Genomic DNA, 288,358 nt, shown 5'->3' on the forward strand with positions numbered 1-288,358 from the left:
AACTATCTAAAGCAGGGAAAACGTTATACCGGAAAAGACAAACAGCAACTATCAGAAGTTCGGCAGAGTTCCATGCTGACACAACACGATCAGCAACTGTCCAGAAAGGGTAAAACATGGTTACAGTTGCTAAAACACCAGGAACAGCATGAGTTTACTAAATCAGCAACAATGAAGCGGCAAAGGATAGTACGAGGATTCCAAGAAGACGGTTGAAGTTTGTTTACCAGTTGTGTAACAGTAAGAGACCAAGAAGGAATACACCGTCACACTGTTGTAACGACATCCTGTAACAAGGATGGATTTCTTATTTTTGACAAAAAGGTTTAACTGAATGAACTATGACGGTCTATTGTAATAGATGTCTCCTCTATAAAGAGGAGACATCTACAGTAGAAAGGGGGGGAAAAAGGAAACAAGTTGTAAGGGAAATTTTGAAAGACAAACAGCAAGTCTGAATCTTTATTGTAACTGGACATTTTGGCAGATGAATAGAAGGTTGTTTTGAGCAGCTAATCCAGCATTTGTGTTCTGGGGAATCTTGTGAGAAGGACAGGGCCCACCTTCTTCACAAGATTCACCCATTTATTTCCTGTCAGTGTGTGATTGTGTTTGGTAATTTCCTTTTGCTGGTACTCTGTTTGGATTCTGTAGCATTACCTCTGATAATTTCCTTTTTGTTGATACTCTGTTTTGTTAATTGCTTGATATTGTAAAAGAATACTTCACCAGTAGTTTGGAATTGCAGTATGTATTAGCAACTTGGTTACAGGGGCAGGTGCTGAACATCCTTACCCTGAGGATAGGGTCCTGATCCTCTGCTAATAGAACAACCATTATTTCTCTTTGTAGATTTGTATTCTTAGTTAACTGCTTTCATTTTATCTCTGCAATATACTTTAACTATTATAACATAGAGTAAGGAGTTCGACAGAAAATAGAATCGTGTATACTACAACTTTTAATGCTTTTAGAATTAAGTACATATAGTACGAGGTCACCTTTGAAATAAAAGGACTTTCCTAGGTTGACAAATTAATGTGGTACTCGATTGTTTAATCAATAAACAATTCAAGCACCCAACATTTTGGCGCCATTGCCGGGGAAGGCGACTAGAGATTTTAAAAGCATTAATGATTTCTTTTTAAGAATAACAGGTGCATGAGAGGACGCAGGAAACCTAATTTCACAGGCGGCAAAGGCGGAGGAGGAAGAAAAACCTTTATTGACGAAATTATCTCAAAGGCCGAGACATCACAGAGGACGAGTTCCTGGAGACCTCAGATCCAGTATTCCTCACAAACAGATCGACAGACGGAGGAAGTACTAGGACCTGAAAGGAAGTTCAAAGTACCAGAATACACTGAGGAACCGGTAGAAGAACCTGAAGAAACAGAAGATACAAAAGATAAAGCAAGCGATTCAGGAAAAAGACCAATGGAGGATAACAGAGTAGAAGGAAGGGGGGAAAACTCACTCTCTACCCTAGAGTTCCCTATTGGGGAGCTCCCGAGAGGAGCAACCCCTATGAAGAACATTCCACTTTCAGCATTACCCAACTTTCATGGGTTATCCTCTGAAGACCCGGATGAATTCCTCTTTGAATTCGATATACTATGTAGGAGTTATGATTATGTGAGCCCTAATCAGAAACTAAAACTGTTTCCAGCAACACTGAAAGGGAATGCGTTAAGGTGGTTTATGAGCTTAGGAGCTCAGGCAATCACTACCTGGGATCAGATGAAAGAAAGCTTTCTGGCCAAATATCAGGATTACTGCCGAACAAGAGAAAGGAAGGAAGAGTTGTTTAAAATGGTTCAGAAGGAGGATGAGAATTTGGAGGACTTTGTGGAAAGACTGCAGTATAATCTGCAGTGGTCTGACCACCCTACCATGAGTAAAGATATTCTGAAAACAATATTGTTGAAAGGGGTACGAGATGACTGCTTGGACATGTTGAATATGCTGGGAAAAGGGGACATTTCCAAGGAACCATTTGATGAAATTATCAACCTCTGCATGAGATGTTCAAGAGGAGCAGTAAGCAGATCAAAAAGAAGGGACAACGTATATTCAAGAGTCCAGAAGTCAGCAAGTGGAGGAGCAACAAGGGCCGAAATAGGTAATTTGTTGGAAGAATTTAAAACTGAGATGTTAAGCTCTTTTGCTTCACAAATTGATGCTCTGCAGGTAAAAAAGAAACAGGCAGAAGCAGAAGCTGCCCTAGCTATTTTTTGTTCTAAATGCAGAGAAAAACACCCACTCAGGGAATGCCCACTAGATAAGATACCAATCTGCACGATCTGTGAAAAGGACCATGAGACCCAGCAATGCCCAGAATAAAAGCAGCATTGCAGTCAACTGAAGAAGAGCCTGAAGCATTGTACCTGATGACACAGAGGAGGCAATGGCCACAAAGACAAGGTATGAATTCTAACACAACATTTAGTCGTTGGAATAATCATTCTTCTTTTCAAACAAATTACCCACCCATGAACCAAATGAAGTACCCACCCTTTAATACGATGAATTTTCTACCCATACAGCAACCAAGTCTTCCTTTTCCTGATCTAACATCTAACATCTCAAGCTAATTTCGGGCATCAGAGAATTTCTACCCATCAAGCTAATGACTCCTTCAGGTTTAATTGAAGGAGTCATTGAAGATCTAATCATTTCTGTAGAATCTTGGAATTACCCAGCTAATTTTGTGGTGTTACAAACTAAAACAAAGTTGGGGGGTCATCCACTAATTCTAGGAAGACCTTGGCTAGCTACAACGGATGCTTTCATCAGTTGTAGATCAGGATCAATGACCATCTCTAATGGGCAGGAAACCAAACAGCTTACCCTTTATCCTCATGCTACACCCATGATTAATAATGACAATTCTGTATGGGTAGATTATGAGGATGAAGAAACCCAACCTATCTTGACTATCAGACAAGATTTAACTTTCAAAGACTCTACCGAAGATGAATTAATCAGCAGCTTCATTTCTGAACCTTCTTCGATCAGCCCAGAAATGTATAATCACTTCACTGCAATCTTGGAATCTGAATCTCAGCAGAACCTGAAAGCTAAAAATTTATCTCAAATAATAGTAGGCAGCCCCTCCAAAAGTACAACAATAGAAATTGAGCCTGGCAAAACATTAAATATAAATCCTAACTTAACTGATAATGAAAAATAGCAGTTAATAAAGTTACTCCGAGAAAATAAAGAAGCATTTTCATGGGATTATATAGACATGAAGGGGATCTCTCCTGAGCTATGCACTCACCGCATTTATATTAAAGAAGGATCCCGCCCAGTCTGTCAACCCCAGCAGCGGATGAATCCCAATCTAAGGGAAATTGTGAAGGAGGAACTTCAAAAACTGTTGAATGCGGGATTTATATACCCTATATCTGATAGTGAGTGGGTTTCCCCACTTGTAATTGTACCCAAGAAAAATGGCAAATGGAGAGTATGTGTGGATTACAGAGCTTTGAATAAAGCCACCCAGAAAGACCATTTCCCTTTACCATTCATTGATAAGGTATTAGATAATTTGGCAGGTAAGAAATTCTTTTCATTTTTGGATGGATTTAGTGGATATAATCAAAATAAGATTGCACCCCAAGACCAGGACAAGACCACGTTTACTAGCCCATGGGGGACCTTTGCTTACAGGGTCCTTCCATTTGGGCTATGTAATGCTCTAGCAACATTTCAAAGAGCAGTGATAGGGATTTTTTCTGATATGCTAAATGATTCCTTAGAAATATTTATGGATGAATTTACTCCTTATGGAGTGACTTTTGAGGATGCATTGCAGAATCTTGAAAAAGTACTTAAGCGATGTGTAGAAGCACACCTTGCCTTAAGCACTGAAAAATGTCATATGATGATGAATCAAGGTATTGTATTGGGTCACTTCATCTCATTCCTAGGAATTCAAGTTGATCCAGCCAAAATACAGGTAATTCAGACCCTCCCTATTCCCAAAACACAAACTGATGTAAGAAGCTTTTTAGGACATGTTGGACACTATAGAAGATTTATTAAGAATTTTTCCAAAATAGCTTCTCCTCTATTTGTGTTATTAACAAAAAATGTTGAATTTAAGTGGACTGATGATTGTGAAAAAACATTTAATGAACTTAAACATCAGTTGTCTACAACTCCCATTTTGAGAGGACCTGATTGGGCACTACCCTTTCATATATCCTCTGATGCCTCAGATACTGCAATTGGAGCTGTCTTGGGCCAAGAAGAAAACAGTCTTCCCTATGCCATTTATTTTATCAGTAAGAATATGACACCAGTTGAGCTGAATTATATAGTCACTGAGAAGGAATTCCTAGCAGTCATTTATGCTATCAATAAGTTTCGACATTATATTACTGGCTACACTACTTTTGTGCATACTGACCACTCGGCCATTAAATATCTAATGAATAAATCAGTTACAAATGCTCGAGTTACCAGATGGTTATTATTATTACAAGAATTTGACATCACAATTGTAGATAGGCCAGGTAAAGAAAATGTAGTTGCTGATTTCCTTTCTTGATTAAAAACTGATGAAAACATTCTAGTAGATGATTCTTTTCCCGATGAATATTTATTTGCAGTATCTGCTCACTCACCTTGGTATGCAGACATTGCCAACTATTTAGTTGCAGGAAAATTACCGTCGCACCTATCACACAAGGAAAAAAGAAAGATCATCCAGCAAAGTGCTAGGTACAACTGGATAAGCGGGTGTCTTTTCCACACAGAAATCGATCAGGAAATCCGGAGATGCATTGGTGAAGATGAAATTTATGATGTATTAAAGGCTTGTCACGATGGCCCTTGTGGAGGGCATTTTGCAGACAAAAGAACAGCACACAAGGTACTTATAATGGGTTATTATTGGCCCTCACTCTTCAAAGATGCAAGGAAATATGTGAAGGCCTGTGATAGCTGTCAAAGAATGGGCCAGCCTAATCACAGGGATGAAATGCCACTCAATCCCCAGGTAATTCTTGAACCTTTTGAGAAATGGGCATTAGATTTTATAGGTCCCATTAATCCCCCATCCAATCAAAGAGTGTACATACTAGTATACACATATTATATGACTAAATGGGTAGAAGCTAAGGCACTCCTTAAAGCTAATGAAGAAGCAGTACTAACATTTTTATTTGAAGAGATCTTTGTTAGGTTTGGATTGCCTAGAGAATTAGTCACGGATGGAGGACCTCCTTTCAACTTTCATGGCTTCAGGGATACACTTCAGAAATATCATATTAAGCACAAATTGACTACACCTTATCACCCCTAGGAAAATGGGCAGGTAGAAAGCACCAATAAAGTCATAGAAGCCATCTTGACAAAAACAATAAAGGAGAATAGAAGGGACTGGTTTCAAAGGTTTCCTGAGACATTATGGGCCTATAGAACTACTTGGAGGAATACTACGGGCTTTTCACCTTATGAATTAGTTTTTGGAAAAAATGTTGTTTTCCCTGTAGAGTTTGAAATCAAAACTTTAAGAATTGCTTTAGCTGTTAACCTTGACTTGACTGATGCACAGACAGCCAGGTTGCAGTAGCTTCAGGAATTAGACGAGAAGAGACTGGATGCCATCCATCAAACAACCATGATACAACAACAAAGAAGCAGGTGGCATGACAGAACCATCAAGCAAAAGCAGTTCCAGAAAGGTAACTGGGCTCTACTCTATGACTCCCGTTTCGAGAATTTCCAAGGTAAGTTAAGAACAAGGTGGTTAGGGCCTTATGAAGTGGATGCTGTTTTTCCAAATGGGACAGTCAAACTTTTAACGATTGATGATAGCAGAACACCACTACTAGTGAATGGGTATCGACTCCGTTTATATCAGCGGCCTGTTTCTAAAGAAGATTTTAAAGCTACTTGCATGGCAAATAGACACTATGCTTCCCTAGGGGAACTTGCTGTCCCTCAAGGCACTTAAATTTCTGTTTATTTATGCATTTTTTTTTTTTAGATTAGATATTCTTTCCAACTAATAATCCCTACCAAGGTTGCCATATTACAATCAATTATTTTGCAGATCTTAGCTTTGGAAAATGGTTGAGAACAAAAACTTCAAAGGAATCACTTTGCGAACTTGGGAATCCCGTTGCTGCAACACCATTTCCCGTTGCTGCAACACCATTTCCCGTTGCTGCAACACCGTTTCCCGTTGCTACAACACCATTTCCCGTTGTTGCAAGACCATTTCCCGTTGCTACAACACCATTTCCCGTTGTTGCAACACCATTTCCCGTTGCTGCAACACCATTTCCCATTGCTGCAACACCAACTCTCGTTGCTGCAACACCAACTCCCGTTGCTGTAACACCATTTCCCGATGTTGTAATGCCTTTTTTTTCAGTATTTCTCTCATTTATAAAAGCACCAGTTTCTCCACTTCAGCTCCCAAAGAAATGAATTATTATTTGCATAAAACATACCATTTCCTACCAAAAGAACCAGCCATACACTATGATGATTAAAATTCTCCACTATTACTTCCCGTCATTACTAAAAATCGTCGGTATTCTCATACTTTTAGACCCGCTTTAATCATTATGAATCCAGCAAAAGACAAGACAAGACTTTTCGACGCAGCAAACAAAAAGGTAAAACATAAAGGTACGCATGATTATGTATGGACATTAAATAATAGTTAATGTGGAGACGTTGATAGGACTAGTGAATAATTGTACTTCCAATCATATCACTTACTCGTAGCTTTTTGTGGGGGGGATTATCAAAGCGCTGTCATAATTGTATAACATGCCAATTGCCGCCGCCCTTAACTCTCCTGGTAATATGTAAAAGTCATCTCATCATGGCATGTTACCATTTGCAACGATTTACTCTGGACTAAACTCGGAAGCTCGGCTCTGTACTGAGAATTTTCACTGAAACAGCAGTTATGGGAGGAAATCTCATCACATACGAACCTGGCACAACAACACTTCTTGAGCTCTATCCCGAGGCCTATCAAATCTTCTTGCAAGCAGGATGGCTAGATTATTTTAGGAGACTTCAAGATTTCGACGCACAGCAAGTCCTTGAGTTTGCATGCAATTTAACAGAGGGGTTTTTCGTCGTTCAGGGAGTTCAAATTCCAGTCACAGAGGAGTTCATAGCCCAAGTTACCGGACTACTAGCTAATGGCACGCGATGGTTCAGTAGGAAGCACCTGATCCTCAATGCGCAGCAGGATTTTCTTCAACCAGGCGAGCAGGTGGAACCCAAGGGCAGAGGCGTAGCACTTCAATCACTGCCTCAACCATGGTCGAAAGTTGCTGAATTTGTAAAGCAATACCTGACGTGCGAAGGCCGGTACCAGGTAATTTACCAGCACGATTTCTTCTTGTTGAATCACTTGAGGCATGGTCAGTTGATAAATATGCCATATTATCTATTGGGATGTCTTAAAAATATGTCACGTTACACTGTCAACGCAAAGCGTCCGCTCCATTCATTGAAACACCACCGTCTAGCTCAATTATTGATAAATAAATACCTTGCCTTAAATAACCCCCCTCCCCTCATTAATCCCCAGCAAGAGGCAGAAATCCCTCAGCCAAAGCAGGAAATTCCTCATCAGGAAGAGGAAATTCCTCACCAAGTTGAGGACATGCCTCAGCAGGATGAAGAAATTCCTCAGCAAACAGAGGACATTCCAGAGCAAATACCCGAAGAAATCCCTCAGCAAACAGATGATACTCCAAAGCAAATACCCGAAGAAATCCTCCAGCAAACGCCCCCACAAGTTGCTGAAAATGTACAATCAGCAGTAGAAATACCCACGAAAACAACTGCATCCCCCAATAAAACCGACCCATCCATTCCTATACTTGGTATTTCTACCAATGACTCTGATGATAACATCCCTATTACCCTTCTCAAATGAAAGATGCAGCAGAAAAATGAAACCCCACCGAAAAGAAGAAGAACTAGGGCTTCGGCTAAAGCAACTGCTATTTCCGCCACTGCCCCAATTTTAAAGAAAGCTAGCCGAAAAAGAAAAATATCTGAATTCCCTGCTTTTCTACCCAAGCCAAGGACTCGGTCGTCTGTAACAGCTGAATCCCCTAGCCCCACTCTCCCCAGCCCCCTACCCATCATGTTAAAAACTCGTACTTCCACCAGCCCTGGAAACTCCCCTCCCTCACCCTCTGGGGCTGAGATGCAGAGTGTTCACAGTGTCGCGACATTATCTTTTGAGGCAGCTGTCACACAAGAACCAGCTGCCGACATCCAAGGTAATATTGGCCAAGTGGATGCAACACAAGAAACAGCCACTACCCCACCAGGTGACACACAAGAACCACCTGTTGGGGGTATAAATGTTCAAATCAATGCTGAAACACAACCTCTGCCTCCACTGGAACCTGCCGCTCCACAAGCTCAGCCTACCATATCTGCCCTGCAGGAAGAAATTGAATTTCTGAAATCCAAAATTCATGATTATCAGGAGGAAATAATAAGGGTCAAAGAAGTTAATCAAAATGAACGTAACCTACACATTTTAGCACAGGTAGCATCTGCAGCGGAGAAGAGTAAAGAGAATAAATATATGTGCGCCAATTGTGTTGAGATATACACTCAAGCAGGATACAAGGTAGTTGCAGAATCAATGACTGGAGTCATCCCAGAACCTTCTGCTGTTGTAGTTGAAATGAAAGAACTTGCTGTTACAGAAATTGCGGAAGAAAAAATAGAACCACCACAACCCTCTGCTGAAACAGAGCAACCTGCTGCAACACAAGAACCAGTAGGCTCTCCAAAAACGGTGCAAGAGAAAACAGAGCAACCTGCTGCAACACAAGAACCAGCAGGCTCTCCAAAAACGGTGCAAGAGCAAACAAAGCAACCTGCTGCAACACAAGAACCAATAGGCTCTCCAAAAACTGTGCAGGAGCAAACAGAGCAACCTGTTGCAACACAAGAACCAGTAGGCTCTCCAAGAACTGTGCAGGAGCAAATAGAAGAACTTGTTGCAACACAAGAACCAATAGGCTCTCCAAAAACTATGCAGGAGCAAACAGAGCAACCTGCTGCAACACAAGAACCAGTAGGCTCTCCAAAAATTGTGCAGGAGCAAACAGAAGAACTTGCTGCAACACAAGAACCAGCAGGTTCTCCAAAAACTATACAGGTGGAAACAGAGCAACCTGCTGTAACACAAGAACCAGCAGGTGTAAAGAAAGAACTAGAAGGACTTGTTGTAACTCAGGAATCAGCAGGGAATGAAGAAGAAGACATAAAGTCACCCCGACCTACCCAAACTGTTATGGAAAAAGAAAAAGAAGCATTGGCTGTTTCACAGGAATCAGCAGGGAATGAAGAAGAAGACATAAAGTCACCCCGGCCTACCCAAATTGTTATGGAAAAAGAAAAAGAAGCATTGGCTGTTTCACAAGAATCAGCAGGGAATGAAGAAGAAGACATAAAGTCACCCCGGCTTACCCAAGCTGAACAAGAAAAAGAAGCATTGGCTGTTTCACAGGAATCAACAGGGAATGGAAAAGAAGACATCGAATCACCCCAGCCTACTCCAATTATCACAGAGCAGAAAATTCTTGTTGATGCCTCTACACAAACTGAACCTCCCACTATCAGTGATGCATGCATAGAGACCGCTAGTTTTCAAGAATTAAAAGGAGAATGGTGGAGAGAATATGAGCTGTCACAAGGGAAAGCATTCCAACAGCAAAAGGGAATCTGGTTCAGTTATGCATATAAGAATTGGGAAGCACTTGAGCAGTCTAGAGCTCAGTACAAAGAAATTAAGGAACTAAAAGCTAGACTGTCCCAGATTTTTGAGTTGGTTCAAAGAATACTTGCTACAAGGAAACCCTCTTTCAACTATGTAGCATTTTTGAGCGAACGACTAACATTCTTACAGATAAAGGCAGTTAGATATGGTAGACCTCATCAGGTGATTACATCATAACAATTTATTGAAACCTTTGTAGAGGCACCCAAAAATGATCAGAATTTGTTGTGTGAGATTTATCTCCACAACGAAGCCATGTCTGAAGACAGAAAAATGAATATACTCCCTCTTGTTGGCAACATACAACTCAGAGCTTTCATTTCCTTTCTAGCCAACCAACTCACTTGGCAAAACGCCTTCATCTCAGCACAACATAATGAACAGAATTGTCTCCTTTGGATTAGGGCTGAACCTCAAAATGCAGCTACTTTCATTGCACAGCACCAAAGAATGTTAAGTGAACCTGGAATGACTGATCACATTAGGCAACTCCAAGCAGTGGTCTTGCGAGATTGCCAACACTATGTGAGAACGAAGGCACCTTTGGCTATTAAAGCCAACAACCTATTCTGGGAAAACTGTCCCAAGGAAAGGCAGGAGTATCATCCCTAAAATCCACCTAATCTACAGGCAACAATTTCAAGGGTACCTTACTATGTTAGATGTATGGAACAATGTGCTGAAAAATGGATTGGCTACAGATTTAAATTTCCCCTCTTATGGTTATCTGGTCAACAATACAAGGGTTAGTTTGGATTATCCAAAAAGGAAGAGGCGGCATCATGGAGACAGCTAGAGACTGTCTGTGGGTTCAGAGACAAGTTTGATAACACTTTCTATAGCTACTGTCTCAGTAATTTACACTGTTCATCCCAGTACACCGACTCAGATTCAGAGTAAGCATTGCATGAGGACATGCAACCCTTTCAGTTGGGGGGGATGTTAGGACTCCAAATTGACCATTTTTTACCTTGAATTTTTGCTATAATATTACCCTTTTTCAGTCCATAAGTTGAAAGCTTTGATTATATAATGACTCAATCATTCCAAGGTATGAAGTAACTCTCCGCATTACTATATGTTTAATTATTCATTACATATTCATGTTATCTTTATAATTATCTTTGGAGAAGTTAACCAAGTTGCTAAGTAACTGTTGAACTGTCTAAAGTCTGCAGAAATTATAATTCGTAGTTGCTGCAACACCAGAAACAGCAACTACGTAGTTGCTGCAACACCAGAAACAGCAACTACGCAGTTGCTGCAACACCAACAACAACAACTATCTAAAGCAGGGAAAACGTTATACCGGAAAAGACAAACAGCAACTATCAGAAGTTCGGTAGAGTTCCATGCTGACACAACACGATCAGCAACTGTCCAGAAAGGGTAAAACATGGTTACAGTTGCTAAAACACCAGGAACATCATGAGTTTACTAAATCGGCAACAATGAAGCGACAAGGGATAGTACGAGGATTCCAAGAAGACGGTTGAAGTTTGTTTACCAACTGTGTAACAGTAAGAGACCAAGAAGGAATACACCGTCACACTGTTGTAACAACATCCTGTAACAAGGATGGATTTCTTATTTTTGACAAAAAGGTTTAACTGAATGAACTATGACGGTCTATTGTAATAGATGTCTCCTCTATAAAGAGGAGACCTCTACAGTAAAAAGGGGGGAAAAAAGGAAACAAGTTGTAAGGGAAATTTTGAAAGACAAACAGCAAGTTTGAATCTTTATTGTAACTGCACATTTTGGCAGATGAATAGAAGGTTGTTCTGAGCACCTAATCTAGCATTTGTGTTTTGGGGAATCTTGTGAGAAGAACAGGGCCCACCTTCTTCACAAGATTCACCCATTTATTTCCTGTCAGTGTGTGAGTGTGTTTGGTAATTTCCTTTTGCTGGTACTCTGTTTGGATTTTGTAGCATTACCTCTGATAATTTCCTTTTTGTTGATACTCTGTTTTGTTAATTGCTTGATATTGTAAAAGAATACTTCACCAGTAGTTTGGAATTGCAGTGTGTATTAGCAACTTGGTTACAGGGGCAGGTGCTGAACATCCTTACCCTGAGGATAGGGTCCTAATCCTCTGCTAACAGAACAACCATTATTTCTCTTTGTAGATTTGTATTCTTAGTTAACTGCTTTCATTTTATCTCTGCAATATACTTTAACTATTATAACATAGAGTAAGGAGTTTGACAGAAAATAGAATCGTGTATACTACAGCTTTTAATGCTTTTAGAATTAAGTACATACAGTACGAGGTCACCTTTGAAATAAAAGGACTTTCCCGGGTTGACAAATTAATGTGGTACTCGACTGTTTAATCAATAAACAATTCAAGCAGCCAACAAATAGTAAAACCATATGTCATCTTGCCATGACCTTTGAGAAATTGGTTGTTACTATATCATTACAGTGAGTTGCAACACGTTCTCAAGCGTTGTCTTATCTAATATGTTGTTATATCATGATGGTACATGATTGGCCATGCATAATTCTAATGCAAAACATTGACTCCGTTTTAGATGAACTATATTTAATTGTTAACAACCCTAACTCGCAGAACACATTTGCTATATTGGTGTGTTGATTACAAATGAGAAAATGTATTCATATCTATCTATGTATTTTTTTATATGACTAGAGTCATGATAAGTCGAGTTGACTGCTAGGCATGGATCTCTTGATCTTGCACAGAAGGTTGTATAAAATACCATACAACACTTTGTGATTGAGTTAGCAAAAGTGTCACGCAAGAAAGCTACTTTTAAAAAGCATGAAAGTAATTTAAACTATGCCAAAAGAAACCTGTTTTGTTTTAAAAAACATTTTTTGTTGTTGACTTTTTGGAACTTGAATGGTAAGTAAGTCCCAAGATCATCCCACTTTTGATTTGCATGAGATTACAAAATCTTTGTTATTGCTACAAACGGGAAAGATTGATAGATGACAACAACTGCCATTGATCTTTTAGAACAAGATTGGTTGAGAAGTTCCAGATAGTCGTAGGATCATCTTGTTTTTTATGTGCACGAGACTAAGGAGTTCAGAATCTGTTATTTATGTAGAGTGACAAGATAGATTGAAGACAACGAAAAACATTAATATCTCAACCTCAATTATGTATTGGCCTCATGGATAAAAGTGAGGAAGGACACTATCACCCACCTTGAGGTCAATTACCCGTTCTCCAACACTCAACAATTTTGTGTTAAAAAACGACCAACAATTAATCACAAGGAAAATTTTCCCATAAAATGTTACATTTCTGGTTGAATAATTAATTTCAAACAAACACAAAATGCTACCAGTTGAGATGGAAAACAAAGCTTGTAATGCTAGATGTATACTACCTCAAATAGATGACAAAATGGCCAAATTTTAAAATATGATGAAGATGATCTCGACAACTATTAAAACCACTGATGTTTGTGCCAAAAACATGCCAAGTCAGCTTTAATGAATATGCCAATAAGTGTAATACTACCTCAACTAAATATATAGAACATCAAAGAAGTTTGAGTGTATGTGTGAGTAACCAGATTTGATAAGAACGAATATTTTAATCATTTTCTCTTGGATGTTGGATTTGAATTACAATTTATGGAGAATAACCATGCTACCTTTGTTGGATCTTAGATTTGTCATTAATTTTTACCATTTGTTGGACTGGGAAGCTCTTCTTTATAACCGAATTAGGCTTTACTTCATTGACACAAAAGGTTTTCCTGAATAGGTCCCAACATTAATGTGATACCTATGTGCAAACACTCAATTATATTTCCATTCGAGACTATAAGCAAGTTTACTAATATTGAGATAAGAATTTCATTATCCAATGATCAAATTGAACTTCCTGTATGATTGCTTGGGAAAGGTTTCTGAAACACATCGTCCTCTGTTGTTGGTTATTATAATAATTTTCAACCTCTAGTGCCTTATAATTTGGCATCTTTATTTGAAATCTTGAAACTGCACTGGAGATACCTCCAGAAGTCATCCTCATACCTTGTTATCGTTGCTTTATGTCTAGACATGAAACTAGGATTGGAACACAAAAAACAATCTTGGATCTAGTGATAACTTTGTGTCTTAATTCCACCGAAATATGATCTTTAGGGTTCAAAATTTTGAAAGATGATAACATGACCTAGCATATGCCAAGTCAATGTTATGTTGAAAGGAGCTGGAATAATGTCTGAGAAAAGTGCATGTGGCAGCCTATCCTCAACATGTTTATTGTCAAAATCACCCATAATACAAGGCTAGAAAAACATGTTTAGAAAAAATCCACATGTTGTGCCACATCTGCAATAATTCCTTCACACTTGTCCTCATAGAGATGAAGCCAATGTTTAGAAATGCCTTGAATAATTATGAAAGTGGTGATATTTAATTTCCAACAAGCTTTTCATACCAATTAAAACCTTCATCTTCAAGAAAATCCAAGGAAATTATGAACATTTTTTTCATTTTGATATCCTCGTGGACAACATTATGTTTTCAAAGAACAACAATAAAAGGACACAATATGAAACAAAGGTGAGTCTTTGAGTCCATGGAGATTTGGTATATCTTCTCTCCAATATTCATAATCATTTAGATACCCTAGGATTCATGAGAAATACAAAGGATCAAGAAAATATTCTAACAACCATTCCACCTCTAAAGATGTGTTGTATTCAACTCTTTCAACAAAAGCACCCGCTCTGGTGCCATCCAAGTAGGTCTCAAGAGCTTCTACTGCAACAATTATGGTACCCTGATCTTATTCATCTCCACACTCGAAAAATCTAATCAACATCCTTGTCCAGTCATCATGCTCCATAGGAAGAATCGGGATGCAAACACAAGTAGGCCCTTCTTCGATTGATATGGCACTGATATCCAACATTTCACAGACAACACCAGGGCTGTCCAACTAGGATTCATGCTCAATCATCCTTTGCTATGCATATTCATCATACTCAACATGCAGAGCTCCCACATTATAGCCATGGAATCCATTATTGAGGGAGGGGACATATTACAAGTGGCACAAAAAATCTAATGGCTTCTTCAATGTCCTTGGCATTATTGCAGCAAGTTGCATTGTGATGATCTCCATTATCCAAAACACAACACAAATAATGAGGGCTTGGCATGTGAAAGAAACTCAAATTTTGGGACCTTCAGTTCATAATTGAGCCCAATCAAAGCAGTAGGTGAAAAAGGGAGGCTCAAAAAAATATACAAGTGGATACCAATACCAAAATTGACTAAATATTGCCATACCAACAACAACAGTGATGTTGTCATGCTTAGTCCTGGATGACAACTTAATTGAGACATTTTGACCACCTGCATCTAAAATACCAGAAGCTAAAATTGCACCCATCTTGCTCATGGTGTCTTCATGCTTGTCAAGAATGATCTTCTCAAGTTGACGCCTGAAGTATGAAATAAAAACAATGTCAGGGTGATAAAAAGATCTATTGCGGCAAAACCTGGAGTTTGAATGCAATATAATAGCACCATCAGTCTCTATAGGATATAATTCTACCTTTAAATGCCAACATTTAGAAGTTATTATTTCAATTGGAAACTTTGCATTAAAAATTAACAATAGAATTGCAACTACAATGGCAACAATGAACATTTGTTTGCTAAATAAAAGCTTACAACATTGTATAATAGCATACCTGAAGCTACCTACCACGAGGTTCACGTGCCTCATTTGTTTGCACAGAACCATAGCCATGGCTATAAGGGCACCTTGACGAACAAAATCTACCACATTTGATGTTAATGGTTCTAGCAGCAAAATGACCTCACTTAATGTTGTGTCTGTATAATAGACCCACTGCAAAGGATGCTACATATCTGACATGTGGATTATATGATTCAGACAGTAAAGAAACTATTCGTGGGGTCTGTTAAATTTGCAGAGTTTGATTTAGCACCAGCATAAAGGACCAAGAGAGCATACACTGACCCCCTTGATATTATTCTTAAAATATTGAGCCAAATGCTCCATCAAGTTGTAGCACAAAATTTATAACAAATCAAGTCTAAAATTGATTTAATAATAAAAACATGGTACACTGTAAGATAGCACATAAACCTGCTCAGGTTCGGAGTATAAAACAAATCCAAGTGCTAGCACCGCAGTTCTTCTCACATCATCACTAACATCGGAAACAACGAAGTGCAACAGACGATGAATGGATTTGTTATTGGATGTGCCCCTGTATGGGAGGGCCAGAGCATAAATCACACCATAGCATAGAATTGGATCCTAATCACGAGTCATTTGTTCTATAAGTGTATCAACCTCTTCTTCTCTTCCATAGACAGTTAATGATATTTCAAGGGCCAGATCTCTGTACACAATTGTTTACAAATAGACATATTAAAATCTGGTGGAAAGTTTCAACTTGAGTAGAATTAGATAAGGAAAAATAAATCTTCGAATGATATTTTCACATGAAAGACTTTTCAAAGTTCAAACGTAAGTAACCAACAATACCTGATAATCTTTTCATGTTGAGTACCATGTGCATATGCAAGCATCTCACTGGCCTTTTCACTCGTAGTTCCAACTATAAGCAAGGCCATACTTATGCCAAAAGCCTCTCCAGCAATTGCACTATCTAAGTAAAGAACATTCAGGTGTGCTGAATGTATGCACCTCATTCTTAATCTCGATCCAGTTGTGTCCCATTTCCTTCTTCACCCCTTTGTCTTTCATCACCTTTCTAATATTGGCTTTATCATCTCATCTACCAGTGGCAACATAGATGTTGGACAACTGCACATATGGTCCACTTCAATGTGGTTCCAACTCTGCATGTTTTGCTAGCTCCAACAAACCCTGAAGGCATTAATTTAATGTGCACATATCTACTCTCTTCAAAAAATTTAATATACTTTTCCTGCACTGGAACAACTCAAGCAGGAGTTGAGAGAATTTCACAAAATGGCTCGGCTTCAACTTTCCTTTCAGATGCAATATCCACCTGCAAAAATGAAATTAACCTGAATAAGCATAGAGGAAGAGTGGGTTATGTAGATGAACAAATTGAGAAGAAGCCCAAGATCATAAAATGAAGGAGCAATAAACTTTAAATAACAATGTTAAATTGACCCTGATTTTCTCAATACAACCATGACCATAAACAACAGTGGTGTGATACACTCCATTCCTAGATCTCAACTACAATATTCTCTACAGAACCTTTGTGCCCATTTTCACTGAAGAAAAAACCATTACATATAATAAGGTGGCAATAAGACAAAGATATCATAGATATGAAATGGGAAATAACCAATAAGCGGTGACAAGACTAAAATAGCTATGATATGAAATTTGACAAATAACCTTCTAACTATAATAACAGGTCAATGAATGGTAAAGGAGCTCTACAAAAGCCAGAAAGAGATGTTGACTTATGAACTGCCATTTAATAAAAATATCCCATTTATGTTAAGAACTTGTAAAAGTATGGAATCAAGTTGCAGGTGGCAATTACCTGCATTGCTTCCCCCTTCTTATCACTAGATTTTTGGCCTTTCATGGGTCCTCTTGTCGCGTAGATTGACACGACAACGCTCAGACCGGGGGCTATCACTCTGATCCCCGATCTCTCCGTTTAAGCCTGTCTCCCGCGGCTAAGGGGGGTAGACCCTATAGAAAAATGATGAAAACCAACTGTGAACCAGTTGGGTGGGAGACACGATATGATAAGCACTAAAAGGGTTTAGAAGTTAAAAGACCAGTGCCTTGCGGAGTAAATGTTTAATCTTTTAATTATCAGACGCTGCAACAATATAAACCACGTAGAGAAAGCATTTATCATCAAAGCTTAACTTTTGCCAGATACAAGATAACCATAATAGCTCAGCAATTTAAAAGAGTAAATGGGTGAATGCTTTGGACAACCACCAAAATGCTAGCCAGAGATCAAATTTATGCAGTTAATCTTCAAATGAAATTTTACGCACGATAAACATTCATTCCACATCAATAATTTTGAATCTCAACATAAAAATGTAACGTGATAATTTCCCGAGAAAAACAACAAAAATTACCAAGTTTTTTTTTTTTTTTTTTAAAGCTAAGATAAAAAGTCTTAATATGAACTAAACTAAAAAATAACGCTTGAAAGTATTTAAGGTCTAAACTAAATCTAAATTCTAAATCAAAACTTTCTCATCAAAATTGAAATATCTTTGAAACATGATAAAAAATCAAAATCTAATTAAAACTAAACTATACGTTAGATAAAAAAAAGAATTTAAATCATAACCTATGCTAAAAGTTATATCCTAAAACTAAAAAATTAAGCAATAAAAAAAAAACGTCTAATACAAATGCCATACAACAATGTCTAAACTGACAGAATGAAAAACAAAAATCATAACCCTATTAAAAAAAACTCAAAGACTGAACGCGTATGTAAACAGGACTTCGTCGCGAGAGCAGGTGACGGTGGTGCTTTCGGATCGATTTCTTGAAGACACGGATGAACCACGATGATATCTTGTCAGCAAGGTCAAAAGAAAAGACTGAATCAAAAATAGACCAACGCATTCAACCTAGGACCGTAAGCCCAAGATAAAGAAACTTAATGCAAATGACCGCAAAAAGAAATCGTGCTTGCTCAGGCGGCTACGGGAAACGAGTGTGAATGAGCTGGGCGTAAGCAGAGAGAAAGCTGGAGCGGGTGACTGAGGCGTATCTGACAGGACTGCAAGTCGGTTTTGAAAACGTGCAGATGAGATCACAGTGCTGCGTTGCCAGCGGAGATCGAAGATTTAACAACCGTTTAATAGCTTACCTGGTGCTCGATGGTGGCTGAAGATCGCTTGAGAGTCCGCGGCTTCCAACAAATCAGACAGCGGTGATTTAAGAAAAATGCGTGGGCATCTTCAGGTTGATGGACGACGTGTTAATGAAGTGCAGTTTCATCCAAATGCCTGCGCTCTATGCACATTGATCTTCAAGTTTTTCTTGTCTTTTACTGCTCGGAAGACGACTTGGTGACGGTGGTGAAAGGAGGAAACTCACGTCAAACAGCTGATCACCTCCCTGTCTCAGAGAGAATATCAACACGTATCTATGCCCTTGCTGTCATGTGCAAGCTTCAAATGGTGGAGAGTAATAATGATTGAAATCTAGTAACCTGATCACAAAACTTTCTGTCTTTCTTGCTCAGAAACCCCTGAAGAAAAACCTTGTTCCTGCAATTTCAAGGAAACAAAACCCTAATGAAAACTGCGTATAAGGCAAAATTTGAAACCCAGATCAGCTAGTTAATTTACAAATTGTGGCCCCTGAAATGCCAGATTTAGCAATAACAGTAGAGATATTATCGTAAATTTCAGATTTTACTGTGGAAAGGCTCGAAAAATCTCTCATGCAAACTAGAAAAGTAAATTTAAATGATTAACCCAGGGTAAAGATTAGCTGGGCTCTGCAAGGAAGTGCCTGTGGGAGTTGGCTGGTTCAGCCTAGAACTTCCCCAAACGCCCACTAATCTTCTTCAGTAAGGGTTTTCTGCACAGCTTAAATCAACCATCAGTAAAGAGAGAAAAAATGATGCTAGATCTCAAAAAGAAATGGAGATACCTGCCATTACTTTAGAAACCCTAACACCACTCAAACCCTATCAAGTGAACAAGATACATGTGCTCACAATACTCTAAAAAAAAAAAACTGTTATTAATGGCTGAAAAATAAAATATGCAGAAAATAAAACAGCGCACAGCACTTCCAGAGAGTAACACCAGCCAGATTTGAACCCCAAAGTCTTCTTTTATTAACCAGAAACAGATTACAAGAGAGCTTCTTCAGCACAAGACTCACAGATCGAATGATCTCAAATGACTCCTAGCACCCTATTTAAAGGAAAAGATCCCAACGGCTAGTTCGAGTGATCCATGTCGAAATGATCTCGACCGTCGATGAGGATCAAGACATCTCTTAATCTCATCCGTCGAAATTATTAATTCATTGAAAAATGAAATTTTGCATGTATTTACTCAAAGTATTATTATTTTATTATTTTTTAGGGTTTTTGCTTTATTTTATAATTTATTATTATTATTATTATTATTTTTTTATTTTTTTATTTTTTTCAGTTATTTATTTATTTTTTAATTTTTTAATTTTTAATTCATTTTCTAAATGGATCCTCGAACATAGCCTTTGGAAAAAACACCTAGGACCTAGGACTTAGGACTCATGAGGGGATTTAAAATATTTTCCAACCCTCAAGACACTTTACATCATGACTTTTACAATTTACATCTTAAGGGGACAAACCCACTTAACACAGACCCTCATAAACCACCCAGTTCTGCGACACAACTATAATCTAGCAGATTAACACACTAGGATTCTCCTAAAATTTTAATGACAAAATCCATCCCGGCTTTGGGGTCAAGCTGAAGGAAAACTCTGCCGATCATGGATCGGTGAGACGAAAAACCTTCCGGGACGTAGATTATCATTAGAAAGTTAGGTCCACCCAGGCAATTTACATACACGACTCATATCTGCTAAGATTATTTACATTTCATATATGCAGACTGGTTTACAACATAAATCGATCAAACTGTTGATGACTGCAGGATGGCACAGTCATGTCGATCAAGCGCTACCCCTTTTTGTAAAGAAAAGGGGGTGTACTGCTATGGGCAGTTGACCGGTAATGGTCAACATCTGGCTCTACTTTGGGACACGTTGCTGCACTGTAGCAATGTGAGAATCCAGAATCTGCATCTACGCAACACACATATAAAAATAAGTAGCGTCCATCCAAAAATCATCATATACATTAAGCACAGGAAAAATAAAAGCTCTTCATTTACTAACTATCTAGTAACATGAAAAGTAAATCTAATCCTAAAACAGAAATTAAATTCTGAAAAGACAATGAGTAGGGATAGAAATACAATACAAAGGATGCCCTATGGCATCAGATATCATCTCTGAAGAACAGCTTGAGCATTTGGCCATTCGCTGGTAGATCAAGTGGTTCGCCATCTAATCTGCTCAAGTGGAATGAGTTTGGTCCAGCTATATCTCAAATGATGTAAGGTCCCAACCACAAACTATCAAACTTGTTATGTTTTCATGGTTTCTCATTCTTGCGATCCCAAAGCAATACCATATCTCCAACTTGCAAAGATCTAGATCGAGAACATTTATCAAAGCTTTTCTTAATATTAGATTGATTTTTACATATAGCGTCAAAAGTTGTCCTACGAGCTTCATCTAACTCGACAATCTGATCTATTCTATTTTGAACAACATATTTATTAGTAGAAAAATTCTGGAGAAGCTGATAAGTTGGCAACTTCAGGTGCACAGGTAAAGTAACATCCAAGCCATAAACTAATTCAAAGGGAGATTTACCAGTAGCCTTCTTCTTAGTGATTCTATCTGCCCATAAAGTTTACTTGATTTTGCTGTCCCAGGATATCTTATTATCTCCTACTATCTTCTTGATAATGGTTATGAGATTTTTGTTACTTGATTCAGCCAAACCATTACCCTGAGGATAGTAATTTGACGAATGAGATAAGACAATGCCATACTTGAAACAAAAAGATGAAAACTCTAAGGAACTGAAAGCCTTGGCATTGTTAGTAGTGATCTTAGCGGGGACAACAAATCTAGTAATGATGTTATTTTCAATGAAATCCATAATAACCTTTTCAGTGGCATTCTTAGCAGGAATGGCTTCAACCCATTTAGTAAAATAATCCGTAGCAGTCAAAATCCATGAGTAGCCATTGCTAGAATTTTCATGGAACTTCCCTATGAAGTCGAGACCCCAATGCTGAAAAGGTTCCTCTACAATGATAGGTTGTAGAGGCAGGGTAGCAAGCTTCTGTTTCCCAATGAATAGTTGAAAAGCTTGACACGCTCTAACAAACTTGTGCACATCAGAAAAAATCGAAGGCCAATAATAGCCATCTCTCAGGATTTTGTGGGCGGTAGTTCTAGCGGCATAGTGACCACCATAGAATCCCGAGTGAAACTCAGAGACTAACTTCTTGGACTCAACGTCTTCAACACACCTAAGCACTATGCCCTCAGGATTTCTCCATCCAAGGCTATCCTTCATAAGGCAATACTTAGTGGCTTTTAGTCGAAGAGCCCTTCTCTTATGAGCAACTAAATGGTTAGGACATGCAAGATTCATTAAGTAATAAACTATGGCCTTGTACCACTCATGCTCTCCTAATCTTTGCAACTCTAGCGAAGATAAATCACTAAGACAGAACAAACCAAGAGTCTTTTCATTACCTTCAGTTAACATCTGAGCTAAACCTTGGCCTTTGATTAGCTTGGTGGGTCTGATCTCTAAATCATACTCTTGTATTTTAGTAACCCACCTAGCACGAGTCCCTAAGCAATCGTTTTGAGTTAATATATCCTTAACAGCAGAATGTGGGACGAAAGCATTGATTTTAGAATAACCCAAATAAGTTTTAAAGTGCTTAAGAGACATAACCATGGCATAGGCCTGCTTTTCCATGGTATTGTACTTCAATTCAGAATTTTGAAGTGCTCTACTCATGAAAGCAATAGGCTGCTCGTGACCATCTTTATTCTTTTGAAGTAAGACACCGGCAATGGTATCTTCGGAAGCGAAAGAAAAAATCATGAAATCCTTGGAATAATCAGGACTCACTAAGACAGGAGCTTTTACGATAGCAGATTTGATTTCTTGGAAAGCATTTTTGCCGTCTTCTTGCCAAACAAATTTTGCATCTTTTTTTAGAAGTCTTTGAATAGGCTTGGCTATTTCTGCGTAATTTGGAATAAATCTTCTAATAAAATTTATCTTTCCAAGGAAAGACTGAAGGGACTTAAGATTATGCAGAAGAGGAATCTTTTGGATTGCTTCAATTCTTTCAGGATCAATCTTGATTCCTTCTTTAGAAATAATATGGCCCAGTAATTTCCCTTCCGTTACCCCAAAAACAGACTTATCTTGATTCAAATAAATCCCATACTCTCTACATCTATCGAAGACTTGCCTAAGATGATCTATATGACTGATACCATCTTTAGAGAAAACAGTAAGATCATCTTGGTAAATTTCAATAAACTTCCCGATTAACCCTTTGAAGGCATAATCCATAGCCCTTTGGAAAGTAGCCCCATCGTTTGTTAATCCAAATGGCATTCTAATGTATTCAAAAGTACCCCATGGCGTCGTGAATGTGGTTTTGTGACAATCTTCCTTTTTAACCCATACTTGATTGTACCCAGAAAAACCGTCTAGCAGCGACATCATTCCCGACCCAGTTACTCTTTGCAACAAAGTTTCCATGTTTGGCAAAGGGTAATTATCATTTTTGCACGCTAGATTAAGGTTTCTAAAATCGACACAAAGTCTTATTGTACCATTTTTTTTTCCTAACAATCACCAAATTTTAACACCATGTCGAATGCCTAGTTTGAGCGATGATCCCTGCTGCAAGCATTTTTGCAAGTTCTTTCTGGACCAGGGGGCTAACTTAGGATTAATTTGCCTAAGTTTCTGATGAAAGGGCTTAGCATTTTCATCTTTTACGGGAATAGTATGTTCCATAACATCCTCCCTATAGCCCTTTAATTCATCATAAGAAAAAGCTAAAACATCTCGATATTCGCGAAGTAAATTAGTTAACTTCTTTCTTTCCTCCAAACTAGTACCTTTACCAATTTTAACCATTTTCGGATTTTCAGAAGTACCAATATTAATCTCGAGATATTCGCTTGGGTCCATCTTTTTTTCTTCTTTCAGCTTCGTAGCATCATGCCGATCAAAATGTTGCTCTAGAGCAACCACATTCCTAGGAGTAGGATTTATGATATGCGCATGATTTAAAACCCCCTCCTCCTCAGGAACTATCCGGAATCCTCAAACTCATCTAAACTATTAAGGAAACGAATGACTTGTTTTTCGTCATTAAAAACTTGCCAATGCTCTGAGTTGTCTGGAACAGATGGTCTGAATATTACTTCCATTTTAATCTTATCGTTAATTAGTTCATCCGACAACTGGAAAGTAGTAGCAGCCACGGCAAGTTCATCCGCCAAACTATTTTGCTCTCTTGGAATTGCTTCGAGGTCAAGGGCATCAAAATGCCCCATAGTATCCCACACAACATTTCTGTAGTTTCTTAATCTTTGATTTCTGCATGTGAATTTATTCTTAAGCTGCATGATAACCAAATCAGAATCTCCTTTAATGCTAAGCAATCTAACCCTCAAGGACTTGGCCAATTCAAGACCCAACAATATAGCCTCATATTCAGCGACATTGTTGGTTGCCTCAAATTCTAATCGATAGGAAAACTTGAAAATGTGACCAAGGGGAGATTTAAGCACTATTCCCGCACCTTTACCAGCCCTAGATGATGCACCATCAAAGTACATATACCAAACTTTATCCTTGAGACCCCTAATCTTATCATCGGGAGGAATTATAAAATTAGACATGATGGCATAGTTCCCAATGTCAGATTTCTCTTTGATTATTTCGTTATGAGGTCTCTTAGGATCTTCAACATGAAATTTTCTTTCAGGCTCTCTATTTAGTCTTACAAAACCATCACCACTAGGAGAAGGAATCATGGCATATGACCAATTCATTTGAATACTTCCTCCTAGATCAGAGGCCTACTTTCTAGATAACAGCATACCCTAGGCATCATCCACAACAACAATATCCATGAAAACCATGATGTCCGGGTAAACTGAAAGATGAACTTGCAAATATTTGATTAAACCATGTACTTCGATTTTCTTAGAATCCATGGCGCATATGTTATAATAGGGTCTAGAAACTCTTAAGTTAAGTTGTTCCATGACCCTTTTAGTCATTACACAAGCGGATGCACCAGAATCCAACATGCAATTATTCAATTTATACCCATTAACTAATAAGGTGATGAAGAAAGGCTGGTGATCTTTGTTATCAACATCTAAGCTTTGCAGATATATGGGAGCATCATGATAGCCAACTTCCCGAGTCTTCTGTTGAGAAGTATTGACTTGTGGACCTTGAATCACTTTTAGTAACTTGTCTCTTTGGGAAGGGATTTTAGCAATCTCGGAGACATGAACCCAGATTTTAGCATTGTTATACCAACTTTCCAAATCGACATCTATTCCAAAGTTTACACCAGGGTTAAAAGTTCGAAGGGGTATTTGATTCCCGCTTTGATCTTTATCCTTTCTTTGATAGGTCAAACCCTTATCCCTAGCAATTTCCAAGATTTGCTCAGGAGAGGGTTTTTCACCATATAACCTTGCCAAAATATCATCTTCGTTTTCAAGGTTATTTATACTAAAAGCGGATGAAAGATTCACAACATCACGACTCATTTCCTTGACCTCTACCCAATCATCCATAGACAAAGGAAACTTGCTGCCTACTACATTTATTTGATCACCTGTTCCAAACATTCCATTATCTAAAATTCTTCTAACAATGGGACAAGTGGCCTCTTCATGAAGAGCATCACAAACTCAACAATAAGGAGGAGCATTATCAACCAAATTAGTCAGCGGATTAGGAGGTATCTGCTCACTAGTTTGACCCTTCCTTTGCCAATTGTTATTTCTATTATTATTTTTTCGAGGTTGAAAATTTTGCGTTTGCGATCTTTCCATTTGAATCAACCTATTCTGCAAAGTGGTTATCTCCTTATTATGATTAATTTCCATAGTTTCAATTTTTTGAAGCAATTTGAGAACAAGTTCACTTTCTGGTTCTTGGGCTGCTTTTCCCTTAAGTTCTTTTAGTTTCGTAGCAGGCCTATCGAAACCTGGGATCTCAGACTTTCCAGATGCGACCTTGTCCTTTTAGAGTTCTATAGCTAAGGATTGGAAATCTCTATAATCATTAAGTTTAGCACGCCTTAACTCATAAGATGGTTCAGGACTAAAGGCATCAATGTAAAAATCTTGGAGAGTTTTTTCTGTAGGTTTATAGTCTTGAGTTAATTCTCTAACAATTCCGTTAAACCTTTTATTAAATTCTTCAACATTTTCATCCTCTCTCTTTTTTATTAGGCTAAGAGCTTTTACTAGGTGTCTTCCTTCTCTCTTATCTCTATATTTTTCTTTAAATGCATTAATGATTGACTGTAAAGAGTTAAATGAATTCTGAGGTTTTTCTGCAAACCAATCATAAGCATCGCCTCCTAGAGTTAAGATGAAAAGAGTCATTCTGACATCCTCATGATCAAAATCAGCAAATCTTGCATATTTAGCCATCCATATGCTAAAATCTCGCAAATGAGAGTTAACACTAATTGCATTATTTCCTTGAAAATTAGGCAATTTATCGATCCCAATAGATGGAATATCGTTGGGATATCCTGGAATGTTAGAAAAATCACAAGGGGCATACATATCCATGATGTTGTGCCTAGCTTGACCTTTAAATAACAAATGAATATCAGAGAGGGCTTCTTGTCCAAGGTCTACAAGAAGTGTACGAGAAGCGAGTTTGTGTAATTGTACCCTGAGGACCTTTTTAGGATCAGGAGTAGGGTTGCACAGACTGCTTGGATGTCTTCTAGTGTACACTCTTGAAGATAATGTATGAAGTGCAGTCACCACTTGAACAAGAAGTAAAACATGAAATAGCTTGAGATGAAAGAACCAAGGACAAGAAAACTCTATCCCCGGCAATGGTGCCAAAAAATGTTGTCGCACAGATTGACACGACAACGCTCAGACCGGGGGCTGTCACTCTGATCCCCGATCTCTCCGTTTGAGCCTGTCTCCTGCGGCTAAGGGGGGTAGACCCTACAGAAAAATGATGAAAACCAACTGTGAACCAGTTGGGTGGGAGACACGATATGATAAGCACTAAAAGGGTTTAGAAGTTAAAAGACCAGTGCCTTGCGGAGTAAATGTTTAATCGTTTAATTATCAGACGCTGCAACAATATAAACCACGTAGAGCAAGCATTTATCGTCAAAGCTTAACTTTTGCCAAATACAAGATAACCATAATAGCTCAACAATTTAAACGAGTAAATGGGTGAATGCTTTGGACAACCACCAAAATGCTAGTCAGAGATCAAATTTATGCAGTTAATCTTCAAATGAAATTTTGCGCACGATAAACATTCATTCCACATCAATAATTTTGAATCTCAGCATAAAAATGTAACTTGATAATTTCCCGAGAAAAACAGCAAAAATTCCCAATTTTTTTTTAAAGCTAAGATAAAAGTCTTAATATGAACTAAACTAAAAAATAACGCTTGAAAGTATTTAAGGTCTAAACTAAATCTAAATTTTAAATCAAAACTTTCTAATCAAAACTAAAATATCTTTGAAACATGATAAAAAATCAAAATCTAATTAAAACTAAACTATATGTTAGATAAAAAAAAGAATTTAAATCGTAACCTATGCTAAAAGTTATATCCTAAAACAAAAAAATTGAGCAATAAAAAAAAAAACGTCTAATACAAATGCCATACAACAATGTCTAAACTGACAGAACGAAAAACAAAAATCGTAACCCTGATAAAAAAAACTCAAAAGACTGAATGCGTATGTAAACAGGACTTCGTCGCGAGAGCAGGTGAAGGTGGTGCTTTCGGATTGATTTCTTGAAGACACGGATGAACCACGATGATATCTTGTCAGCAAGGTCGAAAGAAAAGACTGAATCGAAAATAGACCAACGCATTCAACCTAGGACCGTAAGCCCAAGATAAAGAAACTTAATGCAAATGACCGCAAAACGAAATCGTGCTTGCTCAGGTGGCTATGGGAAACGAGTGTGAATGAGCTGGGCGTAAGCAGAGAGAAAGCTAGAGCGGGTGACTGAGGCGTATCTGACAGGACTGCAAGTCGGTTTTGAAAACGTGTAGATGAGATCACAGTTCTGCGTTGCCAGCGGAGATCAAAGATTTAACAATCGTTTAATAGCTTAGCTGGTGCTCGATGGTGGATGAAGATCGCTTGAGAGCCTGCGTCTTCCAGCAAATCAGACAATGATGATTTAAGAAAAATGCATGGGCATCTTCAGGTTGATGGCCGACGTGTTAACGAAGTGCGGTTTCATCCAAATGCCTACGCTCTATGCACATTGGTCTTCAAGTTTTTCTTGTCTTTTACTGCTCGGAAGACGACTTGGTGATGGCGGTGAAAGGAGGAAACTCACGTCAAACAACTGATCACCTCCCTGTCTCAGAGAGAATATCAACACGTATCTGTGCCCTTGTTGTCCTGCGCAAGCTTCAAATGGTGGAGAGTAATAATGATTGAAATCTGGTAACCTGATCACAAAACTTTTTGTCTTTCTCGCTCAGAAACCCCTGAAGAAAAACCCTGTTCCTGCAATTTCAAGGAAACAAAACCCTAATGAAAACTGCGTATAAGGAAAAATTTGAAACCCAGAACAACTAGTTAATTTACAAAGTGTGGCCCCTGAAATGCCAGATTTAGCAATAACAGCAGAGATATTATCGAAAATTTCAGATTTTACTGTGGAAAGGCTCGAAAAATCTCTCATGCAAACCAGAAAAGTAAATTTAAATTATTAACCCAGGGTAAAAATTAGCTGGGCTCTGCAAGGAAGAGCCTGTGGGAGTTGGCTGGTTCAGCCTAGAACTTCCCTAAATGACCACCAATCTTCTTCAGTAAGGGTTTTCTGCATAACTTAAATCAACCATCAGTAAAGAGAGCAAAAATGATGCTAGATCTCAAAAAGCAATGGAGATACCTGCCATTACTTCAGAAACCCTAACACCACTCAAACCCTAGCAAGTGAACAAGATACCTGTGCTCACAATACTCTAAAAAAAAATAAGCTGTTATTAATGGCTGAAAAATAAAATATGCAGAAAATAAAACAGCTCACAGCACTTCCAGAGAGTAACACCAGCCAGATTTGAACCCCAAAGTCTTCTTTTATTAACCAGAAACAGATTACAAGAGAGCTTCTTCAGCACAAGACTCACAGATCGAATGATCTCAAATGACTCCTAGCACCCTATTTAAAGGAAAAGATCCCAACGGCTAGTTCGAGTGATCCATGTCGAAATGATCTCGACCGTCGATGAGGATCAAGACATCTCTTAATCTCATCCATCGAAATTATTAATTCATTGAAAAATGAAATTTTGCATGTATTTACTCAAAGTATTATTATTTTATTATTTTTTAGGGTTTTTGCTTTATTTTATAATTTATTATTATTATTATTATTATTATTTTTTTTATTATTTTTTTATTTTTATTTTTCAGTTATTTATTTATTTTTTAACTTTTTAATTTTTAATTCATTTTCTAAATGGATCCTCGAACATAGCCTTTGGAAAAAACACCTAGGACCTAGGACTTAGGACTCATGAGGGGATTTAAAATATTTTCCAACCCTCAAGACACTTTATAATATATATCATGACTTTTACAATTTACATCTTAAGGGGACAAACCCACTTAACACGGACCCTCATAAACCACCCAGTTCTGCGACACAACTATAATCTAGCAGATTAACACACTAGGATTCTCCTAAAATTTTAATGACAAAATCAATCCCGACTTTGGGGTCAGGGTGAAGGAAAACTCTGCCGATAATGGATCGGTGAGACGAAAAACCTTCCGGGACGTAGATTATCATTAGAAAGTTAGGTCCACCCAGGCAATTTACATTCACGACTCATATCTGCTAAGATTATTTACATTTCATATATGCAGACTGGGTTTACAACATAAATCGATCAAACTGTTGATGACTGCAGGATGGCACGGTCATGTCGATCAAGTGCTACCCCTTTTTGTAAAGAAAAGGGGGTGTACTGCTATGGGCAGTTGACCGGTAATGGTCAACATCTGGCTCTACTTTGGGACACGTTGCTGCACTGTAGGAATGTGAGAATCGAGAATCTGCATCTACGCAACACACATATAAAAATAAGTAGCGTCCATCCAAAAATCATCATATACATTAAGCACAGGAAAAATAAAAGCTCTTCATTTATTAACTATCAAGTAACATGAAAAGTAAATCTAATCCTAAAACAGAAGTGAAATTCTTAAAAGACAATGAGTAGGGATAGAAATACAATACAAAGGATGCCCTATGGCATCAGATATCATCTCTGAAGAACAACTTGAGAATTTGGCCATTCGCTGGTAGATCAAGTGGTTCACCATCCAATCTGCTCAACTGGAATGATTTTGGTCCAGCTATATCTCGAATGATGTAAGGTCCCAGCCACAAACTGTCAAACTTCTTATGTTTTCCTGGTTTCTCATTCTTGCGATCCCAAAGAAATACCATATCTCCAACCTGCAAAGATCTAGATCGAGAACATTTATCAAAGCTTTTCTTAATATTAGATTGATTTTTACATATAGCGTCAAAAGCTATCCTACGAGCTTCATCTAACTCGACAATCTGATCTATTCTATTTTGAACAACATCTTTATTAGTAGAAAAATTCTGGAGAAGCTGATAAGCTGGCAAATTCAGGTGCACAGGTAAAGTAACATCCAAGCCATAAACTAATTCAAAGGGAGATTTACCAGTAGCCTTCTTCTTAGTGATTCTATCTGCCCATAAAATTTACTTGATTTTGTTGTCCCGGGATCTCTTATTATCTCCTACTATCTTATTGATAATGGTTATGAGAATTTTTTTACTTGATTTAGCCAAACCATTACCGTGAGGATAGTGATTTGACGAATGATATAAGACAATGCCATACTTGAAACAAAAAGATGAAAACTCTAAGGAACTAAAAGCCTTGGCATTGTCAGTAGTGATCTTAGCAGGGACACCAAATCTAGTAATGATGTTATTTTCAATGAAATCAATAATAACCTTTTCATTGGCATTCTTAGCAGGAATGGCTTCAACCCATTTAGTAAAATAATCCGTAGTAGTCAAAATCCATGAGTAGCCAATGCTAGAATTTTCATGGAACTTCCCTATGAAGTCGAGACCCCAATGCTGAAAAGGTGCCTCTACAATGACAGGTTGTAGAGGCAGGGTAGCAAGCTTCTGTTTCCCAATGAATAGTTGACAAGCTTGACACGCTCTAACAAACTTGTGCATATCAGAAAAAATCGATGGCCAATAATAGCCAACTCTCAGGATTTTGTGGGCAGTAGTTCTAGCGGCATAGTGATCACCATAGAATCCTGAGTGAAACTTAGAGACTAACTTCTTGGACTCAACGTCTTCAACACACCTAAGCACTATTCCATTAGGATTTCTCCATCCAAGGCCATCCTTCATAAGGCAATACTTAGTGGCTTTTAGTCGAAGAGCCCTTCCCTTATGAGCAACTAAATGGTTAGGACATGCAAGATTAATTAAGTAATAAACTATGTCCTTGTACCACTCATGCTCTCCTAATCTTTGCAACTCTGGCGAAGATAAATCACTAAGACAGAACAAACCAAGAGTCTTTTCATTACCTTCAGTTAACATCTGAGCTAAACCTTGGCCTTTGATTAGCTTGGTGGGTCTGATCTCTAAATCATACTCTTGTATTTTAGTAACCCACCTAGCACGAGTCCCTAAGCAATCGGTTTGAGTTAATATATCCTTAACAACAGACTGTGGGACGAAAGCAATGATTTTAGAATAACCCACATAAGTTTTAAAGTGCTTAAGAGACTTAACCAGGGCATAGGCCTGCTTTTCCATGGTATTGTACTTCAATTCAGAATTTTGAAGTGCTCTACTCATGAAAGCAATAGGCTGCTCGTGACCATCTTTATTCTTTTGAAGTAAGACACCGGCAATGGTATCTTCAGAAGCGAAAGAAAAAATCATGAAATCCTTGGAATAATCAGGACTCACTAAGACAGGAGCTTTTACGATAGCAGATTTGATTTCTTGGAAAGCCTTTTTTTACGTCTTCTTGCCAAACAAATTTTGCATCTTTTTTCAGAAGACTTTGAATAGGCTTGGCTATTTCTGCGTAATTCTGAATAAATCTTCTAATAAAATTTGTCTTTCCAAGGAAAGACTGAAGGGACTTAAGATTATGCGGAAGAGGAATCTTTTGGATTGCTTCAATTCTTTCAGGATCAATCTTGATTCCTTCTTTAGAAATAATATGGCCCAGTAATTTCCCTTCCGTTACCCCAAAAACAGACTTATCCGTATTCAAAGAAATCCCATACTCTCTACATCTATCGAAGACTTGCCTAAGATGATCTATATGATTGATACCATCTTTAGAGAAAACAGTAAGATCATCTTGGTAAATTTCAATAAACTTCCCGATTAACCCTTTGAAGGCATAATCCATAGCCCTTTGGAAAGTAGCCCCAGCGTTTGTTAATCCAAATGGCATTCTAATGTATTCAAAAGTACCCCATGGTGTTGTGAATGTGGTTTTGTGACAATCTTCCTTTTTAACCCATACTTGATTGTACCCAGAAAAACCGTCTAGCAGCGACATCATTACCCACCTAGTTACTCTTTGCAACAAAGTTTCCATGTTTGGCAAAGGGTAATTATCCTTTTTGCATGCTAGATTAAGGTTTCTAAAATCAACACAAAGTCTTATTGTACTTTTTTTCCTAACAATCACCAAATTTGAACACCATGTCGAATGCCTAGTTTGAGCGATGATCCCTGCTGCAAGCATTTTTGCAAGTTCTTTCTAGACCAAGGGGGCTAACTTAGGATTAATTTGCCTAAGTTTTCTGACAAAAGGGCTTAGCATTTTCACCTTTTAGGGGAATAGTATGTTCCATAACATCCTCCCTATAGCCCTTTAATTCATCATAAGAAAAAGCTAAAACATCTCGATATTTGCGAAGTAAATTAGTTAACTTCTTTCTTTCCTCCAAACTAGTACCTTTACCAATTTTAACCATTTTCGGATTTTCAGAAGTACCAATATTAATCTCGAGATATTCGCTTGGGTCCATCTTGTTTTCTTCTTTCAGCTTTGTAGCATCATGCCGATCAAAATTTTGCTCTAGAGCAACCACATTCCTAGGAGTAGGATTTATGATATGCTCATGATTTAAAACTCCCTCCTCCTCAGAAACTATCCGGAAATCCTCAAACTCATCTAAACTATTAAGGGAACGAATGACCTATTTTTCGTCATTAAAAACTTGCCAATGCCCTGAGTTTTCTGGAACAGATGGTCTGAATATTACTTCCATTTTAATCTTATCGTTAATTAGTTCATCCGACAACTGGAAAGTAGTAGTAGCCATGGCAAGTTCATCCGCCAAACTATTTTGCTCTCTTGGAATTGCTTCAAGGTCAAGGGAATCAAAATGCCCCATAGTATCCCACACAACATTTCTGTAGTTTCTTAATCTTTGATTTCTGCATGTGAATTTATTATTAAGCTGCATGATAACCAAATCAGAATCTCCTTTAATGCTAAGCAATCTAACCCTCAAGGACTTGGCCAATTCAAGACCCAACAATATAGCCTCATATTCAGCGACATTGTTGGTTTCCTCAAATTATAATCGATAGGAAAACTTGAAAATGTGACCAAGGGGAGATTTAAGCACTATTCCCGCACCTTTACCAGCCCTAGATGATGCACCATCAAAGTACATATACCAAACTTTATCCTTGAGACCCCTAATCTTATCATCGGGAGAAATTATAAAATTAGACATGATGGCATAGTTCCCAATGTCAGATTTCTCTTTGATTATTTCGTTATGAGGTCTCTTAGGATCTTCAACATGAAATTTTCTTTCAGGCTCTCTATTTAGTCTTACAAAACAATCACCACTAGGAGAAGGAATCATGGCATATGACCAATTCATTTGAATACTTCCTCCTAGATCAGAGGCCTACTTTCTAGATAACAGCATACCCTAGGCATCATCCACAACAACAATATCCATGACAACCATGATGTCTGGGTAAACTGAAAGATGAACTTGCAAATCTTTGATTAAACCATGTACTTCGATTTTCTTAGAATCCATGGTGCATATGTTATAATAGGGTCTAGAAACTCTTAAGTTAAGTTGTTCCATGACCCTTTTAGTCATTACACAAGCGGATGCACCAGAATCCAACATGCAATTATTCAATTTATACCCATTAACTAATAAGGTGATGAAGAAAGGCTGGTGATCTTTGTTATCAGCATTTAAGCTTTGCAGATATATGGGAGCATCATGATAGCCAACTTCCCGAGTCTTTTGTTGAGAAGTATTGACTTGAGGACCTTGAATCGCTTTTAGTAACTTGTCTCTTTGGGAAGGGATTTTAGCAATCTCGGATACAGGAACCCAAATTTTAGCATTGTTATACCAACTTCCCAAATCAACATTTATTCCAGAGTTTACACCAAGGTTAAAAGTTCGAAGGGGCATTTGATTCCCGCTTTGATATTTATCCTTTCTTTGATAGGTCAAACCCTTATCCCTAGCAATTTCCAAGATTTGCTCAGGAGAGGGTTTTTCACCATATAACGTTGCCAAAATATCATCTTCGTTTTCAAGGTTATTTATACTAAAAGCGGATGAAAGATTCACAACATCACAACTCATTTCCTTGACCTCCACCCAATCATCCATAGACAAAGGAAACTTGTTGCCTACTACATTTATTTGATCACCTGTTACAAACATTCCATTATCTAAAATTCTTCTAACAATGGGACAAGTGGCCTCTTCATGACCCTCACTGCTCACTAGTTTGACCCTTCCTTTGCCAATTGTTATTTCTATTATTATTTTTTCGAGGTTGAAAATTCTGCGTTTGCGATCTTTCCATTTGAATCAACCTATTCTGCAAAGTGGTTATCTCCTTATTATGATTAATTTCCATAGTTTCAATTTTTTGAAGGAATTTGAGAATAAGCTCACTTTCTGGTTCTTGGGCTTCTTTTCCCTTAGGTTCTTTTAGTTTCGTAGCAGCCCTATCGAAACCTGGGATCTCAGACTTTCCAGATGCGACCTTGTCCTTTTCAAGTTCTATAGCTAAGGATTGGCAATCTCTATAATCATTAAGTTTAGCACGCCTTAATTCATAAGATGGTTCAGGACTAAAGGCATCAATGTAAAAATCTTAGAGAGTTTTGTCTCTAGGTTTATAGTCTTGAGGTAATTCTCTAACAATTTCGTTAAACCTTTTATTAAATTCTTCAACATTTTCATCCTCTCTCTTTTTTATTAGGATAAGAGCTTTTACTAGGTGTCTCCCTTCTCTCTTATCTCCATATGTTTCTTTAAATGCATTAATGATTGACTGTAAAGAGTTAAATGAATTCTGAGGTTTTTCTGCAAACCAATCATAAGCATCGCCTCCTAGAGTTAAGATGAAAAGAGTCATTCTGACATCCTCATGATCAAAATCAGCAGATCTTGCATATTTAGCCATCCATATGCTAAAATCTCGCAAATGAGAGTTAGCACTAATTGCATTATTTCCTTGAAAATTAGGCAATTTATCGATCCCAATAGATGGAATATCGTTGGGATATCCTGGAATGTTAGAAAAATCACAAGGGGCATACATATCCATGATGTTGTGCCTAGCTTGACCTTTAAATAACAAAAGAATATCAGAGAGGGCTTCTTGTCCAAGGTCTACAAGAAGTGTACGAGAAGCGAGTTTGTGTAATCGTACCCTAAGCACCTTTTCAGGATCAGGAGTAGGGTTGCACAGACTGCTTGGATGTCTTCTAGTGTACACTCTTGAAGATAATATATGAAGTGGATTCGCCACCTGAACAAGAAGTAAAACACGAAATAGCTTGAGATGAAAGAACCAAGGACAAAAAAACTCTATCCCCGGAAACGGTGCCAAAAAATGTTGTCGCACAGATTGACACGACAACGCTCAGACCGAGGGTTGTCACTCTGATCCCCGATCTCTCTGTTTAAGCCTGTCTCCTACGGCTAAGGGGGGTAGACCCTACAGAAAAATGATGAAAACCAACTGTGAACCAGTTGGGTGGGAGACACGATATGATAAGCACTAAAAGGGTTTAGAAGTTAAAAGACCAGTGCCTTACGGAGTAAATGTTTAATCGTTTAATTATCAGACGCTGCAACAATATAAACCACGTAGAGCAAGCATTTATCATCAAAGCTTAACTTTTGCCAAATACAAGATAACCATAATAGCTCAGCAATTTAAAAGAGTAAATGGGTGAATGCTTTGATCAACCACCAAAATGCTAGCCAAAGATCAAATTTATGCAGTTAATATTCAAATGAAATTTTACACACGATAAACATTCATTCCAAATCAATAATTTTGAATCTCAGCATAAAAATGTAACGTGATAATTTCCCGAGAAGAACAGCAAAAATTCCCAATTTTTTTTTTTTTAAAGCTAAGATAAAAAGTCTTAATATGAACTAAACTAAAAAATAACGCTTGAAAGTATTTAAGGTCTAAATTAAATCTAAATTTTAAATCAAAAATTTCTCATCAAAACTGAAATATCTTTGAAACATGATAAAAAATCAAAATCTAATTAAAACTAAACTATACGTTAGATAAAAAAAAGAATTTAAATCGTAACCTATGCTAAAAGTTATATCCTAAAACTAAAAAATTAAGCAATAAAAAAAAACGTCTAATACAAATGCCATACAACAATGTCTAAACTGGCAGAACAAAAAACAAAAATAGTAACCCTGATAAAAAAAACTCAAAGACTGAACGCGTATGTAAACAGGACTTCGTCGCGAGAGCAGGTGACGGTGGTGCTTTCAGATCGATTTCTTGAAGACACGGATGAACCACGATGATATCTTGTCAGCAAGGTCAAAAGAAAAGACTGAATCGAAAATAGACCAACACATTCAACCTAGGACTGTAAGCCCAAGATAAAGAAACTTAATGCAAATGACCGCAAGAAGAAATCATGCTTGCTCAGGCGGCTACAGGAAATGAGTGTGAATGAGCTGGGTGTAAGCAGAGAGAAAGCTGGAGCGGGTGACTAAGGCGTATCTGACAGGACTGCAAGTCGGTTTTGAAAACGCGCAGATGAGATCACAGTGCTGCGTTGCCAGCGGTGATCGAAGATTTAAGAACCGTTTAATAGCTTACCTGGTGCTCGATGGTGGATGAAGATCACTTTAGAGCCTGCGGCTTCCAGCAAATCAGACAGCGGTGATTTAAGAAAAATGCATGGGCATCTTTCAGGTTGATGGCCGACGGGTTAACAAAGTGCGGTTTCATGCCTGCGCTCTATGCACACTGATCTTCAAGTTTTTCTTGTCTTTTACTGCTCAGAAGACGACTTGGTGACGGCGGTGAAAGGAGGAAACTCACGTCAAACAGTTGATCACCTCCCTGTCTCAGAGAGAATATCAACACGTATCTGTGCCCTTGCTGTCTTGTGCAAGCTTCAAATGGTGGAGAGTAATAATGATTGAAATTTGGTAACCTGATCACAAAACTTTCTGTCTTTCTCGCTCAGAAACCCCTGAAGAAAAACCCTGTTCTTGCAATTTCAAGGAAACAAAACCCTAATGAAAACTGCGTATAAGGCAAAATTTGAAACCCAGATCAGCTACTTAATTTACAAAATGTGGCCCTTGAAATGCCAGATTTAGCAATAACAACAGAGATATTATCGAAATTTCAGATTTTACTGTGGAAAGGCTCGAAAAATTTGTCATGCAAACTAGAAAAGTAAATTTAAATGATTAACCCAGGGTAAATATTAGCTGGGTTCTGCAAGGAAGAGCCTGTGGGAGTTGGCAGGTTCAGCCTAGAACTTCCCTAAACGCCCACCAATCTTCTTCAGTAAGGGTTTTCTGCACAGCTTAAATCAACCATCAGTAAAGAGAGCAAAAATGATGCTAGATCTCAAAAAGCAATGGAGATACCTGCCATTACTTCAGAAACCCTAACACCACTCAAACCCTAGCAAGTGAACAAGATACATGTGCTCACAACTCTAAAATAAAAATAAAAAAATAAGCTGTTATTAATGGCTGAAAAATAAAATATGCAGAAAATAAAACGGCTCACAGCACTTCCAGAGAGTAACACCAGCCAGATTTGAACCCCAAAGTCTTCTTTTATTAACCAGAAACAGATTACAAGAGAGCTTCTTCAGCACAAGACTCACAGATCGAATGATCTCAAATGACTCCTAGCACCCTATTTAAAGGAAAAGATCCCAACGGCTAGTTTGAGTGATCCATGTCGAAATGATCTCGATCGTCGATGAGGATCAAGACATCTGTTAATCTCATCTGTCGAAATTATTAATTCATTGAAAAATGAAATTTTGCATGTATTTACTCAAAGTATTATTATTTTATTATTTTTTAGGGTTTTTGCTTTATTTTATAATTCATAATTATTATTATTATTATTATTATTTTAATTTTATTATTTTATTATTTTTTTTATTTTTCAGTTATTTATTTATTTTTTAATTTTTAATTCATTTTCTAAATGGATCCTCGAACATAGCCTTTGGAAAAACACCTAGGACCTAGGACTTAGGACTCATGAGGGGATTTAAAATATTTTCCAACCCTCAAGACACTTTACATCATGACTTTTACAATTTACATCTTAAGGGGACAAACCCACTTAACACAAACCCTCATAAACCACACAGTTCTGCGACACAACTATAATCTAGCAGATTAACACACTAGGATTCTCCTAAAATTTTAATGACAAAATCAATCCCGGCTTTGGGGTCAGGCTGAAGGAAAACTCTGCTGATCATGGATCGGTGAGACGAGAAACCTTCCAGGACGTAGATTATCATTAGAAAGTTAGGTCCACCCAGGCAATTTATATACACGACTCATATCTGCTAAGATTATTTACATTTCATATATGCAGACTGGGTTTACAACATAAATCGATCAAACTTTTGATGACTGCAGGATGGCACAGTCATGTCGATCAAGCGCTACCCGTTTTTGTAAAGAAAAGGGGGTGTACTGCTATGGGCAGTTGACCGGTAATGGTCAACATCTGGCTCTACTTGGGGACACGTTGCTGCACTGTAGGAATGTGAGAATCCAGAATCTGCATCTACGCAACACACATATAAAAATAAGTAGCGTCCTTCCAAAAATCATCATATACGTTAAGCACAGGAAAAATAAAAGCCCTTCATTTATTAACTATCTAGTAACATGAAAAGTAAATCTAATCCTAAAATAGAAATGAAATTCTGAAAAGACGATGAGTAGGGATAGAAATACAATACAAAGGATGCCCTATGGCATCAGATATCATCTCTGAAGAACAGCTTGAGCATTTGGCCATTCGCTGGTAGATCAAGTGGTTCGCCATCCAATCTGCTCAACTGGAATGAGTTTGGTCCAGCTATATCTCGAATGATGTAAGGTCCCAGCCACAAACTGTCAAACTTCTTATGTTTTCCTAGTTTCTCATTCTTGCAATCCCAAAGAAATACCATATCTCCAACCTGCAAAGATCTAGATCGAGAACATTTATCAAAGCTTTTCTTAATATTAGATTGATTTTTACATATAGCGTCAAAAGCTGTCCTACGAGCTTCATCTAACTCGACAATATGATCTATTCCATTTTGAACAACATCTTTATTAGTAGAAAAATTCTGGAGAAGCTGATAAGCTGGCAACTTCAGGTGCACAGGTAAAGTAACATCCAAGCCATAAACTAATTCAAAGGGAGATTTACCAGTAGCCTTCTTCTTAGTGATACTATCTGCCCATAAAGTTTACTTGATTTTGTTGTCCTAGGATCTCTTATTATCTCCTACTATCTTCTTGATAATGGCTATGATATTTTTGTTACTTGATTCAGCCAAACCATTACCCTGAGGATAGTAATTTGATGAATGAGATAAGACAATGCCATACTTGAAACAAAAAGATGAAAACTCTAAGGAACTAAAAGCCTTGGCATTGTCAGTAGTGATCTTAGCGGGGACACCAAATCTAGTAATGATGTTATTTTCAATGAAATCCATAATAACCTTTTCAGTGGCATTCTTAGCAGGAATGGCTTCAACACATTTAGTAAAATAATCCGTAGCAGTCAAAATCCATGAGTAGCCATTGCTAGAATTTTCATGGAACTTCCTTATGAAGTCGAGACCCCAATGTTGAAAAGGTGCCTCTACAATGACAGGTTGTAGAGGCAGGGTAGCAAGCTTCTGTTTTCCAATGAATAGTTGACAAGCTTGACACGCTCTAACAAACTTGTGCACATCAGAAAAAATCGAAGGCCAATAATAGCCAGCTCTTAGGATTTTGTGGGCTGTAGTTTTAGTGGCATAGTGACCACCATAGAATCCTGAGTGAAACTCAGAGACTAACTTCTTGGAATCAACGTCTTCAACACACCTAAGCACTATGCCCTCAAGATTTCTCCATCCAAGGCCATCGTTCATAAGGCAATACTTAGTGGCTTTTAGTCGAAGAGCCCTTCTCTTATGAGCAACTAAATGGTTAGGACATGCAAGATTCATTAAGTAATAAACTATGTCCTTGTACCACTCATGCTCTCCTAATCTTTGCAACTTTGGCGAAGATAAATCACTAAGACAGAACAAACCAAGAGTCTTTTCATTACCTTCAGTTAACATCTGAGCTAAACCTTAGCCTTTGATTAGCTTGGTGGGTCTGATCTCTAAATCATACTCTTGTATTTTAGTAACCCATCTAGCACGAGTCCCTAAGCAATCAGTTTGAGTTAATATATCCTTAACAGCAGAATGTGGGACGAAAGCAATGATTTTAGACTAACCCACATAAGTTTTAAAGTGCTTAAGAGACTTAACCAGGGCATAGGCCTACTTTTCCATGGTATTGTACTTCAATTCGGAATTTTGAAGTGCTCTACTCATGAAAGCAATAGGCTGCTCGTGACCATCTTTATTCTTTTGAAGTAAGACACCGGCAATGGTATCTTTGGAAGCAAAAGAAAAAATCATGAAATCCTTGGAATAATCAGGACTCACTATGACAGGAGCTTTTACGATAACAGATTTGATTTCTTGGAAAGCCTTTTTGCCGTCTTCTTTCCAAACAAATTTTGCATCTTTTTTCAGAAGACTTTGAATAGGCTTGGCTATTTCTGCGTAATTTGGAATAAATCTTCTAATAAAATTTATCTTTCCAAGGAAAGACTGAAGGGACTTAAGATTATGCGGAAGAGGAATCTTTTGGATTGCTTCAATTCTTTCAGGATCAATCTTGATTCCTTCTTTAGAAATAATATGGCCCAATAATTTCCCTTTCGTTACCCCAAAAACAGACTTATCCGATTCGAAGAAATCCCATACTCTCTACATCTATCGAAGACTTGCCTAAGATGATCTATATGACTGATACCATCTTTAGAGAAAACAGTAAGATCATCTTGGTACATTTCAATAAACTTCTTGATTAACCCTTTGAAGGCATAATCCATAGCCCTTTGGAAAGTAGCCCGAGCGTTTGTTAATCCAAATGGCATTCTAATGTATTCAAAAGTACCCCATGGCGTTGTGAATGTGGTTTTGTGACAATCTTCCTTTTTAACCCATACTTGATTGTACCCAGAAAAACCGTCTAGCAGCGACATCATTCCCGACCCAGTTACTCTTTGCAAAAAAGTTTCCATGTTTGGCAAAGGGTAATTATCCTTTTTGCATGCTAGATTAAGGTTTCTAAAATCGACACAAAGTCTTATTGTACCATTCTTTTTCCTAACAATCATCAAATTCGAACACCATGTCGAATGCCTATTTTGAGCGATGATCCCTGCTGCAAGCATTTTTGCAAGTTCTTTCTGGACCAAGGGGGCTAATTTAGGATTAATTTGCCTAAGTTTCTGACGAAAGTTCTTAGCATTTTCATCTTTTAGGGGAATAGTATGTTCCATAACATCCTCCCTATAGCCCTTTAATTCATCATAAGAAAAAGCTAAAACATCTCGATATTCGCAAAGTAAATTAGTTAACTTCTTTCTTTCCTCCAAACTAGTACCTTTACCAATTTTAACCATTTTCGGATTTTCAGAAGTACCAATATTAATCTCGAGATATTCGCTTGGGTCCATCTTGTTTTCTTCTTTCAGCTTCGTAGCATCATGCCGATCAAAATGTTGCTCTAGAGCAACCACATTCCTAGGAGTAGGATTTATGATATGCTCATGATTTAAAACTCCCTCCTCCTCGGAAACTATCCGGAAATCCTCCAACTCATCTAAACTATTAAGGAAACGAATGACTTGTTTTTCGTCATTAAAAACTTGCCAATGCTCTGAGTTGTCTGGAACAGATGGTCTGAATATTACTTCCATTTTAATCTTATCGTTAATTATTTCATCCGACAACTGGAAAGTAGTAGCAGCCACGGCAAGTTCATCCGCCAAACTATTTTGCTCTCTTCGAATTGCTTCGAGGTCAAGGGCATCAAAATGCCCCATAGTATTCGACACATCATTTCTGTAGTTTCTTAATCTTTGATTTCTGCATGTGAATTTATTCTTAAGCTACATGATAACCAAATCAGAATCTCCTTTAATGCTAAGCAATCTAGCCCTCAAGGACTTGGCCAATTCAAGACCCAACAATATAGCCTCATATTCAGCGATATTGTTGGTTGCCTCTGTTGTTGGGAAAAGTATCCAATACGGAATGACCCTATCCCACTCTAAGGGTGATAGTACCTCAGCAACAACTGAATGCAAAGCTATTCAAGATTACTTCTTTATGAGATGAGAGAGAGAAGAGAAGGATGATCTACTAACCGTTATCTTGCACTTAATAATCAATCCAGTCTTCACTCCTTGCTGCTTTCTCCTAGCTCCTTGCTCTTTCACTGGCCCAGCTACACAAAGATCCTGTAAAAGCACAAGAAAATGAAACTACAAGAAGCATACATCCATAATCGATTCAGGGATTAGCATAAATCAAATATACAAGCATCTATTCACCATAAAGACACATGCATATAGAAGGACCTCAAATACTTTATTAATTGAAGAAGTAAAGTTCTGAGAGAGTTACAACCATAAGAGGCCCAATCCAGCAACACCTCCCAGCAGAAAGAAATCTCCTCTTCACCTCCTTCAAGCAATCACCCAATAGTTCTATACACAAACCAACAGCACTTCCTTACTTGCACAAAATTCCAGCCTCCCTAGACCTCATGAGAGAGCTCTATATATAGGAGATTTGGAGAAAGGATGAGTCAGCTTGAGGCTGGCATGAAGCTGACTAGTGTCCTCTCCCACTTTAGTTAATCTTCAGTTCTTGAGTCCACTTGGAGATTCTTGCTTCCACTTGGAGAATAAGACCCTCTTACTCATCACAAGGCGAATTCCTTGACCCAAGTGTCAGTTTGGAAGCTTCCTGGGCAGTTGACACCTTGCAGAATGACTGTTCCACTTGGCCAATCTCGCCCAGCGCGGTAGCCTTCATTAGTTTTGACATTCAGCGCAGGTACAGAGTGGAGCAGTTGACATTCAGCGCAGATGCTCAGTGGAGCAGCTGACATGATCCAGAAACTGCTTGTTTTTTAGTGTTTTCAGGTGGAGAACTGATTTTTAGTGTTGTGGTTTGCTGACCTTGTTCCTCTAGGGGTAAGAACAACATGTTTAGGGACTTTGGATCCCTCAGATTATTGACATTTCATGCTTCATGCTGTTAGGCACAAAAATGTCTATAACAGTTGCCCCCTAAAGTATGAGGTCGTTTATCGGGTGAAATGCTTTATTAGGAGGATCCGAAGTTCATTCAATCGCTGAGAGGTGCCCTGTGATAAAAAACAATACAATACATTATTTTCCATTCTGCTTTCATGATCTAGCTGAGGTGGGCATTCCCATGCTCAACTTTATAAATTCATTTTGGTACATAGAACAGACGATCGTCTGATGGTAGACTGATAATTCTCTGCTGAAATTATCATCCTTGGAGTAGGATGATCATCTGCTGCAATGATGTACATAACAAATGTCTTTATATTTCCTGAATATATATCGCAGCCCGGATGGATGAAACTAGATCCGGGGTCTTCAAACTCGTTCAATCTTCACTCTAAGTACAAGTCGATCCATGTGAGAATTTCGCTGAAGTCGAACATGGAAAGACATCGCTTGATTACCGGTCAATAATGTAAACCGTTAACAAGCGCGAGAGGAATCACCAATAATGACAATGACCCTCAAGGTACTGCAGTACAATTCACGTGGTGTGAATAAAGGACTTGGCGTCGAACACCACGCAAAATCTTCTGGTCGAAGGTCATTGATGTATACCTGTCGCCGAAAGTGAGAAACTTGTCATTGAGGCATGCAAGCTTCAAAGTACTGGGGGGTTTTGTTCCTAGATCAACTTCTTGGATAATGAGCTGAAGTCGACAAAAAGCGATCTGTCAAAGGAGGGCCTTAATGAATCCCACATCAGTGACACGGAACGGAGCTAATGATTTTAGTTGAGGTGAAAACAATATGTGAAATATGATTCAGGGTGGCGATCATGGGTGGATGAAGGATAATGTATGGCAGTGGATGGGACACGGTTGACTCTTTCAGAACACATCTCTTGAACATATAACGACACTGATGTGATGGATGGGTAGCATTACCCCAAATGTGGATGGTTTGGCGAAGACCATGGTGATGAGATCGGTGAATGAAACAACCCAACCCGATGTGATACGGAGGACAAAGTGTCATGTTCAAGAGCGACTTGCTACCATTAAAGCTTTGAGGTTCTCCCAATTTTTCCCCAGTCATTTCTGACCAGTACCTCTTTATTTTTGTCAAGCTTGAGGAGGATAACATATGCTTGTTCTATAACCTGCCCTTCGGGCAAGCCCATCGCTATGTTTTAACGAGCCTAGCGATAGGGAAACTCGTTCTCGTCTAAAGACAAGTTTGTCGCTATTTAATCATTTTAACGAGTCTAACGACAGGGAAAACTCGGTCCTTTTCATTTTTAGAGAGTCTAAAAAGGTACAGAAAGTTAACTCCAAAATTCTTTTTTCGTCATCTAATCCCTTAAGTCCGAAAAAGTATAAAACAATACAGAAGGGATGAGTTTTCGATAATTTTAACGAGCCGAATAAAACAAGCGCTCGACCTTTTTGTGTAATAATCCCTCAGGTCCAAAAAGATTAAAATCTAGAGGAGGGATAGCTCTTCCGGTCACTTTTAACGAGCTGGAAGGCCAAAACTCGGCAAACTTTTCATATTTTACGAGTCAGGAGAAAAGAGCTCAAAGAAGACTTGTTTTTTGAGGAACGAGTGATAAACAGGGATAGCAGCAGATTCCAGGTACAGGTTGGAATTTTCCAATCACGGCAGTGTCACAAGGATGGCTAAGTGGAATCACTCTTCGCAGCTGTTCCTCAAAATGGGTAAACAATCATATGGAGGTGAACGGTAGGCCAAATGAAATGGAGGTGGCGGGTGCAAACACGACCAAGGCTTTTATGGCTAATAAATTTACGATCACAATGGTTATTTACTGGGAAGTCCTTGCTCAAAAGCTTATGTTTATTTTTTAACGAGCATGAACTATGACGCTAAAACTGCTCGGTTCTCGCTTTTCTATTTTTTAACGAGCATAAATTCCGCGGTAAAACTGCTCGATATACCAGTCATAAGATAAGAAATGTCTTCCTGCAAGATTCCAATTTTTATAGAGCTTGCACCTCACATAAGCTATGCTCTTTGGCAAATTTTGACCTTTGACCCCCATCCTTTCTTTATGTAAGTTAGGAAACGATCAATGACCGCTCTTTGCTTACACTCCAAAAGGTTTTCATGCCCCCAGGTATAAAGTACAATTTCAAGGCTGCCCCTACTTATCCGATAAAACATTTGTTTTAAAGGGTGAGGCTTGCCTCTTTCAGGTTATCCAAAAAATGGTTTTATTTGCTGCCGCAAATGAAACTCTTTCTTCGGCGATGTCTATCATTAGGTTACTCAAAGATGGTTACTATTTGTTGCAGCAAAGGAATCCCTTTCTTTGGAGGCTGCCCCTACTTATCCTCTAAAACATTAGTTTTAATGGGTGAGGCTTGCCTTTTACCCAAAGATGATTACAATTTGCTGCCGCAAAAGAATCCATTTCTTTGGTAGCCTACCTGTTTAGACACAGGTGAATGACCTTTGTCAAACAAATAACTTTGACAAAAGAATCCTATTCCAGAACAACCCCTCTTCCTTCTTTCGGACGGGGTATGGACTAGTCATATTCTTTCGCGGAAATTCTACCTTATACCCAGGGTTTCCTCTGCCCGAAGCAGACCAGGATGTATGCCCCCTGGGTTCCAGTCCCATCTTTCCGAATCACTCGCACTCATCGGGAAGGAGGACTGGGGGTGGAGACATTTCTTGGGTGAATAGACCATTGAGGGTTGGTATTTGACTATTTGCGATGCGTGATCCCGGAAATGAAAGTTGGCCTACGAGCTTGACCATTCTTCCTTCGTGTGGAAAACACATTACTCTAAAGAGTGAGGAGACTATAGCTCCCATGCCATATATATAGTCTCGTCCAAGGAGTAGGTTATAATCCAAGGGTCCTTGAACGACCATCACGTTCATTTGAACGGTCTTCCCTTTCAATGTAACAGGCACATTGGGGAGGATCCCTAATGGTCGACTGGTTCCTTTATCAAAACCCGAGAGATTTCTTATCTCAGGTAAAAGCTCTGGGGATCCCAGTGCTTTCCAAGCAATAGAGGAAAGGATACTCACAGATGCCCCTTCATCAATGACAGTTCCAGCCATTACCATCCTGTAAATTTGGACGATGATTCTGAATGGTATATTGGCTGGTAACCGGGGTCTGCCTAGTTGGTTCCAATCAAAGGACACAACCAGGTTGCTTGGTGGTGGGACCGAATACACGGCTGGATACGATCCTGACGATGTTCCTTCCTGCGATAAAGGAATGGGCGCATTGCCCTGATGCTCATCAAAATCTGTGTTGATGAAAAGAATCTAGATGGTGTCATCCTTATTCTCTTCAGTGAGGGTGTCATTTGAAGATGAATCTTCAGTGACGGTGTCATTTGAGGATGAAACCTCTGAAGGAAGAACCGGGTCAACTGCCGTATCGACCTTTAGACTTTCGTCTGGTCTGGATTCAGTAGGTTCATTTTCAATGACTGACGCTTCAGCTGACCACTTGAGCAGGCCAGCTGTATTTTCAACCAACGAAGGACTTGGCACGAGTTTTTTGTATCCAGGAGGAAGTATTACCGGAGAAACCGGACGATCTTCCAAAACTCTCTTTGCTTCGTCTAAGAAGGGACAACGGTGGATGGCGTGACCGCCTTCACACAGTCTGCAGGGGGATCTTGATCCCCCTCTTTGTCTTGAACCTTCACTTTCGCTGGTTGACGGTAAGCAATCAACATGGCTATCAGAGGTTGATGCTCCCGAATTGTGCAACCGACGGGACCAGTCCCTTAGTATCCGGGGAATACAGGGACAATCTCTATGGAAGTGGTCTCCTCTACATATGACACATGGCGATTTAGGCCCGGTCTGTGCTGTGTGTGGGTTTTTGTCAGATGTCTTTTGTTTGCCCCCAGTCGCCTTAGGCTCCTTCTTCTTCTTTTCTTTCTTCTTCTTTTCCTTCTTCTCCATGGGAGCTTGGCTTTTGCCAGCCCCACCTTGCGAAGATGGAGGATTAGAGGAAGAGTTATAAGAAGTGGAAGGCTGGTGGGCAGCTCTAGACTGATCTAACAGTTGACTCGACTGTTCAGGAACCATGGTGGTCTGAACTACATTAGTTGAGAATAGCCAAATAGGCAGGCCAATTGTCAGTCCTGGAAGCGACAATGTGGCCATGTGGGGCGCACCAACTTCTCCCCAAGAGGAGAATGGACTAGGATTTCCATCATGTGGAGTTCCTTGGTTGGGGCGTTCCATGTTCTCAACTTAAGATCAACGCGGGAATGGGAGGTGATTATGTTCCGTTTAAAATAAATTTTATAACGACGCTTAGACACAACTTGCTTTTTCACTTTTTAAGAGTCGAGAAAAAGCTAAAGATGACTCTAGTCTCCTTCGATGTTTTAACGAGCCCGAAGTGACAAATGCTCGGATGGACTTTTTCAGTTATAGAGTTTGAAAAAGGCCAAAAGAAACTGCTTTGGAGTTCTAGGCAGAGGGTGTGCCAAACTTTTCGCAAAACCACAGAATATGTTTTACGGTACGGGTGGTCGATCTTCGTGAATGCTGTGTTCACTGCATTGCGATCAGTAGGGCGGCCGACACGGTTTCCTATTGGATAGAGGCTTTGTTCCTATAGGGGTCTCCCAATATATACGCGATGGTACATGGGAGCACAAGTCCGTATTGATACTTATCGCTTCACCGTGGAGGAATCACCCAACCACTCAACGATAAGATATCACGTTTAACGACGCCGGAACACGTCTCTAGCTTAGACCTCTAGATGTTTGCGTTATGTTTCAATGCGTTGTTATGTAAATTCAATTTATTTTAAGGTTGATCTTGTTTAGCAGTTTGCCTTTATGGATCACCACGAGATGTATAGTAACACTCCTAAATGCAGTCTAAGATGATAAGCAAGCTTTTCAATCTTTCAACTTTGAAAACCTTAACTACTGAGGGAAAAGAAAGATAACACCTTTTCTCACAGATCATAGAGCACACACTAATGCATTTTCCCTAAATCAACATGCAAGCTGTCATGATGCACATGCACAATGCAAGTATTTCTTTTCTCTTTCTTAATGTTGGTGAAATGCAAAAAGAAAGTTGTTGTATAGTTTTGAATTCAATTTCAAGTGAAAGCAAACAAGCTTGTCCAAAATCAAAAGACACCTTAAGATTTACTTGTTTCGACACTAGAAATATATAAATTCAAACCATATGACGAAAGTAAAAGCTCAATCAGCTATGAACAACAAACAAACTAACTCTTTAGATTAAAACGACACTTTATCACAAGTCTAGATCTAAGAGGCCACAACAAGACTAGTTCACTTTCGTTATGGGAAACTGTAAATGTATAAGAAATACACAAAGAACAAACACAGTTTCTTTATACAACCGAGGCGGAATAATGATAAGGAAAGTTGGTTTCAGATAGGCCTACTGACTGGTAACAAACAGCAAAAACAAGAGTGAAAACAAGGCAAGACACAGCAGGAAACCCCAGCAGCACAGGGCAGGACTGGTCCAGCGCAGGTGGAACACTGCCTGTTTGACCTTCAGTGCAGGTAGCCCCTTCGGGAACTGCGCTGAAATGCAAACAGCCTTTGTACAGCCTGCACTGAAGAACGAAACTTTCGTTTCTGGTGGTTTCCGGGTCACATATTGCTAAAAAATTCACAGTTTTTGCTCAAATCAGAAGCTATCAGTCAAGGACACACTAAGGAATGACAAGGAGGATGAAAAGCTATCACTAAGAGCTTATTAGAGTCCTTGTGGATGAGCTCTTCAAATTATAAACTTGCCCAGAAACTGAGCTAGAGTAGCTGCCCTCTACTTTGTATTCGAAAGATTCAAATACAGTTCGATTCGGTACTCCCTTTGTTTATAAAATGAATAGCAAAAAACACAAGTAACCAACAAGATACAATCCCCAGCGGAGTCGCCAATTTGTTGTTGGGAAAAGTATCCAATACGGAATGACCCTATCCCACTCTAAGGGTGATAGTACCTCAGCAACAACTGAATGCAAAGCTATTCAAGATTACTTCTTTATGAGATGAGAGAGAGAAGAGAAGGATGATCTACTAACCGTTATCTTGCGCTTAATAATCGATCCAGTCTTCACTCCTTGTTGCTTGCTCCTAGCTCCTTACTCTTTCACCGGCCCAGCTACACAAAGATCCTGTAAAAGCACAAGAAAAGGAAACTACAAGAAGCATACATCCATAATCGATTCAGGGATTAGCATAAATCAAATATACAAGCATCTATTCACCATAAAGACACATGCATATAGAAGGACCTCAAATACTTTATTAATGGAAGAAGTAAAGTTCTGAGAGAGTTACAACCATAAGAGGCCCAATCCAGCAACACCTCCCAGCAGAAAGAAATCTCCTCTTCACCTCCTTCAAGCAATCACCCAATAGTTCTATACACAAACCAACAACACTTCCTTACTTGCACAAAATTCCAGCCTCCCTAGACCTCATGAGAGAGCTCTATATATAGGAGATTTGGAGAAAGGATGAGTCAGCTTGAGGCTGGCATGAAGCTGACTAGTGTCCTCTCCCACTTTATTTAATCTTCAGTTATTGAGTCCACTTGGAGATTCTTGCTTCCACTTGGAGATCAAGACCCTCTTACTCATCACAAGGCGAATTCCTTGACCCAAGTGTCAGTTTGGAAGCTTCCTGGGCAGTTGACACCTTGCAGAATGACTGTGCCACTTGGCGAATCTCGCCCAGCGCAGGTAGCCTTCATTAGTTTTGACTTTCAGCACAGGTACAGAGTGGAGCAGTTGACATTTAGCGCAGATGCTCAGTGGAGCAGCTGACATGATCCAAAAACTACTTGTTTTTGAGTGTTTTCAGGTGGAGAACTGATTTTCAGTGCTGTGGTTTGCTGACCTTGTTCCTCTAGGGGTAATAACAACATGTTTAGGGACTTTGGATCCCTCAGATTATTGAGATTTCATGCTTCATGCTGTTAGGCACAAAAATGTCTATAACAGCCTCAAATTCTAATCGATAGGAAAACTTGAAAATGTGATCAAGGGGAGATTTAAGCACTATTCCCGCACATTTACCAGCCCTAGATGATGCACCATCAAAGTACATATACCAAACTTTATCTTTGAGACCCCTAATCTTATCATCGGGAGGAATTATAAAATTAGACATGATGGCATAGTTCCCAATGTCAGATTGCTCTTTGATTATTTCGTTATGAGGTCTCTTAGGATCTTCAACATGAAATTTTCTTTCGGGTTCTCTATTTAGTCTTACAAAACCATCACCACTAGGAGAAGGAATCATGGCATATGACCAATTCATTTGAATACTTCCTCCTAGATCAGAGGCCTACTTTCTAGATAACAACATACCCCAGGCATCAGGCACATCCACAACAACAATATCCATGACAACCATGATGTCTGGGTAAACTGAAAGATGAACTTGCAAATCTTTGATTAAACCATGTACTTCGATTTTCTTAGAATCCATGGCGCATATGTTATAATAGGGTCTAGAAACTCTTAAGTTAAGTTGTTCCATGACCCTTTTAGTCATTACACAAGCGGATGCACCAGAAACATGCAATTATTCAATTTATACCCAGTAACTAATAAGGTGATGAAGAAAGGCTGGTGATCTTTGTTATCAGCATCTAAGCTTTGCAGATATATGGGAGCATCATGATAGCCAACTTCACGAGTCTTCTGTTGAGAAGTATTGACTTGAGGACCTTGAATCGCTTTTAGTAACTTGTCTCTTTGGGAAGGGATTTTAGCAATCTCGGGGACAAGAACCCAGATTTTAGCATTCTTATACCAACTTTCCAAATCGACATCTATTCCAGAGTTTACACTAGGGTTAAAAGTTCAAAGGGGTATTTGATTCCCGCTTTGATCTTTATCCTTTCTCTGATAGGTCAAACCCTTATCCCTAGCAATTTCCAAGATTTTCTCAGGAGAGGGTTTTTCACCATATAACCTTGCCAAAATATCATCTTCGTTTTCAAGGTTATTTATACTAAAAGTGGATGAAAGATTCACAACATCACGACTCATTTCCTTGACCTCTACCCAATCATCCATAGACAAAGGAAACTTGCTGCCTACTACATTTATTTGATCACATGTTCCAAACATTCCATTATCTAAAATTATTCTAACAATGGGACAAGTGGCCTCTTCATGAAGAGCATCACAAACCCGACAATAAGGAGGAGAATTATCAACCAAATTAGTCAGTGGATTAGGAGGTCTCTGCTCACTAGTTTGACCCTTCCTTTGCCAATTGTTTGCGATCTTTCCATTTCAATCAACCTATTCTGCAAAGTGGTTATCTCCTTATTATGATTAATTTCCATAGTTTCAATTTTTTGAAGCAATTTGAGAACAAGCTCACTTTCTGGTTCTTGGGCTGCTTTTCCCTTAGGTTCTTTTAGTTTCGTAGCAGCCCTATTGAAACCTGGGATCTCAGACTTTCCAGATGCGACCTTGTCCTTTTCAAGTTCTATAGCTAAGGATTGGTAATCTCTATAATCATTAAGTTTAGCACGCCTTAATTCATAAGATGGTTTAGGACTAAAGGCATCATTGTAAAAATCTTGGAGAGTTTTGTCTGTAGGTTTATAGTCTTGAGGTAATTCTCTAACAATTCCGTTAAACCTTTTATTAAATTCTTCAACATTTTCATCCTCTCTCTTTTTTATTAGGCTAAGAGCTTCTACTAGGTGTCTTCCTTCTCTCTTATCTCCATATTTTTCTTTAAATGCATTAATGGTTGACTGTAAAGAGTTAAATGAATTCTGAGGTTTTTCTGCAAACCAATCATAAGCATCGCCTCCTAGAGTTAAGATCAAAAGAGTCATTCTGACATCCTCATGATCAAAATCAGCAGATCTTGCATATTTAGCCATCCATATGCTAAAATCTCGCAAATGAGAGTTAGCACTAATCGCATTATTTCCTTGAAAATTAGGCAATTTATCGATCCCAATAGATGGAATATCGTTGGGATATCCTGGAATGTTAGAAAAATCACAAGGGGCATACATATCCATGATGGTGTGCCTAGCTTGACCTTTAAATAGCAAATGAATATCAGAGAGGGCTTCTTGTCCAAGGTCTACAAGAAGTGTACGAGAAGCGAGTTTGTGTAATCGTACCCTGAGGACCTTTTCAGGATCAGGAGTAGGGTTGCACAGACTGCTTGGATGTCTTCTAGTGTACACTCTTGAAGATAATATATGAAGTGGAGTCACCACCTGAACAAGAAGTAAAACACGAAATAGCTTGAGATGAAAGAACCAAGGACAGAAAAACTCTATCCCCGGCAACGGTGCCAAAAAATGTTGTCGCACAGATTGACATGACAATGCTCAGACTAGGGGCTGTCACCCTGATCCCCGATCTCTCCGTTTAAGCCTGTCTCTCGCGGCTAAAGGGGGTAGACCCTACAGAAAAATAATGAAAACCAACTGTGAACCAGTTGGGTGGGAGACACGATATGATAAGCACTAAAAGGGTTTAGAAGTTAAAAGATCAGTGCCTTGCGGAGTAAATGTTTAATCGTTTAATTATCAGACGTTGCAACAATATAAACCACGTAGAGAAAGAATTTATCATCAAAGCTTAACTTTTTCCAGATACAAGATAACCATAATAGCTCAACAATTTAAAAGAGTAAATGGGTGAATGCTTTGGACAACCACCAAAATGCTAGCCAGAGATCAAATTTTTGCAGTTAATCTTCAAATGAAATTTTACGCACGATAAACATTCATTCCACATCAATAATTTTGAATCTCAACATAAAAATGTAACGTGATAATTTCCCGAGAAAAACAGCAAAAATTCCCAATTTTTTTTTTTTTTTAAAGCTAAGATAAAAAGTCTTAATATGAACTAAACTAAAAAATAACGCTTGAAAGTATTTAAGGTCTAAACTAAATCTAAATTTTAAATCAAAACTTTCTCATCAAAACTGAAATATCTTTGAAACATGATAAAAAATCAAAATCTAATTAAAACTAAACTATATGTTAGATAAAAAAAAGAATTTAAATCGTAACCTATGCTAAAAGTTATATCCTAAAACTAAAAAATTAAGCAATAAAAAAAAACGTCTAATACAAATGCCATACAACAATGTCTAAACTGACAGAACGAAAAACAAAAATCATAACCCTGATAGAAAAAACTCAAAGACTGAATGCGTATGTAAACAGGACTTCGTCGCGAGAGCAAGTGACGGTGGTGCTTTCGGATTGATTTCTTGAAGACACGGATGAAACACGATGATATCTTGTCAGCAAGGTCGAAAGAAAAGACTGAATCGAAAATAGACCAACGCATTCAACCTAGGACCGTAAGCCCGAGATAAAGAAAATTAATGCAAATGACCACAAAAAGAAATCGTGCTTGCTCAGGTGGCTACGGGAAATGAGTGTGAATGAGCTGGGCATAAGCAGAGAGAAAGCTGGAGCGGGTGACTGAGGCGTATCTGACAGGACTGCAAGTCGGTTTTGAAAACGTGCAGATGAGATCACATTGTTGCATTCCCAGCGGAGATCGAAGATTTAACAACCGTTTAATAGCTTACCTGGTGCTCGATGGTGGATGAAGATCGCTTGAGACCCTGCGGCTTCCAGCAAATCAGATAGCGGTGATTTAAGAAAAATGCATGGGCATCTTCAGGTTGATGGCCGACGTGTTAACGAAGTGCAGTTTCATCCAAATGCCTGTGCTCTATGCACACTGATCTTCAAGTTTTTCTTGTCTTTTACTGCTCGGAAGACGACTTGGTGACGGCGGTGAAAGGAGGAAACTCACGTCAAACAGCTAATCACCTCCCTGTCTCAGAGAGAATATCAACACGTATCTGTGCCCTTGCTGTCCTGTGCAAGCTTCAAATGGTGGAGAGTAATAATGATTGAAATCTGGTAACCTGATCACAAAACTTTCTGTCTTTCTCGCTCAGAAACCCCTGAAGAAAAACCCTGTTCCTGCAATTTCAAGGAGACAAAACCCTAATGAAAACTGCGTATAAGGCAAAATTTGAAACCCAGATCAACTAGTTAATTGTCAAATTGTGGCCCCTGAAATGCCAGATTTAGCAATAACAGCAGAGATATTATCGAAAATTTCAGATTTTACTGTGGAAAGGCTCGAAAACTCTCTCATGCAAACTAGAAAAGTAAAGTTAAATGATTAACCTAGGGTAAAAATTAGCTGGGCTCTGCAAGGAAGAGCCTGTGGGAGTTGGCTGGTTCAGCCTAGAACTTCCCCAAATGCCCACCAATCTTCTTCAGTAAGGGTTTTCTGCACAGCTTAAATCAACCATCAGTAAAGAGAGCAAAAATGATGTTAGATCTCAAAAAGCAATGGAGATACCTTCCATTACTTCAGAAACCCTAACACCACTCAAACCCTAGCAAGTGAACAAGATACCTGTGCTCACAATACTCTAAAAAAAAAAAAAAAACTGTTATCAACGGCTGAAAAATAAAATATGCAGAAAATAAAACAGCTCACAGCACTTCCAGAGAGTAACACCAGCCAGATTTGAACCCCAAAGTCTTCTTTTATTAACCAGAAACAAATTACAAGAGAGCTTCTTCAGCACAAGACTCACAGATCGAATGATCTCAAATGAATCCTAGCACCCTATTTAAAGGAAAAGATCCCAATGGCTAGTTCGAGTGATCCATGTCGAAATGATCTCGACCATCGATGAGGATCAAGACATCTCTTAATCTCATCCATCGAAATTATTAATTCATTGAAAAATGAAATTTTGCATGTATTTACTCAAAATATTATTATTTTATTATTTTTTAGGGTTTTTGCTTTATTTTATAATTTATTATTATTATTATTATTATTATTTTATTATTTTTTTTATTTTTCAGTTATTTATTTAATTTTTAATTTTTTAATTTTTAATTCATTTTCTAAATGGATCCTCGAACATAGCCTTTGGAAAAAACACCTAGGACCTAGGACCTAGGACTTAGGACTCATGAGGGGATTTAAAATATTTTCCAACCCTCAAGACACTTTACATCATGACTTTTACAATTTACATCTTAAGGGGACAAACCCACTTAACACAGACCCTCATAAACCACCCAGTTCTGCGACACAACTATAATCTAGCAGATTAACACACTAGGATTCTCCTAAAATTTTAATGACAAAATCAATCCCGGCTTTGGGGTCAGGCTGAAGGAAAACTCTGCCGATCATGGATCGGTGAGACAAAAAACCTTCTGGGATGTAGATTATCATTAGAAAGTTAGGTCCACCCAGGTAATTTACATACACGAATCATATCTGCTAAGATTATTTACATTTCATATATGCAGACTGGGTTTACAACATAAATCGATCAAACTGTTGATGACTGCAGGCTGGCACGATCATATCGATCAAGCGCTACCCCTTTTTGTAAAGAAAAGGGGGTGTACTGCTATGGGCAGTTGACCGGTAATGGTCAATAGGTCCTACTTCACCAAAAATGTTTCCCTCAATCATATCAGTTTTCTGATCTGTTTCTTTCTTTGTTCTCACTTTAGCCTTTGCTGATAGATACAAAACAATAGTTGGCAATTTTACTGTAGAAGTTTTTGTTGGAGGTGTTGTAGGACAAGGATACTCAAATAATGAGGGCTTGGCGTGTGAAATGGACTTAAATTTTGGGACCTTCAATTCATAATTGAGCCCAATCAAATCGGTAGGTGCAAAAGAGAGGCTCAAAAAAATATACAAGTGGATACCAATACCAAAATTGACTAAATACTGCCATAACAACAACAGTAATTTTGTCATGCTTAGTCCTGAATGACAACTTAATTGAGACATTCCGACCACTTGCATCTAAAATACCACAAGCTAAAATTGCACCCATCTTGCTCATGGTGTCTTCATGCTTGTCAAGAATGATCTTCTCAAGTTGACGCCTGAAATAAGAAATAAAAACGATGTCAGGGTGATCTATTGCGGAAAAACCTGGAGTTTGAATGCAATATAATAGCACCATCAGTCTCTATAGGATATAATTCTACCTTTGAATGCCAACATTTATAAGTTATTATTTCAATTGGAAACTTTGCATTAAAAATTAACAATAGAAGTGCAACTATAATGGCAACAATGAACATTTGTTTGCTAAATAAAAGCTTACGACATTGTATAATAGCATACCTGAAGCTACCTACACAAGGTTCACGTGCCTCATTTGTTTACACAAGAACCTTAGCCATGGCTACAAGAGCACCTTGACGAACAAAATTTATCACTATTGATGTTAATCGTTCCAGCAACAAAATCGCCTCACTTAATGCTGTGATTGCGCAAGAGAGCTACTGCCAAGGCTACTCCATATCTAGCATGTGGATTATATGACTTGGAAAATAAAGAAACTATTTGTGGGGTCTATTAAATTTGCAGAGTTTGATCTAGCACTAGCATAAAGGACCAAGACAAAATAGCATAACCGCATTGATATTATTCTTAAAATATTGAGGCAAATGTTCCATCAAGATGGAGAACAAAAGTTATATCAAATCAAGCCTAAAATTGATCTAATAGTAATAATAAAATTATGGTACACTATAGGATAACATACAAACTTGCTCAAGCTAGGATTATAAAACATATCTAAGTGCTAGCACTGCAGTTGTTCTCACATCATCACTAACATCGGAAACAACAAAGTGCAACATATGATTAATGGCTTTGTGATTAGATGTGCTCCTGTATGTGAGGGCCAGAGCATACATCCCACCATAGCATAGAATTGGATCCTACTCACAAATTATTTCTCTATAAGTGTAGCAACCTCTTCTTCTATTCCATAGAAAGTTAATGTTATTTCAAGGGCCAGACCTCTATACACAATTGTTTACAAATAGACATTAAAATCTAGTCAAAAGTTTAAACTTGAGTAGAATTAGTCAAAGAAAAAATAAATGTTCAAATGGTTCACATGAAATACTTTTAAAAATTCAAAAGTAACAAAAAATACCTGATAACCTTTTCATGTTGAGTATCATGTGCACATGCAAGCATGTCACTCGCCTTTTCACTTGCAGTTCTAACCATAAGCAGGCACATACTTATGTCTGAAGCCTCTCCAACAATTGCACTATCTAAGTAAAGAACGTTTTGACATCCTCATAAATCTCTTCATCAGCAGTTGCCAAAGCAACCAAACCCAATGCCAAACATGCACCATGTTGAATTATCTTTTGCAATCACCACAAATTTGTTATATGTGCTTTGAAAACAAATATCTGATTTGAACAAAACATTTTTCATTAAAGGTTCTATACATCAAATGATATGAGTAGCTAAAAGTTAGATGGACATTGGACACTCACTTCAACATAGTACTATGCAAGCTTTCACGAAGAAACTTGTTAATGGATTCACCATGGTTTGGATGGATAAGTCCTATGCAAGCTTTCACGAAGAAACTTGTTAATGGATTCACCATGGTTTGCATGGATAAGCCCTAAAGCATACAAAGCTCCACCTTCCGAATATGGGCTTCCACCAGGAAGATAAGGAGCCATCAAAGATCTACCTTGTTGCAGGTGGCAACTACCTGCATTGCTTCCCCCTCCTTATCACTAGATTTTGGGCCTTTCATGGGTCCTGCTTCACCAGAAATGTTTCCCTCATCCACAACAGTTTTATGATCTATCACACATATCTCCTAGTGTTTCGATATCTGTGAGGATAGAAGCACCAGAAATGTTTCCCTCATCCACAACAGTTTTATGATCTATCACACATATCTCCTAGTGTTTCGATATCTGTGAGGATAGATCAGTTATCTATCTTATTTAGTCTGGAACAAATAAATACATAGATTTTCATGGCCTAGCTAAGTGACATTTTCGATATCTATGATGCCCCCAAGATATATAACCACCCTGTTCAATATAAAATGAGAGTTCACTGTGTGCTCTATCTACACTTGAGATTATATGAAAAAATAAAAATGACTACCTTCAGAAGAAGACTGCTTTGCATCTGCTTCATTCGACATTGTCCATCAATTTTCTTTGTATTGCACAACTTTTATGTTTCGATCAATAATGACAGAGCTTCCTGCGGGAGAATTTTGTACAAGATAGTTTGGCTAGTTCCTTTTTCGCCTGAAATAAAATGTTTGAGCAATAAGTTGGCCTCATAGGAAGTTTTCAAGAAAGAGAACCTAAGATATGAAGCCTTCGGTGAAAAGCAAGGGGAAAAAATTGCATCTTTCAAAGCTTTACATAGTTAAAAATAAAATAGAGAGCAGAGATACTAAGTAGGTTACCATGTAAGAAAATGCTCGGATGTGCCAATAACAAGGGCGAAAGCCTTGCAAGCCGTTGCCTGTTCAACTAACACTTTTTCGGGATTTTTACCCCCAGAAAACTTGATGTCCATTTGAATCTGTTAAAAAAACGCAAAAATACATAAGATGATCTAGACATGATACTAACATTTAATATTTGGTGTGTTTCCTGCATTTAATTTCAGTCTCTTTTTACAGTATGGGTACTAACCTGTTTGTGATTGCAAAGTTGCTTGAGCTCTCCCAACTTCATTTTAAATTCATTTCTTTTGTTTCCAAAAACCCATCTTTCTACCTGCTCAGGTTCGAAGTATAAAACAAATCTAAGTGCTAGCACCACAGTTGTTCTCACATCATCAATAACATCAGAATCAACAAAGTGCAACATATGAGGAATGGATTTGTGATTGGATGTGCCACTGTATGTGAGAGCCAGAGCATACATCCCACCATAGCATAGAATTAGATCCTGATCATGAGTTATTTTCTCTATAAGTGTAGAAGCCTCTTCTTCTCTTCCATATACACTTAATGATATTTCAAGGGCCAGACCTCTATACACAATTGTTTACAAACATACATTAAAATCTCGTCGAAAGTTTAAACTTTAGTAGAATTAGTCAAAGGAAAAATAAATGTTCGAAACATACATTAAAATTTGGTCAAAAGTTTAAACTTCAGTAGAATTAGTCCAAGGAAAAATAAATGTTTGAATGGTTCACATGAAATACTTTTAAAAATTCAAAAGTAACCAACAATACCTGATAATCTTTTCATGTTGAGTATCATGTGCACATGCAAGCATGTCACTCGCCTTTTCACTTGCAGTTCCAACCATAAGCAAGCCCATACTTATGTCTGAAGCCTCTCCAACAATTGCACTATCTAAGTAAAGAACGTCTTGACATCCTCATAAATCTCTTCATGAGCAGTTGCCAAAGCAACCAAACCCAGTGCCAAACATGCACCATGTTGAATTATCTTTTGTAATCACCACAAATTTGTTATATGTGCTTTGAAAACAAATATCTGATTTGAACAAAGCATTTTTCATTAAAGGTTCTATACATCAAATGATACCAGTGGCTGAAAGTTAGGTGGACACTCACTTCAACACTTGTACTATGCAAGCTTTCACAAAGAAACTCTTTAATGGCTTCACCATGGTTTGCATGGATAAGCCCTAAAGCATACAAAGCTCCACCTTCCGAATATGGGCTTCCTCCTGGAAGATAAGGAGCCATCAAAGGTCTACCTTGTTGCAGGTGGCAATTACATACATTGCTTCCCCTCCTTATCACTAGATTTTGGGTGTTTCATGGGTCCTGCTTCACTAGAAATGTTTCCCTCATGCACAGTAGTTTTATGATCTGTCACACATATCTCCTAGTGTTTCGATATTTGGGAGGATAGATCAGTTAGTATCTATCTTATTCAGTCTGAAACAAATAAATATGTAGATTTTCATGGCCTAGCTAGTGACATTTTTGATATCTATGATGCCCGCAAGATATATAACCACCCTGTTCAATATAAAATGAGGGTTCATTGTGTGCTCTGTCTATACTTGAGATTCGAAGAAAAAAAACACCAAAAAAGACTGCTTTGCATCTGCTTCATTCGACATTGTCCATCGATTTTCTTTGTATTGCACAACTTTTTCGTTTCGAACAATAATGACAGAACATCCTGCGGGAGAATTTTGCACAAGATAGTTTGACCATTTCCTTTTTCGCCTGAAATAAAATGTTCGAGGCAATAAGTTGGCCTCACCGGAAGTTTTCAAGAACGAGAACCTCAGATATGACGCCTTCAGTGAAAAGCAAGGGGAAAAAATTGCATCTTTCAAAGCTTTACATAGTTAAAAATCAAACAGAGAGCAGAGATACTAAGCAGTTTACCATGTAACAAAACACTCGGATGTGCCAATAACAAGGGCGGAAGCCTTGCGAGCCGTTGCCTATTCAATTAACAATTTTTCGGGATTTTTACCCCCGGAAAACTTGATGTCAATTTGAATCTGTTCAAAAAACACAAAATTACAAAAGATGATCCAGACATGATACTAACATTTAATATTCGATGTGTATCTTTCATTTAATTTCAGTCTCTTTTTACAGTATGGGTACTAACTTGTTTGTGATTGCAAAGTTGCTTCAGCTCTCCCAAATTTGTTTTAAATTTATTTCTTTTGTTTCCAAACACACATATTTCTACCTGAGCTGTCTCATCTTCCTGGGATTTACCAACTGTTTATTGCAAAAAGTACGCATAACATGAAATTCCGGAGAAGCTTTAAGAAGAAATTTCATAACAATAACATTATTACTTCAAAATGGATGTCTACCAGTAGGTAGTGTCTTCTGAGATTTATTCCATTTGACATGAAAGACATCTACGACATATAATACGAATTCAAAAGGTTAGAATACCAACACCATTAGAACAACGGGTGTCCGCAATAGACACTATGCAAGCCCTATTATGACCAGTGTTTGCAACAAATCTTTAGGGCGCCTCATAAAAGTAACAGAATTTGATTGCTATTATGGCAAGATAACAGAATTAATTTCCTTGATGATTTTATTGGTCTTAGCTGAGAACCATGGATGAATTCCAAGCTAAAATCAGGATGTGAAGCAATAAGCACAAAAGGGATGAAATATTAAATGATCACCATTTAGAAGAGATGAGCAAGGATTGCATATGGTAAGAGTGATCAAGGTGTCTCCAGATTGAGCCACAGAAGTAACAATCCACAAAATTAAATCCAGTCCTTCTTATGGAAGGAAACATATCAATATCACTTCCTGTCCACCTCTCGCCCGGCTCTTCCACCATTGAATGTGATCTTTCATCTTGGACAAATACTTTTTTTAGCTCTCTTTTTAGTGGGGCTATCGAACGCCGAGGCTTAATCTCGAATGGGGAAAATATCGACTTCAGTCCTTAGCTTCAGTAGCATCTTCCACGACGGAGCTCTTGTGCCTGAATTCTTTGCCCACTGTGTGGAGAAGAAAAATGGGGGAGACCACTAGGCTAGGGTTACACCTCCTTGTCGAGTAGCAAAAGACGACCAATTTGGCTAACACCAGTCGGTTGAGAGGTTATCAAATTTTGTTAACACTAGTGGGTGAGAGGAAAGGTTATCAAATGTATTAAGTGGAAATGGTATTAATCTGAAGGTACGTTATTTTCTAATTGTCTAACACTCATAACCAACTCATAACCAGTCTAGGTTCATTTTCATTCCAGATTTATCGCACCAGAAAGTAAAATTTGATCCCTCTAAGCCCGGGGTAAAATTTTAGTATCCTAGTTTAATTTTCTTATATCATGATTCAATATCATAAGCCATTTTTATTATATTTTATTTTTATAGAGTTATTTTATTTTGTTATTTTTACTTTAATTTTTTATATTTATTTTTATATTATATTTTGACCAAATTAAAATATTTATATTATATTATATTAATTTTCTTATTTAATTTAATTTTTATTTACATGACATTATATTACAACATCTTTATAATATTGGACTGGATTGGAAAACTAGAAATAACTAAATTGAATTGAAATTATTAAAAACACCCTTTATCCAAAAGATACACTTTAATAACATATTATTAGATATTACATAATTTGTTTTATAAGAGATTTCATAATATCTATACACATAATTAATTAAATTGCGTTGAATATATTGGAAGATCAAGATCCTTTATGGAACGAATGATTTAAATTGGTTATGGGTGTCTTGCTGCTAACAAAATATGAGGATGGACATCTCTTGAGTGTAGGTGGGTATACCATTTTTTTATATGTTATATATAATTTGATTAATTTAGATGTTAATATTTTTATTTTTATTTTGGGTAGATCTACTCGAAGGGATCATGTTTTTCAGGCCAAATTAATTGGAGCCCAACTCAATCGGAGCCTAACTCAAGAGTGTCAAGGAGAATTGAACCCATGGCCTTCCAATGGCCATGTGTTATAGCAACACAACTTAATAATCAAGGGTAGATTCTAATATTATTAGATGAATATAATTTTGGTAATGTCTTTTGGATTAATCATATCATAAGTTGTTGGTCGACGTTTGGAACCATATAATGTGGTTCATCCTCAGGAAAAAGGTGAAAAAATCAATCAATCAATTAGAATGTTTAAATAGTAGAGATGCATTCGGTTCCAAAGTTAGTTGTTAGGAAATCATTGTTAGGAATTAGCCATTAAAAAATAGTGGTTGAATAATTTTATTTTTTATTTTTTTTGTAAGTCAATATTCATATGGAGAAAAATATGTACAACTAACAGAGCAAAAAGAAGGTGGTCTCACCCCAACCGAGTTTGTTGACCAATGTTTGCAACAAGTGACAAAAATACAAAAAGGAGGCTAAGGACAACGTCCACAAATGAGAGGGCCAGAGGCACCAAAAGACAGACAATACATAAAAAAAACCTGAGAGCATACTAGTCATCTAACGTAATGGAGGTTGGGTTGTCCGAGGTTGTTCTTGGAGGAGGAGGTGGACGGAAGTTACACTCGACATGCCCTTCGAAGTGCGTTAGCCAAGTCTCCAACTTTGCCACTTTTTCTGCAAGGTGGTTTTGGGCTCGCCAGACCACCACCACTCGCTCCCTAACCTAGCACTAGAAGTAGTGCATCCTATCCAGTGTGGCCATCAACTCAGCATGCTCCTCTCAACAAACCCGTTCTGCTGCATCCACTCGATCCATCAAAGTTTGAATTATTTCCCGACAATTTTCCAAACAACAGTGTTGAACTTCCTGCGGGTTGGGAGCTGCACGCCATCCAGATCCATGGTTAGTTGTTCCTCCTTGTCGTCCACCACCCCGATGCTGAGTTTTTTGTTCCCGCACACTACTTCCATGATTGGAGCCCCACTTGCCTTCACCACGACCACCGCGTGATCCCACGCTAGCACGCCGGGAGCGGGCGAGAGTCTTTCCACCCCCGTGTGCACTAGCTGATGTTATTACCAATTCATCCGAGCCCACAGAGCCTAGCATGGACAAAAGGGAGGAGCGCCCATGTCGTACAAATTATTTCATTTGGCTCGAGTTAAGACGACCAACGCCAACAGATTTCAAATTCCGGCCTGCTGGACTTTGCTTTGGCCACCACCCCTGAGAGCCAAGACTCCCAACACTCTTAAAGTGCCTTGGAAGGCCACCCACTGTGCCCCAGCGACTGCCTTGCCACCAAATCGGAACCTCGACATGAGCTCGAGCAGCAGGAGAAGGAAAAGACGGGGAGAACACACCCTAGACTGACGTTGCCCAAGAAGCTCCAAACAACCCACACCAGGATGTAGACCCTGTGTATTCCACAAGGACGACTCTACTGTCAACCTATGTATTCCACAAGGAAGGCTTCAGGAATCAAGAATTCCACCCAGAGACACTGCCACTCGCAGTTATACCTCCTACGATACCACCTCCGAGCTCCTCTCTCAACCCAACCACTCAAACACGCTAAAAACCATAGAAAACCGAAATAACAATTTCCCTCGTTTACCATCATCCACACAATGCAGGTGCAATAAAGCTCAGTATATCTTGGGAAGAAAACTCTATGGAATTGACCATGCCAAAAGTCACAGAAGAATATCGAATACCACCCTCCGGTGCTGAAGGTCCTTTCTCGTCGCTTATGCTTACGCGCAGGATACCATTGAAGATCCCAACACCAGACCAAGACACAAATGCAAATGCCAACATTCCTCACCATCCCGCCCGTTAACCTTACACCATCCTCATTCTCTGAGATGAAACGAAGTCTCGCACGATTGCAATAAAATATTATAGTACAGCTCTCATTGCTCTCGTTGAGATGAGGGGACCAGGAAGCTAGTCCTCCGCCAGCGAGCCATCTGTTGTCATTCATGGGACTCAGTTTCTCGGTGCTCCGAGGTTATCACCCCCATCAGGGAAGTTTCTTCCTCATCCACTATCTTTCGCAGATCCACCGGGTGTTTGTTTTGAGAAGAGGGGGGCCAATATTGTAGGATATCTTGACCCTGGAGCTCACTTCCCCAATTAGCTAGTTTGTTTGTAGCCTTGTTGCCTTCCTGATCAACATGTTTTGTTATCACATAATCGAAAGAGGAGAGTCAGGAGTGAATATGTTACCCTATCAGCTCCAAACGCCAATGTTTTATTACCTTTTCCAGAAGCAATTCGTTGATAAGGCGTTGGAGCGTGGATATAGCTGTATGAAAATCACCTGTAACTTGCAACTTTGAGACCCCCATTTCCTTTGCTACATGCAATCCTCTTTCCAGGGTTAGGTATTCAGCCACGTTATTTGTGGTGTGGCTGCATGATGCTGCATATAACTTGGCCGCTTTCCCTTTGTCATTACAGATAATTCCCCCGAGACCAGCTGGCCCAGGGTTACCCTTGGAGGCCCCATCAAAATTTAGCTTAAGGAATCCCTGTGGGGGATAGATGAATGAGCCCGAGGAGACACTTTTTTACTCTAGGCGTCGGGAAGGGTTAGGGTCAAAAGACTCTCGTGAAATATCCAACGCAATCAAGATGGCGAGTTCTCGCCCCTCCACCTTTCAATTTTCATTCGTCCAATGCGAGATAGACAGTGTTTCCTTGATGTTGCGAAGGGAAGTTTTCTAGACACTGACGGAGTGGAAAGCTTCAGAGTGGAAGGTTGCCCTGTTTCTGGCTTTCCAAAGGATGAATCCCTGCGAGAGACACCATGCTTTATTTACAATGGGGTTTTTGAATAGAGACCATCTCCACATGTCTAATGATTCCCATAGGTTGTTGACTAATCGGTCAGATACTCCAAAAACCTTTGAATGACACCCCTAGACTTCCAACGCCTTTGGGCAGAAGTTTAGGAGGTGGTCAGTCGTTTCCTCCTCATTGCAACACAAAGGGTAGCAGGACGGTCCTAGGAAACCCTTTTTTCGAATTTTATCCCACTTGAGAAGCTTGCCCTGACCTGTTAACCATAAGAAGAACAATACTTTAGGCCAGAGGTGAGAGTACTAGATTATCTTCCACAATGGATCCAGCTCCCATCGCAATTAACATGGTTCCCCATTGTTAAGAATAGGACGTTGATAAAGAGTCGTGAGGAGGGCATTTCAGTCCAAAGGGGGATCTTGAGGTGGCCAATTTTCGAAGGATTTCCATTCCCTCCTGTCACACGGAATCAGTCAAAAGTGCGGACACAACCGACCTTCCTAGAAGTCTAAGACATTCTAATGACAAACAAAACAAACTAGAGCTATCCTTCTCTAAACATGCATTATGATATGAGAAATCAAGTGTTTCGTTCTTACCTTTGTCCAAACGCTGTTGTAGAAGTCCAAGCTTTGTTGATCTGGATGAGCTCCTCCTTTTCTCCAAAACCTGCAATCACCAACAGTCAAACAATTAAATAGCACCTGATTATAACATAAAACAAAGCATATTCAACATATAGACCAAGGAGTACATGAAATAACTCATAAACAACAAGTTATTGAGAAGAATGGACCAATTTGCATTAAAGGTAATCAAAAGGAACCATTACAACCTGAGCCTTGGTGTTGTGCAAGCTCCTTCCAGGGTCCACAAGAGTCTTCCTCTACTTTGACAAAGCTCACCCACTTCCAAATAGAACAAGCAAAGATGGCAATCTCTCCTCACAAACTTCTAAATGGGAGTCCTAATTCCTGCAGCATTTACCCTTAGAAATGTATAGCTTTCAACCTCCCTCCTTCTGGCCCAATGCCTGTATTTATAGTGCTCAAGAGGAAGTTAATCAGGTCCAGCATCAATGGGATAATCCCCTCTTTGGTTGGGATAGCTCCCCTATTGATGGGATAAGTTCCTCTTTGGTAGGAGTGCATGAACCATCTGGAGGCGCTCAATACACGTCGAACAACCTTCTAGAATGCTCTAGAAATAACCACAAGTGACTTTTTAAAGATGAAACTTGCGCATTTTAACCTTTTCAGGGGGACGCACCTGCACCTTTACATACAGAGCGTCCAAAAACGCAGCTTTTGTGAACCTTGGGTGCGTCCCCGCAGGTAAGGTTGAGAGAACTTGCGTCCCCAGAGATAAATACATTTTGAAAGGCTTTCTCTCTTTTTTGGAGTTTGACATGGAGAGCAGAGGCATAAGACTTGCCTAAGAGGGTAGTATGACTGTTGATAGAGTCATCCTAACTGTAAATAGTCATGGTGACATTTTTTAGTGTAACAGATTGCCCCCTAAAGTGCGAAGCCTGGAATAGATTAGGGTTCTGTATTATCTAGGAAGGGTGAAGCGCTTTATCATTTCAAGGATTATCTCGTGGAGAGCCTGGTCAGAACCTGCAATTTTCAACACAAAATACATGTATAAGATTATATCATCACTGAGGTAGGCATTCCCATACTCAGATTAAAACTTTAACTAACATACTAACTACTCTGATACAGGAATGATCTTGTAGTACATCATAATCATAGACTTTTGTAGACACAGTATGGGCGCAGCCATCTGTTTATGATTAGTCTACTTAGATAATGAATACAAAACTCCTCGCAGCCTGGATTGTAAAGACTCGATCCAGGGTCTTCGTTTCTACTTCTCGAATTGGTATGATTCTAGCCATGCGAATAAATGAGTCGATGTCGAACATGGTAGAAACCACTTGATTACCAGTCGATGATGTAAACTGTTAACAAGCGTGAGAGAGACCACCAGTAATGTCAATGGTTCTCAAAGTACCCAGTACAATCCATGAGATGTGAATGAATGAGTTGATGTCGAACATTTCACGGAATCCTTCGATCGAAAGTCAATGATGTAAACTGACGTCAAAGGCGAGAAATCTGCCATTGATGCATGCAGACTTCAAGGTACTGACGATTTCTAAGTCATCTCTCTAGATAATGTGCTGATGTCGATAGAAAGCGACCCGTTGTAGGCAAGCCCACAACACGAAATCATTGTTCAAGTTGAAGAGATGTTGCTATAAGGACTGACTCACGGATGGTCAAATGGATGACAAGTATTTTGCAGATGAAATTTTTACTTGCAGACCTCTTGAACACATAACGACACAACAGATGGCTTGGTGATAAACGACTCAAAGTTAATCCCTGGAACCCGGCTGAAGACTTTCAAATTGGTTTAATCAACTGTGAGGTAAAGAATTTCCCAACCCAGCTGAATGCAAAGTGTCGTGTTCAAGAGTGGTAATAAAGCTTCTTCTGAGACAAAAGGTAACAAATAGGCTCATTCTTCTCTCTTTTCCCCCACCATTTCTGGCAAGTACCTCTTTATTTTTAACAAGCTTGAGGAGGATAACATATGCTTGATTATAAGCTCATCCTTCGGATGAGTCCAACCTAGTTTTGATTCGAACCCTAGGAAGGAGTGGTTCGTTCCTGTTTGTAATTGAACAGGTCCTTTACTGTGAAATGTTTAACGAGCCCAGTATAGGAGAAACTCGGCGTTTTTCAATTTTAGAGAGTCTGAAAAACTTAAGAAGACTCCAAGTTGAACTTTTTCGTAGATTTGTGTCCCTCAAGCCCGAAAAAGTATAAAATAATACCTGGGGGAACCGCTTGATCTTGCGACCAAGGAGTACTTTCATGATTAGTGTCACTGACCTGAAAAGTAAAAAGCGATCAAGGACACGTCGTTTTATTTCCGTATCGAGTTTGAAACGACAAAAACCCGGCAAAATTTCCCTGATTTTACGGTCAGAAAAGAGCTATAAGGGGACCGTCTTTTAATTTCGTTTTAACGAGTGTAAAAGAAACGCTCGGCAATCTTTTCATTTTTTAGGAGTCAGAAAAGGGCTTAAAAGATGACTCTGATGTTTTGGTTCGTGAAAAATGACAATTTTCCCTCTAAATCCCTTTGTCCTGCACAAAAGCAACACATTACTCATACCTGTTTAAGATAGGAAAAAATACATCGAAAAACATCTTTTCATGGTGAAAAATGAACAAATTCATCCAAAAAACCTATAAAAAGACTTTTTACCATGTCATTTTTACCGTTTGACTGTTGAGGTTGAAAAAGGAGCTTTTGGCAAGAAACTTCTCGTGGTCGCTGCGGAAAATCCGACCGTCAGAATCGAACGCCGTCTCTTCCAGGTATTTTACAACATCCTACTCTTCATTTTCATTCGATTAAAGTTGATTTTTAGGTTTTAGTTTTGTTTTTTGGGGGGGGTTAGGTTTTAGAATGTGCCACTCGGTGGACGCAGGTGCCCTTCGGGTGACCTGCGTCCCCCGACTTTTTCCTATACAGGAAAATGGTCGGGGGACGCAGCCCACCTTCAGGCCAGCTGCGTCCGGACGCCCTGTGTTGTAAACGCGGGGTGCGTCCTCCGTGAAAGGTGGATTTTAAAACCCCAATCTCCATAAATGACCATTCAAATTTCCCCAAATCAATTCTAATCACTGTTTTTTGGTGTGTAGGGCACTCACCATGTTGGATTGGAGAGAAAGAGAGCATGAAGACGTTGATTTAGCTGCAATTGAACATCAACCTTCCATTGATGCCCTAAAAGAATGCGGGCTATATAAATACTGGGCCATACCTGGCATGAGGGCTCAGGTAAGATTCTTAGAATGGCTGGTTGAGAGATGGAACGTTCAAGAACAATGTTTTTACATAGGAGGGCACCAGCTCGAGATAGAGCCCTCGGATGTATACTTTCTCACTGGCTTGCCAAACAGAGGCGAGCAACTCAATCTAGCCGGGACTAGGCCGGGTGGCCAATCCCTTGTTAGTCTCCGGGAAGATTGGTGCACACCTGGTGCTCACCATTCGAAAGGCGTGGAGATAAAACACATCTCTCTGCGTGAACTCAAAGTCATAGCGTTCATGGTTACCAGAATTTGCGGCGCAGCCGCTTTACACATTGCTTCCGGGTCCCAAATGCGGATGGCAATTGACTGTTACCAAGGCACCATTTTCAACTGGTGTGATGCTGTGTCGGCTAACGTGAAGAGCCAACTGACTAAGGCAAAGAACGGACGACTGAAGACTTTTGGATATGGGCCTTTAGTCGTGAGCTTTGCCTTAGAGAGAGTTCCGATGCTGATCCCTCAGCAACTCACTGTTGATATCTTGGGTCCTCGGGAGCCAAAGCTGGTACGATGGGTTGCGGTGATGGCCCGGCATCCTGACGAGGGCGCGGCAGTTGTTCGATTTTCTGATAGTTACTTTCACTGGTTGGAGGACCAGGTTTTCTCGATCCAGGACTTTCCGTATGCCGGAGTAGATTTTCGAGGTGATCCGGACATGGTTCTTCCACAGGGAGAACAATGGGATGACAGAGGTACTTTATTTTTCACAAGTTTTCTAATTATGTATTTTTTTTGTTTTTTATATATATCGTCTCAAAACTGACAGTAAAATTTTCAAAATGCAGATGTTGGTCCACAGCGCCCAGCCAACCTCCGGCCTTTTGAGAGGAGACATCCAGTTGCACCGGTACCGGCCCCACAGGACGCGACGGCTGCAGAGGTACTAGCTGAGTTGGAGCATGATCTAGAGCGTCTGACGGCGGATATGCCTGAGACTACTATGGATGATATTCCTATCAGACTTCAGCGCTATGTAGTCGCGGTCCCTGGACCGTTTAGGAGATTTTTGCGCAAGGTAGCCCGTGCAGTGGTGTCGTACAGGGAGCACCACCAGTGATTGGCTAGTCACTTTGTAGACACATGTGACATTTTTGACTTTTTGTACTCTATCATTTTTGCCGATCATAAGGTGTTTTTTAACCTATGATCGAAGACGATGTATATTTTTTGACACACTCCTATCTATATATATATATCACTATTACCGGCTTATCTTGTTTAACATGTATGATGAAATGTTTTTAAATTTACTTGCATGATTATCGTAAATGTCTGTCCAACACTCGAGAAGCAATTGCATCTGCTAATGTATTTAAAGACCTTGGAATATGCTGATATTCAATGTAATCAAATTCACGTTCCAAGAGACGCACTCTCAAAAACAACCTTAATAACACAGGATTTCTAATGGCATAAACTCTATTAAGCTGTAATACAACAAGTTCAGAATCTAACCTCACTATCAAACGTCGAATTCCAAATGAAATAGATTCGGATAATAATTCAACCACTGCACTGTATTCTGCAATGTTGTTCGTTGTTTGACCGAGGCTTACCCCATGCATAGAAACTAACTCGTCAGAGGGTGAATAGATAACCCAAGCTGCGGAAGAGATATTCCGTGTACTACGACAAGCACCATCAGCAAATCCAATGTATGTTTGGAGAGGCGTCGACATCTGCAATATCAAGAGTAAAACCAAGATAAGCCAGAATAACGACGAAAAAACACACTCGCTAAGCTAAGCACACTGACTAACTAACAAACACACTAGCTAGAAAGAAAACCTAACCTAACTAAAACTTCTCCATACCCACCATTTAAGCATAATACCTCTTTAGGTAAAGTCCATTTCTGGGTTTACCCAAAGAGTCCCCATCAAAATCTACCAGCTCATAAGCCCCTTTTGCTAGCTTTCGCTTTACAATATAGGGTCCATGCCACATAGGAACGAATTTTCCAGCACCTAGCTTATCGTTAGCTTGATCATATAAAAGCACTAGGTCTCCCTCCGAAAAACTTCGAGGGGTCACATTTCTATCATACTGAGCTTTCATTCGCTTTGCGTGAGTCTCGATTGCCAATGCAGCGTCACGTCGAGTCTCATCTAATTTAGCTAAGTAAAATAAACGTTTCTCCTCTTCGGAAGTAGCTGGGAGTAATTCGACAGCCATTTGAAGTGATGGGATTTCGCATTCAATGGGTAACACAGCTTCCAAGCCATAAACTAGCTGGAAAGGAGTGAACCCTGTTGAGGTTTTCACTGAGGTTCGGTATGCCCATAGCGCCGAAAATAACATGTTGTGCCAATTCGACCGATGAATACCAATGGTTCGTCGGATCATGATAACTAGAACTTTGTTGATAGACTCAACCAAACCGTTGGCTTGCGGATAATAAGGAGTAGAGCTATCGTGGCGCAAACCAAGCTGGCTTGTAAGCTCAGTCATCATGATGTTTCGAAAATGGCTCCCATGGTCAGTAATGATTGCTTGTGGGACACCAAACCTAGTTATAATATGATTGAATACGAAAACTGCAGCTGTTTTGCCGCTTGCGTCGAATGTAGGCATCGCCTCGGCCCATTTAGTGAAATAATCAACCGCGAGGATGATATACGCATGCCCCCCGGCCGAGTGAGGGTTACAAGTAATAAAGTCGATACCCCATTTGGCGAATGGACCAACGGCAATTATAGGGTGGAGAGGAGCAGGTGGTGCGCGCATCTTTCGATCAAACACTTGGCAGTTGTGGCACTTCCGGACTGCAATGATACAATCTTTAAACATAGATGGCCAGAAGTAACCAGCGCGCAACACCTTCTGAGCTGTGGCATACCCAGACATATGACCGCCACATGCTCCAGAGTGACAATCATTCAAAACTCTCTCAGCCTCTTCGTGAGTTAAACAACGTCGAAAAACTAAGTCTGCCCCCCGGCGATAAAGTGTATCTCCAATAATTTTGTATTGCTGGGATTGAAACCGAATTTTTCGACGTTCCGCCTTTGAAGCTTCAGGCCGAAAGGTTTGGGTTTGGAGATAGATGATTATATCCCCGTACCACGGATCTAAAGTACTGATAAGAAACAAAGATTCGTCCGCAATGGACTCTTCTGCCACAGTCTCTGTGTCAGTACGCGGGAAATCACACATCAATTCCGCAAAAACTAAGGATTTCTTAGACTTGGACTTCTCGAACTCCAAGTCGAACTCTTGCAGGATAACGATCCATTTAGAGTACTTGCCCCCTAGCAGTTGTTTTGTCAAAATGTAAATCATAGGGTTGCAATCCGAAATAACTGTAGTTTTACGGAGAAGAATGTAGTGACGAAAACGCTGGACAGCTTGAACGGCTGCCAGGGCCAATTTCTCCACATGCGAATATTTTAGCTCAGTGGGATTTAAGGTCCTACTGAGATAATATATCACATGTTCCGCTCCGAATTCATCTTCTTGAACTAACACCATTCCAATGGTGGAATGCGAAGCTGCGAGGTATAAGAAGTAGTCCTGGTTGTAGTTGGGAGGATGCAACAACGGTGCATGGGTCAACGCGTGTTTAAGTGCATCAAAAGATTGTTGGGCAATCTCGTCCCAAAAGAATTGAACGTTCTGTTTCAACAACCGTGTAAAACCTTTAGTGACCTCGGCGTAGTTTGGGATGAATCGGCGTAAAAAGTTCGCTTTCCCTTGCAAACTTTGGAGTTGGCGCAAACTCGAAGGAGGAGGCAATTTGATGATAGCCTCGACTTTCGAGGGATCGACGCGAATGCCGGCTTTTGAAACAACAAATCCCAGCAATCGACCTGTTTCTATACAGAAAACACACTTGTGGGGATTCAACCGAATTCGATAATGCCTACACCTCATAAAGATTGCTCGTAGGTGGACAAGGTGATCAGCTCGATGTAAAGAATGAGCAGGCAAATCATCGAGATACGGTTGCACAATGTGCTTGATGTCATGAAATGCGTAAGACATCGCCCGTTGAAAAGTGGCCCCGGCATTCTTAAGCCCAAAAGGTAATTTGCAATAAGCAAATGTCCCCCATGGACAAATGAATGCCGTTTTTGGTTGGTCGGCAGGTAGAATATTGATTTGATTATAGCCCGAAAAACCATCCATGAAGGAAAACATTTCACTTCCGGCACAATCATCAATAATTTGATCGATATAAGGCGTAGGATAGTTGTCTTTTGGACAAGCTCGATTGATATCCCTATAGTCGATACAGATTCTTATTGTTCCTTGTTTCTTGTTGACCGGAACAATATTCGATACCCAATCCGTTAACGGGATCGGATAAATGAAACCTGCTTTCAACAGCTTTTCGACTTCTGCTTTAATCGCAGCCGCTTTTCGAGGGTGAATCTGACGCAACCGTTGCCGGACGGGTTTAGCATCCGGGTAGGTCTTTATTTCATGAACAACAATGGCAGGATCGATTCCCGGCATTTCCTCGTAAGACCAGGCAAACACATCGCGGAATTCTTGGAATAGGGCCTTGTAAGTTTGGATTTCATCTTCTGTACATGCGGCACCTATATGAATGTTCTCCTCAATTCCGGGCTTCACTGAAATATCAATGGGAATAGTACGAGAAATATTCCCTAAATTCAACTCTGAATCAGAATGTTTCGTTGGATCCTGAGCGTCTTTGACATATTCAGCGGTAAAGATAGATGAAAAATCATTTTCAAATGCATCATCCTTAGGTAAAAACGAAGATCTGTGATGGAGATCCTCCCATGGTAGATCGTCTACACTTAGGATTTCGCGAAGTTGTTCGTCAGATGACACGACTTCGGGAAACGCTATCCGTTCTAAGGTTGAGGTGAAAAGTGATTCTTCACTGACCACATTCATTTGGTCGATCTCGGTTGAATGAGAGTCGGTAAAAGACATGAGAGCTTCATAAGCAATTTCATATGGACTCAAGGGCATAGCATCACCGAATGAGTCTATCTCAGAGTCAGATGGGACAATCCAAGGATCATCATAAATAATGTTTTCTGATGTAATCATATGAATTGTTGCAAATGAAGGTTCTACGCTGAGTGGAGGGAGAGGAAAAGTTCCCAGTAAACCGGAATCTTTAACTAAACCTACACCAACGTCCCTATAAGGGATTGTCGTCTTACCGACATGCTGGATACTCTCTGAAGAGGCTGGGTCGGATGAAAAGTATGTCAGCTGATCAATAGTCACGATCTTACCGTTATGTGGAAACTTAATTACTCTGAAGACCGATGAAACGACCGCTGTCATAGCATATGACCAACTTCGACCCAAAAGAAGGTTGTAGTCTAGAGGGGCATCAACCACTTCCACATCCAGACTAACGGTTTTACCTTCTACCCCTATAGGCAATTCCTGTAGAATACCAAACGGACGGAACCCACGGCCATCAAAGGCCTTAAGGATGGTGGGGGATTGGTTCAACGAAGGAGAACCAAGGGATCTCCAACATTGAATCGACATAATACACGTAGAAGCTCCCTCATCAATCACAGTCCTATGAATAGGCCTGTTTTTTACTATCACTGGAATTTGGAAAGCCATTTGATGGGGGAGACGCGGTGTACTATTTTCTAGATCGAAGATTATTAGATTCGGGTCCTGAACATCAACAGCTCCTATAGCCGACAAAAGCAATTTTCGTTGTGCTGGGCATGATTGCAGCACTTCTAACGCCGACATTGCTGAGGGTGAAACAGCTAAGTCCTCAACAATGTTGTAATTCTGGGCCGCTCTCGCATGTGGATTGAAAGCAGACCTTCGAAGTACACCCTTGGCGGGCGGTTTAATTACTAAGTCTGGGTTAGGTTTCTCGATCTGTAGTGGATCGGAACCAGGAGCTGAGGTTGATGGGTTAGAGTGAGAAGATTCTGCTTCCTTACCATCAACAGGATTCTTACTACCATAATCTTGCGATCGAGTCGCAATCCTCACATGAGACATCATCAAAATGGGTTCTTCACTGGCATTCGAGGAAGAACCTATCATCTTATTCTCCTGCTCCGGAAATGGATTTTTTAACACAGCAGGAGTGGGAGAACCTTTGACTATTTTCACTACCTCGGCCCGATGAGGGCAATCTCTCGTAAAATGATCCTCTTCACAAATAAGACAAGGATATCGAGGTTTGCGCTTTTCGTCATTGGTTTCCGACTTTTCTGTTTTCTCCTTCGGAGCCTTGTCTGCTTTAGCCTTCTTCTTTCCTTTCTTCTTTCCACCGTTTTTTGATTTGGCCGTAGATGACTCTACAGCGTGAATATCGGCGGTAAGTTCAGGAGAAGACTCTCCTGTCGGGGAATCAGGCAAAGTGATAATAGGAGTAGTTGAAGCCTTGGAAGACTTCTTCTTGCTCTTTGTATTCACGATACCAATCATACCATCAGCGGCATGAGATCCCGAAGGAGCAGCAGCGATTTGATTCGACTTTGGAAGATCCGGAATCTTCTCGTGTAATGTACCCGACTGAGTGTAAACTAAGTCAAGGTATTGCGCCTGAGCAATGACTTGCTCCTCAGTAACTACTCCGGCCTTAGCTACATCTTCAGTAATCTTGGTAATAATGATTTAACAAACCATTCAGCTAAGATTTGGTCCGGGATAAAAACTTTCACTAGCCTTCTTCGACGTCTCCACTCATGAATGTGATCAGAAATATACGTGGAGGTTGATTGTTTTAGTGAAGTTAATAACTCCGTGCCGTTATCGTATCTGACCGGCAACTGAAAGTGAGTTAAGAACGAGGTAGCTAACTGGCTAAAATTGTAAAAAGAGGCCCGTGGTAACTCAATGTACCACTTGGCCGCGAGACCAATGAGTGTACGCTGGAAAAGACGTAAGCGGATCGAATCATCCGAGATAGAATTTGAAGCACACCAGAGGTGGTAAGTCATCACGTGATTGGACGGATCCTCTCCAGACTTACCTTCGAACTTGGGTATATCGCTGGGCAACTTATTTGGCATTGGCGGCCAGAACGGAAGATATTGAATTGGATCGTTCGTTAGGCGCGTCAAGTCTGGTAAATCCAAAGTTGCGATAAACGGTAACTGCCGGTTAGGATCTCTAAAACTCTGGGTCACAATACCGGCCCCAGGAGGAGGATATCCAGGATAACTAGGAACAGGAGTCGCATTTGGGATATTATATCCTCCTGGAAAACCAGGATTAACCGGACCGTACTGGGGTTGCTGAGGTTGTTGATAAGTGTACCCAGGATACGGTTGATACTGGTAAACCGGTTGTTGGACAGCTTGCCCAGGTTGGTACTGTCCCTGGTACGGAGGTTGAACAAATTGAGGTTGAGTAGTGACAACCGTACTTATACCAGGCTGGCCTACAGGCATCTGGACCGTGGTTTGAATCGTAGATCCAGACAACGGTAAAGATGTCTGAGGAGTGGTTACAGAGACAGTAGAAACCGGAGCCGTCGATACTCCAGAAGTAAGTATGGTAGATGTGGCGGTAGTTGCAGCAGCCGTTTGAGATGGAGTACTAGGTGCAATTGGCGGCTGAGTAACTACCGAAGTTACAGAAGTTTGAACACTTGACTGGACAGGTTGCGGTTGCTGGGGTGGACCAGAAACTACAGGTTGTCCAGCTTGAGGTACCGACTGTATACTTGGCTGCAACATCTGTTGACCCTGTGACGGATCCCACACTAACATTCCAGGGTATTGACCCGTAACAGGTTGAGGATACTGAGATCCATAGCCGGATTGAGGATAGGATTGATAACTGTAAGGTGCAGTTCCCATACCTTGACCATATGATTGACCTTGAGGTGGTTGATAACCTTGACCTGAGTATTGACCTTGAGGTTGATAACCTTGAGGTAAATACAGATACTGGGGTTGACCTTGACCTTGAGGTTGGTACCCTTGAGGTTGATATCCTTGGGGTTGATACCCTTGGGGTTGCCATCCTTGAGGTTGCCATCCTTGAGGTTGATATTGATACTGAGGTTGACCTTGGGGTACATATTGAGGCTGGGGTTGACCTTGAGGTATGTATTGCCCCATAGGAGCGTACTGACCTTGAGGTTTCCCCCCAGACACGAATGAAGTACCTTGAGGTTGCCCCCCAGGCATTAACTGAGGTTGCCCCCCAGGGGGTAATTGGCCACCTTGAGGTTGGGAAACGGGAACTGAACCTGACATCATGTAAATGTCTCCTACACCCAATGGTATATTACCACTGTTTCCAACTAATAACCCATGATCAACGGGTTGAGGAGATGCCCCCGCAAAGGTACCAGAAAGAGATTGATACCCAGTGGGAACAGAAGGACTGCCATGTAAAAAAGATTCAGGACTTTGAGTAAACACGGACAACTGACCAGACATATTTACAGGAGTATGAATACCTCCGGGTGGAAAAGGAGTACGAGGTGTAGAAAAACCTAGCCCAAAGTTGTCTAAATAATTGGTTAACGAAAGGTACCAAGTAGTACTTCTAGGAGGACTGTAAAAGATAGATTCACGCTCCCTTAGATCAAGGGTAAGTTGATCTTCAGGATTAGAGACGCCTATTTCTTCCTCTGGAACAAGTTCTTCGATAGCAATCAAACCAATAGGAAGATTTTCGGTGATAATTCTTTCTATTCTCGGTGAATCAGGAACACTAGAAGTCGGAGTAACAGGTTCAGATATTTCTGGTTCTTCGCCTGTATCACTAGCAGACGAAAAACTACCAACAAGCTCAGAAACTGTAACAGCTTCGGGATTATAACCTGTCTCTAAACTTTGGTAATCTGGATGGACCACCAAGGAAGATTCTCCTTCTTCAGGTGAACCTACTCTACTGCCACTAGGAGGAGTTACAAGGACCTTTAACCCTTCGTACTGACCCGGAACGTCTTCAGGAGATTCACCCCGCGATCTACGGAGTTTTCTTAACAAATCTGTTCCGGTAACAATTTCAGGTGACTTGCCCCGAATTCTACGGGACTGTCTCGGTAATTCCGCCACAGCTAAAAACTTTTAACTACTACACACGAAAACAAAATAAAATTTCAAATCAAACCACCTAAAGTCTCTAAAGAACCAAACAAATTTGAATCACACGCCTAAAGAATCTAGGGCGTCAAACCAAACACAAACAGTAGCCTTCCAGACCGAAAGCGCTAGTTGGTGATGAAGCCCAACCTCGCTGGATTCAGTACAGAAGTGGCGGGTGGAACAGTTACCCCGGCAACCTGCTTAATGAATAGACTGGACCAAGTTCCTCCACTTTAACCGTCTCGAGTGAAGTGAACCCCACAGAAAATCCAAGTGAGTCTAGCCGACGTCTGCTCCAGGTACAGTGGGATCTTCCCTCCACCGTCACCTCGGTAGAATCCTAAAGATAATGGTCACTAAGGTTACCAACCGCAACAAATGCACCTGGGGGAACAGTCTAAACTCCGACAGCACGCAAGGGTAGAGTAGCAAGCTCAATCCCCTTGCCGGCTCCTTGACAATAATCCAAGGTTTACCGACAAGTGACCCCTGGCTCCTCGACAATGGTTAATCCGAGGTTTACCATTTGTAATACGTGCGTGTCTGGCATCGTTCCCAACGAGGGGGGATTGATCCCCTCACTGGTTCGGACACGAGCTTGTACTTCTCCTTTAAGAGGAGCTTTCCCAGAGTACAAGTGAGACAATTGGATTTATTCTATCACAAGATAAGCTACTTGTTTGGTTTTGTTGTCTTGGAGAGTTAATTACTCACCTACTCCAAGACACTAGCCTGATCTAAATTGGTGTTTCAGAGCCCTAGTAAATAAAAGTTACTACTTTGATTTTACTTTAAGCGTTACTTTTATGGTTTTTCTTTAAAGACAAAAGGTAGTGGAAGTGAAACCAATGGTGTGTAGACTCGACTCAAACCACTAAAAAGATGCACCTAAGATGATTTATGCTACTTTGATTTTTCAATGAAATTCTTAACTAAGAGAGTTGAGAGAATGCAAATTTTAGAGAACAAACTTCCTTAGAAAAGACAATCAAAGAAACAATTCTCTTTTTCTTTTCAAGCATGCAAACATGACCACTCTTTACGTGCACGAAAAACTCTTTTTCTTTCAAAACTTTTCAAAGCTACTTGAAACAAAACTTTTCAAAGGAGATGTTTTTGTATTTTCTCTTTTTAATAAAGCATATAAACCTATCTTAACAAAAAACTATCTCAAAAAACTATAAAATCTATGAAAACTTGACTCACAAGCAAATCAAAAGAGAAATTACTCTAAGCAAACCTAACAAGGCAAAAGCTCACAAAGATGATTCTAGGTTGTTTTACTTGATCAAAATCAAATCAAGTACCAGCCAATGCAGAATCAAAAGACTAGTCAAAACAAAACTCAAATCTTTTTGTTCTTTTTGTAAAATGGAATTCAAGACTTAAACAACAAGCACTTCGAAATTGGCCCAAGAGACAACTCAATGGTAAGTTGCTCTCATAGGTAGACTTTGTGACAGGTCTGACTTCTTAGAATGCTGACAAAACCAGAGAGATCTAAGGCTTGACAACTTCTACCGCCAAAGTCACTACAAGACCTACTCAAAAATCAAACCCTAGGGCTTACACTTCGATGAAATCCACTAAAACACTCAATGCTATCGAAACAAGTTCAGGTGAAGATTTTTGACAAGGGACTAATGAATCTGGGCAGTAAAAACTAAGAAAAAACAAAATCTAAGAGCAAAAAATGCAAAAAATGGAATTTTTTCAAATTTTAGCAGGGGACGCAGGCAACTCGTTAGCACAGGTGCGGGCCCGCTCTGTGCACACAGCAAAAGTGCGTCCAGGGACGCACTGTGCAGCACTCAGAGGGTGCGTCCTACTGAAAAACTCAAGAAAAACCAAAATGAATCTAATCCTAAGCTAACCCACCCACAGACAAAGTCACAGAGCCAAAACCAGAAAAATAAACCAATTTTCTCAAAGCCAAGTTCACACAAAGGAAAAGACTTTTCTCATCAATGGAATCCCCAGTGGAGTCGCCAATTTGTCACACGGAATCAGTCAAAAGTGCGGACACAACCAACCTTCCTAGAAGTCTAAGACATTCTAATGACAAACAAAACAAACTAGAGCTATCCTTCTCTAAACATGCATTATGATATGAGAAATCAAGTGTTTCGTTCTTACCTTTGTCCAAACGCTGTTGTAGAAGTCCAAGCTTTGTTGATCTGGATGAGCTCCTCCTTTTCTCCAAAACCTGCAATCACCAACAGTCAAACAATTAAATAGCACCTGATTATAACATAAAACAAAGCATATTCAACATATAGACCAAGGAGTACATGAAATAACTCATAAACAACAAGTTATTGAGAAGAATGGACCAATTTGCATTAAAGGTAATCAAAAGGAACCACTACAACCTGAGCCTTGGTGTTGTGCAAGCTCCTTCCAGGGTCCACAAGAGTCTTCCTCTACTTTGACAAAGCTCACCCACTTCCAAATAGAACAAGCAAAGATGGCAATCTCTCCTCACAAGCTTCTAAATGGGAGTCCTAATTCCTGCAGCATTTACCCTTAGAAATGTATAGCTTTCAACCTCCCTCCTTCTGGCCCAATGCCTGTATTTATAGTGCTCAAGAGGAAGTTAATCAGGTCCAGCATCAATGGGATAATCCCCTCTTTGGTTGGGATAGCTCCCCTATTGATGGGATAAGTTCCTCTTTGGTAGGAGTGCATGAACCATCTGGAGGCGCTCAATACACGTCGAACAACCTTCTAGAATGCTCTAGAAATAACTACAAGTGAATTTTTAAAGATGAAACTTGCGCATTTTAACCTTTTCAGGGGGACGCACCTGCACCTTTACATACAGAGCGTCCAAAGACGCAGCTTTTGTGAACCTTGGGTGCGTCCCCGTAGGTAAGGTTGAGAGAACCTGCGTCCCCAGAGATAAATACATTTTGAAAGGCTTTCTCTCTTTTTTGGAGTTTGACATGGAGAGCAGAGGCATAAGACTTGCCTAAGAGGGTAGTATGACTGTTGATAAAGTCATCCTAACTGTAAATAGTCATGGTGACATTTTTTAGTGTAACACCTCCATTTTGATCCGAGGGGCGTTCGAGCCAAAAATATTGAACACATTCCATGCGTAGCTGGGAGGTAAGTGCCTAGAGTTCTGTAAAAGTTAGATGTTTATCCAATATGGGGTGTTGCATCCATCATTCACTCCAGAATTTAGCTTTGCACCCATTTCTAATTTCCCAGAATCTGTGTTCCCGAATGAGGTCTTGCTGAGCCTCGGTTGGATTCCAGATCGAGGAGCCATTCGGTAGGTTCTAGTGGACCTGAAGGGGATTTCACTAGCCCTTGATCCCGTATTTGGCAACCCAGGTTTTCTTCCATAGCTCTTACCCACCTTGGATACAGTGCCACCACACCTTTGCGCTAAGGGTCTGGGATACTAGCTCTAGACCTTTCAGGCCTATGCCACCTTGGACCTTTGGTTTACATAGCTTATCCCAAGCCACTAAAGCCCATTTTTGACCGATCTGCATCCCAGAACAAAGGAATTTTTGAAACTTTGTTGTCATCTCTTTATAAATGCTTCTGGGGGCCCAGAGGGCTGACAATTAGTATAAGGGGATAGCCTGGAGAACTACTTTTAAGAGAACCAATCGTGTTGCTAAGTTGAGGACCCAGAAGGTCCAGCTTGAGAGTTTCTTATCTATACGGGATAACACCTCCTTCCATATGGAGATATTAAGGAAGTTGGGCACCAGGGGGACCCCAAGGTAGGTGTTGGGAAGCAATCCGATTCTGAACCCTAGGGTTTTGGCCAGATGACTTTGCACTCTTGGGTGAGTATTGAAGAAAAAAATGTCTGATTTTTCACCATTTATCTGAGTACCAGAGGCCTGTTGAAAAGTATCCAGAATTGATCTGAGTTGTTTTGCCTCTTTTAGTGTTGGCTTTCCAAATAGCATGTTATCATCCACAAATTGTTGGTGGGTTACAGGTGGAATTCCTTGAGAGATTCTGATGCCTGAAAGGTCTCGGGATGTAGCCGCTACCTTGATGAGGTGACCCAATCCTTCAATGAAAATAATAAATAGGAAAGGGGATATGGGGTCACCTTGTCTAAGCCCTCTTGATCCTCGAAAGGGTCGAGATGGTGCCCCATTCACAAGGATTGAAAAGAACGAAGTCAAAATCAAATATTTGACCCACCTTATCCATTATCTACTACACTTCGACAAAAATCGTCTGTTCTGGTCCTATGATAATCTTAAGCAAGGTTTGAGCCTTCGAACTAGGATTCCTGAGAGAATATTATAGATTACATTGCACAAAGCTATCAGTTTGAAGCCACTAGGGTCCAGAGTCACACCCTTCTTAGGGATGAGCGCTAGAAATGTTGCATTCAAACTGGACCACAACCATTGGGATCGATGAGAGTACTCAACCAGCTCAAGAATCTCAGCTCCTAGGAACTTCCAGCCAACCTTGAAAAATTCTGAAGTGACACCATCCGAGCTTGGGGATTTATTTGGTGGGAGATCCATGGCCACTTCCTCCACTTCTTCTAAGGAAATTTCTCTCATGAGGGACTCATTTTGATCCTCCATGATTAATTGAGGGATGTGTTGTTGGATTTTCAAGATTGGTACACTTCTATCCACATCTGGTTCAGTGAATAAATACTGGAAGTGGCAGATCAACTCCTCGGAGATTTCCTCATGTTGCACTAGTTGGCGACCATCAGGATCATTGAGAGAGAAGATATGGTTGAAATGTTGATGCTTTAGCATAGTCCTATGGAAGAATTTCTTGTTTCACTCCCCTTCTATCAGCCATTCAACCCTTGATTTCTGTTTCCACAAAATTTCCTCCTTCTTCCTCCTTTGTTCTAAGTTAGTTAAGAGTTGTCCCTCCTGGGCTATATGGTCTTCAGTTCGTGCGTCCAAGATAATATATTGCTGAAGAGATCTCATGGCTTCCTCGAGACGTTGCTTCTCCTGATGTATATTACCAAAGTCAGATTTGTTCCATTCTTTGATTTTTCCTTTTAGTTTCTTGAGCTTAAGTTAGAAGGATTCCATTGGGTTGCGTCCCCTTACCCTGATTGTTTGCCACCAATCTTCCATTTTGGCCAGGAGATATGTTTTTTCAAGCCAGAAGGATTCAAAATGGAACGACTGGTTATGAGGAGCCATTCACAGGTCAATATCTAAGCAAATCGGCCAATGATTTGATCCCATGCATGGGAGGATATCCGCCTGGAAAAACAATTCTTGTAGGAGGATATTGTCAGAGAGAAGAAAGAGATCCAATTTTGAGGCTATTTGAAACTTACCTCCCCACCGATTATTCCAAGTGAAAGCCCCATTTTTTAAATCAAGATCTTTGGTTTCTAGCTCTTGGATAGTTTCCTGGAAAGCCACATATATCTGATCTAGTCATCGAATGCCTCATTTTTTCTCGCTGAGATCCTTTATGAGGTTAAAGTCCCCAACCACAATCCAGTTAGCTTCCCCCACTAGCTCCTTAAGATGTCATAGGCCAAGGAGAAAGCTTGCTTTTAGCCCAGGCATAGTGGGGCCATAAACACCTGTCAACCAAACCTTTTCTGAAGATTCGATACATTCAAATTGGCTTGTGAGAGAGTGAGGGTTGGTCATCCATTGACCGAAGGTAATAGATCTATTGTCCCAGAGGATACCCAGACCCCCCGCACTACCTCTTGCGTCCAAGGCCATACATTCTGTCAATGGCCAACTTTTGCTAGCAATGTCTTTAAGTCTTTCCTACGCCACTTTAGTTTCCTGCAGAACAATTATGTCTAGATTCTCTATCTGAATTCTTTCCTTCAGGTATCTCAACTTCCCTTTTGAGTTGAGGCCTCGTATATTCCATGATATCAGCTTCATTGAGGGGGGGGAGAGATCTTTGGTAATGTTGAAAATAGCAACAAGAAATGTTAAAAATAGAATCCATAAATTCTAGTTTAATTTGTCCTTGAATTAAATTGTGAATTAAAATTGTAATTATTTTCTCAAAGAAACTTGTAATAGTTAACAAAGTTAAGTTGACTTAGTTAACTTAGGAATTTTGAGTTGGAAGTCTTTTGGAAGTCATGTATATGTTCTCCCTAAGTTTTAGGGGTCCATGAGTTTAATTGTGTGTTGTAATTAGATAACTCAGTTCACTGAGTTATGTTCAGTTAAATTAGTTCCAAACTGTTTGTGGAACTAATAGAGAGTTAACAGTCAGTTGGTGCACTAGTGCATCCACAAGTGTCACTCTAGTTAACTGAAGATTCCCTCATCAGAAACTCATGCATGTCGATTATGAGAAAGACCTTGTTGAGACTAGAGTGTAGGGACAGTGTACTATTAGTTGTATGATTTACTAAGTTGTAAATATCATGCATGCAATCAGAGAAGGACTTAATTTTGGATTGCATAGTTATGGATAAAGAATTTCCCTTTAAATACAGGTTAATTCTCTCAGGAATTGTGCAAAGAATTAGAAGCTTGGAGGCTTGGAAATTTGGCTAAGTATTGGCCAAAGGAAGTCATCAGGTGGAGGATAGGAAATACTTGTGCAGGTTAAGCTCAAGGTTGAGAAAAGCATATTGTATTCATCCAAATTCTTTGACCAAGGGCGCAAGGAAATAGGGGCTTGGAGGGATGGATAATTGGCTAAGTGTTGGCCAAGAGTTTGCTTGTGAGATGGATATTGATTTTACTGAGTGTTGGGATTGTTCTTGTGAGAACAAGCATTGTATTATCATCTTGGATTTCTGATATATGCAATACAGATAGTGGGGTTTTGAGCTGTGGCTTTCCCCAGATACTTATTGTGTTATGTGCCATTGATTTGTCTTCCTCTTGTCGATTATTGCTTTCATCAATATATTGGTTTCCGCTAGTGGATAGTAGAAGTAGATTCTTTTCATATGCTTTAGTAAATATCACGAGCTTGTGAATCTACAGGAAATTTCTACATGGTATCAGAGTAGGATATTTTTTTTTGGCCGCGAGTTTGCAGAGCAAATCTGAAAATGTTTGTGCAAAATTTTCATAAACAAATAACAGATTTGGATTTCTTGCAAAACAATACCCATATAATAAATAAAAACCAGCCGAATCAGAGTTCGGATGAGGGAGATATCGCCGATTTAAAATCAACTCTTTTTTCCAGAAAATTTCGTGACGGTGGGACATATGAAAGAGATTGGTGTGCTAGCCAAGAAATTGTATGCACTTGAGGTACAAGATGCATGCAAAGCCTTGAGGAGCAAGGCAAAGGTTAGAGACTTGTTGGTTGAGAGGGAGAGTAAATTACCTCTCAACATGCAGCCCCAGAAGAAGCCTCAGAAGCAACTTCAGGAAGTTGTGGAGCAACCACAACTAGAGAAGCTGAGAGGAGACTGAGTGGAGAGATCCACTCAAGCAGAGAAGAAGAAGTCTCAGACAATTGTGGAGCAGCCACAATTGGAGAAGTAGAGAGGAGACTGAGTGGAGGCATCCAGTCATGTAGATACCTCCAGTAGGAGGGAATTTCAATCCAAGTGGGCGGAGGGATCACATGCAGCCATACCTCCATATGTGAGGTGGGGCGATGTGAAGTGATATTCCCAAGAGGGATGAAATTTGGCAGGGTCCATTGAGAGGTTTTATCTCATGGATCGTACCTTGCTACGGGAGCCCAAAGTACATAGTAGCAGGAGGAATCAATGGTGATTGATGCAGTCAGAGATCAGAGTAACAGAGGCTAGAGAAGTTAGATATTGAATAGCACAGAGAAGGTGTTGGTATCCTAAATTGCCTTATTTTTTACCCCATTTCCATCAATATCAACCTCTGTTTTACCTTAATATAAGACCCTTATTTTCTGCACTAGTACAATATGGTTACCCTTCTCCTGCACATGCTCATAGTTTATATTAAGATTTGTTACAACACTTTATTAATCTTTTTATATAGATTTCGCGTTATTTACATATTTCTTGCAACTCATATTGATTTCCTAGAAGTAATCATGGAACATAGTGTTAATAATGTATGAGTTGACTAGTGCAGGAAGATTCCTGCACCGCCACTGTCCGAGATTTTTGAGAGCTATCTTCCATGAGGACGGGTCTCGATATTCGACTCCAAGTCTAACTGCTGATGAACTGAAGCAGGTGGCGCGCATCCAGGGATTTTTCTCCAAAGATAGATTACAGCCCAACAAAGCTCGTGTGTGTTATAACCATTGGCCAAGTTGTAATTCGGTTTTCTAAGTTTGTTCGATCGAAAGGCCTAAACAAGAATTATCTGTAATTAGTGTAAACGGCCTAGAGCCGAAGGATATATATGATGTAGATCGTAGATAGGAAGCTAGCGAACCATTAGTTATTATTTTGGTTTATGTAATCTGGTTATCGCCTCGCTCTGGGGCTGGACTGCTCTGTAATGTAATTTGCCGAATCAAGTAAATACAAGAGAATCGCTATGGTTTGCACATGCAGTGTTTAATTTTGTCTTTGATGTATTATTTGAAGTGTTGATCACTTTCGTTCCTTAGAAGGGGAACGAGCTGGTTGGCCAGGGCCCAGCCAACCCAGCTCGTTGACCCCTCTTGCTTTCGTTATTTGGAAAGACAATGTGGTTATTTCTTTGCAGCTGTGTGATGTAATAGTTTAATCGCTAATCTTTAAGTTCTGGATTAAATTATCTTCTGTAGCCTATGTGTGGAATGGATCTGTGGTTTGCAGAGTAGTTGTGTTTACTTTTGTTTATAAGATATATTTCACGCATTTACTTTACTCTCTTTTTCTGTCTTAATTCATTTTTAAAGAAGATCGTGCAAGGAACTCTTTCCTGCACCAGTGCATGTTGTTGCTTGCACCTTGGCGTAGTCATTCGTTGCAGCAAATAGTGAATCACTTACCTGCATCTTATTTCCCATTATTTCACAAGTGAATGGATCGATTAATCAAGTAACTATTTTTGGTATTAAAAGTTCATCTCTAAAAGATCTGGAAGAAGTTATATTAAACTACCATATTATACTTGCAAAGAATGTCATTATTTTGGGTGAAGTACGAAAACTAGTTGACACATGCACAATACTTAGGCTATTGATTGATTCTTTTGTAAGTGTTTTTATCTCATGAAGTTTATTTCCCTTACGAAGTTTAATGAGTTGAAGCATTTTCTTTTTTGTAGCTAGTTTACTTCAAAATTTCATTTACAGTTGCAATTCCTTTTTAGCACATCTTTCAGCTTTCGAAAGTAATTTGGAAACTGAGTAAAGGGGACTCTGCTTCGGTGCAAGAGCAAGTCTCTTGACACAGGAACAGAGTGCTCCAAGCCCTGAGGCTTAGAGCACCTTCACTCAGACATAAGTCTTCAGTAAGGAAGATTGAATATACTCTTACACAAAAATATTGTACCTGCACTAGTGCAAGCAGATTGCAACCGTGCAAGGATAGGTTGTTTGTGTGGGAGAAAGATCAGAAGGAAGGAAGAATTCTGCAAGGGCCCACTTGTCAGACTGCTTACCATCCATCTGAAGATGAACATAGCATTTCATTCCAGCATTTAAGATTGTTTCTGTTGTGTGGAATTTCTTTACTTGATTTACTTGCAAATTGTCTTTTACATTCCAGCACTAGAGTTGCCTTGGTGTTAATTGCCTTTCCAATTGTTTTCTATCTGATTCTGCAAAGCATTTCCTTTAAGAAGTAGGATTAGAAATAGGAAAATTTCATACCATTTTCTAGCATTGCCTGTGCTTTGTCTCTAAGTTTATGAAACCCTCGGGTTGACAATTAAGTGTTGAGGAGTTTGCTCAAGCGCAATTCCTGCACCCAACATTTTGGCGCTGTTGCCGGGGAGGCGATTTGAATTGGTAAGAATTTTCCATTTTTTTGCAATAGGGGTAAGTCTGCTATTATTTTTTCCCACAGTGTGCTTCTATTGTTTGAAGGAGTTTATAGGTGCCGATTTATTTCTAAAACTTGCAGTTTTTATTTCGAATTTCGTTTGTCATTTTTTTTTGAAATGAATGCCTAAAAGAGGTAGGGGTCTGAAGCCCACTAGGGGCCAAAGAAACACTGACAAATATGAAACCAAAACTCATATTGGGCCTTCTTTTGCAGGCAGAAAGTCCAAACAAACTTAGACTCATTACGCAGGAACAATCCACCTAGGCTCTGGTAGTAGTAGTTCAGGTGTGACACAACCCATAAAGGGGAAGAAGGGGACTGTTGGAATCCATAGTCAGCCTTCTCAGCCTGTTAAGAGTGGTTCATGTGGAAGAACAACAATGGTAGATATGGAAGACCACATAGAAGGAAGTGGTGAAAATTAGGTAAATGAGGAACAATCTACTTTCAGATTCCCTATTGTGAATCCTAATATACAAGCACAAATGAAAAATATTTCACCATCAGTTCTTCCTCATTTCTATGGTAAGGTACATGAAGATCCAGACTTTTTCTTATTTGAGTTTGATATTTTGTGTAGAAGTTATGATTACTTATCTGATGCCTAGAAGTTAAAGTTGTTTCTTGCAACTCTCAAGGACGGAGCACTCTGTTGATTCATGGGACTAGGAGGAAACACTGTAAATTCTTGGGAGCAAATGAAGAAAGTGTTTTTATCGAAATATCAGGAATATTGTAAAACTAGAGATATCCAAGATGAAATATTTACTATTGTGCAAAATGATGATGAAATGCTAGAGGACTATTTGGAGAGATTCATGTACATCCTTCAAAGTTCAAAGCACAAATTTGATCTAAGTACTATTAGAACCGTGTTCTTACTTGGGTTACTGATGATTCTAGGAATAATATAAATATGTTAGGACAAGGGGATATTGCTCAAAAACCTTTTGATCAGATCTGTGACTTGTGCAGGAAATTCTCAAGGAACCAATATAGATCCGGTAAAGGAATTCAGAATAAAAATAGGAAAACTGAATCTACTGATGCTATTATTATTGGATTAGAAAAAAAAATGGACAATATGAAAATTGAAATAATGAATATTGTTAGTAAACAAATAGACCCTTTGAAGTTTCAACAAAAACTTGTAGAAGAACAAGAAACATTGTCTATTTTCTGTTCAATATGTAGAAGAAAGCATCCTCTAGGAGAATGTCCTCTAGATATTAAAGAAAATAATAAATGTTCAATTTGTGTAGATAACCATGCTATAGAAAAATGTCCCTCCCTACCTAGGCTGAAAGCTGTATTTGAAGGGGGACAACCTGAATCTGAATCATTGCATGCAATGGGAGCATGAATAAATTGGCCTCAGGTAAGTGCGGGTATGGTTCCTAAACCTCCACCACGTGTTTTCAGTTATAATGCACACTCATATTCCTATCCCAACACTATTCATTCTCAGCGTTGGCAACATGGGAATCATTATCAATATGGACAACCCTCCCAATCTTGGAAATAAGGATGGAGAGGGCCAAACCATTCACATCATTCACATAATTCCTATCATGCATCGATGCAATCATATCCTCCTACATATGCACCTTACCCAATGCCTAAACCATCATTACCTCAGCTGAGTCAACCTATGCTACCATTACCTTTACCTCCACCGTTTCGACCTTCTCAGCTGCCTGCTCAACCTTTACCCAACCCCAATAATAAAGAAGTACAAAAATTCTATGACCTCACTTTCTTCATCCAGATTTCAGACCATGCCAGTTGGAGTCAATGATCTTCAATTGAGATAAGGGAAAGTAGTAACCTCAGAAAATCAAAAGCAGTCCATGGTGATTATCGATGAGAAAGGAGAGGAGAAAACTCCTAAGCATTCTGGGAAAGATGACACCATTCATCCTATCCCTGTACATTCTGAGCCCTCATCATCTTCCTCCAACCAACCTCCCTATCCAGAGAGGTTAGTTGTGGAGAAGAAAGGCCCCATTCCCGAGTCTAGCCTAGCTTCTGAGCTTAGGAACCTTTTCATAAAGGTACCCTTGCTCCAAGTTATCAAAGAGATCCCCATCTATACAAAAATCATTAGGGAACTCTGCCTCAAGAAGCCAGGAAGGAGAAGATTGGAACCCCAAACCATTCAATTTGTTGGTAGAGCAGCAGAGTTGATGACGGGATGTATGAACATGGAAAAATATACCAACCCCAGAAACCTTGTTGCCTTTGTTTAGATAGGTGATGTCCTTGTATCCAATGTACTTATAGACCTAGGGGCATCCATTAATGTGATGGCCAAGCAAACGATGGATCAACTTGAATTGGTCCATATTCGTCCTACTCCCATTGTGCTTGAACTGGCAGATAGATCTAAAATCAAGCCAGAAGGAGTATTGGATGATGTGGTCGTTTCCTTAGATTCTTGGGAATATCCTACAGATTTCATTGTGCTTCAGCCAAAGAATCCTGTGGGAGGGCATCCCTTGATCTTGGGACGACCATGGCTTGCTACGGCTGATGCTTATATTGGATGTCGTTATGGTGATATGTATATTTCCCATGGAGATTCCAGAAAGAAAGTCACCTTATATCCACCTGCTAGATCTATTCAGGAGCTCCGAGACACTTTATGGTTAGACTACAGTAGTGATGAGGAGACCCAACCTGTTTCCTTGATACATCAGAATACTGAGTCCTCACAGGAGGGTGAGATTCAAGACTTCCTAAACAATCTAGACACCATGCCTAATTTTGAGTCATTGAGTTAGATTTTTAGTCTAGATTTTCAGGAAGGATATGACTCTCTACCTCCATCATCACCATCTCTAGCGACACCTTTGTGTACTCTTGAGCCTGACACTACTCTTGTCGAGATTAGTCCAGGTAAATCCTTGTATATCAATTCAGACTTGGACCCTTCTCAATGAGAGCAGCTTGTGAATTTGTTGCGAAACCATCTCGATGCCTTTACATGGGGTTATGAAGATATGAAAGGCATCCCTCCTGAAACTTGTACACACCATATCTATATTCAGGATGGAGCCCGACCTATCCGACAACCCCAAAGACGAATGAACCCAGCTCTAAGAGATGTTGTAAAGGAAGAACTGCAAAAACTCTTAGATGCTGATTTTATCTATCCCATTTCTGATAGCCAGTGGGTCTCTCCATTAGTGTTAGTCCCAAAGAAATATGGGAGATGGCGCATTTGCATTGATTACAGAGAATTAAATAAAGCCACTCTCAAATATTACTTCCCCCTTCCTTTCATCGATCAGGTACTCGATACCCTTGCTGGTAAGAAGTACTTTTCTTTTCTAGATGGCTTTAGTGGATATAACCAGATACAGATAGCACTCGAGGATCAAGACAAAACCACTTTTACATGTCCATGGGGTACATTTGCTTACCGAGTGCTTCCCTTTGGGCTATGTAATGCCCCGACTACCTTTCAAAGGGCAGTCTTGGCTATTTTTGCTGACCTTGAATGCGTAGAAATCTATATGGATGATTTCTCTGTGTTTGGTGATTCATTTCAGGAAGCCCTCAAGAATCTAGAAAAAGTGCTTCTTCGCTGCCAAGAAGCTCATCTCGCCTTGAGTGACAAGAAATGCAGATTAATGTGCAAGGCGGGAGTAGTTCTTGGCCATCTTATTTCCGACAAAGGTATCCAGGTTTGTATCCAGGTTGACCATGTGATTCACTTCACTAGTTTCAATCCCACTTCTTCACCCCTGTGAGCATCACCCGATGCAATGAGTGCTAAGTGAACTATTCAAAAATCATGAGAAATTAGTCAGTTACGACTACCTCTCATGGAAATGGTCATACATGAATGACTTACTTGACGCAGTTGAATCCCAAAATGATATCTAATATAATGCACTGTGTAAACCCCCATACTTAAATTCAAAAAGAGTCAAGGGATCTCTTCTTGAATGGTTCATGAGGCACAATACTTGCTAAGGTTTTGCAAATGGGGTAGCAAGCTAAGTGGGCTTGATTGTGGGGAAAACTCCACAGTTAAGCACGCTTGAGCCAGAGGAGTTCTGGGATGGGTGACCTCCTGGGAAGTCCTGGTTACTGGGTGCAAGCCCCGGAAGTGATGATTGATGCTATGTGATTCATTTCACTAGTTTCAATCCCACTTCTTCACCCCTGTGAGCATCACCCGATGCAATGAGTGCTAAGTGAACTATTCAAAAATCATGAGAAATTAGTCAGTTACGACTACCTCTCATGGAAATGGTCATACATGAATGAATGACTTACTTAACGCAGTTGAATCCCAAAATGATATCTAATATAATGCACTGTGTAAACCCCCATACTTAAATTCAAAAAAAGAGTCAAGGGATCTCTTCTTGAATGGTTCATGAGGCACAATACTTGCTAAGGTTTTGCAAATGGGGTAGCAAGCTAAGTGGGCTTTATTGTGGGGAAAACTCCACAATTAAGCGCGCTTGAGCTAGAGGAGTTCTGGGATGGGTGACCTCCTGGGAAGTCCTGGTTACCGGGTGCAAGCCCCGGAAGTGATGATTGATGCTATGTGATTCATTTCACTAGTTTTAATCCCACTTCTTCACCCCTGTGAGCATCACCCGATGCAATGAGTGCTAAGTGAACTATTCAAAAATCATGAGAAATTAGTCAGTTACGACTACCTCTCATGGAAATGGGCATACATGAATGACTTACTTAACGCAGTTGAATCCCAAAATGATATCTAAGATAGAAGTCATTTCGAGTCTTCCTATACCCAAAACTCAAAGGGAACTGGAAGTGAGAGGTTTTCTAGGACATACAGGATACTATAGGAGATTCATTGAGAATTTCTCAAGGATAGCTACCCCCCTTTTCCGACTTTTGGCTAAAGATAGTGATTTTTCTTGGTCTATAGCTTGCCAACAGTCCTTTGAGACATTGAAGGAAAAATTAGTTCAGGCACCAGTTTTGAGAGGACCAAACTGGTCCTTGCCATTCCATATTTCCTCTGATGCCTCAAATACTACTATTGGCGCAGCTTTAGGATAGGAAGAAGACAAACAATCTTATGCTATTTATTTCATTAGTAAAAACTTGTCACCCGCTGAACTCAATTATATTGTTACTGAGAAAGAGTTTTTAGCTATAATTTTTTCTATTAATAAATTCAGACATTATATTACAGGATATGAAGTTTTTTTACATACTGATCATTCCGCTATAAGATATTTGATGAATAAACCATTAACTAGCGGTAGGGTAACTAGGTGGTTTCTATTATTATAGGAATAATATTATTATTGTTGATATACCAGGGAAATCAAATGTAGTAGCAGATTATCTATCAAGATTAAATAATCCTGGTGAAGCAATTCCTGTTAATGATGATTTTCTTGACAAACATCTTTTTGTGGTGTCAACAAAATCTCCATGGTTTGCTAACATAGCTAACTATTTAGTCACTGGAAAATTACCACCTCACTTATCCACTCGTGAAAAGCGGAATATCATTCAGAAAAGTGCTGCATATTCCTGGATCCAAGGAGACCTCTTTTACACTAGAGAAGATCTCATTATCCGTAGATATGTAAGAGAGGAAGAGGTGTTTGATATCTTAAAATATGTCCATGATGAACCATGTGGAGGTCACTTCGCCGATAAGCGAACTGCATACAAAGTGTTACAAGCTGGCTATTTTTGGCCTTCCTTGTTCAAGGATGCCAAACAATATGTCAAGCAGTGTGATAGCTGTCAGTGAATTGGCCAGCCTAACCAAACCAATGAGATGCCTTTATTTCCTCAAGTTATGATTGAGCCTTTTGAAAAATGGGCTATTGATTTTGTAGGACCAATAAATCCCTCATCATCAAATAAAAAGCATATCTTGGTTTGTACAGATTTTGTTACAAAATGGGTAGAAGCTAAAGCTGTTTCTTTTGCTACTGAAAGAGTTGTTGTTGATTTTCTTTTTACTGAAATATTTACTAGATTTGGTGTACCTAGAGAAATTGTTTCTGACAATGGATCACAGTTTATTTCTAATCTGGTACAGGGTGTAATGGAGCAGTACAAAATCCAGCACAGGAAATCCACACCATATCACCCGCAAGAAAATGGCCAGGTAGAATCCACAAATAAGGTGATTGAGTCTATCCTCACAAAGATGGTAAATATGAACAGAAAGGATTAGGCTGACAAATTACCGGAAGCATTGTGGGCCTATCGAACCACTTGGAGAAACAGCACGGGACACACACCATATGAGCTAGTGTATGGGAAACAAGTCCTCTTGCCGATAGAATTCCAGATCAAGACTTTCAGGACTGTAGTCCAATTGGGGCTAGATCTCTCTGAGGCACAGCAGTAATGCCTTCTACAATTGAACGAGTTAGATGAAATCCGAAGGGATGTTGTTCAGTAGAACATCTTGGTTCAACAACAGCGCAAGAAGTGGCATGACAAGTCTATTCAGAAAAAGAAATTCCAACCAGGTGATTGGGTGCTCCTTTATGATTCAAGATTCAAACATTTTAAAGGAAAATTCCATACACGCTGGATGGGACCCTATGAGGTGGTCAAAGTGTTCAAAAATGGAGCGGTAGAAATAAAAACTATTGATGGACGAAATTTTGTGTTCCTCGTAAATGGACATAGATTGAAGGTATATTTTCAGCCCCTTACTAAAGAAGATTTTATGCAGCAAGTCCAACGACCATTTGAAAAGGAGTTGGTAGGTGATAGCACCGACTTGTTGAAGAATTGATTCCTTCTTGTCCTTATTTTAAAAAATATAATCAAAGAAAAAAAATGACAAAAAGCATAAAGAGAAAAAAATTTTCTTGTAATTGTGAAAATCAGTCGACTGACATAATTGCAGAAGGATCAACCTGAAAACGAGCATGCTGGCAGGAAGATCAAAATTTTTATAAAAAGGGAATGTTACTTGATTTTTAGATATGCTGGCTGCCACCAAGAAGAAGCAGGTTCACGAAACCGAGCACTTACCCAAGTTTGGGGTAACTAGCATGGACATTTTTATCCAAGTAAACGCTTACTTCCCGCTGCAGTTATTTTTCCTGCACCAGTGCAGGCAGATTTCAAGGTAAAAATCTTCTTCTATTTCCCATTTCGAAATTTCCCACTAGCTCTTTTCTAAATTCCCCAATGAATTACCTTCCTCTTTCTTCCAAGAAACTACCCTTACCCGATTCGTAAAATCCCTCTTTTCCCTTGAATTTTTTCCCACATCTTGTTTCGTTTATCCCCCTTGGTGATATTGTTCTGAAATCCTTGTTGTAATATTCCTTCCCATTCTAATTTTTTTTTTTAAATTTTACCCCTTTCCCACTTCTTTATTCCCTCATAAGTTGATTGCAGAATTTGATGCAGTCATTTAGAAGGCATGTCGAGAAGCACCAAAGGATGGCGAATAAATTTTTCTTGTATAATGAGGCAAATTTTTTTAAAGTCCAACTATAGAAGTATGTCCTATCAGAATTTCTATTTGGTAAAAATATCTAGTGCAAGCACAACGCAGTGCAAGCAGGTCTGGTACAGAAATACAATTGATTGTGGAAGCAATTTACACAGTCCTGAAATGGTTTATCAAAGATTTATGGGCCTGTATTTTTTGTACATGTGTTGATATGATAACTCATTCCATGTTTTAATTGATGCTTTGTTTCATTAATTACTAATCTAGGGACAAATCTTTAAAGTGCAAGATGTGTAAGGCTGAAATCTAATTTTTCTTAATAAATGCTGAAAATAAGTCTGATTGAATTATGATGCTGACTACGGAAGGGTACTCCATCCGATAACCTGCACTCACCCTCTTTGCAATCATTCCGCACTACTCGACCATCATTAACCTACTTGTGATCCGATCATTCTAGCTGTTGCATCATTGCCACCTATACCGCCACTGCATCCAATCATCACGATTCACCTATAATGAACTGACAGGAATCTACACCCAAAGTGGAAGGGACTGTTCCATCATAGCCGGGTAAGCAGGTCTACAAAGACGGAAGGCGAGGAACCTCTGGCATAGAATTCTCGGTGAATGTTGGAGTTACCCTGAAATTATTTCGAGGGTGTGATCAGTGAAGTGGAAGAGGTTCGAAATGGCACCCGTGAGGAGTGAACCACTATCGCTACAGGAGATTGAACAAACCGCCGAATACAGGAACAGTCTTGCACTTTTGCAAGAATCTGGGTTCCTGCCATTTCTCCAAAAATTTGATGGATTCGACATGGGCGTAGTGCTAGAGTTTGCAAGAACGTTCAAGGAAGGCCGAGTTAGGGTCGGGTCCTTAAAATTTAAAATCACTGAAGAGTTCATTTCGCAAGCCACAGGCCTGCCACTTACAGGTGAGTGTTGGTTTAAGAAAGAGCGGTTGACAAAGAAGCGTTGGCAACGGTTCGTGGTCGATAAGAAGATTGAGGTTGATTGGAAAAAGGGACTGCCACAGACCGCCATGGTCGGGAAATGGCGAGATTTACTATTTATATTACAGAAGTTTGTCATAGGCGAAGGATGCTATACCTTGGCATTCGTATACCACCTTCGATTGCTGTCACATTTCGAGGCGGGGAAACTGATTAATTTCCCTCACTTCTTGCTTAGGAGCCTCGAAAAGATGGCGAAAAATGTGCAGAGCGGAAGTGCAAGCCAGGTTGCAACCAAACTCTGCCATCATGGACTCATTACGATGTTGGTCAAGAAGAAGTTAGAGAAAAATGGAATAGCATGGGAGGCATTTCTGAAAGAATTCTGAGCAAGGGGTTCAGAAGAACCTACTAGCACAAGTGCAAGTAAAAAGAGAAAGGCAGAGACATTGTCTCCTGCCAAGCGGCGAAGTAAAGGCTCACCAGTGCAAGCAGAGAAGAGGGTCATTGAAAACACTCCACCTGCAGCAAAGAAAAGGAAAATTAGGACCTCGGCGAGGAGGAAAGTTGTCGGCCAAGGGACAAACCAGTCAGGTTCTCCAATTGTAATCGACGACTTGCCCCAAGTCTCCCCCACAGTTCATAATCTCTCGGTGCTCGCAGACGCAGTGGCACACACTGTGGAGGATGAGGAGAATGCAGAAGATGACATGTTGTTGTCAATGTTTGTCAGTAGGCTAAGGAGTAGGAAAACAATGTCGACACCAAACACCGACGAAGTCCAAGCAGAGGAGGACGAAGAGGAACAACATGAAGAGCCTCCTAACAATTTTAGTGAACCGGATGTGGAGACCCTTAATGATTTCGAGGACCAGGGCATTGAAAACCCTGCGGTTTTTGAAGGCCAGGGCATTGAAGACCCTGTGGGTTGTGAAGATTAGGGTACTAAAGGCCCTGCGATTTCTGAAGATCAAGGCATTGAAGACCCAGCGATGTTCGAAGGATAGGGTACTGAAGTCCCTGTGGTGGTAGAAGAACGCGGAATTGAAACCCCTATTGATTTGGAAGGACAGGGTGTGGAATTACGTAAGAAACTGGGAGAGCAAGTTATTAAGGTCTCAGAGGAATTAAGCGCACAAGGTACTGAAACACCTGGCATAGAGATTGGTGAGGGTATCCAAACCCTCAGTGATAGCAAAACCCCAAGCATAGAAACCCTCGACGATGTCTTAAGGCAGACTTTTGATAGTCTTGACCTTGATGTTGAGTCCATGGTAGAAAAGGCGTTCACACCCGAAGATCTCAGTACAACACCATCCACTCTCTTCCTTAATAGCAGAATAGTGGACTTGGAGCAACAAGTCCATGACCTGGAAGTTTTAAACCAGGTCATGAAAGAGCAGAGTTGGCAGAAACAGAGTGAGGTGGAATTACTGGCAGAAGTAAAAAAGCAGAAGCAACAGGTAAAGGTGTGGAAATACCAGGCTTCCAGATGCTATAGACACCTGAAGAAGGTAACTAAGCAGCTGTGAAAAGCTTGAGACAAGAAGCCAAAGATAGTAAAGACAGGAATAAACATTGAAGTGCAGAACTAAGGAGTGGCCACTCATTTTTTTGAAGGTTTTTTGCAGAGGTAAAACGTTGTGTGAGGACACACAACAACTTAGGGATGGGAGGATGTTGGTATCCTAAATTGCCCTATTTTTTACCCCATTTCCATCAATATCAACCTCTGTTTTACCTTAATATAAGACCCTTCTTTCCTGCACTAGTACAAGATGGTTACCCTTTTCCTGCACATGCTCATAGTTTATATTAAGATTTGTTACAACACTTTATTAATATTTTTATATAGATTTCGCATTATTTACATATTTCTTGCAACTTGTATAGATTTCCTAGAAGTAATCATGGAACGTAGTGCTAATAATGTATGAGTTGAATAGTGCAGGAAGATTCTTGCACCACCAATGTCCGAGATTTTTGAGAGCTATCCTCCACGAGGACGGGTCTCAATCTTCGACTCTAAGTCTAACTGCTGATGAACTGAAGCAGGTGGCGTGCATCCAGGGATTTTTCTCCAAAGATAGATTATGACCCAATGAAGCTCGTGTGTGTTATAACCATTGGCCAAGTTGTAATTCGGTTTTTTAAATCTGTTCGGGCGAAAATCCTGAACAAGAATTATCTGTAATTAGTGTAAACAACCTAGAGTCGAAGGATATATATGATGTAGATCATAGATAGGAAGATAGTGAACCATCAGTTATTGTTTTGGTTTATGTAATTTGGTTATCGCCTCGCTCTAGGGATGGACTGATCTATAATGTAATTTTCTGAATCAAGTAAATACAAGAGAATCGCTATGGTTTGCACACGCAGTGTTTAATTTTGTCTTTGATGTATTATTTGAAGTGTTGATCGCTTTCGTTCCTTAGAAGGGGAACGAGCTGGTTGGCCAGGGCCTGACCAACCCAGCTCGTTGACCCCTCTCGCTTTCGTTATTTGGAAAGACAATGTGGTTATTTCTTTGTAGTTGTGTGATGTAATAGTTTAATCACTAATCTTTAAGTTCTGGATTAAATTATCTTCTGTAGCCTATGTGTGGAACAGATCCGTGGTTTGCAGAGTAGTTGTGTTTACTTTTGTTTATAAGATATCTTTCACGCATTTACTTTACTCTTGTTTTTTGTCTTAATTCATTTTTAAAGCGGATCGTGCAAGGAACTCTTTCCTGCACCAGTGCATGCTGTTGCTTGCACCTTGGCGTAGTCATTCGTTGCAGCAAACAGTGAATCACTTACCTGCATCTTATTTCCCATTATTTCGCAAGTGAATGGATCGATTAATCAAGTAATTGTTTTTGGTATTAAAAGTTCATCTCTAAAATATCTGGAAGCAGTTATATTAAACTACCATATTATACTTGCAAAGAATGTCATTATTGTTGGTGAAGTACCAAAACTGGTTGACACATGCAAAGTATATAGGCCATTGATTGATTCTTTTGTAAGTGTTTTTATCTCATGAAGTTTATTTTCCTTACTAAGTTTAATGAGTTGAAGCATTTTCTTTTTCGTAGCCAGTTTACTTCAGAATTTCATTTACAATTGCAATTCCTTTTCAGCACGTCTTTCAACTTTCGAAAGTAATTCAGAAACTGAGTAAAGGGAACTCAGCTTCGGTGCAAGAGCAAGTCTCTTGACACAGGAACAGAGTGCTTGAAGCCCTGAGGCTTAGAGCACCTTCACTCAGACATAAGTCTTTAGTAAGGAAGATTGAATATACTCTTACACAAAAATACTGTACCTCCACTAGTATTAGCAAATTGAAAACGTGCAAGGATAGGTTGTTTGTGTGGGAGAAAGATGAGAAGGAAGGCAGAATTCTACAAAGGCCCACTTGTCAGACTGCTTACCATCCATCTGAAGATGAACATAACATTTCATTCCATCATTTAATATTGTTTATGTTGCGTGGAATTTCTTTACTTGATTTACTTGCAAATTGTCTTTTACATTCCAACACTAGAGTTGCCTTGGTGTTTTTTCCCCTTGGAAAAATCGTAATTTTCATTAATAGGAAAATTACATGTTGTAGATGCAAAGTGCATATGCATAAGATGTGGCTGTGTGCCAGTTCAAAATTTGAGATCCCAAAATAAGTTCTCCACGCAGGGAGACAGTCTTTTAAATAGTACTGCATAATTGACATCAAAATTAAACATACTCTACACAGAGAGTATTCCTAAAAACATGTACTGTTATGTATATACATAGTTCAAAATAGACAAAATAAGAGAGACTTGATTTTCATAAGTTCAGGCTCCTATTGAGCCTGTTCTGCATGGTCCATATATGGCCGGTGGTAGTACTGGAAATGTTCATCTCCCCACTGCTCTTGTATCAACCAGATGTTGTGTGGCCTGATCGCTGTCGTTTTGGAAAGTTGGTCAGCGATGGTGTTTTGTTCCCTGTAGATGTGATGACAAACAAAACTGTCAAAATGTGTGATGCATCTATGAATTTCATCCAATATATGTCTCAATGTGAATGTGTGACAGGTTGTGGTTTTGGAGTTGCCTTGGTGTTAATTTCCTTTCCAATTGTTTTCTATTTGATTCTGCAAAGCATTTCCTTTAAGAAGTAGGATTAGAAATAGGAAAAGTTCATACTATTTCCGGCATTGCCTGTGGTTTGTCTCTAAGTTTACAAAACCCTCGTGTTGACAATTAAGTGTGGAGGAGTTTTCTCAAGCGCAATTCCTGCACCCAATAGAAGGGTTGACAATAGTGCAAAAAATGCCGAGTCAGCAGAATCGCAAAGTTTTTCAATCGACAGAGGCAATAACAGTCAGAGACTTTGATGACAGATGCATCATATTGATTCAGGTTGGATGTTTTTTTTGTTTATGGAGTTATTGTAGCAACAACACTAGAGAGAAGTGTTTCATGCATAACATTCCAAAGGTTCAGGATTGGGATCGAGTTGAATTCCTTTCTTGATGAGAGGGAGTGTTGAAAATAGCAACGAGAAATGTTAAAAATAGAGTCTAGAAATTCTAGTTTAATTTGTCCTTGAATTAAATTGTGAATTAAAATTGTAATTTTTTTGTCATAGAAACTTGTAATAGTTAACTAAGTTAAGTTGACTTAGGAATTTAGAGTTGGAAGTCATGTATATGTTCTCCCTAAGTTTTAGGGGTCCAGGATGAGTTTGATTATGTGTTGTAATTAGATAACTCAGTTTACTGAGTTATGTTAAGTTAAATTAGTTCTAAACTGTTTGTGGAACTAATAGAGAGTTAACAGTGAGTTGGTGCACTAGTGCATCCACATGTGTCACTCTAGTTAACTAAAGATTCCCTCATCAAAAAATCATGCATGTCGATTATGAGAAAGACCTTGTTGAGACTAGAGTGCAAGGACAATGTACTATCAATTGTATGATTTACTGAGTTGTAAATATCATGCATGCAATCAGAGAATGACCTAATTTTGGATTTTGCAGTTATGGATGAAGAATTTCCCTTTAAATACATGCTAATTCTCTCAGGAATTGTGCAAAGAATTAGAAGCTTGGAGGCTTGGAAATTTGACGAAGTATTGACCAAAGGAAGTCATCAGGCGGAGGATAGGAAATACTTGTGCAGGTTAAGCTCAAGGTTGAGAAAAGAATATTGTATTCATCCAAATTCTTTGACCAAGGGCACAAGGAAATAAGAGCTTGGAAAGCTGGAGAATTGGCTAAGTGTTGGCCAAGAGTTTTCTTGTGAGATGGATATGATTTTATTGAGTGATGGGATTGTTCTTGTGAGAACAAGTATTGTATTATCATCTTGGATTTCTGATATATGCAATACATATAGTGGGGTTTTGAGTTCTGGATTTCCCTAGATACTTATTGTGTTATGTGCCATTGATTTGTCTTCCTCTTATCGATTATTGTTTTCATCGATCTATTGGCTTCCGCTGGTGGATAGTAGAAGTAGATTCTTGTCCAGTGCTTTAGTAAATGGCATGTGTTTGTGAATCTACAAGAAATTTCTACAGATAATACTCTGTCAGGAAATTTCTTTGCCCTGAATTGACCAAGATTTCCCCTGCTTCTCGTGTCACTTCATGCGTTGGTATTCTTCCCCTCTTCTTGGAGCCCAAGCTAGGATTTGATCTCTCTGTGGGAGGGGTCTTCTTCCCGAGGAACTAAGGCTAGTTGATGATGTGATTCTGCGGAGGCTTTTCATTTCTCCCAATCTTTAAAAATTTGATGAAACTGATCCAACTGGTCTTGAGGAATTTCTGTTGATCCATATTTCGCCCAACTACAGAGGTAGGCTACCATGACTCTCTCATCAGAGTCGATTTGTTCCAGCTTCACGTCTTGTTCTAAGGCTTAGCATACTTGAGCGAGAACTTCAAGGATTTATTTTCCATTAGATTGGGTTTCCGAGGTCTTGTGCTTGCTCGATTATTTTCCCTTCAAATCCTCTAGGCTCTATCCTACTTTTATTGTTGCGCGAGCTTGAGGTTCAACCTATGAAGCTATTGTCGGTTCCGAATCAGAAGATTTGGGTAAGATAGTGAATCGGTTCCCTTAAGGGTTCAATGGGGATGGTTAGGAACTGCTAAGGGGATGCCCAGAGGCCGTGTTAGAGGGTTCTGCCGAGCGATTGGAAGATGCATGCATGGCTTTTTCCTGGCCTGGAGGAGGGGGAGCTTTATTCAGAGGAGGATGCCATCTCTGAACCTATTAGAAACCATCCAAGGCAGGAGCGGCCGCATGAGCATGGGCCTATTATGGGAATCGCAGAAGAGAAGGCTATATTCATGGCATAATCTGCATTTAAACAACACATGCTCATATTCTAGTGGTTGAGACCAAGTTTCGTCTTGGTATTCTATTTCCACCAATTCCAGAAGAGGCTGGGAGATGTTCATATACACATAGATTCGGGCATATGAAGAAAATCTTCTGCGACGCGTGATCTCTGAGACCTGAACTGTTGAGAATAGCAACAAGAAATGCTAAAAATGACATTCAGAATATTCCAATTTTGATTTGTCCTTGAATTAAAATTGAAAATTAAAATTCGAATTTAGTCTCACCAGCTGCTTGAAAAATAATAAATTAATTCATCTTGGATTAATTAGTTGGAGAAATTCAAGCTAGAAGTCTTTGTGAAGTCATGCAATAGTTATCCCTTAAATTAAGGAGATAAGGATGAGTTGTATTTGAGTTGTAATTAGTTAGCTCAATTAACTGAGTTAAGTCCAGTTAGACTAGTTCCAAACAGTTTGTGGAACTGATTGTGAGTTCAGTCAGTTAATGCATGCATGCATGAAACTAGTGTAATCTAGATAACTGAAGATTCTCTCATAAATAACTCATGCATGTTAGTTCAGACAAAGACCCAGTTGAGATTAAAGACAGGGACATTGTACTATCAGTTGGAGGAATTTTCCTATAAAGGAAACTCATCCATGCAGAAGGAATAAGGTTCCTTGAAGATTGTGCAGTTTTACAGGGTGTAAGATCGGTGTGAGTGATTAGTGTTACACTTGGTAACAGTAGGATCTCCCAGGAGAAACAACGCAAGGAAATAGGAGGCTTAGAGGGTAGAGGAGAAGGTTTGTGAGAAGCCTTGTTTGTCTGTGAGCATCCAGGAGGATTGTACTGAGAGCTGGCTAGCTGTGAGAGCTAAAGCTTTGTATAATTCTGATGTATTTCCACCTTGTATGATAATATAGATAGTGGGGTTTTTAGCGGAGATTTTCCCCTGAGTATCTTTTGTGTTTCATGTGCATTGATTCTTTTTCTTATGGTTATATGTGTTCATCTATGATTCAGCTAGATCTTTAAGCTTCCGCAAAGAAAATTGATAGTAGAAGTAGATTATAGTATTTTTCTTTAGTTATATTGCATTATCGGGTTAATCTACAGTCAGATTTTTTACAGAGATCTTAGAGGTAGATTTGTAGAGAATTTGCATAAATTCTACATGGTATCAGAGCTAGCTGATCTATAGAGAAATTTCTACATGGTATCAGAGCAAAGGTGATCAGAGCTGTGAACAGCATATTGAGAAGGGAAAAGTCGAAGTTTGAAGTTCTTGATTGCAGGTACAAAATCGAATTCTTATCACACCTCAAAGTTCACCAATGGCGTTCAATGGCTTGAGACTCGAGTAAGCACTGGATGGAATCTCGAATTACATAGCTTGGAAGGATCGCATGGAAGCGGTATCAAAAGACAATGGTTTGAAGGATTTCATTGATCAAGAAATCCCCAAGCCAACAACAGCTAATGCCCAAGAATTGGCTGAATGGAAGAAGTGTGTAGCAAGGGCGAGACAGATCATCCTGGAGGGAGTTCGAGACCATATTTTCTCGAGTCTCCATGGGAAGGAGACTCCGTTTTCAATGTGGAAGACATTGAAGGACCTATATCAGAACAATAGCGACCAAAGGAAGCTGGCACTCAAGGACAAGCTTCGAAAAAACAAGTGTGAAAAGGGTGACACTATTTCTACATATCTGAACAAGCTCACCACATGTAGAGATGAGCTTGGAAGTGTAGGAATAACGACAGTTGATGATGATATGGTGAGTCTTGCTCTCCTCGGTCTTCCTAAGAGCTGGCATAACTACCAGGACTCAGTGAATGGAAGAGAGAAACTACCAGATTGGGAACGACTATGGTTGGATCTCATGCAGGAGGAGATCAAGAGGAACACACGAGATGGTTCTTCATCCAAGGAGGATGAAGAAAATCTAGCCTTAGCGAGTAAGGCAAGGAAAGGGAAGGAGAAGGATTCTCATCCCAAATCGAGTTCTTCTCATGGAGGGAAGAAGGGTGACAAATCTAAAGTGAAATGCTTTAATTGTCACGAGATGGGTCATTATGCGACTAATTGCCCATTGAAGAAGTCCAAGAAGGGACCCTCAGATGGATCGAAAGGTGAGGCATTAGCTTCTCAGTTCGAAATGGACTTCACCCTCATCACGTGCATGGTGTCTTTGATGATGGGATGTGGTTGGTTTCTTGACAGTGGATCCACATGCCACATGATCGCCGATAAAAGTTTATTCAGTACCTTGGAGGAGAAAGACCTCAAGATACTCATAGAGATGGGTGACGATGAAAGGTATAGTGTTTCAGGAGTGGGCACGGTTGCTTTTCAGAGGGAGCATGGAGCTTCTATCACCTTGACAGATGTGAAGTATGTGCCTAGACTGAAGAAGAACTTGATATCGATTGCGATGTTGGAGGAAAAAGGTTGTGATGTTGTCTTCAGTAAGGGAAAGGTTTTCCTTAGACACATCACCATGGGACAAATGAAACAGATCGGTTCACGGGTACAAAACCTGTATGCTCTTGAGGTTCAAGATGCATGCAAAGCCTTGAGGAGCAAGGCCAACATTAGTGACTTGGTGGTTGAGAGGGAGAGTAAATTACCTCTCAACATGCAGTTCGAGAAGAAGTCTCAGACAATTGTGGAGGAGCCACAATTGGAGATGGTGAGAGGAGACCGAGTGGAGGCATGCACTCATGCAGAGACCTCCAGTAGGGGGAAATTTCGAGCCAAGTGGGCAAAGGGATCACATGTAGCCATACCTCCAGGTGTGAGGTGGGGCAATGTGAAGTGATAGTCCCATGAAGGCTGAAATAGGGGCAGGATCCTTGAAGTACCCAACCTCTTTGATTAAACCTTGCTACGGGAGCCTTGAAGAGGAGTAGTAGGACTGGATGAGTAGGTAGAGACGGATGTAGATGGAGCAACAGAGGGATCTTCAACATCAGAGGGTGTTTCTAGACCAACAGGGAAGTCAGTTGGGAGATCAATTACTTATTTCTCAGTGACTGCGTTGCAGTGCAGCAGTGGGCAGCACGATGCAACGTGATGAGAGGAGGTGCAGTGCGGATGCAATGTTGGGAGAAAGGACCAACAACAGCACGGATGCAGCGGGAGGAATCAATGGGATTGATGCAGTTAGAGATCAAAGTGACAGAGTCTAGAGTAGTCAAATACTGAAGAGTGCAGAGAAAGATTGACAACAGTGCAAAAAGGCTGAGTCAGCAGAAGTGCAAAGTTTTCAGTCGACAGAGGAAATAACAGTCAGAGACTTTGATGACAGAGGCATCATTCTAATTCAGGTTGGATGTTTTTTTTGTTTATGGAGTTGCTGGAGCAACAACACTAGGGAGAAGTGTTGCATGCAGAACATTCCAAAGGTTCAAGATTAGGATCGAGTTGAATTCCTTTCTTGTTGAGAGGGAGTGTTGAGAATAGCAACAAGAGATGCTAAAAATAGCATTTAGAATATTCTAATTTTGATTTGTCCTTGAATTAAAATTCGAATTTAGTCTCACCAGCTACTTGAAAAATAATTAATTAATTCATATTGGATTAATTAGTTGGAAAAATTAAGCTAGAAGTCTTTGTGAAGTCATGCAATAGTTATCCCTTAAATTAAGGAGATAAGGATGAGTTGTATTTGAGTTGTAATTAGTTAGCTCAGTTAACTGAGTTAAGCCCAGTTAGATTAGTTCCAAACAGTTTGTGGAACTGATTGTGAGTTTAGTCAGTTAATGCGTGCATGCATGAAACTAGTGTACTCCAGATAACTGAAGATTCTCTCATAAATAACTCATGCATGTCAGTTTAGACAAAATACTCAGTTGAGATTAAAGACAGGGACATTGTACTATCAGTTGGAGGAATTTTCCTATAAAGGAAACCATCCATGCAGAAGGAATAAGGTTCCTTGAAGATTGCGCAGTTTTACAGGGTGTAAGATCAGTGTGAGTGATCAATGTTACACTTGGTAACAGTAGGATCACCCAGGAGAAACAACGCAAGGAAATAGGAGGCTTGGAGGGAAGAGGAGAAGGTTTGTGAGAAGCCTTGTTTTCCTGTAAGCATCCAGGAGGATTGTACTAAGAGCTAGCTAGTTGTGAGAGCTAAAGCTTTGTATAATTTTGATGTATCTACCTTGTATGATAATACAAATAGTGAGGTTTTTAGCTGAAGCTTTCCCCTGAGTATTTTCTGTGTTTCATGTGCATTGATTCTTCTTCTTATGGTTATATGTGTTCAACTCTAATTCAACTAGATCTTTAAGCTTTCGCAAAGCAAATTGATAGTAGAAGTATATTATAGTATTTTGCTTTAGTTATATTGCATTATTGGGCTAATCTACAATTAGATTTTCTACAGAGATCTTAGAGGTAGATTTGTAGAGAATTTGCAAAAATTCTACATGAACAAACTTTACTATGGAGTTACCTATGAGTTCTAGTATATCAAGCTCGAAATCCTTTGGGAGGGAGTACATGTAGACCCAAATCGGGGCAGCTAGGAATTTCTCCTTGTCAAGGTTGTAGCAAGGTTCCCAGTGCCTCATGAATAAGCCAACATTGTTCATGAAATAAGGGCCATTGTCTAGGATCATCTTCTGGTTGTCCAAATCTTCAAAGATTACTGTGAAGAAACCCTTAGCCCGTAGGCAAATATCAAAGGGAGCTTTTGGCTGCCACTTTAGCTGGATCCATCATAGGATATCAGCTTCCCTCGGCTAGATACCCATAAATTTGCATATAATTGCATTGTCCTGCATAAATTGGCAGGATTGTCCAAGACGATTGCTAGGGTCACCACCTTGGGGTTTTTGTGTGCCTTTGGGAGGCAGCGACCCTTCATGTGCGCTTATCATTGAGCCCCAAGTGTCGGCGTCAATGTCGGGTTTCCTTTGTGCGGACTAGAAGTGGATGGGGGAGCCGAAGGCGGATGAGCTGCGCTGATGTGTACTGATTTGAAGGAGGGTGTGGATCCCCCTCCCCCGGGAGGCCCCATCTTGAGTTCGCTCGGCCTGAAGCTAATCGTTTAGGGATAGCGACAGTCGTGGGAGCAAGAAAGGGATGATGTTGCAAGGGTCAAGGTTCCATAGTTAACCCTAGTTGTCTTCTGGGCACACTTCAGAGCTCTAATTCATGAATAGATTGAAGAAGAGAGATATCAATAATTTGATATTTACTATTTCTATAGTTAGGATGTGAGAGTTGTATTGTTAGGAATATTAGGTCTAACTGTTTAAAACATATTGCACCAAGAGAATGCAATACCATTATACAGTAGATGAGAGAACCTCTTTAAGCCATCTTGAGCTTGTAGTTGAAGTAAGAATAATAACAAAAGATCCTGGTTCTAAATGTAACTATGGTTGAATAAATTTATATATTTATTATCATTTTGTTCAGTTTTGTTTTATTTTATTTTTATTTTTAATTAAAATAATATTGAATTAAAATCCATTAAATTAAATTAATAATAAATGAATATTTGTAAATATATAATCATAATTAAAAATAAGTCTAATCTATAATTATTAAATATTTTTAAATAAAATTAATAATATTCGACAATTAGTTTCAAATGTTATTACATTAAAATATTGGAGAATATTTTAATAGGAAAGTCAAAAAAATATAATTTTTAAATAAAATTAATAATGTTTAATAATTAGTTTTAAATGTTATTATATTAAAATATTGGAGAATATTTTAATAAGAAAGTCGAAGAGGATGAACCACATTAGAGTGGTTCTAAATAGCCAACAACTTATGATGTGATTAATTCAAAAGACATTATCAATTATGGATAAAAAAAATTCTAAAATAGAACATGAATATAATTTTTATAAGTTTAAAATTAATGAATTTTGATAGAATAAATATTAATATCTTTATTGGAACAATATACTTTATAAAGTTTCCAGAAGGCATATATAATTTTGAAGAGGAATGGTTGGCATTGAAAAAGTTAGTCATTCCATATTGTAGAAGCACATAGGAGTCCATCCTTAGAGAGGGTGCCTCTCCTCTCCTCAACTAACATGGTTGGGTTTTCCAGGACTCTAAGATAATGGGGACTCTCGCACGATAAGGTGATGAAGATGCAGGGCTCCCTTTAGTTGAATATCAGGATGTCAATGACGATAGTGAGCTTCTGGGGTTTCTATCGTATAGAAATTGGTTCAGATGTTGGCAGTTTTAGGATAAAATTGCAAACCAAAACCACCCAAACCAAAAACCATAGTATTTACTCCTGCGAACTTGTTGGCAAATCTATGGCACCCGAAGTTTTTAATAAAAATTGAGGCCTGTTGGTCTGTGAGGAGTAGAGTAAGGGAAAGCGTGTGAGAAGAAAAATAGCGAAAGGGGCTAGCACCAAGTCTGACGACTGGGTCTCTATGTGCAAGAAGTGAGAAGGAAAAGCTCCTAAATTTGTGTGCATCACGTTGATAAAGATAAAGCAACACTTGTTCTGTTGAGGACGACGAATCTTTAACAATGTCGTGAGGAGACCTCATAAAAGACTACATATTGACATAACAAGGAATCGAAAGGACCTGTGCTTGTAGAATAAAGGTAAAGAAAAAGTATACACGTCTGTAAATGTAATTTTTTTTTGGGATAACATGTTCATATGCTCTGCCCTGTAATGTATGGTTGTCACATTTGGTGATGCCCAAATAACCAGCGGTCGGTAGCTTTGTCAACTGCACAAAAGATGAACTTCTTGAATCTTCACTATCTTCTTTTTGGCTCTAGATCCAGCAACACTGTGTGGACCATTAACTCTTCTCCAAATTGATGGTGTGCATGTTTCAGATACTCAAACAAAATATCCGCCCAAACTCACTTCAACATTTCCTTTGCTAGTTTTGGCCCTATTTCCCATCTACAAATGAAGAAGATATCCTACTTCTAGGATCTGCTAGTCTGAAAAAAGCCAAAGCAATAGACAAGCCATCAAAGTATTTAAAACACCCACAGGTCAAACTATTTGACATGAATAGAGACAAATAAATTATTTTTTTCCTGAATGTAAACCTGGGGCTGGAGAACAAAATCCTGACAATGATGGGATTTAAGGAAGATACTCTTCCTACCGTTTACTCTTCAGTAGCAAATGGAAGACATGCTGAAAAAAATGGAAAGATGTTTTTGATAATATAAGAAAGAGAGTAGAAGTATGAACAAACAATTCCCTCTCCCTAGTAGGTAGAACTCTCCTCATTCAATTTGACATGTAAGGCATTCCGATTTATCAAAGCTCCAATGTTCTGGCACCAAAGAGAGTGATCAATGAAATAGAAGGCATCCTTCAACAATTCCTGTGATAAGAGAAAACCATCGAGAAAAAAATGCACCTTTTAAATTAGAGATCGGTATCAAGCCCCATTTGAGCCGGAGGTACAGGGATAAGAAAATTGGAGCAAATGAAGAAAGCCCTTTGTGCAAAAGTGTATTGAAGTGGCAAGTTGCAGCGCTCGCAAAGTTGACAACTCAGGTTCAAAAACTCACATTCTCACCCTGTATTCTAGAATTCAATTAAAAAGAAAGTGTATCGCAGGCTATTAGTGGAAGGTGAGAAGCTTTGAATCAGAATCTTAAAAAATTAATCTAGGGAACAAAAGCCTAACATCATTAGAAGGCCAATCCACTCTCCCTAAAGGGGCTCATCGATATAACATTATGAGCATCAAACATTTAGTTGACATTGGACAATCATATGTTTTGGGATGTAAACAATGGGAAGAAGATAAAATTATGGGATGATGCATGGCCAAAAATAGGCCACTGACATCAATACAGGGTCTACTCTGAGTTACCTTAGAAATGAAGAAATGTGCTTGAATTTATGCAACAGATTACTAGAATTTAGTAAAGTTACTCTGTATCTTGGTGAAAGTAAATTTGGTTTCAGTTTTCAGTTGCCTAGTTTTTAATAATTCACTAAGTAGTTGCAGTGTTATTTAACATACCACTGTGAACACCCTCATTGGCATAAAGATCATGGTATAGTAAATTTGGTTTCAGTTTTCAGTTGCCTAGTTTTCAGTAATTCACTAAGCAATTGCAGTATTATTTAACATACCACTGTGAACACCCTCATTGGCATAAAGATCATGGTATAGTAAATTTGGTTTCAGTTTTCAGTTGCCTAGTTTTCAGTAATTCACTAAGTAGTTGGAGTGTTATTTAACATACCACTGTGAACACCCTCATTGGCATACAGATCATGGCATAATGGGACTTATATGTCTTCATATCAAGGCTTCACCTCTTCATTAGTTGTTATTAGATTATAATTATATATGTCTTCATATCAAGGCTTCACCTCTTCATCAATTGTTATTAAATTATAATTACAATTATTCTAGGTCTTTGCCCATTTACATTTACATGCCCATACAGAGGGATCAATAACATAATTAATTATAATAGCAACATCAATGGGAGTTATGTGCTGGGGATTATATTACCATACAGGGATCAATAACATAATTAATTACAATTACAATGTCAACGTGGGTTAAGAGTTTGGGAACGAGATACTACAATGTCAATGTGGGTTAAGAGCTGGGGACCGGGATATTACAGTGCCCACTGAGGAACCGGTCAATCAGGTCTATTGCCTATATATGAAAATGACTTTTAACTTTATGAAAGATATGCCTACGCCTTAAAATGTTAAGAAATGTATAAATTTACTATAACTGTTTTGATTGCCCAAAATCTCATGAGAATACCTCGAGTGAACATACATCTCAAACTGCATCTATGAATCTAAGAAAATTGGGCCAAGCTAGCACAACTCACCTACAAATTTCTATTTGAAATCAGTGAAGTGTGTATCATGAACATTAACAACTTGACTACATCATTCGTTTGAAGCAAAAGACACACATAACTGAAACAATCTCAAGCCTGCTATCATAGTTGATTGAAAACAAATTTTGGGTCCTTTATCTATTCAAACAATCAATGTCCTGAAGGCCATGCGCATGAATTAAGCTATCCTTACAACCAACTTGTTCATTTTTCCCGCCGATAGAAGCAACAATTTATCATCGACAATATCAGTTGCTTCAATAATTTTCCCCTCATTGTCTACTCTTTGGTTATTCATGTAGAGACCTCCTTGTCTTATGAGACACTTCACTGTTGCTTTATTTGGTAACAACCCGACTTTCACATATAAATCCACCAGAGATGAACTCAACACCTCATTATACGACAACAAGGAGGATGGTACTTCATTTGCAATGGAATCAATAGTTTTCCAATCTAAGTGAGTCTTTGAACCATGAGCCAAAGCCTCTGTTGCCCTCAAGGCCTCCGATCCTTCTTCACCATGAACGAGACAATTCACTTCTTCAGCAAGTTTCCTCTGAACAGAATTGGGGAAGTACCCAAGCTTTTTCATGCCTTCTTCAAGCTGAGAATTTTTTTCGCGGATCAAGAAAGAAAGCTTTTTCAAAAATACTATCACATTTGCATCAGAGATCCCAATAAAATGTTGGTAAAACTTGTAAGGGGAAAGCATGGAAGCAGAGAGCCAAATTGCCCCATCTTCTGACTTCCCAAACTTGGTCCCATCACTTCTCAAAATAAGTGGAAATGTCAACCCGTAAGTCCCTTCTTGCTGAAGAACCTTCCCAATCAATTCAGTCCCTGCAGTTATATTCCCCCATTGATCACTTCCCCCAATCGGAACCGAAATACTCTCATTCTTAAATAGGTGAAGAAAATCATAACCATGCAGCAATTGATTTGAAAAATCAGTGAAGTTCATCCCCTCCTCTGACTGCAGCCTCTTCTTCACACTCTCCTTGGCAATCACGGTGTCCACTCTTGCATGCTTCCCGATATCTCTGAGAAAATCCAGCAGCTTGAATTATTTCCACCAATCATAATTATTTATCACTATAGCAGAAGAATGATGAAACCCTAAATTTCCATCATGGGTATCATTCTTCTGCCCTAATATCTGCTCTAGAATCATCCTAATACCACCAGAATTCCTACTAATTGTCTCTTCGTCCAGTACAGGCCGTTCAGAGCTTTTACCAGAGGGGTCCCCAACCCTACCAGTGGCTCCCCCAACTAAAGCTACAGGCACATGGCCACATTTTTTAAACCATGATAATACAATAATACAAAGCAAGTTTCCCAAATGCAAACTCTCTGCAGTTGGATCAAAACCACAATAAACTTTAATGGGCCTAGTCCTAGGGTTGGAGCAAGCTGCCCGGAGATCTTAGTGGGTAATGGATTCTATCAGGCCCCGTTCTTCCAAGATGTCAATTACATTACGTTGTATCCTAAGAAGCTCTCTGTCCCTTTGAATTTCATTTATTGTCGCTTGGGCATCTTTGGTGCATAAACTCGGACTAGAGTTGAGGTTTGTATTGAAAGGTTGAAACTTGACCAAGTATTCATGTTTTTGAGCATTGAAAAAACTATGAGCAATGGCTGCAGTGCTGATAAGATAAATATATTTATGTCCAATTATTGAAAACAAAGTAGGTCAAAGGGATTATTGAGTACAATGATGTCCATACAATGTGGGAGAACCAAATTGTCTCCTATAAAAGATACAATGCATGAATATAAAAGATACAATGTATGGAATGCCCTGGCGGAGAAGATCCAAGAGCTAATGGGTTGGAGGATCAAACCCATCTCTCCTAACATCTAAGGCTAAATGAAGAACACTGAAGAAAACTCCACAAACTCTGTTGGACCGATGAAGGGCCAGGGGAAAGTGCAAGCTAGCCACTAAATCGTTGCCTGGGGGAGTTCGCGCATTGCTAATGTCTAGAGGACCTAGTCTGTCTCCCGGGAATGGAGCTAAGACGGATTTGCTATTGAGATCTCATGTGGTGGGGTGAGGTCCCAAGGATCCTCATTGATATATAGTTTATATATGTATTGGTATCAATCAGTCTCTTTGTGCCCTTGCCTTAAGGTAGTACTTTGAAAAATGTCGTGATCCTCTGTGTGGGGTCAAGTATGATGGGAGGCTAAAGAATATCCACTCAGAACCTGATAGCCTCCTGCATATATAGGGCCAAACATCTCTGATCAGGATACCTGAAAAAGTTGTGAGGGTTTGAGAATCTATGAACAAGTAATGGAACCTTCCTCAGGTCTCGTAGTAGACAGGGCATCCAAAAATGAAGTGCACCACGGTCTCCACTTCCTGTAAATGACATACCTAGAAGATTATGTCTGATCTATCAATCTAGTGGTTTGTCTCTACCCGAAGTCTATGAGAACCTACTCTGAAGTGACCTAGAGGAATCTGAAGAGCATGCATCCAGTGGCGAAACATATATTGGGGTAGAACAATGAGCTTGTCTCTCAACTCTAAGAAGTGCTTAGCGTAGAAGGCCATCTTTGGGTGCAACCCTCCTGAAGGATTGACCCAGGTGACCTGGATGAACTGCCTGTAGATGTCCTCCTTGATGATCTTGTTCAACTCTTGTCTAGTTGGTAAAAGGTGACCAGGAGCATCTAAGGAATATCGAAAAGGAGGGAGACAATCCAACTAAATGGCCACTCACTCTAAGAGATCTAAAACTCCTATAAACCAACATCTAGCCCGACTTGAGGCAGTATAATGAGAAATAGTCTTAGAAGAGTAAGATGCCAAGTAAGGATATCAGTACCTACTATTTGTCAAGTCTAAGGATATCAGTACCTACTATTTGTCAAGTCTACAAAGCCCTAAACACGTGCAAGAATGAGACTAATCTGAAGACCATCTCAAGCCGAAAGGGATGAGCTCCAAACTTTGCAAGGATGATATGCTGAGGTACTATCTGTTTGCATCTAATGATGCAACAAAGAAGAAGAATCTGGACTCTCTCAATTGAAGCCTAATTTAACTCAAGTAAAGACAATCCCCAAATCTCTAAGCCATATAGAACAGTGGGACAGATCAAGGTGTCCATGAGGCTCATCTTGGACGAGATGTCCTAGGAGTGATGTCGAAAGCACTGTCTCTTGAGAAGGGCTAAGGATCCATATCCTTTATTGATCCGAGGCTAAAGCACTGGTCACAAACTGAAGCGGGGACCTGATAATTGCACCCCTAAGTAAGTATACATGCTGGTGATCGCAACCTCCTCCCCTCTAAATAGGAAGTGAAGGTTCGAAGTTTTCTTCACCCCATTGAAGATCATAACCTTGGTTTTAACCATGTTGACTATTAACTATTGAAGATCACAAAACAGAGCTAAGGCATACAATTGCCTCTATAATCCTTCTGGGAATGAGGAGAGGAGGATCATGTCATCAGCAAAGAGTATAATAGATATCAAAACCTGGCAAAGAAGGTAGCCTTCAGTGTCCTGGATATGCTCGTCTAGAAAAGCCTCCAACTCAACAATATAGATCCCAAATAGGGTAGGGGACAATGTAGCCCCTTGTTTAACCCTAGTAGTGCTTCAGATGAAACCAAACATCCCATGAACCGTGCAAAGATGACCAAGGACAGACTCATATATGTGCATAATAACTGTCAATAGGGTCGTCGAGATGCCAATATCTATGAGTCTTTAGAGTAATTCTAGCCTCATAATAGAGTCAAGCTTTCTAAAAATCTACAAAACAACATTAGACTTTCAAAGAGCATTGTCGTGCCTCCTCAATCATGGCGCAGAGGGTGAAGATGTGGTCAATGGTTTGATGAGTCGATCGAAAACTTAATTGCCCCCTAGCTCTAACTTGTCTCTGCTCAAGGTCATTGGAGAGCTTCCTATGTAGAACAATAGCATACAACTTCGAGAACGTGTGGCCCACCATGATCGTTCTGTAGTTATTGGGATTTGAGCTAGAACTTGATTTGTGCATCAGATGGATGATGTGGTGTGCCCATGCTGGTGGAAAAACTTCACAAATTACATGGTTGAAGAGATCAACCAAGTAGCTAACCAAAGCATGGAAACCGTGCTTAAAGAACTTTGTTGGTAACCTTCCTCATCAGTTATTTTTTTGTTGTTCATCACCCAAATGGCCTCTCTAATATCGTTGTCTGAGAATAGGTAACATGAAGATGGTGGGGAGGTAACATGAATATGGGCCTTGTTGAGAATGCAACAAGATGATGGAGCCTAGTGGAAAGAAGTCGCCTTCCCTAAGTGGGCCCGCAGGCTATTTTTGGCGCAAAGTCTATTTTTAGACTATGTCTATTTTTAGACATATGGATCATGGTATATGAGTTGCAGGATGCTATTTTTGGATGATTTTCATGTTGGTAAAAATAGATGGACTTCTATTTTTAGACATATGGGCGGTTTCTATTTTTAGATTGCGAGGCTAAAAATAGAACAGTCAAATATTATTAGCTCATAATAATATTTGGACTATAAACATTATCTTATCCTCTTGGAGCACTTTAGTTTGAGCTACAGATGTGGCACATGCAGCTATCAGAAGGAAATACGCTTTTCTTGTGGGTCAGTTGAGCTATTGCATGGTGGACTTCAGTTAGAACTCATGTGGTTGAGTTTGGTGGAGTTGATTGAGGAGTTGATGGAGTTGTGTTCAGTTTAACTTGGTTGAACTAGTTGTATTTAGTTTAACTGCAAATACACTAGTGATGAGTGATGTGAATTAATTGTTAATTAATTCACTAATTATTAACTCATAAAGCAACTAAAGAATACATCAGTTAACTCAGTGCATGGACAGTTCAGTGGAGACAGGTGTTAGAGGTTGAGATTCCTATCAGTTGTGACTATAGTTGTGCATGAGATCTTGCACAATTAATGGATTGAATAATCCCAATGAGGATTGCGTGGTTTAGCCAAGGAAATACGAGTTTGTTTCAGCCATTCATCATTATTCTCATGCAGGATTGCGTAGTGGAGGCAGGCAGACAGTGGAGGAGATTTGAACCTGTGATTGGTTCAGATCTGAGCTAGTTTGTGTGTAACAGGTGGAGATAGTACTAAGTACTTGTGAGGAGTATTGTACTATGTATTGTTACATGTTCTCAATCATTATAATATACAGATAGTGTGGGGTTTTCAGCTGTATGCTTTCCCTGGGTTACATATTGTGTTAATGTGTGCATGCGATTGATGTTTCATTGTTTTTAATTCCGCAAAATTGATGATCAACGTAGAGGAGGTTATGTATTATGCATGTATTCCGCAATAGTGTATAATCGGGATGATCTCTATGAATAAGTGTCATATTATTCAAAATTTCTACATGGTATCAGAGCTGTTGATCATCGGATCTATTATTCAGAAAGTGTTTACATTTTATTTCTTGAGGCAGAGTCTGTAATCGGGCTAGGTAGCCTCTGGATTAATCCTTCCTCTGGAAGGTGAGATATCCGGTAAAATCCCATACAGTCAATCTCTGTACGAGAAATACTTTTTTCTCACGAATTTTAGATCAGAGGCAGTTGAATTTTCAGCTAGTGGAATTCGAATTTGCAGCAGTGTTTTCTTGGTGTCAAAGTTGAAATGTCTTTCAACGGATTGCGATTGGAGTATGCTCTTGAGGGCAACTCAAATTATATTGCATGGAAAGACAGGATGGAGGCGGTGTTAGATGAAAATGGGTTGAAGGAGTTCATAGAGGCTGAGGTCCCAAAGCCTACTGATGCTGCTCACGTTGAGGTTTGGCAAAAGAAGACAACAAAGTGTTGAAGGATTTTGTTGGAGGGCGTGAAGGATCACATTGTGTCCAGCCTGCATGGAAAGGCTTCTCCATACTTGATGTGGAAAGCATTGACAGATCTATTCCAAAGCAAGAGTGACCAGAGGAAGTTGGCGCTCAAGGATAAACTCAGAAACATTAAGTGCGAGAAGGGAGACAATATGCCCAAGTATCTCACGAAGTTCACTCAGTGCAGGGATGAGCTAGGAAGTGTGGGGGTGACTGTCGATGATGAGGACTTGGTGAGCTTGGCTCTCCTTGGTCTTCCAAAGAGTTGGCATTCCTATCAGGACTCCATTAATGGTCGAGAGATATTGCCAGGATGGGAGAGACTTTGGTCAGATCTTGTGCAGGAGGAGATTAGGCGGAATACCAGGGATGGATCTTCATCAAAGGCACCTAATGAAGAAAATTGCGCTTTGGCTGCCAAAGAAAAGAAGGGGAAGAACAAGAAAGGTTCTCATTCCGGAGAAAAAGGAAAGAAGCAGGACATGTCCAAGGTGAAGTGCTTTCACTGTCACCAGCACGGACACTATGCCACAAATTGTCTATAGAAGAAGAAAAATAAGCAAGTTGTTGGATCTACAGCAGGAGAGGCCTTAGCCTCACAATTTGAGCTTGATTTTTCATTGATTTCATGCTTGGTATCAAGTGTGATGGGATCGGTATGGTTCTTGGACAGTGGTGCGTCTTTTCACATGACAGGAGATCGAGATTTGTTTTCTGATCTGGAGGAGAAAGATCTTGAAATGCACATCGAGATGGGCGATGATGGTAGATACAGTGCGATCAGTATCGGTACCATTTCCTTTGAGAGGGAGTCTAGTAAACCCTTCATATTGAAGGAAGTGATGCATGTTCCAGGATTGAAGAAGAATCTTATCTCTGTGGCGATGTTATAAGACAAGGGATATGATGTTGTTTTCAACGAGGGAAAGGCTTTCCTACGCAGTAAGGCAACTGGAGAAACCCGGAAGATAGGGGTTCGAGTTAGGAACCTTTATCAGTTGCATGTAGATGTCTGCGCAAAAATGGCATGCAATTCAGAAGGATTTGTGAGCTGGGATGATGGCGAGCTGTGGCACAGGAGATTGGGTCACCTTCACCATGGAGCCTTGAAGATACTGCAACAGATTACTACAGGGCTTCCTAAAGGCACTCTTGCGCAGTCAGATCAGTGCAAGGGGTGTACTTTGGGAAAATTTGTGAAAGCCACCTCTCACGAGAAGGATAGTTGCGCCACGACGATCCTTGAGAGAATTCACAAAAACGTGTGTGGACCTTTCTCAGTAGCTTCGACAACAAAGCATAGGTATTATGTGATATTTGTTGATGATTTCACTCGAAAGTGCTAGATCTTCTTCATGCAGAAGAAGAGCAAGACATATTCAAAGTTCTGTGAGTTCAAAGCACTGGTCGAGAAGGAGTCAGGGAAGAAGGTGAAGGCTCTTAGGAGCGACAATGGTGGTGAATACATCTCTAGTGAGTTCAAGGATTTCTGCAGCGCAGAAGGGATTCGAAGAGAGCTCATAGCTCCCCATAACCCACAACAGAATGGGGTTGCTGAGCGGAAGAATAGAACGATCGTGGGTGCTGCACGGGCGATGTTGCATGATCAGGGCCTACCCCTTCACTTGTGGGCGGAAGCATGCAATACTGCAGTATATGTGCAGAACCGTTGTCCTCACAGGATACTTGGCATGAGTACACCCGAGGAGGCTTATTCTGGTAAGAGGCCTGATATTTCTCATTTGAGGATTTTTGGTTCTAACGTTTACATGCATGTGACAAAGGATGCCAGGAAGAAGCTGGAGCCGACCGCAGAGGTTGGGATATTTGTGGGGTACACTGATACGCCCCACAACTATCATGTGTATTTTCCAGATAGTCGCAAGACTGTTGTGTGATGGGATATAAAATTTCAGGAGGAGAAAGCCATGAAGTGTTCACTTGAGAGGGAGCCACACTTGCATGCAAATGAGGAGCTATTAGTTCCTAAGGATGAGATTCAGGACGTGGATTAGCCACATGACGAAGTTCATGGAGTGGAAGAGACCACTCATGCAGCGCCAACCATCAGAGGGCGAAAGCCCATTACAAAAGCTAAGCGACTGGCTCAAGATGCAAAGAAGGTTGTAGGATCACCTACAACTCAACGTAGACAAAGATAGTCACCTGATCGGTACACTGGATACATGGCTCTTGTGAGCAAATGTGTCGTGACTGAGCCATCCTCTTTCGAGGAATTTGTGGAGGATCCCACATGGGTAGATGCCATGGTGGAAGAGTATGATTTGATTGTCAGAAACAGTGCATGGGAGATTGTCCCAAGACCGGAAGGGAAATCAGTGGTGGGTTCGAGATGGATCTACAAAATGAATCAGGCAGCTGACGGGAGTGTGGAGAAGTACAAGGCAAGATTTGTTGCCCGAGGCTTCTCACAGATAGAGGGGATCGATTATGAGGAGACCTTTGCACCTGTCGCAAGGTATTCTTCCATACGAATGATTCTTGCTCTCTCAACACAGATGGGGTGGCACATTCATCAGATGGATGTGAAGACTGTGTTCCTCAATGAAGTCATTGAGGAGGAGGTGTACATAGAGCAACCTGAAGGTTTCAAGATCTTCAACAGCGAGTCGCATGTGTGCAGGCTCAAAAGAGCACTGTATGGGTTGAAACAAGCACCACGTGCTTGGTACACACGGATAGATAGTTATTTCACCAGACTTGGATTCTCCAAGAGTGAGGTGGATCCTAACCTATACCAGATTGTGGTGGAGGGTAAGTTGCTTATCATTGTACTTTAAGTAGATGATTTGATTCTAACAGGTGATGAGCTATTGATACTTTCATGCAAGGATGAGCTTGCTAAGGAGTTTGAGATGAAGGACTTGGGCCTCCTTCATTATTTCCTGGGATTGGAAATTTGGCAGCGCAGTGATGGACTATTTGTTTCTCAAGGTAAGTATGCTCGGGAGATACTGGAGAAGTTCAACATGCATCGCTGCAAGCCTGTTGATACTCCTCTTCCTGGAGGTTGGAGGAAGGAGGATGCTACTTCAGCAGAAGTAGTGGATGTCACTGTTTGTCGATAGTTGGTGGGGTCGCTTATGTATCTGGTCAATACACGACCCGATATCTCTTCTGGAAGGCAGGCAAGCATGTATTGCGTTATCTCAGAGGCACATTGGGATATGGATTGTGGTACAGACAGGAGGATGACGTGAAGCTATGTGGCTTCACGGATGCAAATTAGGCAGGGAGCCCAATGGACAGAAAGAGCACATCTGGAGGGGTCTTCAGTATCGGGTCGACAACAGTTTCTTGGTACATTAGGAAGCAAAGATCCATGGCACTCAGTTCAGTAGAGGCTGAGTATATGGCAGCAAGTTTGGCTGCATGCGAGGCTATATGGATGAGGAAGATCCTGGCCGGGTTGTTCGGTTCATGCTTGGAGCCTACTGTGATTTACTATGATAACCAGAGTTGCATTAAAATCTCAGCTAATCCAATATTTCATGATAGATCTAAGCACATTGACATCAGGTACCATCATATTAGAGATTGTGTGCAGCGGAGAATCATGTTACTTTCATACATTCCAAAAGAGGATCAGGATGCTGATATCTTGACGAAGGCGCTCACCAGGAGCAAATTCGAATACCACCGAGGCAGGATAAGGGTTGCTGATAATCCATATCTTGTTGAGAGGGAGTCTTGAGAATGCAACAAGATGATGGAGCTTAGTGGAAAGAAGTCACCTTCACTAAGTGGGCCCGCAGGCTATTTTTGGCGCAAAGTTTATTTTTAGAATATGTCTATTTTTAGACATATGGATCATGGTCTATGAGTTATAGGATGCTATTTGTGGATGATTGGTCATGTTGGTAAAAATAGATGGACTTCTATTTTTTGACATATGGGCGGTTTCTATTTTTAGACTGCCAGGCTAAAAATAGAACAGTCGAATATTATTAGCTCATAATAATATTTGGACTATAAACATTATCTTATCCTCTTGGAGCACTTCAGTTTGAGCTAAAGATGTGGCACATGCAGCTGTCAGAAGGAAATACACTTTTCTTGTGGGTCAGTTGAGCTATTGCATGGTGGACTTCAGTTAGAACTCATGTGGTTGAGTTTGGTGGAGTTGATTGAGGAGTTGATGGCGTTGTGTTCAGTTTGACTTGGTTGAACTAGTTGTATTTAGTTTAACTGCAAATAAATTAGTGATGAGTGATGTGAATTAATTGTTAATTAATTCACTAATTATTAACTCATAAAGCAACTAAAGAATACATCAGGTAACCCAGTGCATAGACAGTTTAGTGGAGACAGGTGTTAGAGGTTGAGATTGCTATCAGTTGTGACTATAGTTGTGCATGAGATCTTGCACAATCAATGGATTGAATAATGCCAATGAGGATTGCGTGGTTCAGCCAAGGAAATACGATTTTGCTTCAGCCATTCATCATTATTCTCATGCAAGATTGCGCAGTGGAGGCAGGCAGATAGTGGAGGAGATTTGAACCTGTGATTGATTGAGATATGAGCTAGTTTGTGTGTAACAGGTGGAGATAGTACTGAGTACTTGTGAGGAGTATTGTACTATGTATTGTTACATGTTCTCAATCATTATAATATATAGATAGTGTGGGGTTTTCAGCTGTATGCTTTCCTTGGGTTACATACTGTGTTAATGTGTGCATGCGATTGATGTTTCATTGTTTTTAATTCCGCAAAATTGATGATCAACGTAGAGGAGGTTATGTATTATGCATGTATTCCGCAATAGTGTATAATCAGGATAATCTCTGTGAATAAGTGTCATATTATTCAAAATTTCTACAGGCCTGCCTCGGAATATCATAAAGGTTGGAAGTGTCAGATAGAAAATGGGAGCATTAGGGAAGGATGGTATGCTAGAATTGCTTAGGAGAGTGGGCAAGGAGAGAAAAAAGTTCTTGTGTTTTGTTAGGTCCCTATACTACTAGTATAACCCCTTATTGTTATTAGTGCAACCCCCTTATTACATTAATGTGCCCATTTACTTCCCATATTGCTATTATTCTTCCCCATAGACGCCCACTATTGTTATTGTTGTGCCCTTACAATATTATTGTTATGTAGGATTTGATTATATTGTGACCCATTAGACTCATATATATAGAACATAGGTCATGTCATTTGTATCATCGAAGAATTATTCATTTGTGTAATGTAAAGGAGGTTTCCCCTCGAAGAGGCTAATTTTGAAGTCGTTGATCTATCTCTTCTTTTATTTTGTGAGATGGTTGCTTAACATTTGGTATGAGAGCTTTGGATTCTAGGGTTTCGCTGTTACAAACAGGTCATTGTGGCGTTTTCACTATAATTTTTTTTCTACGAAGCTTCAGAAGATGACATTAAAACCCAATGGATCCAAAATCTTGGTGAACCTCGTGTATGAATTACATGCCTTGGTTTGCTATGTTTTCGAAGGTATGATCCAAGGAAATTAGTGTTTTTGCAAGCTCCCGAATTCCATCTCAAATAGGTGACCTTGGGAAAATCATCATAACTTTCTCTTTGAGCATCAGATTCAAATTTCATAAAAGGTGACAAAAAGAGGACGAAATGTAGTTTGTTGGATATAGTTTTCAGGTCTGAACGTCGAAATAGGGACCCATGGAACTTCATACAAATTCGCTCTAATGAACCAGTCTATAATCAAGACATCATGGGATATTGGGCATAACTCTTTCTTGGAGAATCCATACTCGATCAGACTTGTGGTGTTGGAAAGAGGACTCATAGGACTACCACAAGATGAAATTCAGACCTTGGAGACTTGAAATTACAGAGATTCAACAGATTGAATATCGAGCTTCTACAAAGAAAAAAAAAGTGTATAGTCTTTTAAAAATTGCATAAGTTTTGTTTGAAAAATTAGTTTGAAGTGATTCAAAGGGCATAGTTTTAATGCACTAACAGAAATTACCACTCCTCAAACTCTCAAGATAGAAGTACATATCAAGAAGAAAAAGGTAATAATTTTGATTGATTCGGGTCGTACCCATAATTTTATTCATTGTAAGATAGCCAAGGAATTGAATTTCTTCCTATATCTAGCACCCAGAGTGTCAAGTGATGGTTGCAAATGGAGGAACCATAAATTGCCTTGGAAAGTGCCATAATATCAAACTACCCATGGGAGAATATGTATTGAATAGTCTAATGCTTTCCATTCCAATGGGTGGTGCCGATGTTGTACTAGGACTCCAATGGTTACAATCTTTGCGTACGATAGCTTTTAATTTTCAAAAGCGTTTCTTAAATTTTTTTTGGGAAGGAAAAGAAGTTGAATTAAGGGGTATCGCAGGGAAACTAGGAAATATAATCATCTCTAATGGCATGACAAATATTATAAAGAAATAACAACTGGGCGTAATTGCACAATTATGTTCACTAGAGGTTCAAACAACAAAATCATATATTTCTCCAAATCTCCAAAAATTCTTGGACAATCATTCTAAGGTTCAAGCAGTGGAAGATCACATCGAGCATCAACAACAAGTTCTCCAACTCTTAAAATATAACCTCACTTTGGCACAAAATCAAACGAAACAACAAGAAAATTAACATCGCAGTGAAAGAAGTTTCGATATAGGCCACTGGGTATTTTTACGGCTACGACCATACAAACAAATGTCCCTCAAACAAGCTAAGAAGGATAATAAATTATCACCAAAGTACTATGGTCCTTACAAGGTGTTGCAAAAGATTGGTACTATGGAATACAAATTGGAGCTTCCTGCATCTTCCCAAGTGCACCCAGTTCTCCATGTTTCATGTTTAAAGAAGATTATAGGTGACAAGTTCCCAATTCAAACAATATTGCCAGAGATTGACGAGGAAGGAAAAATCATATTGGAACCTGAAGTAGTCATAGAAACAAGAACCTAACATCTACGAAATCGATCAATTTTAGAGTATATCATCAAGTGGAAGAACTTACCTGCTGAAAATTCCACATGGGAGAATGATATTTTTATGCAGAAGCATCCAAACTACTCAAGCATTGAGGACAACACTTTTTTGAAGGAGAGGGGCATCTTAGGTCCCTATACTACTAGTGTAGCCCCTTATTGTTATTAGTGCAACCCCCTTATTATATTGTTGTCCCCATGTAGTCCCCATATTGTTATTATTGTGCCCCATAGAAGCCCACTATTGTTATTGTTGTGCCCATTACAATATTATTGTTAAGTAGGTTTTGATTATATTGTGACCCCTTAGACTTCTATATAAAAAGAGGAGGTCTTGTCGTTTGTATCATCAAAGAATTGTTCATTTGTGTAATGTAAAGGAGGTTTCCCCCTCGAAGAGGCTAATTTTGAAGTCATTGATCTATCTCTTCTTTTATTTTTTGAGCTGGTTGCATAACATCTTCTATGAGAGACAAAGAGTTGTTTCTTGCGATGGAGGAGACGATGATAAGAAGCTTTGAGGTTGGAGTAGAAGGATTGATAGTGGGTCAAAGCATATCGAAGTTTTCAATGTAGAATATTGCATTCATCATCGTACCATTTGTTCGTGGGGAAGATCCTACTTTTGGAGAGAAGGAAGTGGAACGAGTGGAGTGGGGGAAGGATTTGAGTGTTGCTTCCCAAATGGTAGATAAAAGATAGGTGTATTTAGTGGAAGCAGAATCAAGCAGGGTGAATTGGGTCTGTGATGGGAGCATCTTGTGTAGGGTAGAGGAGAGGATTTCAGGGCCACCTTAGTCAAATCGAAAGGTGGTTCGAGGTGGGCCCCGAGGGGAAGGATGAGGTGGAAGGGGAGGGTCAAACCAGAGAGAGAAGGAAAGAAGTGCATGATCAGTAAGGGGGACGGGGGAGGCTGAGAGATGGTGAATAAAATGGAGCAAGTTATGACTAGCAAGGACATAATCAACTACACTTGCACCCCCTCCATATGGCTGACATGTGAAAAAGCGGGAGTCTGGGAAACAAGGGAGACCATTTAAAATCAACAACTCTTGGGATTCCCCCAACTGAAATATATGCTTACCATAAACTGTAGTGGGCCCTAAAGCATCATCTAACATCTGGTGAAACCCTACTGAATCTGGATCTATCCCCTGGGTACAAAACACATCCTCTGATTGATCGTGGAGAGGGATCTAGAGATCTCTAGTACGAGCATTGAAGTCACCTAGGAGGATGACTTCCCCATCAACAGAGTATTGGGTGATGTCGGTGTACAAGTCTATAAAGGGGTCCCCATTTGAGCCATTATGGATGGAAAATGGTGAAGAGGCTGGGGGAAAGTAACAGACTGCAATGTATATGTCCCTCGGAGGAAAGACTCCGACGCTGATTTGAATCCACATGAACCCAACAAACTCATATTTGGCTACCAAAGATACCTTGTTTCGAAGTGAGTCACTAGCCAAACAAGCAACTCCACTTGATCCTCTGACCCCTCCTGAGCTCCTCGTCTCCTACCTGCAAATTGAGAGCCAATTGTAACCTGCAATATGTGGGAGAGGTCGAACAGGGCTTGCATGAGTCTCGGTCACGAAGAGGATGTCCGCTAATTCGAGAGCATCATATAAGAGTCCCAACGATGACCAGAAATATCCATTGTCATTCCAACAACAGATAGAAATGCATGTACTGTGTCGTCTCCCTAAGCAGGCCCGTCATTTGGAACCTCTGTTTTGGGGATCCCACCTAGGTGGGAAGGAGTCCTGAATGACCACCCGGAGATTCCTGATAACTACCCATTTCCATGCCTGCCCTACTGCCATAACCTGTTCTCTCGAACGTGCTGCCACAAAGTTATCATCACCAATAATTTTTCATCTAGACGAATTTGTGGTGTCAGTAAACAACCTCATTTATTAATTCTCCTCGTTATAAAATATGTTGAAGCTCACTTCTCGCAACTAAAACTTGTTAATCTTATAACAAACTTTCCTTTAATTAATAAAACTCAATAATACATAGATCAAAATTCATATGGATTCAAACTTTCCTTTAATTAATAAAACTTGATAATAAATAAATCAAAATTCATATTGATCCAAAATTTTAATTAAAATTTTATTAATTTAAAATAATTTAAAATTTTGAAAATTAATTTATCATTTACGAAATTTAAATTCAAGTGAAATTTATATATATATATATATATATTAACAAAATCTTATAAAATTATTACTAAAAAATTTCAAAACACTAATAAATACTATAAAGTTATATGATAAATTACTCAAACTTTGAAAATCAAATAATATTAATATAAAATTTACAAAGTATTTATCGTTTTTGGAAATTCTGTATTTTCCCATCAAAACTTCACTTGCAAAATTTCTATTTAAATGTAGAATATAATCTAAAAAAAATCGCTATATTAATTCATTTAACAAATAAGGAATTTTAAATTAAATTTTAATAATACTTAAATATGATAATTAATATGGTTATAACATGTTATAAAATTTCTTGGTATATTTTTCAAATGTTTTGGAAGCTTTTCATCTAATTAACATGATTTGAAATTTGGAATTATAAATTTAAATTGTAAAATTTTTGCAATACAAATATACACATTAGGTTAATGGTTTTCTACGGGTTACACGATTTTTTATTCTTTCTTATTCTCTATATTTTGTAGAATTTCATCATACTAAACTAGCAATTGCCCCAAAAAGATGCAAAGGGGTGTCAATAGGATTGTTAAATTGGGAAAAGTTAATGTTTGGTTTCATAATCATGTAAATGACATTGATATATTAAATTTTAAATTTTAGTGTTTTATTTTTTTAATATTTAGTGTGTGTATGTATATGTGTGTGTCTGTGTTTTAATTTTGTAACATTTGGGAGGTTGGAATTTATAGAATTTGCAAAAATACCATGTTCTACATTGCAAACCAACATTGAAGCTCTGGTTGAATTTTTTAATTAAAAGGAAATAATTTTTAACGCAAATCCTTACTAAATTTAGCAATGTGGTTGTAACAACTATGAGCAAAAGGTGCCAAAGATGTTATGGTTCATGACTCATGACTTGTCAAGTTTGAAATTTTCGAACATTGCCTTTGGAACATTCAAGTATAAAGCAGAGCTATAGTAAACTTTATTTGCAAAGTCCAGTGTTGGGTTGATTATAATGTTTTCGTTGAAATAATAAATGTGGTTACCTATATAAATATTTGTTTTTAAGAAGGTATTCTGGCTATTAGCAAAAGAAACATGCTTGCATTTTTTATCTTGTTAGGCTTTTATTTAGACCAACATTTCCATAATCTATGTTTATTACGTAGGTGATTGTTTTTTAGCCATCCATGAATTTCTAATTTAGAAGTGATAATTCCTGTAATGTAGGGGTTCTCTACTTATAGAATTCCTTACAGAGAATTATTCTTTTGGCCTAATGAAGAAGTATGTTCAAGATTTAGAGAAGCATTATTCAAAAGGTGTTCAATATTGTAGGGATGTTGTTATCCATCATTCAAAGCAGTTGTTTGAAATACACAAAAATCACGAAGATCCACATTTTTAGCAAAGATGAAAATTGGTCAACTCTAAAACAATCAGATATTTGGAGCAATTTCATTCCATTGATAATGAACATTTTTCTTAAATTCAACTTACAGATTTGAGGCTTCCAAAGTTCTGAAGCAAAATTTGCATCATGGAGAGATTTTAGATAAATGAGTAGAAGTTTCTACTTAGAAACAATTGATTACACATTGCCTTTGTCTAAAAATGACAGAGGTAATCATGGAAACCACTACTTGGCCCCAAAAACTAAGTTAAGTTGTCTGCATGGAGAAAAATTAGACAATCAATTAGATTTGGAGGCCATAGGAAATAACAACAACAATAATAACAACAATCATAACAATAACAACAAAGGCAGATCAAGTGGACGCCAAAGTAGTCCACCTAATCTTCCCAAGGAATCAAAATGGGTTCAACAACTACTAAACCCTTGTGCAATAGTTATAGCCAACAATAACATTGTTCACATTCAACATCTCATATGGGTCCTCCATGATCTTGCATCAATCTAACGTGATGTGAACCATAGGCTTGCAGCACACGGGCTAAGAGCTTTCACTGGCAAGATCATGCATCCTCATGTGTCTCTTCTTTGCTTGGAATTCCTCTCTGCTGATCCAAAGTTGTTTCATCAGGCTCTCATCAAGTTTCATGAGGCAAGTCTTGTTGAGAAATCAATGCTAGTAGAATTATGGTTATATTTCTCTTTCTTGATAATTACTTGTGAATTATGTTGCCTTCTTTTACTTTTTTGTTATATTATCTTTCATCAAAAAATTACCAAATTATGTGCATATGAAGATCACAAAAACACAAGACATAAGATGTAGGCACCAAGCGAAAAACCCCTATCTATGGGAAAAACTAGTCAAAATCTCTTCCTTCAATAGTTTTCTTGAGACTCTTCAACCTAGACACAAACCTCCTCCAACCACCAAGTCATCCTCCTCTTCCAACAACTTCAACCCACAATTTCGACCTTGAAGCAGCGACACTTTGACCCAGGAGGTGGCAACAGTAGTAGCAACAACAACTTCTACTAGACAAGGAAAACTTTGATCTCCTAGAGAAATCCAAATGAGAGAGAGAGAACCCAAAACTTCAATTTTCTCTTTTACATCCTCTTTCTCCAACTTGGCACTTCTTTCAACCTCCTTTCCTTCTTCACACTTTTCCAACTATTTCTTCTGGATATCGAACTTACGAGTGAGTGAGAGAGTGATCCAAATTAATTCGATCTCCTTGTATATATAGGCTTGAGGTGAGGTCGAATTGTCTTGTTTGAGGCCGCCTTGGTGTGGAGGTGTCAAATACTTAATTTAACTCAATAATAAATATTTTTACATGATTCAAAAGCCCAAGAAGGGTCTCTTTAAATGGAAAATGACTCTAATGACTCAGAATAAATCCTAGAAGTCCTCAGTGGGGACTTTGACCTAAAACATGATGACCCAAGCATGAAACCCATGCTTTAGTAAGTCATTGTGATGATAATAATTTTTTTCTTTTTTCATTCTTTTAACAAGTACATTACATAATGACTCAAATACATTTATGAAGACCGAACATAGTTACACTTTTCAACACTCCCTCTTAACTAGGGAGGTATTCATATATACAAGTATAAGGAAGATCTCAAACCATATGAACTATGAAGAGTTTAGGCACTGCAATGCCATGGACTAGATTCCCGACTAGGGAAATCTATCGAAGGTCCTCCAACAATATAGGCACTCATGATGCCATGTAGTAGATTCCTGACCAAGGCAATCTATCCAGGTGGGACTAAGATGGAATAAATCTTTCAGCCAATCTAGGTACCATCAAGCTTACCTGATAACCATCAACCAGGGATCCAGGTGCGTATATGAGGTCAGAGCTCCATGACCAATGCCACCATCCATACTTCAGGATCCAGACATCAACACATAATGTCAGCTAGATGTCCTCCTAGACAACATGTCTCACACATAAAACCTCAACAAATCTCTTTCAAACTTTTATCATCATCAACAAGACCAACAGTGTCAACTAAACAAGGCATGCTTCTAAGATATTCAAAATTCTTATTAGGGAGAGACTTTGCTAGTATATTAGCTACTTGATCGTTTTTCAGGACATACTATAGCTTCACAATCCCATCTCGCACCAAGTTCCTAATGTAGTGGAACTTATTTTTGATATGCTTCATCCTATCATGAAACACAGGATCTCCAAACATCTTAATATAACTTTGATTATCATAGTTTATCATAGTAGGATCCAAAGGCATCTCAAACAAATCTATTAGAAGCTTCCTCAACCATACAACCTCCTTTCCGACTTCACATGCAATGACATACTATGTTTTAGCACTACTTAAAGAAACAAGATCTTTTTTTCTACTCATCCATGAGATCATGGGAGATCCCAAACTAAAGGATCCACCTATAGTGCTTCTTCCATCGGTCTCACTACCACTCCAATCAGAATCTATGAAGCCAATCAGCTTGAATTCCTTGCTATCGTACTTTAGGCAGTGATGTATAGTGCCACGAGGATGTCTTAATATATTCTTGGCATCTGTCCAGTGGCCATGACGAGGCTCCAACTGAAATTGACTAAGAATGTTCATAGCAAAGCATATATTTGGTCTAGTATTTACCAAATACATCAGAGAACCCACCAAGTAACAATTGGAGGTAGGATCTATGAGACTTGAGTTAGAGCTCCTCAACTTCTTGAGATTGGTCATCATAGGAGTAGTCATGGGCTTGGAATCCATCATCTCAAATTTTTGCAACAACTTGATGATATATTTCCTTGCCCCAAATATATCTCCCCAGGCTTTAGCCATACTTATAGACCTAGGTAATAGTGCATCAGTCCTAGATCCTTTATCTCAAATTCGGCCGCCAGCATCTTCTTGCATTCTTGTATCCTTCGCTCCACACCTGTAATGAATAGATCATCCACATATAGTAGAATAATGACTGGTTCATTATCCACAACCTTGATGTAGAGATTTGGATCAATGTAACTCTTCACGAACCCAATTCTTAGAAGGTATGCATCCATTCTTGCATACCATGCCCTAGGAGCTTACTTCAAACCATATAAGGCCTTCTTGAGTCTACAAAAATTAGTATATTTTCTATTTACTTCAAAGCCTTCGGGTTGCTCAATGTATATTTCCTCATCGATGGTCCCATTTAGAAATGTTGTCTTCACATCCATTTGATGGATATTCCATCCCATTGTAGCAGCGAATGAAACCAAAGATCTAATGGTAGTATACCTTGCTGTGGGTGCAAAGGTTTCTTCATAATATATGCCTTCCTTTTGAGAGAAACCCCTTGCAACAAATCTAGCTTTGTATTTGTCTATACTTCCAATATCAACATGCTTGATCTTGTAGATCCATTTGGAGGTGACAACCGATTTGTCACTAGGTCTATGAATGATTTCCCAAACCCCATTCTTCATGATGGATTGATATTCTTCCTGCATTGCCTTCTTCCATACTTCTTGATGAGCATCTTCTTCAAATGTAGATGGTTCAACTTCAATCAATTTTGTCATATATGCAACATATCCATAATATCTTTTCGGCCTTTTTCTTTCTCTAAAGGTTCCTTTCATATCTCCATGTCCTTCAACATCTTCAAGAGAAGATTTTAACTAATTTGGCCTCTTTCGTGTGTTCAGTGTGATCACAAGGTGAATAGGATCACTTGGTCCTTCTTATTCTTCTTGAATTGTAGATAGATTATCATGTTGTACTTCTTCTTCTTCGAATATAGGTAAATCTTCGTCATTAGAATCAATAGGATGTCCTTTGATCTTTTGTAGGCATGATTTGCATCAAGCATAACGTCCCTGCTTACTTCAATATGTATTCCTTCCTTGATGTAGATTCTATATGCCTTTGAGGAGAGACTATTTCCAATGAATATCCCTTTGATGCTTGTGAATCTATTTTCGTTTGTCCTTTGGAATGTGGATATAGGCAGGACCCCCAAAGATTTGGAGATGGTCCACACTTGGCTTCTTCCCTATGAATGCTTCCTCATGTGTCATATTTTTAAGAATGAGGATTTTTATTTTGAATATATACCGTTGTCACTGTTGCTTCTCCCCATAGGAATTTTGGTAAGCCTTGATTCAGGAGCATTATTTGTATACCTTCTTCAATTGTCCTATTATTTCTTTCGGCCACTCCATTTTGTTCAGGATAGTAGAGAACAATAATCTCCCTCTTAATTTCTGCTTCTTTACAATATGCAATCAATTCTTTAGAAGTGTATTCCCCAACATTGTGAGATCTCAAAGTCTTTATTTTTCTTTCGGTTAGGGTTTCCACTTCATATCTAAACTCCTTGAATTTTTCAAATAGTTCATCCTTTTTCTTGAGAAGGTAGAGCCATGTCTTTCTAGAGTGATCATTAATGAATGTATTAAAGATGACCTCCAAGTGATTTTTCAAACATAGGCCCACACACATAAGAATGAATGAGGTATAATATTTCTTTAGGCCTTGTTGCACTATTTGAAAATGGTTTTCTTGTATGTTTACCCAAAGAGAATCCCTTGTAAATTCCTTCACAATCTTCTTTGATATTAGGGATGCCATGAACTAGTTGACTAAGAGTGGGAATGACCTTGTAGTGAAGATGACCATTTATTCTATGTAATAGCTCAATGGGATTGATTTCAATATGAGCTAGGACTTGAGGAGGTGGTGTAATAACTCTATATAAGCTTCCTTCACGAACTCCAATAACCCTAGCTTTAGCAATACTTGAATATTTTCCCCAAACCAAGACCTTTCCATCAACAAAAGAAACTCTATCCCCTTTATCTTCTAAGCAATAAATTGAAAGTTTTTTTTTCAAACCGGAACATATAGTACATTGTTGAGATGTAGTTTAGCTCCATTCTAAAGCTTCAAAGATGTTGATCCTACGCCTCTAACAACACAACTTTTGTTGTCTCCCAATATCACTGCATGAGAAGATGGTTCCTTTGATATAGTTTGAAGTTGTTTACTTTCCCCCGTCATATGCCTTGATGCTCCACTGTCAATGATCCATGCATCATCATCATTAAGTGAACCTATAAGTGCATCTAAGAACCCTTGACTTTTTACCTTATTGAATAAGTAGTATACGGTATTCTGAATCCATCTTCCTGCACTATTGAATCCCGTTCTTATCATAGAGGGAGTACTCATTTCCTTCAAGCCAACGAAGTGATCTTCAATCTTCTTTGACGTTAGCTCTGATACCATGTTGAGAAATCAATGCTAGTAGAATTAGGGTTATATTTCTCTTTCTTGATAATTGCTTGTGAATTATGTTGGCTTCTTTTACTTATTTGTTATATTAGCTTTCATCAAGAAATTATGAAATTATGTGTGTATGAATATCACAAAAACACAAAACATGAGATGTAGGCACTTTGCCAAGGAAAACCCCTATTTAGGGGAAAACTCAGTCAAAATATCTTCCTTCAATAGTTTTCTTAAGACTCTTCAACCTAGACACAGACCTCCTCCAACCACGAAGTCAGCCTCCTGTTTCAAAAACTTTTACCCATAATTTCAACCTTGAAGCAGAAACACTTCGACCCAGTGGATGGCATCAACAACTTCGACTACACAAGGAAAACTTCGATCTCCCAGAGGAATCCAAACGAGAGAGAGAGAGAGAGATAGCCCAAAACTTCGATTTTCTCTTTTCCTTCCTCTTTCTCCAACTTCACACTTCTTTCAACCTCCTTTCCTTCTTCGCACTTTTCCAGCTCTTTCTTTTGGATATCGAACTTATGAGTGAGTGAGAGAGTGCTCCAAATGAATTCGATCTCCTTGTATATATAGGCTTGAGGTGAGGTCAAATTTCCCTGTTTGAGGCTGACTTGGTGTGGAGGTGTCAAATACCTAATTTGACTCAATAATAAATCTTTTTACATGATTCAAAAGCCCAAGAAGGGTCTCTTTAAATGGACAATGACTCTAGTGACATAATAAATCTAAGAAGTCCTCAATAGGGACTTTGACCTAAAACATGATGACCCAAGCATGAAACCCATGCTTTAATAAGTCATTGTGATAATAATAAAAAATTTCTTTTTCATTCTTTTGACAAGTACATTACATAATGACTCAAGTACATTTATGAAGATTGAACCTAGTTACATTTTTCAACAAGTCCATGGTATCAATTGTTGTAAACCCTAGCCAATAAATATTTTCTCAAAGCCTTTGAAGACCAGGCCAATAAATCTCTTCATGTAATAGACATTAGTGTTTCTCATGGAATACAATGGCCCACATTCATGGAGGCATTGGCCAGAAGACCAGTGGGGCCTCCTAGTCTCCTAAGGCTAACTATCATAGCAGATACTCTTGGGGCACCCTTTTTAGCTAGGCCTCCTTCCAATTCCTTCCATAACCATTTGAAGAGGTATGCAAAGAATTTGAACCTTGATATGGAAGTCAACATCATTGCATAACCCCTAGATTCCATCACCAAGGAAAGCCCTAGGGGTCAAAGAAGATGAGGCATTACCTATTTGTTCACAATTTCATCTTCATCAACTTTTAGAGGAGGGCTTAGATAAAAATGATGGCAAAGACAATCAGTTAACATCAATCCCCCTAAATTCATAAAGGACCTAAATCCCCTAATGTTTTTCTTGAGTGATAATGATATAGACCATTCATCTCCCGATTTCAAAGAAATATTTAATAACTATGTAGATCATCTATGTAGATTCTTGGATTCAACCAACATATGTTTCAAGGGGAGAGAGTGTGAGGAGAGGCATATGATTGAAGGAAAGACTACCACGGGGTTAGTTATTAATGTAGCATATGATGGTGCTTCTCATGTGGAGAAAAATGAGAGCCATTTGAACTGGGTCAATAGAGTTAAGGAAGGGGGATTTGTGTGTGAAATGCCTAGTGACAAAATAATTGATTGTGCAAGAGCCATGCTTCGTAAACATTATTCAAATTTGGATATGCATTTGGAGGATGGGTGTATTTCTCTATGTTGGAATAGTCATCCTATCGCCTTTTTCTCTTTGTGGAAGCCATCTTTGAACAAGCCTACATCAACAGACTCCTTTTTTCACTAATATTTTGCAAATGTTATGTAATTTTTTTATCATTAACTTTTATATTCTTGTTTCATATGTATCATACATAGAAATGTACATAATATTTGGTCCCTTGAATTTTCACTTGGGCTCAAATTCAATGCTTATATTTAACTGATAACAAAAAGGTTACAAATAATAAAGAAAAAAATGAAAATTGCATCCATTTATCATTTGATGCTCAATTAAAATCATTGTGTTGTAGTTTCACACAAGAACCTTAACATCATTGCCAGTCATTTTACCTTCACTCTATATATACAAGTCATAGTCTACCTATTATATGTTTTGGAGCTTTTCTAGGCATATTTTCTATTAGAATTTACATAGAATCCAACAAGGATTTATTATAATTACATGCGAGCGAATTGATCTCATTCAAACTAGATAATTCAGTTTTGGTCAACTTTCCTAAAGAGAAAACTACAACTTTTTATCCAGGTATAGTGCAAAAATAGGGGGACTTTGCTTTCCCACTCTACTAGTATGTTGGCGTAGGTTTGTTTGATGTTGATCTTGTTGTTGAATCACGAGGAGGATTTGAAAAACATCAGAACCATTTGAATTTGCCATTCTTTGTAATGACTATGATTTTAAGAGAGCCAAAACACCAACCATATTGTTATCTGTAGCACCTTGACAGTCCCATATGTAATTAGAACAACAAACAATACTAGTCATATTCCAACTTACAATCGAGTCTATTAACCCTGAAAAGGTTTAAAAGTTATAAGATAGGAAGCCCAAACAGTGAACTCACAGGAAATGTATTGTAGGATGCCTACATATTCTATCAGTTCAGCAACGGTTTGTTCCGTGCAATAATTTTTGAAAATAATTTTCTCACAGAAACACTTGAAAACTTACTAACCTTTAAGAATAATCCATAAGGAACAAGATCTTTTTTCACATGCACAATTTTCCCAACTGAAAATATGACATATTTTTCTCACTTAAGTGTTTGGGCTCATGTCTAAGAAGTAGATATTGAATCCTACTATAGTATAGTCCTTGGTAATTGGATTATTGCTACCAATCTAAAATTTAAAGTACTCTATCATGAACTATTTTTGGAAATAGAAGAACGATATTAATATATAATGCCATGATCAGGGCACATATGAGAATAATTGTTAACATATTGACCATGATGATCACAAATTAGAAAACATTCAACTACTAGACCATACTTCCTAATTGATTTCCTAAACTACGGTGGGAATGGTGCTTATGGTGCAAAACTCCCAAGTCATGGTAAAAACTTAGGTGTGTAGTTGTAGAATTTTAAAAACAATACGACATTTTAAATAACAAAAAACAAATACTGCTTTCCCTTGCTATTGATCATGCAAAGGAGGCTCTTTGTCTCTAATCTCAGTGCAAGGTCTTCTTAAATATACCCTGAATCATGGATGCCTTGTAAGTTGAAGGGAATATACTTTCAAAATTTAAGAAGCATGGACTACATAGTCTCTCAAACAAGCCAAACCCTATGCAACATGAATGAATGGTAAAAAAAATTGCACCTTGTTTACGAACCAACATGGTAGGGAGCATGGATATGTTCCCCACCTGATTATCGAGAAAAAAATGTTTCTAGAGATGTACATGTAGAAATCCATTATATGGTTCACCCCGGTTTTAAGAAGCCTTGCCTTTGCTGGCTGAGGCAATGGAGGCAATTTTCTAAGCTTTGAAAGGTTTTCTCTTCATGGTTTGGGTACTTGATTTTCAGAAAGGCCTTGATTGGGAGGCCTTAATTAAGGGGTAAATACTTTAAATAAGTCTTTAGATGACCTTGATTGGAAGATATTAATTAAGGGATAAACACTTTCAATAATATTTTAGATGACCCCATCTGATAGGGATGGATACTTTCAACAAGACTTTAGAAGACCCCATCTGATAGGGGTCCATACTTTCAACAAGATTCCTTGCCATGTTAAGACATACTAAATAGGAAGGAAACAAAGAAGCGAAAATTATCGTTCATCATATAGAACCATGGAATTTCGTAAATGTTTCAAAATAAAAAAACATGAAAGTTATGCTTATATAAATTACAACACCTGATTCAAAGATAAATAATTTATGCATCGTACAGGAAAGAAGTTAGAACAAAATTTTCCTTAAGACAAACTATCAAGGCCTTGGAGCTTAGCTGCGGTCTTAATGGAATGGGAAAGATGACATATCTGTCATGTTTAAAAAACATAGACTTAATAATTTGACAAAACAAATGAAATGGAAAAAGATGAAGGAGAAAACTTCACAAGTTAAAGGACCATGACGCATAGTATCACCTACCTCAAGCTTTACTAGGGTGTTCATGATTCCAACCCCCAGTTTGGATCATCAAACATTTCTAAAAACTTGGGAAATGAGATACTTGGCAGTTTCATCCTCTCCATGAACTTCCATCATGTCACTGACTCCTTTTGATGGAAGATAGATTTCCCTTAATAGTCTAATTAAGAATTTTCATCTAGCTTCCCAATCTGTGCACCAATACCCTTTGTTGAATGCCACACTAAAGCATCAAAAGCATAACGTTTTCTCTTCTATGGGGAACTTGCACAAATGGGGGCAATAATGGTATAAAACAAGCCCAAATCCACTCTACCTGATCTTGTCCCATCCAATACACTTAACACTCTTTCATTCACTGCCTTGACAACTCCTTGGAATGTCTATGGCTTGAGAAAATGGAGCAATCTTTATAAATTTGTTCAAGAGTTGCTTTGAGGATGGTTTTCTCTGATACACCATTGCCAAATTGAGAAATGGGCACTTTTGTTTTAGTTAATTCCTTTTTTAGAAGATTTATATCACAAATATTCAATCTAGTTAGCCTCTGGAAGCTTCTGATATCTAGAGCGCGGGACAAGTACTGTCTAGGTGTGGTTTTTCCACTTGCTCTTGTAAACCTGCCTGGTTCAACAACCAATATTCCTTCTTCAAAGCTCGCATTACCAATTCCCATCTGTACCTGAGCTTCAGAATTTCCATGTTGGTATGCTCTCCCTTTAGGCCTCTTTTGGAGATGCTTTAAATGAGTAATATCATCATATAATTCCACCCTATTTGTCATTTTGAAAGCCTCTTTCAAAGCTTTCTTAGCTTCTACAGTTTCTCCGACACCCAACATTGACACCATTTTGTTGAGGTCAGCACACTAGTGATTAGGCCAAATAGAAAGCACATTGTTGTACATTTCTGCAACTCTTTGGTACCTACCCACATCTCTAAACAACCCTCCAAGATTATACAAAGCATCCATATGATCTGGCTTCAGGTCTATGGTTTTTTGAAACTCTTATATGAATCTCTCATCCTCCCCCATGGCATGCACGACCAACCCAATATCACAATGTGCATCAACATAATCAACCCTAAAAAATAGCCTCGTCTAGAGCCTTTTTCGCAGCTCTATACTCACCCACCCCAAAAAGTGCACTGCCAAGAAGCTTCAACGCCCTATAATGGGTTGAGAAAATAATTGTTGCCTCTCTATAATTGGATTGTTCATCTCACATCATATGTTATAATCCACCTTTGTATTTTCTATATTGAATGCACAATGACATTCTTCCTAAGAAAAACAACAGATATGCCCGCACCAGAGAATTGACACTGCCCTATTTCCTATTGCTTATAAAAGAAAAAGAAATGCCCAAGTATAGGGTAAGAACACACCAAAAGTGAGTGCTTATAAAAAAGAGAGCAATAACCAGAGAGGTACGAAGCAAAGGTCTTCGTCGTGAAATTCAAAACTAAAGCAATGATCAGCCATCGAATTCCCTCACATGCAACTAGGAAGGTTTCATTACCTGTGTCTGGGAGCCCAAGGGTGCATTACTACCTTGTTTGAGATTTCTTCCCAATCTAGTCATTTGGGTCCATCATGTTTTTCATGGAGCCAATCCTCCAAGCTACCATTGGACATGCAATCATATAGATGAATTTTCTTTGTCCCAAATAAACATCAACCGAGCAGAGGAACCAGATTCTCATGGAATTCATGGTTTCCTAAAATCTGCATTTTTTCTCAAAACTCTTTCTCGCCTTTAGGTCCCTTTTGCTGCAATTTTTTGACGGCTACTATTGATCCATTTCTTAGTTTACCCTTTTATACCGTTCCAAAACCTCCATTACCGATGTCATACGAGTCATAAAATGTTTGTGAATGTAAACTACACACTTCTGAAGAAATTCATTGTTTTGAAGATTGGAGATAACCTACCACCAGTATTTTAGGATAATAAATTCCACATCCATTGGGTTACGTCTGGAGACCTCCTTCCTCATATATAAGGTGAGAAGTCCACAAATCATAATAATGACCCTGGCCATAATGGATGTAAATTGAGTCGAACCTGATGAGCCAATTTGAGTCAAACTTGCCACCTTTTGATGAGGGTGGTGAGGAAATCTTGAGGGGCAAAGGCTCGTTGGCATAGGAAATAAGAAACAATTTGAATGAAAGGGTTTGTCGAGGGTTTTATCCCTAAATAAATGATTTGAATGAAAGGGATTGTGGAGGGTTTGATCCCTGAAGAAACGATTTGAATGAAAGGGTCTGTTGAGAGTTCGATCCCTGGTGGGGCAAGTGCAAAGGGAGTAATAGAGGTGGGAGGGGCGTCAATGCAACATGCGTTGGACTACAACGATGATTCCACACGTAAATTTTTTATTTGATAGCGGATGATGACAATAGAACCCTATGATTGGCTAGATCTACCCAACCTGATAGAGAATTCCTATCGGCGCAATAACAAATTTCTCTATGCCTAAATCACAAATTCCCAGTCTTTCTCTTCTCGATACAATTTTGTTGGAAAAAGGGTTTTATTTCACGAGACTAATTTCTCGGGTCTCTGGTTCAAACCCGCGCTCTAGGTATAGCTCTTTTGAGTCCAAGGAGGGAGGGTTAACGAATGAAAATCAAAGGTTCTCGCCATGGTAGGTGAGGGTGGTTACCCAAAAAAACATTAAGGTTCATTGTGGTTACTTGAAACTAGCAGTGTCTGGAATTGTGCCATCGGTTTTACGCAGAAAAGAGTAAACCCAAAGGAATGCATGGAATAATATTAGTTTCTCCAACATCACCCAAGAGGTGATTTTCTCTACCAATTATGACATTTATCATTGATTCAAATGTGGATAGAGGCTTCACTATGGATGACAACAGTGATACGACTTCAACATTAACCAAAACTAGAGAGAGGTATTTGTGCTTGCAATGCGAGAAAGATGCTTTTTCCAATTTTAATTTTGAGTGTTATTATTGATATAGTATTGTTGATTTTGTTTAAGAAGACATGATGGTAGCTCTGATATCAAGATAATGAGGAGTTGAGTCAGACACCATTTTGATTATGCATAATGGGGAGATAAGATAAGATAAGATAATTTTATTTATGTCCAACTAATTACCACAAAGTAGGTCAAAGGGACTGTTGAGTACAATGTTATCCATAGAATGTGGGACAACCCAACAGTCCCCTATAAAAAATACAATGCATGAATATAAAAGGTACAATGTAGGAACATAAAAGATACAATGTATGGAATTCCCTGACGAAGAGGATCAGACCCATCTCTCCTAACATCCGAGACTGACTGAAGAGCACTGAAAAAAATTCCACAAATTTTGCTGGCCTGATGAAGGGTCAGTGGGAGGTATAGACTATCCACTAACTCGTTGTCCGAGGGATTTTGTGCACTGTTGAGGTTTGGAGGACCTAGTCTGCCTCCTAGGAACAAATCCGAGATGGTTTAACTGTTGGGGTCTCGTGTGGCAGGGTGAGGTCCCACATATCCTCACTGGTATAGAGTCTAGATATAAAACGATATCAATCATTCTCTTTGTGCCCCTGTCTGAAGGTAGTACCCTGAAAAATGTCATGATCCTCTGTGTGGGGTCTGGTCTGATGGGAGGCTAAAGAAAATGTGCTCGGAACCTAAGATCCTCATGCATATATAGGGCCAAACATCTCTGATCTTGATACCTAAAAAAGTCTGTAAGGGTCTAAGAGTCTCTCAAACAGCAATGGAACCTTCCTCTGATCTCGTAGTAGATAGGGCATCAAAAAATGAAGTGCACGTCGGTCTCTACTTCCTGTAACTGACATACCTAACAGATTCTATCTGGTCTATCAATCTAGTGGTTCATCTCTACCCGCAGTCTATGGGAGCCTACTCTGAATTGGCCTAGAGGAATGCGAAGAGCATGCATCCAGTGGTGAAACATATACTGGGGTCAAATAATGAGCCCATCTCTCAACTCCAAGAAGTGCTCAGTGTAGAAGGCCATCTTTGGGTGCAACCCTCCCAAAGGATTGACCTAGGTGAACTGGACGAACTGCCTATAAATGTCCTCCCTGATGATCTTGTTCAACTCTTGTCTAGGAGGTAGAAGGTGACCAAATGAATGGCCACTGACTCTAAGATATCTGAAAGTCCTATAAACCGACATCTAGCCCGTCCCGAGGGAGTAGAACGAGAAATATTCTTAGAAGAGAAATGTGCCAAGTAAGGGTAATAGTCCCTACTCTTATCGAGTCTGCAAATCCCCAGACACGGTGCAAGAATTAGACCAAACTGAAGACTGTCTCAAGCTGAAAGGTTTGAGCTCCAAACTCTACAAGGATGATGTGCTAAGGTATTGTCTGTTTGCATCTGATGATGCAGTGGAGAAGAAGAGTCTGGACTCTCTCAACTGAAGCCCAATCCGACTCAAGTAAAGACGGTCCCCAAATCTTTGAGCCATATATAATAGTGGGATGAATCAAGGTGTCCATGAGGCTCATCTTGGACAAGATGTACTGGAAGTGATGTTGAAACATTGTCTCTCGAGAATGGCTAAGGATCCATATCCTTTGTTGATCCCAGGCTAAAGAGTTGGTAACAAACTGAAGCAAGGACCTAAGAATTGCACCCCCAAGTACATATATGTGCTGGTAATCTCAACATCCTCCCCTCTGAATAGGAAGTGAAGTTATAAAGTTTTATTCACCCCATTGAAGATCATAACCTTGGTTTTACCCAGGTTGACCGTCAATTGTCGAAGATCGCAAAACAAAGCTAAGGCATCCAATTGCCTCTGTAATACTTCTAGAGATGAGGAGAGTAGGACCATGTTGTTAGTAAAGAGTAGAATAGATATCTTGACCTCATGAAGAAGGCAACCACGAGTGTCTTGGATATGCTAGAATAGAAAAACCTCCAACTCATCAATATATGTCCCAAACATGGTAGGGGACAATGGACAACCCTCTTTAACCCCAATAGTGCTTCGGATGAAATCATACATCCCATGAACCATATAAAGACGACCAAGGATAGACTCATATAGAAGCGTAATAGCTATCAATAGGGTCATCGAGATGCCAATATCTTTGAGCCTCTAGAGAGGCTTCCATCGGAATTGAGTTAAAAGCTTTTCGAAAATCTATGAAACAACAATAGACTTTTGAAGAGTGATGTCGTGCCTCCTCAATCATGACACGAAGGGTGAATATGTGGTCAATGGTCTGATGAGCTGGTTGAAAACTTGCTTGTCCCCTAGCTATGAGTTGTCTCTGCTCAAGGTCACTGGAGAGCTTCCTATGTAGAACAATAGCATACAACTTCGAGAACGTGTGGTCCACCATGATTGTTCTGTAGTTATTAGGATTTGGGTTGGAGCCTGATTTGTGGATCGAATGGATGATGTGGTGTGACCATGCTCATGGAAAACCTTCACAGGCTACATGGTTGAAGAGATCAACCAAGTAACTAACCAAAGAACATAAACTGTATTTAAATAAATATGCTTGGTATACTTCATCATCTTCTACTTTGTTGTTGTTCATCACCCAAATGGCCTCTCTAATATCTTTGTCTGAGAATAAGTAACAGGAAGGGGGTGGGGAGGTAACACGAACTTGGCCCTGCCCCCTGTTATCACTCACTACTAAATGTGTTTTCAGTTGTGAAAAGGGTGAGAAAGAGTAGTGAAGTCTGAAGCCATCTCCCAAGCCACAGAAGCTCTCTAAGCTAAGTCGAACCCTCTCCATTTCATAACGCTCAAACAAATCTTTCCAACAATAGGAGGAAGTCCAAAAACGGATCTTTGGATCAGAAGTTAGAGAAGGTTGAAGATACCCTTTGAAAGCCAGAAAACAAAGAGGAAAAAAACCAAGGGGAGGCTAATCACAATCGTAGTTTCCTAAGAGCAGCGGGGGAAAGGACAAAGCAACTTGCAATCAACGATTGCAAACATCATAGGCCCTGACGGTCAATCATATCAGTGATCGCACTTAGTAACAACATGGTATTCGATGCTTCATGTAGTAGAGCTCCGATATCGGAAAATCGACGATCGACGGGTCCAACAAGCCATTCCTAAGGAATTATGGAGGAATATGCTGATAGTGTTAAAGCAACAGGGAGGGTTGATGCCGATTTACGAAGGAAATTAATTGCAAAACTGGAGGCAGGCAGGCCCTTTTCTGTCTCCTCTAGGGGGCTACGTGGCAAATACCATTGGTCCCTATGAATCCACATGGCAGTGGATGTCATCATGACGTGGAAGTACGAAGATGATGTGGCGGTACAGAGGACACGTGCCATGTTGATCTGGAATTTTCAGGGTCCTATGGGGGCATTTTCGGGTGACACATGTCACCACTCACAAAGTGACACGTGGCACTGATGACATCATCAATCCCGCATATCTGCGATCAGAGGTAACAGCGCATGGTGCACCATTAGGAATTCGTCGATTGTGCACTGCCAATAAAGGGGCTCCAATAAGAGGGCTCGCTCGTGATCACATGGAGGGCCAAAGAACCAAGGGCTAAGCACTAAAGGGCCCAATCCCGCAGATTGGCGATCACACAGGTCAAAGTTCCTCCTCTACCGAAGTACCTTTCGACTTGCGATTGCGATATTCAGGAACTCTCCCAGATACAATATTTTTTATGCAATATGCCTTATGGAAGTTTCACGTCCGAAAAAATGGAAAACTCTATAAACTATGGTAGGAAGGCCCTCTCCTATATTGCAATTGTGATATCCCAGGTGGGCCCCTTCCCGTAGATCGACGATCACAGGTGTCAAGGGGAGATACCAAAAGTGACTGCTAGAAACCACCGATATGCAGAATTCTATGCAACAAAGGAAAAATCCCCCATAAGGGAGTCCAAAGACCCTAGCACCCGAGGACTAAGCTCTAGGTCACAACCCGCGTTCCTATGATGCAGAAACTCTGAAAAGGGTTAAACCAAAGGGGGCTAAGAGACACCAAAGCTCGATGTTTCATAATGTTTTAAAAGTAAAAGCCCTGATATCGCAAGGCTTCGAGGGTATGGTACAAAGCTTTAAAGGCGGACGGTCAGCAACTAAGACTTTGAATAAAAGTACTGGGTAGTGGTAGAGCGATATGGGCTAATCCTGTAGAGGCCCCTATAACAGGAAACCAAGGACTACATGGGCCGCTGAAATGAATTCGACTGCTTCGCTGCATGACTTCAAACAGTAAATGGAGGCATGGAGCTCCACCTCGATACAAAATGAAGGACTGTTGGGACGTGCTCCATTTCTACTCTGCGACAAGCACTCATAAGACCCACTCTCAACTCTAGAGAATGAGATATTCAGGAAGTTAAGGCGAAAGTGACAGGAACTGACCGAGCAGCAGGAGAAGCGCATCATGGTAGAGACGTGGCTTGATTAGAGGCTTTCAAAGAAACAACAGAGGGATACTTCCTCCCATCATCTTTCAATTTTCTTTATTTCTGATTATTCTGTAATTTCTGTTTATTTCCAAGAAGGGGATCAAATCTCGATGGTAATCATTTTGGGCAGCAAAGCCTTGCATGCCGAGACAGCTAGTCTGTGAGATAGTTGGAGCTCAGGAAAAGATATTTTTGTAAACTGTTGATTCAAAGCCCCCGTATTTGTATAGATAAGAGGGAGAAACACTTAACACAAGTTCTGAAATTTTTCACCTGCAGTGGTCCAAATTATTGGGTTCCATTTTGGTTATGAATGATTATTCATGAGGGACATGAGTTGTAGATTGCTGAATGTAAATGGATTGAGGAACGAGACTCCTTTTGAAGATTAATGAAACTATCTCGGTGATTCCAATCATGGAAATTCTCAATATGTTTTCCCCTCTGTAAATCTCATTTCATATATGTTTTTCCTTATCTGAAATGGTGTAAGGAAACTTTCGATTTCTCCCTAATTCATGGATTTATCTAGGCTGCTAAATAGCAAACAATCCCTGTGTTTAAGACAAAGTTATTTCTGTTAGTCTATAACCTGCGATACCTGTGTACAAGACAAATTTACTTGTGTTATTTGATTAACCTGCAGCACCTGTGTGAGCCCAGATTTACTCATGTTGTTTGGTGATAAAGGTACCCATGATATATCAGGCATGAAACCTTAGTTAGCGCTCCATTGTGGGTTTCACCCGTGTTCATAATTGTATATTTGTTACTAAGTAGCGACAACACCTATGTTAGCTACAGATTTACTTAAGTACTTGTAATGTGAACACATTTTCTTATACTTTTAGTGGCAAATGTGCCCATGAGGTATATGGCCTGAAATCCTTGAATATCTATCCACTAACTCTACCATTTCATCTCTTCCCTCTTCCATCTTTCTGCTGCAACATTATTTCTTAGGATTCTATTGGAAACACTATGCATGGAGTTCCCTCCTTTCTTTCCTCCTCTTCACTTTACTACAACTTCAATATAAAGTTGCTTGTTGTTGTGTGTCGGCCACCAGAACAAGGCATTTGTCTTTGAGGTTGGCCTAATTTACCCCTTGAGCATTTGGATCCATGTATAGGCTTGAGTTCACCTAGATGAAAAACTATTTAACCAAACCCCATTCATTTTATTTTAATTAAGTGACAATTGGAGTGCTGCAGAAAACCCCTCACAGATAATCTTCCATGCACTCTTCTATTTAAGATGTCCTAGGCACTGGTCTACAATCAACCCAGAGGTTGTCTCTAGGAAGCTTTCTATGTCCCTTGAAGCACTTGTGCTGCAGGTGCTATTAAAAGTGACAAAATATTTTTGGCGCCATTGTTGGGGAATGAATTAGAACATTTTTCCCTGGGTACGACAAAATTGTTACATTCCCTTTGTTAGGTGAGAAAGGGAAGTGTGGGTTGAAGATCTCTCACCTTGGCAACTCCACTGTTTCATTTTTATGGTAAACATCCTAGCAAATCCATTATCCATATCTCTATTTGATCATCCTGGATTTCAATCTACCTCATACTCGCTCTGATGCTAAAGCAGCTGAAAACTTTCCCTACCTTTGAACCTACAATCACTCATCTAGGGAGGTTTTTGAGATGGCCATTCCTGCATTCTTGGCCAACCAATTTTCACCACTGGATTTTTCTTCTATTGTTGGTTATCCTAATCATGTCCCTTTGTTTCATGAATGGATTACCTATTTTCCTAGATTCAGTGGGAACACAAAGAGAAGGCCTGACCAACACCTCAAAGATTTTCATGAATGCATGGAACAACAGGGTATTTTTCTTGAAGATGTACAAATGAAATTGTTCAAGTATTCTTTAGACGAGGATGCTAGAGTTTGGTACAAAAAAATACCTCGTGGCAACATATCTTCCTTAAAAAATTTTCATATAGCATTCAATCACTATTGCAAAAGACTATATCCACCGAATGCTCTGTTTGAAGATTGTTGTGCACACTTTAATCGTGAAGACATTCCTGAGGTTGATGACCTTGCTGAAGATGTTTGTGGAGCTCCACTCCCAGAAAACGTCTACTCACATCAAGAAGCATCACCCAATGAGCAAGAAAGAGAAGAAGGAAACATCATCGAGCTGCAAATAAACTCTCAGAGATCTTATTCAGTCGAGTCTGATGTTTCTCCTTCTTATGATGTATATGACTCTGATGGAGAGTCAAGTGATGCAGAGCCACCACAATCCCAGTCATGGGAAGCTGCACAAGAAGAGGAGGCCTACCAGGAGGTTAATAAAGAGGCTCCAGTTTACAATGCACACCCTTCACCTGGAGAACAAGATCAAGAACCTCCTCTGATTTATGATTCATATTATTCAGAGGAAGATGAGATGGTCGTGGAAGTTTAGAAGAAATTGTTTACCAGCAAATGGGGAGAAAGCTCCCAACAACAAGTTTTCCAAGAAAAACCCAAAGTTGAAGGACCATGCATAGTCTATTACTTCCTGTTGCAGTAAGGTTTCTACCAAGAATTCTCAGTAGATTCTCTAACCTATGACTCTTATGGTTCAGACAATAAAGAATCTATTGCAGATTTCCAAGAGGGTTGGACCTTTGAAAAATTGGTAGTAAAAGATCAACAACAAGTTTTTCTTGAAAAATATAAAGTTGAGGAGTTGAACAGTGTTTGTGGTTGCCTTGACCAAGAAAATATTGTGCTGTTTATGAAAATGAGGTAGCAACAAACTTTCCTTGTCAGTTCTATGACCCTATAGCTGACTACATGATGACATTCTTAAGCCAACAACAAAGGTTGTTTCAAGAGCATGTATCAGGTTCTTTGTTTGAAGAATTTTCATGGTGCATGCTTGTTTTAATTTTTATTTTTCAACAACATGGGGGCACTAGGTCCAACACCCAAATGCTGGCCTAACTCCATTGGAGGGTTGAACTCATTTTGGTGAATTGAGCCCTGTGCATAAGTAGGAACATATATAAATAAGCTCACTAGCTGAGCATTTACTTTCAAGTTGATAGAATTTATTTTTTTGCATTTTAGTTTGATGAGGAAAGTACCCCCAACATATAAAGTCCCATGGATATTTCCTGGTTGTATTGGTTCATATTATTTCTAAATCCATGCCCAATGGTGAAGGATACTAGTCTGCAGGTTCTTAGCACCTTGCCAACAAGGCACTGTCCCCAGTTGGAGCTGTTGTCACTCACTGCTAAATTTGTTTTCAGTTGTCAAAAGGGTGAGAAAGAGCAGCGAAGGCTGAAGCCATCTCCCAAGCCACATAATCTCTCTAATCTAAGTCGCACCCTCTCCATTGCATAGCACTTGGAATGAGCTTTCCAACAGTAGGAGTAAGTCCAAAAATGGATCTCTGGATCAGAGGTTAGAGTAGATTGAAGATACCCTTTGAAAGATAGAAAACAAAGAGGAAAAGACCAAGGGGAGGCTAATCACAATCGTTGTCTCCTAAGAGCAGCGACGGGGGAAAAGATAGAGCAACTTGTGATCAACAATCACTGATATCAACGATCGCAAAAATTAGAGGCCCCGATAGTCAAGCATATCGGCGATCGCACTTAGTAACAACATGGCATTCGACGCTTCATGTAAAAGAGCTATGATATTGGAAAATCGATGATCTGTGGTTCCAACGGACCATTCTTAAGGAATTGCGAAGGAATACGCTGATAGTGTTAAAGCAACAAGGAAGGGCCGATGCTGATTTACAAAGGAAATTACTCACAAAACCAGAGGCAAGCCGACCCTTTTCTCTCTCCTCTAGGGGGGCACGTGGCAGAATACCATTGGTCCCTATGAATCCACATGACAACGGGTGTCATGATGACATGGAAGTACGAAGATGATGTGGTGGTACGAAGGACACATGGCATGCTGATCTGGCATTTTCAGGGTCCTATGGGGGCATTTCTAGGTGACACGTGTCACCACTCACAAAGTGACACGTGGCATTGATGACATCATCAATCTCGCATATCTGTGATCGGAGGTAGCAGCACATGGTGCACCATAAGGAATTCGCTGATTACACACTGCCGATAAAGGGGCTCTGATAATAGGGCTCGCCTGCGATCACATGGAGGGCCAAAGAACCAAGGGCTAAGCACTAAAGGGCCCAACATCGCAGATTGGTGATCACACAGGTCAAAGTTCCTCCTCCTTTGAAGTCCCTTTCGACTCTCGATTGCGATATGTGGGAACTCTCCCAGATACGATATTTTTTATGCGATATGCCATATGGAAGTTTTGCATCTGGAAAATCAGCAAACTCTATAAAGTATGGTAGGAAGGCCCTCTCTTATATCGCGATTGTGATATCCTGGGTGAGCCCCTTCCCATAGATTGACGATAACAGATGTCAAGGGGAGATACCAAAAGCGACTGTTAGAAACCACCAATATGTGGGATTCTATGCAATAAAGGAAAAAGCCCCCTAGAAGGGAGTCCAAAGACCCTAGCACCCGAGGACTAAGCCCCAGGTCACAACCCTCAGTCCTATGATGCAGAAACACTAAAAGGGGCTAAACCAAAGGGGGCTAAGGGGCATCAGAGCTCGCTGTTTTGTAATGTTTTAAAAGTAAAATCCTTGATACCACGAGGCTTCGAGAGTATGGTATAGAGCTTTAAAGGTAGACGGGTCGACAACTGAGACTTTGAATAGAAGTATGGGGTAGTGGTAGAGCGATATGGGCTAATCCTATAGAAGCCCCTGCAACAAGAAACCAAGGACTACACGGGCCGCTGAAATGAATTCGACTGCTTTGCCACACGAATTCAGACAATAAATGGAAGCATGGGGCTCCACCCCGATACACAATGAAGGACTGCTGGGACATGCTCCATTTCTAACTCCGTGATAGGTACTCACAGGACCCACTCTCAACTCTGGAGAACAAGCTATTTAGGTAGTTAAGGAAAAAGTGTCAAAAACTGACCGAGCAGCAGGAGAAGCGCATCATGGCAGAGACGTGGCTTGATCAGAGGCTTTCAGAGAAACAAAGAGGGATAATTCCTCCCATCATCTTTCAATTTTCTTTATTTTTGATTATTCTGTAATTTTTGTTTATTTCCAAGAAGGGGATCAAATCTCGATGGTAATGATTTTGGGTAGTAGAGCCTTGCACGCTGAGACATCTAGCCTGTGCGATAGTTGGATCTCAGGCTAATATATTTTTTCAAACTGTTGATTCAAAGCCACCCTTATTGGTATAAATAAGGGGGAGAAGCACTTAATACAAGTTCTGGAATTATGCACTCGCAGTGGTCCAAATTCTTGGGTTACATTTTGGTTCTAAATGCTTGCTCATGAGGGACTTGAGCTATAGATTGTTGAATGTAAATGGACTAGTGAATGAGACTCCTTTTGAAGATTAATGAAACTATTCTGGTGATTCCAATCATGTCAAGGCACAATATGTTTTCCCCTTTGTAATTCTCATTTCATATATGTTTTTCCTTCTCTGAAATAGTGTAAGGAAACTAGATTTATCCAGGTTGCTAAATAGAAAACAGTACTTGTGTTTAAGACAGAGTTACTTCTGTTAGTCTGTAACTTGCAGTACATGTGTACAAGACAGATTTACTTGTGTTATTTGATTAACCTGTAGTACCTGTGTGAGCCTAGATTTACTCATGTTGTTTGGTGATAAAGCTACCCATGATATATTAGGCCTAAACCCTTTGTTAGTGCTCCATTGTGGGTTTCACCCGTGTTCATGATTGTATATTGGTTACTAAGCGGCGACAACACCTGTGTTAGCTATAGATTTACTAAGTACCTGTAATGTGCATATATTTGCTTACACTTTTAGTGATAAATGTGCCCATCAGGTATATGGTCTGAAATCCTTGAATAGAGCTCCACTGTATCTGCCATTTCATCTCTTCCCTATTCCATTTTTCTGCTGGAATATTATTGCTTAGGATTATGTTGGCAGTCATATGCATCGATTTCCCTCCTTTCTTTCCTCCTCTTCACTTTACTACAACTTCAATATAAAGTTGCCTGTTGTTGTGTGTCGTCCACTAGAACAAGGCATTTCTCTTTGAGGTTGGCCTGATTTACCCCTTGAGCATTTGGATCAATGTATCAGCTTGAGTTTACTTGGATTACTGACTATTGAACCAATCCCCCTTGATTTTATTTTAATTATGTGATAATTGGAGTGCTGTAGAAACCCCCTCACAGATAATCTTCCATGCACTCCCCCTAGGTGTCTACAATCAACCCAAAGACTGTCTCTAGGATGCTTTCTATGCCCTTGAAGCACTCGTGCTATAGGTGTTGTTAAAAGCGACAACCCCTCGTAATATCATAAAGGTTGGAAGTGTGAGAGAACATGGATGGAAGAGGGGAATGTCGGGGAAGGATGGTATGCTAGAATTGTTTAGGGGAGTGGGCAAGGAGGGCAAAAAGTTCTTGTCTTCTATGAGAGACAAAGAGGTGTTCCTAGTGACAAAGGAGATGATGGTAATAAGCTTTGATGTCAGGGTATAAGGGTTGAGAGTGGGTGAAAGCATATCAAAGTTCTTGATATAGAGTCTTGCATTCATCATCGTACCATTTGTTCATGGGGAAAGATCCAACTTTTCAGGAGGTGAAAGTTGGACGAGTGGAGTGAGGGAAGGATTTGAGTGCTACTTCCAAAATGGCAGATGAAAGACAGGTGTATTTAGTGGAAGCAAAATCAAGCAAGGAGAACTGGGTTTTTGATGGGAGCATCTTGCATAGAGTAGAAGAGAAGGTGTTAGGGTCACCCTCATCAAATCGAAAGGTGGTTCGGAGTGGGCCCCAAGGGGAAGGATGGGGTGGAAGGGAAGGATCAAACCAAAGAGAGAAGGAAATACGTGCATGATAAACAAGGGGGATGGGGGATACTGAGAGATGGAAAATAAACGGGAGAAATTTCTAGCTAGCAAGGACATAATCAACTACACTCACACCCTCGCCATATGGCTGACACATGAAAAGGTGAGAATCCGGGAAAAATGGAAGACCATTTAGAATTAACAATTCATGTGATTCTCCCAACTGAAATAGATGATTACCATAAATTGTTGTAGGCCCCAAAGCATCATCTAACATTCGGTGAAGCCCAACTTAATTTGGATCTATCCCATGGATACAAAACACGTCCTCTGATTGATCGTGGAGAGGGATCTGGATATCTCTAGTATGAGCATTGAAGTCACTTAGGAGGATGACTTCCCCAACAATAGAGTATTGTGTGATGTCAGTGTATAATTCTATAAATGGGTCCCCATTTGAGCCATTATGCGTGGAAAATGGTGAAGAGGGTAGGGGAAAGTAACAGACTGCAATGTAGATAGTCCCTCGGATGAAAGACTCCGACACTAATCTGAAACCACATAAACTTGGAAAACTCATCTTCGAATACCACAGATACCCTATTCTGAAGTGAGTCACTAGCCAAACAAGAAACTCCCCCTAATCCTCTGACCCTTCTCGAGCTTCTCGTCTCCTGCCTACAAACTGAGAACCAATGGTAACCAATGATATCTGGGAGAGGTCGAACAGGGCTTGCATGAGTCTCAGTCACGAAGAGGATTTCCATTGATTCGAGAGCATCATCGATGACCAGAAAGATCCAATTCCATTCCAAGAGTGGATAGAGATTCATATACCTTGTTGTCTCCCCAAGCGGGCCCATCATTTGGAACCTCTAGTTCAGGGTTCCCACCTAGGTGCGAAGGAGTCTCAAATGACTGCCTGAAGATTCCTAATAACTGCCCATTTCCCTTCCTTCCATGCTGCCATAAGCTATTCTCTAGATTGTTTAATTTCTGCAACTTGTGCTCAGGTGAGGTCCTCATCCAAGAAAATCCTGTTGGGGAGAGAAAAAAACTTCCGCGTAGCCCTGAGGGTGCGAAGTTGATCGGATGTAGTCCGAAACCTAAGGAAGAGAGTGGATTCGTAGCCCTACTAGGCTCTATCTAGAGCTATATCAAGGAGGCTAAGGGTATCTTGAAGGAACCTAGCCCCCACTTCCATAGGATCTGAAGAGGAGTGAGGTAAGGGGAGACCTCTCACCTTGAAATTTAATTCTCTCACTCGTCTGGTACGTTCTTCCACAATTTTTGCTTGCACCACCTCCTCAACTGCTGCAAGAGGGGTAGGAGTTTTATCCTTTTCCCAAACCACCTGTGCCCAAGAATTGATGTGTGTCTTAGTTTCTTATTTGAAGGTGGCCTATTGGGATCAGATTTCTTCCTGCTTGCTTTTAAGGTCGAAAATTTCTACATGCAACGTATCATTTGGAGGATGGAGATTTTCCTGCTCTTTGCTTTCATGTAATATCTTCTTAAGGGATAAATTATCCCCTTCCACCTCCAAAACTCTAATATGGAGGGTGTGTATGTCATAATGGAACTTGTTGTTTTCAGTTTCTAGAAATTCCATTTTCTGCAAAATTTGTTTTACTTGGGCTGTCCAAAATGAAAAATTTGACTCCATGGTTTTTTCATGGACCCCAGTTTCAAGTTGTACCCCTTGACCTTCAGCCACTGTTACTTCAGGTGAAGCTGGAGGCTCTGACAATATTTCAAGGAATTGGTTAATGTCCATGTATAGCTCCATCAGAATTCCTGTAAAAATATTGCACAAGCAGGACTACAACTTCAGTTGTTATACAATTGATTCGTCAAACACTTAGTGCATCCTCTCTTCCTTTTCTACTTTGTGCCTCTGAGCAGCATTGGTCTCTCGTTGTTGTTGTTTACTCTGTTTGACATTTAACCCTTCAAAGTATGTTGATATGACTTCTTGACAATTGTCGCACTGTCCACTGTCCTGTCTTCTCTACTGCTCTATCCATTGTGCTCGCTGTTTGAATACTACAGTCACCAATACGCACAATACTACAGTCACCAATATGCCAAAAATCCAAATGGGAAAACCTTTCAAATTTCGAATTTAAATCTCTACAAAAACTCGAAAGGTTATAGCGCATAAAGATTGCAATAGAAATCGGCCTTAAAACTCCTGTGGGCAAGAAAAACAATGATAATAAGCCCCTGTCTCCCTTTGAATTTTATATATCAAGATGAAACCCCAAAGGTCTACAAGCATAACACGTGATGATTTAGTACTTCATGCCCCTCTCAAGCACAATGATTCCCAATCTTGCATCTTGAATCTTGGAGGATTTGTTCTTATGAAACTAGCTCACAAAAAGATAGAAAAGATAGATAAATGCCTTCAAAATAAGCCTCTTCGGGGGGGGGGGGGAACCTCCTTTACATTACACAAATGAACAATTCTTCGATGATACAAATGACAAGACCTCCTTTCTATATATAGGAGTCTAAGGTGTCATAATATAATCAGAGCCGACATAACAATAATAATGTAAGGGCACAATAATAACAATAGTGGGTTTCTATGGGGCACAATAATAACAATATGGGGACTACATGGGTACAACAATATAATAAGGGGGTTGTACTAATAACAATAAGGGTTTACACTAGTAGTATAGGGACCTAACGTGCCCCTCTCCTTCAAAAAGTGTTGTCCTCAACGCTTGAGTAGTTCTTGATGCTTCTGTATAAAATTCTTGTCCTCCCATGTGGAATCTTCAGCGAGTAAGTTCTTCCACTTGATGAGATACTATGAAATTGATCGATTTTGTAGCTGTCGGGTTCTTGTTCTGTGACTGCTCCAGGTTCCAATATGATTTTTCTTTCCTCTTCAAGTTTTGGCAATATTGTTTGAATTGGGATCTTCTGCAACTTTTGAATGAATTTCCACACTTCTTCGTCCTTATTCCATTCATCGCTTGCTTTGTTTATCCAATCTGGTTGGATAATAGAAATAGCACAAAACAATGCTTCCACAAACTCATCCTTTCTTGAGAGTGCATCTGCAAAAAAATTTTGCTTCCCTTTTCTTTAGATGATGTCAAAGTCATAACCCAACATATTTGTGACACATTTTTTCTGTTCTTCTAAAGATAATATTTGTTCTAAAAAGTATTTAAGACTATCATGATCCATTTTTACCTTGAAGTGTCTTCCCATTGGGTAAGGTCGCCATTTCTTAAGTGCATGTAGTATTGCCAACATTTCCTTCTCATAAATAGCTTGCTTCAGATGTAGCAATAAAAATACCCAATCACCTACATCAAAACATTTTTCACTGCGATGTTGATCTACTTGTTGTTTCATTCGATTTTGCACCAAAGTGGCATTATCCTTTAAAAGTTGGAGAACTTGTTGTTTATGCTCAATGTGATCTTTCACTGCTTGAACTTTTTTCTTCTTGATATGTCATTCTATCTTCAGAGCTTGAGGAGTGGTAATTTCTTCCAATGGTTTACAAGATATGGTTAGATTCATTTCTTGATTCTCGATGTAATCTTTCACTTCTTGAACATTTTTATTCTTGATATGTCCTTCTATCTTGATAGTTTGAGGATTGGTCATTCCAGCCAATGCATTACAAGATATGGCTAGATTCATTTATTCTTTCTCGATGTGACCTTTCACTTCTTCAACCTTTTTCTTCTTGATATGTCCTTCTATCTTGAGAGTTTGAAGAGTCGTAATTCTTGCCAATGCTTTACAAGATATGGTCATATTCATTTCTTCTTTCTCTGGGGTTGGTTCCTGATGTATATCCTCTTCTTTTGATGTTTCTTGATCCTTTTCTTCCTCCTCTTCATAATCTATGTAAAATAATTTATTCTCAACACACTTATGACCTTTAGTACATTTGCTATCGCAATTGTAACAAAGCCCTTTTTCTCTTTTTCCTTCCAATTGTTGTGGTGTCACCCTTGTAGGTTGTGGAAGGCTCAGAGAAACAACAATTCCATGTTTATAGTTGTGAGGGGTAGAATTCCTTGTTTCCATAATTTTGCTTTCCACTTTTCTTGCCAACCTAATTTCCTTCTCCAATAAATCAGGTTCCCAAAGACGAACCTCATGTTGAATGTTATCCTTTAGAGTCCTATGGAGACATCAATCCTCTGCTTCTCTGGAATATCATTTTCCCTTATATTCAATTTTTTAAATTCCTCAATGTGCTCTACCATTGAACACTTTTGTTTGAGATTGATCAATTGGCTAAATAAGTTGTTTCTCTTTGTATCCTTATACTGTGCTATCATTTCCTCCGTGAAAATTGACTACATGACAAGCGATTTACGAGAAAAAAGCCCTTTATACCATAAAAATTGATTCGGTTCTAAATAATTAGATGCACTACATACCTTTTGTAACAGTGGTACACCATGTAGATCAAAATATTTCTCCATTTGTGGTATCCAATTTACCGGATCCTTGCCATCAAACTTTCTCTTCGCATTTTTTCTTGATTTTAGGAGATCGATCTTGAAATGATTGTAACTCTGTAATTTCGGATCTTCCAGTTCTGAAATCACAACCTGCAGTATTCTTCTGCGTCCTCTTTCCAATGCCACCAGTCTGATCAAAATTGGATTCTCCAAGAAAGAGTTATGGACAATCTCCCAAGATGACCTGATTATACACTTTCTTAGAATAGAGAACTTGTATGACGGGGGCCACGTGTCACTGTTTTGACCTTTAGATTTGAAAAATATACACAAAAAACTACAACATGTCCTCTTTTTGCAACTTCTTGCGAAATTTCAATCTGAGGCTCAGAGAGAAAATTATGACGATTTTCCCACGGTCACCTGTTTAAGATGTAATTCGGGAGTCTACAAAACCCCTAGCTTCCTCAGATCATATATTCGAAAATATAGCAATACGAGATCTCAAATTTAGACCCGAGGTTCAGACCAATGTCTTCTCAAATGGGTTTTTGTTTTAGCTTCTGAAACTTTGTAGTGAAAACATTATAGCGAAAGTTCCACGATGACCTATTTTAGATGAAATTCTGGAGCTTGTAAAAACTATAAATTCCTTAGATCATATCTCCCAAAGTATAGCGAGACAAGCTCTGAAATTCAGACTCGATTTTCAACGAATTTTGTCTCAAATGGGTTTTCTTTTTAGCTTTTGAAACATCGCAGAAAATACGTTATAGCAAAAATGGCATGATGACCTGTTTGGAGCAGCAAAAACCCTAGAATCCAAAGCTCTGATACCAAATTTTATGAAACTAGCTCACAAAAAGATAGAAAAGATAGATAAACACCTTCAAAATAAGCCTCTTCGAGGGGGCAACCTCCTTTACATTACATATATGAACAATTTTTCAATGATACAAATGACAAGACCTCCTTTCTATATATAGGAGTCTAAGGGGTCATAATATAATCAGAGGCGACATAACAATAATAATGTAAGGGGACAATAATAACAATAGTGGGTTTCTATGGGGCACAATAGTAACAATATGGGGATTACATGGGTACAACAATATAATAAGGGGGTTGTACTAATAAAAATAAGGGGTTACACTAGTAGTATAGGGGCCTAACATTTGTGGACGAAATTCTTGTGCCCACTGCCCAATATTCTCCACCTGGCTGGCTCGACTTGTTTCCTTGTTCGAGGACGCCGAGAAGTTCCCTAAATTCTGTTGTTGCATGCTAGTTCGATGAAATATTCAGATAACCAGCAAAAATTTGGTTGAATCTCCTGTAATCAATCTGAACCAAATGGCATCAGAAAGACCTCACACAAGATCAGACTCCACAAATTCAAACCCTAGGGAGATATCCTACAATAATATGAACAAACTATGAGACCCCTTCTAAACAATTACCCTCAATGCCCCTTCCCCTTCTAAGCTTAAATTTCCACATAAATGTTGTTCAGGGATAGTTTCATCGAAGCCAAGTCTAGGTCAGCTGTCACAGAGAGTAAAAAGGGTTTTGAAATTGAGAGAATTATTGCACAGAGGATCAGTAAAAGTGGCTGTAAGAGCTAGGATAAGCAGGAAAAATATTCTAGGGTTTGAAGTGGTCGAAACATTAGTTCACGAGAGATACGGGGTCAGAAGATAGTGAAGAAGATGATTCTGATTTTGATTTGGAACAAAGGTTGAGGAGGGAGAAATCTAGCAAGAGGAAGAGGAGATCAAGGAAAGTTCAATTTAGTTCTTTGGACAGTGTGGATGCAGAATTAGGTGATTCTAATGATTGGAATAGGAGGAAGGGGACTTGTCGAAGGAAGACGATTTGTTGCGATGTAGATATTCTGAGAAACAAGGAGGATGAGGAAGTGAGCAGGAGGCAAAAAAAGAGGCACATGAAGCATCGCAGTAACGTAAATCCCCTTAGTTAGAGATAATAAACATCACTAACATCGTTGGAAGGATAGTTCCAAGAAAGTTGATGGAGTAAAACTCAATGATTTTAGCGTGAGAAAACAAAGGAACTGAGAGGATTCTATTATAGAGGCATGTTTTTTTGAACTGACAGAATCGACAACTAGGGTGGGGTATCGATGTGACCCCTCAAGCAATACACAACACACAAGGGTAGTTGGGGTTTTGACATCAATTTCACAAGTGAGTGCACCCTGTCACCTAATTATCTAAACCCAAGGGATATTATATAGGCATGTTACTACACCTAAGGACTATTATAGAGACATAATACTCTGTGTATGAATTTTAAGATTTTTATTTTTGATTTGATTTAACATTATTTTAAGCCGTAGTCTTTAACGCGACTTTTTGAAAGCTTTTCTGGCGATTTTTTCCGGTGAAAATCCGGCAGTAATTTATTGAAATCGAAGTTTGATAACTAGTTTCTGCACAATGAAAGCGTCCCAGGGGTTTTTCAGGGTGCTGAATCCGAATATGCAGTTAAAAAACCATTTTAACTGCAACAAATCATGATTTCATCTCAATTTCTTCCGCCGGATTCCGTCACCGGAATCTCAAAAAGTCGCATTATAGACAACTCCTTATTTTAAGGTTCCTTATTTGGCTAGATCTATACATGGTATCATTAACTATTTAGTATAAGTCCATGATTGTCTGGTCTTAGCTATCTTTGGAAGTGCATGTATCAATGTATTGAAATGGATGCCTGGACATTGAGATGCCTTGATAGATTTTTATGGTTATGAGATGAACTTGAGATGTCTTACCTGATCTTAGTTCATTTTTAGTTTTTCTTATATCAGCGATTTGTTTGTAAGTAGAGTCCAACCATTGTAAAACTTGTTGATTAAGAAATGACTGCCTTTTGGAACTCCCATTTTTGTTGTAGTTTGCTATTCTTTTTGTTTTGGTGTTGTTTTCTCTCTCTCATTATTTTTGTTCAACGAAAAAAGATTTATATTTATGTCAAACTATTAAGCTGGTAACAATTATTATTTTTGTTCAACGAAAAATATTTATATTTATGTCAGACTATTAAGTTGGTAAAAATTTAGTACATATGTCAGTCCATCAGGATTTTGTTTTGTAAGTGTAAGGGATTTTTCCTACATATTAATCCCATATTCCCACCTTTAGAATTACAGAACTTTCCATATTCTGAAACATAAGTTCCATGCTAAACATTTGAAGCACGGTCAGAACTTGATTTTGTGCCCATGTATCTATATAGGCTTTGACCCTATATTTATTATCATAAAACCAACCAGTAAATAAATGGAGTAGACATTCAACCATACAATGAACCGACACTCCAAGCAAGCTACTATAGATAAGACACATACTCATTTTGCTGATCACACAACAACTTTCAGCCTTGGTTTTAAGCCAACACACCCAGAGGTTGACCAATCCCAATGGCCCATTTGTTTTTTAGGGGACCAAGTTCCTCACATGTCTGGTGCAGCACCAGCCTGCCCATGCCACATAGAGCCATTGCATAATTCCCAAAATGATTTATTAATCTTTGTTTCACGTTAACCCCCTGATCCCCTGCCCCCCATAAATCATCAATCTCCTGAGTCTTTGAATGGGGCTACAAAATAATGTTACTTAATGTTGGGGGATGTGTGTTAATATGATAATACCCTTTTTAATTCATTTATTTGACCGGTTTCCTCATCTAGTTCAAAATTGACTAGATTAGACAGTAGTTCAATTGCTTGCTAACAAATGGTAATTTTGTAGAGAGGCCTATTTTTGTTTCTAGACCATTGGTCTGATTTAAATTTTTATCTATTTCAAAGAAACAATCCTTACCGGATGCTTTATCATTCAAACTGACAATGATAATTTGAAAGCATCCTTCAATTTCTATAGAATTGAGATTATATGATTTGCAAAATTGGCCCCCTTGACCAAAGCAATCATTTGTGCTTGGTTGTTTCTTACCTTCCCATTGAATTTGAGATAAATGAAAAATAATTTGGCCTTCTTTATTTCGGATGACATGAGCACTACGAGGTTCACTTGAGATTCCCATTGATGTTTCATTTATACCTGTTTGACACGGTTGGTTCCAAAGATACTATGTGTTATGCTTGTTCTCTAAACTTGTCCATTTAATGAATACCAGAATTGAATTTACTGGGACCAGAAGCAAAGGATAGTATGTTCAAAAGGTGAAAGAGACTTTGGGACATCTTGGGGTATGTGCTTATGTGATTCTTGGATATTCTTCACAGATGTAGCCCAAATTTGGGCCAAATTATGGCCTCGCATCATTTTTTTGTTTCTATAATGCCCTAAGCTCCATAAGAAGATAAAGGGGGAAGCTTCTCTAAATGGAACTTAGGTGTTTTAAATTTTATGGTCCAGTGACCATTTGTCCACATCGTCATGGTTTCTTCATATGACCTATGGAGAAATGAAATTTCATCAAAATGGTCTTGTCCTTTTTACCATACTTCATGCGCTATTAGATATTGAAAGAAGCTATGGTAGCTACTTTCCTCTGCTCAACAACATCCTAGATATATGGAAAGCCCCTGGAGTCTTCTTTTTTAGTACAATTCCCAAGATAGGATCTTATCTTTGATAGCTAAGAAGATGAATTTTGCAATCTTGGGTCGAGTTGGGGGGACACAGATCTTCGACAAAATCGGGTACCATTTGAAATTCTTCTTTGAAATGGTACATATATGTTTGCTAGCTCAGTCATCCCTTCTCCTTTCAGTGTCCAAATAAAAATAATGATAATAAAATCTTTAGCAGAGTACTTTATAGTACCCGTTTTCCATTCTATCCCCACAGTCCATGAAAAAGTGGGATACAAAAAATAAATGGCACATTGGACGTGTCGTATAAAAATCTCCTATACAAAGCTTCCCGTCCCACATTAATTGTGAGAGTGGTCTGCAATAACACATAAACCTCATTAAACCATAATTTTACAGAGATGCAAATCAATGTTACATATTTTGTTATCTGCAATTTATTTTGGGGTCTGAAATTTAAATTATTGGTAATATTGGGGAAATATTGGAAATTATCAAGAAATTTGAAAAAACAAAATATTCTTTTTTTTTTTTTCAAAATTTTAACTTCTAATGCAACATCAACATCAACATCAAACACATTGCTACATAAATATGAAAACAAAATTGATATATAAAATGTAGAAGATGTCGAGTGGTACATCAGATATCGATACTGAAATATGATATTTGTCCTAAGATCTGACAGAATGATACAAAATCATATCAAAACAAAATTAAATGTATCTCATAAGATGAAACATGGCAATGAAAACAATGGATTCCCATATATTTGTTTGACGGAAAATGGTCACAACATCCTCAACAATGTTATCAGGAGTGGACCAAAGGATTAGTTGACCAAAAAATACATAATATTCTAATTTTGAAATGAACATATAATTCATGTGCATCTATGCGAATCCAAATTATTATAAATGAAGATGCAAATGTTCTCATTTATATAACAACTAAGGGTGCATATAACCAAAAGAGCACCAAGTGCGATTCAATCAAAATAGACCAACAAAGAGGTTCTAAATGATCTCTAGAGTCCAAAAAAATCATGCTACAACAAATAGCTACATAAAATCAATTTTTTTGCCTATATTTGATCCTCCTCATTAAGATCACCCTCTAAGCTTTAAAATAAGATAGAAAAAGCTTAACATGCCTAATCAATGATTTTTCTTAGATGTACATTTTTTCTAGGTTCATAACAGAGGAGTTCAACAATCAATGCGACTGACATCAAGGTGTTAAGGTTTTTAGCTTGAAAAGTACTTCTAGTCTTGTGTCTTGACTAGAAGGACCTTGAATTGCCTTGTTAGGAGCTTGCATGCAATATACAAAGTGTGCGAGTTGCACACATGAAAATGTCTTGCATGTGACATGCGTGAGCTGTGCATGTAAAACAAGCTAAATTTATGACTTGTACTTGAGTTAAAGTAGTGAAGGCTAAAGATCGGATAGTTAACTAAAGTCACTTATCTTCAGTTAACTTGACAATCTAATTTTGGTCATCAATAGCTTAGGAAAGTTATAAATTGAGCCCAAAGTGAGGAGCTAAAACACAACAACAACAAAGATTGAGAGAGGCTTCTCAGTGAGTGTGTGTTGGGTCCGAGATAGTGCAGTGAGGATGGTGATCAACTTTGTATTTTTTATTTTCTCAGTTGGGCCATTATCCCTGGATGTGAGCCCAAATAAGTTCTGTGATTAATTTATTAATGAAGAACTATTGATTAGGAAGAAATTTGTTTATGTGTGATTCAAATTGAGTGATTTTTCCTTTCACTAAATATTTTTGGTTAGGAATTTAGCAGTGTATTCGTTCAGTTAATAATTGTTGGGAAATTTTAACATGGTCTTAGAGCCCCAACTTTGAATCGATCTTGGACTTACAGGTGTCGGGTTCATGTCAGATTTCTGAAGCCAAGTTGGTTGGGATCATATGAAGGGAATTTATTTATTTATATTTATTTTTTATTTTTTATTTTTTTATTTAATTTAATTTTAATTTTTTAATTTTTAGTTTTTAATTTTATTTATTTTTTATTTTATTTTTTATTTTTTTTCGGGCTGAGTTGATTTTTTTTGTTCGAGTGATTTTTTTTTGAGTCGAAAGAAAAATGGAGGCTTATTTAAAAAAAAATTAAAAAATATAATTAAAAAGGGGGGGGGGGGTTGGCGGCGTGGCGACAGCCTGACCCAGCCAGCTGTCGACCAGTATGATAGCACACCAACTGTCGTGGTAGAAGCCGCTAGGCTCATCTATGGCTCAGTGAATAGAACAAGGGTTAAGAGTGTTGAGCCAATTGACAAACACCATGGAGGTTAAGAAATAATGTAGTGAAAATCGGGCCAGAATTTGGTTGAGGTTGGGGTCGAGACAACCTCTCATGAAATAGAGAAATCAACACGGGTCGTGGCATTAAGTAGTGGAATCTGGAGTAGTGGGACATATTGGATTGAGTTTATTCATTTCACAACAAAGTCGAGACGCTACTTCAAATGAGTCGTAACCGTAGTGGCCAACATGATTTGTGTTGAGCCTAATCAACAATGTCATGAGTATAGGAAGTGGTCAAGTCACTGGTAATTCACACAAGAGACAGACATAAGTTGGGCACTAGTGAGCATCGTAGAGGTGGCCGAAAGAGCCATGAGGAGCCCGGGGACAAGAGAAAGGTGTCAGGGCCTGCACAGAGGTGACCACACGACAATCGTGAAGGTGAATTGAGCATGAGCACAACACACAGTCGATAAAAAATCAAAGGATTGGGAAAAACACATGCACAACGAAGGTTTGGATAGTCGCAGGGGTATGATGAGTTAGAATCCAACGGAAAGACAGTTGTGAGTGAACGTGAATTGAAAAGAAGATAAATTCAGGGCTGCTTGGTGGTGTGGTGGCAACAGATTAGTTGGGAAAATTGCAGATAGAGGCAGGTGAATTTGTAGAGTCGTGACAGATTGGGGCACAACCAAAAGAAACTACGAGGTTGTTAGGTCCCTATACTACTAGTTTAAACCCTTATTGTTATTAGTACAACCCCCTTATCATATTATTGTGCCCATATAGTCCTCATATAGTTATTATTGTACCCCATAGAAGCCCACTATTGTTATTGTTGTGCCCCTACAATATTATTATTATGTAGGCTCTGATTGTATTGGGACTGCTTAGACTCCTATATATAGAAAGGAGCTCTTTTCATTTGTGTCATCCAAGAAATGTTCATTTGTGTAATGTAAAGGAAGTTTCCCCCTCAAAGAGGCTGATTTTGAAGTCGTTGATCTATCTTTTCTATCTTTTTGTGAGCTGGTTTCATAATATTTGGTATGAGAACTTTGGATTCTAGGTTTTGCTGCTCTAAAACAAGTCATCGTGGAATTGTCGCTATAACTGGTATTTTGTGACATTTTAGAAGCTAAAAAAAAACCATTTGAGCCAAAATTTTGCTTATCCTCAGGTCTAAATATCAGATCTTGTCTTGCTATATTTTCAGAGATATGATCTGAGGAAGTTAGGGTTTTTGCAAGCTCCAGAATTCCATAGCAAACAAGTTATCATGAAAATTTCACTACAAGTTTTTTTCTACGAAGGTTCAGACACTGAAATTAAAACCCATTTGAGCTAAAATATTAATTAAGCTCGGGCTTGAATTTCAGATCTTGTTTTGCTATATTTTCAGAGATATGGTTCAAGACATTTAGGGTTTTTGCAGGCTCCCAAATTACATCCCAAACAAGTGATCTTGGGAAAATCGTCATAACTTTCTCTCTGAGTATCAGATTGAAATTTCGTAAGAAGTTATAGAAATAAGATAGACAATAGTTTTCTAAGCATTTTTTTCAAGTCCGAATGTTGAAACAATGACATGTGGCACTTTGTACAAGTTTGCTCTACTGAAAAAGTTTATAATCAGGTCATCTCGGGAGATTGGGCATAACACTTTCTTGGAGAATCCAATTTTGATCAGATTAGTGGCATTAGAAATACGACTCAGAGGGCTACCACAGTTCGCAATTTCAGACCTTGGAGATTCGAAATTTTAGAGATACATGTTGGAAATACGGGGGGGGTGAATCAATATTTATTTTTATGACTATTGTTTTACCAGTTAAACAATTTATATTCAGAACACAAGATGAAAAATAGTAATAAATGATTTTATTAATATAATATTTGCAGTAAAATAGATACAATATATAAGTGGTTGCAATCAGTTTCCAAGCTCCAACTCGGACTTTGGTGAGGCTCCAACCTCCATAGCACTAGCTCTATTTTGCCAAGACACCAATCTTGGACTTAGGAGAACCAACTCCCAAGGACTTCAATCCTTCCATTTCCTGAGACACTAGCCCCAAAGACACCTATCCTTCCTACTTCTGAGGCATCAGCCCCAAGGACTCCAATCCTTCTTGCTTCTGAGGCACCAGCCCCAAGGACTCCAATCCTAATTACTTCTGAGGCACCAGCCCCAAGGACTCTGACCCAATCTTGTCAAATCACATTTGATAGTAATGTTCTGCTCCCAGAACTCATCTCTACTGAGTTCTGTCTGTTTATAGCTTCATTGTAGTCTCCATGCTACAACATCAATGACAGCCAGTGTTCTTATGAAAAATTCTTTACAACTTTGCACGCTGCCCACACATAGTCTCCAATAGCTTTCATGCTCCCTGATAATGTCTTCACACAGCTTTAGTCAGTTTACTGTTAGCTGCACTAAGCTCTGCATAAAGAAAAACTTCCTGTTCAAGCTTATGTTCTCTGCAGGCTACTTCTCCCCTTCAACTGTCTGCTGTCCTGTTGGCACTTCGGCCCTCTTTCTGTTATGCTAGATCCTCTCGCTGCCTTTGTCTCCTCCAAATTATTTTCCATATCATTCAATAGCCTTCAACCACATTCAACAACATTCACTAGCATTCACCAGCGTTCTCTTCCTTTCCTGTCTTTTATTCATTCCTCATGCCTCTGTCTGTCGGTTTCCTCTCTTTGTTGGCCCTTTGGCTTCCTCCTCGGTCTCTATGGTTTCCTTTGTCTCTTCGTGCTCGCCATCACTCCTAAGACACATTACTTCTTAAGATAGGTCCACAAATTCATAAAGAAATAATGTCTTACGTTAAATTGTAACAACGCTCCTTTTTACAATAATTATAGGCATACACATAGATAGCATTGTTTAACAGACAACCACGTCGCAATCGCAATCACAATCAGCTTGATTCAGCCTCCTGAACTATCGTGAGCGTTATTGTATTGCATTTCTACCTCAAAGGCCCGTGCATGACAAATTTCAAAGAGATTCCTTTTTTTCTTTTCAAGTTCAACAAATCGTGAACTGTTATTTCTTCGTAATATAGATGCCGAAGATCAATCCACTGAATGAAGCGTCTCAGCTCATATATATATATATATATATATATATATATATATATATATATATATATGACTTTTGCAAATCACCAAAGGACACGTTCATTGGGAGGAGGGGCCAACTTATGAGTTTTTCTCATTTAAAATATATAACTCGGCTTTTATATTTTTTTCGAAGGATTTCATTAGAGCGACTATACTGACAAGGGAGGTCCCATATGCCACATCATAATCACAATCACAATCACGCATTCTTGAAGGTCTTTAATAAGTCATGCCCTATTGCATAGCCGATGGCTGATGGCCGATTCCCCTGCTCCGATGGACCGGATGCGATATGGTATTAAACCATAGTTAATATACCCGTCGGGTCCACAGCCTTATCACAGTCGGTGCTTCTAATGTGGCAAGGCTTTACGACTTGCGATATGCGACAGATGTGATAATATATTAAGTCATATTACAATGTCGTAGCAGGTCCACACACTTTATCACAATCAGAGGTTTTAATGTGGCAGGGCCTTAACCACTTGTGATGCATAATCCTGATGCGGCGGTCGTGACATTAAATTGCAACATATTGAAATGGTCCCATGGGTCTGCGCATATAATATCACAATCGAAGGGTTTCAGGGGTGACAACCCTTTTGAACTTTGCGATAGGTGGATGCGGGTCCATGTATTATCGTATCAATATACTCTACTCCTTTAACTTTGTTTACATATATATATTGCTCCATTGCTTTAACTCTGTTTATATGCTCCTCCACTTATGCACCTTACTCTTGGTATATGCGATATCTCTACTCCTCCAATAGTCCTTCCTTTGGCATTGTTGCTCTGATAGTTGTTAATGCATATATAGATGGGTTTTGGCCTTTGATAGCTTCCAATTGTGTAATCTGCTTCCTCTAATGGCTCTGTTTTGGCATATATATATATATATATCTATATCTATATATATCTATCTATCTATCTATCTATATATATATATATATATGGCTCCTTCGTTTGCTCTGTTTGCTCCTCTTCTTTGGCAGTGTCTTTCAAAGACCTGCTTGCATATATGAACGCCTCTCTTGCTCTGATATCCTATGATATGCTTTGATCTGCCTACTTTCGTAGCTCCTCTTGCTTATGGCTTGGCTATCCTGATGGCCTTGCTCCTGTCTCTCCATGGATCTGCTCGGCTTCCCCTTGGCTTCTAGTATCTAGAATATTGCCATATTGACATCAATGACAACCTAGGTCAACAATCTCCCTCTTTGTTATTGATGGCAATATTCCTCTTCTCTCCCCCTTTGACATCAATGGCAAAGGAGTGCTCTGGGACTCCCCCTATCAAATTACTTCTGTTCTTCATGAATGGTAGATCTTCATGGGTCTGTGACTCCCCCTGTCATAGTGCTCTTCTTCATTTTACTCAAGATAGAAGGATTGATGCTTTATCATCAATTTGCACATTATTCCCTCTTCATGTCTTAGAACTGCTTTATCATGGCTTCAACAATGCTTAAATATCTACTTCAATGATTACAATCAGATTTCAAATAGCTATACACCAAGTGTCCAAGTACAGGCTTTTGTGATTCAATTCATATTGTTGTCTCCACAGGCAGAATTGAGAGACCTTCATAGTCCAAATCTAGAGAAAAATTTCACTGAGATTGTCTTTCTTGCCATCTTTCTTTAGATCTGAGTTTCTTTGTGTCTCTGTGTTTCTCTTTAAATCACTGCCATCTAGTGTTCAACATCATTTCATTTGGGTGAAATGGTGAGAGGTTGTGCCTTACTGTTGCTATATTTTCTCAGTGAGGTTGTGATTTTTGCCATGTTATTTCCCTAGAAGATTTAGATATCCAATCTATGTTTGTCTTTTAAATCCAATTGCTGATTTGTATCTTCATGCAATGCTTCAGTTTTGTTATATGCTGCCAGCTTCTCTTATTTCAATCTTCATTCCAGATGTATCTGTCTATTTGAAGATTTCCTCTATTAGTGTTCAGAATTTATTTGTTCTCTCATTAAATCCTTGAGTTAAGACATAAACTTCTGTGATAACATCATCATAGTTGTTTGCCCTATTTTATCTAGCGTTAGATGACTTTCTATATTGCTTCAAATACTACTTAGTGATTAAGTGGAAAGCATCTTTATCAATAGTCCAAAGAATGGTTATAGGATCATATTCTTCAATGGAGTACCCCTAAGAAATGATCTTTATCAAAGAATGACTATTAATATAGCTCAGCAAGGATTTCATAAGGACCCTTTCACTAATAGCTTCAACAATAATGATCAAGAATTACAGGCTCCCCCTAACTGTATGCATCATCTCCTTTTGGCAGAGTCTTCTCATAAAATGCTTAGATTGTCAAAATTCAGGCCAATGACATATGCTGTTGGCTGGAGAGCTCAAGGGACTTTCGGATTGTATTTCCTTCCTTCTCCATACTTGTGTAACTTTCTTCTTTTGCATGGTTCTAGCTTGTGTAAGAGCCCAAGTTAAGTTACAATCACGTGCCGTATGACCAATTTTGTGACACTTTAAGCATTCTACATTGTTCATGAAATAAGAATTCATGATTTCTTCTTGCAAAATTGTTTCTTGGAGATTGTTGGGGACTATAATATCTATCTTTATGATATGCTTTACAGTCTTTTGCCATGTGACCAAAGTTTGTACAAGAATAACAATAACCAAAAAATGAACTTTGGTACCTGGGAGATGGAGGTTTCCTTGATGTACTTCTGAAGCCTTTCTGCCTTGAGATCCTTTGATGATAACCTTTGCCTCTCGCATCTTTGACATCATCTAAATTTATTCTTGGAGCTTGATTTCTTCTTGGAGCAGGATTTCTTCTATTGTAGCCTTGATTTTTCTCCTTGCCTTTGTTGGAGCTGGGAGCATCACCATTTCTTTCTAGCTTCTTCACATCTCTTTTGTTTAAAAAATTTTCATTCTTGTTTGAGGATCACCTACATATCCGAGACCTAATTTATCATATGGACATCTGTGACAGCTAAGCATGTCATCCAAGGCTTGAGAGCTCTTCAAGATTTTGTTCATCCCTTCAACCTTTGTTCTGAGGAAGACAATCTCTTCTTCCAATCTTTCACACTCATTATTCTTCTTGGCAAGTTGTTTCTCAGTTTCTTCCTTGCTACGAGTAGCTTCATCTGCTACTATTTTAAGGGAGATGATATCTGACTTCATTTTGAATATTTCTTCATCCTTTGCTTTCAGTTGATAGATCATGGTGTTTCTTTCCTTTCCTGCTTTGTCAACTTGTCCTTCTATGACTTCCAATGCTTCCATAGTCTTTTCAGCTCCTTGTGCTTGTTTCCTTGCTTCTTGTAGTTGAGACTTGAGAGAGGAGACCTCTACCTTGTACTGACCAATCTCTTCTTCAAGTTTGTTCAAGCTCTTGTGCCTTTGTTCAAGTTGACTTGACAAGGTATCTTCCTGCTTCTTTGCTTTGTTCAGTTGATTTTTCATGGATATGACTTCTTCATGATGCTTTCTTTTACTTTGTTGAAATTCCTTCTTAAGCTTGGCAAGCTCTTCATCCCTTTCTTGTACTTGAAGCTTGATGAGGTCAACTTTCTTCCTTGTTTGATCTTGGTCACCATCTAGAGCTATCTTCTTAGGTTTCTCATTTCCTTTTTCAATTTGTTAATCTCTTCCATGGCAGTCATAAGTTGAGTGAGGAGTTCTTCCAAAAAATATTTTTCATTCTCTTCATCTTCTAGGTCTGTTTTAGCCTTGATGTCATCATTCTCATCTTCAGCTTCTCGAATGGGTTCTGGATTTCCTTCTAGATTTCCATCATCTTCTTGACTGATGGTCATGGTCAATACTCCTTTTGAGTGAAGATCATGAAGTTTGTCCCATATGCCCTTTGCTGATGAATCTTTTCCTAGATTTTTCTTTACAAAATTAGGTAGCCCATTCAAGATTGCCTTTACTGCTTTTGCATTGTACTCCTTGGATTCTATATCCATCCTGCTATCATCAATATTTGATTTCCAAATTTCAATGCCTTGAGTTTGTAAGAAATTCCTCATTCTTGCTTCCCATATATTAAAGTTCCCATTGAGCCTTGGAGCCTCCTCAAATTGATTGTCTTCTATTTTAGTAGTAGAGGGAGACACATCCTTAGGAGGATTGGAGACTTTATTCCTTGACTTCACCATTTGTGTTCTAAATATCAACCTTCAAGCTGTTAAGCTTTGAATGAAGGAACTTGCTCCGATACCAATTGTTGGAAATACTGAGAGGGGGGTGAATCAGTATTTCTTTTTCTGACTATTGTTTTACCAGTTAAACAATTTATATTCAGAACACAAGATGAACAACAGTAATAAATTCTTTTATTAATATAATCTTTGCAGTAAAATAGACACAATGTATAAGTGGTTGCAATCATTTGCCAAGCTCCAACTCGGACTTTGGTGAGGCTCCAACCTCCAGAGAACCAACTCTATTTTGCCAAGACACCAATCTTGGACTTAGGAGCACCAACTCCCAAGGACTTCAATCCTTCCATTTCCTGAGACACCAGTCCCAAAGACACCTATCCTTCCTACTTCTGAGGCATCAACCCCAAGGACTCCAATCATTCTTTCTTTGAGGCACCAGCGCAAAGGACTCCAATCCTACTTACTTCTGAGGCACCAGCCCCAAGGACTCTAACCCAATCTTGTCAAAGCACATTTGATAGTAATGTTCTTCTCCCAGAACTCTTCTCTACTGAGTTCTATCTATTTATAGCTTCACCGTAGTCTCCATGCTACAACATCAATGATAACCAGTATTCTTATGAAGAAGTCTTTACAACTCTGCACATTTCCCACACATAGTCTCCAATAGCTTTCATGCTTTCTGATAATGTCCTCTCACAACTTTAGTTAGTATACTGTTAACTACACTAAGCTCTGTATAAAGAACAACTTCCTGTTCAAGCTTATGTTCTCTGCTGGCTACTTCTCCCCTTCGACTGTCTACTGTCCTATTAGCCCTTCGGCCCTCTTTCTGTTATGCTGGATCCTCTTGCTGCCTCTGTCTCCTCCAGCTTATTTTCCACAACGTTGAACAACCTTCAACCGCATTCAACAACATTCACCAGCATTCACCAATGTTCTCTTATTTTCTTGTCTTTTATTCATTCCTCATGCCTCTGTTTGTCGATTTCCTCTCTTCGTTGGCCCTTTGGCTTCCTCCTCGATCTCTGTGGTTTCCTCTATCTCTTCATGCCTGCCAGCACTCCTGAGACATATTACTTCTTAAGACAGGTCCACAAATGCATAGAGAAATCATGTCTTACGTTAAACTATAACAGATCTCCTTTTTACAATAATTATATGCATACACAAAGACAACATTATTTAATGAACAACCACATCCCAATCGCAATCACAATCAGCTTGATTCAGCCTCCTGAACTATAGTTCAGGCATCTTGAACTATCAAGAGCGTTATTGTATTGCATTTCTGCCTCAAAGGCCCATGCACGACAAATATCAAAGAGATTCCTTTTTTTCTTTTCAAGTTCAACAAGTCGTGAACTATTATTTCTTTGTAATATAGATGCCCGAGATCAATCCACTGAATGAAGCATATTAGCTCATATATATATATATATATATATATATATATCTATATATATGACTTTTTCAAATCACCAAAGGACACATTCCTTGGGAGGAGGGGCCAAATTACGAGTTTTTCTCATTTAAAATATATAACTCAGCTTTTATATTTTTTTCAAAAGATTTGATTGGAGTAGCTGTACTGGTAGGGAGGTCCCATACGCTACGTCAAAATCGCAATCATGCATTCCTGAAGGTATCTAGTAAGTCATGCCCTATTGCATAGCCGATGGTCGATTCCCCTGCTCCGATGGGCTGGATGTGATATGGTATTAAATCATAGTTAATATACTCGTCGGGTCCACAACCTTATCACAGTTGGCACTTCCAATGTGGCAAGGCTTTACGGCTTGCGATATGCGACGAATGCGATAATATATTAAGTCATATTACAATGTTGCAGTGGGTCCACATACTTTATCACAATCAGAGGTTTTAATGTGGTAGGGCCTTAACCACTTGCGATACATAATCTCGACGCGGTGGACGCGATATTAAATTGCAACATATTGCAATGGTCCCATGGGTTTGCGCATATATTATCGCAATTGGAGGGTTTCGGGGGTGACAACCCTTTTGAACTTTGTGATAGGTGGATGCGGGTCCTTATATTATCGTATCAGTATCCTCCGCTCCTTTAACTTTGTTTACATATATATATTGCTTCGTTGTTTTAACTATGTTTATATGCTCCTCTGCTTATGCACCTTACTCTTGGAATATGCGATAGCTCTACTCCTCTGATAGTCCTTCCTTTGGCATTGTTGCTCCGATAGCTGTTAATGCTTATATAGATGGGTTTTGGCCTCCGATAGCTTTCGATTGTGTAATTTGCTTCCTCTGATGGCTCTGTTTTGGCATATATATATGTTATATATATATGGCTCCTTTGTTTTCTCTGTTTGCTCCATTTTCTCCTCTTCTTTGGCATATATATGGCATGTATATATGCTCTGTTTTCTCCTATAGCTCTGAGAACTGAGTTTTGGCATATATATATATATTACATATATATATGGCTCCTCCTATAGCTCCTCTTGCTCCAATGTGGCTCCTTTGGCTTGGCAGTTTCTTTCAAAGACCTCCTTGCATATATGAACGCCTCTCTTGCTCTAATATCCTACGATATACTTTGATCTGCCTCCTTTCGTAACTCCTCTCGCTTATGGCTTGGCTATCCTGATGGCCTTGCTCCTGTCTCTCCATGGATCTACTCGGCTTCCCCTTGGCTTCTAGTATCTAGAATATTGTCATATTAGTATCTAGAATATTGCCATATTGACGTCAATGACAAATTAGGTCAACAATACATCAAATTCAATATCGAGCTCCTACAAAGTGAAAAAAGGTCTGTAGTTTTCTTTTAAATTTTGCATAAGTGTGGTTTAAAAAATTAGATTGAATGAATTCGAAGGGCATAGTGAAGCATAATTATCATTAATTGATGCCCTGAAGAAAGGAAATGGAAATGATTAGTAAGCAACCTAAAAGCTCTGGCATGACCCATGAAGAAGAGGAAGAAATGAAACATAATATATCAAAATTACGAGACCAAGTGAAACAAATTTTACTCACAAAAAGTAACAGAAGCTAAGATGGATGGTTTAAAGAAAGACGTGGAAGATAATATGGATGGTTTAAAGAAATGCATGGAAGATAAGATGGATGGTTTAAAGAAAGGCGTGGAAGCTAAGATGGATTCTATGAAAGACAACATTGAAGATTGGAAGAAGGACATGGAAAGTTGGAAGGAAGGTTTGAAAAAGTTGCTACAAGAAAGGCTTCCTAATGGAGAAAAGGTAGTAGAGAAAACTCAGAATGAGAACAAAATAAATGTTAATCATGATACAAAGAATGACAAAATTGAATATTTGAAGAAAGACGTGGAAGGTTTGAAGGAATTTTTGAAAAAGTTGCTACAAGAAAGGGTTCCTAATGGCGAAAAGGTAGTAGAGAAAACTCATGATGAGAACAAAAGAAATGTTATTAATGATTTAACAGAGTCTAATGTTGGAATAAAGACCCACCACATTCCAAAGATCGATATGAGGAAGTTTGATGGCAAGGATCCTGTAACATGGATACTATAGATGGAATAATATTTCGATCTCCATAATGTGCAAAACACACAAAAGGTACGCATTGCAACTTTATATTTGGAACCCAATCAATTTGTATGTTATCAATGACTTTTCTACCGTAAACAAATTGTCACTTCGTCAATTTTTATGAATGAAATGATAGCACATTATGAGGATACAAAAAGCAACACCTTCTTTAGCTAGTTGATAAATATCAAACAAAAGGGTTCAATGACAGAACACATTGAGGACTTACAAAAATTGAATATAAGGGTAAATGATATTCCAGAGAAGCAGAGGATTGATGTCTTCTTAGGAATTTAAAGGATAACAGTCAACATGAGCTTCATCTTTGGGAACTTGATTCATTGGAGAAGGCATTCAGGTTGACAAGAAAGATGGAAAGCAAAATTATGGCAACAAGGAAGTCTACCACTCACAACTATAAAGATGGAGGTGTTGTTGCGCCTAGCCTTCCACAACCTACGAGGTTGAGACCACAACAATTGGAAGGAAAAAGAGAAAAAGGGCTTTGTTATACTTGTGATATAAAATACACTAAAGGTCATAAGTGTGTTGAGAAGAAATTATTTTACATAGATTGTGAAGAGGAGGAAGAAAATTAAGAAGAAAAGTCAAAAGAAGAGGATATACACCAGGAACAAACCCTAGAGAAAGAAGAAATGAATATGACCATATCTTCTAATGCATTGGCTGGAATTACCACTCCTCAAACTATCAATATAGAAGGACATATCAAGAAGAAAAAGGTAATAGTGTTGATTGATTCAGGTAGTACCCATAATTTTATTCATTGTAAGATAGCCAAGGAATTGAATTGCTTCCTATATCCAACACCAGAGTGTCAAGTGATGGTTGCAAGTGGAGGAACCATAAATTTCTCTGGAAAGTGCCATAATATCAAGCTATCCATGGGAGAATATGTATTGAATAGGCCAATGATTTCCATTTTAATGGGTGGTGCTAATGCTGTACTAGGAGTCCAAGGGCTACAATCCTTGGGTACAATAGATTTTGATTTTAAAGAACTTTTCATATTTTATTTTATTATTTATTTATTTATTTTTATTTTATTTTTATTTTTATTTTTATTTTTCAGAAGGAAAGGAAGTCGAATTAAGGGGTATCGTACAGAAACTGGGAAATATAATCAGCTCTAACAGAATGACAAATCTTATAAATAAATAACAACGAGGCGTAATCGCATAATTATGTCCACTAGAGGTTCCCACATCAAAATCATCTATTTCTCCAGATCTCCAAAAAGTCCTGAACAATCATGATCATGCTATTCATTTGATTTTAGGAAGTGTTCCTCCAAACATCAGACCTTACCTAATGGGAAGACACTTCAAGGTAAAAATAGATCATAATAGTCTCAAATACTTTTTAGAACAAAGATTATCTTCAAAAGAACAACGAAAATGGGTCACAAAGATATGGGGTTATGACTTTGAAATCATCTACAAAAAAGGGAAGAAAAATGTTGTTGCAGATGCACTCTCAAGAAAGGATGAGGATGTGGAAGCATCATTTTTTGCCATTTATATTATCCAACTAGATTGGATAAATGAAGCAAAGGATGGATGGAACAATGAAGAAGAAGTGTGGGCACTCATTCAAAAGTTGCAGAAGATCCCAGTTCAAACAATATTTCCAGAACTTGATGAAGAAGGAAAAATCACATTGGAACCCGAAGCAGTCATAGAAACAAGAAATCCACAACCATGAAATCGATCAATTTCAGAGTATCTCATCAAGTGGAAGAACTTACCCGCTGAAGAGTCCACATGGGAGGATGAGAATTTTATACAAAAGCATCCAGAACTACTCAAGCATTGAGGACAACACTTTTTGAAGGAGAGGGACATGTGCAGCCTCCTTATTGTATTATTGTGCCCATATAGTCCCCATATTGTTATTATTATACCCCATAGAAGCCCACTATTGTTATTTTTGTGCCTATACATTATTATTTTTATGTAGGCTCTGATTTTATTGGGACTGCTTAGACTCCTATATATAGAAAGGAGGTCTTGTCATTTGTATCATCCAATAATTGTTTATTTGTGTAATGTAAAGGATGTTGCCCTCTCGAAGAGGCTGATTTTGAAGTCGCTGATATATCTTTTCTATTTTTTTGTGAGTTGGTTTCATAACAGGGGTCCACCTATAGACAAAGTCTGCAACTGCCAATAGAAAGGTCACATGGCAAAGTAAATTCCCTTGCTGGACAAGGTGTAGTCGAGGTTGTTTTCACACTGCAGCAACTGAGAAAGTTATTGTTGGGTAGTGGGGTTTGAGATGACTATTAAGTTACGTTACGAGGATAGGTTGGATGGGGCAAGAAATTTTAGCCCATGGAAGGAGAAAATTGTTCAATTATTTTAGGAGCAGGAGTATGGGACATCATGGAGAAGGTTTTCCCAATTCCTGCAGATCCTAATCAGTTGGTTGAGTTTAACAAGAAGAACATGAAGTCCTAGAATAATACTTGACTCCATTAAAGACCATATTATACCTCATATGATGTGGAAGAAATATGCCTTCGAGATGTGGGCATCCTTAACCAAGTTATATTAGTGTACAAACCAAAACAGAAAAATGGTGTTGAAGGAGAAACTGAGAAATGCCAAGATGTTTGAAATTGACACAGTTGCATCATACCTAACCAAGATCACTTAGATTAGAGATGACTTGACAATAGTGGGGGAAACTATTTATAGTGAAGAGTTGGTCATATCAGCCTTGAGTGGCTTTCCTTTGAAATGGGATGTCTTTGTTGATGGGATTGTCATACGTGAAAATTATGCCGAATTGGGATAGATTGTGGGATGATTTTGTACAGGAAGAGACAAGGAGACATTCAAAAATTCTAGGCCAACATGATGTAAGGATGATGAGGAGAATTATTCTCTTACTATAAAGGCAAAAATAAAGTAAAGGGAACTAGGGTATCTGCTTTTATGAAATACTTGAGAAAAGTAAAGTGCTTTGCATGTCACAAGACTGGTCACTATGCGAGCTAGTGTCCATACATGAAGAAGAAGGAGGATCAAGTGGTTGCATCAACATCAACTGAGATTGATGACTTTACAGAGAAATTTGAGAAGGATTTTTCTCTAGTTTCTTGTGTTTTTGACAAAAATACTATTGTGCATGAGGACAATGGGTTATGGCGCCCAGTCATGACACGTGGATGAGTACGGTGTTCTGCAGTATTTCAGAGATAGGCTCAGAATACAATGTGTTTAGTGGGACCAGTACCATGCATGAAGTGAAGGGGGTTGGATGTGTCAGATTCCAGCTAGAGTTAGGAGGACTTTTGGAGGTGATTGGGATGTTTTTTTGTTCTGGGGTTGATGGTACACAAGCTCTGAATATCAACCTTGGAGGATGCTAGATATAGGTTTTGTTATGGGATAGAAAGGTGCTTCTATATTCAAAGGGAGCGACCTTGGATACAACTATAGTTCCTGGCATCAGATAGGGGCAGTCATATAGGTCGTTGGGACAACTAGCGGGTATATCCGACGGGATCTTAGATACAGGAAAAATGTTAGTTGTTAAGAGGGAGTAGGTGGTGAGGAAGAGTGGTTCTTTAGGTACTGCAAGGAGCCTCAGGTGGTATGATATGACATTTTTAGATGCTCAGGGGCAGGATCTTAGGAGCATGGTTGGAAGAATAGGTGTTCAGATAAGATTCTAAAGCAAGTAGCAAAGAAGCCCTCTAGTTCAGAGGGATCAGCTAAATCAGTGGATGATGTGGTGGTGTTGGCGACAAGAGTGTTGAGGTTTGTAGATGGGAAGGTACTTCTAGGCTTGTGTATTGACTAGAAGGACCTTGATTTTCCCGTTAGGAGCTTGCATATGACATGCAGAGAGTGAAAATGAGTTGCACACATGTGAATGTGTTGCATGTTACATGTATGAGATGTGCATGTAAAACAAGCAAAATTTATGACTTGTCCTTGATTTAAAGTGGAGAAAGCTAAAGATAGGATATATAGCTAAAGAAAGTTAGTTATCTTCAATTAACTTGATGAGACAATTTTGGCCATCAATCTTAGCTTAGGAAACTTATAAATTGAGCCTAAAGTGAGGATCTAAGACAAAACAATAACACAAGATTGAGAGAGGCTTCTCAGTGAGCACGTATTGGGTTCAAGATAGTGCAATGAGGTTGGTGATTAGTTTTGTAGTTTGTATTTTCTTAGTTGGGCCATTATCCCAAGATGAGAGCCCAAGTAAGTTTTGTGATTAATTTATTAATGAAGAACTATTGATTGGGCAGAAATTTTTTATGTGTGTGATTCAGATTGAGTAATTTTTCTTCTACTAAATATTTTTGGTTAGGAACTTAGCTATGTATTCATTCAGTTAATAATTGTTGGGAACCAATTACCGGGTGTTGGGTTCGAGTAATTTTAACATACATAGAGGGCTTAGTGCTCTTGATTAAATGTTAGTTCCATACCCTCATACATCATAAAATCCAGTAGAAACGATGTAATCTTGAAATCTTGAAAACTATTAAGTCTGTTGAATTTTGAATGGGATCTAAAATTGTACTTTCTCTATTATCAAATCTAATGAGATTGGAACCACTCTCAAACATCCTGAAACAATTATTGGTAGTGTTAAAAATTTAAGTAGAAGGATGAAAATGAAAGATAAAGAAGAATTTCACTTTACTTTAAGAATTTAGTATTACCATTATCTATTAGTGGATATATCTTATGAAATGAATATGTTTGAAGTTCATGAAGCTAGCACCTAGTATTCAGTTCCCAACAATTTTTAATTGAAAAAATTCACATTTATGTTCCCAACCAAAAATATTCAACGGGAAAAAAATTGCTCGATCTAAATCACATACACATAAATTGATTTTTTCCCAATCAACAGTTCATTATTAATAAATTAATCACGAAATTTACTTGGGATCCCGTCTTGGGATAATCATCCCATTGAGAAAATACAAACTATAAAGATGATCACTAGCCTCATTACACTATCTTGGACACAACACACACTCACTGAGAAGAATATCTCAATCTTGTGCTGCTATTGTGTCTTAGCTCCTCACTTTAGTCTCAATTTATAACTTTTCTAAGCTAAGATCTACAACAAAAATTAGCTCGTCAAGTTAATTGAAGATAAGTGACCTTACTTTAGTTAACTATCCTATCTTTAACTTTCTCTACTTTAACTCAAGTACATGTCATTAATTTATCTTGTTTTACATGCACATCTCATGCATGTCACATGTAACACATTTACATGCATGCAACGCACTTGCACACTCTGCATATCACATGCAAGCTCATAACTAGGAAAATCAAGGTGTTGAACGCTCTGCATACCACATGCAAGCTCATAACTAGGAAAATCAAGGTCTTTTTAATCAAGACACAATATTAGAAGTACTTTCCAAGCTACAAAACCCCTCTTAGTGAGGGTGGTACTTCTTGAAGAACCTCCTTCACCTAGATCTGTCTCCAACACCACCACATTATCTGTTGTTGTAGTCGCTCCTCCTGAACTAGAAGACTTCCCTACTACCTGCTTCAGAATCTGATCTGAAGACTTGTTCCTTCCAACCATACTCCTGTTAGTACCTGAAGAACCACTCTTCCTCACCACTTTCTCCCTCTTAGCAACTTCCATTGTTCTTGTATCCAAGATTCCCTCGAATATGCTCACAGATTATCCCAACAACTTGTATGACTGCCCTTGTCTGATGCCAAACACTACAACTTCATGCAAGTTTGTTCCCTATGAATATAGAAGCACCTGTCTATCTCGGAACAAAACTCTATATCTAATATCCTCCAAGGCTGGTAGTGAGAGCATGTGTACCATTTATTCTGTAACAAATAACATCCCTGACACCTTTAGAAACCCTCTTGAATCTAGTTGGAATCTGACACATCCAATCCCCTTGATTTCATGCATGGTACTAGTCCCACTAAACACAATGTAGTATGAGCCTATTTCTAAAATACTTCAAAACACTAAACTCATCCTCGTCATGTGACTAGATGCTCTATTGTTCCACTAGCCTTGATCATATGCGAAGTCCTTCTAGCATGGTTATAGGTCTTGTTAGGAAAAATAATGAGGGGGGAGGAGGGAGGGGGGGGGGGGGTTGCGGCGGCGGCAGGGGTGTGAATCAATATTTTTAATTCACTTTAACTTTTCATTTCATATTTTGAATTATGTACGCTATTGTTCTTCATTCAACCAGTGTATGTACGCGACTTTAGTGAGTGCAAACAACGTATATCCATATTACTTAATTTATCATAACTTCCATCAGTGAGTTAGCTTAACCATTGCATTATTAATTAATTAACCATTCAGTATGCAATAAAGAATAGATAAATCACAACACATAAGCAACACACATAGAATACCAGGATTTAGGTGGAAACCTAATGTGGCAGAAAACCACTGTTGCCGCTGACTCTGCCTTCTTCTTTTATTATAGAGAAAAATTCATTACATGTTGTACTGATTTAGACTCTTATTAAAACGTAGGCACCCACCTGCAGGTGGCTACAACCTCCACTCGTACTCCATCACCCACTGGAAGGGAGCTACAATCCCCTGATATCGTTTACCGACTCCTACTAGAAGGCAGCACCTACCCCCTAAAAAAATTTACTAACTACCACTGGAAGGAAGCTCTGACTCCCTTACTAAAGGCTCCAACCCTCAACACCCTTTGTGGACCACGTTTCATAATATTTCAGACTAGATCCACTTGACTCAAACAAACATCAAAACTTGTAGGCCACCTTTCATCATATTTTGAAACTAGACCCACACCCATCATTATGCTTAGTACCAAACTGACTACTAAATATGTAATAAAATCATTGAACCAACTTAATCACAGTAACATCAACAAATCAATCACTGAATTGAATCTCAACCAACCATTGCAACTAGATCAAACCAATCCATAACATATATAAACCATCCAGATCAAGACATCATTGACAGACAACAACAAATACAACAAAACTCATCAAATATCATTATCAAGCAGCATTGCAAACCTTGATAAGATATAACTCAGAATATATATGCGACTATTATTAAGTAGACTAGCGTATATGCACGCTTATAATGTGGAACACCCACGTACAGATATCAACATATTGAAAAGTATATCTATGAATCTATTCATAACTAGGCAGAAACATATCCATGTATCTACATGACTATTCAAAAGAAAACTAGTGTACACATCTTAAATTATTGAAGCATATCTTCACCACAAACACAACTTACATTTCGCAACCTTCACTGTCAAAACTATAGACTTCTGAAAACTCATTCAGATCACAACATTACTATAATCACAGATCCATCATTATTAGCTACTTAAACATTTGCAACAAGTAAATCAATCAAGCATATATATCAACATATTTTTAGATATTTCAGATCTAAATCTTCTCCTTGCTCCTTGGCGCACACCTATTCTAGTTCAAATCATAGATGAATAACCCATTATTTTCACACTTAAAACCTTGATCTCCATCTCCTTATATAGTTTTTTCCTTAGCCAATACTTGAGGTAAATACTTTGGTAATGTCATTAGTATTTGTTGATGGGATCAAATGACGGTTGTTGCTCCAATTACTATGGGCCAATACCATGGTAATGACCCTTGGTATTCATATTTCCATGGTTCAGATTCTATACGTGACTTTTACTCACAAGACCTGCGTATGTACGTGACCCTTCTTCACAGGAACCACATATACTTTCTCAAACTTCACTTTTGTCATTCATCTGTAACTGAAATATCATTTCTCTATCCATATCCTCTATAGCATTTTTACCAATCCGCATGCGTTTCATAATCATGATATTATCACAATGTTGACATAAAATACATCTTTATCAAAGAGGTTTCCATCAAGGACAACACATTAGCCATAATGCCAACAATCTCCCCCTTTGGACTTGATGGCAACCACTTTGGTGTTTAGACACCACCTATAAACACTTGCAAACATCAATACTTCTCTCCAAACACCAAGATTCTCTCCCCGTTTGACATTAAGGGCAAAGGGCTCAACCAGGCTAAATGAAGTACCTCCCTTACAATGTTCATCGTTGTGTGTCTGATCTGTTGAATATGAAATCTGCATACTGACCATGCTCCCCTTGAGCATATGCTTGGACCTTCTTAATATTTACAATAGACTACAAGCCTTTATGACTCAACCAAATATGACCTTTCCTATCACTAATGACTCATGATAACATCAGACACCCAACATATTGGGGTTACATATTCTACCCAAATTTTACGTCAATGTCCAAACATGATGGGATTACGTACATGACATGGCTTGATCCCAATAGCCCATACATAGCTGAATTTTACAATTATTTACAACATGGGTATTTTCATGACCTTTACATTAGGAGACATTTATGACACTTATAACCAAAACTAGAAACATCAATAATGAGGTAGCATCAACCACCAATATCATCATCATGTGGTCAAATATGCAATGTTTCCAAGCATCATCAATCAAATGTAGCATAAGGTAGTGCAATAAAGTTTTGCTAGCAACTCATCCCCTTGACCTCATGTCATAAAGGTCAACACACTCACTCCACATATAGGAAGAGCCATAAGTCTCAAGCATCAATATCAAACACCATAGGCATAATGTACATGCATCAATAACATATGTGTAAACAAAGAGAACCTCCATCATTGCAAATCATAGAACTGATTGGCAACATCATCAACTAACATCTTGACAGATCATAACATATATCAATATCAAGAACAATACACCATTATCAACTTCTCCAAATGCAACTCAATCAACATATAGGCATCATCCATATCTTCAACACATACAATCTATGCATCATTGATAACTCATGACATAATGATAACAACATAAGTATTTTCAGTAGTGACAGTAGTAACAACCATACATCAACAATGATATGTACTCATCATAAACAACATTGTGCAACAAGGAGTTCTCAGGAAACCATAATGCCAACAATGAACTTTTAGAAGCATAGTAGATGCTCCCCTTGAACCTGTACCAACTTTTCACCATAAAATCTGATCATATCCATCCCATCAATTAGTAAATGCATCAAAGAACTATTCCAACAACAACAATAACATTTTGCAACAACGTCATGAACCAATCATCATTCCTAAGCAGCATAAGGACATCATTAACAGTATACAAGTCAATATCAGAACCATAAAGGCAATAATAACTGATGGAATCTTATGATAATCTCCCCTTGAGTCTGTACCACTTCTTATTCGTATCATATGAACATATGCGTTTGTAAGGATCAAAACCCGTGTATACACACGAATATCTTTTATAAGATCAACATACAGAAAATAAATTGTTGATTCTTTATAGCCACACCTCCCCCTGAACTTGACCTGTCTGTTCCTGTTCACTGTTACTTCATCAGATGCAATGTTAGTAACATAAACATCATCAAATGAATATCAAAACAACATAGGGAATCATCATCTACATACACATGCATAGCTTCCCCTGAGATCATACACCACTGATCCTGTGGACCTGATAATCATAACCTGTTCTTCATGAGATTATGTACCTCAATTCACTTTTGCAATCACTGTTAGAAGTAAAATTTTAAGAAAAATGGGCTGCAATAGGGACAATATTCCCTACATCTTTAATTGATGTTCCTTCTTCCTGCAAATCTACTTGCAATTTATAATCACATGCTCAAACTTATGGAACTTATCCCATCTTTTTCTTTCATTCCAAATGCTTGACCTGCAATTAGTGACCTTATGCCCAAATGAGTTACAAGAAAAACAATATCCATGAAACCATCCTTTATGCCTAGGGACTAATCTTGACTTTGATCTAGGTGATTTCCTTTCAGATGTGTGACTTGATTCAATTTTCTTTTGAAAAACATTATGCTAGTTGTTCTTGTCATTGCATTGTGAATCTGAATCCATATGGTTGAATCCAACGCATGTCTTGATTAGAGGAGAATGTTGTTCATTGATAATCTTCTCTAGAGATTCAGATGCCTTTACCCATTTGTTGATTTTCTCATAATCTTTCCTTAGAATCACAACTTATGATTCTAATTTTTCACAATGCCTTTCCTTTTCTTGAAGTTGATTTTTCAAATCTTCTTCTACTAATTTAGCTTCTTCTAGATATATCTTTAGCTTAGTTATTTCTTCAACAAGGGTGTTTTCTTTATACATACTGATTTTATTTTCTTGATTCTTGTTTATGACCCTGAGTCTATCAATTTCTTTCAATGATTTCATTAAATTATCTTCTTCACAACTATCTGATTCACTAGTTGATTGATCTTTAAGAGCCATAAGTATTTGGTAACAAGTGTTAGAATCTAAATCTAAATCTTCTTGATCATTAGATGTGCTTTTACTATCTTCATTAGAATAAAAACTTTTCTTGGAAAAAAACTTCTTTTTGGCATTTTTCTTTTCAACATCCTTTCCATTTTCTTTCTTATCATGATTTTCTTTATATGAACATTTGGATGCATAGTGATCTACTCTTCCAAAAGAAAAACATTTGAAGGGAAGCTTACCTTTGAATTTACTAGTTCCTAGTTGCAACTTTCCCATGAAATTTTCTTCTTCTTCATCTGAGATGTAGATTGTATCTTTAGGCTTTTCCTTTTATTCCCCTTTATATGTGGCTTCGAAGGTTACTTCTCTCATACCTGATGTACCCCCTTTTCTCATCTCAAAGGCTATCAAGATCCCATGGAGTTGTTCAAGAGTAAGGTTATTCAAATCCTACATTTCTTCAATGACAGAGACTTTGGAATTGAACTTTGGAGTTAGTGATCTCAAAATATTTTCAACAATAGTAGAATCCTTTATTTCATCACCAAGATTTTTCATTGAGTTAACAATCTCATCTATTCTAAGGAAAAATCTCGCAATGCTTTCATCATCATGCATTCTAAGATTTCGATATTGAATTATATATGTTTGAAGTTTAACATTTTTTACCTAAATTCACCTTCATAGCTTTGGACAAGCTTATTCCATATTGCCTTTGTGGTGTGCAACTACATGAATTTCACAAACTCAGATTCCACCAAGCTTCCTAAGATAGCATTTACAGCCTTTGCATTTGTTAATCTAGGATAACATGTTCTTTTCTTAGGCTAGTCACTTCAAAATTCCATATTAGCCCATTTTTTAGTCTATTTTATCTCCATTAGCAATCTCATGAAACATTATCAAACAAACTGAAGAAAGAACATAAAAGATAGATGCAGAAGATAGGCTAAGACAAGAGTACACAAGGATATGGCTCAAGCAAGGGAAAAAGCCCAAGATGGGAAAAACCCTATATCAATTCTTCTTTATTATTAATGTCGAATTTTCATCAAAGAGAGAGAGAGTACAATAAGCCAAAGTCAAAATGACTTTGACAATTTGAAGATTCAAAGATTAAACAAGTGTATGGCTCAAACTGTAATACCAATATTCAATCAATTGTAATCTGGTTAAGGTTACTTACTGTCCACTGTAATTTCACTCGTTCGAACTAAGGATCCTCTTTTCAACTGTAGCTTTCACTGACATGCATGAATATGTCCTTCGCTGGCCCTTAGGGATGATTTGGCATGATAGGATTCTCGGCCCCCTTGACTTATATGTAGGTTATACTGACTGCGGCCCTGCTTGAGATTAATCAAAGATGCGACCTCATGATGAGAGGATTTCTCCCTTAACTTAACTACCAATGAGCCTAGAAATAACTGTACCAACTCGACTTGCCATGCTGCTACAAAACTCAGACTTGCAAGGATGAATTTGCCCATACTTAAATTATCCAGACCAGCAACTGTCCTTCTTGGAGAGTCTTGACCTTAATGCAGAAGAAAACCCAGAAACAAACCCTCCTTCGACCTTCTTCAAGAACTCGGTTGCCTCAGACATCTATCCAAGAAATTTGATGTGTGTGAAATGAGGGAGAAGGTACCTCAATATATACAATTCGATGGAGGTCATGGGACGTGACCATTGGGCTTGATGAGCTGACATAAGGGTGAGGCCGACCTTAATAATTTACTTGTGAGAGAACATAAATTCAAAAACCCACTTCTCCTTATCCAAATTTGACGATATTGAGGTCGATTTTGGTCCTCTCAAAAAGAGGAATTCAATGCCATAATTATCTTCCCCAAAGGAGCTGTCCAAAGTGGAATTTGGACCTAGTTTCCAATTTTAACAACATTGATCTCATACTATTTTTTCCTGCAGTATCTATGGGAATAAAGGCTAGGAATTGATATCCATCTTCAACAATTGCCCATACATCAACTCCTAGTGCTTGCAAATATGCTTTCATTATGACTTTCTAAGATACAAAGTTAGTTCCATTAAACAAAGGTGGCTTGATAGAAGACACTCGCTCTTGGTTGCTCATATTGATAGATCTCCTTCAAGTGATCAAGCTTTTCTAAGGGACTTGATCTAATACCAATTGTTAAGGAAAAATATTGAGAAGGGGGGATGGGGGGGGGGGTTGTGAATCAATATTTTTAATTCAATTTAACTTTTCATTCCATATTATGAATTATGTACGCTATTTTTCTTCATGAAACCAACATATGTACGTGACTCTAGTGATTGCAAAAAACGTATATCTAAATTAATTAATTTATCATAACTTCCATCAGTGAGTTATCTTAACCATTGCATTATTAATTCATTAACCATTCAGTGTGCAATAAAGAACAAACAAATCACAACACATAAGAAACACACATAGAACACCACGATTTAAGGTGGAAACACAATGTGGGATAAAACCACCACTTTCGCTGAATCTATCTTCTTTTATTATAGAAAAAACTTCATTACATCTTGTATTGGTATAGATCTTACTAGCATGCGGACACTCACCTACAGGAGGCTACAACCTCCACTCGTTCTCCAACACCCACTAGAAGGGAGCTAGAACCCATTGATCACGTTTACCGGATCCTACTGGAAGGGAGCACCTACCCCTTAAACACATTTATCAACTACCACTGGAAGGAAGCTCCGACTCCCTTACTGAAGGCTCCAACCCTTAACACCCTTCGTGGACCACATTTCATAATATTTCAGACTAGATCCACCTGACTCAAACACACATCAAAACTTGTAGGCCACCTTTCATCATATTTTCAAACTAGACCCACATCCATCATTATGCTCAATACCAAACTAAATACTGAATCTGTAATACAATCATTGAACCAACTGAATCACTATAACATCAACAAACCAATCACTGAACTGAATCTCAACCAACTATTGCAACCAGATCAAACCAATCCATAATAGATATAAACCATCTAGATCAAGACACCATTGATAGATACAACTTAGAATATATACACGACTTTTATTAAGAAAAAAAACGTATATACATGCTTATAATGTGGAAAAACCATGTTCAAGTCTCAACATAATTATTTAGAAGCAAACTAGCGTACACATCTTAAATTACTGAAGCATACCTTCACTGCAAACACAACTTACATTCCACAAGATTCATTTTCAAATCTACAGACTTCTAAAAACTCATTCAGATCACAACATTTCTCTAATCACAGATCCATCATTATTAGTTACTTATACATTTGAAACAAGTAAATCAATCATGCATATATATCAACATATCTTCATATCTTTTAGATCTGAATGTTCTCCTTGCTCCTTGGTGCAAACCTGTTCCAGTTCAAATCACATATGAATAACCCATTACTTGCACACTTAACACCTTGATCTCCATCTCCTTACATAGATTTTGGCCTAGCCAATACCTTAGGTAAATACTTTGGTAATGTTGTTAGTATTTGTTGACGGGATCAAATGACTGATTCTAGTACAATTATTATGGGCCAATACCATGGTAATGACCCTTGGTATCCATATTTCCATGGTTTGGATTTTGTACGTGATTTTTACTCATAAGACCTGTGTATGTACGCAACCCTTCTTCATGGGAACCACGTATACTTTCTGAAACTTCACTTTTATTATTTATCTATAGCTGAAATATCATTTCTTTGTCCATATGCTCTATAGCATTTGTATCAATCTATATGAGTTCCATAATCATCATATTATCACAATGTTGACATCAAATACATCTTTATTAAGAAGGTTTCCATCAAGGATAACACATCAGTGATAATGCCAACAGGCCTGTCTCGGCCCTTGGAGACACCCATGATTTTTGTTGCCAATATCTTGATTAGTATGGTCTCCCTTTGAGGGTTGACCATTGTGAATGCTACTAGTTGCTGGTAATATCCTTTGTACCTGTCATTGGATACTACCAACAATGTTGAGAATTTAATAGGGCAATGAATATGTTAATTCTCTTTAACTTCATAACTGTTTATGTTACATTTTTCCTTATTAGCTCATTTCCTTATTATTATAATGTGAGATACATCAAACAACTACCAAAACAATAAGAACAATGACACAATATATAAGCTGCAAGCCAGGGCCAAAATCCCTCCTCTTGAGGGGAAAACCCTTAAATCTCTTCTCTTCTTATAGATCCTTCAATTGACGAATACTAAGACCTTGTGAGTTAGACAAACACCCTCCAAGATTATGATCAACAACCAACTCGGCCTCCTGCTGCTAGAACTTTGACCTCCTACTGCGGATCCAAAATTTTGTCTGCCCAACAACTGTTGCTGCCACACTTGAAGACTTCGATCTTCTTCTTAGAGCCTTATTCTTCCCTTTGCTTGCCTTTCCTTGTGACTTAGGGCTAGAGAGATACCCTTAGTGACCTTCGCTTTCCTTCTTTCCTCTCTTCCTTCTAAGATCAAACCAGATATAACCCCTGAGCATAAATCCTAACTTCATCTTGCAAGTGGGAGAGATAACTAGCTCAAACACTTTGACTTTCTTCGACCTCTTCTTCATTCTTCTTCTTCGAGCTCTTCTTCATCCTCTTCTTCACATAGAATGAGAGATGATTGGGTGATCCTTTGGAGGATGTGTTCCTCTCTTTATATAGGCCTCTTCAAAGGGTATATGTGGCTCTTCAATTAGGTGACTTAATAGCTTCTAGGCCAACTTGATCTTGGAGGGAATTTCGACGCTTTAAAGACAAATAATTTTTCTTTACAAAAAAAAATGTGCCCATCAGGGTCTTCAATATATGCAATGACTCTTAGACCTACGAAAAACCCTAGAAGTAGGCAATGGGTGCTTAACTTATAAAATAAGAGAACTTGAGCATGAAACGCATGCTCCAATAATAATAATTTATTTTCATTTTATAATTTACAAGAATACATTTCATACTTATGAAGACTGAACCTATTTACACATTTTTAAACACTCCCTCTTAATTAGGGAGGTATTCATTAGAGGTACATGGTCATTCTCAATCTGAAGAGTAAAATGAGTCAGATTGGTAACCCATTTGTCTAGAATCATATTAACCAACATTGTCACATAGCAAGGCCTTGACTAAAAACTCTATCTCTCCACAAGATTAGAGCACAATGCTGGTGAGACCAATGATTTATAGACACCATCATCATTGTCTCTCAAGGTACATACTCCACCTGGGTTTTCATCGAGTATGACCTTCTTTGGACTATTCTTATCTTGGATAGCTAGTCCTTAAAGAAAATCGGTCCATGATTACTCTTGCCTTGAATGCCCTACCACATTCTCAAATAGTATTGAATGCTAGATGGTTACCAAATCCTCCATTCTTTCTTCCCAAGTGAAGAAAAGAATGACGTGTCTATCTCTCCCTCTCAATTAGGGAGGATATATCAACCAAACCAAGCTTGTCTCTCAAGTACACAAGGTTCTTGTTCAAAAGTGATTTTGTCAATATGTCAACTACCTACTCATCAGTTGAGATATACTGTTTCTGCAACACACCATTTTGTACTAGCTCTCGAATATAGTGATACTTGTTGTTTATATTCTTTGTCTTTCAAAGGATCACTGGGTCTTCAGACAAACATATGTAACTGGTGTTATCCCAAAGTATCACTGTAGGATTCATCGTCCCTTCAAACAGGTCGGATAACAACTTCCTCAACCGTACTTCTTCTATGCTTACTTCAAAGGCTACAACATACTCAGCCTCAGCACTACTCAAAGCAACTGTGTCTTTCTTTCTGCTCATCCATGATACCATGGAGGATCCCAAAGTGAAACATCCCCTTGTAGTTCTCCTTCCATATTTCTCGCTTCCTCCCCAATTGGAATCTGTATATCCAATAAGTTGAACATTATTCTTTCTATCATAATTCAGACAGTATTGGATGGTTCCTCACAGATATCTCATAATATGTTTTGCTACTATATAATGATCATGCTTCGGATCCACATGGAATTGACTGAGAACATTTACTGCAAAGCATATGTCTGGTCGAGTATTCACCAAGTACATTAGTGAGCCAATAAGTTGTCTATACTTGGAAGGATCCACAAGGCTTGATTCATAACTCCTTAGTCTCTTCAAGTTTGTGATCATCAGAGTGGTCATAGGTTTTCAATCCATCATGTGAAACCTCTTCAACATCTTGATCACATACTTTCCTTGACCCAAATAAACTTCATCAGGTCCTTGCCAGACTACTAGTCCCAAATAGTACTACATCAGCCCAGGATCCTTCATGTCAAATTCTGCTACTAGTTGCTTCTTACATTCATCAATTAGACCTTCTACACATGTCAAGAGAAGATCATCTACATATAGAAGAATGATTACAGAGTCTCCATCTACAACCTTGATATAAAGGTTTGGATCAACAAAAAATTTTGTGATGCCTGTTCTTTGCAGGTATGCATCCATTCTAGCATACCATGCCCTTGGTGCTTTCTTGAGGCCATATAATGCTTTCTTCAATTTGAAAACATATGCCTTCCTATATTTAACTTTGAATCCCAAGGGTTGCTCTATATAAACTTCTTCATCTATTGTGCCATTCAGAAAAGCAGTGTTGACATCCATTTGGTGGATGTTCGATCCCATTGATGCTGCTAGAGAGATTAATGAATGAATTGTTGTATGTCTTTCTGTTGGAGAAAATGTATCTTTATAGTCGATGCCTTCTAGTTGAGAGAAGCCGCTCGCCACAAATATTGCCTTATATTTATGTATACTTCCATTTGCCGCATGTTTTATCTTATAGATCCACTTGGAAGTTACCACAGATTTGTCTTCAGCCCTAGGTAACATTTCCCAGACTCCATTCTTCATTATAGATTGATACTCTTCATTCATGGCATCTTTCCATTCCTGATGATGTAAAAACTCTTCAAAAGTGGATGGTTATGCTTCTATTAGTTTTGTCATGTATGCAACATACCCATAATATCTTTTGGGTTTCTTTCTTTCTCTAAATGAGCCTTTCGATTCCCCGTGACCTTATGCATCAAGTAGTGTAGATTTCAACCAATTATGTATTTTCCTTGTTTTAGAGATGACTACAAGTTGAACAAGTTCACTAGGATCTTCTTCATGGTGTGATTCTACTTCTCCCTTGTCAACTTCTTCCTCAAATACCAGAATTTCTTCATCATTAGAGTCTATGGAAAGTTCCCTTGATTTCTTGAATGATATGCTTTCATCAAATATGACATCTTGAATGACTTCTATGTGATGTCTCTATTTTATGTAGATCCTATAGGCTTTTGATGAGTTGTTTTACCTAACAAATGTTCCCTTCATGCTTGATGGATCCAACTCATTTCCTTTTTTCCTTTGGTATATGGATATATACAAGACACCCGAAGATCCAGAGATGATCTAGAAGATGGCTTCTTTCCAATGAACACTTCCTCTAGAGTTTTGTTGTCTAGGGACTTGTGGGGACTTCGATTCTGAATGTAAACAACTATCTTCATGGATTCTCCCCACAGAAACTTAGGTAGATCATGATCATGTAACATTGATTTTACACTTTCTTCAATGGATTCTATTCTTCCATTCTGCAACTCCATTTTGATCAGGATTATATGGGACTATCAGCTCCCTCTTAATCCCAGACTCCTTACAGAATTCTATAATCTTTTTGGATGTATTTCTCCTCCATTATCAGAGCTTGGTATCTTGATTCTTCTTTTTGTAAGGTTCTCCAATTCAACTTTGAATTCTTGAAATTTAGTAAATACTTCTTCCTTGGTTTTCACTAAGTAAACCCAGGTTTTTCTTGAATGATCATCTATAAATGTGACATAATATAGATGACATCCAAGTGATTTAAGAGTCATAGGGCCACATACATCAGAGTGAATGAGATCCACGATTTCTTTTGAACGTGAAGCACTGCTTCCAAATGGTCTCTTGGTATTCTTAATAAATGCGCATCCCTTACATACTACTTCATGGTCTTCCTTTAGTTCAAGTATTCCATCTACTATGGAACTTAGAGTTGGAAGGATATTGAAATGTAGATGAACAAATCTTCTATGCCAGAGTTCGCACTGGCTAATTTCAATGTGAACTAGGGCTTGGGCCAAAGGAGATATCAGTATGAAAAGTCTTCCTTCTCAGATGCCAATGACTTTATCTTGTTCTATACTTGAGTCTTTACTCCATACAACAACCTTTCCTTCAATGAAAGCTACTCTATTTCCCTTATATTCTAATCTTGAAATGGAAAGTAAGTTCTTATGCAAACCTGGAACAAATAGAATGTTGTTGAGGTGGATGTTGCTTCCATTATCCAACTTGATAAAGGTCGATCTAATATCCTTTACGGGATAGCTCTTGTTATCTCCAAGTTCCATTGAATAAGTGGATTTTCCTTTTGATAAGGTCTTCAATTGTTTGGAATGGCCAATCATGTGTCTTGATGCACCACTATAAATTACCCAAATGTCTTCATCTTGGAACATGCCAGAAAGAGTCAAGAAGAGACCTTCATCCTTTTCCTTGATTGATAACTTCTTTGAAGAAAATAAGAGACTCCATGCTTCCTTGATACTTTTCTTGAGATGGCTTGCTATCTTCTTGATGAACTTCTTCACAGTAGAGGAGGTCTTCATGATGCCCTTAGCTAACCTTAGCTCTGATACCATGTTGAGACTTCAATAGGGCAATGAATATTTTAATTCCTTTTAACTTCATAACTGTTTGTGTTACCTTTTTCATATTATCTTATTTCCTTATTATTATAATGTGAGATACATCAAACAACTACCAAAACAATAAGAATAGTGACACAATATATAGGTTGCAAGCCAGTTCCAAAACCCCTCCTCTTAATGGAAAAACCCTTAAATCTCTTCGCTTCTTATAGATCCTTCAATTTTCGAATACCAAGACCTTGTGACTTAGAAAAATACCCTTCAAGATCAAGATCAACCACCAACCCAGACTCCCGCTGCAAGAAATTTGACCTCCTACTGCAGATCAAAATTTTGTCTGCCCAACAACTACTACTGCCACACTTGAAGACTTTGATCTTCTTCTTAGAGCCTTCTTCTTCCCTTCGCTTGCCTTTCCTTGTAACTTAGGGCTATAGAGATACCCTTAGTGACCTTCACTTGCCTTCTTTCCTCTCTTCCTTCCATGATTGAACCAGATATAACCCTTGTGTAGAAACCCTAGCTTCTTCTTGCACGTGGGAGAGAGAACTATCCCAAACACTTTGAATTTCTTCATCCTTCTTCTTCAACCTCTTATTTGTCCTCTTCTTCACATAGAATGAGAGATGACTAAGTGATCCTTTGGAGGATGATTTCCTCTATTTATATAGGCCTCTTCAAGGGGTAGACGTGGCTCTTCAATTAGGCCAACTTAGTAGCTTCTAGGCCAACTTGATCTTGGAGGGAATTTCGACATTTTAAAGACAAAAATCATTTTTCTTTACAAGATACAATGTGCCCATTGGGGTCTTCAATATATGAAAATGAATCTTAGACCTAGGAAAAATCTTAGAAGCACTCAATGGGTGCTTGACCTATGAAATGAGAGAACTTGAGCATGAAGCCCATGCTCCAATAATACTAATTCTTTTCATTTTATAAGTTACAAAAATACATTTCATACTAATGAAGACCGAACCTAGTTACACATTTTTCAAGAAGGTCTACCAGCAACTTCTGGCCCAAGCCTATCATGGAAGATCCCCTGTTTGGCAACTCTTGCTGGCCCATGCCTATCATGGCAGGTCCCCTGTCCGACGAATCTTGTTGACCACTGCATCTTGCAGTTTCTTCGATGATGCCCAACATGTCACCATGCTCGCAGCACGATCCCCTACAACCATATTTGGTTGTCGTTTGACGACTATCTTCCACCTCTTTTCTATCTACCTATCATGCACACCTCACATTGTCTACAATTTCTCAACCTCCCACAACCTTTCCTCAACCACACTCTTGATGGTTGTTCCCTCAAACCCACACAACCAACTCTCGGTTCCTGTGGTGGACCAACTACTTTGTCTGCTAGGCTTATTTTGTTTGATATCTATGGCCTTGTCACACTGTGGTGCAACAATCCTTTGCTCACATTCCTGATCTGGACCTTGTTCTGATCAAATCTTGTTGACCCTAATGCCGACTTAGCCTTCCCCTTGAGAAATTTTCATACGTTGGGTATAGACGTACCTTCTAAACTTTCACTTCCATATCGCACACCTCGACCTCTTGTGCAATTTCATGTTAACCATTTCCTATGAATTTTTTCTTTGCTATTGGCGACTGCCCATAACTATAACAATCGTCATTGACTATGGAGGCTTTGCAACTTTCTTTTGTGATTAGTTGGGGGAAAATTGTCGGGCGCCGCTCACATTCCCTTGTGTGGCCTATGCAACATTGATTGGCCCTTCACTACCATGTGTACTAATGGTGCTCTTTTGTTGGCTACAAATTGACCCTTTTTCGATATATTTTCAAATTATTCCCATTCATTATCTAGTCAGTTGTATCCTTGATTGGCAACCTGTTGTTGTTGTTAAATTCCACCTTCTTATGCCTGATTCTATGCAGTGCCTTTCTCGGTGGTTGTGCGTCACACTATCACCTGCTTACTATTTAATTGAGTGGCCTGTCACTTACCTAGTTGGCGGCTAGTGGGCTGTTAGCCTGACTGATGTCTCGCTGGATTGGGTTGTCGGCCAACCACCACAGCAGCTCACGCCTTTTTTTATTTTTTTATTTTTAATTTTTTTTTCAAAAAAAGGGGTCCCACCTTTTTTGAATCTTATTTTTTTCATTTTCAACTCAAAAAAATTGGTTGTAATTTTTTTTCCTCTTGGCCCTTCAAAAAAATCTTACTTCCTTAATAAAAATTCAGGTTCGTATGATCCCGACACTTGGCTTTGGAAATCTGACACAAACCTAAAACTTGTAATTCTGAGATCAATTCAGAGTTGGGGCTCTCATGCCATGTTAGAATTTCCTGTACCTAACCCCTGTTATTCAATTCCTTGCAATTATTAATTGAACGAATACACAACTAAGTTCCTAACGAAAAATATTTAGTAGAAGCAAAATTATTCCATCTGAATCACATACACAAACATATTTCTTCCTGATCAATAGTTCTTTATTAATAATTTAACCACAACTTACTTGAGCTCCCATCCAGGGATAATTTCCCAACTGAGAAAATACAAACTACAAAGATGATCACCAACCCCACTACCTAACACATGCTCACTGAGAAGCCTCTCTCAATCTTGTGTTGTTGTTGTGTCTTAGCTCCTCACTTTATGTTGAATTTATAACTTTCCTAAGCTAATATTGATAGCCAAAATTAGCTCGTAAGCGTAATCGAAGATAAATGACTTTTTACTTTAGTTAAGTATTTTATCTTTAACTTTCTCTACTTTAACTCAAGTACAAATAATTTTAGCTTGTTTTACATGCACATCTCATGCATGCCATATGTAACACATCCGCCTGCGTGCAACTCACTTGTAGACTTTTCATGTCGCATGAAAACTCCTAAAGAGGAAAATCAAGGTCCTTCTAGTCAAGACACAAGACTAGAAGTATCTTCTGAGCTACAAAACTCAACAGAATAGTGGGAAATGAAAACAATAGATTTCCCTTGTTTGTTTGATGAAAAATATTTAGTCTCCTCACAACTCAATCCCCTAACTCACTTTTAAAAAATGAGGGTTAAAAGAGAAAACATTGGTTATAAGATGAGATTGACAGAGACAGGGTGATTATTTCTATATTATCGTAAAGATTATGTAGTCTACTTATGCCTTTTGTTTTGGTATCTTTACCCTACTGATATTTTTTTCTTCAGGAAAATAGATTTATATTTATATCAAACTAGCAAGCTGGTAATATTCTAGTAATACAATAATCCATCTGGATTTTGATCCACGATGCGTCCATGACTAGGATTTTTCTGACATATTATATGTCCCTTGTTCCCTACCTTCAGAATTTAGAAACACAAAACTTCCTAGACCCTGAAACAAAACTTCCGTGCTAAACAAGAAACATTTGAATCATGGTGGGATCTTGGTTGTGCCCATATCTCTTTACAGGCCATGACCTTAGATTTATCATCACAAAAACTATCAGTAAATAAACATATCAGACATTAGAACATACAGTAAACTAGCACTCCATGAGAGTTGCAGAAGATAAGACCTGTAATCATTTTTCTTAATGCATGACATCTCTCAGGCCCTTTTGGTTTTAGGCAGCAGATCCAAGGGTTGATTATTACCAATAGACCATTTGTGTTTTTCAGGGGGCCAATATTCTTATGTTTCTAGTGCAATAATGGAATGTTCATGCAATAGAGAGCCCTTACACATCCCTGTAATGATCTATAAATATGTGGTGAGTTTGTTGTGCAGGCATCCATTTACCTCCTAGATCATCAAGTCCTGAGTCTCTAAATGGGGTTGCAGATAGTAATGTCACTCAATGTTGGGGCATTTTATTTAATACTCCAGTCAATTCAAGTGTCCATTCATTTATCTCATTTGTTTTCCATCCATTTCAAAACCAACAAGATCAAAATTTAGTTCAATTGCTTTGCTTTTAACCAATCAACAATATTTTTACATGTTCTTCTTGTGCAGGGAGGTCTATTTCTATGGCTAGACCATTGATCTTGTTTTTTTTTTGGAAGAACCATTCCTTACTAGATTCTCTTTCATTAAACATAACAATGAAGACCCATGGGAGTGTGGTATAGCAGCAAGCAATGATGTGATCAGGCTTGTATTACCATGGAGACTTTGACGACGTAGATATTCCCCTTATAGTGTGGCAACTTAGCCAAAGAGATTTTATAGGATCTATTTCTTAGAAAAATAATCAATGATACTTTTAGAATATTTCTCAATTTCTATTGAATGAAGATTATTTCATATACAAAATTTAATCCCCTTGACCAGTGCAATCATTTCTACCTAATTATTTGTTAGCCTCACATAAAATTTCATATAAATGAAAACGATTCAAGGCCTTTTGTATTTCTGATGACACCACCACTGTAAGCCTCACCTGAGTTTCACTTTGAAGCACATTTGAAATTTAATTTATATCTCTTTGACCTGGGTAGGTTTCAAATATATCCATGGATTGCTTGTTCCATATGATTTGCACAGAGATGGATTTTCTTGGAAAAGGAGAAAATATTCGGTTCAAAAGTTAAAAGAGATTCCAAGATATATTCTGAGGATGTTTTGGTTATGTGATTCTTGGGTGGATTTCCCTGATTTAGCCCAAATTTAGGTTGGATCCTGTGGCTTTGCATCATAGATTATTATGTTTCTAGGCTCAAGCATTCCATAAACTCCATAAGTTGAAAAAGCGGTTGCTTCTTTGGATGGAATTTCCTAGTGACTTCGATTGACCTATGGAAAAGTGGAGTTTCACCAAAACCATCTACTCATTTGATCATACTTCAAGTGCTTTTGGACATGGAAAGAAGATATGATAGCTGCTTTTCTTTGCTTCACAACATCCTAGATATGTGAAAAGCTCCTGGCCACATTTTTTTTTTGTAATGATTCCTGAGATAGGATCTTATCTTTTATAGCTAACTAGATGAATGTTGTGATATTGAGTCAAATAGGAGATGTTTTGATCTTCTTCTGTAAAGAATCTAGTATTGTCTAAAATTATTCTTTGAAAAGGTGCAGAGATGCTTTCTTGCTCAAGCTTCCCCACTCTTCCTTTGTATGGCCGAAAAAAAAAATCACATTAACTGACACTACTTTATAGTACCCATTTTCCATGCTATCCCCATATGCACATTAATTTTTTTTGGATAAGCCAAATAAATGATGTTTTGAAATTTTTTCTATGACTATAAAAGCCTCCTTTCTAAAAGCATCATATCCCACATTAATTGCAAGAGTTGGTCCATGGAAATATATAATTCCTAGTATACATGAAATTTATGCCAATGAGGGTGTCCACAGATTTAGTAACCCTCCTATAGTCATATTGTAGTGGTTGATTGGATCTGGGGTGTTACCCACCTAAGCGGGTAACCTCTAGGAGATCATTTTTCTCCTATTGTTTTAACTTGCATGCAAGCAACCCATGATAATCCACATATATCTAGTCTCAAATGCCCCTCATCGATGCTTCGGTCAGTGCTTTCTCTCATCTAGACTTCTCATTCGATGAAGGTGGGTCACCTATTGTAAGGTACATTAACCATTTTTGTATTAAAGTGCTTTCATGTAATGTTTAAAGGGAATTTTAGTATAGATCATAGGTTGAATTGAATGATTGGTTGTGTTCTTGTTCCCCTGCTTCACCTTAGTGGTTATTACTTGCCCCTAGTCTAGTGTAACCTTTGTTGAGGCCTTTCTTTCACTTTCCAAGAGGAGCACAAATAGGAGCCATTGATTGATGTTAGATTGCCATGGTATTCTATACTCAACACCTTTCATTTGTCCCCATGTATTCACATCCCATCATTGGGTTGATTGCTATTTGACATTGATATTAGTTCTTTTTCTTCCTTATTTTTGAGTAAGGGGTTTGAAAATTTTCCATAAGACATTGATTGAATAGAAAAAATGAAAGAACATTAGCCATAATGTTAAAATGAAAAAGATTGGTAGGGATAAATGAAAGTGCATGGAAAAAATCATAGCCTAAGCTCTACCCCACCATTATCCCTCACCTAGTTCCTAGCTAATGCATGAGCTATCTAAACAAAATGAACTTTGCATATCCCAACCTAGATGAATAATGAAATGCTTCATCTTTAGGGGGTCGTTAATGCATCAATGAAATTTTGGAATATAAGCTATGTATATAAAAGAAAAATCAATGAAGAAAAATATGCATAGTAGGGGTGATAAAAAAATGGTTGAGGAAAAGGGTAACTCGGGTCCCGCAATTGCTCCCTATTCACATTGTAATGCTCAATGATGTTGAAATTTCATAACTAGTTCAAAGACTGTGGCATCCTCCATGAATTAAACCCCTGCCATGTCATTGATCACTTGCACCTATTGATTGATGGGTTGGCTAAGGAACTATTCCTCCCCTCCAAGTTGGAAGCGCTTAATAGGGTCTTGTAATAATCCTCCCATAATTTGGCATCTCGTTTACAAATTGTAAGTTAGAAAGACATTTGAGGATGATGCTTGTGTGAAGTACATTTATGCCTTTTACACTAAATATGACCCACTATGATGCTCTTATGATTACTGTACCTTTGATGTTTGATATTACTTAATTCTCTGCTTATGTGTGAGATGCTTGCCCCCAGGTACAATTTCCATCCCTTGAAGGATTGTATTATGCTTCTCCAATGATTTAGAGAGGTTGTCCTGCCCCAATTGATGACTTCACTGTGCACCAAAACTAGCATGTTCACCACGTTTTGAGGACATTTAACCTTGGGATGTGTTGTCGCACAAAATGTCTAGGAACCATGACAACGGCTTAGATCGGGGGTTGTCACCCTGATCCTCAATCTCTTCGTTTAAGATGTCTCCCTACAACAGGTTAAGGGGGGTAGACCCTATGGAAAAGTGGAATGAAAAAGAACTAGTTGGGAACCAACCAGTTCGAGAGACACATTGAAGTGATCAAGTACTTGATTAAGATTTAGCAAGACTTATAGGATTTGATTAGATTTTAAACGATTGATACCAGTGCCTTATGGAGTCAACAATATTGCTAGGGAAATTAAGACCAAGTAATTGATTAGCAATTGTTGCTTATATGAATGACTATTTTATATGAGATGCCGATCCTAAAACTAATGTGAGATGCAAGAATCTTGGTTAATTTTAGTTAAATGCCTATTTAAATGTGAACCCTTCTATCCTTTCTGTGTTGAGCTTGATTTCGTAGTAATTGGCAGAGAAAAGATCAAGAGAAGCACACCAATGTGTGATTAACGATACCTCTCCTAAAATTCTAACATACTCGGTGCCTTCGGCATTGTAGAGAACTGTGGCTCTAACGACTGCAAGGTCACCATTTTAAGTACTATTAAAACAGGCTTCTCAAGAAAATACGGACGAAGATCTATCTGTCTATCGACCAAGCTTATGCTTAGAAGTAAATTTTATCTATGCAAAGTTAAGCTATATGCAAATGCATCGGAAGATGAGATGAAGTTAGACTTGAGAATGGGAAAACACTTATGCCGCAAAAGCCCTCAATTATCCAAATGAAATGCTCGCCTTTTTTAAGATCAAGACTTAGAAAATAAACTCTTGAAGATACTATAGTTTTTTTTAGAATTTAACGGGTATGGGTTTTATTAAGCGATAAAACAGCTGCCGCGTACTGAAATTACATCACATAGGGGATTCGTTCCACATATTTCTTGCTTCATCATATCTGAGAGCCTGTGTGTTTTTACTATGCTGGAGAGGGATTAGAGGATGAATCAGTCCTAGAATTTCCATTGCCCAACCGATGACACTTCTGTTCCTCTGCCCGGAGTCCAACTTATGTTCGCCCATCTGATGGCTTGACGGTCCAGTGAGACCTGGAACCCAATCTTTGAATCAGCTCGATGCTCTCTACTGTTTGCGGTCAATCCTTTACCGCTTCTGGCTACCATTCTTTGAGCCCAAACGTCCAGATGGGTAGCAATGTTTATGAATCTGATTTTTCTCAGGGGCAAAAAGCTCTCCTTGTTTGTATCCCGCCCCTGCAAATTTAGTTGGATCCTTAAGCACGCTTTTTTGGAGACAGAATCCCTTCCATTCGACAGTTAAGGGATAATGCAAGTCGATTCTTCTGAGTTAACTAGCAGTGATCTTCTGCAACGGGTAGAGCCCAAGTTGGCTTCCAGGTCAGCTTGACTGTTCAGTTGTCTCAGAATGTGAAAAAAGGATATTTTCCGGAATTGGAGCAGTGTTAACTTGATTTTCTTAAATATGGAGGCTAATTGAATCTGTGAAGGAGTTGAATTAAGGTTCAATGCTTGAATAATCAGCCTGGAGTCTCCAAAGACCGACAAAGTCAACAGATTCCTTTTGATAGCCAGCTTTAGCCCTTGCCATAGAGCCAGAGCCTCTGCTCTGTTATTGGATTCGATGCCCAGCCCCTAGTGGAACCGAATTTCAGTTGAACCATCCGGGTTCAGAATAACCCCACCCCCACCTGCAGCTCCGGGGTTGCCTTTAGAGGCCCCGTCGAAGAAGAGACAATGTTCCCCCAAAGCAGACCGCCATTTGATAAACTCCTGTTCTTCCAGGAGAATTTCCCAGTTAGCTTGATGGATAGCTGGAGGTATGATTTTGGGATCGTAGTTTGGAACAAGTTCTTTGAACCAAGTCTCTTCCGTATTGTCCAGAGCTGCTTCATTCTTTAAACCATGTTTTGTGTCCAATGTCTCTCCCAGTAAAGCTTGGATTTTTATGAGGATTTTGCTGGAATTGCATTTTTCATCCCTGAACAGCCTATTGTTCCTCTCCAACCACAGTTTCCAGCAGGTAAATTTAGGAATCCATATCCAAGCTGTTTTAAGGAGGCATTTTTTTGTAAGATTGAATGGGGACAATTTGGCCCAATTGTGAAGCAGGGCAGGAATGTTACCAGGAAACTCCACATCTCCTGATCTTAGGACCCCCCTCTAGACCTCACGGGCAAAGGGGCATAGTAACATCAGGTGGTTAACCGACTCTTCCTCTGAAAAACACAAAGGGCATCTAGACGGCCCTTCCATTCCACGTTTTCTCATATTATCTCTGGTGATAATGTTGTTATGGGCTAACGTCCAACAGAAAAAAGTCGATTTTGGGAAGCGAAGGAAAGGCCCAAATAAATCTCCATTGAGTAGGATCAGGGGGGACATTAGTAGTAGCTGTTATACTTTTGTATCCTTCTGAAACTGTGTAGCTGCCTGAGGTGGAGCCCCACCCTCTTTTGTCTTTAACTGTTGCTTTGGTTGGAGATTTTCCTTGAAGATTGTCTATAAGAAGTGAAGCTTCAGTCTGTAGCCTTTGGGGGATCTCTCCCAAGTACCAGCTATCCCACCGACGTCCATTGTCATTTGTCCAATTTGAAATGTCCCACAGGGTGTTCAGGTTATTTGATTGAAGCGATTTTTTAATGTTGGTCAGTCCTTCAACCTGATTCAGAGGCTGTTCACCTAGGATTGGATCTTCCTAGATTCTGATTTTTTTCCCATTACCTGGTATCCAGTAAAGTTTGTGACTGAAATGTTCCATAGCAGTAAGACAGAGTTTGAAAATCAGAGAACCTTTGCTGATTTTTGGAGGCTGGTCCAAACACCTCAGCCGCTGTCCTTTGAAGTATTTCTTCCACATCACTCTCTTACTCCATCTCACCTTTCCAGCAACAATATTCCAAAGAATTTTGGTGCCCAGAGAGAGATTCTGGGCACCCAGATCTCTTAATTGAAGACCTCCTTCTAGCTTTGGTTTTTTAATAGTGTCCCATTTAACTAAATGGATTCTTTTTTCATTATTTTCCCCCCCTTCCCATAGAAATCTTCTCAGCAGACTGTCAATTTTACTGATGAAGGTTTTGGGAGCCAGCATAATGGAGTGTTGATAAAGGGGCATGCTTGTGAGAACGGATTTCATCAGGACAACCTTCCCCGCATTGTTCAGCCAAGTGGCTCCCCAAGCTTGAATTCTTAATTTTAGTTTGTCAAGCATGGGCATCCAATGAGCAACTTTGGGAATGGATTTGAAGATTGGTATCCCCAGGTATTTTAGAAACTCCCAGGTCTGAATTCCTTTCATCTCTAAGAGCCTGGCAATATCAGCCAATTCCTTGACCGAACAGTTCCATCCATAGATAGTGCTTTTGCGGTAGTTTATCTTGCTGCTCGAGACCTCCTTGTAAGTGTCCAAATCCTTCTTAAAGGATCTGGCAGAGTTTATGCTCGCTCCTCCAAGCAACAGAGTATCATCGGCAAATTGGGCATGGTTAATGTCTTTAACATTGGAAGCCATTCTGAGTCCTGGCAGAGTCTGGATTTGTTGACAGCTATCAAGTTAGAAACTAAGCACAGAGGCTTGAATAGCGTAGAGGAGTGGGGACAGCGGGCAACCTTGTCTTAATCCCCTTGATGCGTTGAAGAACTTTGTTGAGCGGCCATTAACTAGCGGCGCAATCCATAAAGAGCCGATGCAGGCTTTCACTCAATTTATGAACGAGGGAGAGAAGCCCAATTTCCTCATAACAGCATAGAGGAAATCATGTTTCACCCTGTCAAAAGCATTTGCTAGATCAAGCTTTATCATCATGCCTTTTTCTTTTCGTTGGAAACTTGAATGTACTGCTTCTTGCACCAGCACAATATTGTCCAAAATCTTCCTCCCCTTAATGAAGCCTTCTTGATTTTCCGGAATGATATCTGGCAAAACATTCTTGAGACAGTTGGCTATTGTTTTGGTGATCAATTTGTAGCTGGTGTTACATAGTGAAATGGGTCGATATCTGCCAAAATCCGTAGCTCCTTTCTCTTTCGGGATCAGGGCCAAAAAGGCCAAGTTGGTGCTGCCTCCGATCTTGGAACAGGCTTGAGATTTCCTGAGCATTCTCAAAAAATATTTATTGATAGTAGACCAGCAAAATTGAAAAAATCTGGCATTGAACCCATCAGGCCCGGGAGCTTTATCTGGCGCCATGCCGTCCAAAGCCTTCTTGAGCTCATCCATGCTGATCGGAGCCGTCAGCATAGCGTTGATAGATTCATGAACACAATGAGGGAGTAGGTGAAAGGGGTAGGCTTGGAGGTCTAAAGGAGGGTTTTCAGGAGCCGTATAAAGCTCTTTGAAGAATGTGTAAGCAGCACTTTTGATGCCTTCAAAATCTTTGACCACTGTGTCTTGGGATCGAATTTCTGAAATAGATTTAAATTGCTTGCGAGCTTCGGCTTACTTGTGGAAGAAACTGGTATTTCTTGTCGCCAGCCTGCAGCCATAAGTTTCTGGATTTTTGTCTCCAGTACTCCTCTTCTACCCTAGTGTCTCTATGGAGAGTTTTTTGCAGCTCAACTTCTCTTTGAATCAGATTTTGAGATATAACAGATTTCTCCATTGCAGATTGATGGGCAACAAGGTTTTCTAAGGATTCTTTTCTCTTGGCAGTGGGTGTTTTCAGGTTTTTAGCGCACTCCTTGAGTTTTCTTTTAAGGCCCCTCAATTTTTCTTCCCACACATAGAAAGGAGATCCCATGATCTGTCGATTCCAAGCTTCAGAAACCACTTCCTGGAAACCATCTTGTTGATTCCACAAGGGACTGAATCTAAAAGGTATTGGGCCAAGGTTTCCATCAAGGGATAGCTACTGATGGGTTTATGGTCAGATGTGCAATTTGGGAGAATCTTAGACGAGGCAGTTAGGCCACATGAGAGGAAAGAGGATTGGACCAGGAATCTGTCCAGACGAGAAGCTATGTGGTTGGGCCCTAATCTTTTATTGGTCTAGGTATATTTTCCGCCAGAAGGCTTGATATCCTCAAGATCCCAATCTAACATTACGTCTTCCACCCATTCTCTAGCTGGGTCCCTTACTGGGGAGCCCCCCTTTTTCTCATCAATGGTAAGAGTGACATTCAGATCACCTACAATAATGATATTTCCTGGCTTGTGCAGTAAAAGAAAGGACTGAAGCGAGTCCCAACAAAAAATTTTCTCAACTGGAAGGACCGGAGCATAAATATTAAACATACTTACTTGTTGCCCAGACTCTTTGTGAAGGAGCTGGATGAAAATCCAGTGAGAGAAGATTTCTTCTTGAATCAGTTCATATTTTGAGTTGTCCCAGAAGGTGGCAAGCCCACCAAAGGCTCCCCTTGCACTAACAGCTCTTCCGGGACCTTTGTGCCAGTATGTATTACTAGTTTGGAGGAGCGTAATATCCTCCATCTTTGTCTCCTGAATGAGAAGGATTTCAGGCGTATGAATCCTAACAATGTCTTTCAGGGCTTCTTCTTTCAGTCTGCTGCCTAACCCTCTGCAGTTCCAGGAGACGTATTTCATTATTTACTGCCTTGGGAGGTGGTGGCTCCTTTTGGAGCCCTACTCTGCTTGCGCCTGGATCTGGTGTTCATCATTCCTTTTAGAGTTTTCTGGGAGCCTTGAAGGACATCCAGATACGTTTTCTCCTCTCTCTATTTCTTCTTGGATTTTCATCCCCTAGTTGATTTGATAGGAGTGATTTGTGATCCATCTGATTCGGTTTCTCTCTCTTCTGACTCTTCCCCTGAATCAAAGGCTGGGCTGATGTGCTCCTCATTCCCTTCGGTTCCCCTTTGTTCAGCATCTACTAGGGGATCCGAAGAGTTTTCTTCGGTTTCTTTCATTTTATTCAAGTGGTCTTCAGTTTCTTCCTGATTCTCTGTTACATTCACCTTTTTAGCTAAGGGGGGGCCTTCTTTTGTGATTGGTTTATTCTGAGAATTGGCCTGGGGGTTCCCCATTGTCCCAGATTTTGTCTGTCCAGTGGCTTTTTATATTACTTTGCCCTTTTTTATCTCTTTCCATCCTTCTTCTTCCGCCTTGTCCCTTGATGGGGCTTTAGGGCAGTTTCATTGGAAGTGACCATGCTCATGACAGATTCTGCACTTGAAGGGCAGTTGCTCGTAGTCCAGTTTCTGGTAGTGCTGCCAATCTCCCACTGTGAGTTTAATGGCTTCCGGTAGACCAACTTCCAAGTCAACTTCCATGCAGATTCTTGCGCAGGTGTATTGGCCTTTATTATCAGCTTTTTCAATGAATCGACCCAGCCCGTTTCCAATCTTTTGAAGAGATTGGTAGCTCCAGCAGTGGATCGGCAGGTTGGGGAGGCGGACCCAAACATGGACCTCCTTTGGAACATCGACTGAAGGATCGAAATCAGGGGTCCATTTGTTCAGGAAAAGGCCTTGGTTTCCCATGAAATACGGACCGTTTCTGAACACCAGATCACGGTCTTCCTTGATAGTGAATTCGAAGATGAAAAATCCTCGGCTGACAGCATAGCAGATCACGTTGTTCTTCAGCAGAGGCCTCCAATTTCGTTGAACCCATTCATCTGTCGATTTTGTTGATGGCCAACGACCCATAAATTTCCTGACCAATCCTCTGTCCACCAATGCAAGAGCTATTTTGATAGGTTGTTCTTCAGGCATCGCGATCTCTGGTATTTCTTCAAGCTTTTTGATAAACGTTGGGACTTCAGGGTTTGGCCGTTTTTTCCCTTTCTGGGTCAGGAGTTTTTTGAATGCGGTTTCAGCAGATAATGGAGGGGGGGGGGGGAGTGGCCTCTCCGTTCCTTGGAGCGTCCATGGCGGCGGTTCAACCCGCTTCGTTTCTTGCCCTAATCGATGTGCGCACAGCTCAGAGCGATCTGCCCCAAATTTTTTTTATCGAAGATACTATAGTTAAAACAATAGCTTATTTCAAATCTTCTTGATACAATTTAGCTCAAAGAGAACAAAAACAACTTTGCAATTCGATATCAATGTCAACAGATGCTAAAAAAAATACTCAGTTTATGAAACAAAGGATATGCATTTTATCACAATTCCATGAAAGATTACTTAATTTTCATAAATTATTTTTTAGGACAGCAGTAAGAAAAACTTTATGACAACAACAATATGACAATGAAAATAGTAAGCTATCAATGATATTTTTATGCCAAAACTTTATCGAAAATTTTCCAAACTTGCCCACATGAATTATAAAAAAATTACAGCTTGTTGTGATGTGATTTCCATAATTATATTAGATCTGATATACTTATTACAACCAGTAATTAAAACATGAAATAAGCCTAATGATGAATGCCCAACTTAAGAAATTAATTCCTTAATGTATTAGATAACTTAGGAACTGATTTTAGGCTAACCCACATGAAATTTTCCACTGTTATATTTCAGACTTCAGAAACAGAATTATTCAAAGATAATAGTAACGCAAAATGTAGATCTAGGCCAAATTCTTGATACACATCAAACATAAATGACTTATTAATGTATTTAGCAATTTTTTAGTTAATTTCAAACCACTTAGATGTGTTTTTCACCACTATTAGATAGGTATATGACTGATGTAGCAAACAGTGAGGAAAAAATTTGTTTAGAGATCAAACCCTTAGGCCCTAGGCCTTGAAGAGCACTTGCCCAAGTTGCCAAAAAAATTTCAATATATGAAACACAATTTTTACCAAATTTTCTGCAAAAACCCACCAATGATTAGCTTTAGAAAATCAAATATTCAAATTAGAAATAGAGCCAGGGAATATAGGGCCAATGAGAGCTAGAACTAGGCCCAATAGAACTAGCGTTGGGCTAGGATAAGGCAGATCTGGGCTTAGGAGCCCCAAAACTTGAAACCCTTGTTCTGTAAAAAAATTATTTTTCTTCAGATCTTCAAATTTATTGCAAAATATTTAATGGCTGGCCTTGTAAAAATATTTGGGATAAGATATTTCCCTCTAGGACCTAGATCTGTCTCAAAAACCTATATCTGTTTGAAAAATCTCAAATCTGAAGATTTACTTGGTTGATTTCTCAGATCTATTCTTGCAAACAATCTTTGAGCCCAGATCTTGCCCTCCAAGGTCTAGATCTAGATTAGATTTGAAGATTTACTTGGCTGATTTCGCAAATCTATTCTTGCAAACAATCTTTGAGCCTAGATCGTGCCCTCCAGGGTCTAGATCTAGCTCAGATCTAAAGATTTTCTTGGTTGATTTCTCAGATCTATTCCTACAAACAATCTTTGAGCCCAGATCTTGCCCTCCAAGCTCTAGATCTAGCTTAGATCTGAAGATTTTCTTAGCTGGTTTCTCAGATCTATTTCTGCACAAGTGAAAAGAGAAAAACCCAATACCCAATATGTACAAAAATAAAGAAAATCCCAAAAAACCCAAGTGTTAAAATTCAAAATTATGTTACAAAATTTCAGATCTACACAAGTAAATAACATATCTATACAAATAATTTACAGATCTATACAAATAATTTACATATCTATCAGATCTGAGGAGTATGAGTCCAACTCCACTCCTAGATTTGATAATCTAATGCTCTTAATATCTAGATCTATCAAAATTTCCACAAAATATTTAAAAGATTTTGAAATTTTAGAGAGTACTAGCCCAAAGACACCCTGCAGAAAAAATATTATCGTTAGATAAATCCTGAGGCTTATATGAAGTAGGCTCTTTAGAAAATATGTGTTGAGAGTTGGCTGGTCCAACTGAGAATTATCCCCAAATGCTCAATGAGAACTTGAGAGATCTTCTGCAAATAGTAGATCAACCATCAAATCAAGTAGAGAAATAGAACAACAATAAAATTTTGAAGAAATAGAGATCATTGCTACTTCAATCAAAATTAAAAATGTTACCCTAGATCCAACAAACTGAATAAGATACATGTATTCAGATTATTCTAACAGAGCTATAGATTGATAGTTTTCACATAATATTAAGCAAAAATTAAAACAATGTTACCATAAATTCATGAAGAGGAACACTACAGCACGTTGAAACTCCAAATACTTTTGCATTAATTCAAAAAAGTATACAAGAGAGCTTGAGAGCTTAGTACATGATCTAGAGGTTTGATGATCTCAACTGACAACTGACCACCTATTTAAAGATAAACCTTCCAACTTCTAGTTCGAGTGATTCTTGTCAATGTAATCTCGACCGTCGATGAGGATCAAAATTTCTTTTAATCTCATCCGTCGAAATTTTAGTTATTGAAGAAATTTTGATTTTTTCAATTAAATGCATTTTAATTAATTCAAAAATTAAATTTTTGAAGTAATTTCCTTAAAATTTTGACTTTGACTTAACCCCAGGGACCAAAGGCTTAAAATTTAACAAAATAATCAATTAACCTTAGTTCCTCAACCTCTTAAAATTTAATTTTTAAAGGACCCACGAATTTTGCCTTTGGAAAATTTAAATTTACCTAGGACCTATAATTAATTAAATTTATGGCTTAGGATTTTAATTAATTTTGGCCAAAAAATTTAGTTAATTAACCTATGAGGGGATAAATTATTTTTCCAACCCTCAGGACACTTTACATCATGATTTTCACTTTTTTCACATCACAAGGGGGAAGCCCATCTGAAAAGGACTCTCACAGACTACCTAGTTTTGCGACACAAATATAATCTAGCAGATCAAGCAATTTGTAATAAAATAACCTAACAAAATAGTTGGGATTATTCCCAGGTCACTTTTACATAGACTCGATCTAGAACACTAGGACTCCCCTAAGATCCCAGTGACAAAATCCACTCCGGCTTTGGGGTAAGGTTGAAGGAAAACTCTGTAGACCATCCGAGAATGGATCGGTGAGACAAAAAACCTCTCGAAATGTAGGTCGTCACCAGAAAAATAGGTTTACCTAGGCAATTGCATACAGGACACGGATCTGCTGAGATTATTTACAATTTACACACGCAGAAAAGGTTTACAATATAACATGATGATCAGGATGATGATTATAGTTGAATGACATGGACACGTCGATCAGGCGCTATCCCTTTTATGAAAAAATGGGGTGTACTACTATGGGTCGTTGACACGTAGTGGTCAACAGGATGTATATAACACATTTGAGGAAGGTGTTGCTAAGAGATTTAATGTACCCCAAAGATGATAGGATGCCCTCGACATGATATTGCACCTTCTCGATGGATGTTGCCCTATTTCTGAGAAGATTTGATGATAGTGATGATGATTTGAAACCACTCTAGAGGGGATGGTACATATCTCAACATGTTGATGTCGTGTCCTAGCTCGGTGACATCCCCTTCATGTGGCTTGGATTGATGATATGGGATTATTTGATGATGACACCTTGCTGAGGGAGCTTTTTTTTGTTGATTGGACACCTTTTTTATTAGAAGATGTGGCTTTTGGAGTGATGAGCCCATTTTTGAGTCATCCATGGAAAATTTGATGAGAAACACACCTTTTATAAGATGACATCACCCTTGGATTTTTTAGCTGACACATGTGGGTTAAAAGAAACTTGTTTCTATGTTTTATAATTAATATAACTGTCCTTGGGGGTTGGTTTGTTATCCACCCAACTTGTAATCCATTTTTTTATTATTTTTAGGGATTTTAGTCTTAATTAAGGATAATTTGACTTGGTTTCCCTCATATAGATATAAGGAAGTCAAATTGTTATTGAATGATTGCCACACTCACACCTAAGACAGTGCACACTAGCTTGTCTCTTTTCTCTTTGTCGCTATGGAGCATTCAATGAGAAAATTGTCATGGGGAGGATATTGTTATTGGATGGTTCTTTTTCTTGGATGATGAATGGTGATTCTGTGGTGATTTTGTGCAAATTTATTGTAAATATCTTCTTCCATCTTGTATTTGTTGTAGAATTAGGGTATCATTGAAATTTTCACCAAAGTATTGTCGAATATTTTATGGCTCTAACATCTCCTTCACAAGATTATCATCAAGTTTCTCGTGTGGAACCTAAGTATAACTTCCTCCCATTTACTCTTAAATTTGATTGATTAAAATATGTTAAGATTTGAGGATTGGAGACACCTAATTGTAGCTTTCACATTTTCCTTAAAGTGCTTCCATTAATCCTCTTCCATAGAATTTTTCCTTGGATTCCATTAGCCCTTGATTAAGAAAGGAACTAATCCACTCTTGTGTCAATCCCATAGAAATAAAACCCTAAATATTTTTTATTTTATTTTATTTTATGTTATTTTATTTTATTTTTATGTTTTTTAGGGTAAATTAGGGTTAGTTTACAATAAAATCTGCATTTTCAACACTATTTACCTTAGACCTTATAGCCCTAGGCTTAGATTTTGCATGCACTAAATTGGAAAAATATAAATATTAATTTTCATGCATCTTCAGCCATTAATTAGTGTTGATGTCTAGGGATTTTCTTGTTTTATGTGTATTGAAAATGGTTGTAATCTATTTTCTAGTCTCATTAAATATCCTTTGTTTCTCACTTGTTTATTAAAAAATTTGGGCTATTTTGTTGTTGTTGTTATAATATTTGCAAGTTATAATTGTGCTAATTAAAACACTAGTTTATATCAACAATTTGTAATTTAAAGATAACATGTGTTTGGGAGTCTATTGCAGCCTCTCTTGGGCTTACAAAGTCCTCTAGATTTAGCCATAGGGTCCTCTCAATTTTTTTTTCTTGGAATTACTTCTTATCTCGCCAAAAACCCTTATTTTTAAAAATCTTTGGGTGAATTGTATGGTAGAACCCTTGGGGGGTATTTAGCTTGGAGCACTTGGGTTATCTAATCCCTAAGATATGTTGGGGAAGCCTTCCTTGTGGGGATAGTATCCAACCACATAATAGTAGGAGAACAATTACTGAGGTGACAAGGGTGGTTGGTCCCATTGTTCTCTTACTCTAGAGTGCTTAATGAGGCCTGCACTAAGGTGCTAGATTTTGCAGTAAAATGTGGTAAGTATGCTTTCTTGTTCAGCCTTCCCCTCTCAACAATACTTTATGGTGCTTCTTCCCCATGCCATTTCCACATGCCCATTACAAAAGTGGGATATGCCATATACATGGCACATTGCAATAGATTTTTTGACTAGAAAATCCCTCTATCCTAAAAACTTTATATTCCTCATTAGTTGCAAGGATTGGTATCTAGCAACATATAAGACGATTATACCATGATATTTATGTTAATGGTAGTGTCCACAAAGGTAGTGGCCCCTCCTATTAACAAATTGGTGATTGGTTTTGGGGTGAGTATTCTTTATTGACTAAAAAAATATCATTAACTAGTAGTAATCTATAATAAACCTCTTTCCCATGTTACTTGTACATGCTCGTTTCAAAGCTAGATACACTAAATAACTGGCGTCTTAGAATTGTTTTCACCACTGTGAAAACCTTGTAAACCTCTTGCTTTACATTGTATTGTCCTCTTACGATTTTAGATTCTAGTGAAATGAATCTTCATATTAATTTGGATGAATGAATCTAACCAAGTGGGCATCCTTGAGTAGCATTTTCTCTTGGGGATGAATTAAAATAGGTCATTTTTCCAAAGGGGTTTTGCATTTTCTTCCTATAGAATCTACTAAATTCTAGTGATCTACTAAATAAGTTTGATTCCATTTCTTCAATTTCTTGTTGACTTTGACTAGACCTTCTATTTCTATTAAGGGCCTATGTCCATCCCATGCATTATCTCATAATTTTATCTTCTTCCATTGGTTACATTCCAAAAGATATGATTATTAATTACATTTGTTGCTCATAGTATGGATTAACCTTAGGGAAAGTTGAAATATAAATCACCTTGTATATGCCAATGATTGGTGCACCAACACAAAGATTCAACTACAATGACTACAAGACCATGCTTGGTTATGTGACTATTTTAACAACACACCAATTCGATTCTTTAACTAATGTGATATAAAAGCATAACTTCAATAATAAAGTCACACACATTGGAACACAAAATTCACCCTGTAAACTTGAATATGAAAACCAAGAAGACAATGAAGGTCTATTCCTTTGCTCTCTTATATCATGGAGATTACAATACATATACAAAAGTGGGCCATGCTTGTTGAGAAACAATGAGACATTATGGGCTTCTATAGTCCTCTAAAATATGGCTCTCTCTGTCTCTCTCTCTTCTCTACTAGTGTATCCACTCTCACCATTAATTCCATGAAACAACAATGGTGACTAAACAAAGTGAATCAATTTCCCTCCTACCAAGATTTGGATAGCTCAAATTAGGATTGGGTTTAGGGTTTTGGAACCCTATTGGAATCCCCATGATGCTTCTAGAAGTATGTAGCGTATTCACATATTTTCCCTTGTGAATGATGGTTAGTTGATGTGGTTGTCACTTGGACTTCTAGGAATAATTGGATGTGTTAGCGGTGTCCAAGGCCTAGGTTTTCAACTTGCAAGACCCAAAAAATCCACTTCTTTGACCACAAACTAGAAGATTTATAGTTCTGGTCCATTAGTGCAATTTTTAAGACTTGACCTAAACCAACCCTTTCGAGCCCCAAATTCAATATTCTTAATTATATAACATCAACGCATTCATATGTAACCATGTAGTCTATTTGCATCATCCATCTCCATTTTGGGAAGCTTTCTTCAAAAGATTTCGTTTTCAAGCAGATGTAGAAACAATTCCTCACCATGTAGTATATTTGCATCATCCATCCCCATTTTGGGAAGCTTTCTTCAAAAGTTTTATTTTTTAAGGAGATGTAGAAACAATTCCTCACCTTTTTTCCTGGAGTACCATTTGGCTTTGATTGGTAGCTAAACGTTTAATTCCCCCCTTTTCAAAGTTCTTGTTGACAGCTTCTAGTCATTTTGATTTTATTTAGAAATATTTCCTTGAGTAATCTTGTTTGTATGTCTTGCGCCAAATCTTCTATGGAAGGTAAGATTTGGCCCACTTCATCTTTGTTGAGTATGCCTTGTATATTTTTAGGGTTTTTATATTTACCATTGAGTTAATGAACATATAAGGTGGAATACTAAGTTTTTTTGAAGAATCTAGGGTAGTTAGCGTTAATTAGATTCTTCTTTCATGATAACTATTTGTGAGGTGTTTTCAATTTTTCTTCTTATTCCAATATTCACTTATTATTATTAGAGTGTGTCTTCTTTAGTTCATCAAATAGCTACCAAACAAAGAGAAAAGAACACAATATGTTGAATTCTTCCAAGGCCAAAACCTCTCCCTCTTGGAGAGGAAAACGTGCATAAAATTCTTCTTATAGAGATTCCAAGTGACGAATACCAAGAACATGACCCTTGATCAATTAGGCCACTCCAAGACCAAGACACCATTCCTCTTCCTTTGTTCACTGCTAAGATCATCATAGTTGCACCATGACTGCTTCTTCACTAATATCTTCACCATACCAACGAGGTTTCCATATATATGATTGAGGTCTATCCCTAACTCCACTGAGATCATGACTGTCTCATAGTTGCACCATTAGCTGAGATGATAGCCTCGTGATTGCGTCTTTATTGAGATCATCTCTATGCTAAGATCATGACAACACCTTTGAGACAGAGTGTCCTCTCATCATGATTATGCCGAGACTGTGTGTGCCACTATGGGATCTTGAAGTCATCTCCTTCACCAAGACTAAATGTGTTTTCTTTTATGACCACGTTTCAGTATTGAGACTGTAGTTATAAGGAGGCCGAGAAACACTTATCACTTTCACTGAGACAATTTTCTTCATTTCCGAGTCACTTTCCTTCATCACTGAGATCCTGTACTTCATCATCAAGATTTGTACCTTCCTATACCCATTTGAGATTTCAGACTTGTCTGAGATCCTTGTTTCCTATGGTGATCTCAACATGGTATTTATAGTTTTTTCCTCTCCATAATTAGCTGACATGACAATGTGAAACATTGTGTCTCTATTTGCAAGCTAACATGACTTCTTTAGCTTATTTAATTTATTTGCAGGCAGACATGACTGTTTTTTACATCGTTTTGATTGCAGACTTCTCCTTGTGCTTGTCTTGGATAATTGTGCTTGTCTTGGAGGGATGTTTAGACTTTTCTATAAATGACATTGACTCTTTAACATCCTAAGGTTCTCAATGGGAGCCGCTAAATAAATAAACCTCTTTCTCATGAAACCCATGCGGCAAGGAATAATAAATTCATTTTACAAAAATCATAATTACAATGTCATGAAGACTGAACCTAGTTATACTTTCTTTAACAATATTTTAAGCATCATTGCTTGCCTTTATAATATTTCTAAAGGTCCCTATCTCAGGGATTTGATTTTCCATTCTAATGTGCAACCAAACTTTATTTTATACTTGGAATACCTTTTCACCCACGTGTTTATCATGTCTAGTGCTATATTTTTCTTTAGATTTCTTTAGTTTCCCTTGAAATTATAAGTGTAATTTCCTAATCATAAATGCAAACTATTTTTCCTCAATGCATTACCTCATGTTGTTACCCCTACCTTAGGTTGTCCATATACAATATCCAATGGTGATGGTGGAAGATATTCAAAACCAATTTCGAAAGATCAAGCTTGCAACTATTTGTCCTTTGATGGTATTTTTACGAGCCATCAAAATGTACATCTTATTGTACTTGTCTACTACCACATGTAGTCACACCCTCTTCTTGTCCTCGACAAAGCCTATAAAAATCCATGGATATGCTCTCATGTGGCCTGGGTTTGGAAGTAGATTTCATAGTCCCTGCTTTCCGTGTTTCTTTTTGTGATTTTGTGTTTTTAATTAATAAAAATAAAAATGAAAGTTACAATGTAATCAAACCAAACTTGGTTTAAATACAATGTTATGACACAAACAATCTTGGGTTGACTAAATTTTAACATTCCTAATATAAGAGACATTTCATTCGGAACTTTGATCAACGTAGGTGGATCTCTTTTCCATTTTTTTCTTTCTAACATTTGTCCACTTAGGAGTTGTCTCACACTATTGCAGACCCAATAGATATGAGTTTATTGGAAATATACAGATGCTCTAAAGCTTCTAAACTAAGCACAAAATCTACTATCTTTACATTTGAATTATCGTGCTCATGGGGTTTCTTTAACCCTTTGAAAAGATCCTCTATTGGGTCATTCTATGCGAAGGGGAATTACACTAAGGCATTGTCCTCCTCCATGTCACTCCCATGTGGAGGTTGGGGAATCTTAGTTGTCTCTTTTGGTCTTGGTTGGGTCAATTATTTAACAAATGGCTTGGTCTAACTCTGAACCGATCAAATTGGCCCAACAAATAAGTTGTTGGTTCAACTCGACTAATGAATTGGACCAGTGGATTGGTTTGTATTGTTTTGGTACCAAACTAGTTTGTTCCACTTGAATTCATCATGAATTATCAAGCTAGCTCATGGGCCATATGTGTGTTTTTGGTTTTGCACATGGGTTGAAGGGATACTATATTTTAACTGTGTATGTCCAATTTATAATGTTTGTCCTTCAATTGTCCTTTCACCTTACTAGGTAGAGATAGTCTTCTTATAGAAAAGTATTCAATGAGGACCTCCAGGTTGTTATCATGAGGGTTAAAGGTGATTTTTGGAAGGCTTGAAATATGCATGGAATAGGTCTAGACTAAAAAAAGGATCGCTGCATATTCGCATCAATAGAATGCTATTTTGTAGGAAATGTTGTAAGAAATTAATAATCCTACATGTAGAAAAAACCTCCTTACTAGGAGCTAACACAGACATCATATTTTCTATCATTTTATTAACTTAGAATCAGTGTTAGGTGAGCATGGAAGAAAATCCTAAATATGTTGATAGTCCTAGGAAAAAAATGGATAAAGGTTGATGGTATTTTCCAACAGATGTTGTTCTTCACTCAACATTATGTTCATATTATTGTTAATTGGGCACTTACATGGTTTTTGAAGGCTATCCAAGGTTCTTTTAATAAAATATAAAGCAATATAGACTTATTAGTAGTACTAAATAAGGGTCTAATTTCATTTCCAACAAATGATTCAGTTAATGGGGTCAAAGGATTGGAATTTATTGGCAACATATTTGTATTCAAACAACCTTAAGTTGTTTGCAACATAGTCTAAAAAATATTTTCTTCATTAAAGTTTAATTATTTTATGCATTTTTTTTAAAACTAAGTCATTGAGTTCGAGTTAAAATGCGAGTTAATAGGTGGTTGAGTTGAAGTTTGGGTCCAAGTTTTACAAACATGGTTTGGGTCATCTTATTTGTTGATGGAATCTATGGTTGTTTTGTATTTTTCTTATGGGTTGCTACACAGGATTTTCTAAATATTGATTACGAATGGTGTTACTATTATTACCTTTGATATTAGAGAGACTAGAAGATGGGCATGCTCCTACAAGTGAAATTCTTGTTGGCATGTTCTATATATAAACATCACATTTTCAAAGACTCGGTCTAGCAATTTGGGTCCATTTCATGCCCATTGGTTCTATAACCATCTTGTTAGGTAATCCCTTGCTAAAATCAAGCTCTACATAGATACATGCAAAGGTAAAGAGACCTTTCTTTTTCCAATTTGTATGTAGTATTTACCTTAATAAATTGATCCAAGGCTTTTCCAATTGATTCAAGAAAGTTTGGATGCCACCTCTGAGTAGGGGGAATTGCCAGTCTTGTCCAGATTGAAATTGTCACTATAATGGTGGTTGGGTCAAATGTTGGGAACCATGATTGTGTTGGAATTAATGAAAAAATATATACATGCATCCATGGCTCATTCACATGCATCATTATGTAATTTTAATCATGGCTAAGGCTATATTCTTTATTCTTTTATTATATTACTAAACATCTTGTGATTTTCTTGATCTCCCTTGTAAAGTGTTTTATGCAAGGAATGACTCCCAAATATGTGTTTTCATTAATTTAAACACGAGTATATAACAAGAGGATATGACCTTTGGGGTTCATAGCCCAGGATCTTTTCCTATTCTAACTCTAATTTACATATTTACAAAATTATCACCCAATCCTTGAGGATTAAGTGTCATATTTACAAAATTCTCACCCAATCCCTGAGGATTAGGTATCTAACATCCCCCTCCCCCAAATTTAAAGGGGTGTTTGCATGTACAAGCATTATTCTGAATATTTCAAACTTTAATCTTCCAAGTGCTTTGGTGAATATGTCTGTGATTTTCTTATTTGTGGAACAAGGTCATAGACGAATAGTCTTGGCCTCTACATGATCTCGAATTAAATGATAGTTTGTGTTGATAAGTTTCATTCGATCATGGAATTGCATAAGTATTATTGATTAGAAGGGGAGTAGAGTTCACTTGTTTCTTTGGCAAGTTTGCAATAATTTTCTTGAACCACACAATCTTCTTGGTTACTTTTGTAGCTGCCACATATTCTGCCTATGTTATGGAATCTACCAGAACTGACTATTTGTGTCACCTTTAGGAGCTCTTTATCCAAGAATCATAACATAGCTTGAAACAAACACTCGATTCTCCTTATCTCCATCAAAGTCTAAATTAGAATATCCAATCAAGTTAAAGTCATCTACCTATGAATATTTGAGTCCAAAGTCTTGAGTTCCTTTCAAGTACTTTAAAACGTTTTTTGCAGAAGACCAATGTTCTTTACAAGGATTTTGCATAAACTTGGAAAGGATTCAAACAACAAATGAAATGTCTGGTCTAGTAGTGGTGAGATAGATACGACTTCCCACAAGTTATCTATACCTAGTTGCATCCTCAAATTCATTTATTTCTTTAGATGTGAGCTTAATATTTTGTTCTATTGGAGTGGAAAAAGGATTGCATTCAACCATGCCAAACTTGTTCAACAATTATCAATTGTATTTATTTTGAGAGAGGAATATATAACTTGGATGTTGGGTCACTTCAATGCCCAAGTAGTAATGAAGGTGTCCCAAATCTATCATCTCAAATCCTTTCTTCAACTCTTTCTTTATGGATGCAATATAGTTTTCATTGTTCCCTGTTATCAACAGATCATCTACATATACCACAAGATAAAAAACAATTTTTCCAACTTTATTTACAAATAGAGTTGCATCATCTAGATTAAAGTGTTTGAAATTTAATTTTAGAATATGCTTAGTCATTTTTTCGTACGAGTCTCGCAATGCTTGTTTTAGACCATATAAGGATTTGATGAGTTTACATACTTTTTGTTCTTGTCTCTTCCCAACAAATTAATTTGGTTGAGACATGTAGACATTTCCTTCAACTCTCCATTCAAGAAAGTAGTATTCACATTCATTAGATGGACTTTCCATCCATCTTGAGTTGCCAAGGCAAAGAGAGTATGGAAGATTGCCCATTTTGTTGTGGGGCAAAGGTTCTCCTCACAACAAAGCCTTCTAGTTGAGACATTTTGACATTTCTTTCAAGTATTCATTCAAGAAAGCAGTCTTCACATTCATCAGATGGACTTTCCATCCATTCTGAGCTGCCAAGGAAAATAGAGTCTGGATCGTGGCCCATTTTGCTACAGGGGCAAAGGTATTTTCATAGCCGACCACTTCTTTATGTGCAAATCCTTTTTCCATGAGCGTTTCTTTGTGATTTTCAAGTGAAGCATCTAATTTATACTTGTTCTTGTTGATTCACTTGTAGCCAATTAATTTGGTTCCAAATGGATGGTCAACTACCTTCCATGCTCCATTCTTTATGAGAGCATCATACTCTTGCATTGCTCCTTTCCATTCATTATGAGAAGCAACTTTGTTAAATGAAGTTGGTTCAAATTTAATAGAAAAATTCAATTGAAAATCACATGACACATCCATATCATCCACATATTCCATTTTGTCTTGTGGAACTTCTAGTTCCTATTGTTCTGACCTCATTAGGGTGAACACTTTCAAGTGTTTTAGTGAGCCAGTTTGGGGGATCTTTCTAAGATGGTCTAGGTTGCTCTATTGATTGAGATGGGGCAGCATCAAGATTTAACCTTCCAATCATCTCAATCACATCACTTAAAGGGTCTTCCTAATTTGGAGTGGCATGAACTTTATGAGGGGGAGATAGTGATTCAGAAGGAGATTCCATAGATCGATCCAAGATATGGATGCCCCTTCAAGATGTTGAATCTCATTATCAAATTCATGATAAGTTTTTGCATGACTGAATCTATCCAAATGATCAAGCTACTGCTCAACGATATTGTTAGTCTTGGAAGATTCAGGAAAAATCTCATCTTTGGACAATATAAAATTCTTATTTACCTCATTATAGAGACAATATGTATCGGTGGTATCTGAATACCCTAAGAAGATTCAATTTTGTCTCACATCAAGCTTTCTTCTTTGTTCCTTAGGAATCATGGCATAATAGGTCGAACCAAAAATCCTAAGATGGATTATCGGAGGAAGGTGGCCATGCCACACTTTGTAAGGAGTCTTGTTTTTGAAAACATGAGATGGAAATCGGTTTTTGATATATATTGCACATAGAACTATGTCAACGCTGTTATTCACCACTTGTGGGTGACACTCATAAGATATTTGTTTCTCCTAGATTGTTTTCAGCGGACAACCAACAATGCCTTGCAACCACCAGATAGCTCGATGTGCCACCATCTCCACCACCTGAGCCAACTATAATGCACCCTTGCCCATTTGTTGTGATCATATGTTTGAAGGTGTGCCTTCCAAACCCGAAGGTATGGATTTCATTATGTAGTTGGGTATTTTTTCTTATTGCAAATATTTTTTCGGATCCATCGCATTTCATGAAAGTTTTTTTATCAACATTGCGAACCCACACTTGTGGTTCATCTTCAGGATAAAGAATATGGAAAACTAATGAAACCAAGGCTTATAATAAATAGGAGAAACTAGGTAAGAAAATAGCCGTTAGTGAATCCTTATAGGGTAAAAATAATTTTATTTTTTTATGTTTTTTAAGATATGTTTTTTAATATGGTATAGATATGCCTTGATATTAATAAACTTTTCTTGAAGGATTATAGATATTTATGTATTAATATTAATATAAAATAAGATATAAATGTTAATTATGATATTTTTAAAGTAATAATTAATTATGATGTTTTTTTAATTTAATAATTAGTATATTTATTATTATTTTAAAATATATAGGATTGGCTTAAATGATATAGGAAGTTATGTTATATACAAAATAATGTTATAGTATAGTTTAAAATATTTAATTAATAATAAATTTTGGGACTTAAGGTGAGGGGGTTTGGGAAGATATTGATTTAGATGTTAAAGTGGGAATCCAATTTTCACTTATATTCCATCCTTCATCCCTATTAAAGTTTTTAGGATGTTTATTAATCTCTATGGCCTCCCTAAATTTTCTGTGGAAGTAGTGATCAATTTTAGCTAGGATGCAAGTTTTTTCAATGCAAATTTGATGTTTGGTTTTATCAAAATGCTCTGCTAGTGCAAAGTTTTTAGAATGATTATGCTTTATGTCAATTGAGTGTTCTTGGATTCTAGTATGGATAGATCGACTTGTTTCACCAACATATGGAATTCCACAAGAAAAACGAATTAAATAAACATCTTTTTGGAATTTAAGGTCAATGGGATCTTTAACTAATTTGAGGAAATTGCAGATCGTGCTTAAAGGCTTGAAGGTGGTCATAATGTTATTTCTTTTAAGGATGTGGGCAATTTTTTCAGTGGTCCCAAGAATGTATGGAAGGTTTACTTTGCCAACAAAGTTATCCATATTTTTATTTCTATGTCCTTTGTTAGCATTACAGAGAGCCTTGAGGGCTTGATGTTTTTTGTACCCATTTTTTAAGAACACATTTATAAGATGTGTTTTCTCCATATCCAAGTGTTACTTATCTGATATTCTCATAGCTCTGGTTGCCAAAGTGCATAGAATCCCAAATTTTTGGGTAGGAAACTTATCATGGACACTTATGGACAAGGATTAGTGGGGTGATTCAGTGAAAATAATGGGCTTGGTTTGTACTCTTGCCCCCTTGTCCAACTTGGTGGTTAATCGTCCCATGGGATCTCCTTTATAGGCTACTAGCTTTAGGAGTGGCACTACATGGGAAATCCTGATTTTGGTTGCATGGTCCCACTTCCCCGCACCGCATACATCACTCCCCTCCACTCATTATAACCCCTTTTCACATATTTCCCATTCGGGTCCATATTTTTCCATTTGGTCCACAAGGAGTTAACCTCCCCCTCCCCTTGTCCACATTTTGGGTCGGGCCTAGAATGATGCCCCAAAGGTTGATGCAGCTAAAAATAAAGTAAAAAGAATAATTTGGCCACTTTCAACAGGAACTGTACCATAAAATTCAAAAGATGACTGAGACATACAGATTTAGTACATGGGAAAAGCCATCATGAGCTCTACCCCAATCATCATAGCCATCACCCTGGTTCCTAGGGCCCCTTATATTGGCCCCCCTGCATCATTAAGGAACCCATGATTGTCCCAACCCTTGGTGGGTGATGAAATTCCCAACCTTAAGGGGGTAATCACTGTTATATCTTACACATCATGCTCTCATTCCTTGGAGCATCGAGTAGTTATAAAAGAAAATTCAATAAAAGGAAAAAGACATATAAAGAAGGGTGGAAAAAAAAAATCTGCGGAAACTCATGTACCATGATTTCTCCCTCCTACATCTATACACCCAAGTGTGGGCCTCCCTCATCATATCTACCCTTGTACCATGACATGTGGCTTGGAGCCTTCCCCAATGCCCCACTTTGTTCCATCATTATATCACATGACACATGCCATATAACAGATGTACCATGGACTTATCTCTCCCTTAGAGGGTGAAACCACTTAATAGGATCCTTGATTAACCCCCTTCTTGAACTTGGAGACACCTGTACACTATAAGGCTCATTATGGAAGGGCATGCCACTATGAAGTGTCCACTTGGTTCCATGACTTGTAAGCTCATTTTCTCAATTACACTAAGGATTTGTTGTACTGGAAGGTGAGGAGATGCATTAGATCTTATGCAAGATTGCAAGTGGGTCTTCATCTTAGGGTTTGGTCTCCCTATACAGGTCGCAAGCCCTCCATAGGGTCATATTAACACTTATAGGGTGTGCGTTGAGAGCCATGTGCCTCTACTATAACAGAGAGTAGATATCCATGTCATGGGATCCTTCAACAACACTCATTGCTCGCTCTTATTCCACTTATTTGATGATGATGAGGCACCTAGACCACCTTGCCCAACCAACTACACACTTTCACCACACACTTGGAAGTTAATCTGGGGCCCATATGGGGTTGTGTCTCACCATGGCAGACAAAGGGAGGGCTTGCATCATTGTTCCATCCCTTGTATATGGGATACATGCATGTTCAATTCAATCGAAGACCTATGAGGATGATTTTGTGCCCCCACAACCACTTAGGGGAACCATATGTCATTTGCTTAAAGATCAAGGGGCCATTCCCTTCATCACTATTTTTGGAGCCTTTTTATTCATTTTGGCACATTTTGGACTCCATTTGGCCTCCCAACAACCCTCCAGCTACTTGTCTATCATTTAATCCCTATTGAGAGGCTTATTTTTCATATTATGGAGCTATTTGGTAGGCTTGTCGCCAAAAGGTTGTTATTTGTACATTATTTTATTATTAGGGGCATCATTAAGCCTAATTAGGAATTTTGAATCCCTTAGAGGATCATATATATTGACGAGAGGTTCATTTCATTCCTCATCATCACTTGGATTTGGGATATATCTTTCTGAATATTTCAAACTTGCAATTTGTGCAATGATTTTAGATGATTAAATGCCTTTTGATGTGTGGAATATTTTCGCTATCTCTCTTGTAGCTTCTATTTTGAAAATGTGATGGATGTATATACTCTCCTTTCATGTAAGTGCTCTTTTCATGTGAATTTCTAAATAATTTATGTCTAATGTATGGAAAGCTATGCTTTGATTTTTCTTGTGCCCTCAAAATTAATGAAAATTTATGAAACACTTGTAATCTTGGCTCGTTGCATATGTTATTCATCTTGGCAAGAAGAATTTTTTTCCTAGGGGTAGGTTGTGTACCCTTTACCTTGAAACAAAATCAAATCTTGCATATTGAAGTATAAAAATCTAAAGTTGTCGTGTAGTTGCATACATTAGTAGTGAAGTTATGTCTCTTAATAATTTGGACTCTAGTATTCCCAATAGCCAAGCATTGGTCCTAGATCCTTAGTGATCACATTGAATTAATGAAATATCATTCTTTAACCTATTTTCTTCCTCTTTTTTGCCCCCTAAGGACAAGGATATTTTCTAGGGCTTGTTGTGAAATTTTAGGGAGGATGAATTTTAGGATTCCGTCCATACAAGTTTCTTCATTTATGTCTGCTCTAGACATCGCCCAATTTTGAAAGAATTCCGACAATGAAATTTCAAATAAATTGATGCCCTAACTATCACGCGAAGAGGGAACCCTTGAAGTTGCTTTGACTCGGGGATTTCTTGAAGGTTTGCACTTTGTAGTTCATCATTCAAAACCTTTTCTCTTAACTATAGTTGATCATTGGATGAGCCTTTACCATGGTATCTCTCTCAACCCTTGGTCTCTTATAGTATTTCTCTCAAGGGGTTTTTCGTGGATAGTCACCCTAGCTTCTCCCAAAGCTTACACAATTTAATCTTTCCATTGAATGAGACATCCTTGCCTCACTTTCAACGCTATTATAAACATATCAATCACAAGTGATGGATTTTGGAAGTTTTGATCTTAAGTAGTCATCATTTTTTAATAGTCCTAAGCTCGAGCTCATCCTTCCCTCAACACTTTCTTGGAGATCCCTTCTTTTTCTTCTAAAACAAGAAACCTATTATCTGAGCCTCTTCTTCAAATGGGCTCTAGAAATCACATTGTGCATCATATGGAGCTCATCATTCTAGTGATTTACACCATATAGGGACTGCTCCCATCGGTGAAAGTCTGTAAAGAGCAAGGGACATCAACTGAGGTGACAATGGGTCCTTGTCCTGTTGTTGCCACTTGTTCTAGTAGTAGTCACTTTGGAACCTCTCTTAGGACCCTTGCTAAATTGAGTGGTAACAAGCCCAAAACATTAACTTTACATTTTTTAAGAACATCATTGAGTGAACCATATTTAAGATTGTCTTGTTCATTCTTTCAGCTACACCTTTTTGTTGAGCATTGTAAGGAACAATAGATTGATGTTGAATCCCATGTTGGCAAAGATAGCTTTCAAATTCGTTAAAAGTATATTATTTTCCATTATTAATACGAAGATAGTTTATATTTGATTGTGCATCATTTTCAATCCATACATGAAAATTTTTGAAAGTTTCAAAGGCTTTTGATTTAATTTTCGACAAATATATCCATCATATCCTGGTGTAATCATCATTAAAGTCATTATATATTTATTTCCGTTTGCAGAAGGAATAGACATAGGGCCACAAAAATTAGAATGAATTAGTGCAAGCTTTCTATGTGCTTTGGAAGAAGAATCATGAAATGGCTCTTTGCTATGTTTTCCTAGGATACAATCATCACATTGCTTCAGTTTCCTTGGAATAGTTGGAAAATCAGAAATACCATTTCTTTTCGACAAATGAAGACTACCATAATTAAGCTGTCCAAATCTTGCCTACCATATAAGATTATATGGCAATGTACCTTCATTGTATTGAGAACAATATGTAGAGTTCTGTGCATGAGCAGATGATCCTTGTAGCTTCAACGATCTTTCCTCCTCTTTTTTGGTCATGATAAATGTTTCGTTTGATGCTTTTCTTATCTCAACTTTGCAATAAAAAATATGAATGGAGTGTCCTCATTGGCGAATGTGAACAAGGGACAACAAGTTTCTCCACAGTTCTATCAAGAAATGGGGAGGCTTGCACCTTAAGTTAGATTTATCATATTGAGATACTATGCCATGGATTTTTGTGTGCCATTTCCTTGGATGATTTTATTGTGTAACTATTTTAATAGACCAAGTTTAGGTTCTACTTGTTAAGCTAGATTTCTTATGCTCTATAAATTTTGGTGGCATGTAATATCGCTTGAATTTGTATTTTAATTTTTCAATGGCCATTGGGTCTAGATTATGGTGCCTATGTAGATACATCTGCAATTTGACTATTAAGTAATGTGTTGATGATGGTAAATAATGTATTATAGTCCAAATTGTGTATGAATGAATGCAACTCAAGTCTCCAATTCAGGATGAATGCTCAAAGGAGGTAAAGAATTAAAATGAATTGAGGGCATTATCTTCTTTGACTAGCATCTAATTTGGCCTTTTCTTATAAGGGTCTTCTCATTATAATACTTAAGGATTTTATGTTTCTACTTAAACATTGCTAACATTTTAAATTTTACTTGTTGGGGGTGTTAAAGAATGTAACTAGTGTCGATCTTCATAATTGAGTAATGATGTAATGTATTTGTCAAAAGGAAATGTTTTTTATTGTAAAAAAAATTGACTTATTAAAGCATGGGTTTCATGCTTGGGACAATGGTAAATAGGTCAAAGTACCCATTGTGTGCTCTAGGATTTTAGTATTAATTCAAAGTCAATATCACTATGTTAAAGACTTCGATTTAAATCCTCCATCAATAACCGAATACTCAAGGTTGAGTTGTTTTGGTCAATCACCTAACAATGGTTAACATACTTAAAAAAAGACGTATTCTTGTACATTGGCATAGAAAACAAGTTAGTGTGGTATATTTACATGAGATCTGAGCTTGAAACAATCACATAAAATAATGTTGAGTCACCACAGCAACTGACATTATAGAACAAGAAATTCGTTGTCAAGACAAGCATATCGAGATTATTTGGAAACACTATATCATTAGTTTGGTGAAGCATTAATCATAGGGTCAAACTCAAGTCCTGTAGTAGTTATTTATACCCTAACTAGAAGATTGAAGAGTGTGAATCATTTCTATTTGAAGTCTCTTTGAAGGATATCTTGAAGGAAGCAGTCTATATGAAGTCTATTTGAAAACATGTAGCAAACTCATCATTACTACAATCAAGAGATAACATCAAGCTTGAAGTCCTTGTCTAACTCAAGTATTGTTATTTCTCCTTTTGTTTTAGAGTCATCTAACAATATGTATTCACATTGCAAGAAAAGGCTACAAGCTCCTTCAATGATCAAATTCAAAAGGTATGTAAGTTTTGAGGTATGTATAACTTGTTCTTTTGTGAAGAATATGATGTCTTAAAGTTAGTTGATTTTACAATTCTAGGATTGACAAGTCCTCATTGAAGATTGGTAATGACTAGGGTTTGTAAACCCTATGTTAGAGTCGGTCTTGTCAGTCCTCCGTCGGAGATCAAAACTCTTTCTGCATTTCATTTTTAGGTGTCTCGCTCCACTCACCCAGCTGCATTCCGCTAGGGGCATGCCAAAATCTGACAGAAGGGTCTTGTCAGTCATTACCCCTCATGCTTTTTACCTGCTGGCTCAGGTCTGTTCATCAAAGTTCATTAAATGACAGTCAATATGTGGTATTTTGATGGGCAAAAAATCATGTCAGTCATAAGTCTAGGGTTTCATAAGTCGTGTTTTCAGAGTACCCAAACACGCCAGTAGGCCAAAGGGAGGCTTAACAAGTTTCATCTCCAGATTTTCATCATCCATAATGCTCAAGGGTGATTCCTCTTCCAAACTCTGTTTTGAAGAGGAAATCATCACATTAATGTTTATGATAAATATGTAAAGTTATCCAACATGAAGTACTTCGAAAGCTGGTTCTGATTGTCCTTTGCCAAATGCCATGTCAGCTACCCCTACAAGAAATTGCCAAAAATTTCATCATTTTAGTCAAAAATCCAAAAAGGGAATGTGAAATACAGAGTTGTATTAAGTTGTGGAAAAAGTGCCAAAATGAAACATTGCAAAAGTGGGTTTTGAGGAAACAAAAATCAAAACCATGACTCCATGTCTTTATATAGATTTTCTCATAAGAATCAAAGTCATTTTACATGCCAAGGTCGGAGAGAAAGCATTTCAAAGGAATTTGGTGAGCCAGCGCGCATTTTGGGTGAGGTTGGAGGTGTCTTGACAGGCGTGGCGCATACAATAGGTGGCGCGGAACACCGGGCCCGCGCGGCGCATTGAGCGCGATCCCCCAGTGCAAATTTTAACGTGCACGACGCACCGGTAGCATGCAGCGCATACAGTTTAACTCCCAAAAAACGCCCGAAAATCCTCCAAATCGCCATTGAATTGCTTGGACGTGCCAGGTAGGGTCGAAATCTCGGTGGTTCATCCATTTTTGTGTGTCATGTGATGGTGGTTTATGGTTCCAAATATTGAAACAAAATTTCCAAACCCTACCTCTAAAAATCCTTATGTCAATTGCTGTTAAGGGTTGCAAATTCATCATTTTGTCACCAAGTTTCCCCTTCCATCCCATCTGTCCCTTTTTCCTTCATTCCCTTTTCCCTTATACCATATCCCTTTGAAATTTCATTGCCCCCCATCCCCTAAAATTACTAAACCCTTATCCCCAATTCCCTTTCACCCATTACCCAATGTAAAAACCCCCAAACCCTACCCTATGCAAAGTTCCCAAACCCTCCTACATTGCCCTAAATAAAATCTATCCTAATACTCCTAATCCCTTCATATTTTCCCTCCCTAACAGTCCCTGTTACATTGCTCCCTTGGTGATAGATTTCAAACATATCACAACAGCAGTCCAGCACAGTCTTGCGACCAACATTCATTTCTCCAAGCAGTTTTCATAGCATCAATTATGTCATCTGATCATTCATCCGACTATGAGGAGGAAACTCATAGTGACTCACCCACGGAAGAACGTGCACCCTGGAGGCCTCACAGAAGTGGCAGACATGTTAGAGAAGAACCGGCTACCCTCACAGAATTGCAGGCCTGCCCTTTTTCCGTCTCTTGTTTTCGGTTTCAGTCATGCTATGAGTTTTGTGAAAAGGTTGCAAATGTTCAATTCCACCATGAGTTGGCTCGCCTATTTGTTCTACATTTGCATGGTGCTCAAGTTACTTTGGTCGGTGTTACTTTCACACTTACACCGAACTCTATTTCATTAGCTACTGGCATGCCTAATATTGGAGAGCCATGGAACAAGAGACAAAAAGTTGACCGACAGCATTATGAGCCATATGTTAAACCTAGTTTCTTGAGGCAGCTTAAGAGGGTGTTTCCCTTCCGATATCTTAAAGATGAATATGCCCCTCTAATGAAGTTAATTATGAAGTATTTCAGTTGTGAAGGCCATTTCTCCCGGTTATATGCTTATCACATCAGGTTTCTCATGCCTTTCACCTGGGTACGCATGATGAGCATCCCATATTTCATATGTCGAAACATAGAGAGGATGACTGCCCTTGTGCAACACAAGACCCCTGAGCAACAGTTCAACAACAATTGTCATTTTTCTCTCATCAAGATTTTGGTGGTGCATCAGCTTGATTTATAGGGTATCACTTGGGATGATTTCATCTCCCGTGACTTCTTCTGAGCTTCACAGGGACCTTCAGAGACTATATTTGAGACAGGGGAACCTTCTCATTAGTATGAGCACCATGAGACCGCTAGTGTGCTGGTATTTGTCACACATCAGAGGGGCGTTAGACATTTGTTTGCAGCAGCAAAGCGAGTTTTATCTCCACCCGGGGTGGAAGGGGCCTCGCTTCCGGCATCAGCACTATAGGTACAGGATAGAGGTAAGGAGCCAATGCAAGATGAGGGGCCATCAGGTGAATGAGAGACCGACTTCGTTCTCCTTCATGATGACGATACATATATGGATCCGTAAAGTGCACAACTTAAAGAGATCATCCAGGAGCATCAAGCAGAGATCCAGGTCTTATCCCTTGACTTGGAGAGAGCCAAATGGAATATGAAATATTTGGAGCAGAGGAACAAACAACTTGAGGATCAGCAAGCTGAGATAGAGTTGCAACTGATCAAGGAAAACCGACAACACATCATGGCAGCACAAGGTAGACCTATGGAGCAAAGAGATGAGGACCGGGAGTATGTTTTAGAGAAAGTGAACGTTCACTTGGAGCAGCTGTTGGAGAAGGCTAATAGGGAAAAAGCAATGCTGAGGCGCATGACTCACCATTACATGGCCCGAAACATGAGCTCCAAAGCGAGAATCAGGAGCCTAAAAGCGAAATTGAGGAAGGTGACAAAAAGACAAAAGAGGAAAAAAGAGCAAGATCAGCTCTAATCTTGGCTGAGGCTTCTTGGTCCAGCATGACATGTGATAGAGAAGGTATAGCCCAAATTTCAAGAAATTTGGAGCACATTTTTGCATTTTGAATTTTTTTGCACAAAAACAGGTTTTTTCTCCCTGTGCGCCGCGCGCTTTCGCTAGGGAGCTCCAAATGACAAAAAGTTTATATTTTTGAATTTTCCATGGAAAATTACGACTACTGGTGCATGGCCAAGAAGTTTGGGCCAATTTTGAGTCCTCAGGAGGTCAAAAACACCCAAAAAATGACCTCTCTGCCCCTATTTTGACACACAAAAAGCAGTTTTGGGAGATTGCATTTTTGGAGGGGCCAATGTTATCCAAATTCAGAAATTCCACTTGGATTGGAAAGTAGACAGGCAGGGCTTTCCAACAAGCACACTTGGGCTCAAGTTTGACTTCAGGAAGTGCCTCAAAACCCAATCCAAAGTGGCATTGTTATAGACATTTTTGTGCCTCGCAGCATGGAGCATGAAATGTCGATAATTACAGGGATCCTCAGTCCCTAAACATGTTGTTCTTACCCCTAAAAGAACAAGGTCATCAAACAACAGCACTTCCAATCAGTTCTCCACCTGAAAACACTTCAAAATAGGCTATTTTTGGATCATGTCAGCTGCTCCACTGAGCTTCTGCGCTGGAATGCAACTGTCCCTCCTTGTACCTGCGCTGGAAGTCAAGATTAATGAAGGCTACCTGCGCTGGGCGAGATTGGCCAAGTGGCACAGTCATCCTGCAAGGTGTCAACTGCCCAGGAAGCTTCCAAACTGACACTTGGTTCATGAGATTCGCCCTGTGATGAGTAAGAGGTACTTGATCACCATGTGTAAGCAAGGATCTCCAAGTGGACTCAAGAACTGAAGATTAACTGAAGAGGGAGAGGACACTAGTCAGCTCTATGTCAGTCTCAAGCTGACTCATCCTCTCTTCTTCTCTCCTATATATAGAGCTCTTCTATGAGGTCTAAGGGGGCTGGAATTTTGGTATAAGCAAGGAGGTGCTGTTGGTTTGCAGTCAGAGCTATTGGGTGATTGTTTTACTAGAGGTGAAGAGGAGAGTTCTTGCTGCTGGGGAGGTGCTGCTGGATTGGAGCCATCATCATTGGTTGTAACCTTCTCAGAACCCTGTTACTTTCTATCAATAAAGTTTTGCATGTTCTCCTATATACTTGTATTTCATAGATGTTTTGTGTTTACATGTATATTTGATGCACCCTAATCCATGCTTCAGTTATGAGTACATGTATCTTGTAGTTTGCTCTCTTGTTTTGTGCAGGATCTGTATGTAGATGGATCGGCTAAGAGAGCAAGGAGCTGGGAACGAGATACAAAGAGAGAAGGACAAGGATCGACTAAGCGAAAGACACCAGGTTGGTTGACCTTCTTTCATTCTCTCTGTACTTGCATAAAGGGAAACAGTAAAACTTTACTTTCAGTTGTTGCTAAAGACTGTCACCTTTAGAGTAGGGATAGTGTCATCCGCATCGGATACTTTTCCCCACAACAAACTGGCGACTCCACTGGGGATACTAGTACCTTGTTGTTGTTTGTAGTATTTTGCTATTCATTTCTTGAAGAAAAGAGTACCAAATCGAAAAGCTTTTGACTATATCAAAAGCGAAGTAGAGGGTCTGCTACTCTTGCTCCTTTGCTGATCAAATTCAAGATTTAAAGAGCTAATCTACAAAAGAATCTTTACTCTTTGTGATAGATCTTCATCCTCTTGATCATCCCTTAGCCTGTACTTAACCTATAGCTTTTTATTTCAGCAAAAACAGTGCATTTTTGAGCTTTTTATGACCCGGAATTCTTTGTAGACGAAACTCTCGTGTGTCAGTGAAGGTTGTCCACAGGCAGTCTGCATTACAGCGCAGGTGCTCCCTTCGGGAACTGCGCTGAGAGTGAAACTGGCAGACTAGAACCTGCGCTGGTCCAGTTAGCCATTGTCTTGCTCAGCTTTCCCTTTGTGTCTTGGCCCTGTTTGCACTTGTTTTTGGCTGATTGCTTGCTGGTTATTGTATTTGCTGTAGACCACTTCTCCTTGACATTATTCCGCCTCAGTTGTGTGATGAAACTGTGAACGTTCTTTCAGTATTTCTTGTTTCAGTTACAGTTTCCCATTGTGAAAAGCGAACCTAGTAGCTATGGCCTCTTAGATCCTGAACTGTAAAAGTATCTTTGTGATCTTATGAGTTAGTTTTATTACTGTTCATGGCTGTTTGAGTTTGTTTGCTTTTCACTTTATGGTTTGAATCTATACGTTTCCTGTATTTTAAACAAGTCTTTCATAAGGTGTCTTTTTTATTGTGGACAAGCTTGTTTATTTCTACTTGAAAGTTGATTCAAAAATCATACAACAGTTTCCTTTTTGTTAGCATCAACATTAAGGATAACGAAAAGAAATACATGCATTGTGCATTTTGCATTTGACTGTATGCTTGATGATTTAGGAAAATGTGCATTTTAGTGTGTGTTCTTTGATCTGTGGAAAAAGTTGTGTCTTTCTTTTCCCTCAAGTAGATTAAGGTTTTCAAAGTTGAAAGATTGAAAAGATTTGCTTCTCATTCTTAGATTGCATATAGGAAGTTGTATATATACATCTCGTGGCGAACCTGAAAGGCAAACTGTTAAGAAAGATCAACATTAAAATAAACTCAATTTACATAACAACGTTTTGGAATTTAACGCAAACATCTAGAGGTCTAGGTAGAGACGTGTTCTGGCGTCGTTAAACATAGTGACTGTCGATCTCTACGAAGGTGGGTGATTCCTCCTGAGAGTCGGTGGCACTAACACGGACTTGAGCTCCCGCGTACCGTCGAGTATATTGGGAGACCCCTATAGGCTTTTATCCTTTATCCTTAGGAAACCGTGTCGGCCGCCCTACTGATCGCGATGCAGTGAACACAGCATTCACGAAGATCGACCACCCGTACCGTAAAACGTATTCTGTGGTTTCGCGAAAGGTTTGGCACACCCTCTGCCTAGATCTCCAGAGCAGTTTCTTTTGGCCTTTTTCAAACTCTATAACTGAAAAAGTCCAACCGAGCATTTGTCACTTCGGGCTCGTTAATACATCGAAGGCGACTAGAGTCATCTTTAGCTTTTTCTCGACTCTTAAAACATGAAAAAGCAAGTTTGTGTCTAAAAGCGTCGTAAATAAAATTTATTTTAAATCGGAACATAATCACCTGTTATTCCCACGTTGATCTTTCAGTTGAAAAGTATGGAGCCCACCAACCAAGGAAGTAACCTTGGCGGAAGTCCAAATCCCTTCTCCTCTTGGGGAGATGTTGGTGCGCCTCATATGGCTACATTGTCACTTCCAGGATTGACAATCGGCCTTCCTGTTTGGCTCTTTTCAACTAATGTAGTCCAGATCGCCACTAATCCTGAGCAGTCGAATCAACTGTCAGAACAATCTAGAGCTACCCACCAGCCTTCCACTTCTTGTGATACTTCATCTGATCCTTCATCTTCACAAGGTAGAGCCGGAAAAAGTCAGCCTCCCAAGGAGAAGAAGGAAAAAAAGAAGAAAGGAAAGAAGCAGAAGGAGCCTCTGGCGAAGGCGACTGGGGGCAAGCAGAAGAAAACTGACAAAAACCCACACACTGCACCGACCGGGCCTAAATCGCCATGTGTCATTTGCAAAGGGATCCATTTCCATCGTGATTGTCCTTGTATTCCCCGGATACTAAGGGACTGGTCCCCAAGGTTGCACAATCCGGTAGCATCAACCTCTGGTTGTCAAGTTGATTGCATTCCCTCAACTAGCGAGAGTGAAGGACGAAGAAGGGGACCAAGATCACCTTGTCTGTTGTGTGAAGGTCATCATGCCATCCACAAATGTCCATTCTTAGATGAGGCAAAGAGAGTTTTGGAAGATCGCCCGGTGTCACTGGTGCAACTTCCTCCTGGATACCGAAAACTCGCGCCTAATCCCTCGATAGTTGAAAATCCAGTTGAACCACTCAAGTGGTCAGCTGAAGTGTCGGTCATTGAGAATGAACCTACTGAATCTAGACCAGACGAAAGTCTAAAGGTCGAAACGGCAGTTGGCCCGGATCTTCCTTCAGAGGTTCTATCGTCCAATGACTCCGTCATTGAAGATTCGTCTTCAAATGACACCGTCACCGAAGAGTCATCTTCATGCGACACCCTCACTGATGAGAACAAGGATGACACCATCCAGGTTCTTTTCATCAGCACCGACTCCGATGAGCATCCGGGCAATGCGCCCATTCCTTTATCGCAGGAAGGAACATCATCAGAGTCATATCCGGCCGTATATTCGGTCCCACCACCAAGCAACCTGGTTGTATCCTTTGATTGGAATCAACTAGGCAGACCCCGGTTACCAGCCAGTATACCATTCAGAATCATTGTCCAGATCTATAGAATGATTATGGCTGGTACTATCATTGATGAAGGGGCGTCTGTGAGTATCCTTTCCTCTATTGCTTGGAAAGCACTGGGTTCCCCAGCGCTTTTACCTGAGTTGAGAAATCTCTCAGGTTTTGATAAAGGAACCAGTCGACCATTAGGAATCCTCCCCGATGTACCTGTTACATTGAAGGGGAAGACCGTCAGGATGAACGTGTTGGTAGTTCAAGGACCCTTGGATTATAACCTACTCCTTGGACGCGACTATATTTATTGCATGGGAGCGATAGTCTCCTCACTCTTTAGAGTAATGTGTTTTCCACACGAAGGAAGGGTGGTCAAGCTCGTAGACCAACTTTCATTTCCGGGATCTCGCATCGCAAATAGTCAAATACCAATCCTAAATGGTCTGTTCACTCAAGATACACCTCCGCCCCCAGTCCTCCTTCCCGATGAATGCGAGTGATTCAGAAAGAAAGACTAGGACCCAGGGGGCATGCACCCTGGTCTGCTTCGGGCAAAAGAAACTCCGGGTATAAGAAAGAATTTCCGCAGAAGAACATGACTAGTCCGTACCCCGTCCGTAGGAAGTGGGGTTGTTCTGGAATAATGATCTTTTGTTAAAGTTATGTGTTTGACCGAAGAGTCATTCACCCTTGTCTAAAGAAGTGGGCAATGCCCAAGTAGGAATTCCCTTATTGCAACAAGTAGTCACCATCTTTAAATTCAAGCCTCGCCCATCGAAACATATGTTTTGAAGGATAAGCAGGGGCAGTCTACGAAGAAGGAGACCGTATTGTTGTGACAGAGGGTAACCATCTTTGGACAACCCAATGATAGACACTTCTGAAGAAAGAGATTGATTTGCGGCAGCAAATTGAACCGTCTTTGGAATAATAAGAAAGAGGCAAGCCTCCCTCAATAATACCAACGTTTTATCTTTGAGTAGTGTTCTTCCATTGTCACAAATAGCTGTTCGTTAAAAGTGGGCCGACGGGAAGCCTGAGTACTGCGTAAGACCCCTTAAAATAACGAGAAGACAAGTATCGTTAGCATTAGATTAGCAAGATGACAAATAACTGTGAACACCCAAAGAAAAGCAGAAGTAGGGGAGAGGAGGGGCAGCCTCGAAATTCTATCCTATACCTGGGGGCATGCAAACCTTCTGGAGTGCAAGCTAGGGGCGGTTATTTATCTGGTTTTAAGATTAACCGTTTCCAACCTTGCATGAAAGAAGCCTGTGGGGCAGAAGTGAAATTTGCCAAAATTAGAGCATAGCTGTGATAAGGCATAAGCTCTATAAAAATTGGTCCTTATAGGAGGCGTTCTTTTTATGACTGGTATATCGAGCAGTTTTAGCATATAGTTCATGCTCGTTAAAAAATAAACGCAAAATTCGAGCAGTTTTAGACCTGAATTTATGCTCGTTAAAAAATAGAAAAGTGTGAGCAAAAGTTTCCCCCAGAGTTCAAGCTCATGGAAAAAATGAACCGGTAAATAGCCTTTTGAGATCGTAAATTCATCAGCCATAAGAACCTTGATCGTGTTTTCATCCATCACCTCCACCGTTCATTTGGCCAATCATTCACTTCCATTTGTGTGTTTACCTCTTTTGAGAAACAGCTGCGAAGAGTGATTTCACCTAGCCATCCTAGTGACACTGCCGTAATTGGAAAATTCCAACCTGTACCTGGAATCTGTAGCTATCCCTGTTTATCACTCGTTCCTCAAAAGACGAGTCTTCTTTCAGCTCTTTTCACTGACTCGTAAAATATGAAAAGTTTGCCGAGTTTTGGCCTTCCTGCTCGTTAAATGACCAGAATGCTATCCCTCCTCTAAATTTTAATCTTTTTGGACCTGAGGGATTATTGCACAAAAGGATCGAGCACTTGCCTTGTTCGGCTCGTTAAAAGTACCGAACAGCCATCCCTTCTGTATTGTTTTATACTTTTTCGGACTTAAGGGATTAGCTGACGAAAAAGGAATTATGGAGTTGACTTTCTGTACCTTTTTAGACTCTCTAAAAATGAAAAGGACCAAGTTTTCCTTGTCGTTAGACTCGTTAAAATGATTAAATAGCGACAAACTTGTCTTTAGACAAGAACGAGTTTCCCTATCGCTAGGCTCGTTAAATCATAGCGATGGGCTTGCCCGAAGGGCAGGTTATAGAACAAGCATATGTTATCCTCCTCAAGCTTGACAAAAATAAAGAGGTACTGGTCAGAAATGACTGGGGAAAAATTGGGAGAACATCAAAGTTTAATGGTAGCAAGTCACTCTTGAACATGACACTTTTCCTCCGTACCACATCGGGTTGGGTTGTTTCATTCACCGGTCTCATCGCCATGGTCCTCGCCAAACCATCCACATTTGGGGTAATGCTACCAATCCATCGCATCAGTGTCGTTATATGTTCAAGAGGGGTCATTCTGAAAGTGTCAACCGTGTCCCATCCACTGCCATACATTATCCTTCATCCATTCATGATCGCCACCCTGAATCATATGTCACAGTTTGTTTTCACCTCCACTAAAATCATTTGCTCCGTTCCGTGTCATTGATGTGGGATTCATTAAGGCCCTCCTTTGACGGATCGCTTCTCGTCGACTTCAGCTCATTATCCAAGAAGTTGATCTAGGAACACCCCCATCAGTACTTTGAAGCTTGCATGCCTCAATGGCAAGTTTCTCACTTCCGGCGACAGGTATACATCAATGACCTTCGACCAGAAGATTTTGCGTGGCGTTCGACGCCAAGTCCTTTATTCACGCCACGTGAATTGTACTACAGTACCTTGAGGGTCATCGTCATTATTGGTGATTCCTCTCGCGCTTGTTAACGGTTTTCATTATTGACCGGTAATCAAGCGATGTCTTTCCATGTTCGACTTCAGCGAAATTCTCACATGGATCGACTTGTACTTAGAGTGAAGATCGAACGAGTTTGAAGACCCCGGATCTAGTTTCATCCATCCGGGCTGCGATATATATTCAGGAAATATAAAAGCATTTGCCATGTACATCATTGCAGCAGATGATCATCCTATTCAAAGGATGATAATTTCAGCAGAAAATTATCAGTCTACCTTCAGACGATCGTCTGTCATATGTACCAAAATGTATTTATAAAGCTGAGCATGGGAATGCCCGCCTCAGCTAGATCATAAAAAAAAAAAAAAAAGAATGAAAAATAATGTATTGTATTGTATTGTATTACAGGGCGCCTCCTCAGCACTGGAACGAACTTCGGACCCTCTAGATAAAGCATTTCACCCGATAAACGGCCTCATACTTTAGGGGGTAACTGTTATAGACATTTTTGTGCCTCGCAGCATGGAGCATGAAATGTCGATAATTACAGGGATCCTCAGTCCCTAAACATGTTGTTCTTACCCCTAAAAGAACAAGGTCATCAAACAACAACACTTCCAATCAGTTCTCCACCTGAAAACACTTCAAAACAGGCTATTTTTGGATCATGTCAGCTGCTCCACTGAGCTTCTGCGCTGGAATGCAACTGTCCCTCCTTGTACCTGCGCTGGAAGTCAAGATTAATGAAGGCTACCTGCGCTGGGCGAGATTGGCCAAGTGGCACAGTCATCCTGCAAGGTGTCAACTGCCCAAGAAGCTTCCAAACTGACACTTGGTTCATGAGATTCGCCCTGTGATGAGTAAGAGGTACTTGATCACCATGTGTAAGCAAGGATCTCCAAGTGGACTCAAGAACTGAAGATTAACTGAAGAGGGAGAGGACACTAGTCAGCTCTATGTCAGTCTCAAGCTGACTCATCCTCTCTTCTTCTCTCCTATATATAGAGCTCTTCTATGAGGTCTAAGGGGGCTGGAATTTTGGTATAAGCAAGGAGGTGCTGTTAGTTTGCAGTCAGAGCTATTGGGTGATTGTTTTACTAGAGGTGAAGAGGAGAGTTCTTGCTGCTGGGGAGGTGCTGCTGGATTGGAGCCATCATCATTGGTTGTAACCTTCTCAGAACCCTGTTACTTTCTATCAATAAAGTTTTGCATGTTCTCCTATATACTTGTATTTCATAGATGTTTTGTGTTTACATGTATATTTGATGCACCCTAATCCATGCTTCAGTTATGAGTACATGTATCTTGTAGTTTGCTCTCTTGTTTTGTGCAGGATCTGTATGTAGCTGGACCGGCTAAGAGAGCAAGGAGCTGGGAATGAGATACAAAGAGAGAAGGACAAGGATCGACTAAGCGAAAGACACCAGGTTGGTTGACCTTCTTTCATTCTCTCTGTACTTGCATAAAGGGAAACAGTAAAACTTTACTTTCAGTTGTTGCTAAAGACTGTCACCTTTAGAGTAGGGATAGTGTCATCCGCATTGGATACTTTTCCCCACAACAGGCATGACGCATACATCTTTCGGCGCGGCACACAGAGACCCAAAGGCCAAAATCACTTCCGCTCTGCGAGAATTCGATTTGCAATTTTCTCCGAGTGAGCCCGTTCATTAAAAATAAATTTTTCCCAGCATCAAAGGCAAAGTTAAAAAAGAAATTTTCATTAAAGGTTGGATTCTATCCAAGTGGCAAAGGAAGGCGAGCAGTCACCCAAAAAATCTACGCTACATTTTTGTTTTCTTTGTAACGCTACACCTGTCACTAATGGTTGGATTTTCATTTCCAGTTTGTAATGATAAAAAAAAACTCCCCAACTTTGGGTTGATCCAATTTCTGATAGTGAAACTTATTTATTGTATGAAAAACCATTTGTAAAGGGTTGGTGGGAATTTCTGGGAAACGGTGGGAGAGAAACTCAGTTACTCACTGTACATTTTGACAGAGAATTAATGAAAGGTTGCAGCTCTGGTTCATGAGATTCCTGTGGCGTGAGTTTAGCAAATGTATTTTCTTTCTGTTTCATATGTATTTCGTTATGTTTCACAGTTCATTCATATTCATTTCCAATGAAAGCTTCTAAGTAAGAAAAGGTAGAATTCAGTTTACTGCTCTGCCTTGGGAAAGTTTTCACGTTCTATGTTTTCTTCTGTTGAAAAGGATTCATGTATTTATGCCCTTTTCACCCTCTTAAACAATCTCTCCACTTCATATTATTTCAAATCTAATTGCTAGACTTTTTGCCTGTCTTGCCTCACGAAATAATCTGCGTCTTTGAGTTAAATTCTCTACTCATGTTGTTCCTTGGTCCCATACATCCCAGAAAACTCAGTCATTCATCAAAATACCTCTTTCATATTTATTTACCTAGCCTAAAATCAATATCCATTTTAAGTCACTCTCAGACCCTATTCGTTTATTTTTCACTGAGCGTGACCTGGAGAGAGCCCTCTCTTGTCCTCGTAGGGCTAGCTATGAGGCTGAGCGTGGTTTGTGGTTACCCTGAATTTTGCCTTCCTTCAGCCTAAGGCAGATTTAGGTGCTAACATAGTGGCGACTCCACTGGGGATGAAATTCTTTGTTTGTTAGTCTTCTTCATTGCGTAAATGGCAGGCTTAACCTACAAACACCCCATGCTTTGGATAATTCTAAGCTTCTGGATGATAAGTTTAGGATTTGATAGGCTGAGTAAGTTGTTCATGTCCTTTTGAATTTTTTTGAAAATAGCACGTTGGCTTCAAGAAGATATACCAGAGCTAATCCAGATCTAGATCCTCCTCATATCTACGAAAACCCCAATTTGATTCCAAGACTTCTTTGTCAAGAGAGCTCTATAACTCCCGTGTTCAAATCCCATTCATGTCCTGACATTTTTGAGTATCTTGAAGAGCTTGATTTTGATGAGCAGTTTGAAATATCATTGTTCGAGACCAAATCCGAAAGGGTTGTTAACTCTACTGTCCCCAATCCACAGTTTCTTGTAGACCTAGAAACTGAAAGGTCCAACCGGTCAATTGATAATTATATTGTGATATAGCTTCAAACTCCAATTATTAATTCCCTACAAACTGCCCACACTCCTCCAACACCTCCCAGACCAAACCCACCAAGAGTGATGACTGCTTGTTTTGCACCTCTTATGTTGCCTCAAGTTTTAGATGATATGCCCGCAGATTATCAAAGCAAAATCCCTTTGTTTGATGGCGCTCCTAACATCATTACCTCTCAGCAACATGTGGACAAAATGGCAGATTTTTGTGACCTTCATGAGATCGATGCAGAGAATGTGACAATGAGACTCTTTGTACAGACATTTGCAGGTGAAGTTAGGAAATGGTTCAAAGGTTTGCCGGCTGCATGTATCGCTACCTTGGCCGACCTGCAAAAACAATTTTTTAGACCGCTGGGAAGTGAAAAAGAATCCTCTTCAAATTCTGGTTGAATATGAACAAATCAAATGAAACGTCGGTGAGTCGATCCAAGACTACTGCATTAGATTCAATTCTGTTTATAATGAAATTCCCGATCATTTAAGGCCACCTGGGGGACTAGCCATGATGAAGTTTCCGGATGGTTTTGATGCTGACATGGCTTATCAACTAAGAGAGAGAGAGCCGACCACAATGGAAGACATGCAGAAAATCGCAGTCAGCGTTGAAGAAAATATGTTGACCAAGAAGGCTAGAGCAAAAGCAGAAAAGAAGGTCACAGTAAAGGAAGAGTCTTCCTCGATGGATCAATTACTCAGGAAGGTAGAGCAGATGCTTGAAAGGGTGAAACTCGACAAACCTGAGCCACAAGTTATAAATCCTAGCTTCCGTGGCCAACAGCAGCCACAATATAGAATAAGGCAGAGATATCAGCGAGCCCAAGATCAAATAGCACAGCAGCTAGTACAGCCACCTCTGTAGCAAAATTTTGTGCATGGACCGGAGTCTGATGAGGAAGGGAAGGTAATAGGGGAAGAGAAGCACTTCTTTACTCCTGATGATTTGCCTATTTACATTACTGAAGAGGAGGAGTATGCAGAAATTTCAGCTGCACACAAAGACGCAGATTTCATTCTAGCAAGTGACACAGTTTTGGAAGAAGAATCAGATGAGTATCAAAGAGGCTATATGAATGCTCTGTCTGCTCAGCAGCGGCAATATTCACTTAGAAACAAAGATGTGCCAGTTAACCCAATTCAGAAGAGGAAGGAAGTTTCAACATCAAAGAATGATTCATCAGTTGCACAAAAGAAAGGCAAAGAGGCACTTGATCCTGATAGCAGCAAATCACCATCAGCAGAAAAATCAAATCAGCAAATTGTATCGAGAGAAAAGGAAAAGAAAGAAGTCCCAGTCAAAGAGGTAGAAAAGACTTCCGCTTTTAGTCTAGAGAATGAAATTTCTAAATTGAAGGTATCCATTCCCTTGACTGAAATAATGAGGAACAACAGTTATAGAGGGCAAGTGTCTAAAATTTTGAATTTTGATCCAATGTCTGATATGGTGAATGTCGAAGATGATCAACCCGAAATGATTTTTGGGCCAGCATTGAATGGTGAGTCTCCAGATAGTGATGTGCCACCTTTTTATATCAGTTTAATATTGCATGATTTTGTGTTACATAATTCCATGTTCGATTCGGAGCTTCTCACAATCTCATGCCCAAGGCTATCATGGATAAGCTGGGTTTGGACGTCACCAGGAAATACCATGATCTTTATTCGTTTGATTCTAGTAGAGTAAGATGTATCGGACTCATCAAAGACTTGGTTGTGAGTCTGGATCAAATCCAAGTGAAGAATGTTTTGATGGATATTGTCGTAGCGGATATTCCTCCTAGGTTCGGCATGCTTCTTTCCAGGTCTTGGGCAGCAAAATTGAAAGGGACACTACAACTAGATTTCTCCTATGCAACGATTCCTGTGTTTGGCCAAATGAGGAAACTGTATCGGGAACAAAAAATGAAATACATGATTACAAGCAAGGAGAAACCCATTAATCATCTGATTAATTATGTACATACAGATCTAGAGTCTTTTGTTTTGTATTCTTATAGTTTTAATGATATTGATAGTCAGTTAGTAGAAGCAGAAAGTATTCCAGAAATAGCAGAAAATTTCAGAGAAGTTTTGAAGAAAGAAGGACGAGAACAACAAAACACCGTTGAGAAATCAGCTGAAGGTAACGGACAGCAAGCAGGAAAAATAGAGCCAGCAGAATTTCAGCACTTGGAAGAAGAGGAAGAAGGTTTGTGGACCATGGATTTCGACGGTGCAGTGGGAAATGATGGTGCTGGAATTGGTATTTGGGTACGCAGTGATTTCTCCACCCCAAACAAGGTGCCTAGTAATGTGCGGGTATGCTCTTACAAATTAGCTTTTGATTGTTCAAACAATGAGGTTGAGTATGACGCTCTGATTGCTGGCCTAAAAATTCTAAGAAAGTTGAATGCTAAGAGGATTGCAGTATATGGCGACTGCGAATTGGTGATTAAGCAGGTCAGAGGTGATTATCAAGCAAAGCATCCTCGGATGTGGGCTTACCGGAATGCAATCCTAGACATCCTGAAATTATTTTCAGAATATACCTTGACATGTGTGCCTCGTGTTCAAAACAGCATTGCTGATGCTCTTGCTAAGGCAGCCAGTAGTTTGAAGATTCCAATGAACTCCAGTAATAAATTCAAAATCCATGTCAAGCATCGTCTGACTGTCCCCGAAAATCAGAGATATTGGCAAGTTTTCCAAGATGATGAGGAGATTGATGATTTTCTGCAAAACAAAGGTAAGTTCAAAGAGACCTCAATTGATGTAGAAAATGATGATGGTAAAGATGAGGTGCAGATCAATCAAATGGACGTGTTGCAGCTAAAGGATAACATTATTCCTAAAGGCTTGATACCTTTAGAAGAACTCTTTGATCAAGATGACGTAGCCCACAAACCAACATTGCAGCCAACAGAGAAGGGTGTTGAAGAGGTCAATATCGAAACAGCTGCTAATCCTAAAATGGTAAAACTGTCTAAAGCATTGCCACAAAATATGAAAGCCAAATATATCAGTTTGTTGTCTTCATTTGCTGATATGTTTGCTTGGGACTATTCTGACTTGAAGACATACGATACCAATATAATTCAACATACTATACCCATTAAGCCTAATCAGAAACCTTTCAGACAAAAGTTGAGAAGGCTAAATCCAAAATTGTTGCCATCAATTGAAAATGAGATAAACAGGTTGTACAAATAAGGAATCATTGTTCCCATCAAATTTTCAGACTGGATCTCTAATTTGGTGCCCGTACGGAAGAATACAGGTGAGATTCGCTTGTGCATTGATTTTATGAATCTCAATAAAGTTTCATTGAAATATAACTATCCACTGCCCAAAATGGATCATATACTTCAACAAGTAGTTGGAGAATCTCGTATGTCACTACTTGATGGTTATTCTGGATATAACCAAATTTCTGTCCATGAAGATGACCAAGACAAGATAGCGTTCACCACTCCGTGGGGAACTTTTAATTACGCTAAAGTGCCTTTTGGTTTGAAGAACGTGGGTGCCACATTTCAGCGGGCAATGGACTTGGCTTTCACAAATGAGAAAGATGTCTTTTTGGTTGTATACCTTGATGATCTGACGGTGTTTCCCAAATCTGATGAAGAACACATGTATCATCTGAAAATTGTCTTTCAAAAGTGCAGAAAATATGGTCTATCGCTGAATCAAAAAAAGAGCTTGTTTGCCATGGAGGAGGGCAAAATACTTGGGCACATTATCTCAAAAGATGGCATTTGTATTGATCCAGCATGCATACAAGCGATTCAGCAAATCGATCTGCCCCAGAATAAGAAAGAGATTCAATATTTCAATGGTAAAATGAATTTTTTACACCGCTTTGTACCTAATCTTGCTGGACACCTAAGAGAGATTGCAAACATGCTTAAAAAGGACATCCAAGTGAAGTGGACGGAAGAGGCTATAAAATCTTTCAATTTAGTCAAATTGGCTCTTTCTTCAGCTCCAGTTCTAATCAGCTTGGAATACACTCAGGATTTTATATTGTTTTCATTCACTTCGGAGCATACTATGGTGGCGGTGTTGATGCAGAAAAGAGATGATCACGAAAGACCAATTGCTTTCTTCAGCCGAACTATAAGAGATGCAGCATTAAAGTACAACATCATTGAGAAGCAAGCCCTCGCACTTGTGAAAGCATTGAAAGATTTTCGGGTATACATTCTGCATTCTCATATTTTGGCTTATGTTCCTAACGCTGATGTCAAAGATGTTTTAGTGCAAACAGATCCAAAAGGGAGACGAGGCAAGTGGATTGCAACTTTGTTGGAGTATGATGTGGAAATAAAGCCCACAAAGCTTGTTGAAGGACAGGGATTGGCAAAGTTAATGGCCGAATCGAACTTGCACGCCTTAGACATAAATCTGATCGCTGCTATGTTCGATGGGAATGAGGAAGGTTCGTCAATTCAGGTATCTGAAATGTTTGCTCTTTCTCCGTGGTATTCAGATATCATATATGTGCTTCAAAATCTGTCACCACCACCCGGCATGACTAGAAACAAAGCTAGAACTCTCAAATTAAAGGCTGCCAAGTTTTGCATTCTAAATTCTGCACTTTATTGGAAAGATCTCGATGGCGTTTTGTTGAATTCTTTGGTGGAAGAAGAAGCAAAGCAGGTCATGGAGGATTTCCACAAAGGAAATTGTGGTGGTCACCTTTTTTGGAAAACAACAACAAATAAAGTTCTGGGAGCGGGATACTATTGGCCCACATTGTTTGCTGATGTATATAAGGTTGTCAAGAGCTGTCATAAATGTCAGATTTTTGAAGGAAGGCAGAAATTATAGCCTTTGCCGCTTAAGCCCATTGAGGTGAGTGCCCCTTTTCAGCAATGGGGTTGGATTTCATTGGTGAAATTCATCCCACTTCTTCCGGTCAGCATCGATGGATTCTCACGGTGACAGATTATTTCACGAAATGGATCGAAGAAATTCCCACCAGACAAGCTACAGATGTGGTAATTATTTCATTCCTTGAAAATAACATCTTGTCTCGCTTTGGTTGCCCGAATAAGTTAATCACTGATAACGAAGCAACTTTCAAATAAAAAAGGATGGTAGAATTTTGTCATAAATATCACATCATTTTGGTTCACTAAAGTGCTTATCATCCGCAAGGCAATGGATTGGCAGAGTATTCTAACAAATCTTTAGTCAATATCATTAAGAAGCTACTGGAAATCAACAAGAAGAGTTGGCATAAGAACTTGGTCCATGCACTTTGGGCAGATCGGGTAGTCAGAAGAAATCCATTGGTATGTCCCCCTTTGAGCTTGTGTATGGAGTTGACACAATGTTTCCTACTTATCTCGCAGCCCCGGTAGTCAAACTTCTTCAGGAAGCCGGCATTGAAGATGATCCTATGCAAAGAAGATTGAATCAAATGATTCATTTGCAACAGACCAGAGAAGAAGTTTTCCAAAACGCATCCAAGTTGCAGGAGAAAATTAAGAAAATTTATGACAGAAAAGCAAAGGTGGACAAATTTCAGTTGGATCATGTGGTGCTAAAGTGGGATGCAAGGAATGAGGAAAAGGGTAAGCACGGTAAATTCGAGAATCTCTAGAAAGGTCCCTTCAAGATTGCAGCATATCAGGAGAAGAATGCCTTTCTTCTGAAGGAAATGAACAGAGAAGATTGCCCAAGAGGGCCGATCAATGGTCGGCTGCTCAAGCGGTACCATTTCTGAAAAGTTTTCTGTTGTTTCCATTGTCATTGTAAATACCATCTTATTTCAGTTCTGGTTTGAGTTTGTCTAGTTAGTCTTTGAGTCCGTTTAAGTCCAAATTTGAGTCAGTTTGAGTCAAGTTTCATGTTAATAAATGAGTCGAGAGTTTCGTGTCGTTTGTCGAAATAATGACTCCATAGCCCAATGGACGAAGGCACTGTCTACTCTCCCAAAGATCTGTTGTTCTTGGCACCTCTGAGGAGCTACCATCCCCCATTGGAGCCAATGTTAGATTCGGTCTTGTCAGTCCTCCATCGGAGATCAAAACTCTTTCTGCATTTCATTTTTAGGTGTCTCGCTCCACTCACCCAGCTGCATTCCACAAGGGGCATGCCAAAATCTAACAAAAGGGTCTTGTCAGTCATTACCCCTCATGCTTTGTACCTGTTGGCTCAGGTCTGTTCATCAAAGTTCATTAAATGACAGTCAATATGTGGTATTTTGATGGGCAAAAAATCATGTCAGTCATAGGTCTAAGGTTTCATAAGTCGTGTTTTCAGAGTACCCAAACACGCCAGCAGGCCAGAGGGAGGTTCAACAAGTTTCATCTCCAGATTTTCATCATCCATAATGCTCAAGGGTGATTCCTCTTCAAAACTCTGTTTTGAAGAGGAAATCGTCAAATTAATGTTTATGATAAATATGTAAAGTTATCCAACATGAAGTACTTCAAAAGCTGGTTCTGATCATCCTTTGCCAAATTCCATGTCAGCTACCCCTACAAAAAGTTGCTAAAAATTTCATCATTTTAGTACAAAAATCCAAAAAGGGAATGTGAAATATAGAGTTGTATTAAGTTGTGGAAAAAGTGCCAAAATGAAACATTGCAAAAGTGGGTTTTTAAGAAACAAAAATCAAAACCATGACTCCATGTCTTTATATAGATTTTCTCATAAGAATCAAAGTCATTTTACATGCCAAGGTCGGAGAGAAAGCATTTCAAAGGAATTTGGTGCGCTAGCGCGCGTTTTGGGTGAGGTTGGAGGTGTCTTGATAGGCGTGGTGCATACAGTAGGTGGCGTGGCTCACCGGGCCACCGTGGCGCATTGGGCGCGATCCCCCAGTGCAAATTTTAATAGGCGCAGCAAACTAGTAGCGCGCGACGCATAGAAAGGGCGGCGTGACGCATACAGTTTAACTCCCAAAAAAGCCCGAAAATCCTCCAAATCGCCATTGAATTGCTTGGACGTGGCAGGTAGAGTTGAAATCTCGGTGTCTCATCCATTTTTGTGTGTCATGTGATGGTGGTTTATGGTTCCAAATATTGAAACAAAATTTCCAAACCCTACCTCTAAAAATCTTTATGTCAATTGCTATTAAGGGTTGCAAATTCATCATTTTGTCACCAAGTTTCCCCTTCCATCCCATCTGTCCCTTTTCCCTTATACGATATCCCTTTGAAATGTCATTGCCCCCCATCCCCTAAAATTACTAAACCCTTATCCCCAATTCCATTTCACCCATTACCCAATGTAAAAACCCCCAAACCCTACCCTATGCAAAGTTCCCAAACCCTCATACACTGCCATAAATAAAATCTATCCTAATACTCCTAATCCCTTCATATTTTCCCTCCCTAACAGTCCCTGTTACATTTCTCCCTTGGTGACAGATTTCAAACATATCACAATAGCAGTCCAGTACAGTCTTGCGACTAGCATTCATTTCTCCAAGCAATTTTCATAGCATCAACTATGTCATCTGATCATTCATCTGACTATGACGAGGAAACTCATAGTGACTCACCCACGGAAGAACGTGCACCCTGGAGGCCTCAAAAAAGTGGCAGACATGTTAGAGAAGAACCGGCTACCCTCACAGAATTGCAGGCCTTCCCTTTTGCCGTCTCTTGTTTTCGGTTTCAGTCATGCTATGAGTTTTGTGAAAAGGTTGCAAATGTTCAATTCCACCATGAGTTGGCTCACCTATTTGTTCTACATTTGCATGGTGCTCAAGTTACTTTGGCCGGCGTTACTTTCACACTTACATCGGACTCTATTTCATTAGCTACCGGCATGCCTAATATTGGAGAGCCATGGAACAAGAGACAAAAGGTTGACCAACAGCATTATGAGCCATATGTTAAACCTATTTTCTTGAGGCAACTTAAGAGGGTGTTTCCCTTCCGATATCTTAAGGATGAATATGCCCCTCTAATGAAGTTAATTATGAAGTATTTTAGTTGTGAAGGCCATTTCTCCCGGTTATATGCTTATCACATCAGGTTGCTCATGCATTTCACCCGGGTACGCATGATGAACATCCCATATTTCATATGCCGAAACATAGAGAGGATGACTGCCCTCGTGCAACACAAGACCCCTGAGCAACAGTTCAACAACATTTGTCATTTTGCTCACATCAAGATTTTGGTGGTGCATCAACTTGATTTACAGTGTATCATTTGGGATGATTTCATCTCCCGTGACTTCTTCTGAGCTTCACAGGGACCTTCAGAGACTAGATTTGAGACAGGGGAACCTTCTCATTAGTATGAGTACCATGAGACCGCTAGTGTGTCGGTATTCATCACATATTAGAGGGGCACTAGACATTTGTTTGCAGTAGCAAAGCGAGTGTTATCTCAATCCGGGGTGGAAGGGGCCTCGTTTCTGACATCAGCACTATAGGTACAGGACAGAGGTAAGGAGCCAATGCATGATGAGGGGCCATCAGGTGAACAAGAGACCGACTTCGTTCTCCTTCATGATGACGATACAAAATACAGATTCGCAAAGTGCACAACTTAAAGAGATCATCCAGGAGAAGCAAACAGAGATCCAAGCCTTATCCCTTCGCTTGGAGAGAGCCAAATGGAATATGAAATATCTGGAGCAGAAGAACAAACAACTTGAGGATCGGAAAGCTGAGAGAGAGTTGCAACTGCTCAAGGAAAACCGGCAACACATCATGGCAGCACAAGGTAGACCTATGGAGCAAAGAGATGAGGACCAGGAGTATGTTTTAGAGAAAGTGAACGTTCACTTGGAGCAGATGTTGGAGAAGGCTAATAGGGAAAAAGCAATGTTGAGGCGCATGACTTACCATTACATGGCCCGAAACATGAGTTCCAAAGCGAGAATCAGGAGCCTAAAGGCGAAATTGAGGAAGGTGACAAAAAGACAAAAGAGGCAAAAAGAGCAAGATCGGCTCCGAATCTTGGCCGAGGCTTCTTTGGTCTAGCATGAATTGTGATAGAGAAGGTACAACCCAAATTTCAAGAAATTTGGAGCACATTTTTGCATTTTTGAAATTTTTTGCACAAAAACAGGTTTTTTCTCCCTGTGCGCCGCGCCATCTGGCGCACGCACTTTTGCTAGGGAGCTCCAAATGATAAAAAGTTTATATTTTTGGATTTTCCATGGAAAATTATGACTGCGGGTTCATGGCCAAGAATTTTTGGCCAATTTTGAGTCCTCAGAAGGTCAAAAGCACCCAAAAAATGACCTCTCTGCCCCTATTTTGACACACAGGAAGTAGTCTTGGGAGATTGCAGTTTTGGAGGGGAAAATGGCATCCAAATTCAGAAATTACACTTGGGTTAGAAAGTAGATAGGCAGGGCTTTCCAACAAGAACACTTGGGCTCAATTTGGACTTTGGGAATTTCCTCAAAACCCACTCCAAAGTGGCACGACGCATACATCTTTCGGCGCGGCTTACAGAGACCCAAAGGCCAAAATCACTTCCACTCCGCGAGAATTCGATTTGCAATTTTATCCAAGTGAGCCTGTTCATTAAAAATAAATTTTTCCTGACATCAAAGGAAAAGTTTAAAAAAACATTTTCATCAAAGGTTGGCTTCTATCCAAGTGGCAAAGGAAGGGGAGCACTCACCCAAAAAATCTACGCTACATTTTTGTTTTCTTTTGTAATGCTGCACCTTTCACTAATGGTTGGCTTTTCATTTCCAGTTTGTAATGATAAAAAAAAAAAAAAAAAAAACTCCCCAACTTTGGGTCGATCCAATTTCTGATAGTGAAGCTTATTTATTGTATGAAAAGCCATTTGTAAAGGGTTGGTGGGAATTTCTGGGAAACGGTGGGAGAGAAACTCAGTTACTCACTGTACATTTTGACAGAGAATTAATGAAAGGTTGCAGCTGTGGTTCATGAGATTCATGTGGTGTGAGTTTAGCAAATGTATTTTCTTTCTATTTCATATGTATTTCGTTATGTTTCACAGTTCATTCATATTCATTTCCAGTGAAAGCTTCTAAGTAAGAAAAGGTAGAATTCAGTTTACTACTCTGCCTTGGGAAAGTTTTCACGTTCTATGTTTTCTTTTGTTGAAAAGGATTCATGTATTTGTGCCCTTTTCACCCTCTTAAACAATCTCTCCACTTCATATTATTTCAAATTTAATTGCTAGACTTTCTGCCTGTCTTGCCTCACAAAATAATCAGTGTCTTTGAGTTAAATTCTCTGCTCATGCTGTTCCTTGGTCCCATACATCCTAGAAAACTCAGTCATTCATCAAAATACCTCTTTCATATTTATTTACCTAGCCTAAAATCAGTGTCCATTTTAATTCACTCTCAGACCCTATTCGTTTATTTTTCACTGAGCATGACCCAGATAGAGCCCTCTCTTGTCCTCATAGGGCTAGCTATGAGGTTGAGCGTGGTTTGTGGTTACCCTGAATTTTGCCTTCCTTCAGCCTAAGGTAGATTTAGGTGCTAACACCCTAGATAGTACATATGAAAGTCTCACTCTCATTCAATCATTTCCTATCTCACAAATGTATAGGGTGTGTAAAAATTAGAGATATATATCAATCCTTGAACAAGAATGAAATTAAATGATGTCTAGATCTTGCACTTAAATCCCTAGGAATTCATTCAGTAAAGACCCTAGATCATAGTCTTGTACTTGATGATACTTGTCATGAAAATTATGCAGGTACATAAAATGCTAATGCTTCAAGAGGGAGTCCTTCAAGAAGAAGCCCTACAAGGTTTGTAAAAGAAGTAACTTAAGGTATGTATAAAGACTTAGAGAAGATCTTCATAAAAAGGTTCAATCACTTTATGTTTAAATACTCTATATTACTAACTCTCTCATGTCTAGGGTTTTCTATAAAATCATTAAGATTCTTTATTGTTAGGGTGATTAATCTTTAGATTAGATCAACCCTTTTCATAATCTATATTTTGTTCACTTTGGTAAAACCCTAACCTTTTGGGTTCACTGTAAAACCCTAACTATTTTGATGTGTAAGTGTTTGTTGATGTTATGTGTAAGTGTTTGTTGATAAATTTTAGAATATATAATGAAATCCTAATATTTTGATGATATGAAACCCTAGCATTTCAGGGTTTTTTGTTGATGTCTAAGTTATATAATGAAACCCAAGATTTTTTTAGGGTTTGGTAGATTAGGGTTTATGGCAAAAGTCTTGTAATAAGTTAAATGTAAGAGTCTAATAATGAAACCCTAGGTATATGTGTTTCCTCATGATTGAAACCCTAGCTTGATCAAAATTTGTTGCATATCTAACATTGAATTTTGTATCTAGGGTTTATGACAAAAGCCCTAGTAGAGATTGTTATGAGGTTCTAGGGCATAATAATGAAACCATAGATGTAATAATGCTTTTGCTATATTTGAATTAGTTGTTCATATCTAAGGTTTTAGTGTTGATGAATAAATCTAGGGTTTGTGACAAAATCCTTAGCATAAATGGATGTGAAAGGTTAGGGTATGAAAGATGCAACCCTTGTTGATTGTAAACCTAAATAGGTCTAGGTTTTTGAAAGTTTGATTTCTTGTTTTGATAATCCTAGATGCTCCCATTGTGATAACATTCTAATGAAATTAACTTCATGCTTGTATACATATATTTGTGTTTGGTTGTATTTGTTGTTAAATGCTTGAAGGTACATAATCTTCAAGGTGTTGAAGATGCTTACCTACCTCAAACTTATTAATGACTTAATAATAATGATTGAGCATGATGGAAAGATGGAGTTGTGAATCTTGAAGTATACATTGTTGATGACCTTGTTTCCAAGTAAGGATAAAAAAATGATGAAATAAAACTTTAAAATATTGAAGTTTCTTAGATGATTTGATGATACAAATAGAGTCTGTATGGTTGAAAGGAAGAGGTTTTTGTTATAAAAAAGAAGCTTGGATAAAGAAAGATATATCTTCCCAGTTAAGAGGGAGGACATATTATGACAGCTATAGTGAAAGACCCTAAAGATAGAATGAGATCGGAGAATAGCTAAAGCACTACAAATGGTTGTTCATGACTAATGAAGTTACAAACAAGATTTAGATGTTCTGGAAGAAGTGCTAAGATAGAGTTTGGTGCTGCTGGAAAATTGAAGAAGGAAACTTGACAAGATGTGTTTGGATAATATGATGATGATCTAAGCAACATTAGTATATTTGAGAGCCTCGAAGGTTTGTGATATATATATATATATATATATATATATATATATATATTATTACTAATTGGGGTTGTGATTGTGCAGGATCTCTCCATAAGAAGGTTAAACATTCTAGAAGCATGCTTGGACTGATGGATATATCTGATTTAGTTTATAAGGAGAGATGAAGCATCTTGGGGCGACAAGATGCTTGGGAGGACATCTGGCCAACCTGTGATGATGTCTAGATCCCGAAGTAGGGAGGGTATCGTTGGTCTTGTGGAGCTTCGACCTTGGATACGATACCTAGATCCTTGGATTGGTGTTAGAGATGAAGCCTGATGGTACCTATACTTAGTTAAATACCTTGGTAAAGTATCTAATCTCTAGCACTGCATGTGATGTGACTCTTCATAAAACATATCAATTTGATTTCATCCATGTACCTATGTATATATGTAATTATGAACACCTCCCTAGTTAAGAGGGAGTGCTGAAGAATGTAACTAGTGTCGGTCTTCATAATTGAATATGTATTTGTCAAAAGAAAATAATTTTTTATTGTAAAAGAAAATTGACAAATTAAAGCATGGGTTTCATGCTTAGGTCAATGATCAATAGGTCAGAGCACCCATTGTGTGCTCTAGGATTTTCGTATTAAGTCAAAGTCATGATCATTATGTAAAAGACCCTTCTTGGGCTCACTATGTCAAAGAAAAATGTTTTAATTAAGTCTTGTTTCTCCTCCATCAAGTCGGCCTTGTCTACTATCAAGTTGATCTCTTCAACAAGTTAAGTCAACCTCATGAAAGGACACGTCCTCTTTGCAAAGACTATATATATAAAGGAGAATTTGATCTTGTGACAGAACACCTACAATCGTCCATTTGATCTGCAAGAAAAGTGGTATAAAGAAGCTTATAAAGAAGAAAAGGTAATAAAAGAAGACTGAAATTTGATAATTGATTGCAGGGACCGAAGTCTATTATAGTTGTAGGACCAAATTTTTTATGAGGTCGAAGGTACGAAATGACAAAGAAAGACGAGACTCTTGTTCATCCATATTCTTGAATAAGTTTGATGTTGATCTATGAACCAAAAGATGATTTATCTCTTAGGCTGACTTGATGGATGGAGAAAGGTCTAGGATTGTCTCAACTTGATTTGATTCTACCGAACGAAGAGTTTGAATGGGTTTTCCCCTTCTTAGGGGATTTTCCCTAGCCGAGTGCCTACATCTGATGTTCATTTTTCTTTGATGATCTTCATGTTTTGATAGTTGTTTGATGATAAACAATAATAACAAGAACAAAAAGAATCTAATATGTCACAAGCAACTTTCAAAGTACAGAGAAATCAAATTAATTAGTCCTAACTAAAGCTGCCCTAGATTTCTCAACAAGGGGTCTATTACCCCCATAGTACAACAACAAAATTTCAAGCACACAGATGATTATCTGATTTTGGAAGATGATAGTGGAAGAGTTAAGTTGGTAGGAAATGTGCTTTCCCAATCTATGTATGTCACAAGTTGGTCACTTTAATTTCTATCCACTTTTTATTTTTATTAAAAATGCATTATCATAAATTAATGAACAATATGATTACATAAGAATGATCATGATCATATTTTTAGATCTAAAATTTTCTAGTGGTGCCCCTTTCCAAAAGAAAAACAATATTTCTTATATGTTGTTGTAAATAGATTAAGTGTTGGTACATGTGTTGTAGCTACTCTTTGTGGTAAAGAAGGTAGTGATAATGACTTCTATGTATAAACTTTAAAGCATTCTGGAAACTATCTTACCACCACAATGGTCTCTTTATTTTGTTTACAATTGATTATTAACTCCTATATGAACCAATACCAATAATGAGCTACAACCCCTCTATGCACAACTTTTCTCATTGGTCTCTCTAGCACTAAATGAATTTCAACAATAAAACTCTGCAATCTTGAACACTAAACATTTCCAACACATTTAAGGCCACCAACTCTATTAATGTTACTTGAATCCCAAATGATATCACCATAACCAATATTACAAGAAACAAAGTGCAAGAACAAAACCATCCAAATTGGACCACTTGTTCAAATTCCTGATTTTTTGTGTCTTGGTATTTTTCTTGCAAAGCTTATGCTCTAATACCATAACAATCCCTTCAAATTTCTACTTGGGCTTCTTTAATGCTCGATACACGTGCCCACTTTGATCATCTGTTGGCAACTCGCGAGATCTCTTGAAGGTTTTCTCCTCATGGAACTTCACGTCCTGTCTCACGATAATCCTCCTACTTCCAGGAATATAGATCATGTATGCTTTGGATGTTTCACTGTAACCAACGAAATAGCCCTTCTCTGCAATCTAATCAAATTTGGTACGTTTGTCATCCAACACATGACAATATGCTATGCTGCCAAAGATCCTGAAGTGCCCCACCTCTAGCTTCTTGCCCGTCAATACCTCCTCTATTGTAATCTTCCCCAATGCCTTGTGACAAACCTTGTTTTATATGTACACTATCGTGCTACATGTCTCTGCCCATAGGAACTTGGGCATATCTTGGTCATACAACATCGCCTTAGCTGCCCCAACAATTGTCTGGTTCTTTTGCTCCGCTACTCCATTTTACTGTGGATTTTATGGAGCTGTCCACTCTCTTCTCATCCCCTCTTTCACACAAAACCCCATTAAGTCCTTATCTATATACTTGCCTCCATTATATGTATGAAGCACCTTGATCCTTTTGCATTTCGAGTTCTCCACAAGAGCCTTGTTGTCGCACAAAGAGTCTAGGCACTGCAACAACGCTCAGAGTAAGGGTTGTCACTCTTATCATTACTCATTCCGTTTAGACTCTCACCTAGAAAAGTCAAGGGGTTTAGTCCCTGGGGTGGATGAAAGAGGTTAGCCTATGGAACACAAGCTCTAGGAGACTTCAGGATGAACAACTTGATGGGTGTAAACAAGTCTTGGTTAACTGAGATGAATATATCAAACAATGAATAAGACACAACCTCAACATAGAAATGATTATAGACCAGTGCCTTTTTATTCAATTAACTATGGACTAAACAAAAAACAAATTATCCAGAGAAATTTATAAATGTGGCGAAAGTGACGATCATGAACGATTAAATGTAAATGCCCAAAACTTTATCATGCAAAATTTTCTAGCAATTAAATCCCAGGAAGAATTATGAAACCTAAGTACTAAGTTATGATTCTAGATTTGAATTTTTTTCTTCAATAACCCAGATCTAGAAAAATTTATCTTTCTCCTATAGCTAATCTTTACATATGATTCTAAAACATTAATTGCGCTTGACAATAGAGAAATCAAAACCACAAAATTTAAAATTTTACACTTAACACAAATAGGACATTAAGGAACTTTAGATTTAGAATTTAATTATCCCTTAGGTAAATTTTTTAATGTGCTAATCTTATGAAGCAAAGTTAATGTGGCAATAATTTTTTTTAATGTGACCAAGAATAAAAATCAAAAGAACTTAATTAAATTTAAATTTTTAGTGGGCCATAAGTCACATAATTTTTTAATTTTTTTTTAAATGTGAAAGCTTAAGTTCTGCTTTTGATTTATTTCATTAGCAATCAAAGTCACCAAAAAAAATTGTCTTTAATTTTTAGATTTTTAATGTTTTAAAAATATATATATATATATATATATATTTTAATTTTTAAATGAAAAAAATAAAAATAAAAAGCAAAATGTTAAACAAAGCCAAAAACATAAATAAACTAAAATCAAACCAAAACAAATTGAAAAGTCTAAAAAAAAAGAAAAAGAAAATGAAATTTAATTAAGTGAATCCTAACCTAAACTAACATAAAAAATGAAATCAAAGATGAAACCTAACCCAAACTAAAGTTAAAAATAAAATAAAAAATGAGATGGAAATTAAAAAAAAAAAAAAAAAAAACGTAACTCATAACAAACATAAGGAAAAAAAATTGATTTTTGTTTAGTGTAGGGCTAGCTTGGATGGCGACAGAAGGGAGGAGCTCTACGAAGGAGCAAGGGAGAATGGAATCCACAATGGGTTTGGACACACAAATCATGGAGCTGCAGCGAGGAAGGTACAATAGTGAAGGGAGAGATGGCAGGTCAAGGAGCCATGAGGAAGAGAGTTCGCCGGAGAAGGGAGCTGGCAGCATGCAAGAAAGTGACACAGAAGAGCAGGGAGGAGGAATGAAGTGCAGTGTAGGGAGATGTAGGTTGAGCCGCAGGAGTAGCTGCAAGGGAGAAACGAAAGGGATAAGAAAGAGGGAGCTCAAGCAGCGAGCAAAGGGAAACTCGGGTTTGAATGCAGGGGTTGGATGAGGGTCAATGGCAGCATATTTTGCAAGGGAAGGAGCTGCCATAGTGCAACAAAAACACAGAGATAAAAAAAAAAAAAAAATGAAATTTGTAACAAAAAATGATGGAAGTGGTGTGTGTAAGTCGAAGAGGCAGTGAGCCAAGTGAGCTGGAAAAAAGGCAGCAGACAAAAAGGCTGCGATTTTGGCAGCAAAGGAGGAAAAAGGGTTTCCAAATCCCTCCCTTAATTTTTATTTTTTATTTTTAAATTTTTAAATGCGTTGAAGAAAATCCCTTAGAGAAATATGCTAACAAACCATAGAGATCCAGATCTTACTCTTTAGGGCCTATATCTAGACTCTACACAAATTTTCTCCTCAGATCTGCAGCTGCATAACAAAAAAAATGCCCGCATGATATATACAATGATGAAATTAAAAGACCCCAAAAAAACCTAGTTAAATTACAATAATTACAAACCGAAGGCTCCAAGTAGCTAGATCTATCATTATGATGCACAAAAATTAAAATATTTTTTAAATTTTAAAGGAGGTTCTAACTCAAAACCCTTCATGCATCACCAACAAAAATCTTATGATAAGCCCAGAGCTAATTTAGCTGGGCACTTCATGAAATACAAATCGGGAGTTGGCTAGTCCAACTGAAAACTTCCACTAATGCCTGAGGATCGAAAATCAATATTTCCCTGCAAAACTCAATCCAACAATAAAAAATAAAGCGAGAAAATAATAATAAAATTCAGACAAATAGAGATACATGCTATTACATTCAAAATTTAAATTATTATTCAAACCCTAGTGACTTAGCAAGATACATATACTCAAATCACTCTTTAGAAGCTATCATAAATGGGTTTAAAAAAAATTATGCATGAATACAGCACATCTTATAGTATTCCCATGAAGAGTAACACCAATAGAATTTAGCGCCAAAGTCTTTCTTTATTATCTAGAAAAAATGTTACACCAGAGATTCTTGCTAAGCACATGACTCAAAGATCAGATAAATCAACTGACAAATGACTTCATATTTAAAGATAAATCCTCCAATGGCTTGTTCGAGTGATCCTCGTCAAATCAATCTCGTATGTTGATGAAGATTAAAATTTCTTTTAAACTCATCTGTCGAAATATTTAAATCTTTGAGGAATTCGAAATTTTTAATTAAATGCATTTTAATTAACTCAAAAATAATTTTTTTGAGCTAATTTCTCCAAAAAAATTGACTTTCACTTAACCCCCAGGGATTAAAGGTTTAAAATTTAGCAAAATAATTAATTTACTTTAGTTCTGAAACCTTTTAAAATTTATTTTCTTAGGACCGACTAATTTTGCCTTTGGAGAATTTAAATTTACCTAGGTCCTAGAATTAATTAAATTTTTGGCTTAAGATTTTAATTAATTTTGGACCAGAAAATTTAATTAATTAACTTATGAGGGGATAAATTATTTTTCCAACCCTCAAGACACTTTACATCATGATTTTCATATTTTTTACATCATAAGGGGGAAAATCCATTTGTAATAGACCCCTACAAACTACGCATTTCTGTGACACAAATATAATCCAACAGACCAAGCAATTTGTAATAAAATAATCTAACCAAATAGTTAGAATGACTCCCAAATCGCTTTTACATAGACTCGATCTAGAACACTAGGAATTGCCTAAGAACCTAGCGAAAAAATCCATTCCATCTTTGGGGTAAGACTGGAGGGGAAAACTCTTTTGACCATCCGAGGATGGATCGGTAAGACAAAAAACCTCCCAGAATGGAGATCGTCACTAGACAAGTAGGTTTGCCTAGGTTGTTACAGATATGACATGGTTCTGCTGAGACTATTTACATCATATACATGTTGTGTGGTCTAAAATGTGGATGCAAATTAGAGCTTAATTTAATGTCAATCCGGGAAGGTAAAATTAGAAGTGTTTATCTAAAATATATAGATCTAGAAAGATTCCTAATTTGTTCAAGATCTTAAAGTCCCCTTACAGGAACATATTCATTAAGATCTCTTTCAATAACTAATCAAACTTAGATCTAACAATTGTTTGAGATCTATGATTCTCTTACAAGAACATATTCTACAAGATCTCTTCCAACATTAGAACATCTAATAAAAAGCTAAAATGAAATAAACCTAGATCTAATAATTGTATGAGATCTTACAGTTCTCTTACAAGAACACCTTATAATAAGATTCTTCCAATATTAGATCATTTAACAAAACTTGAAAGCTGAAATCAAACAAAAACATAAAATAAGTTATACCTAAAATAAACAAATAGGCATGCAAGTGAGGCCATGGGGGCCCTCCATAACTCCACAAGCACACCACTTCAATGGAGACTCAGATGTAGAAGCAAAATTGAAGTATAATCCTTTATTTCCAAATCTCAATTACAAACTCCAAAATTCTAAGATTACAAAAACTTCCCGATTACAAATGGAGGAGATTGTACTCCTATTTATAGAATGGGATGAGTAACAAACTCATAATGATCATCCACTACTTTCCAAGAATATGATCCCACAAATCTCTCAAGCATTTTTAACTACTTTCCCATTATTACAAAATATGATCCCACAAATCTCTCACATATCTTAGATAAGATATGCCAACCAAATCCTCCATGATCTTCTCCTTAGGAATTGGATAAGATATGCCTCCATGATTTTCTCCTTAGGAATAGGCTTACATAATTATCTCCTTAATGGTGGAGGAGATATTAATTCTTCACATATTTCCTACAGATCACAAAACTCAGATATTCTTGAGATATATATATATATATATATATATATATATATATATATATATATATATATATATATTTTCTAATAATTAATCATAAATTCACTTGTAATACAAAAATGAGTAAAATGGAAAATAAGAAGGTGAAACCCAAATGTATGTATGAAGATGATATGATAAAAGGTTAATGGGATGATGAAATGTAAGGAATAGTGAAGGAAAAGGTGGATGAAAATATGACATTTATGAGTCCCAACATCCTCCCCAACTGAACTTGTTGCATGTCCTCATGCAACCATGCATGGGTCTCTTTAAGAACATTTGGCATCTTGAACAACTTTGGCTTTACATGATGATGTCTTTAATAATGAATGTCTCCAGAATATGTGAAAGACATGAGTAACAACTTACATTTCCTTATGGTTGGTTCTTGTGTTAACAACATTCATTTCATTTTCTTTTCTTCAATAATAATGTAAACACTCACTGGAAATCATAAGCTATCAATGTGCATAAGAAAGCCCTTTTTTAATATTAATGAAACATGCCAATATTGCGTATGAAGCAAAGTGCAACAAAGTATCATTGGAAAATAAATGTTGGTGAATGGTAAATGATAAAAAATGGAGTGATAGTGGTGAAGAAATGGAATCACGGAAGTGAATATGTAGAGTGTTGAAGAAATGAAATCATGGAAGTGAATATAGTTCTCCCCCCCTCAAGTGAATTGGTTGCATGTCCTCATGCAACTTGACATGGCTTATGAAAGGAAATGTAGCATGGTGAAGGAATTTTCCAAAATATTCAAGTTAGCATATAAGGAATTGCATGTTAAAGATTAGAAAACAACATACCTCTACTTACCCAAGAATGATGAACTTTGCATAAACATCAAACCTTTTGCAATGGCGCTCTGAGATGATGGACTGCGGCCCCCTCTGGTTTTGCCCTTAACCGCCTGTGCTTGCCGCGCCTGGCAGCTCCGCTGCTGGGCCGCAGCCCCTCTGGTTTGCCCTTATCCGCCTGTGCTTGCCGCGCCTGGCAGCCCCACTGCTGGGCCGGAGCCCTGCCCTGGTCTCGTGGCCGGAGCCTCCTGCTTTCCCGAGCTCGGGTCTCTCTCCTCGGGCCTCCTGACCTGCAGCTGCTCTGTGGCAGTTGCGCCCTCCGCCCTTGTTTCTTAAGGCTCCTGCCTTCTCCTCCTTCGATCTCCTTGCTCCCCGCTGCCCTCTTCTCCTCTTTTCGGAACCATGCCTCAGTCTCAGGAGCATTCTGAAATGGAGAAAGCATTTGCCTCGCTCGTTCCAGAGACCAATAAGGAACGAATCCGTCCCACAGCCTCAAAGTTTATTAAGAAATTGGATGAAATACCGGAGATCCCTCTGCCCTCAGCGCTACCCAGAAGAGCTGCTGTAGCTCTAGCAGACCGTGGATTAGTTGGACAATTCACAGGATTATGGCCTTCCCCTCGAACGGTACAAAAATGGGTGGAAAGGAATTGGAATGCGATGGTCCAAGGGAAAATCGCCATAAGGTTTTGTGGAAGGGGATTCTACACCTTCCTCTTTGAATCAGTGGAAGACCGCAACCTCATATTCAGAAACGGACCTTACTTCATGGATACCAGAGGACTTTATCTCAACCGATGGACTCCTGATTTTGATCCAGAAATGGATGTCCCTAATGCGGTCCCGGTTTGGGTTCGTCTGCCACATCTTCCGCTCCACTGCTGGGGAGATGAATCTGTTCGTGCTATCGGGAATGCTGTGGGGAAATATGTGGACAGATCGGAACCAAAGGAGAATATGTATGCTTGTGCGAGGATATGCGTAGAAGTGGACCTAGGTAAAGGCTTACCAGAAGCAGTCAAACTCAAAGTCGACCATTGGACGCACATTCAGCAAGTGGATTACGAGCAGCTTCCCTTCAAATGTAAGGTATGCCATGAATATGGTCATTTTGCTAACAGATGCACCAAATTTAGATCAGAGGATAATAGTAGCAAAGAAACTCCTGAGGAAGCATGGGAAATAGTCCGGAAAAAAAAAAAATCAAACCCTCTGCAAGATACAGCTGAGCCCTCATTGAAAAACCCCCCCTCCTCCATGCATCCGTCCAGCTCAGGGCCTCCACCCCCCTCCTCTCAGCAAGTAACTTCCCCCTCTCCATCTTCCCCTCCACGGCCATCTGATCCTCCCATTCCCCCGTCTTCAAATCCCTTTGCATCCCTCTCAGTGGATGAACCCTCTCAAGAACCTGAGCATCAATTTTCTTCACCCCCCCATATCCCTCAGCCTTCACCGGATAATACCTCAACTAGAATCACAAGAAGCCTTTCAAAGGATCTAGTTGTTTCCAATGAGATTCAGAAAAAACATGGACCAGGAAGGAAATCGGCAAAACAGCATAGAGAGGAAAGTGCACAAAAGGATATTGCAATGGGATCACAGACGCCAATCGAAACCTTCATACTAGGAATCTCAGATAAGGAAAACAACCTCAAAGGTAAAGAGAGGCGAGCACCTCTGCACAATACAGGTAAATAATGGTGAAAGTGCTGTCCTGGAACAGCAGGGGACTAGGGCACCCCTCCAAAAAAGCTGCCCTCATGGAGTTAATCCGCAGTGAAAAGCCAGATATCCTACTTGTTCAAGAAACGAAACTAAGTCAGATCGAAATCAGCAAACTCATCGACCAGCAAAAGCAGTATGAAGGCTGTACCAGCGAAGCTAGGGGAGCTTCAGGGGGTATTTTAACAATGTGGAATGTAAACAAATGGAGCTGTAATATGACCAAAACACAACAGCATTGGGTAAGCACTAAGCTGGAAGACAAGGACAATGGCAAAGAGGTAAAAATCTACAACATCTATTCTCCCAATCATTTTAGGGAAAAAGAGATCTGCTGGACCACCTTAGAAGAAGAATTAGATGGAGAAAATGAAAACAATCTCATCCTAGCAGGGGACCTAAATCTGATCTTACACTCAAATGAAAAACGAGGGGGGAACTTTACTGCTGACCAATGTCGAAACAGGCTGGAACGCATCATGCATGATAAAGATCTAGTGGATCTAAAGCCCAAAAACCGCAAGTATACATGGAGTAATAGGCGATTGGGAGCAGGTAATATAATGGAACGGCTTGACCGTTTTCTTGTCAATATTACCTTCCTTTCCTCCTTCTCTATCGGTCAATCTGAAATCCTCAACTCCTCCGCTTCAGATCATTTCCCCATCACCCTTACTCTACAAAGTCAAAGCCATCTTGGCGCCATTCCCTTCAGATATTCCTCTCTTTGGAATCAAATCCCAACAGCCCGAGACATAATTAAGCAAGCTTGGTTGCAACATGTGGAAGGCTCCCCTATTTTCATCTGGGAATCGAAAATCAAGCAAACAAGACAGGCGTTAAAGGCATGGGCAAAAATCAACTACAAGGAACCCGAGGCAGCAAAAAAAGAAATCAAACAGCAGCTTGAAAAAATACAGCAAAATATTGAAGTGGAAGGACTCACCCAGCAAGCCAGGCAAAATGAAATCAGATTGTATGCAGCATTAACTCAAACTGTTAGAGAAGAAGAGAGCAAATGGAGATTAAAATCTCGGCAAACTTGGTTACGTGAAGGTGATAAAAACACCTCTTATTTTCACAAACAAGCCACGATAAGGAAAACAAGTAACACAGTGAACACAATCCGAGATGAAGAAGGGAATATACATGAATCTCAAGGCGCTATCAAGGAAGCAGCAACAGCCCACTTTAAAATCCTTTTAACCAAGGACCACAATGAGGTGGACTATGCAAACTTTCTCCAGCACATGAGCAGAGAAGTCACTCCAGAAATGAATAAGAACCTCACAAAAGAAGTCGATGAGGAGGAAATCAAAAAGGCGATATGGAGCCTCCATCCGGACAAAGCCCCAGGTCCAGACGGATTTCCAATTAGTTTCTATAGAGAATTTTGGTCTTTGATTAAAAAGGACATCCTCAAAATGATACGCTGGGTTTTAAGAAAAGGCAAAATAGGAGGCTATACAAATTCAACCTATTTAGCCCTCATTCCTAAAGAGAACCGGCCAACCTCCTTTTCCAGATTCCGTCCAATATCCCTATGCAACTCGGCCTATAAAATAATAACTAAAATCCTATCCTCAAGACTTAAGCCTCTCCTTCCTTCATTGATCTCTGAAAACCAGGGTGGGTTCTTATCCAACAGACATATTTCTGACTCTATCCTTCTGGTTCAAGAAGCTATTCACTCAAGCCTCAGTCGAAATGAAAAAGGTTTTATTCTTAAACTTGATCTAGCAAACGCTTTCGATAGAGTCAATCATTCCTTTCTTTATGCTGTCCTAAGCAAGCTAGGATTCAATGACACTTTCATTTGCATGATCAAAGCATGCATCTCCAACCCCTGGATCTCACCTCTTGTGAATGGACGACCCTGCACAGCCTTTCAATCCTCCCGAGGCCTAAGGCAAGGCTGCCCCCTTTCCCCCTATCTTTTTATTCTAATGGCTGAATCTCTAAGCAAAGCGCTGGACTACAATAGAAGGGCAGGACTAATAACAGGGATCAAATTCGAGCAGGGCACAAAAAACATCAATCACTCTCAATTTGCTGATGACACCCTTCTAATGGGAGGTGCTTCGACTATCATTGCTAGGCGCTTCAAAAGAATCCTGGACCAGTTTATGGAATGCTCAGGAGGAAAAATAAGCCAAGACAAAAGCTGCATATATGGATGGAATACTTCGGCTCACAACATTCAAAGTATCGCAAATATCTTAGAGGTCTCTTACAAGGTCGAATGGAACCACTTCACCTACCTAGGTATGCCAGTGAACAAAGGCCCTCTGAAGATAGAAACTTGGAACACAATTCTTGACAAAATCAAAAGAAAAATCCAGCAATGGGGAACCATGTGGTTGAACCCAGCAGGCCGTCTTGTTCTTCTCAAATCAGGTTTGATCTCTCTCCCTCTCTATCGTTTTACTTTGCTACAAGCACCAATGAGTTTTCATCACAAATTGGAAAAGGCCCTTCGATTTTTTCTCTGGCAAGGAGGGAAATCAGAGAAAAAAAAATTCAATTTAGTAGGCTGGAGAAGTGTCATCCAGCCCCAAGAAAAAGGAGGTCTCGGAATAAGGTCTCCTTATCTTTTGAATCTAGCTCTCGGGGCTAAAATAGTTTGGAGATTAATCACAGGGAACCCTGCATGGTGGAAATCAGTTTTAGAAGCCAAGTATCTCAGCGCTTCTAGGCATAAGCTCCTAGAGGTAAACATACCCAACAGAAACAGCTCCAACATCTGGAAATTATGCAAGAAAATTATCCCTATCATGGCCCAGCATGTTTCCAAAGTCCCAGGAGAGGGAAGCAGCATAAGCATCTCTAAAGATAGAATCCTTGGCCAAAATCCAATAAAATCCAAAGAAGATGTCCTTCCAGCTCTAAATTGGTTACATAGCAAAGGAATTTGGAACCTAGCCCAAATCTCCAAGTGGGGAGATTCCTTCCAAGAATGGATTGGCTGGGATCTGCCAAACTACCCAAGGGATCTGCAACCAAATTTCACCGCTCTCCAAGATCAGTTACACAGCAAAGCCCCGATTCAGAAGGGCGCCAGAGACAGCTTTCGATGGGACCCATCAGGCACGGAGTACACGACCAAAGCAGGATATCACCACCTCTGCGCCACAACCTTTCCTCAGGACATATGGAACCATTGGAAGCTAGTTTGGAAAGCAGAGGCCCCCCCTAAAGTCAAATTCTTTTGCTGGCTCCTACTGAAAGGGAAAATTCTAACAGCAGAAAACCTCAAAAAAAGAGGCATCATAGGCCCCTCCAGATGTCCAATATGTCTACAAGCAGAAGAGACAATCCAGCATCTGTTTATCAACTGTCAAGTGATTGCTAACTGCTGGAAAGATCTAGCTACTGTAGGAAGAACAGAGTGGAACCCCAACCCAAGTATAGTAGAGGCAATCAAAAATTGGAAGAAGCTTTGCCCATGGAAGAGCAAGAAAATCAAATTATCTCAAAGAATCTGGAATACTTTACCCTTAACAATGCTATGGAGCATCTGGATAGCAAGAAACAAGAAAGTGTTCCAAGACAAAAACCACAATACAAGGAAAATATGCCACAAAGCTATAAGCTTAGCTGTAGAGGCTGTGACCATTCGATCTCGCAGCAAAATCAACCTCAGCAGCCTCAGTGTTGAAGAAAGGGACTTGATCAACTATGGTAACGTAATCAGTAGCTATGAATCAGAAAAGGACAAGTTAAAAACAAAAGAGACAGCCACAGCATGGAAACTGAGACCCAAGGAGGAGGAATTCGCCCTCTGGTTGAGTAACTGCAACAAATATTGTCTATTTTTTGATGGAGCTTCAAAATCTAACCCGGGTCAAGCAGGCGCTGGAGGTGTTATATGCAATGCAAATGGCACAACAATCTTGTATTTTGAATGGGGACTGGGAGACTTGACCAACAATCGGGCTGAAGGGCTCGCTCTTTATCAAGGTCTAACCCAGGTCATCAATCTGGGCATCAAGAAAGTTAATGTTCTCGGCGACTCAGCAATTATCATTCGACTTATGGAGCAAAAACAAAATACTCCTAATACTCTACTGCAGCAAATCAATACAAGAAATCAAAATCTACATAAACTGATAGAGGAAGCCAACTACTTTCACATTCTAAGGGGTCTAAATAAAAAGGCGGACTATCATGCTAACCAAGCATGTCACCAACCAAAAGGGCAGCTACGCTGCAATGATCATGTCTCCACTCAATCGCTTCCATGAGTTACGATTATCCATTTGAAACATGTGGTCTCACACCCTACAGAATCTACCGCAGCAGTCAATCCAAAGGAACTCAGGTCAGAGAGGATAAGTATGACAGCCCAGGAATGCGCAAACAGCAAGGGAGCTCAAATCAAATTGAAGGAGTCAAGATTTACAGTGCAGAAAATCGTCCTTGCTTCAGAGATGGCGATCCCAATCAAGATATGCGTAGTAGAAGACATCCTCTGTGCGGTCTTGGAAGGGATCCCACTAAAGTAGTGAGTTTCAGCAGAAGCCATATCAGCAATCAAAGGAGTTGGCACAGCCAACAGACAAAGCCAGAGAACGCAGCAAACACTCAGTCAAAAGATCATGCTTTGTAAGTGCAAATTTTGGGGACAACAGTATATTAATATCTACAGCAGCTTAAGTAGCACTAGCAGTAATCTAGTTAAGATAAGGACCAAGGAAAAATTCCTTTTTGTAACTCCTTGGATCATCATTGCTCCAGAAGCAACCTATGTAAGGCTTTAGCCTCATCTTTTTCAGTTAATGAATAGCAACCGAACTTTGTATATAAAAAAAAAAAAAAAAAAAAAAAAAAAAAGAATGATGAACTTTGCAATAGGAATGTAGCTACTGCTACTGCTGGATCAGGAAAATGTGACTGATGTTGTTGTAACTGGATCCTGGGAAATGAAGGAATCTGAACTGCTAATGCTGAATCATGGAAAAGATAAATGTTGAAAGTGGAACTGTGGTACTCTCATATATCAGAATGCATGCTGCTGTAACTGCTGAGGGAGTCGTGAAAAAGTGTATAGTCTTCACCTGCTACAAACCCGATGGTACAATTCTAATCATGCGAAAGAATGTGTCGATGCCGAGCATAAATAGAAATCATTGGATTACCGGCCATTGATGTATGCCGTTAACCAATGCGAGGCAACTCACCATTGATGTCAGTGAGTTCCAAGGTACCGGAGTACATCTTGCAAAGTGTGAATGGATTTGTCGAGGTCGAGCCACTTGCAAGATCTGAAGATCAGGGGACATTGATGTATTCCCATGATCGTCAGCGACAGAACTTTCCATTAAGGCATGCAAGCCTCTAGGTACTCAAAAGGAACTCTAGTCTATTTCCCAGATAAGGTGCTGATGTCGATGGGGCAAGACTTGTTGAAAGGTGGGCCTTAAGGAATCCCACATCAGTCAACCCAGGAAGGTAAACTTAGAAGTGCTTATCTAAAATATATAGATCTAGAAAGATTCCTAATTTGTTCAAGATCTTAAAGTCCCCTTACAGGAACATATTCATTAAGATTTCTTTCAATAACTAATCAAACTTAGATCTAACAATTGTTTGAGATATATGATTCTCTTACAAGAACATATTCTACAAGATCTCTTCCAACATTAGAACACCTAATAAAAAGATGAAATGAAATAAACCTAGATCTAATAGTTGTATGAGATCTTACGGTTCTCTTACAAGAACACCTTCAAATAAGATTCTTCCAATAGTAGATCATATAACAAAACTTGAAAGCTGAAATAAAAAAAATAAAAAAATTAAAAAAAACATAAAATAAGTTATACCTAAAATAAACAAATAGGCATGCAAGTGAGGCCATGGGGCCCCTCCATAACTCCACAAGCACACCACTTCAATGGAGACTCGGATGTAGAAGCAAAATTGAAGTATAATCCTTTATTTCAAAATCTCAATTACAAACTCCAAAATTCTCAGATTACAAAAACTTCCAGATTACAAATGAAGGTGATTTTACTCCTATTTATATAATGGGATGAGTAACAAACTCATAATGATCATCCACTACTTTCCCAGAATATGATCCCACAAATCTCTCAAGCATTTTTAACTACTTTCCCATTATTACAAAATATGATCCCACAAATCTCTCAATAAATCTTTCACATATCTTGGATAAGATATGCCAACCAAATCCTCCATGATCTTCTCCTTAGGAATTGGATAAGATATGCCTCCATGATTTTCTCCTTAGGAATAGGATAAGATATGCCTCCATGATTTTCTCCTTAGGAATAGGCTTGCATAATTATCTCCTTAATATGGTGGAGGAGATATTAATTCTTCACATATTTCCTACACATCACAAAACTCACATATTCTTGATATATATATATATATATATATATATATATATATATATATATATCTATATATATATATCTGTGTGTGTGTATGTGTGTGTGTGTGTGTGTATTTTCTAATAATTAATCATAAATTCACTTGTAATACAAAAATGAATGAAATGGAAAATAAGAAGGTGAAACCCAAATGTATGTATGAAGATGATATGATAAAAGGTTAATTGGATGATGAAATGTAAGGAATAGTGAAGAAAAAGGTGGATGAAAATATCATATTTATGAGTCCCAGCATCCTCCCCAACTGAACTTGTTGCATGTCCTCATGCAACCATGCATGGGTCTCTTTAAGAAAATTTGGCATCTTGAACAACTTTGGCTTTACATGATGATGTCTTTAATAATGAATGTCTCCAGGATATGTGAAAGACATGAGTAACAACTTGCATTTTCTTATGGTTGGTTCTTGTGTGACAACCATGAATACAAAGAATGTTGGTTCTTGTGTTAACAATATTCATTTCGATTTTTTTTCTTCAATAATAATGTAAACACTCACTGGAAATCATAAGCTATCAATGTGCATAAGAAAACCCTTTTGTAATATTAATGAAGCATGCCAATATTGCGTATGAAGAAAAGTGCAACAAAGTATCATTGGAAACTAAATGTTGGTGAATGGTAAATGAGAAAAAATGGAGTGATAGTGGTGAAGAAATGGAATCATGGAAGTGAATATGTAGTGTGGTGAAGAAATGGAATCATGGAAGTGAATATAGTTCTCCCCCCCTCAAGTGAATTGGTTGCATGTCCTCATGCAACTTGACATGGCTCATGAAAGGAAATGTAGCATGGTGAGGGAATTTTCCAAAATATTCAAGTTAGCATATAAGGAATTGCATGATTAAAGATTAGAAAACAACACACCTCTACTTACCCAAGAATGATGAACTTTGCAATAGGAATGTAGCTGCTACTACTGCTGGATCAGGAAAATGTGACTGATGCTGTTGTAACTGGATCCTGGGAAATGAAAGAATCTGAACAGCTGATGCTGAATCATGGAAAAGATAAATTTTGAAAGTGGAACTATTGTACTCTCATAGATCAGAATGCATGTTGCTGTAACTGTTGAGGGAGTTGTGAAAAAGTGTATAGTCTTCACCCGCTACAAACCCAATGGTACAATTCTAATCATGTGAAAGAATGTGTCGAGTCGAGCATGAATAGAAATCATTGGATTACCGGCCATTGATGTATGTCGTTAACTAATGCGGGGCAACTCACCATTGATGTCAGTGAGTGCCAAGGTACCGGAGTACATCTTGCGAAGTGCGAATGAATGTGTCGAGGTCGAACCATTTGCAAGATCTAAAGATCAAGGGACATTGATGTATTCCCATGATTTTCAGCGAGAGAACTTGCCATTAAGGCATGCAAGTCTCTAGGTACTCAAAAGGAACTCTAGTCTATTTCCCAGATAAGGTGTTGATGTCGATGGGGCAAGACTTGTTGAAAGGTGGGCCTTAAGGAATCCCACACAGTCAATGCGAGTTTGTACAAAAAATTTGGTAGGACTATAAATGGAAAGAACTCACGGACAAGTAGTGTGGATCAGCATGGCAAGAAAAACAAGGCAATGTAATCATGGAAAGGGAAGGATTTTTATTCAAAATGAAAACTAGATGTAAGGAAATGCATGGTGTATGAAGATGAACTCTTGCTGTGAAAAATGGATTTGGACATGTCAGGGTTTATGGATTTACAATTGGTGGAATTCAGAATCTGCTTCAAAAAGGGAGGTGCAAAGTAGTGGTTGTGGAGTTGGATTTGTCTTTACAATCTTTCATGAATTTAGTCTTTGGAAGACCAATTGTCGTCACAATGTAATCTCCGTAATGATCACTTGATTATCCTGTAACCTGTAAAAAAAAATTGGCAGAAAGAAAACATAAGTTTGTTTAAGAAGAATTGGCCATTTCCTTCATGAATCTTACGCAAAAATTTCGCACCAAATAAAACATATTAAGGACAATCAAAGTGTTTAAATTGACTCAATCATGATATTAAAATCAATCCATTCTTAAAAATAACCATGAAAAGTAATACTCCCTGTTGGTGTTAGATGATATATGCTCGGCAAAAAAGATTGGCATTATAAAGATCTGCGTTGTTCTGCATATTAGTATGTCGTATAAAAGCATTCAACATGAATATTTAATGCCAACTTGAAGCTATTGAAACAAGATAATCATCATTTATATAATCCTCCAAATGTTTGATAAATCGATCCTCAAAATTTGTTTCCAAGTGTTCCATTTTTTTTAATTTTCAGACCTACATGAATTTTGTGAGAAATTTTTTTTTATTTATTTTAATTTTTAAATTAAAAAACAAAAGAATTAAATTCAATTTTTTTTTAATAACAAAATTAAAATTAAAAAAAAAAAAAATCATTTTTTTTAAATAAAGAAATTAATTAAAAACTAATATAGAAAATTTCTAAAAATAAATTAACACTAAAATGGATTTTTTCAATATCCTAAAAAAAACCACACAAAATCCTCTAGAATCAATGAAAAATATGGCTTTTATGTAACTTTGAATTCCTCTGCATATTAATTGTAAAAACCGTTTTTCTTCATGCAGTTACCAAAATAGGGTCTTGAAAAACCACGATTTCCTCTTAGACCGTTAGGAATTTAAGCAAACGATTTATGGGTTATATAACTCATTCTATTATGGAAAAAACCCATGTCTTCGTTTGTCTAGATTTTCCCTGGTTTGATCACAAACTACTTTTCAAAATTGACGTTTTTAAAGGGTTGCGTTTTGAAGATGATCTTTTTTTCATTCACAAAATTCTTTATTGTCACATTGCAAATCAATTTTCCAGCAAGAGTATTTTTATTGGAATAAATCAATAGATTTTATGATCTTCCAGATCGCATGAAGCGCGGGAAGAGAGCATACTAATCTCTTGATTTTTTTTATTTTTTTTTATGCAGGTTAGCGTGGATGGATAAAACACAATTAAGATCTGCGACAAAACCTTGCATTATCTACACTCTTTCTGCAATGTCACGGGGGCATTTGGACTCTCGGAAGACAAATATTTCCGATAATCAGGCTCCTGGCTCACCCGTGATACAGAAACAAGACATAGAAATGCAAAGATGTGTCACTAAATTTATTCATGATGATTTAGTTTTTGAAAACAAAACTAAAAACTTCTATTGATAACGGCTTCTAATGAATTCTAATGAGATCTCATTTTTATTTTTCTAATCTATTCTACATTAACTTGAAAGACGTTTTATTTTCTAAGTAAAAGCATGCTTCTAGTGAATCCATCTACGGACTAAAAATTTGAACATGCTCACATCAAGATTTAAAAATTTTACATTATGTTTTGCAAGTATGTGAGAATCCTGTCTTAGAGTTGGCTCAAGGTTATTGTCCTTGCTCTCCAAGAAGTACCTGTTCAACATTGTCAAAGCCCTCATCCGTAGATGGATTAGTGAGAAATGGGGGGTTTCAAATAAAAATTGAATTTAAATTATCTATGTGCAAAAATAAAAATGCTCCAAACTTTGAACTCCTTTATGAACCTGCTGTCACCAAGTTCCACAAATTAGTCCATAAAAAAAAATGCATAAAAATAATTACTAAATCCTTCTAGTTGCACTTCCCCAGCAACAACGCCAAAATGTGTGGTCTAAAATGCGGATGCAAATTAGAGCTTAATTTAATGTCAACCCGGGAAGGTAAACTTAGAAGTGCTTATCTAAAATATATAGATCTAGAAAGATTCCTAATTTGTCCAAGATCTTAAAGTCCCCTTACAGGAACATATTCATTAAGATCTCTTTCAATAACTTATCAAACTTATATCTAACAATTGTTTGAGATCTATGATTCTCTTACAAGAACATATTCTACAAGATCTCTTCCAACATTAGAACATCTAATAAAAAACTAAAATGAAATAAAACTAGATCTAATAATTGTATGAGATTTCTCTTACAAGAACACCTTCAAATAAGATTCTTCCAATATTAGATCATTTAACAAAACTTGAAAGCTGAAATCAAACAAAAACATAAAATAAATTATACCTAAAATAAACAAATAGGCATGCAAGTGAGGCCATGGGGCCCCTCCATAACTCCACAAGAACACCACTTCAATGGAGACTCAGATGTAGAAGAAAAATTGAAGTATAATCCTTTATTTCAAAATCTCAATTACAAACTCCAAAATTCTAAGATTACAAAAACTTCCAGATTACTACTTTCCCATTATTACAAAATATGATCCCACAAATCTCTCAATAAATCTCTCACATATCTTGGATAAGATATGCCAACCAAATCCTCCATGATCTTCTCCTTAGGAATTGGAAAAGATATGCCTCTATGATTTTCTCCTTAGGAATAGGATAAGATATGCCTCCATGATTTTCTCCTTAGGAATAGGCTTGCATAATTATCTCCTTAATATGGTGGAGGAGATATTAATTCTTCACATATTTTCTAAACATCTCAAAACTCACATATTCTTGAGATATATATATATATATATATATATATATATATATATATATATTCTAATAATTAATCATAAATTCACTTGTAATACAAAAATGAATAAAATGGAAAATAAGAAGGTGAAACCCAAATGTATGTATGAAGATGATATGATAAAAGGTTAATGGGATGATGAAATATAAGGAATAGTGAAGAAAAAGGTGGATGAAAATATGACATTTATGAGTCCCAACACATGCATAATTGGTTTACATTATAACATGGTAATCAAGCTGACGATGATAACTAGACGGCACTAACACATCGATTAAGCGCTATCCCTTTTTCAAAAAAAGGGGGTGTACTGCTATGGGTCGTTGACACGTAGTGGTCAACATCTGGCTCTACTTGGGGACATGTTGTTGCACCAGAGGAATGTGAGAATCTAGAATTTGCATCCATGCAACACACAAGATAGCATAAGTAGCATCCATCCAAAAATCATCATATAAAATTAAGCGCAGGAAAGATATAAGCTCTTTATTTATTAACTATCCTAATAACATGAAAAACATAAATCTACCTACAAAATAAAATATTGAAATAAAAGGGTTTGGGTTAGTAATACAATCCAAAGGATGCTCCATGGCATCAGATGCATTCAATATAGTGCATGCTGAGCATTTGCATGCTTTCAGGCAAATTAGTAGGCTACTTTTCAGATGTGCCATGTTCAATCGTGCATATGGTAGGACTCTCCCCTCTCTAAAAATTAATCCGAGTGGATCCGTCTTCCATAGAATTAACCTAAAAAACCTGAAACTTATCCAAATTATTTAGAAAGTGAAGAACATGTGTTTCACTATCAAAGGCCTACCTATGTTCAGACTTATCTGGGATAGAAGGTTTAAAAATGATATTTGTCTTAGCTTTATCTTCAATTAATTTATCAGACAATTGCATGGTAGAAGCAACAAAAACTAACTCATTAGCTAAGAAATTTTTCTCTCTTGAGATAGCTTCAAGATTGATGGCATCAAAACACTCCATGATATCCCATACAACATTTCTATAATTTCTTAATATTTGATTTTTGCATGTAAGTTTATTTTTTATTTGCACAATAACTGAATCTCAATCACCCTTGATACTCAGTAATTTGACTTTCAAAGTTTTTTCCATTTCAATACCCAATAAAAAGGCTTCATATTCAGCCACATTGTTGGTTGCTTCAAATTCTAATCGATAGGAAAATTGGAAAATATGACCGAGGTGAGATTTCAAGACAATTCCTGCACCTTTACCATGCCTAGATACTGCACCATCAAAGTACAAATGCAAAACTTTGTTTTTTAAGTCACCTTGTTTTTTATTAACCTTTACCTCTACGAGAATGATTGAATTAGATAAAATAACATGATTCGGAGGGTTTGGATGTTCACATATTATCTCATTATGGGGGCTTTTAGGATCTTCGACATGGAATCTCCTTTCAGGCTCTCTGTTTAATTTAAGAAATCCTTGACCATTAGGGGAAGGAATCGTAGTATATGACCAGTTCATTTGTATGCTTCCTCCAAAATCAGAGACCCATTTTCTATACAACAACATACCCCAAGCATTAGGCACATCAACCACAACTATGTCCATGACAATCATGATATTTGGGTACATAAATAGATGGACTTGCAAGTTGTTAATTAACCTATGAACTTTAATTTTCTTCAAATCCATGGCACATATGTTGTAGTAAGGCCTATACATCCCTAAATTAAGTTGTTTCATGACCCCCTTTCTCATCACACAAGAAGAAGCATCATATTCAAGCATGCAATTATGTAACCGATAATTATTAACAAGCAAAGTAATGAAAAAGGAGAATGCCCTTTGTTATCGGATTCCATATTTTTCAAATACATGGGAGCATCCTTGTAGAAAGCCTCATGAGTTTCCTCTTGAGTTGCATTCCCCTGGGTAATTGCAATAACACCTAATAACTCGAAACGTAGACTCGAAACCTAGACAATGCAAAAATGAAAATTGTGGAATATCCGAGTACTGAATCTCAAAAACCACACCACAAAAATCTGCAAAACATGACCTAATAACTTGTCCTTCTCAGAGAGGATCTTCACTATTTCGGTGACAGGAATAAAAAACTTTAGAGTTATTAAATCAACCTCCTAAATCAATATTCATACCAGAAGTTGATCTAGGGTTAAGAATTCAAGAATTAACTTGATTATCATTTTGACTTCTTCTCTGATAAGCTAGCCCCTTGTCCTTAGCAATTTCAAGAACTCTCTTAAAAGGAGGCTCCTCGTTAAAAAGTTTAACCAAGACATCAGTTTCTTGACCAAAATTATTAATGCTATATGAAGTTGTTAAAGGTATGACAGGTTGACTATTTCCCTTTACCTCTTCCCAATTCTCTTGCGATAGATGATATTCTTTACCAACCACATTTATCTGATTATTTGTCCCAAGCATCTCATGATGCATGATTCTCTTGATAACAGGACAAGTGGCTTCTTCATGAAGCTCATCACATGCTCTACAATAAGGCAGGGTCTCCTCCACAATATTATTCATTTCAAGAGTATTGGGAGGCCTTTTCTCACTAGTTTGACCTTTTTTCTGCCAATTATTTTGATTATTATTATTATTTTGGCCCTAGGTTGATGATTTTACAATTGAGCTCTTTCCATTTGAATCAACCTAGAATGTAATGTAGTTATTTCCTTAGCTTGATCAACAATCATCCTAGCTTGATTTAACTCCATATTTTCCAACTTCTTAAGCATTTTTTGCATAGGTTCTTTTTCCTTTTCTTTAGGTTCTTTTAATTTGACAACAGATCTATCAAACCCATGAATTTCATATTTTCCAGAAGCCTTCTTATCTTTTTCCAACTCTTCAGCTATTATTTGACAAGCCTTGTAGTCATCAAGCTTGGTCCTCCTTAGCTCATAAAAAGTGTCAGATTGAAAGCATCGAGATAATATTCTAGAAGCATTTTCTCAGTTGGTTTGTAATCAGTAGATATCTCTTTAAGCATACCATTAAACCTTTTATTAAATTCTTCACATGTCTCATTTTCTTTCTTTTAATGGCACTAATGGATTTTTCTAGAAATCGATCTTCTTTCTTATCACCAAGTTTCTCGCTAAAAGAACTAAGGAGGGAATTAAATAAATCAATGCTATGATCATGCCTACCCAAAAACCAATCCATATCATCCTGCTCAAGGGTCAAGATGAATTCCACATCCTCATAATTATAAGAATTAACGAATTTAGACCACCAAGTATGAAAAGCATATAAATGGTTTTTAACAGTGATCACATTATTTCCTTGGAAATCGAGCGACTTGTCCATACCAATATTAGGAAGGTTATGGGGATAACCCTGGATGTTAGAAAAGTTAAGAGGCTCATAGATATCCATGAGGTATAGAATGGGAGGATTCAAGAAGAGTGAATGGATGTCATAGAGAGCTTCCTAGCTAAGATTGTCAAGGAGTGTATGAGAAGAGAGCTTGTGTAATCTAGCTCTGAGAGCCCTTTTAGGATCCAGAGAAGGATTAACCAAGCTGCTTGAGTTCCTCCTAGTACACACCCCTATAGAAGATGAAGGAAGTGGAGTCACCACCCGGGCAGAAACCTAACTTAGACACAGAAGATGATATGATGAAATTGAGATGAAGATGAATGGGTGAAGATGAAATGATCAAATGATGAGAAGAGATTGAGAGGACCAAGGACAAGAAATGATCAGGAGCTCAGGACCAAGTGTCGTAAAATGGTCAAAAATGAAAGTGCTCAAAACTCATTGGAACCTGAACGACTAGAAAGTGCTCGTCCTCCCGATTCCGGCGCCGCAAACGGTTCGAAAAACGGTCGCCGTATGTGAAAGTTATGCCAAAAACAAAATTTGCCTAATAACCCTTAGTTTTTGGAATTTTTGAAAAAAAATTAAAAAAAGAATATTCCACGGAATATTCCGTGGAATATTCCTTTCTGCCTCGAATGCCACGTGGCAGGCCCAGAGGCAGCCACGTGGCCTAAATGACATCAGCACATGTATGGACGTTGGTTTTGGACAAGCCAATCAAAATATGCCACTTGGCAAGCCTGGAGGCTACCACGTGTCTATGGTGACATCAGCAAGTCGTATGCGCATTGTTTAAAATTTTGCAGGTGGTGTGGTTTGAACCCAGTACCTATCATTTGCAAATGCCACACTTTACCAATGAACCACAAGAGCAAACGTTGTTTGTATTGCAAATCAAACGTTAAAGAACATTAGAGTTACGATGGTAGGGCCCGAAGGGGCCCAGCCCCTAAGGGCTAGGCCCCATTTCATGTGACCCTCGGCCCATAACCGCGGGCCTAATTTTAACCGCCAGCAGATAATGGTTAGGTGTGATACGTGGTCACACACGCGGATAACCCGGAGGAAACAGTCAGTTAACAACCAGTCGTGGCACGCAATCCGAGGTAAACCCAAAACCGCCGGGAATGTTCACATGCGCATTGAAAGCCACTAACAGTTAGCTGGCAGTCACGGTCATTATGGCGGAGTGTTTGGCGGAGCGCTCCAAAATTGGCGGAATTGCCATATTTGTCGGGGTTATCTGGCAGTCAGCGAGTTTTAACTGGGGTTTTGTTAGGCCAAACTGGCAGTTGGGAGTAAATGGCCATAACTTTGGCTAGGAAAGTCCGTTTTGGACGAATTTTTTTTTGATTTTGGGTCTCTTCGACCTTCTGAAGCCATTGGCACAGGTTTCACAACCATCTGAGGTCATTTGCAGGTGTTTTAGCTTCGTGGAAGTTCCAGGAGCCACTAGGGCCAAATCAGTTTGGGAGCTGCATTGGGAATTGTGCAGCCAGTGAATGTGGAACGAAGGTCAATCCTGAATTTTTCCAGCCTTCTGAATCCATTTCTACAGCTCTTTTTGCCTTCTGAGGCATTCTTCTCACTGTTTAGCTTCAGGGAAGCTTTCAGGGCCACCAGGGCCATTTCAGTGCATGAGTTGTTTAGAGGCTATGTTCATCCATTTTTGGTGATTCAAAAGCCTATGTCTGTTATTTTCGACCTTCTGAGTCTAATGGAAGAGGTTTCAGAACCAATTGAGGTCATCTTCACCTCGAAATTCTCCATGCAAGCTTAAAGGGCCACCAGGGCCAATTGGGGAAAGTACTGTAAAAAGGTACAAATTCACTGTTTAGTGTTTGGGAAAAAACATGTTTGGCTAATTCCTATCTTCTGATTCTGTATTTACAGTCAGATTCTGTCCTTTGAGACACTCATATTCTTGTATTAGCCTTTGTTGCAATTTTAATACAAGAGGACAAGCCTAGTTGGAGAGGCTTGGTCCAGCAGATGTAGCTCAGGAGGGGGTGAACTGCTTTATCATTTTGATGTCTTTATTTGCTGAATATGATCTGGTAAACAAATATGATATAAAGTTTTAAACAGCAAATATACATAACTTGCATCCACCCATAATCACCTATTGAGCTACAGAAAGTTATTTGTCTTTTTCCGCAAGATATAAAACTTCAAGTATGTGTATGTCAAAGACTTCTAATTGTTTACTTGTTTATTTCTTTAGGCAGAGCCTGTAAAGGGCCAGGTAGCCTCTGGAACTCATCCTCTTTTTAGAGGTGACATGTCCGGTGAATGCCCCTACAGTCTATCTCTGTATAAGAAATAAGAAGTTTACACAACTTTAGAGGTCATTTGGAGTGTCTAGCTCACAGTTGAAATTATTGGAAATGGATACCTTGCACCCTTAAACAAGTACATTCCATTTTCAGATCAAGAAAACTCTATCCCTTGAAACAATGCAAAAAAATGTTATTGCACAAAGTGTCGAGGGACCGCGACAATGCTCAGAGTAAGGGCTCTCACTCTTATCCTTACTCCGTTTAGACTTTCTTCTAGACAAGTCAAGGGGGGTAGTCCCTGGTGTGAATGAACGAGGGTAGCCTATGGAACACATGATCTAGGATACTTAAGGATGAACAACTTAATGGATGTAAACAAGTCTTGGTTAACTGAGATGAATAGATCAAACAATGAATAAGACACAACCACAAGATAGAAATTATTATAGACCAATGCATTTATATTCAATTAACCATAGACTAAAAAAAAATAAAAAAATCCATAGCAATTTATAAATGTGGCAAAAGTGACAATCATGAACGATTAAATGTAAATACCCAAAAAAAAATCATGCAAAAATTTCTAGCAATTAAATCCCATGAAGATTATGAAACCTAAGTACTAAGCAGTGATTCTAGATTTGAAAAAAAATTCTTCAATAACCCAGATCTAGAAAAATTTATCTTTCTCCTATAGTCAATCTTTAATACGATTCTAAAACATTAATTGCGCTTGACAATAGAGAAATCAATACCACAAAAGTTAAATTTTACACTTAACACAAATAGGACACCAAGGAACTTTAGATTTAGAATTTAATTATCCCTTAGGAAAAAAATTTACGTGCTAAGCTTATGAAGCAAAGTTAATGTGGCAATAAGTTTTTTTAATGTGACCAAGAATAAAAATAAAAATAAAAACTTAATTAAATTTAAATTTTTAATAGGTCGTAGGCCACATGAAAAAAAAAAAAAAGGTGAAAGCTTAAGTTTTTCTTTTGATTTATTTCATTAGCAATCAAAGTCACAAAAAAAGAAATTTAAATTTTTTAATAATTTATATTTTTAATGTTTTTAAAATTTTTAAATGAAAAAAAAAATGTGAAACAAAGCATAAAATAAAAAAAAACTAAAAAAAAAAAAAAAAATTGAAAAGTAAAAAACAACAAAAAATTAAAGTAAAATAAAATTTAATTAAGTGAATCCTAACCTAAACTAACATAAACAAATGAAATCAAAGATGAAACCTAATCCAAACTAAATATATATATATATATATATATATATATATATATCTATATATATATATATATATATATATATATGAGATGGAAATAAACCAAAATAAAAAATAAAAAATAAAACCTAACTCATAACAAACAAAAGGAAATTATAAAGAAAAACGAAATCGATTTTTTTATTATGAGTGTAGCTCTGGCTTGGACGCTGGAGGAAGGCAGGAGCTCGAAGAAGGAGCAAGGGAAAACGAAATCTGCAGTGGGTTTGGATACACAGGTCTTGGAGTTGCAGTGATCAAGGGACAACAACGAAGGGAGAGATGGCAGGTGAAGTAGACACGATGAAGAGAATTCGCAGGAGAAGGGAGTTGGCAGCACGTAGGAAAGGGATACGAGAGAGCATGGAGGAGGATTGAAATGCATGGTAGGGAGATGTAGGTTGATCCGCGGGAGGTGTTGTGAGGGAGCAACGAAAGTGCTAAGAAAGAGGGAGCTCGGGCAGCCAGCGAAGGGAAACTCAAGTTTTAATGCAGGGGTTGGGTGAATGGCAACGAATTTTGTACAGGAAGGAGCTGCCATAGCATAGCAAAAAACGTAGAGATAAAAAAAAAAAAAAAAAAAATTGGAATTTGTAGCAGAATATGTTGGAAGTGGTGTGTGTAAATCAAAGAGGTAGTGAGCCAAGCGAGCTAGAAAAACTGCAGCATACAGAAGGGCTGTGATTTTGGCAGCAAAGGAGGAAAGAGGGTTTCCAAACAACTCCCTTAATTATTATTTTTGAAATTTTTAAATGTGTTGAAGAAAAACCCTTGGAGAAATATGCATACAAGCCCCAGAGATCCAGATCTTACTCTCCAGGTAGTAGATCTGGACTCTACATAAATTTTCTCTTCATATATGATTCTAAAACACTAATCGCACTTGACAATAGAGAAACCAATACCACAAAAATTAAAATTTTACACTTAACATAAATACGACACCAAGGAACTTTAAATTTAGAATTTAATTATCCCTTAGGTAATTTTTTTAATGTGCTAAGATTATGAAGCAAAGTTAATGTGGCAATAATTTTTTTTAATGTGACCAAGAATAAAAATCAAAAGAACTTAATTAAATTTAAAAAATTTAATGGGCCATAGGCCACACACACACACACACACACACACACATATATATACATATTGAATGTGAAATCTTAAGTTCTTCTTTTGATTTATTTCATTAGCAATCGAAGTCAACCAAAAAAAATGAAAATTTTTAATTTTTTTGTTTTTTAGTGTTTTTTTTTTTTAATTTTAATTGAAATAAAAAAAAATCATAAAAATAAAATCAAAATGTGAAACAAAGCAAAAAAAAAAAAAAAATTAAATCAAAGTAAAACAAATTCAAAAGTAAAAAATAAAAATAAATAAATCTAATTAAGTAAATCCTAACCTAAACTAACATAAACAAATGAAATCAAAGATGAAACCTAACCCAAACTAAATTTAAAAAATAAATGAGATAGAAATAAACAAAAAGAAAAGATAAAAAATAAAACCTAACTCATAACATACAAAAGGAAATAAATAAAAAGAACGAAATCATTTTTTTTATGAGTGCAGGTCTGGCTTGGATGACGACAGAAGAGAGGAGCTCGACGAAGGAGCAAGGGAGAATGGAATCCACAGTGGGCTTGGATACGCAGGTCTTGGAGTTGCACCGAGCAAGGGACAACAATGAAGGGAGAGATGGCAAGTCAAGGAGCCACGAGGAAGAGAATTCATCAGAGAAGGGAGCTGGAAGCACACAGGAAAGGGACGCGGGAGAGCAGGAAGGAGGAATGAAATGCATGGTAGGGAGATGTAGGTTGATTCGTGGGAGGAGATGTAAGGGAGCAGTGAAAGGGCTAAGAAAGAGGGAGCTCGGGCAGCTAGCGAAGGGAAACTCAGGCTTGAATGCAGGGGTTGGATGAGTGTCAATGGCAGTGGAAATTCAGGGGAAGGAGCTGCCAAGCGCAACAAAAAACGCATAGATAAAAAATCAAAATTTGTAGCAGAAGATGATGGAAGTGGTGTGTGTAAGTCGAAGAGGCAGTGAGCTAAGTGAGCTTGAAAAAACGCAGTAGATAAAACGCAGTAGATAGAAGGTCTGCAATTTTGGCAGCAAAGGAGGAAAGAGAGTTTCCAAACCCATCCCTTTTTTTTTATATGTGCCGAAGAAAAACCCTTGGAGAAATATGTTGACAAACCCCAAAATCTAGATCTTACTCTCCAGGGCCTAGATCTAGACTCCACACAAATTTCTCCTTAGATATGATTCTAAAATTTTAATCGCACTTGAGAATAGAGAAATCAATACCACAAAATTTAAAATTTTACACTTAACACAAATAGGATACCAAGGAACTTTAGATTTATAATCTAAACATCCCTTAGGTAATTTTTTTAATGTTTAAGCTTATGAAGCAAAGTTAATGTGGCAATAATTTTTCTTAATGTGGCCAAAATAAAAATCAAAAGAATTTAATTAAATTTAAATTTTTAATGGGTCGTAGGCCACATAATTTTTTTTTTTTTTTTTAATGTGAAAGCTTAAGTTATGCTTTTGATTTATTTTGTTAGCAATAAAAGTCACAAAAAAAAATTGAATTTTTTAATTTTTTAGATTTTCAATGTTTTTTAAATATTTTTTAAAATTTTAAATGAAATCAAAATCAAAATGTGAAACAAAGCCAAAAAGAAAAAGAAAAAGAAAAAGAAAATGAAACTAAACCAAATTGAAAAGTAAAAAACAAAGAAAATAAATATTTATTTAAGTGAATCTCAAACTAAACTAACATAAACAAATGAAATTGAAGATGAAACCTAACCCAATCTAAAGTTTAAAAAAAAAATGAGATGGAAATAAACAAAAATAAAAAATAAAACTTAACTCATAACAAACAAAAGGAAAAAAAACGAAATCGAATTATTTTTTATGAGTGCAGGGTTGGCTTGGACAGTGGCGGAAGGGAGGAGCTCGACGAAGGAACAAGGGAGAATGGAATTCGTAGTAGGCTTAGATACGCGGGTCTTGGAGTTGCAGTGAGCAAGGGACAACAACGAAGGGAGGGATGGCAGGTCAAGGAGCCATGAGGAAGAGAATTCGCAGGAGAAGGGAGTTGGCCGAACGCAAGAAAGGGATGTAGGAGAGCAGGGAGAAGGAATGAAATGCATGATAGAAAGATGTAGGTTGATCCGCGGGAGAAGATGTGACAGAGAATCGAAAGAGCTAAGAAAGACGGAGCTCGGGCAACCAGCGAAGGGAAACTCATGTTTGAATGCAGGGGCTGGATGAAGGTCAATGGAAACGAAGTTTTCAGGGGAATGAGGTTCCACAACACAACAAAAAATGCAGAAAAATAATAATAATAATAATAAATAAATAAATAAAATAAAAATTTGCAGTAGAAGATGTTGGAAGTGGTGTGTGTAAGTCGAAGATGCAGTGAGCCAAGTGAGCTGGAAAAAACGCAACAGACAGAAGGGTTGTGATTTTGGCAGCAAAGGAGGAAAGAGGGTTTCAAAACCCCTCCCTTAATTTTAATTTTAATTTTTCAAAAATTTTAAATGTGCCGAAGAAAAACCCTTGGAGAAATATGCTAACAAACTCAAGATATCCATTTCTTGCCCTCCAGGGCCTCGATATGGAATCTACACAAATTTTCTCCTCAGATCTGCAATTACACAATGAAAAGAAAATGCCCAAATGTTATATACAATGATGAAATTAAAAAACCCAGTTAAATTACAATAATTACAAACTAAAGGCTCTAAGTAGCCATATCTATCATTATGATACACATAAATTAAAAGATTTATTTTTTTTTTAATTTTAAGGGAAGTGCTAACTCAAAACTCTTCGTGCATCACCAATAAAAATTTTATAATAACACTGGAACTAATTTTGTTGGGCTTTTCAAGAAATACGAATCGAGAGTTGGCGGGTCCAACTAAAAACTTCCCCTAACGCCCTAGGATCTAAAATCAAGATTTCCCTACAAAACTAAATCCAACCATAAAAAATAGAGCGAGAAAATAATAATAAAATTTAGGAAAATAGAGATACTTGTTATTATATTCAAAATTTAAATTATTATTCAACCCTAGCGACTGAGCAACATACCTGTACTCAAATTACTCTTCAGAAGCTATCATCGATGGCTTTAGAAAAAATTATGCATGAAAACAACACATCTTACACTATTCTCATGAAAAGTAACACCAGCGAAATTTAACCCCAAAGTCTTTCTTTGTTATCCCAAAAAAATATTACACCAGAGCATTGTGCTAAGCACACAACTCAAAGATTGGATAGATCATCTGACAAATGACTTCCTATTTAAAATAAATCCTCCAACGGCTAGTTCGAGTGATCCTCATCAAATTAATCTCGACTGTTGATGAATATTAAAATTTATTTTAATCTCATCCGTTGAAATGTTTAAATATTTGGGAAAATTCAAAAATTTTAATTAAATGCATTTTAATTAACTCAAAAATATTTTTTTTTGAGTTAATTCCCCAAAAATTTGACTTTGACTTAACCCCTGGGGAACAAGGGTTTAAAATTTAGCAAAATAATTAATTTACCTTAGTCTCAAGACTTTTTAAAATGGAGTAGTCTAACAAGGCGAAGGAATTGTCTGGTTTCCGTCACCACCCGAAAAAACGTTCGGCTTCGACTGCCAGCAATTCCTCCGCCACCCTCCGCGAGCTCTGCCTAGCTCCGCCACCCTTCGCATTAAAGTCAATGTCCGACAGGAATTCCGATTTCCATCGCCGCCTTGCTGCCGGGGAGTTAATGCACCTTCCAATTCAAATTCAGAAATAACCGCGGGCTTGCTGGAACATCTCAAATTCTTCCCTCTAACCAGTCCAAACGTTTTCCCTCTCCATCTCAAAAATTCAATTACACGCGAATATTTTGGGCCCTGGTTTTGTCTAAACAATGATGATTGTGGCCTCGCTGGAGAGGAGATCCTAGAAGCAGAAGCCTTTGGTGAGTGAAACCAGTCCCTTGCTGCCCGAGAAGCACCAGGATGGTGAAGATGGTGTGCATGAAGGATTCAATGGCACCTCCTTCTCTGGCGCGGTGTTCAATCTGTCCACTACGGTGGTGGGAGCGGGGATAATGGCTCTGCTTGCTACTATGAAGGTCTTGGTATTGATCCTCGGCAGTCTCCTCATTATCTTCGTTTGCTTCTTGACGGATGCTTCAATTGACATTCTCTTAAGGTTTAGCAGAGCCGGGGCAGTAGCTTCCTATGGCGGCGTCATGGGAGACGCCTTTGGGAAAATTGGGAAGATGATGTTGCAGATCTGTGTGATTATTAACAATTTGGGCATTCTTATTGTTTATATGATAATCATAGGTATTTACCTCCCCTAATTCAAGGAATTATGTTGGTTTTTTTTTTTTATATGACTTCTTTTACCATTTAATTTGAATGTCTTTGGCTAATTAGCAGCTAGTAGGAATCCGGGTATCTATTAGGTTAAGGTTGTCTATTATGCACGCGACCCCAATCGGTATTTCTTGGGCTGGCACACATTCATAAGCAATGGAATTGCATTTGGTTATCTAAAACCTGGTGGGACTTTATTAGCTTTTTGCCTTCACCAGTGTTATATTAGCTGCTTGTTTTCACTGACCTTGCAAGCCATCATTGGCCATTTATGTCTGTTCTCATTTGGGAAAACTGGATTTTGTGCTCAAGTAAATTAGAGTTTTTGGGGAATGTTCCATACTGCCAAAATGTTCTAGTTGATATCCTAAACTGTATTCTGATATTGGATTTTGTGTATGTGAGAGAATTATGTCATTACAGGGTGTTGGGAAACCTTCATTTAAGACTTTAGGAGGCAAAGAGAAATGTATTCTAGTCGAGCTGCTGGGATTTAGGCCTTCATGTTCATGTTTTGAAGAATCCCATCCCCAAACTGCTTCCTCTCTATGTAAAATTGTTTGGGTTATATTGTGATTCTATGGGATTGATGCCAACCTCGCAGGCAATGCCCATCCCTAGTGAGTATAGAGGTATTTTTGGGTGGCATGATTGGAGGAACAATACTGCAGACTCTAATTCTTATGTTTATCACGTATAAGACTAACTGGGACAGAGAGGTATTTACCTATAATTCTAAATCTACTCTTTACTAGCATTATTCTCGAGCTTCGTAATTTAGTATATTTCTGGTTTTACCCATCAATTGCAGGCTTCACAAGCTGAAGATAGGATTAAACTTTGGGGAGGTTCAGTAGATTCAATCAAAGACAATTTAAGGAAGGTAGATAAAGCAAACCCTTTATAATTTACTATGTGATATCTTGTATTATACAGAGATGTTTATTGTTCAAAAGATTAATCCTCTCATGTTATATAGAGATGTTTATTCACATGATTAATCTTGTGGCAGGACACTGAAAGAGATGACAGAGAGCAGTTATCTTTTGAAGTATGCAATGAGGATTGCTACACTATTACTCTGAAGTGATGCATGTACTCTAATGCATCCACATCACCAGTTTCGACAGATAATAGGGATTTTTAAGTGTATTTGAAGAGGACAGTGACTTCATGGTGAATTTGATTATTGTGTCTTCTTCCATAATCAAGGACAAGGAAAGTCATTTTTTCAAGCTGCATACAATTGTCTAGAAAATTTTTTAATTCCCTCATTCGTTGTTTTCTTGGAATCACCCTGTTCTTTTATTGCAGGCTTTGACTTTTACAAATGTTGATTAATGGTATTCTATTTTCCATAACATCATGTGACTATCAGGTGATGTTGAAAAATATACAATCTTCTACCACATTCAAGGGCAGGGAGAGTCATTTTGTCAAGCTGCACTGACTTGTCTAGACAATTGTTTAATTCCCTCATTCATTATTTTCATGGAACCACCCTGTTCTTTTATTGCAGACTGACTTTTACAAATGTTGATTAATGGTTTTCTATTTTCGCTAGCATTACATGACTATCAAGTGATGTTGAAAAATATACAAATAGAAGGAAAACTTCACCATGTTTATGTGAATTTAAAGCACAGGACATATTTAAATGTGAAAATTATTTTTGTTTGTTTGTGGGGTTTAATCTTTATCAGGTTCTAGGTTTAAATTTCTTGGTGAAGGGTTGAGGATTGAAACTCTCCTATGGAACATCCAGACTCGATCAAACATTAGATACTTTTAATGACAACATCACACAATTGAATAGATTATTCTTCCATCCAACATAAAGTTGAACCTGACATGAAACTAGCCCAACCTAAACTCAACCTTCAACTTATAAAAATATAAATAACAAAATTCAGATAGCTAAGAAGAAAAGGACTACTATAGAGTGTATAAATAAAAAGGTATTAAAACTCTATAAATTCTATTCAAATAGCGTCTACATTCTAACTTCAAATAGCAAAGTAGCATAATTAATTTGTTCACTTACCTTAGTATCGTTTCTTGCCTCTTGGTTGATTCTTCAGCTTTTACATTGTGTGGGGGCACATTCGTTGATGTTGTTCACCACATCTACTCTCCTTTCTACTTGACTTGAACCTATGTCTGATGACATCTTTCTCTACTTGCGTTTTATCTTCTTGAAACATCTTAGTTATCTTGTTTTTCCCCTAAGGCTTGAATTTTTAGACATATCTTTTCCAAACGAATCCAATCTCATGTTTCTTCCCAAATTGTTGGACAAATCTTCTCTGGATATAATCAATGTCATGTTTTTTTCTGCTAAATTTTATTCTAATATCGTCTTTGAGCCTTCCAATTTCATGTTCTTGATTAATGGAAACATATTTGGCAAATGATTTCATGGGTTTGCTTTTATCTCTCTAAATCTTGTGAATAGTCATATGCTTGCCTGAAAGAATAAGGCATGCATATCTACATATTAACCAATTTAGACTTTCAAACTTAAAAACTGTGGATGGCTAATAAGATCCAGTGTGATCACAATGCTTTGAATCTAATCAAATTTCCCTACAGACACGCCACCTCTTCAATCTTAAATAAGTGCCGAACATATCTTCTTTAGACAAATCCGA

General features: G+C 38.5%; 1 protein-coding gene, 1 long non-coding RNA gene and 3 pseudogenes across 4 annotated transcripts; 1 reads left to right on the forward strand and 4 right to left on the reverse strand.

Moving 5' to 3' along the window:
• Nucleotides 1-55,112: 55,112 nt before the first annotated feature.
• On the reverse strand, nucleotides 55,113-59,778 carry LOC149215944 (uncharacterized). Of its 3 annotated transcripts, XM_089392641.1 has the most exons (5): nucleotides 59,521-59,778; nucleotides 58,971-59,054; nucleotides 58,739-58,857; nucleotides 58,426-58,574; nucleotides 57,867-58,068 (listed from the first exon to the last, which is right to left on the reverse strand). In XM_089392641.1, the coding sequence occupies exons 2-4, from the start codon at nucleotides 59,010-59,012 to the stop codon at nucleotides 58,559-58,561; spliced, it is 177 nt and encodes a 58-aa protein (XP_089248767.1). In that variant the 5' UTR covers nucleotides 59,013-59,054; nucleotides 59,521-59,778; the 3' UTR covers nucleotides 57,867-58,068; nucleotides 58,426-58,558. The 3 variants fall into 3 exon arrangements, 2 of the variants coding, with proteins under 2 accessions (XP_089248767.1, XP_089248766.1); XR_016251041.1 differs by lacking the exon at nucleotides 57,867-58,068 and adding an exon at nucleotides 55,113-56,369 and having other exon boundaries at nucleotides 58,971-59,778; XM_089392640.1 differs by having other exon boundaries at nucleotides 58,971-59,778.
• Nucleotides 59,779-59,863: 85 nt separating this feature from the next.
• LOC149215945 (uncharacterized) lies at nucleotides 59,864-61,858 on the reverse strand. Its single transcript, XR_016251042.1, has 3 exons — nucleotides 61,437-61,858; nucleotides 60,661-60,779; nucleotides 59,864-60,495 (listed from the first exon to the last, which is right to left on the reverse strand). It is a non-coding gene; the product is annotated as an uncharacterized LOC149215945 (long non-coding RNA).
• Nucleotides 61,859-112,046: 50,188 nt separating this feature from the next.
• On the reverse strand, nucleotides 112,047-113,722 carry LOC149215946 (tyrosine--tRNA ligase, chloroplastic/mitochondrial pseudogene; annotated as a pseudogene).
• A 14,703-nt stretch (nucleotides 113,723-128,425) lies between these two features.
• On the forward strand, nucleotides 128,426-135,395 carry LOC149215947 (protein NODULATION SIGNALING PATHWAY 1-like; annotated as a pseudogene).
• A 2,150-nt stretch (nucleotides 135,396-137,545) lies between these two features.
• On the reverse strand, nucleotides 137,546-203,604 carry LOC149215948 (uncharacterized; annotated as a pseudogene).
• Between the last annotated feature and the right edge of the window lie 84,754 nt (nucleotides 203,605-288,358).

Source organism: Pinus tabuliformis, chromosome 1_1 (genome assembly GCF_031772625.1).
Source record: "Pinus tabuliformis cultivar Carrire ecotype Pingquan chromosome 1_1, CPIR1, whole genome shotgun sequence".
In the NCBI taxonomy this organism is placed as follows: domain Eukaryota; kingdom Viridiplantae; phylum Streptophyta; class Pinopsida; order Pinales; family Pinaceae; genus Pinus; species Pinus tabuliformis.

What these genes read in the sequence shown, in the direction of transcription:
- LOC149215944 (XM_089392640.1), bottom strand. Translation starts at nt 59,204, where the DNA reads ATGTATGCTCTGGCTCTCACATACAGTGGCACATCCAATCACAAATCC. An exon ending in AACTTTGCAATCACAAACAG is followed by an intron (nt 58,858 to 58,970) that starts GTTAGTACCCAT and finishes TTTTTTTAACAG; the next exon opens with ATTCAAATGGACATCAAGTT.